The 282182-nt window shown below is 47.8% G+C and overlaps 1 protein-coding gene and 1 long non-coding RNA gene across 3 annotated transcripts; both read right to left on the bottom strand.

Annotated features, from left to right (window-relative positions):
- Positions 1-55893: 55893 nt before the first annotated feature.
- On the bottom strand, positions 55894-227069 carry ROR2 (receptor tyrosine kinase like orphan receptor 2). 2 transcript variants are annotated; one of them, XM_084796914.1, is made up of 9 exons: positions 226655-227069; positions 88095-88172; positions 78105-78392; positions 77364-77394; positions 68556-68683; positions 64020-64334; positions 63293-63538; positions 59628-59830; positions 55894-58172 (listed from the first exon to the last, which is right to left on the bottom strand). In XM_084796914.1, the coding sequence occupies exons 1-9, from the start codon at positions 226749-226751 to the stop codon at positions 56724-56726; spliced, it is 2835 nt and encodes a 944-aa protein (XP_084653040.1). In that variant the 5' UTR covers positions 226752-227069; the 3' UTR covers positions 55894-56723. The 2 variants fall into 2 exon arrangements, with proteins under 2 accessions (XP_084653040.1, XP_084653041.1); XM_084796915.1 differs by lacking the exons at positions 77364-77394; positions 78105-78392; positions 88095-88172; positions 226655-227069 and adding an exon at positions 72314-72458.
- A 2317-nt stretch (positions 227070-229386) lies between these two features.
- Positions 229387-256730, bottom strand: LOC311605089. Its single transcript, XR_014781786.1, has 5 exons — positions 256434-256730; positions 256163-256296; positions 230834-231808; positions 230574-230662; positions 229387-229624 (listed from the first exon to the last, which is right to left on the bottom strand). It is a non-coding gene; the product is annotated as an uncharacterized lncRNA (long non-coding RNA).
- Positions 256731-282182: the final 25452 nt, after the last annotated feature.

The raw sequence follows: 282182 nt of genomic DNA, 5'->3' as shown, positions 1-282182 counted from the left end.
GAAATTTAGGGTAGGAGGCAAGGTGAAAAGAGCAGGGATCCAGGATGCCAGCAGGATGTTTGCTATGCTGAGAGATTTTAGAGGCCAACATGTGCTTTGGTATGCTAATAGGCGCCATAGTTAGCCATTTGTGCCCAGTTTATTTTCTTCTTCTTCTTCTTCTTCTTCTTCTTCTTCTTCTTCTTCTTCTTCTTCTTCTTCTTCTTCTTCTTCTTCTTCTTCTTCTTCCTTTCCTGCTCATCCTCATCCTCATCCCCCTCCTCCTCCTTCCCTCCTCCTCATCCTCCTCATCCTCCTCATCCTCCTCCTTCATTTCAATGATACAAAGAAGCCAGTTTATTGAGTTACAGAAACCTTAGAGGAACGTTTCGGGTATATTGCTAAGTGAACAGATCCAGGGTGGCAGGCTGCCTGCCAAATACATGGCACTGTGAAGACAGGACCATGGGGCAGCAAAAATATGAGAGATTTCTGGGAGTTGAGGGACAACAGGAAGCATCAATAGGAAAAGGATCTGGGGTAATTTAGGGCATCAAAATTCCTCTGGGTTCTTTTTGATGATGTCACATTTCTCCATGCATCTGTTGGAGTCAGACTGACACCCCTAGAAGCTGCATATGGTTGAGGGATAGTAACAGCTGGAACACACTAAAGGAAGATGTTCGTATGGGAAGATAAGGGTTGGGGGAGGCTGCTGATTTATACGAACTGTTTGTTTTTTCTGCTCAACTGGTGTATGCTGCAGCATGGGGCTTGTTTCAGTTGGTGCAAAACACTGGTCCTGTGTACAGGGCAAACTGGCAGCACTGTGCAGTCATTCCCCCCCCCCCAACCCCCACACCATACTCCCTCAAGGATGACAAATGATGGGGCCAGCTCTCCCTTGCTCTCGTCCTCGGGACTGGTTCACTGGTGGTGCCCCCTTGATCAGGGCCAGTACTATTGTGCTGCGCAGGCAAGGTGAAGTGCCTGCTCTCCTGAGAATTGCCACCAGTGAGAGGTGAGGCCAGCTCTGCACAACCCCTGGACATCCACATGGTCCCTGGCAGCTGCCTGGACTGGAACTGGAACCACGTTCTCTAGTAGTAATATGGGCCACGGACATCAACACGGACCCCTGCTGCTGCATAGCCACAGACTTCAGTGGCAGCTCCAGTTGAAACCTCACCATGGCCCCAGGCGGCAAGGCTGGCCACTCACAACAGGCTACTCCTCTCTTGCCCCCATCTCTTTTCATAATGCCCAAGTCGCTCCACATCTCTTTCTCTTCCATCTGTCCAACACATACTTACACATTGTGGTGGCTTCTGCTGCAGGCTGGCTACGTGGCTGGCAGGCCCCTGGGTGACATCTGGCTAGTGGGTGTCTATGGCCCACCTGTGCCATGTGCTGGAGGACAGGTCTGTGGGTGGTGTGACGGTCTGCCGGTCTCTGTCTGTCTTCCTCCTTCTGTGTTGGGCTGACTGGATTTGATGTGATTTGGTTTGGTTTGATTTTTACGATTCATAGGCATTAAACATCTTTGGCCACCAAGCCAGGCCTCAAGCTAGGATGAACAAAGGACTGCCATCTGTTCTGCCTGTACTGATAAAAGAACACCACCACCAGCTCTTTGCCCATTGCTGGGACCAGGGAAGAAGAAGACTCCCATTTCTTGACAGGCAGCTTTGCTGATGAGAGAGAGAGAGAGAGAGAGAGAGAGAGAGAGAGAGAGAGAGAGCGCTTTGCTTCTCCGCAGCATTTGTTTCCATTTGTACAACCTTGGGGAGGGGCTTGTGAACATCATAAATTACAGGAGTTTCTAGGGACTTAATGAGGCTCTCTACCAAGAAGATGCTTCAATTCTGCGGAGGGAACTATAAAGCTTGGCTTTGGGGTCCAGCCTAGGGGGCATGGAGAGCTTTGTCCCCACACACATGCACTAGGCCAGTGGGTCTCAACCTTCCTAACGCTATAGCCCTTTAATACGGTTCCTCATGTTGTGGTGAGCCCAAGCATAAACTTATTTTCTGTTGCTACTTCATAACTGTAATTTTGCCACTGTTATGAATCGTAATGCAAACATTTGCATTTTCTAATGGTCTTAGGCGACCCCTGTGAAAGGGTCGTTCAACTGCCAAAGGGGTCAGGACCCACAGCGTGAGAAGCGCTGCACTAGGAGAACCAGAATGCTAAGCACACACGGTTGTTTCTTCAAGGGGAGAAATGCAAAACCTGCTCTCTGCTCAGAAGGCTGGAGCAGGTGTGCTGTCTCGCCCGGTGGCTTGTGCTATCTGTGTGGCTGTAGTCTTTTCTGGCACCAGACCTTCTCCTAGACGACCTTTATTATAAATGTGTTTTTTTCAGTCAATCTATGGACCCTCCTTTATGGACTTTACAAAGAGTTTTGATGCAGTCACGTCTGACCTACTTACGCTTGCGTCCTTCTTCAAGGAGACTGATGGATGCCTTGTTGTGCAGGAGAACTGAGTTAATCATCACCAGAATAACTTTCACCACGTTATGCTGTGCTTAAACACATGTAAAACAAGCCACTCAGAGTCAGAGTCCCAACATTTAAACCAACCGAGGCAAGCTGGCTTTTTGCCTCCCGAGGCTGGTCTCTTTTGCTTCCCCAGGTCATGGGCTGGACTGGAACAATGCGTCTTTAACCGTTTCTGTAGGAAACTGAGTTTCAATGGGAAAGAAACAACCCTGACATGTTCTGGAGCATTGAACGCTACCTTTATGCTGAAGACAGTTTGCAGGGTTGGTTCAGTGCTGCCGGTGACCTGGCCCACCTACCAGTCCTAAGGCTTTGTGGCTTCCTTCTGTCTACAGTATGTATGCTGATTGCTTGATAACAGGCACACTTAGAAGCTCCCTGCCAGGCTCTCTGCATCAACAAGCAGTTGGCATCCTTCCATTTTGCTTGGATAATTCAGCCTCATCGCTGCCCATGGAAATAGCTGTTCCTGGCAAAAAGAAATGATCGTTTACTCAAAACGTTTGCACAGTTCTGCTCGGTTAGAGAGCAGAAGTGGGGCTGATCACTTTTGCATGACGACAAGTCAAATCAAGAAAAGCTCTAAACCATGAAATGAAATTTAATTAAATATTGCAAAGGCAAACATTTTTATTTTTTAAACCAGGAATAGATATTCTGAAAGAATGACTGAAGGAGACGCAAAACAACCGTTTTACTCTTGAAGGTATTTGTGGCAACTTTGTAAATATAAATGTCTCCCCAAATGATGCATGCTGCCATCTCCCACGCTCACATCTGGCGGGTCAGTGACTCTGAGAGGCTGTAGATGGGTCCTCTGGGATGCTGTGGCTGAAATGTCTTCCAAAAGGGGAGGAATGAGCAAGCCACCAGGGTGGGTGGGTGAGGTAGCTTGTTGCATCCAAGCCTTCTGCTGCCATCCCATACACAGCAAGCCCGCCTCCTATAGAGTTCATATACGCCAGAGTGATGCTGTCCTCCGAGAGACACCACAGTCACTCTGATGCTCCCTGAAGACAAACGCTCTCCTCTGCGGAGGCTCTGTGGTCAACACCTCCACTCCTCAGCTTCACTGCAGGGGACAGGCTCTCCAGCCCCAGGAGACCTCAAAGAGCCTTCTGTGGCCTCTAACTCCAGCAGCAAGGACGTGTTCAGAGATGTCAGGTTCTCTTGACACCATGGACACTGGGCAAGGACTAAGGTGTGTAGGCCAACCCGAGACAGGAAGCATTTATTGTCCTGGGAGGCTGGTGTTTAGGAAACAGCTAACGAGGGAGGCGAAGGGTTTCACACCCAGACTTCTTCTCACATGCTGGGACTTCCTGCTATTTTCTTTTAAACATTGCTATCATTCAGATCCAAGCCAATGCATAATTCACTCAATCTCTGTGTCGCTTACATGCTTTTTAACCTGTTTACAGGGCTATACAGCCCACACCAAATTCTAATAAAGATGTTTTCATCCTTTTCTTCGAGAAAAACCTCACAGCCATTAGCAGTCGATCTCCATAAACCTCCCACTTAGTCCATCCCCTAAGCAGCCCCTGACATACTTCCTGTCTATATAAAAAGGTCTGCCTTGGGCATTTTATAGACCCAGCACTGCACAGAATGCAGGCTGTAGCCACATAGTGCAGAAGCTTAGGCGATGCCTCTACAGGCACGAGCCCTTGCTTTCCCAGGGGGAGCTGAGTTCAGATCCCACCACCCAAGCCAGACAGCTCACTCACACCTCTAACTCTAGCTCCAGGTATCCGATGCTCTCTTCTGGCCTTGTAGAGTACACACACACACACACACACACACACACACACACACACACACAGAGAGAGAGAGAGAGGGGGGGGCGGTGGCATTTCAAGGTTCACTGTGTTTTACTGTGTTTTTGATAGGGAAAATGAAATATCAACATGTTTTTGAAATCACAGCTAAAACTGTTCTAAATAGAAACCCGCTACTTCAACTCCTGCAAGTTTGCTTAGCTTCAGAGACAATCTCCTTTAGGGAAAGATGAAAAGACCACCCTAGGATGGTCATGTGGGCAAGATTATGACAGTGCCTACCTTGCATAGGCTACAGAGCCTCCTTCTGCAGGAGCTAGAAGTTTCAGGAGCATTCACATAAGAGTTTTTCCTTTTCTCCGCAAGCACTGGTGAATTGCCTTGTTGAGGAAGGATGAGTTCCTTAACACTCTGGTCCTTCATTTCTTCTTATGGCTGAGGGCGCTCCATTCATAAGGACATACCACATTTTATTACCCACTTGCCAGTTGATGAACAGGCTGGTGCTTTTCTATAATCATCCTGACACATTTTGTGTAGGTATATATTTCAAGTCTCTTGGATTACTCAGATTATTGTTTTTATTCCCAATTCTATTCATTCATTCATTCTTTTTTTACTTTTATTTTTTATTAATTTATTCGTATTGCATCTTGATTGTTAGCCCTTCCCCTGTTTCCTCCCATTCTTCCCTCCCTCCCATTTCCCCCCTTCTCCCCTCCCCATGTCTGTGATTGAGGGAGACCTCCTCCCCCTATATATGCTCTTAGGATATCGAGTCTTTTCTTGGTAACTTGCTATCCCTCCTCTGAGTGCCATCAGGCCTCCCCATCCAGGGGACATGGTCAGAAAAGGGGCACCAGAGTTCGTGTGAGAGTCAGATCTCACTCTCCACTCAACGGTGAAGAATATCATGTTCGTCGGCTAGGTCTTGGTAGGGGTTCAAAGGTTACTGCCTATATTCTCCTTGGCTGGTGCCTTAGTTTGAGGAAGACCCCAGGACCCAGATCTGCCTGTCATAAAGTTCTTCTTGTAGGTTTCCAGGACCCTGTGGGTCCTACTATTTCCCCGTTCTTCCATGCTATCATTCATTCATTCTTATATCCCAACTGTAGCTCTCTCCCTCCTCTCCTCCTGGTCCCCCCTTCCCTCTCTCTTTCCCCCTCCCTATTCCTCAGAAAAGGGGCGCCCCTCCTACCCATTCATTCCAGCTCATCAAGTCACATCAGGACTGAGCTCATCCCCTTCCCCTGTAGCCTGGGGAGGCATCCACACCAGGAGGAACTGATCATAAAGCAGGCAACAGAGTCCATGTCAGAGACAGCCTCCATTCCCCTTACTAGGGGACCCATGTGAAGCTGAGCTGCCTATCAGCTACATCTGTGTAGGGGGCCTTGGTCCAGTCCATGCATGGTCCCTGGTTGGTGTTTCAATCTCTACAAGCCATTCTGGGCCTTGGTTAGTTGGCTTTGTTGGTCTTCTTGTGGGGCTCCTGTCACCCCCAGGACCTTCTATTCATCCCCCCACTTTTCCACAGGACTCCCTATATGCTTTGCCCAGTGTTTGGCTTCGAGTTTCCCCATCTGTTTGTATCTACTGCTGGGTGTAGCCTCTCAGAGGACAGCTATGCTAGGCTCCTGTGAAGGAGAGATAAACCTGCTTTTTAGGATCCCAAGTGCAGGATCGGAATGGTCTTGTGAGAGAACAGGTGAGGTTAATCCACTAGAAGACCGACCACCTCCTGCGGGAGCTTGATTGTTGCCAGCTGAAAAGATCCCGTGAACAGACTCTGAGAGGAGATATATAAACGAGCCCAGAACTGGGGGCAGGGCTTTTTGGAAACTTGGAATAGTTTTGGCTGTTCATCACTGCACTTCGAGGCACTCCTAGAGAGAACTGCTTGAGGGAAGGCTTCAGGGCTCCAGCTCTTGCTGAGGTTCTGGGTTCTGGTTATTCCAGGTTCCAGCAGAAGAAATCCTGCTGATTGTGCCAGGAGAATCATTCCTCGGAACTGATATCCTTATGGTTTTGTTATTGTGTCCATTAATCCTCATTTCCCATTGTTTTGGTTAGTCAGGTTATAAGTGACGTGTGCTCGGTCACTAAGTTGTTAATAAAATATATTGGTTAAGAAAATTGAGCATACATTCCTGTCTTTGAGCACAGCAGAGTATCATTAATAGGGTCAAGAGTTGGCTCTCTCCTGTGGGGTGGGTTTCAGGTTAGGCCAGACATTGGTTGGGCATTCCCTCAATCTCTGCTCTATCTTTATGCTACACATTTTGTAGGCAGGGTGAATTTTGGGTCAAAGTTTTTGTGGGTAGGTTGGTGGTTCCCCTCCCTCCACTAGGAGTCCTGTCTAGTTAGAGGGTGTCCTCTTCAGTCTCCATGACCCCTGCTACTAGGAGTCTCAGCTAGAGTCACCCCCATATCCTCCCAGAAGCTGACCCTGATTAAGTCTCCAGCTTATCACAGAAATGCCTCTGCCCACGGTCTCTCTTCTCTCTGCAGGCCTGCTCTTCCAGGCCTGATCTCTGCATTCCCTCTCCTACCTGTTCCCAGTCTATAACTACTTCCATTGTCTATTTTATTGCCCTTCTGAGTGAGATTTACTCATCTTCCCTTGGATCCTCCTTGATATTTATCTTCTTTAGGTCTGTGAATTGTATATGTATCCTGTACTATACGGCTAAAATCCACTTATAAGTGAGTATATACCACGAGTGTCTTTCTGGGTCTGGGTTACCTCACTCAGGATGATCTTTTCTAGTTCCATCCATTTGCCTGCAAATTTCAAGATCCCCTTGTTTTTAATTGCTGAGTGGTATTCCATTGTGTAAATGTAACACAACTTTTTTTTTTTGAGTTTTCTTTTTTTTTTTCATTTTTTCTCCTTTATTAATTTATTCTTGTTACATCTCAATGGTTATCCCATCCCTTGTATCCTCCCATTCTTCCCTCCCTCCCATTTTCCCCTTATTCCCCTCCCCTATGACTGTTCCTGAGGGGGATTACCTCCCCCTGTATATGCTCATAGGGTATCAAGTCTCTTCTTGGTAACCTGCTGTCCTTCCTCTGAGTGCCACCAGGTCTCCCCCTCCAGGGGACATGGTCAAAGGTGAGGCACCAGAGTATGTGAGAAAGTAATATCCCACTCTCCACTCTACTGTGGAGAGGTAACACAACTTCTTTATCCATTCTTCAGCTGCGGGGCATGTAATTTGTTTCCAGATTCTGGCTATTATGAATAAAGCTGTTATGAACATAGTTGAACAAATGTCCTTGTTGTATGGTAGAGCCTCTTTTTGGGTATATACTCAGGAGTGTTATGACTGAGTTTTGAGGTAGCACTATTGCCAATTTTCTGAGAAGGCACCAGATTGATTTCCAAAAGTGGTTGTACAAGTTTACACTCCCAGCAGCAATGGAAGAATGTTCTCTCCTTTCTCCACATGCATAGCATGTGCTGGCACTTGAGTTTTTAATCTTAGCCACTCTGATAGTGTAAGATGGAATCCCAGAGTCATTTTGATTTGCATTTCCCTGATGACTAAGGACACTGAGAATTTCTTTAAGTGTTTCTCAGCCATTCAAGATTCCTCTGTTGAGAATTCTGTTTAGCTCTGTATTTTGTTTGTTGGTGTTTAATTTCTTGAGTTCTTTATATATTTTGGATATTAGCCCTTTGTCAGATGTAGGGTTGGTGGAGATCTTTTCCTAGTCTATAGGCTGTTGCTTTGTTCTACTGACAGTTTCCTTTGCTTTACAGAAGCTTTTAAGTTTCAAGAGGTCCCATTTATTAACTGTTGATCTTAGAGCCTGAGCTGTTGGTGTTCTATTCAAGACGTTGTCTTCTGTGCCAGTGAGTTCAACTTAGAATAGTGGTTCTCAAGCTATGTGTCACCCCTTTTACAGTGGTCCCCAAAGATCCTTGGGAAACACAGATACTTAAATCACTGAAGAGGGAGATGATTACTTCTAGAAGAGCAGGCAAGCTGGCCCTGAATTCCTCAAGTGCATCCCCCTGTTGTGAAGGCAAGGAGGCTCAAACATCTCATCCTGCCCATGGACAGAGACACCAACCAGAGAGTTCCAGAAGAAACTCTCCCAGACTTTTTTATGCATTTGGAAAGATGGAGGCACAAGGAGGACATGTCACAAAATGCAGATTCCCAAATAGACAAGTCATTTCCAGGCAGAAAACCTTCTGTGACAATACTGTTATCAGTGTGGATGCTTTACACCAAGTTATGTTGCAAAGGATCTGTTCTACAGTAACAATTCTTATCTGTGCTCCAAAGGAAAGCCAGAGCTGGGTTAAAGGTTAAGGATGGCTAATGGTGGCATTGACTACCCCAGTTCGAATCTAAGGCTTTCAGAGAGACTTTCTCCCACAGCCAAGTTCTCCCAAGGCTGGCTGAAACTGGGACTGCAACAACCCCACCGCTTGCCCTTCTGAGCCATGTAGTGGGCAACAAGAAGAACTCCTTCAGCCTGGGCTGTTCTGGAGAACCCAGCTCTCAGCGGAGCTCTTGGTGAGTCAGAGATCAGCCTGCCCAATACCCAGCACATAGAGTTGGGTGCATAGGTTACACTTGGCCCTGTGGACTTGACTGAGATGTGTTCACCCTCCTGACCCACAGAAACTATGAGATAAGAAGTGTCTATTGGGCTGGAGACATGGCTTATCTGCTCACAGAGGATCTGGGCTTGATTCCCAACATCTACATGGCAGCTAACAATCATCCCTAACTCCATTCTGAGATGGCTTCCTTGGGTGCTAGAGACACAAATGATGTATAGATGCACATACAGACACAACACTCACTTTTGTTGTTGTTGTTGTTTTGAGACAGAGTTTCTCTGTGCAGCCCTGGCTGTCCTGGACTCACTTTGTAGACCAGGATGGCCTTGATTTCACAGAGATCTGCCTGCCCCTGCTTCCCAGATGCTGGAATTGAAAGCATGTGCCACTAAGCCTTGCCAAACACCCAAACTTTTAAAAAAGTCTGTTGTTTAAAGCAGCTGATGTTGCAGTTTTAAGCAACAGATAAATAATAGCCTCATATCACCACCACCCGCTTCCACTCAAATGGATCCTTCACTGGGGGGTGGGAGGGGAGGTGGGGGGGGAGGTGGGAGGGGGAGAGAAGAGAGCTCCTCCTCTGAGAGACTTAATCATTATTCTGACAACTTGTCTGGCTCCTGCATTTCCAGATTTTTCTCTAAGTTACTATCAAAGTAGTCAGAGCCTGACCACTGCCATGTGGAGGGTGGAAGTGGTGTCACTAACAGTACAGGAAAACATGTCTTTGGCTCAAGTCATTCAGCACTATCCTCCCTTTGGGTTTCAAGAAAAGGAGTTATGTTTTATTTTTAAAAATTTACATTTAATATTATATTGAATTATTTTTAAAAGAATGGAAAGGATAGAAGAGTGGATGATGGGTGGATGATATGAGAAATGGATGGGTGCGCAGATGAATGGCTACATGGATAGATTAATGAGGGCGGCAGGCAGGTTGGTGGGTAGATGATTACATTGGTAGTTAAGTGATTGACCGCTTGAATAGATAGATTGCTGATAAATAGATGGGAGGTGGAGGGATGAAGACTGGAGGGGTAGAAGAGTAGATGAGTGAGGGGGTGGCTAGATCAATGAATGTATGGATAAATTGGTGGATGGGTTGATGCAAACATACATAGACAAACGATGTATGGCCATGCGGGTGAACGACTGGAGGTCAAGTTAGCTGTTAATCTCTTATGAGCTCAGGTTTGTTCTAGAAGTTAAATCTTAACTTTGTTTCTATAAGGAAGCACCCACCATTTCACCATGATCTACCAGTGTAGGATCCCTGGGTCAATCAATCCTCCCAAACCTCCCAAATGAGGGAGTCCTCACCAGTCTCCCTCTCCATGGCTTAAAGAACAATCTTCCAGCCAGTCTGCCTGGTTCACACCTAAGCTCTGGCTGCTCCCAACGGTTGTCTTTAAATGTTACCCTCCACGACCTCTGGCTCAGGACCCAGCCTCTGTTCCTGCTCCTTGCTCATCACTCTTCCGGTCTCAGGGCTCCGTCTTGCTGATCTAGATTTCTTACTCGTGCCTATCAATGCCTTTCCACCACAGGTTCTACAAAACCTGCCTCGGCAGAAACAGTCCACCTCTCCCATCTGGGACAGTCAAATGCCACATGGCTACTATTTGAAAGAAACATACTCAAGATACATGAGGAAGCCAGGAAGATGGCTCACTGGGTAAAGATGCCTACTGTGTAAGCCTCATGACCTGAGCTTGATCCCCGAAATCTATGTAAAAAGCTCGATGCGACGGCGCACATCTGTAATTCTAGCATTCCTGTGGCAAGATGGAAAGTAGGGAAAGGAGAGCTAGTGGGAAGCTCACAGGCCAGCTGGCTTGGTGCAGGAAGCAACAAAGAAACAAGAGACCCCGACTCACGAACTCCTGAAAGCTGTTCTCTGAGCTTCACACATATGCTGAGACCTGTGTGCACCTGTACTCACGTATACATGCCCTCCCACGGGCACACTCAAAATGAAACAAAATAAATAAAACTCTCTTTCAGAAAGGAAAGAAACATGAGGCTGGATGCTACCTCTAAACTTGTCTGGAGGCAGGGAAGAGTGGCCCAGCCTCTGGGCTCACCTGTCACGTGTTCACTGCATAGGAGGCCCTGAGTGTTCAGAACTTTGCTGCAGATCCGGCCATGACTGCCCGGCCTTGTTGAGGTGGGGCATGTTCACACACCTGGCTTTCTTACTTGGCTGCCAACATGGATGATTGCCCAAGGGGCAGCTGTAGAAGCAGGAGTGCCACTGCCTAGGAGAAGGAGGAGTTGTGAGTTGCTTCCAGTCTGACCTCATTGTCACCTTGCTCTAAGCAGGCCCTGAGTGGCCTGCCAAAAACAAAAGAAACAAACAAATAAAGCAAACAAGCATAAAACCCCCTAAATCAAAATCAAAATATGTGGGCTCTTTAGAGCAAAGTTCAAACTAAGGAGGCCAGAACTAAGTTGCTGCTGCCTCTCCTGATGTCACAGTACAGGCCATTGACTCAACTATAGTGGCAGTGTAAAAGTCTTCAGGCCTTCATGTTTTAAAACTCATGGGTGGTAAAGGATGTGGGGTTCAAGTCCCATTTCATGCCTGAGATTAAACTATTTTTAGGACAGGGCCACTTTTGAGAGGCCCAGAACCGGGCAGCAACGACTCCCATCTGTATTCACTCCATGGGACATGGGTTTCCATAATTATTCCTTAGAACAATCCATGGGGAGTAATGCTAAGTTAATGTGTTTTATCACCGAAGGCCAGTGAGCAAATGTCACATAGCTGGTCAGCAGCAGAGCCAAGGCTCCCAAGTTGCTGGGTTAACCGTGTCCTGCAGCCTTCACACTGTAGGCCCAGCTCTTCCTGAGGTGCTAAGAAGAGCTTCTGTCAGGGGCCAAGGGCCAGGGGCCAGGGGTCAGGGCTCAGTTCTGTATTGCAGCCTGGAAAGTTCCAGAAGCTTCAAGACTGGGAGCAATTCTCAGAGCAGCGTCCAGTTCCACGCATTGCTTGGCTCCTTGGGTACAATTATGCTGTTTGGCTTTCAGGGCTCCCATCTGTGAAGTGGGACCAATCAATGCTCAAAACCTGTACCTCATACAGCAGGTGCCAAGAGTTTGTACCTGCAAAGCACCTTAGCCTCTGCATGAGATTCAGGAAGGCTGAGAAACGGCTAGCTGCCGTGATTCATCAAGAGACAAACGTGGGTCTCATGATGGGAGGAGTCATAGCTAGCGATCTCCACCGAGACTTCTTACAGTCAGGATGCTCCTGCTGGGCTTAGAGCCACACGTGAGGTAATGCTTCCGGAAATACTAGGTCGTCTTGGTGGACTCGCCCTCTGGGTTTTTCTGAAACAACTATCAGAACAAACCTTGCTGGCCAACCCGCACCGTCAGTTGGATGGCTTTCTTCTAGACGAGATCCACACCATTCCGGTACTCTTTGGAACGAAATACACCGGGCTGCTTGCCAGCGCCAACACGGACATGCTCCCTGCTCATTTCTGAACGTAGGTTTTTAAATGGTGTCTGCGGTGGACATTCTGCTGTTTGAGCGCGTCTCTGCAGAACGTGGAGCCGAGACTCAGGGCAGCACGGAGCTCCACAGAGAGCTTTGATGTGGGCAGACTCTACCAAAGAGACCCAGTAGATCCTCCCACGGACTGTCAGCAGCTCGGGCTGTGCATATGGCCAAGGCCAGCTCCTCTACATCTGCAGAGCCAAGCTCCTCACTTTGTACGTGCCCAGCCCGACTCATCACTCTGCAATACCCACCCAGCCCAGCCCGTCATTCTCACCTCCACTAGCATCATAGCCCACAGAAGTCTCTGGAAATGAGGTCTGAAAGTGATGAAAGACATTAATTCGGTTATTAAAACTCAACAAGAGGGTTTCCCTGTTAACAAAGAACAATTTCAGACATGAAACAGATGAGCACCTCTGAGGTCGGCTCCGAGGCCTGGGGGTGTCGTTGAGCAGTAGAGTGCTCGCCTAGCAGGCCCAAGGCCCTGGGTGAAGCCCCAGCACTGCAACAATGTTACACAAACAGCTTCCAAAGACACCTCCACGTTACTATGTATCACAGAGAAGACCGGATCCTATTGGAAACAGTAAGAACATTATTGCTCTGAGCTACACAGTGACTCTAGGGAACCGGTTCTTTGGCTGTGACTTTTCCGGTCAACCACTGTTACTGAGGCTGAAAGCGCATACTCCATTCCACCAGGCATGCCCTGGTCACATCTTGATGCATTCGCTCCCCGATCTTCTCATTCACTGTCTAGTATTTCCTGGAGCTTCCTCACAGTGTGTGTGTGTGTGTGTGTGTGTATGTGTGTGTGTGTGTGTGTATCTGTGTGCAGGAGGTGGGGGTGGCAATCTGTAGAGGGTTCAGAACCACCTACAGTGTCAACCACCTGCCAGGGTTCTCAGAACATGTCTTCTACAGTGCGACTATCACCTAGTGCACATGCAAGCCTCACAGGACAAGGTCTGGGCCACTTGAGAAGGATCAGTGCACAAGATGGAAAGGAGTCAGCCCCAGAGCAGCTCTGGTGGGCTTGAAGTTACCAGTAAAACACTTGCTCTGTTTATGGATTAGCCTTTCCTGCACTTAATGCTTTCTCCAAAACTACCACCCACATGCATACAGAATGCACATCCATCCATCATGGGGGTCCCCACCGCATTGTTCTTGATCAAGGGACTTTAAAGCCAGAGAAATAGACAGTGGGCCATTTTCATGGGGTCTGCTAGTCTAAACCATGTTCCCCACCATCCTGAAGCCTCTAGCCTGATAGACTCTTCCTAGTCTGTCACTAGGGGCGATAGCGAAGGAAGTCATTTCCATCTTCAACTCTCGATTCCTGAATCTGTGAATCCTGGCTGTGGGAGAAACCATACCATAGATTTTTTTCAAAGACCCTACTACCTCCCAGACGCTGATTCATGGGGTCTGGGGCATAGACACCTTCTGGAGAATGCTGCCCCAGCTGCTTCCTCTTAGTTGGCACTGTAACTGTGTCTTCAAAAGGCCACCCCACTATTTTGTCGATATTTTTATCTTTACCTGTGTGTGTATGTATTTGTTGTGGTTGCTGGCATGTGTACCCATAAAGGCCAGAAAAGGAAGTCAGATCCCCTGGAACTGGATTTGCAGGCAGTTGTGAACCATCCAGTGCTGGTGCTGGGAATGAAACTAGGGTCCTTTGGAAGAATGGGGAGCATCCTTAACCAATAAGCCATCTCCCCGACCCTGCCAGAACCTTATGCATTAGACTTTTCTCATCCCTGTGACAAAATGTCTGAGCAAAGTATTATCTCAAGGGAAAGGGTGAGCCTCACTGTGTCAGAGTTCTCAACCTAGCATAGGAGGAGCATGACATCGTGCCCACACCGGTGGCTCCCCCACCCCCACCCCCACCCCCACCTCCACCCCCACCCCACCCCCACTCTTCCCTTCTCTGGAAACACCACTTCCCACACATCTCCTAAGCTTATCTGAATCCTGTCAGGACTCACCACCACACACAAACTAAAACTTAGGTAAAAACTGAAACTCTAACAGGTAGTAAAAGAAAACCCGGAGTAAATGGGTTTTGTGGATCAAGGCCAGGGCCAGGGAACACCCTAGCCAGGAGCTTCACTGTACTGTGTCCAGACCCACAGTTAAGCATGACTGGGCTGTTCTGTGCCAAGGTCTACAAACCTCTGGTGTCCCATGTAAGTTAGGTGGCAGAGCTACGGAGTCTCAGGGGAAGGGAAAACTTTAGGAGTGTTCTGCTTGGAGCCTGAGGCTCACATGATCCATTCAGGGGCATGACTGTGCTCCAGTATGTGCCTGAGTTTGAGTCTTAACATGGTAAACTTTAAAAGAACAACAACAAAAAAAAACCCATAAAATCCAAACAAAGTCAAGTGTCTCACGTTTTATTAATACATCATATCTACTCATATATCTATGAACTATAGTTCAAAGACCCTGTTTATAATCTTAAGAGATCCTTGAGAGATATCCTTAATATTTTGTTTTTATACTTAATAGTCAGGGTAGATGGATTAAAAGAATAAATTATATCATTTTTATCAACTGATAGATAAATCAAAGGAAGATATAGTGTACCTATATGGGTTAAGGTATAGCATAAATATGTGTGGAAAATTAAAAGGCTGAACATTTCAAGGGATGAAGGCATGCTGTAATGTCTGTTAAAAAGAAGAGCCATGCCTGGGTGCAGTGACATGTGCCTGTTGTCCCAGATACCAGGAGGATGAGACAGGAAGATTGCTTGCCAGGAGTCTGAGACCAGCTTAGATAGTATGTCTCTGATGATAATGATGATGGTGGTGGTGGTGATGAGATGGTGATAGTGATGATGGTGATGGTGATGATAGTGGTGATGGTGATGATGATGGTGGTGGTGATGATGATGGTAGAGGTGCTGGTGATAATAGTGATGATGGTGATGATGATGCTGGTGTTGATGGTAATGTTGACAGTGGTGGTGGTGGTGATAGTGGTGATGATGAGGCTTCTGATGGGGCTGAGGCTCAGTGGCAGATCCTGTCCTCTGCTCAGCACATGCAGTGCTTTATGCATCATCAGCAGCACCCAAGAGAAGGTGACAAACCAGTCCTCTAGTAAGTGCCCCTTCACCCTGGAGCCTTCATTCCAGAAGGTTAGCTCCTCAGCCTCCACTCCAGCACATACTTTGAGGGCTCCATATATGTCAAGACTTTCCTGTGCTTGGCTGCTTTCCTCTTGCTGTGCCCCCCGCACTTTTCTCAGTTGTGAAGACACCATGAAGCATGAACATGCTCCCCACAGCCAGACCCTTGTTTTCTGTGCTGAGTCTCCAGCCTTGCTTCAGATTGAAGGGACAAGCCACACCATCCAAGAACTCCAGCCTCTGCAGCAGCTCCGTTCTCCAATCAGGCTCCCAGGACCTTTGCTCTTGCCTTCAAAGGCCACAAATTTTACTACATGCATCTCTTTGTTTGTCTCTCCCCGTGTGCATGTGTGTGAACATTTATGTGCCTGGCTACTGGGGACTGAGCTGGGGCTTCATGCTCAGCATGTGCTCCTCGGCTGAGCTGCACCCTCACCTTTTCTAGTTCTTGTCCACCAGGTGTCAGCTCCAAGGGTGGGACAGTGTGTTGATGACTGTAGGGTGGGACAGTGTGTTGATGACTGTAGGGCGGGACAGTGTGTTGATGGGACAGTGTGTTGGTTACTGTAGGATGGGACAGTGTGTTGATGACTGTAGGGTGGGACAGTGTGTTGATGACTGTAGGGTGGGACAGTGTGTTGATGACTGTAGGGTGGGACAGTGTGTTGGTTACTGTAGGATGGGACAGAGTGTTGGTTACTGTAGGGTGGGACAGGGTGTTGGTTATAGGATGGGACAGTATGTTAGTTACTGTAGAGTGGGACAGTGTGTTGGTTACTGGAACACATTTAGGACCTCACATTATGCTCTGAAAATGCTTCCTGTCAACCCAGGTATATTGAAGGATCTGTGTCTATCACCTGCACTGTAGAAAGTCACAAGAAAGGTTGACTAATGTGGAAGGAACACAAAGAAGCAGAGGACACTGTGGAGTGGGTAGTAGAAGACCTGTGTGTGTGTGTGTGTGTATGTGTTTCTAAACAAGCTTGGGGCATGAGGTGTGACCGTCATTGATGAGGAGAACAGAGCTTAGCTTTTATGTTACTACTGTTTTCCATTTGGTTCACAGACATCTCTGTACAAGGAGCTTGAAACGGGACAGAGTGTACATCCACACCGGGTATCCTACAACAGCAGAAAGAAGCCTGGGAAAAGTGCAGGACAGTTAGTACCACTGAGCTGCTTCTGTTCATACATGTGCACATGAGAGACAGAGGCAGAGACAGGGAGAGAGAGAGAGACAGAGATAGACACACAGGGACATAGAGGGAGGGGGCAGAAAATGGCAGTGGAAGTCCTGCTATGTCAAAACCCTGATCTCTTTTGGGCAGCACTTCCATCAGAATTAAGCCTCTCATCCCCATGTGTGTCATCCAGCATCCCCCAACCTACACTTGCAGCTACGAACACCACTCACCGGTTGGGGACTATGCTGATGCCAACTGGAAGGTGGTGACAGGACTCCTGAGGAACTGATCTGTCTGTCCTAGGAAGGCGAGGCATCTACCAAGTGAGAGGGTGAGGCAATGAGGGTGTGGGGGTGCAATGGGCTTCTCTTGATGTTCCTGTGCCTGGCGCTGCTGATGAGCAAGAGACTCATAGAAGGAGTTGGAACCTGGATGCTACGTTGGCCCTGTGAGGGTGGAGCTCCTTGTCAAAGTACCCCAGACATCACGCTGAGGTATTGCCTGAGAGTCACTTTTGTTTCAGTGGATGTGGCAATGGAACAAGGGACTTGTGGTGGGCCCAGTCCAGTGCTCCACCTCCACTCAACCTTAACCCTGCATACTCTGGACTGTGTTCCTTGCTTCAGGTCAATGGGTGCCATTTATTATATGTTTTATATATGCAGAACAGGTTGTGTGTCATGAAGACACCAGGAGACTTGCCTGGTTGGTGTTGGCTGAATGTGTTAGGCCTGTTAGACCTAGTGGGTGCGCAGAAGCTCAGCACATGCCTGCAAGTTCATTTCCTCCTGTAGTTCAGAATGAAGTCAGCAGTGCCCTTGGGACTTTCTCCAAGTCTTCCCCAATGCCTTTTTTAAGTGTGGGCAACGCTGCTCTGTGTCATCATTTAAATTCCTATAATTCAGTGGAAATAAAAATGCAACACAACAAAATCTATGAGACTCAAAGAAGGTAATCCTAAGAGGAGAATTTATAGTGCTAAGTGGCTACATAAATAATTAAAGCATTCTCAAATTAATAACTTAATGATGCAAGAACAAACCACCTATAAACAGGTAAGAAGAGATGATCAAAATCATGGCTGAAATTAATGAAATAGAAATGAAAATTTTAAAAACCCACAAAGGATCAATGAAACCAAAAGTTAGATGTTTGAAAAAATATTAAGATTGACAAATCCTTGGGCTAATATGCAGATATAAGTGAGTATATACCATTTGAGTCTTTTTGCTTCTGGGTTAACTCACTCATTATGATCATTTCTAGCTCAATCCATTTATCCACAAATTTCGGGAAGTCCTTGTTTTTAATAGCTGAATAGTATTCCATAGTGTATATGTACCACAGTTTCTTTATCCATTCTTCTATTGAGGGACACTTCGGCTGTTTCCATGTTCTGGCTATTATGAATAAGGCTGCTATGAACATGGTTGAGCAAATTTTCTTGTTGTGTGCTGGGGCATCTTCTGGATATATTCCAAGGAGTGGAATAGCTGGGTCTTGAGGAAGCCCTATTCCCATTTTTCTGAGATAGCACCAGATAGATTTCCAAAGTGGTTGTACTAGTTTGCATTCCCACCAGCAATGAAGGAGTGGGGCATGTCCCATGAAAGCCTTCACTTACCAGGAAACTGAGACAGAGGAGAGGACATTCTAGTGGGATTCTAGATGAGAGAATCATGGGAGAAAGGCAAAGTAGAAGGACCCAGAGGGTCCTAGAAGCCTACAAGTAGAACATTATGATAGGCAGATTTGGGCATAGGGGTCCCGCTCAAACTAAGGCACCAGCCAAGGACAATACAGGCGGTAAACCTTAAACCCCTACCCAGATCTAGCCAATGGACGGAACACTCTCCACAGTAGAGTGGAGAGTGGGATATTACTTTCTCACATACTCTGGTGCCTCACCTTTGACCATGTCCCCTGGAGGGGGAGACCTGATGGCACTCAGAGGAAGGACAGCAGGTTACCAAGAAGAGACTTGATACCCTATGAACATATAGAGGGGGAGGTAATCCCCCTCAGGAACAGTCATAGGGGAGGGGAGTAAGGGGAAAATGGGAGGGAGGGAAGAACGGGAGGATACAAGGGAAGGGATAACCATCGAGATGTAACAAGAATAAATTAATAAAAAAAAAAAAAAGATTGACAAATCCTTTATCTGAATTAACCAAAGGAAGAGAGAGAGAGAGACTCATATTAATGAATTAGATATGAAAAAGGAAACTTTAATAGAAAAAGCCAGGTAGGCTGCCCTCAGACTGTCTCCTTTCTCTGTTTCACCAGACCCGATCCCATAGTCTCATCCCTAGCAGCACAACGGAACGCCAGCTGCAGCCTTACCTGACTCCTGTCCAGATCTCCTACAGATGTCTTCCTAACCTCCCTCTCCCCATTTGTTGGTTTGTCCCAGATCCCAACTCTAGCAGACACCCCTGCTGACCCTAGGGCAGCTACTCTCAGGTCACAAGTAGGCTGAAAGCAGACCCACATCTCTCTTACTACGCCTGAGATCCTATCCACCAATCTCATTTACAGATCTGTAACTGGAAATCTACTGTGCTCTCCCTTTCCTCTCCGACCCCATCTCCAAAGGATCACAAGGCCTTCTCTCCCCCAGCTCATCTCAGTTAGCCAGCCTCCAACCCCTGGTCTCAGTTAGCCAGCCTCCAACCCCTGGTCTCAGTTAGCCAGCCTCCAACCCCTCGTCTCAGTTAGCCAGCCTCCAACCCCAGCGGGCACTCCCTGTGAACACACCAGCTGAACTGGCCAGGATAACAGGCAACTCACAGGTATCACACTGTCTGAAAATCCAGAGAGTAAACAGAAAGTAAAGAACAAAGCACACACCCAGCAAAAACAAATCCAGAAATTAGCACCCAGACCCTTAATCATCATCCCAAGCCCAGATACTTAGACACCGGGGTAAAAACACAATCAACAACAGCCAGAGCGATGTCTCCATTAGAGCCCAGCTGTCCTACCACGGCAGGTCTGGATATTCCAACATAGCTGCCACACAAGAAAAAGACTTTAAGACAACAATATGAAAATTATAGAGGTCCTTAAAGAGGAAAGTGAAAAAAACTCTTAAAGAAATCCAGGCAAACACAAACCACCTGAATGTGAGGAACCAGAAAAAGATGACAGCACTTTAAAGAAAAAAAAAAAGTCAATGGCAGATGCGCTTTAGTCCAGTGGCCAGAAATATGAATCAATTAACACTGTTTGTTCCAGACAGGAGTGTATGCAGTGAGGAATCCCATACATCAGTTGTGGTGTGAGCAGCCCAGGAAGCCTGGATGGGTCCCAGCAGCTGCATGGATAGATGCAGGATGGAGAGGAAGAAGCAAAGGATGCTCCTGGGAGAGGAGATGTGCAAGCACATGGTTTTTATCTGTTTTATTGGACTCTTGTACTTCTACCACCTCCCAATCCTTATCTATCTCAATCCCTTCCAATCCCCCAACACTAGGTAGGAGAGAAAGAAGGTTAGAGGGGAAAGGGGGAATAGACTCCATACGCTATTTCCTGCTGAATAGAGACAGTTCCTTTGGGGGCAAGTCCAATCTTCGTCGTCAGGATACCAAGCGGTCCAGCCAGCCAGCAATAGCAAAGGCAGCAGCAGAACCAGCAGCAGTGGGGACAGCAACAGGGGAAGGAGCAGCTGCCACAAGCCCTCTCAGGACTCCTCCATTTATACCCTCTCAAGAGTTCCCAGAATTAAGCTATCTGCAGCTGCCGCTATCACGCCCCTGTCAGAGCACAGGACACATTATCGTTAGCTGCTGTGGACAATCTGAAGCAGCTATACGTCCTATAGAGGTGACAGTAGCCAAGGAGATGTGCAGCAGCCAGCATTCTCATTCTGCCATCAGCACCAGCACTCTGCTGGGAAAGCATCGGGTTCTAGAAGGCCCAGGAACAAAGCAAGGCATGAAGCCCCACAGACTGAAGATAAAGCTGAATTAGTGGGAAGAAAGATTAGCCAAGTTGTTCAAACACTGGAGTTCCCCCACAATGGAATTGGGTGGGAGCCCTGGCAAGTTCACGGATGACGGCAAGGCGGTTGGACGGTGTGCTGTGAATCAAGAGAGCCTTGGCAAGCCAGGATGCCAGCTACCATGCAGAATAACAGCCACAATCGGCGTCCAGGGATCTTACTGCCTCATTTCAGTGTGTTATTTTTAAGGAGAAATTGAAGATTAATTAAAATACTGGAAAAAGCATACAGACAAGGAGAATGTGTGCTACGCGCTCAGTCATAAAGCCTGTAAAGCTGTAAACAAGCCCAGTGTCTCCTTGCGGGTAGCTCCCAGGAGGGGCACTCTGGCCCCGAGAAGCCTGGGGCTGGTTGGTCACAGAGGATGGTGGGAACTTGACGGCTTCCTTCATTTAGGTGTACAGGATTAGCTGAAGTAATGGCTGCCTGCCAAAAAGAGGATGCTTTCATTTGGTAAATCAATAAATACAGGCACACTGGGGAAATTAAACAGAGAAAACTGCATCACCCCGGTGTCGCTTCCAGGATCGTTTGTGCCTCCAAATAACAAACCGGGAACTCCCTAAGTGGCCATAAATAAGCCACACACACTGTATGCTGGCAAAGGGGCACAGCGTTGGCTCCTCCTCAGCTGAGCACGTGTGCACGCTGATTGTAAAGCAGAATGTTGAGGCCAGGGATGGGAGATGCTGCTTCCGTTTCTGTAGTGTGTATTCATGCATGTGTGCCACGTGTGTGCATGTTTGTATGTGCATATGTGTGTATGTGCTTGTGCATTTTTGTGTAAATGTGTGTATGGGTGCATCTGTATCTGCTTGTGTATGCCTGTGACTGTGCACATATGTCTATGCATGTGCGCACGCCTCTGTGCATGTATACCTACGCATATGCATGTGTGTGGCTCTTTGTGTACCTGTATGCACATCAGGGCTTGCCTAGTGCAAGCACTATCTTTCATTCCAATTAAAAATTATTAATTGGACGAATGAAAAAGTTGCAGCGAGCCATTTGACCATACACGAACCATCTACACAGCAATGTTAAGGTTCAGCTGCATAGCTGGGCAAAAATGCCTGAGCCTCCAGGCCCTGTTTGTCATCTGGCCACTTCCTCCCCTCAGGGTCACTGGTCCTTGATTTCTCTTCTGCTATGTTATATATCCCTTTGTGCTCTGTCTCCTTCCCTCACCCATAGCCTTAAACTTTAGCAATAACATCATTGTTACTTTTGAAAACTATCTTATCAGCCTGAGTATTATGAACCATCATCTGTGTGTGTGTGTGTGTGTGTGTGTGTGTGTGTGTGTACATGTGCATGTGTGTACATGCGCATATGCATGCATGCTCTGTCTCTGTCTGTCTGTCTGTCTGTCTGTCTCTGTCTCTGTCTGTCTCTGTCTCTGTCTCTGTCTCTGTCTCTGTCTCTGTCTCTCTCTCTCTCTCTCTCTCTCTCTCTCTCTCTCTCACACACACACACACACACACACACACACACACACACACACACACATGTAGCCTCTGAAGTTCAAAGTGAGAAGTCCTTTTTCAACCCTTCCACCTTACTTTTTGAGACTGGGTTCCTCACTGAACCTGGATGGAGCTCTCTGATTGGACAAGGTCACTGAGTAACCAGGAGTCCTGTTTCCTGCTAGGCAGCACCAGGGTTTCAGGAGAATACTGCCACGCCTAGCTTTTTATGTGAGCACTAAGGGTTGAGCTCAGATTCTCATACTTGTGAGGCAAGCACTTTACCCATTGGGCCATCTCCCCCCTCCAAAGCCTGGAGCCCTCCATCTTGCCTGAAGTCCAGGAGATGAAAACTGAGTTCTCTGCCCAGGGATCTCATACACCCATGCTATGAGACACCTAGCATCTGAGAGAAGAAAGCAGTTCCCAAACTCCTAAGCACCTGGCCCTGGCAAGCAAGAGAAATGATGCAGCTTAGATCATAGCAAGCTACACACAACCACTGGGGAATCTTGTGTGGGGAGACGCCCCTCTTCCTACATCATAGCTGGAGCTAACGAGCAGGGGATAATTAGCAGATGACACAGCACCCTGCAGGCATGACAGAGCAGCAGCCGAGCTCCAGGGGATTTCCAAACGCTAGTGGCTTTATGAGCCTCATAAGATACACACAGGCTGTGCCAAAACCCATCTAAGGGGCTGATGCCAGCGCCAGCCAGGTGAGAGCAGGGCTGAGCGACTGCAGATCCTTATCTCTCCCAGCAAGAGCTGTGCCGCGTCCAGAGGAGAGTTAATTAGCAATAGAGAGAAAAGTCTAGTGTAATTAGAGAATCTTCCGCTCCTGTATGTGTCATGCCTCCCTACTAATGAGGCAGCCACTTGCCCACAGTCAAACCACGCAGACCCTTCATCCCCTTGCAGTCCTCCATGAAGCACTCCATGGCTCATGAAAACTCCATGGGACCATCTTCCAGACAGTGATATCCATTTGCACTGAGCCTCAAACCATGATTCTGTGGCTGTTGAAAGGAAACGAGAATGGGTTAAAATTCTAGTTATGCCCCCTCCCCTCCTGCAGCCTCCACATTTCTATGGCTTTCAAACTCATGGGATCAGTCAGCCCACGATGGGCTGAAATTATTGGGGGGTGGGGGCGGGGAAAGGCCATCTGCCCTGATTGTGTACAGTTATTTTAAATCAAAACTGTGCATGTGTGCACATGCATGCACACACCAAGCATTTGCATGCCACTGTGCACGTGTGGAGCTCAAAGGACCTCTTGGAGTCAGTTCTTGGCTCCCACCTTGTTGAGACAGTGTTTGTTTCTCTGGGCATTTCTGCTGTTGTCTTGTGGAGCCTACTACCATCTCACAGTAGGAGCAGCAGACCACACCAGTGCATCAGGCTTTTCACTTGGCCTCACTCGGGATCAAACTTAGGTCACCAGGCTTGCGAGGCTAGTGATTTTTACCCCCTGAGCCATCCGTATCCCCAGCCTCATGGGTTTGCTTCTTGTCACTATTCTCCAAACAATGAGGCAAGTCATTGTAAGGCACTCGTATTCCGTTATGTTTTACCAGCAATAGAGAGGGGATTTAGCACCAGTGTGTTGGTTTTGCAAACACTTGAGCATCTGCAAGATTTGGGTGTCCGTGGGTGGAGGTGGGGCCTCCCCGAACTACTCCGGTGTAGGTAGCAGGACCACCAGCTATCAGCATCACTAGCTCCTCAAACCTATGGGTCCCCAGAGTGCTGACTAGGACAAGGCCAAAATGCAGTGGACTGTCAGTACCCATCCCGATAGCCTACATGTGTTTTGGTTAGCTGCAGGACTCCAGAGAGAGACATGTTGCAAAGAGCACCAAGTGAGCCATCCTGAGGTCATGTGGACAAGCCTTCTCTTGTATGTGATGTTCTGCCAGGAAAAGCCAGGTACTCAGAGACCCATTTCCCAGTTAAAACATCCACAGGCTTCTCTGTTAATAGGCCAGGTCTCCATGCCACCAACCATTGCCTGCCCTCAACTCTCTATGAATTAAAACCCTAAGGACTTCAGGGATATGGAAAGGGAAAGGTGGTGGGGGGGGAGAATAAAATAGAAATACCTAAGAGTAGCTAAGCGGTGTACAGGACCACAGGAAGTGTCATCAACTCTGGCGATGTTGCTGCATTGGTAGGGAGAGTGCAGCCCCACTGTTCAGGCCCAAGTCCACACTTGGAACTCTCAGTTGATGTGTTTTACAGAGCCTCAGAGTTCACTGTGTTATTCAGAGGAAACCTTTGTTGACATTCCAAAACACAGTGCTCCATAGCTGTCTGTGGAGTCAGGGTGCCTTCTATGAATATTCATGAGCTAGAGGAGAACTGTTTGGCTCTAGCAGGGCTATGCAGGCATCCTTGTTAACCAGCAGGAAGGTGTGCCATCCTGCCAACAGCTCATGTCGTCTTCATTAACACCTATGAACCAGTCCCACCTCAGCTGCGTGGGTTGGAGCAAACAAGCTTTGTTGTGGTCAAAGGCTTGGGCATACACTGAGAAGCCAACCCAAGAGAAATGGCCTGCTTTCTTGTGCCATCTTGTGGAATAAATGGTGCATAATACCAGAGGACAGCTCTACCCTGGTGCTTTGTGGTAACTTCTTGTCTGGAAAGCAAAACACAACAAACTGAGGGGGTCACGGGAATCACATGGTGAACACAATCTCCACACATCTGTTTACCACATTTGATTTTTTTTTTTATCCCATCTCTCCCCTCAAATTAGCTCTGGAATGCTCTAGACCTCAAAGCTGTTTCTCTGTCTGGGCCCCAACATTCAAATCTACTGATTCCCTGCCAGCGTTGTGTTCTCTGAGTGGCTCAGGGAACCAGTCTCTCAACCCCAATTTGAACCGCAGTGCTTGCTGAGGTCCAGCCTTAAAAGCAAGCACATCTGTTAATGATTTCTGTGAAAAGACAGAACAGAACTCAGCCAGGACCACGCTTGGTAATTACTGTCTGAGAGTTTCTGTGCATGTTAAGCAAACTCACCAGGCCGTGCTTGGCTGTTCCAACACAGCAAACCCCAGCTAGAGAGAAACACTCTGGTGCTTCAAGAGGACAAACTTTAGCCAGGATAAGATAGTCCACAGACAACCACGTCATGTGCAATCATGTGTTTTGTGTATACTAACCACAGTGGAGAGCCTATTTGTGACTTACAAGTTAGCGCTGAGTGTGCTATATGTGTTGTGTGGTGTGCTGTCTAATATATGGTCTATTTCAGAGCTAGGCACATTTGATCAGCAGGGAGAGACCTTACATTATTCAGTAAGGACAAACAGCCTGAGCAGCAACTGCCCAAGTCTGCTGCATGCAGGTGAGTAGATGTGGCTGTGTCAATGAAGCTTTCTTTACAAAGAAAGGGTGAGCATCTCTGATTTTCCTCTTGTTAACTAATACACATTGTTATATTCTACATATATAACTATTACAACATGCTGAACATACACACATACCTACTCATATACATACATACACATGCATATACATACACACATACCTATAATACACACACATGGATACACATGCACACATACATGTACATGTCATACATGCACATGCCCATGCATAGACACACATACACATCCATATATTCATGCACACACAAACATATATGCACACACATTTCAAATATGGTGAGAAAGGAGTGGGTAGAATAAGAAAGACATGTATTCTAGTGTGCAGTCATGTGGGGAGTTCGAGCAGAAACTAGAGAAGAAAATCATTTGAGCCTCTGTCTTAACATTTCTCTATGTGGCTGTCAGATCCTATATCGCTGGGCTGACTGGCTGGGTGACTGAGAATAGTGCAACTGAGCGTTTTATAAACCCCAAGAAACTGCAATGTTGCAGTGACCACGAGACCAAGGAGTTGTGGGAGCAATCCATTAGCCTAACAATCCCTTCCAACCAGGATTCTGAAACCCACGAGAGTAAAGAGTCAAGCACTACACACAGGCAGTGTTATCACAGTGCTAAGATACGGAGTCTAGTACTGGGCGTGGCGTTGGCGCACACCTTTAGTCCTAGTACTCAGGAAGCAGGGGCAGGAAGATCTCTTCAAGTTCGAGGTCAGCCAGGGCTACAAACAAGCAAACAAAAAGACTCAGAATCTAGAGAGTGCATGTAATTCCCCAGTGATGGATCCTGGCCATGCAAGCACTGCTGACACTAAAAGGATTGACCATGTGCAATAATGAACTCACACTCCCTGAAATGGACAGGAGTGTTAAAAGATCTTCGTTGCTGCACTCTGTGACACCTGCCTTGAATTTCACTCAGGAGCCAGAGGCTGATGGACCTCTGTGAATCTGAGGCTGGCCTGGAACTCGCTATATAGACTATTCTGGCCAGCCTGGGCAACATAGTGAGATCCTGTCTCACAACAAAACAAAATGAAACAACAAAACAGGACCCTTGTGTTCTGCATCTTCACCAATGGCCCTAAAGAGGTCACTAGCCTCACTCTCCACATCCATATTATCTCACTTTCACTTCTCTGATGCCTTCCCACCCAACAGCCATAGAGATTGGAATGTTCTAGAACTCCTGACCAGGCTGTACAGCCAACCAATGCCTTGATTTTCTTCTCTCTGAGGAAGCAAATTCCTCCTCCTGGCTGTAATGAAGATCACATGATTCTGTGTAAAACTGTCTAAACTTTAATAACCATTTGCTAAGGAGTTCTTACAATATTAAGCAAGGTCACCTGATCTCAGGGGGAAAATGGCTGATCCTCCTCATAAACAGATCTTAGTCTATAATGTATTCATGTTATATGTTAACAGTGGCAACATGTAGTGTAACATGTAGATGGGAGGCCGAGGAAGAACAACATACGTGATGAGGAAGGGTAGAACACAGGCAGAAGTCACATGAGCTACCCAAAAGGATAGAAAAAGAATCATTTCGTCCTATATTTTCTCCCTTTTAGGGGGGGCATGGGAGGAGAATAAAAATCACATAAAAATGTAATTGATGTTGAAACTGTGAAACCCTAAGCAGGCTCCATGGCTTCAGAGCAGCCATGCTAATGGTATGGAGGCTCGCTGAGATGGACAGAGCTTGGAGTGGGAGTGGACAAGTAAGTGTCCGAATGGCTACCTTAATCTAGCGTGGGGGGTTTCTCTTTGTGAGTTCATTGCAATGAAGTGATTTTTATTTACTGTAATAAAAGGATCTCTAAGGCCTGCGTCCCCATGCCTGTGTGAACGTGCTTGACAAACATCACTTTCTAAGTCCCCTTCTAAAATACTTAACTTCTTTCAGCACAGAGAACCTAAGATTCCTGTCACCTAGCAGCACCGGGATTTAAACATGGCTCTGCTTTGTTCCCAAACCTGGGCTTTTCTCATCTCCTTTCTGACTGTTGTCAGCTTGGACAGAGGCAGGGGAAGGCCTTTGGGGAGGTGGAGGCACACACCACTGTATTCACCAGCTTTCTGCTACTGAGACAAATCAGCATGACGTAGAAAAACCTCACTTGGGCTGGTGGCTCCCACAGCCCTGTTGCTCTGATGGTGTGAGCTGGCAAAAGCAGGTGGTGGGTTCTTTTTACTCCAGGAGAAAGAAGCAGGTGGGGTGGGTAAGCAAGGCCTCTGATATTTCCTTTGTGAGCATCTCTCCAATGACATGGCTTTAAAAAAATTATTTCTATGTGAGCATGCATGTATGTGTGTAATGTTTACATACAGGCACACATTTCATGGCACACATGAGGCAGCCAGATGTCGACTTTGTAGTGTCTGTTTTCTCCTACTTTCACATGGCTTCCAAGAATGGAGCTCAAGTCACCAGGCTTGAGTGTCAAGCTGAGCCATGTCATTGGCTCCTGACTTGACTTCTGACTTCCTCCCACTGTACCTTGCTATTAAAAATGTCACCGCTTCCTAGGAGCACCACAAGCTGAGGACCAAACATGTCACACCTGTAGGGGACACTTGTCCAAAAAGAAGTGCATAAGGTATAAAGTGCGTAGATCTTGAGGGAACTCACTTGAAAAACTGGGCATGGGTGAGATACAAACACAGTGTATTTGCTTCTATAAAGGACACACACACACACACACACACACACACACACACACACACAAGCACATATTTGTACACACGGAGAGATGCATGTACATACACACACATACCACCTGGAGCTGAAGCCAGGCTGGTGTCAGTGGTGAAACATCAGTGTGACAGTTGTAAAATGCTGGAAGGGTTTAATTACACTGATGCGCATCTGTTGGAAGCAGTCCCAGAGACTGGAGCATCCATCAGCATTCCGCAGCTGAATTAATCAACAGATTGTTATCAAGACACAAATCTGCTTGCAAAGATATTTTTGTGAAGTTTAATTCCACAAAGAGAAACATTGCTGCTTGTTAATGTTAAAAAAAAAAAAAAAAGACATAAATACTAAGAGAAATCACATGCTTGGCAGTTCCCAGAGCCATCAGAAAAGATTAGGAGTTTAGATGACAAGGGAGCTCTGGAATTCTGGGGTAGGATCTGTGGAGGGCTAGCCGGCTGCTTTTCCTAATCTGCCAAGCACTGTGTGGGGCTTACTCAGGGCAGGGTGTTAGAAATGGCTCCACCACAGCAGGTTACCAAGAAGAGACTTGATACCCTATGAACATATACAGGGGGAGGTAATCCCCCTCAGGAACGGTCATAGGAGAGGGGAATAAGGGGAAAATGGGAGGGAGGGAAGAATGGGAGGATACAAGGGATGGGATAACCATTGAGATGTAACAAGAATAAATTAATAAAGGAGAAAAAAAAAGAAAAAAAAAGAAAGAAATGGCTCCACCCCACTGCTTTAGGGATCAATCTTTGTGTGTGTGTGTGTGTGTGTGTGTGTGTGTGTGTGTGTGTGTAGGCCAGAGGTCAGCCTCTACTGTCAGGTAATGTAGGCTACTGCCCAGAGATCCCGGGATCCCTCTGTCGGCTTCCTCCGTGTTGGTATTACAAGCACATTTCACTAGACTGGGGCTTTCTTCACATAGGTTCTGGGGCTCAAACGCAAGTCTTTGTGCTTGTAAAAACAAGTACTTTACAAACTGGAAACAAGGTGGAGGGTCCAGGCAGCCGTGGGTTCTATGGTTTTACCCATCCATGTCTTCCTGTCCCCATCCCAGGAGGAGATAACGGTAGCTCACATGGCCCAGGACTTCTGAGAAGGGAGCACTCCTTCCAAGGGTGCCTTGTCTGACCTCCCACGCCCACCCTGCAGATGCCAAGGCATGTCAGCTGCACCCTTGGTGCGTCCCTGCTTCCTGGCTGTGTGGCCACAGCCACAGGATAACGGTCTGTTGCTTCGGAAGGACCAGCGGGGATCCACAGGCCGGTGTGAGAGCCACAGGGCAGGAGGACGAAATTGGGTCTGGGCTGTGGTGCTGGTTAGGGACCACCCGGCTCATTTTCCCCCTTCATTCCACTATCGCCGATTCTGCCGCTCCACTGAGCTTCCTTTCTTCTTCAAAGTTATTTTTATCCTTTCATCTTTTTAATAATATTGGCATAAATTCTTTAAGAGTTTCATACAGTGTATTTCGATCACATTCACTCATCCTCCAACTCCTCCCATCTCCACCTCAACATTGAGATCACCGCCTCTTCCCCACCTGTTCCTGTTGTCCAACTGCTCCTGGGAGCGGGGCGGGCCCTGGACTGTGATCAACCTACCAGGAGTCAAGTCATTAAAGACAGCTGACTCCTCTCCCCGCAGCCATCAAACGCCAATGGCTCCTAGGGGCTGCTGCCTCCCCTTTTCCCACTCCATGTTGGGATTTTGTCTGGCTAGAGCTTGTGTAGGTCTTGTGAATGCTGTTGCGAACGCCAATAGCCTAGTTGTGACCGGAAAGCACAGACCCTCAACTGGGAATGTGCAGAGAAGACCACTGGGACAGGCTCCGCCCAACCCAGGCTCAGAGATCTTCCCAGAAGAGAGGGCACAGAGACTGTAAGAGCCAAAGGTGGAGGATGACGTCGAATTATTTTTTTAACAGGAGACTTTGAAATCACAAAGCTGTGGAGGAGGGAGAAATTGAACGCATGTACACTGTATACATGCATACACACATAATTGTCAGTGCATATGCTTGAAGCTTAAATAGCCTCTTCCTCAAAATTAAAGCTTCATTTCAATTGCCTCCTCTGTTTGTGTGTTTGTTTATTTATTCACCTCACCGATTTTTGGTCTGAGTGAGATAAACTTCCCGAGCTTACGTGGATCTGAGGGTCACCATATTTCTATTTTTATGGCTATTACCAAATTGGTGCTCAAAGAGTGACCTTGCCCATGACTCTGTTGTAAGTACTCATCTGGCGCACCCTTGAACACGAGTGTTTGAGGCCCCCTTTGGAATGCTCTAGGACACCATGGTACCTTCCTCTAAGGCTCATAGATAATTTGTACAGAGCACAAGCTGCTTCCTAGGCATTGTTCCTGCTCTGATTTTCTCCCCTTGTGTCTTTCCTTAGCCTGCTCTCATTTCATGTTCTTAGAAGGAACGTTTGGTATACTGTCATGTGCCCCAAATATAGGCCACAAATTTGTCACAGGCAGTTCTTGCATCTTCCATGGATGGTGGAACAGAACTGGTATCTCTAAGTTTCGACTCCTCTGGCCTTCCCTTCAGGATTCTGGGTTTCACAGCCTGCTCAGGAAGACCCCCTTCTACTAGTGCAAAGACGCTCATTCCTTTACTGATGATCCTCAGTCCTTCTGGAATTTGTGCATGTACCCTTGAAATCCTAAGTTTCTTTGCTTTGGACTGATTTTTAATTAATCCTTAATTTTAAAAAAGTCCATATTTGTCTATACATACCTGAAAAAAACTACTTATCACATGCTAAATGTTCATACTTAGACTACTGCAATTATTGCAACTTTCTATTCTGTTATTCTTAAAGCGTTTAAATGTATAGAGATGCTGGAAATCTCAGAGAGAACAAAGGAAGGTCCTGAGCACTTCCCCAGCTTCTTCCCACAGTTTACAACCTGGGACCACATAAGAATAAGGAACTTCACACTGGATGGGGTGTGTCGCTTTACCATGGGAGCATTCGTATAGTTACCGCGGTGGCTCAGAAATAAAAGTGTGCCCTCATTGCAGAAACCTCCCTTATGCTGCTCTGAGGGCCACACCGACCGACCTGCATTCTTCAGCCTTGACAACCACTAATCCCTTTTCCATCTCGGTAATTTTGTTATTTCAAGGTTGTGACACAGATGAGATCATACAACGTGCATTCTTTTGACATTATCTGTGCCCTGCATAATGCCCAGGCATAGGGTGCCAGAGCCATCCCCGTGTATTCCACGAGGGGAGCATCAGAGTTGGCGCTAACCAGTCACCCCTGGAGGAGTGCTGTGGGCTGGTACAGATGTTTTCCATGGTTTTTTACAAGCTCCTGCACGAATCCCAGGTTCCACTGATGGGGTGAGATAAAGGATCTGGGAGCCCTGTTGGGTCCTAACTGTATGGTATGTGGTGTGTTTTTCTGGCTGGTGACTTGAATGAGACCATCACACACTCACCCTGCTCCTCAGCATCTCCAACCCCTGCGGCAGTTGTGTCCATCTTTGAGAAAGCACTAAACCACTTTGTATAGAGTGTCTGTTTCATCTCACTGCTGCAGCATTTTGGGTCACAACCAATATTCCAACTTCATTTTAGCTTGTCTAATAGATCCACAGTGATGTCTACCATTTACTTTTTCTTCATAAGCTCACAATACTGAAAGCCCTTTCAATGACCATTTTCCATCTTATAGCCTCTCCTTGGCTTCTGCCCATTTTCTAATGTTTTTTTCAATGTTGACTTTTGAATGTTATATTCTAGACATGAGTTCATATCAAATGCATGGTTTGTGGACTACTTAATCCACAGTAGCTTTTCCTCTCCTGCAACCAGAAGATTCCTTTCAGAACAAAAGCTTTAATATTTTATTACATTTAAAATTTTATGTATAGTTTTCTATATGAGGATCAGGGAGAGTGCTTGTCACACTGCCCATATGGAGGTCAGAGGGCGATTTGTAGAAGTTTTCTTCTTTCCTTCCACCATGTGAGTCTGAGAGGTCAAACTCAGGTCACCAGCGTTGGTGGCAAGCACCCTGACCTGTGGAGTCATCTTGCTGGCCCCAGAATTTTTAATTTTTGTTGTAAAGTCTACACTCTCATCTTTTCCCTTCACGTAGCATGCCTATTTTGAGCCCCAAAGAGTTCCCTCCATGTTCTTTCTCCTCATATAAGCTTTATATTTTATTTTAAAATATGATGTATTACAGTTCTCCAGGGTAACAGAACTTAGAGAATACAGAATGACTTACCGGTCGTGGTCCAGCTAATCCAACATGGCTGCCTATGAACACACAGAACATGCGAGAATCCAGTAGCTGTTCATTCCACAAGGCCGGACAGCTTAGCTGGCCTTCAGGATACACTAGAATCACAAAGAACTAGGCTGTAATTCCAGTGGGGAAATGGACTTGCTAGCAAAGCAAGGGCAAGCAGGCAAAGAACAAAATCGCCCTTCTTCCACGTCCTTACATAGGCTTCCAGCAGAAGGTGTCTTTCTGCTTCATGATCCAGATTAGAAGTGGACTGCCCTGCTTCAAATTAAGCACAAAATCCCTCACAGGTGTGCCCTCCAGTTTTTGGCTTTTTAGTTAATTCCAGATGTAGTCAAGTTGACAACCATGAGCAGCCATCACACACAGGGTCTGTTCTGAGTGGGTTTTGGGTTGAGGTATGAGGTCTACGTTGAAAAGCCCATCTTTCCCCCATCAGACCACGATTGCCACTCTACCAGAAATCAGTGGGCAGCTGGAAATACAGCTCAGTTGGAAGAGTGCTTACTTAGCAAACAGGAGGCCCTGGGCTTCACGCTCAGCACAGCACTCGGCTAGGCATGATGGTGAGCAGCTATAATCCCAGCATTCAGGTGGTAGCCGCAGGAAGATGGAAATTTAGAGCTCACCCTTAGATACAAGGTTAATCCAAGACCAGCTTGGGCCACCTATGACCCTGTCTCAAAAACATACAAACAAATAAACAAAATTAACACACACACCCAAATAGTGTTTGTGCTCTGGAAACTATGGACCAACTGATCCCAAGTCTCACCCTGAGCAACCACATTGATGGCTATGACTTACAGTGAGCACACAAGCCCAGTTGTCTCTGTAAACAACTGTAAACAGCAATTTAAGTCTGCCTTTCCAATGGTCTTCATTTCTAGGCCCAAGAAGCGAGCCTGACTTGTATAGCTAGCTTATATTGGGTGGCACTGTGTGTGTATGTGTGTGTGTGTGTGTGTGTGTGTGTGTGTGTGTGTGTGTGTGTAAATTGTATACCTAGTATTGTACAACTTTGTCAGCACAGGCAAAAAGATTCTTACCTTTAGACCTGGTAAGAATTAGTTCTATACATTAGGGGATTCTGTTGTTTATTTGTCCTTTATTTTTTTAATCTTCCTTCATTCTCTCTACATTAGCTATCATGTCATCTACAAAGAGGAATAGTTTTATATCATTCTTTCTGGATGACCTGACCTGCAGTTTCTTTTCTGCCTCCCCGAGAGAGCCTAGAACTCCAACAGTGTGTTGGCTACAGCAGTGAGAGGGGCCGTTGAGTCGTCCCACCCCTACCCCCTCCCCACCACAGAACTCAGCTGTTGGGACTTCTTACCACTCTGTGTGGTTCAGGATCAAGGTCTTTGCTGTGTGGCCTATGAAGTTGAAGATGCTCCTTCCACGCCTAGTTTCCCAAGAGAGTTCCAAATGATTGGCGGGCGCTGAGCTTTTTCGAGCTCTTCTTTGCTTGCTGTGATCATGTGATTTTTCATCATTATATGGTGCCCTAGCTGGATCCATCTTTCACTATCAAGCCAGCCTTGCATCCCTTATAAACGAAGCATCACTTCTTGTATCCTCACGTCACTCAGGGCTTCAGGTCCGTCGATCTTATTTCCAAGAAGTATGGGCAGGCACATTGGCAATGGTCTCCTCTGCCCTTAGTGAAATCAAGTTCTTCTTTTGATTCTAACACAATCCACAAGAAATAAAATGTCATTGATAGCAGAAAGGTAGTTTTGCCATTCTCTTTGGGCTTGGCCATGCCCACCCAGATCAAAAGTTGTGAAAGTCATGCATGCAATAGTGAGTTCTTCCGGATGTAGTGTTGGGACATGCTGGCCAGGCCTGCCATCTTGCAGCATGTGCAGCAACATTGTTTCCCCCTTATTGTCCAATCCAAGGAATACTAATTATGTATATACGTGTATGTATGCATATGTACTCTCTCCTCCTCCTCTTTCAGGTTTTTTTTTTCAAGATACATTAAACTTATTTGTTATTATCAAGTCTAAAGGTAAGAATCTTTTTGCCTGTGCTGACAAAGTTGTACAATACTAGGTATACAATTTACACACACACACACACACACACACACACACACACACACACACACCACTGTTATATGAAAAAGGCTGGGGATACATTGGGTCATTGCCTGGCATGTGCCACTCTCAGCATTGCAAAAAGTCCAAACACACACCAAAAAGGTTACATGTGCAAATGCAAAGGCTACTAGGATCATTTCACTTTGCACCTCTTTCAGTTATTTTCTGCTGCTTTCGTCATGAATTTCACAGCTGTCTGGTCTGCTTAATTCATGTTTAGGATCATTGTTTCTTTTATATGGACTCTTCACTTACAGACATTTTTTTTTCTGCTCCTGGTTTTTCTTTTGCTCTAAAGTTCACTCTATCTCATATTAATTTAGTCATTACTGGTTGTCTTTGGTTAATGCTGTCATATGCCTTTTATGCTTTTATTTTTTTAATTTTTATTTAATTAATTTATTCAGATTACATCTCAGTTGTTATCCCCTCACTTGTATCTCCCTGTTTCATCCTGCTCCCCTCCCCTAGGTTTGTGACAGAAGCAGTAGCCTGCTTATCCTTCCCCTGAGTGCCACCAGGCCTCCCCACCAGGGGTAAATGGTCAAATACAGGGCTCCAGAGTTCATGTCAGAGTCAGTCCCCACTCTCCACACAACTATGGAGAATGTCTTGTCCATTGGCTAGATCTGAATAGAGGTTCAATGTTTACTGCATGCATTGTCTTTGGTTGGTACAGTAGTTTGAGCAGAACCCCCTGGGTCCAGATCCACCCATCATGATGGTCCTCTTGTAGGTTTCTAGGCCTAGAGTCCCAATAGGAAGTCCCCTCATCTATCCCAATCTCTTGGTAAGTGAAGACTTTCATGGGACATCCCTTTTGGGGCTAGTGTCCAATTATAAGTGAGTATATACTATGTGTGTCTTTCTGGATCTCGGTTAACTCACTCAGGATGATCATTTCTAGTTCCATCCATTTGCCTGCAAATTTCAGGATTTCCTTTTTTTAATAGCTGAGTAGTATTCCATAGTATAAATGGACCACAGTTTCTTTATCCATTCTTCAACTGAGGGACATCTAGGTTGTTTCCAGGTTCTGGCTATTACAAATAAAGCTGCTATGAACATGGTTGAGCATATGTTCTTGTTGTGTGGTGGAACATCTTTTGGGTATATTCCAAGGAGTGGAATAGCTGGATCTCGAGGAAGCTCTATTCCCAGTTTTCTGAGAAAGTGCCAGATAGATTTCCAAAGTGGTTGTGCAAGTTTGCATTCCCACCAGCAATGAAGGAGTGTTCCCCTTTCTCCACATCCTCGCCAGCATGTGGTATCACTTGAGTTTTTGATCTTAGCCATTCTGATTGGTGTAAGATGGAATCTCAGAGTCATTTTGATTTGCATTTCTCTGGTGACTAAGGATGTTGAACATTTCTTTAAGTGTTTCTCAGCCATTCGATATTCCTCTGTTGAGAATTCTGTTTACTTCTGAGCCCCATTTCTTAATTAGGTTATTTGGTTTGGTGGTGTTTAATTTCTTGAGCTCTTTATTTATTTTGGACAATAAACTTTTGTCAGATATAGGGTTGGTGAAGATCTTTTCCCAGTCTTTAGGCTGTCACTTTGTTCTGTTGACAATGTCTTTTGTCTTACAGAAGCTTCTCAGCCTCATGAGGTCCCATTTGTTAATCGTTGACCTTAAGGCCTGGGCTGTTGGAGCTATGTTCAGGAAGTTGTCTCCTGTGCCAATGTGTTCCAGGCTCTTCCCCACTTTTTCTTCTAACAGATTTAATGTCTCTTGTTTTACATTGAGGTCTCTAATCCATTTGGACTTGAGTTTTGTGCATGGTGATAAACATGGGTCTATTTGCATTTTTCTACATGTAGACATCCAGTTAGACCAACACCATTTGTTGAAGATGCTATCCTTTTTCCTGAGTAGATTTGGCTTCTCTGTCAAAAAAATAATTATATTTGAAACAACTTTTTTTTTAATACATAGCTGGGCTATGATTTAAAAGATTTGTTTTTAGTTTTCTAATTACATGTTGGGGGGCAGGGATATGAGCTTTCATGAGTTTAGGTGTCATAGAAGCCAGACAGGGGTGCTGGATCCCCTGGAGGTGTTGTGAGCTGCCTGATGAGGGGACTAGGAACCCAGTCTAGGTCCGCTCAAGAGCACTACAGATCTTAATGCTAAGCCATCTCCCCAGTTCCTGGGTTTTGATTTTAAACCCACCCTGTAGATCTCTTTTTTCAAAATTAATGTTCTTAAAACATTTACATTTAACTTATGCCTCGATTGATATGTCCACTTTCCTCTGACATTTCTTCTTTTCTTTCTTAGTACTGGGGTTCAGGCAAGCACTGAACCCATGCAAGCCAGCCGAGTCCCTAACCCTCTTTTTATTTTTCTTTCACTCATCTCTCAATTTTCTTCTTCTTGGCTACTCAACCTCTTTTAGAGCTTGGTTTTACTCACTCGCGTGACATGAGTGTGTCTCTGTGTTGTATGTACTTTTACCAGCTGTTCATGGAATGACTCCATTAATGTAACCTATTGGCATCGACACGTGGTGCTTTCTTCCAATTAGAGTGAAGTGAGAACAACCTGCTTTCCACACCAGGAACGAAGCTTGGTGCTGGATTGCCCGGCTACAATGTGTGTAGCCTTGGGTTTGATTCTTGAAATGGCAAGAAAAGAAGAAAAAGTAGTAAAGTAAACTTGCTTTTCTTTATACCCCTCTCCACCCATGATTCCTATCAGGAGACCTAGGCAGCCTTGGCTACTTAATAAGTCTCAGGCCAGCCTGGGCAAACCCCTGACCCTGTGGGTGGGAGTCAGAGCCACAGCTTCTTCTGTGGTCTAGCCTTTGCCATCCAGCTGTGTCTGGTGGAAGGTCTTGAGCGGGTCATTTGTGTGGGGTGTCTCTGTTGAAAATAATGTATGAACTCTGATTTTCCACTGGCTTTCCTCCTCTAAAAAAAAGGCCAACCAAGATGGAGCTGGAGGCACAGCTCAGTGGGGAGGGTGTTTGCCTACCACATACAGCTAGTTTCGGTGGTTGCCCTAGTTTAGAGTTAACAGCCAACTTGACACAGTCTAGATTTACCTGAAGAAAATATTCTCAGTTGAATAATTTTCCTTTTTCCTTTCGGTTTTTTGAGACAGGATGTCTTCATGTGGCCTTGGCCGTCCTGGACTCAATTTGTAGACCAAGCTGGCCTTGAACTCACCTGCCTCTGCCTCCTGAGTGCTGGGAGAATAATTTTCTTTATCAGGACGGTCTGTGGGTATGTCATAATTTATAGAGAATGGTCCATCCCACCTCTCTCCTAGGGAGGTGGTTCTGGGCTGTAGAAGGAAGCTAGCTGATCATGAACCCTCTAGAGTGCAAACATCCCTCCACGACTCCTGCCTCCAGGTTCCTGCCTTGACTTTCTGCCATGATCTCATGGACTGTGTCCTGGACTTGGAAGCCAAATAAAGCTGCTTTTGGTCAGAGTATTTTATCATAGGAACAGAATGACCCCAGAATAGAGGCACACCTTGTAATCCTAGTCCACGGGTGGCAGAGGCAGGAGGATCAAAAGTTTAAGGTCATCTTTGTCTAGATAGCAACTTCCAAAGTCCCAGGCCAGCTTGGGCTATGTAAGAGAGATCCTGTCTTAAATTTTTTTTTGTTTTGTTTTTTTGAGCAGAGGTTTATACAAACTGCATTGTACTGGCTCATTTCATGTGTTAACTTGTCACAAGTTAGAGTCATCAGAGAGGAAGTAGCCTCAGTTTTAGAAATGCCTCCATGAGATCCAGCTGTAAGGCATTTTCTCAATTAGTGATCAATGGGGGAGGGCTCAGCCCACTGTGGGTGGAGCTATCCCTAGGCTGGTGGTCCTGGTTACTATAAGAATGCAGGCTGAGCAAGCCAGGTGAAGCAAGCCAGTAAGCAGCACCCTCCATGGCTTCTGCATCAGCTCCTGCCTCCAGGTTCCAATCCTATTCGAGTTCCTGTCCTGACTTCCTCCAATGATGGACTACGATCTGCAAGTGTAAGCCAAATAAACCCCTTCCTCCCCGATTCACTTTTTAGTCATAGTGTTTTGTCACAGCAATAAAACCCCGAAAGGCACAAACTGGGCAAACTGGAGCTTCCTGGTGGCAGGGGTGGCAGTGTTTGCATTTCAGTGACATTGATACAGCAGCTCACTGGACAGGGAGTTACTCAAGCTCTCTCAGGAGGATTGCTTTCCCCCCCTACTTGCTTCTCCTGTGGGAACATGACAGCTAGAAAAGGGCGGGGGGGTTGGCGTTAAACTCATAGTCATGACTTCAATAGCACAAAGAGCATTTTTGGATAGATGTCAGAAGGGAGAATTTCTGGTCTGGAGAGGCTTTATTTTGTTTTGTTTTTTGGTTGTTGTTGTTGTTGTCATGGTTTTGTTTGTCAAGACAGGGTCTCTCTGTGTAGCCTTGGTTGTCCTGGACTGGCTCTGTAGACCAGGCTGGCCTCGAACTCACAGTGATCTGCCTGCCTCTGCCTCCCGAGTGCCACCATGCCCGGCCTGGAGAGCCATTTTTATTTAAGGGAATACGAGGTAAGTTTCAGCGAAATTGGGAAAGGAAGACTTGCTTATGGCAACATGTGACTTCCAGAGTCAATGAAAAGTGCTTTTAAACGAGCAAGCGTTCTTCTCTCCATGATACAGAAACAGTGTGGTGAGGCCTCCTCCCCTCCTACGCCCCTACCCCACGGTCCATCTCAGGAACAACCAGGTGCGTGTCGGGAGCCCGTGTCCATTGTAGGGCCACACTGGGCACCTGTAGCCTGGCCGAGCATGACAACGTCATATTCCAGTTCTTTCATTGATGATAACATGTATACACACCCAGGAGCCTTCCCATTGTCCTTACTAGAAGCCTGAAATGAGTGGACCAGCAGAGGCCCAGGCACCCTTGTGGTCCTGTCTGCTGGAGGACACTGTGTATGCATGGGCACTTACTGGCAGACCTAGTTAGTTGAATTTGGTGGGGTGCTCTCAAAGTTTTAAGAGAAAACGCGTTTGCTCCTTTCTCTTAGAGTTCTTTGGCAAGAGCATTTTACTTGAGTAGGATATCATGGGTTAGACTGGGCCTCCGCTAGCCCCAGGTCTCCACCCTGCCCACCACTCATTTGCTGCCATTGTAACCTCAATATCGCAGAAGCGACTGTGTTAGCAGTTAAGGGGTTCTTCATAGATAATGGAGTAAAAATGAGGTTCCTAGGGAAGGCCCAGACCCTATGATTAATCAGATGAAATCAGGATGCAGAGGGACTACCTGGGGGAAGACATGTCTACTAGCCAAGGCCTCAGCCTCCCAACACCCAGAACTGAGAGAGAATACGTGTCTGTGGATTCAGATGTCCAGTCTGGGGTGTTTTGTCACAGCACACTGAGCCGACTGATGCAGGTCATTCATCTTAGTGATACAGTTGCAGAAAAAGGATTTTAAAAAAATAATAAATTTAAGTTTACAGATAGAGAAGGAAATAGAAGAGAGACATTTTTCTTGAATAAAGTAGCATCAGTTTGGTGAGACGGCTCAGCTGGCAAAATGGCTGCTGTGCAAGCATAAGGACCCAAATTCAGATAAAAGCTGGATGTACATCTGTGAAAGCCAACATAGGATGGTCACAGGGCAGAGACAGGCGGATCCCTGGAGCTCACTGGCCAGCTGGCCTGGCTGAATCCATGAACGCCAACTTCAGTGAAAGGCCCTTTCTTAAGAACTAAGACGAAGAGCAACAGTGAAAGAGATGCTATTGGCATCATATGTATACACACACACACACACACACACACACACACACACACACACACACACACACAGTATGTGCACCCACCACCAACAGGCACAGGTACACACACCCACAGGAACGCCCATAACATACATACACATTTAACCAAACATCTCAAGCTAGCATCTTGCTGGGGACTTTTTTTCATGCAGAACACATTCTCTGAAACAGCCTGGCATAGCGGTGACCTTATTCCCTCTTTCGGACATGGAGGACCTGGTCAAAAGCCAGACTTCTGCTCTGCTTCTGCTTGTCCCTGGCCCCATGGCATGGCACCCTCTATCAGCAACTTTCCTACAAGACTCCAGGAAATCAAGTCCTTTCCTGCGTTTGGGCACTGCATTTTCGGTACTGAGCATAGTTGCCTGGCTCATTGAAATATATGCACCTTCAGAGTACTTGGTGAGAGATGTGTGAGATTGGCAGAGTGCTTGCCTAGCATGCACACAGCCCTGGTTTTTGCCCCCGCCATACGTAGGGCATAGTGGGGTACATCTGTAACCCCAGCATTTTCAAGGTGGAGGCAGGGAGCTCGGAGATTGAAGATCATCCCTGACTATGCAGTGAGTTCAAAGCCAGCCTGGAACACATGAGATCCTGTCCCCAAAACCAATTTCTAAGTTATAAAGAATTAACTGATAAGTAACTGAGCAATTACACATACGTCTCTATATGCTCCTAGAAAGGCAAAGAATAGCACATCTCCATTTATACTCTACTCTTAATAAATCTAATGAGCCCCTGAAAGGACCCTGGGTGACAGAAATAGAGGGAATTACAGCCCACATACCCTGCAGATAACATCAGAGCTTTCAAACTTTAGCCCATCAACACGTTAACCAAATGCTTTCTAAATGTGCTGAGTAAGAGCTCCTCCCTTCAGTGTGCTAAAGGGGTGGGTGTGTACAGAGAGATAAAGCAGCTCGTCTCGATGGTCCCCAGGAGAAAGTAACGGCAGGCACCACTCAAGAAAAGTCATGGTTAGAAGTCATCAGAGACAAAAATCTATTCAGAGCAAGTCATTTAGCTAACCGGGGCTTAACAGCATCGGCATCATTTAGACTGTGTGGTAACTAAGTTATAAATAACATGTGGTCTCACTTGAGAGTCATTACAAACTGGAAGGCAGCGTAGCGGCCCTGGTTTCTTGACAAAGGTTCCATACTCCGAGGCCATTAACTTCGTGCCTAACAAGCCAATCACACAATCCTGCCTTGATGTTTATTTCTTCATGATACACATGACAACTTGTGATTTTGCAACAATCAAAATTAGCATAATTCATTTCGCAGTGTTTGTTTTACTCAGTAGCCTGTTTTGACCCCTGTTTCACGTCTGGCAAGCATGTGAATTTAATTTTAAAAAAAGAGACTCTGTCGGTCCCTAGTTGTTTCTTAATTTCCCAGAGATGACTAATTTAGGCTAAGCAGTGCCTGTGGAGGGTGTGTGTGGAGGGTGTGTTATCCTTAAACATTCTAGAAGCTCAGGTTTCTTGAATCAGATAATTAGGAAAGAGACCTGCTGCCCCCTCAGCTTCGCAGGAAGCCTCTGCCTTGGGTTTCCTCCATTGGGCCCCTTGCCACAGAATCCTACAGCTCCCAGAGTTTAAAAATCTCTCTCTGGTGGCCTCTATGTGAAATCCGACAGCTCACATCACGTCCACTTACGGGATTGGATTGCATCCGGCTTTTGTTAAGTTGCTTCCATTGCTATGACAAATTCCCGAGGTGAATCAACTCAGAGGAGGAAGGGCTTATTTTGGCTCATGGTTTCCAAGGCTTCTGTCACGGTTGGCTTAGTCATTTGCAAGGGCTATGGTGAGGCTGACCAGCACGTTGGAAGTGTGTGGTAGCCCACAGCTGCTCACTGGGAAGTAAGTGGGGCAGGGACAAATGTCTCTCTCCCAAGGGCATGGCCCCAGCAGCCTGCTGCTGCCCACTGTGGTGGGCCTCCTTTTCCCAGTGCCACCAAGCTCCGACTCCATCGATGAGATCATCTATTCATGAGATCAGAGCCCTCAGAACTCACTCACTTCCCAGAGTTCATCTCTGGAATGGGGTGCTGCAATGGGGATGCTAGACTTCATCCATATGAGCACTGGGCCAGATTTTAGGTCTCAGCGTATACCGATGTTTCAGCTGACATTTTCTGGTGGTGGCTCTTTAAGATGATAGACATAAGTAGCACCTTCTGAGAGCAGCTTCCCCACACCTCCCTCACCCCACACCACCCCACCTCCATCCCTCCACAGGAGACCTTACCATAAGTAGGGACCTCCACACCTAGTGACTCCTTAGGTCACACTATCCAAAGCAAAGTGCCAAAGCACGCCCACTGCTTCTGTTTGTTTGCTCTTGTTAGCAACAGAGGACTCCTGCGGGGATGCTTGTTTCTCTGTCCTTTCTTCCATATGGACTTCGGGGCTGGTCAGAGACTCCCATGGGGGTGGCCTCTGCCTTGACACCACTGGCTGCTTCAGTCTTGGTCTTTTTAAAAAGTCTTACTTCCTCAACCTTTTCATGCAAACATTGTATGCTACACAAAACCTCTCCTTCTTCTCCCGTATCCCTCTGCCGACCTAGACACTTTCACATCTACTTTCTACTGTGACTAGCACTGCAGAAAACACTGATGTGCAGTTATTTCTGCAGTACTGTCTTCCTGTTTCTTTCTTTCCTTTCTTTCTTTTTCTTTTTTGGTTTTTCGAGACAGGGTTTCTCTGTGTAACCTTGGCCATCCTGGACTCGCTTTGTAGACCAGGCTGGCCTCGAACTCACAGCGATCTTCCTGCCTCTGCCTCCAGAGGACCTGGCGTCTTCCTGTTTCTTTAGAAGCGTTTTGCTCTCTAGGCCCCATTTCTGCCTATTTGTGAGGGAGTAAAAGTCCCTCCCGCGTGAGGATGTTGTAGGGATTCAGGAGGCAGCGTCAGTCTTGTACAGTTAGCAGGTACACACGCCGTCCCTGTGTGACCTGGACCTTGTCTGTTGATCTTCACCCACTGATCAGCGTCTTGTTTCCTTTCCGGTGCTTCTCTTCACACTAAATCCACAGAATCTGCTGGGCATTAAATACAGCAGGACATTGGCAAGAACTCTAGCGCCACCTGCCGCCCACACAAGTACTCGCAGGAGACTGAGGAATCCGACACTACAGCTTCTGGTTCCACTGACCTGCAAAAATTGCCCCTATGAAGAGAAGAGATCGGTGTGGACAGGAGGGAATTCGTCCTCTTATTAAATACATGTAGATATGTATATGTACATACATAGGTTTTAGCAATAATATATAGCTTACTATAAAATTTAGGTGTGTGTGCTTAAGTGTATTTGTGTAGAGAGGGTCTCTCTTTGTCCTGCCCCATAAACTCCTCTGCTTGTCAAGAGTCCGATACCACTTAAGGGAGAGGCATTCATAGAACGCTTCCACAGCACCTGAGCACATTAGCTGGCTTCCCATCGCTGTAAAAAGTACCCCGGATGATTACTTCAGCAGCAGTTAGCTGGCCAAGGATTCTTCTGGTCCACTTGGACAAAAATTAAGTATAAAAGCAGATCTTTAAACTCGGGCATCTAGCAGCCTTCTCCCCCGCTCCGTGTCCTGGCTGCAGTGAGCAGCAACATCAGGAAGGTGGGAGCAGCACCGAGAGGCACCCTGGGACATAGCAGCCTCTGGTCAGGGCCTGTGGACGGGGGACCCTTGGCCCTTGGCAGAGGCCATCGTGACAGCTTAACCTGGGCACTGAGACCCTTTCTCTGCGGACCAGGGCCTGCGCACTCTCTTCTCTGCCCCACCCTGCTCACCATCTGCTGCCATTTCACACTCCTGCCCTAGGCGCAACGGTTACACCACGAACAAACTGCTAACGCCCAGCCCAACAGCTGAGGGAGGAAGACCGGCTCCCAAGCAGGGCCACTCAGGAGAGACAGGGCAAGACTCGGGGGTGGGACCCTGATCCCGAGTTCTCAGTGGACCTCCACTTCTGGGGGACTCCTCGAAATCCCCTTGGTGGGAGCTGCTTGCCTGTTCTAAGAAATTCAGTCATTTTCGTTCTTTTTCTCGCTGCGGCTGGTGCTTCCCCCTTCCTTCTCAATCTGTTCCCCATTGCTTTCAGTCGGGGACCTTCATGACTTCTGCTACTTTCACTCTGGGGCTGCTTTTGTGTCCCTCACCGCATCTCTGTCACCCTGTTTCAGTGACCCTTCTCTCTCTTCAACTGTCACTTCGCTTTCCTGTATGGCTGGGCCCTGTGGGGATGTATAATTCTTTTTCCACCTTATGGCTTGAACTCTGAAAGTACCCTTTGATGGCCACCCCTCCCCCCAGACCCCGGTAACATTGGCCACTGGCCAGCCTCAGCACCCCTGCCTCTATTGGGGAAACATATGGGAGTCTGGCACTTGAGGGATGTGCAGGAGCTGGGTTCACAGGCACTACTGCGATCACGCAGGTGGACAGGTGCATCCTCTTCCTGGGGAGTGAGATTCCCCCCAGGTGGATGGGATCACTGGGTAGGATCAAAGGCCAGGGCTAGGGATGGAGTCTCAGTGGGTGAAGTGTCGATGTTACAGGCACCAGGTGGTAGATCCCCACACTCACACAAACGCTTAATATGATGGTGCAGGTCTACAACCCTAGAACTCTGGGGGTGAGGCATGGGGCAGACACTGGATTCTTTCCCTGGTTACTGGGTTAGCCTGCACTACAGAAGGTAGCAGAGAGGAAGGGGCTAGACCTGACACAAAGCATCAGGACAGGCAGCACTGGCAAGCATCGTCTTTGAGTGGGTCTGAGCAGGAGCATATGGACCAATTGAAACTACGTGTTTGGCCATTCACAGCTGTTCATTTTGAATTAATCAGCCAACAAGTCTTGAGTTTTGGACCAATCACAGCCTTGCCAATGGTCCCAGTAGTCCAATGGCCAGGGAATGTGCTTCCCATCTGGGTCACTGGTGTTCAGGGTTGCAAAGAGCCTGGTACAAAATGATCCGATATCCCTCTCTCTCTCTCTCTCAAAAAAAAAAAGGGGGGGGGGGGCCCTGCAGTGGTAATGCACACCTTTAATCCCAGCACTCAGATGGCAAAGACTTGTGAATCTTTGTGAGTTCAAGGTCAGCCTGGTCTTGAGTTCCAGGACAGCCAAGACTATACAAAGATAACCCCTGTATGGAGGTGGGAGGAGCCGCAGAGCGATAGAAAGGACATCTCAAAGTCAGTCTCTGGCTTCATTATTATTTTTCAAATTCAAAATATTCCTACTGAAAAACTTTCCTAAATTCCTTATTACTGTTATGGTGGTCACCAGATTTAACGTATCCCCAACTTTTATCAGTTAGGACATATTTATTATAAAAGAGAAATAAACCCAGAAGCTGTAGAATTCTTTCTCAGATGCCACTTTGCAAACTTGTCCCTTCCTCCCACATCAAGGGAGGCAACTCTAGGTGGGTGGAGCCACTACATTCTTTTGCCGTGTGAACATGTCCCTGGGACACGCTGGGCATCTCACTTTGGTCTACGTTGTGTCATATTTCATGCCTCCTCTGTAAATGGCTTTCTCTGTCAACACCACCAGCGGTGATATTAATTCATTTTAGTATTCTGAAAGCCAGCTCATTCATTTTAATGGCTGTGGCGTAGGCACCACAATAATATGAATGGACTGCAAATCACCCACCTGTTAGTTGTGGAGGCTCTTGGGACTTTTTTTTTTCCAGTTATTCATTCATTCATCATCCTTGAGCTCCATTTGGGTTGTCAGGCCAGGCTCTGACATCTTGTCAAATAGAAGCTCGGTGGACATGATGGCAGGCCACGCAGACGAACAGGCAGACGTGGTGTAGCTAGAGTAGGGACACGTCCCCTAGGGCTGCAATGTCTCCTCTTGGAATTCTACTGAAGGTTTCGAACCCCTAGGTCTCCAGCCCCTTCAGTGACAACCAGGGTCTACTGGCCATTAGCCTGCAAGTTCAACTTTGCAGGCACCTCAAGCTCTGCCCCTGGTCTCACATTTACATCACCAGCCAGTGGTTTTACATGGCGGAGAGTTCATAGGCTTGTGTCCTTGAACACTTGGTCCCCAGTTGGTGGCGCTGCTAGGAAAAGCTATTGTGATGGTTTGGATGGCCACGGTCCCCATAGACTCTTATAGTTGAAGGCTTGGTCCCCAGTTGGTGGAACTGTTTTGGAAAGATTAGGAGGAGCTGTCTCGCTGGCTGTGGGATTTGAGGTTTCCAAAGTCCACACGAGGCCCAGACATGATTTTTCTCTGCCTCCTGATGGTGGATCAAGATGTAGAGCGCTTAGCTCCTTCTCCAGCACCATGCCTGCCTGCCTGCCACCATGCTTCCTGTAGTGACAATCCATAGTGGAAGTTTTGGTGTCTTTAAAAACTCAGTTATGTTATATAAACATGTTTTTGTTTTAATCCCAGGTGTAGGATACAGGGCTGCTTCAGACTGTCCCCAGCAGCTATTTGCCTCATGCAGGCTCTGAGAAGGGCCTGATCTTTGCCAGTTACAGATACGTTAATTCAGGGGACTCTGAAAGGGAATAAATCACAGAGCCCAGAGAACGAGATTGGGAGAGAGGTGGGCTCGGAGAAAGAAGAAGGAGGCTGCTGTTGATGCAGTTTGATGAGAAATTGGAGATACCCTGAAACGATGATTGGGCTAGCCCCAAGAAACCCAAAGATCCAACCAGCAGGAAGTAGCCAAAGAGAACCAGGCTCCCCTCTCCCCAATAACCTTCTTTCTCTCTTACCTAGGATTGGGGTAATAGAAGGGATTGGGGTGGACAAGGAGAAAGAGATATAAGAAATCTCAATAAAATAAAATCGATTTTAGAATATGCACTGCTGTGTTAAATTAAAATATATCTAATACTGTTTGTTATGAATTTAGCGTATAATTATTACAGTGGTATTATCTAAACCAGCTAAAGACATAGACACCTGTTGTATTTTAGAATAGCCTCATTGTACCTGGGACTGGGCAGATATCAACCCTCCAAACTATCCTTACCACTTCCCTGCCCCATCCCAGGCCATCTACTTTAATCTTTCCCATCTGGGCTTCTTCCCATCCACAGTTCCTAAACACTTGCTAACGTTCATCTGGGCTGCTTTCCTCCATCTATGCCGATCAGACTATGAGCTTCTCTCCACCCATCTCAACCTCTTCTTCCTTCTTCCTCCACCTGTCCCTGTCTCCTCTCTCTCTCCCTGCCTCACGCTCCCCTGATCCAGGCCTGCGAACCTCAAACTCTGCCTCTCTCTCTTCTGCCAAGTCCCAAGCTTCAGCATTTTTAAAAAAAATTAACAATCAACTTTAAATAGGTAGAGCAAGGTTTACACAACAAGGACAGATGTGTTGAGAATGTACTCCTCTGATCTTGGGAGGGGGAGCAGTAATCAGCATCAGAATACACAGCACCAGACCAACCCTGAACAAATGCACTTAGGATGATAATGAACTACTTACTCCTCTGAAACTATAAGCAACCCTCCTCCCCGACCCCCCCAAAGTTAAATGCTTTCTTTTATAAGTTGCCTTGGTCATGGGTCTCTTCACAACAGTCAAGAAGTAACTAAGACAGTTATCAAACCTTTAGGAGGTGGAGCCTTACTGGAGAATGTAGGTCACTAGGAGCAGGCTTTGGGAGTTTATATATTTTTAAGATTTATATATTTATTATTATGTATACAGTGGTCTGCTTGCATGTATAGCTGCAGACCAGAAGAGGTCATCAGATCACATTATAGATGGTTGTGAGCCACCATGTGGTTGCTGGGAATCAAACTCAGGACCTCTGGAAGAGCAGCCAGTGTGCTTAACCTCTGAGCCATCTCTCCAGCCTCTGGCTTTAGGAGTTTATGATCTCATCCCACTTTGCAGCTGGAAATGTGACCTCTCAGCTTCTTGCCCCAGCTGCCTGCTGCCATGTCTCTCCCACCATTACGAACTATCACTCTAGAAGTGTAAGCCCTTCCTTTAAAAGGAAATAAACTCTTCCTTTTAAGTTTTTACAAGGATGTAGTGTGTGTGTGTGTGTGTGTGTGTGTGTGTGTGTGTGTTGCCTTCAGAAGAGGGCATCTCCCCCCGAGCTGGAGTTAGGGGTAGTGCTGAGACTGTGCGCGCTGCCTGATGTGCGAGCTGGTAATGGAACTCAGGTCCTCTGAAAGAGCAACAAGTGCTCCTAACCACTGCACCATCTCTCCAGCTGCCTCACTAGTCTTTGAAGTAGCTGGCTTTCACTTTGTATCCACAAGGGTGGTTACACATGTTTTAAAAGGTGACAACAAGGATGTGAAAAACCTGTTCTTCATTGCTCTGGAAAGTAGTCTGGAAGTTTCTTATGAAGAGCACTCCTGTATAGACAGCTCCTGGTATAGACTACCAGGAAGTCTTCCTGAGACACACATCTCAGCTTGCAGGTGTTGGTTGGTTTGGCTGTGAGGTTGCATAGACCAAACCCAACCCGATTGGCTGCTAAAGCTCCTCATTCAGCAACAAGCCAGAAGCCAGGGACTTGACCCCAATGTGTCCATCTTCACCCAGAGAGGGACTTGGGAGAGGAAGCAATGCTTTTCTGTTCCATTCCCAAAGCCTTCAATCTCCTTTCTGCCCACGAAGCCAACTGCCTCCACTTGGCTCACCAGAAAACTCATTCTAACTTACACGATGCTTTGCTGCTCACATGGAAGTGAAATGTAGATCTTTACACTAAATTTGTCATAATTTTATCTTTTGACAGACAGAAACTTACACCCATCTGTGAACACGGTCAAGTGTTCACAGCAGTATAAGTTAAATATATATAATATATATTTGCTTATTTTTACATGTATGGGTGTTTTGTCTGCAAGTATGTCTGTGCACCATGTACAGTGCTGCAGAGGTCAGAAGAGGGAGTCACATCCTCTGGAACTGGGCACTTCTGGGCACTGAACCTGGGTCCTCTGGAAGAGCAGCCAGTGCTCTTAACCACTGAGTCATCTCTCCAGCCCCAAACTAGAAAAACACACTCACCAATGATGATGAGACACAGAAAAGGTACACACACACACACACACCCCGAACACAGAACACTATGCAGAAAAAAAAGGAACTTCTGATATGCGGACAGCATTTACTTTGAAACAAAATTGCTAAATGAAAAAACACGGAAGCAAAATATCACATTCCCTGGAACTCCATTGACAGGAACTGTTCAGAAGACAGGAGGTGAGCTGACCGGCATGTCTAAAATGAGATGGTGGTGAAGGGCATGCACTTTGCACACTTTCTGAAAATCAAAGATCAGGTGCATTAACAATGGGTGAGGGTTAGAAGTAAGCTGCAGCACAGTAAATTTGTTAAAAGATGAACAGTTGGTGGTGGCTCCACGCACGGAGGATGACAAGTCCTGAACATGAGAAGATCCTATTCTGGGGCCCAGCAGCACTTCCTAAATGATGTGACAAGTACCCCTTGGTTAGATAACCCTACCGCTGTGAGTGGGTCTCCATGAGGCAGAGCACCTGGCTCCTCCCACCCTGCACTGGCCAATCCAGAGCCCCGGTAAGTGAGTCCACCTCTGCATGATCAACACGAAGAGCTTTGTCCAGCAAGCTCCGAATGGGAGCGGACAGTCAAGGACAGGGTGGTAGCAGATATCACAGGCAAACTGTCAGTCGGTCTCTTGTTTTCTGGAGCCTAATCTGAGTTAGGCTTTTTCCTTAACAAAATCCCCGTAGTGGAATTCTAGTAAGAGTCATTACATCTAGGGTAAACATTAGGAACGAAATAGTTTGTTTTTCACTGCATCTTGGGTAGCCATCAGAATGAATAGTTGTTTTCTAAAAGTACTTTGGCCTTGAAGAAATCATTGTAAAACAAACAAACAAAAAAAAAACTGTTTTCTGTTATCTATAGGGTTGTTTTTCCGAAGTTCTGACTTTGGCTACAAGACGGTCCCGGCAGTTCTGGGGCATCTTGCATCACTGAGTACCACAAACCAAATCATGAACAGTAAGGACTAAAGTTGCAGGGGCGCAATGTTTTCCTTCACAAAACATATAGATTAGATTAGCAGCTTTTAGAGGAGGAATTTGTTATATATATATATATAAACAACTTTTGTCTAATAACCAATAAATATCCTTCTGCCCGGCTGCTGGAGGTTTGGTTCTTCGAGGCTGGACCTCTCTGCTGCCTCAGAGCCTGGTTACTTCTGGCATGACCCTCTTTCTTTGATCATCCCGCACAACTCAGAGCACCAACAAAATCCCATTGCTCTGCATTCCTAGTAGGTTAGGGTGGCTTTCCTCCAACGAGGAAGCTCTGATGTGGTCTCACAGTAAAAGACCCCCACCATGCTAAGGAGAGGACAATTTTTCCAACTCAGGAGAGTCAGGCAAGCCCAGCACTTGAGAACTGGAGGCAGGATTAAGAGTTCAAGACCAGCCTACATGGAATAGTGACGACACACAGAACAGGTCTCAAGACACACGGCAGCCAGCCCTAGGAAAGACAACCAACATTCAACACTGAAATTCGTCCACAGTCTGTAGAGATGAAGCAACAAGGATGGAGAGGATGCTGCTGACAGAGGTGGACATGACTCACAAGACTATTCAGTACAGATACGGCACACACGGGCAACGGGGGGTGGGGGTGGGGCACTGCATGGACAGCCAGAGCCTGTGGAGAAGTAGACAGGTGTCCCTTGTTCTGGATTCTCTATGCGTGCCACTTCCTTTCCACATGCTGTGCTTCCATCAAGATTTGCAAGTCACCATACATAGAGGTTCCTAGTTGATCTTGACTGAACTCAACCAAACAGTCACAGAGAACAGACAGACTTGGGCCGTGCTGGGGAAAGCACATATAGTAGATATATTCTTAGGCTTATTCTTCTTTTGTGGTAACTTCCCATTAAATTCCACTCTGCATTTTTCTTCTCACTGCTCAGTGACTCTTCTCCATGGATCTAGGGCTGAGGTGACTCCTGGTTGGTTTAACCCATTCCTCACTGGGATGGCTTCCCTCGGACTGTCAGAAACAGTGTTGCTTAGCCTGTACCTTCCTCCAGCAGACCTGTAAGTAAGGCTGTGGGGAACAGTCCTAGGATTGCTCTGGCTTGTAAAAGTGGGAGCTGTCAGTGGGCCAGATAACCCAACCAAATGTGAATATAAGGATACGTATTTCTCAAGCATTTGGGAGGCAGAGGCAGGTAGATTGCTGTGAGTTCAAGGCCAATCTGGTTTTACTAAGCAAGTCCAGGACAGCCAAAGCTACATAGAGAAACCCTGTCACAAAAAACAAAAGAAAAAAACAAAACAAACAAAACCCAAAAAATGAAGAAGAGGAGAAGGAGGAAGCGCAGGAGGAGGAGGAACAGGAAGAGGAGGAGGAGGAACAAGAGGAGCAGGAGGAAATACAGTGGCATTCAGACCCATCTGGTCTGAATTTTGATGCCTGGCAACGAGGTTCGGGTTGTTTGCAGGCAATATCAGTTCATGCTAAAACGTAGACTTTTCTCCCCAAGCAAAACATTGTCGTTTCCTTACCAGCATCTCTTCCAGGGGACTTACTCAGTAACACCAGCCACTGATGAGAGGAGGAAGAGGGTGAGGTGGGTGGTGAGCCTTAGAAAGCACACAAGGTCTAGTTGTGGCTGGAAGCACAGACACATCAATGGAAGCCACTGGCCTTGACAGGAACCCCACCCCCATTAAAAAAATTCACCTCAAAAATATTTTTGTATATTGAGATGTTGGTCTCCTTAGTTTGCCCATCCTGGTCTCAAATATCATGGCTTCGGGCAATCTTTCCACCTCAGTCTCTTTGTCACTCACTGGCTTCAAAAGGATCTTAAGTGTTAAATATGAGTTCTTATTTGCACTTACAAGGAACTGGTACTTTCCGTAAGGTCTGCTTGGAACACTGTTGTGAAGCTACTAACCGTCCCTGATACCACCAGCACTGCAGCATTTGGTGAGCTATTATCTAAAACGAGGCTGAGGCGGTATCTCAGAGAGAACAAGAGATGGCCCCAGGCAGGTGACACTGTGTAGTACTGTGGTCACACACCTTGCATCAGTACAGAAAAACATGCCATGCTTGGACAGACTACCACAACATGGTGGTTCATTGAGGAATGCCAGGTGTATAAGAAGCACTCAGGGCTCCGCGAGGCTCATTTGGAGTTCAGTTCCGTGCGGGTGCTGTTCTGTCGCTGTGAAAGCACCCATGCTTGTGGGTACCCACCGGTGGCTTCTGCTGGACCAAGTGGCCTATCTCTATAGTCCATGGTTCTAGAACATTCCAACCAAACCATTATTGCCCAACCGCCGAAACTTTCAAAGGCTAGCAGCTTTCCTCAACTTTCACCTCGGGTTATGAATAGAATGAGGGGGAAACAAGCATTTTATATTTAACCTTCTTGAAATCCCCCAAATGATCCTCCAACCCCCCAACCCCCGCTGTGACAGAAATACCTCTCAACATTTCTGTAGAACCTCTGCTTCCGGGTCCAAGGCACTGGCAGTAGCAACCGTTAGTACCTGGCGGCTATTTCCCATTTTCACCCTCGCGTGTCCACAGAACAGTTAAACCCCAGGTGTGCATGTTAAGCGAGGAGACGAAGTTCCTCTTTCAGGAGTTGTCAGTGCCCTCCCAGAGTCAACTCCACACCCATCAATACCCACCCCAGACATCCTGACCACCTGGCTGAGGGGCCCTGGAGCTGGCTCCTCATCCACACCCTAGTCTTTCCTTGCCCAGAGAAGCATCCACCCTGACATGGGAATGCACATTACAGTTCACGGTGCCTGGGTAGGTTTAGCAGTCCTGTGCTGGGATAGCAGAGTGAGGGGAAGACAGGGCTAGGAGTCAGCACTTGATATTCCAGCAGGGCACCCCGGCTTCTTCTTCCTCCCCATGCCCACCTCCCATGGCTTGGCCACCAAAGAATGCTCTAGACTCCTCTGGAGCTCAGCATGAGATCCTTGTTCCAGAAGGGACCACCCTGTACCAGGAAAAGTAAGTGGATGTGCTTGTTTTGGAATGCCAGGAGAAGCTGGACAGGATAGGCTTGCTGACCCCAGCCTCCCACACACCTCTGTGTACTCTCACTTCTACACACCTGTCCACACACCAGAAAAACAAAAACAAAACAAACATACAAAACCCTGCTGGCCATTCATTTGTAAAGGTTCCTGTGGGCAACCTACTTCTAATCAAGTAACCCTGAGCTCTTCTTTTTGCAGTTGTCTTCTGTTATGACATCCTCAGCCATAACCTCTGCCCTTGGTACTGCCTGTTCAGTCGAGAGACTAGAAAGTTGGGAAGATAGGAGGGGCTGGACAAGGCCAGTTCTATGATCTAGCCTTTGCTAGGGGCCTCTACCCCACGGCAGGGGGCTTGCTGCTACACAGTCATTTCTGCCTAAGCCAGTTCTTTCCCACAAAAAAATGGCAAGGAGATTCTGGGGCCTCTGTAGGGCTCGCAATGTGAATCACTTCAAGTTTGAATTTATGCAGCAAAGGACACTGGGGAGGAACGGGCCCTGGAGATGAGTCAGAAGAGTGGGTCGCAGCGTGCCATCCCTTGAGCAGCAACAGAGGCATCTGGAACCCCTGCTGGAAATGCATTCTGGGCCAGCAGCACCTAGTCAGGCTGGGTGCATGGAGGCCGAAGACGGTGTTGTCCTAGAAGCTCTCTGAACGGAGTGGGCTGTGGGGAAGGGAACTGGAGCAAAGGCATAGCTCCAGGCCCCATCAAAACAAGGGGCCCTTGGCTTGGGCACAGGGCTTGTCTGGTGTCTGTGTCCGGGATTTGGCCCAGGCCGTCGCTATGTCTCAGTGCCGAGACCAAATGCTCTTATGGCCTTGGCCCAGGCAGCCACCCTGGAAATGGAGCAGGGACACAGGCAGCCTTGGGCAGTGAAGAAGTCTCACGCCCGTACCCCTCCTGTGCCTCATCCTTCTCTAGAGCCCTGGAGGGTAGTGCTCCAGGCCCTAGAACTCCCAGGGGTGTCACACTAGGGACCCAAGGCCACCTTCACCTGCACTGAAGCTGCACTTGGGGATGTAACTGACAAGTACTGAAGAACAGCGAGTCCTAGAGCCCAGCGTGGGCGGCCAAGGGAAGGCTGGATCTGATCAGTGTGCACTGTGTATCTGGGCTGACATATCACGCCGAACACTGTAAATATGTACAGCTAACATGGCAATCTAAGGTAGAGTAAGTGGATATAATGGCGGAGACCTGGTTTAGCACGTGTGGAATGCAGGTGGGAGGGAGAGAGGGATTTAAAAAAGAAAAAGGAAAAAAAAAAAAAAGCAGTGGGAGCTGGCAAGATGGCTCAGTAGGCTAAGGTACTTACCGCCAAGCCTGATGGCCTGAGTTTAAGCCTTAGGGCCTGCATTGTAGGAGTTATCTGAACTCCACCCATGCATAGTGTGTACACACACACACACACACACACAACACACAGAGCAATTCAAATTGGAGAGATAAACCTGTTTTTTAGGATTCCAAGTGCGGGATTGGAAGGGTCTTGTGAGAGAACAGGTGAGGTTAATCCACTAGAAGACCGACCACCTCGTGCGGGAGCTTAATTGTTGCCAGCTAAAAAGATCCCGTGAACAGACCCTGGGAGGAGATCTATAAATGAGCCCAGAACTGGAGGTGGGGCTTTTTGGAGACTAGGGAGAGTTTTGGCTGTTCATCGCTGCACTTTGAGACACTCCTAGAGAGAACCGCTTGAGGGAAGGCTTCGGGGCTCTGGTTCCTGCTGAGGTTCTGGGTTCTGGTTACTCTAGGTTCCAGCAGAAGAAATCCTGCTGATTGTGCCAAGAGAATCGTTCCTCGGAACTGATATCCTTACGGTTTTGTTACTGTGTCTATTAATCCTCATTTCCTATTGTTTTGGTTAGTTGGGTTATAAGTGACTAAATTGTTAATAAAATATATTGGTTAAGAAAACTGAGCCTACAGAAAAAGGCAGTGGGAAGTCACCTCTGCCATCTGCCCATACTCTTGCTTCGTCCCATGGAGCCGCTGGTCCGAGCAAAAATGCAAATCTACTGACCACTCAGCCCAAACCCCTCTCAAGTGTTCCCTCATCGGGCAGGTGCCTGCCTCAACCAAATGTCCTTCCAACCGGCAGCAATGCCAAGCAAACATTCATTTATTGGGTATGCCAAGCACGAGGCCTACAAAAGGAACTGACAACATGTGGCCAGCAGGCAGCTTGCCCCGTGGCCCATGTGAAGCAGGAACTCTGGATGAAAGGACCTCACTCATGTGTGGCAGAATGAAGCCAGACACAAGCCCAACGTGATGACATCCCAGAGATTATACACACAGTTAAATTACTAAATCATTATTTAGGACCAAAATACTTTCATGAAAACAGCACACAGAAAACCATATAAATTACATTTAAGGTCTGCACATGATTCTTTAAAAAAAAAAACATTAACAATACTGTTTTCTGTACAATGTTGCTTCCTTTTGAACATTCTAAATCCAGGAAACATTTTCCCTTGAATTCCAGAAAAGTAGGCAAAATACATACGCAGTATAATTAAAACCCTTCACAAAAATACGAAACCGTGCTGATTTCTGTAAAGGCACATTTTTTTTTTTCTTTAAAACAAGGCACTCCCAATTCTTGAGAATCAACTCTACCCTTGGAGCCCAGCAGGTGGCAGCATCCTGCTTCCCCTGGCCTTTGGCTGTTAAAAAAAAGGTACGTGCTCAGCAGGGGGCAGCAGAGAGAAAAGAATGTTCTCCACCCTCAGCCAGGAGGGGGCGTACAGGCATCTCAGTTCTGCTGCCCTTTGCAGCCATGTTCCCCCACTCCCCCATCCCTCACCCTGGGGGGGGGAGGGGGGTTCTGAATCCTCGGCCCATAGAACAGGGAGTGAAGATGTAGCCCATTGCTTTGCACAACATCTTAGCTCACTATCCCTGGGCTTTAGAATAAAGCAGGTGGTGGTGAGGTCTCCCTGTCCCGTTTCTGAGGAGGTCACGCTGCTGGGACCCTGCCGAGGTTAGACTGCTGTCTAAGATGCTCTCCAGTCAAGCCGGGGCACTGCAGTGGCAGTTTTAAGGGCACAGAGTGCAGGAGATAGTGTAGGATTTCTCACAATCTCAGGTGGGCAGACTCAAACCAGCCTGCCAGTCGCTGGGCTCTGGTGACAGGCCGCTGCTTGTGACTTCTCAGAGCCATTGAGGTCCCCATTTGGTCACATCGGGGACTTTTATCCTAGTGCTCCAGGCCCCGAGTACTCCTCAGGCTTCGAGCTGGACATGAGCCTCGTTCACCTGGAGAGTGTCACTGTCTCCCAAGAGCTCAGTCTCTGGGACGGAACCCTCCTCTTCCTCCTCCTCTGCTTCCTGCACCGGACTCTGGGCCACGTCTTCTGGGATGTTTTGCGCGTCCTCAGTGCCCTCTGAGAGCAGGGCTGCCCGGTCCGCCACAGATGTGTTAGAGGGCGCCGTAGTGACGTAGCCAGTGCTGGTGGAGCCGCTGCCACTGTGGTGCGAGCTCGGCTTGGGAACCATCTGAGGGGGCACCTGCTGCGGGGCCATCTGCATGGGGATTTGGACTGGGTAGAAGTTGGGCAGGTAGGCCCCATAGGCTGGCACTGGCTGGTAGCCATTGACTGGGATGTACAGCTGTGCCGGGGGCACCAAGGGTCTGATCTGACCCTTCATGGGAAGGAACTGAGGCTGCGGGAAGGGCTGAGCCTTCTGCTTGGGCGCCATGTAGCGGGCATTGCTCACATTGCTTACAGGGCTGGTGCTCAGGGAGCTGGTCTGTGTGGTGTTGCTGGCTCCCGAGGTCTGTGCTGAGCTATTGTAGTTGGATAGGTTGCCCCAGGCCCGGAGCCGGCTGTGGATGTCCTTAAATCGGGGCCTCCGGCTGGGGAACTCGTTCCAGCATTCAATCATGAGGGCGTAGACCCAGGCGGGACAGTCATCCGGGCAGGGCAGCACCTGCCGGCTCCGGATCATCTCCACCACGTCCTGGTTGGAGTACCCGCAGTAGGGCTGCAGGCCGTAGCTGAAGACCTCCCAGAGGACCACGCCATAGGACCAGATGTCAGAGTCGATGGAGAACTTGCCGTACATGATGGCCTCGGGGGACATCCAGCGGATGGGCAGCAGCGAATTGCCCATGAGTTTGTAGTAATCTGCAGAATACACCTCCCGGAAGAGGCCCAAGTCTGAGATCCTCACGCTCAGCTTGTCGTATACCAGCACGTTGCGCGTGGCCAGGTCCTTGTGGACCACGTGGTGGCTGGACAGAAACTCCATCCCCGCAGCGATCTGCGCCACCACGTGCACGAAGTCGGGGGGCTCCAGGGCTGACTTCACCGTGCGGTCGTCGTCTGTGCTGCCCACGTCGGAGTGTGGCGAGCGCATGACCAGGAACTCGTGGAGGTCGCCGTGTGAGCAGTAGGTGAAGATCATGCTCAGGGGCTGGTCCTTGGTCACCACGCCTAGTAGGCAGACGATGTTGGGGTGCTGCAGCCGCGCCCGCAGCATGGCCTCCTGCCGGAACTCTTCACGCAGGGGCCCCTCGGCCTTGTCTTTCAGCGTCTTGATGGCTACCGCCTGGGTTGGTTCTCCCGGGGCGGGGCCAAACAGGTGGCCTTTGTAGACCTTACCGAACCGGTCCTCACCAAGCTCCTCCATGAACCTCACTGTGGACAAGCTGATCTCTTTGAGTTTGGCCTGCCAAGAAGAAAAGCCAAACACAACTGTCAAGGTAGTATCAAAGCAGAGGGGCTAGGGCCACCATTGCTGGCATGGCCTTGCTGGTCCTGCCTGTCCTGGGCTTGGCCTGCCCCACAGCCCTCTTAATGCCCTAATTATAGCTCCAATGCCATGAGGCTACCCCGTCTGAAACCCTCCAGAGTCTTCACCCTGTTAGGTCTCTCCAAAATGTGAGCATACCTCTGCGCCCACCAACATGCACTCACACATCTAGTCACACTCACACCTGAGCCTGGAGCCCAGTTTTCTAGAGTCATCCAGGGACCCTACAGAGGTGTCCATCACACCTTTCCCAGCATGCCCCACACCAAAGCCATGCTCTTGTTTTTCCCATGGGCCCACCGTGCCCTTCTCTTAACTTTCTGCTGGCTGCAGTTTGTTCATTTTAGAGTCTGGCACCGTGCTTTACAGAGCCTCCCTCCATGACAGTCTCAGGCCTTGCTTGGCACTAGATGACCAGTCTGATAGAAGATATACCCAGTGACGAGGAAGGGCCTAATCCTTCTGGGTGGGCTATCTGTAGACTCCATGCCTTGTGCACCTGCACGCTCCCACTGAGGGCCTATGTCGTCCTCAAAAGCTGAATCCCACCCATGGCAGCCATGCAGGAATTCTTGACTGAAGAGCTGAGTGAGCCGGCTCTGTCTCCAGCACCCCAAGAATATTCGAAGTCACTTGAGTGAGAACACTGCTCTCAAAGGCAGCCATAAGCCAAGTCTAACTATATGAGGGCTGCTGGTAGGCTGTCACCTGTCATATTTCAGTGTCTTCATTCATTTCTCTGGCATCTGGAACACTCAAAAAAGTAGGTGCGACCAGTCACAAACCTTTATTGCCCCTTCTGACTAAAGGGCTGGCAATCTTTCCCGGAGAAACAAAACAAGAGGAAAAGGCCCCTACTCTCTCAAAAACACATGCTAATCCTCAAGTTTGAATCCTATGGACGGATGGACGGACGGGGACGGACACACGGACCACACACACACACACACACACACACACACACACACACACACACACGTCCAGTCTACTTAAGCAGCTGCAGATGCTATGGCTCTCCTTTTCACTCCAGGTTACCCACCTCCACCCCTCCCACCACCAGGTCAAGTATTCAAGCGCAGCTGGCTGTTCCCCCCGCCCCCCACCCCGGCTTCTGTTTTATTTTAACCCAGGGCTCCTCAGCTCAAGGTGTGGAGGAAATCCAGAGTCCACTGTCTCTCGGGTTCCTCATCCCTGAACTCAAGTCTAGGGCACACAAGAGGGCCTATGTGGGCTGACACTCCATGCTTAAGCTGGGCCCTCTCAGAGCTGCCCTCTTAGGGCCCTCCCAGGAGGATTTGCTCATGCTGGTCAATACCCAGTCCCGAGCTGGGCCCTCTCAGAGCTGCCTTGTTGGGGTACGGGCTGGAGGACCTGTTTGTGCTGGCTGATGAGTGGCATCTCCATGTCCTGGCTGGGCGAGGCCATCAGCTGCCGGCGCTGTGGGGTGGAGGCCGAGGCCTTCTGTTTGTTGCGGCACATGCAGACGAGGAAGAAAAGGCAGGCGATGACCAGGGGGATGGCGATGCTGGGGACCAGGATGTACAGAATCCCCATCTTGCTGCCGTCTCGGGGACCTGGGAACCACAGACGGGGGATTCCATGAGCTTTCGGAAGACACTCGCTTTTTCATCTCTCAGCTTTCCACCCCGCCCCTCCCTCCTCCACCGGGTAAAGGATTCAAGTATGGCCGGCTGGTCCCCTCTTCTTCTTTCATTCTCACCCAGGGCTCCTCAGCAAAATGTCCTTGATAACCTTTCCCATGTGTTAACTTTTTAATTTGTGTAATAAATAACAACAGTTTCCAGGATAATACAGATGCATTTGATGTAAAAAGAGTACAAGTAAAAGTCTCCCAAGAACTTGTACCCATTAGAATATGCACATGTGGGGCAAAGGATTCTTGACAGATGATTTGGGCCAATGAACAGGGACCGTCTGACGTTCCTTTCACTCTTCTCAAGGAAAAGCTAAGCTTCGTTTCCACATAAAGAACTTCCAAGAAGGTGCAGAGGGGCACACAAGGAGACGGGGGAAGGATACTAGCAAGAAGGGTTAGGTGGCCGGGGACTGGCAAGCACTGGGCAAACATGGCAGAAAACTGCCTGTCCCCCGACGGCTTCTCGCCCCCATGCACCTCTCTAACTGAAGCCACTGAGCTTCAAGAGTAGCTGGTGTGATTTATGAAATTAAGGCTGATGCCTCCCCCCCTACAAACGTGTGAAGTGGGCTCCCTAGAGGGCCCAGGGGACCATGGGGTTTCTCCATCATCCCCTTGGGCCCTGTAAATAAGGACACTAGACTTGGATACTCTTTAACGAGGAAGCAGCGAGCTCCCATGTGGAAGTGGACAAGCCCCTCTCAGTGACTATGGTATCTGAAGGAGATGACTCAGTCTCCACCTTGGCATCACCATGTCCCAAACCCACTCTTGTCACCTGGCCTTCTGAAGTAACTGACAATGAAACAAAACCTCAGGCAACAAACACCCTCCTCTGTCCCCAGCAGCAACGTCTGTCCCCAGAAAGGATCCCAGACCAAATGTTCCAGAAGTCAGGGGAGCTGGGACAGAGAGGCCAGACTCTGGTTCTTTTTTACGGTTAGGGTGGGTGTGATGGTTTGCACTGCCAAAACACACACACACCTAGGTTGCAAGCCCAAGCCTCCAGGAACACCTGTGAGGGATTAGCTACATCAGTGGTGGTTCTCAACCTGTGGGGCGTGACCCTTTGAGGGCTGAATGACCTTTCACTGGGGTCACCAAAGACCATCGCAGGACACAGGTAATTACATTACAGTTCACAGCAGTAGCAAAATTACAGTTATGGAATAGCAAGGAAAATGTTTTTTTATGGTATGTGGGGGGGGGGGCAGGGGAGTCATCACAGTAGGAGGAACTGTGTTAATGGGTAAGCAGCAGTAGGAAGGTTGAGAACCTCTGGCCCTGCATTAAGGCTATTTTGATTATGCTAACTGATGCGGGAAGTCCATTCCCTGGCCTGGGGATCCTTTACTGAGTACAGCGGAGACGAAGGCAAGCTGAGTCGGGCCATGCACTACCTGACCCTGCTCCGCTCCTGACTGCATGTGATGGCTGCTTCAAGTTCCTGTGGCTCCAACTGCCCTGCAATGATCTACTAACACGGAATTAGAAGCCAGGCAAACCACTCTCCTCCTTTCGGCTGCTTTCGCTAATTGTATTTTCTCACAGCCACACAAAACAAAACTAAAGGCTGCGGCGGAGCGTCCACACCCTTCCTCCCTAGAGCAGACACGGGAATCCTGCCCACACATTGGCAGGTTCATTTGTTTTTATCATCATCTTTTTAAAATCACCAACACAGGGCTGGAGAGATGGCTTAGAGGTTAAGGGCACTGACTGCTCTTCCAGAGGCCCCGAGTTCAATTCCCAGCAACCACATGGTAGAGCTCACAAGCATCTATAATGTGATCTGATGCCCTCTTCTGGCCTGCAAGTGTACATGCAGGCAAAGCCCTGTATACATAATAATAAAAAATAAATCTAAAAAATTTACCAACACAACACACACTTACTGGGAACAAATGATAGCATTAAAGCAAGGGGAAGATCATTATTCGTAGTGATGAGTGTCACCAAAGGCTGTCACGCCGCTGATGGACTGGTACTCAACTTTGTATGTGTATTTTTCAGGTGAAGTATACTAAGTAGCTTATCGTTATCACTGCACTTTCTTGGGGTGAGCTCTGAAATTACTCTAAAATCATGCAGACTATACTGCCATGCTGGCTGCTGGCTTTGGAGCAGGATAATGTCTCTGGGTCTCTTCCTGTCAGGACAGACAGCTCTGTGGGCTCCTTTAACTATTATGTAACCCTGCACAGCCTTCTCAGGCGCCCGGAGCCTCCTAGGAAACACTGCAGGTGCTTTGGTAGCAGGCTCTCACTGGCAATTCTTCAAGAGGTGCCCCTGCATTTCTGCCCCATGAGTGCAGACCTTCCTATAAACTATGATTCCAGAACCTATAACCTATATATTTTTCTTTTTTGTTTGTTTTTTCGAGACAGGGGTCTCTCTGTGTTAGCCTTGACTGTCCCAGAGTTGCTCTGTAAGCCAGGCTGTCCTCGAACTCACAGCAATCTGCCTGCCTCTGCCTCCCAAGTGCTGGGATTAAAGGTGTGCGCCACCACCGCCTGGATTCTTTTTTTTTTTAATTGCAAAGTAACAGCTGCCCATCAAAATGTCCCCTACCTAGACACCCCCATGAATCTGGGGAAATTGTTGTCATAAGTCTGAAGTGTATGTTTCTAAAAGTCCACCCTGGATGGCTGAGACCCAGCAGCAGGCCTTGTGGAGCTGTTTCTCAGGAGAAAGGCTGTACAGAGCCAAAGCATTCCCTCAGAACTGGACTTCACTTGGACGTGACCGTCACACATTTTCATTCTCAAGGTGCACTTCCTGCATTGAACACATGCTTAAGCGGTGAGAGGCCCTGTGACACCCCATCTCCAAGGCTGGTGATGGATCAGTGTGTCTGTGGATATGTGCTCCCCAGAGCGGCAGGGCACTCAGACCTAGCTGACAACTGCTGCTTTAAACCTGTAATTGTTCATCCTTCTCCCATTCATGAGCTAACAGAGATACCGTGGGGGATGTTGAGACCTGAAATCTACTGTCTCCTTACTCTGCTAAATCTACCTGTGACTTCCACCACACTTAGAAAACCTTGTGCCTTGATGTTGACGTGAGAACTCAGGTGCCAAATTCATTGCCCCAGGGCCAGACACGCCTGGTGGACCTGATGGAAGAAAGGTTTCAGAATGCACACAGCAGGCACCACTAGGATGTGAGATTAGGGCTGCCCAGCACAGCAGTCAGACTTTCACACCCCAAAACACCCTATGATGGTCTGGTATTGCAACTTTATTTAAAACAAATGACCGTGATGGTAAGATGGGACACAAGAGTCACCTATGTCCCCTGGAAAGACACAAACTCTTATAATAGGCAAACTCAACAATCAACATTAAAAATATATATATAGAGAGAGAATACATACTACACGGGGGTACGTCACACAGTTCCATGCGTACGTTTTTATTCTGAGTAAAGCACCAGGGGCCTTCCATCTGGCCCCCAGGGTTCCGGCAGTAGGCGTGGCCTCCTCCCAGCTCTGGGAACTCAGCACTGGACAGGTGATGACTGTGGGGATGCTGCAGAGCCCAGGGCTGACACTGGTGGCCTGACTTGGTGGTACTGGCCATGCCCCTGTAGTCGGCACCGGAACCGTTGTAGCACTGGTGGTCTGAGAGAAGTCAAGAGTTAGGAGCCTAAGCATGCGCGCGGGGGGAGGGGGGGCGGGGATGTCTCCCACCCTTAGGATTTTCGGAAAGGAATGACAAAGCCACCCTGACTCCTTGCAGGAAACCCAAAAGACCTAAGGGTTTTACGTATGACCTGGAGACGTAGCACTAGAGGGACTGAATAGAGTCCCAAGCCCACCAGTGACACGGAAGGTGCAACAGTGACACAAATGGGAAGGAAACCTACTGTAGTTGCTCCAGCCCTGAGACCACTCGCTTTGGAAATTCCAGGTTTAAGGCGATGGGCCCAGACAAGGAAAGGGTCCAGCTTGGGTGAGAGCCTGGGGAAAGTTAACTCCCATTCAACACTAGAGGGCTGCCCTGGGACTGTCTGTGCTGCCGGCTCTGGCTGCAGGAACAGACTTGCGTTTTGAAGAGCTTTGCTTAGCCCTGCGCCTGCGCCTGCGCGCTGGGGACACTCACAGCGGCCCAGCCTCTCCGCGGGGATCCCGATGCGCATGCAATTCGCCGCGTCAGGGCTCTCGGGCATGGGCAGCGCCTCGCACTTGGGCAGTTGGAGCCTCATGAGGATGAGCGGGTTGGAGCGAGCGATGGTGTACTCCTGGCGGCACAGGTCATTTTCCAGCACTTCACACTCATCCCGGCACAGCTCCCGAGGCTTGGGGGCCCTGGAGCGCGCGTCGCACAGAGGGAAGACAAAGTGGCAGAAGGATGGGATGGCAAACTGTGAGCACTGGTCCGACAGGTGCGTGGAGGTGCCGATCATGGTGAAGGCAGCTGCGGAAAAGAGACTCTTGTGAGCGGAAGCCTGCTTAGCATCAGCGCGGCCCTGCCCCTGCCGAACACACCCCTCCTCCGGGTCTTGATCTGCCCCACCCTTCAGCCCTGCTCCTAACACCCACAGCAAACGCTCAAGCCCCTACCCTTGTCCTTGGTCCTTGATCAACTGCACCCTTACCCAAGAAAGCCGTCACTCAGTCCACTTCTCTGGGTTTCCAACTCTGCCTGGACTCCTGACAACCTATCATGACACCAATCCCTTTCTCTGAGCCTCAAGCCCTGCCCCGGGTGCCCATCTTAGACTCTGTCCCACACCCCTATTCTGCTAGTCCAGACACAGGCCTTCTGAGAAACTCTAACCCACACCTTGTGCCCTAACAGAATCACACTCCAAATACACCCAACCTCTATACTTTGCCCAAACCACACCCTTACTACCATCAATAGCTTGCTCTACAATCCTGACACCCCCAACCTCATTTCTGTGGCTACCCTGAGCCCTGGAAACCCTGTCCCTCTACCTCAGTTCCAGCCCGGGAGACCTTGCCTCACTCCACCTAACACCCAGCTCCAGATTTTACCTCCTGTGGATTTAGTATGTGTGGGGTTTCTGCAGCAAGGGGCTGCACAGAGCCTGGTGTGGAGGGCTCGGGGACACAGTACAGGACAAGGAGGGATCTACTTGGGGTCCTCTGGGTTCATGAGGCTCACCCTGAGAGGCCCAGGAAGAGAGCCCACAGATATTAAAAGGAATGTGCATTGGGGGTCTGGGAAATTCAGAGGTGGGAGTTAGCTATCCAGGAAGCAGTCAAGTCCCTCTGCCTACACACCCTGCAGACACACTGGGCTAAAACCCGGAGGCTCAGACCCTGGGGCATGTACTACCAAATGTTGCCAGCAGGTGGTGCTGCCGCCACCCAGACTACAGACCCAAGCCCCAATAGGCAACTGGTGAATCTGGTTCCAGCCAATTCTCATTTACCATATGAAAGCAACGGTTGGTCCTTTAACCCTTTGTGGGCCTGTTTCTTTACCTGTAAAGTAACTAGTTGAGACTACGTCGAGAAACTAACATTTGCACAGTACTTAAAATATGGGAGGGACACGAGTGGCTCCAGGAACTGGCTTGGCTTGGGGATAGAAATCACAGACCCTTGTATGGGCACCAGGGGTCAAGGAGAGTGTGCCTAGGATTTGATTTAACGGAGGAATGACCTCTCCAGTACAGACTTGGCAGTGAAGGGGGCTGCTGCCAGAAAAGTGGGCCTCGACCCCCAGGCAAGTAAAGGATAAGAAAAGCAAAACTGCCATTAACTCAGGGACCGGGCTCACCATGTCACAGCTGTATTCACACAGAGCTCTGTCTCTAAATGTGTCCTTTGAGTGCCGTTTCCTCCTGGGAATCAGTTCTAGGCAGGGAAGGTGCTTTCCACAGCTCCTGTCATCATCTTTGCCCACACTCTGCCCATGGGCAGATCTCCACACGGGACACTGCCATGCTCATGTGGCGTGCTGGCTAGTTCTACATCAACTTGACACAAGCTAACGTCATCTGAGAGGACGGACCCTCAGTTAAGAAAATGCCTCCATAAGATCAGGCTGTACGCAAGCCTGTAGGGCATTTTCTTAGTGAGTGAAAGAGGAGGACCCAGCCTATTGTGGGTGGTGCCATCCCTGAGCTGGTGGTCCTGAGTTCTATAGGAAAGCAGGCTGAGCAAGGCATGGGGATCAAGCCAGTAAGAAGCATCCCCCTGCCTCAGTCTCCCAAGGGCTAAAACTGCAGACCTACACCTCCAGGGTCTACTTCACACTTTTCTTTCCAAACAGCTGTTTGGCTGCTTGGATAGCCCTGTTCTCTGGTCCTTTCTCTGACCCTCAAAGCAAAGAGGAAGAAATAACTGTAGGTCAGCCCCATGCCTAGGTTCAGTGTTTGCCAATTAGCAGAATGTCACATTCATCCCGGAGGCTGTGGGCGGCATTCCGAAAACTGACTCAGGATGCCAGGGCACGTGGCTTGTCCCACAGGTCATAACTGTAACCCTGTCTCTAACTGGAACTTGAACAGAGGAGAAAAATCCAAATATGCCGATTTAAGAAAGGTGAGAGCACTGTTCTCCATAACCCACCAGCTCTATGCAAGAAACCAGAAGACTTTTTGGCTTGGGGACGCTCCTTTATTCTAAGACATGTGCACATGTGATGTGAGATTCTGGGGAGGGAACCCAAGTCTCAACACAAAGTTCTCTAATATTTCACACAGGCCTCATGCACGTGGTCTTAAGGTGACGTCATATCACATTTTCAATATATTTGTGCATGAAAAGAGCTTGTGCGTCCTAACCAGCAAAGCTGGTGTGACGCAGGCCTTCTGCAGAGTCCTGTTGGTTCCAGAGCTAATGAGTCAAAGCCTACTGGATTCTGCGTTTGCACATCAGGTTGGCTCAGCCAGTGGTGAGTCAAGCATGAAGCACATTTGTCACTGAACCCCAAGGCTTCACCGTTGCTCAAGGTGACATTAAAATACATTTCTGGTTAGAGTGTCAACCGTGTTTCTAGAACCTTCCCATCAGCTCTGGGTCTCACCGACATAGGTTGTACAGGTCAGGCAGGCTCTGCTGTGACTGTGAACTCAGCCTTCTGTCTGATGAAGAGCTAAACTTAGGTCAAGCCAGCCATGACGTATATCTGCCTTGATCTCAGTCCACCCCTTGCCATTGCCAGAGTAAGGATGTGCCTCCCTGCGCTCCACCCGCCAAGCAATGCACCGGAGCTCATCACTGATTGTGATACCAAGATCCACAGAAAGCGGTCAACTAAAGAGAGGAGCTGGCCCCTGTGCCCTGCCCCATGTACCCCACCCCTGTGCCCCGCCCCCTGTGCCCCGCCCCCTGTACCCCACCCCTGTGCCCCGCCCCCTGTGCCCCGCCCCCTGTGCCCCGCCCCCACAGCTTTGCTGGTCCCTTTCAGAGTCTTGGAAGGAAGGCATCCTGCTTGGAAAGCTGGTGAAGAAAAGGGGGGCCGGGAGGGCAGCAGGACTCCAATTCACTTTCTCCCTAAAGTTTCTTCTAATGAAGACCCAAGCTGGAATGGAATGCTGAGACCTCACAGCCAGGCAGCAAAGTCCCAAAGAGACGGAGGAGAGCAGTTTCGCTTCCTGTCTGACCAACTCCACCACACAGACCCAGAACCAGGTCTCAGAAACCCAGGCTTTGTTCTCTGGAAGCGAAGGACCTAGGTCTCACTCGCTACAGCTAACCCTCTGCCTGTCCCAAGCAGCTGGTGCCAGACTGTGCACCTGTGGACCAGGCATGGCACATAGATGCCGCAACAGTCCAGAGAATACAGAGCAAGCACCCAAGCAGACTGAGTGTGACCACGACACCAGTGCTTCAACATACCTGGCATGTGTGTGCGTGTGTGTGTGTGTGTGTGTGTGTGTGTGTGTGTGTGAGAGAGAGAGAGAGAGAGAGAGAGAGAGAGAGTGTGTGTGTGTGTGAGAGAGAGAGAGAGAGAGAGAGTGTGTGTGTGTGTGTGTGTGTGAGAGAGAGAGAGAGAGAGAGAGAGAGAGAGAGAGAGAGAGAGAGAAACATCTGCACTTGTTAACTATGGTTTACATGTGGCTTGTCCCCTAAGGCTCTTGTGTTTGCTTCCCAACTTGGTGATACTGAGATTTGGGGGGGTACCTTTAGTTACAGGGCATAGTGGTTGATTGCCAAGTGCCGCCCTTAGAATAGAGTGAAGCAATATTCACGGGGCCCTGCTCTGTCCTCACAAGGTTGTTGTGAAAGAACAGGTCTGCCCCTGCCCCCACCCCCCCAGCACACCCAGCAGCTTCCTGTCTTGCCGGGTGACCGCCCCTCTTATAGGGGCTCCTAGTGGTGTGGTGAAGCCAGGGAGGCCTCCGCAGGGAGATGCCATGTGGCTCGGGGATCTCAGCTTTGAAGCCGTGAGGCAAAGAAACATTTATTAAGTATTTACCTTCAAGTAAAGGGGGAGGGACTAACACGCCAACCTAAACACTGAAAATACTTTAGGGCAAAACGCATGAACAAGTGTAACTCCTTCTAAGAAAGAGCACTTATTTCCTCCTGCAGGAGATGTGGGAGGGGCTTGTTGTCCATGCCACTAACTGACAAAACACTAGAGTGACAGCCCATCTGCAGCGAAGGTGCCTGTGTAGGTGCTCGCCATGCCCCGAGGGAGCTGTGTGCTCCCTACCTGTGATCCGGTTTTCAATCTCCCCCTGCATCTGCAGAGAGTCCACGTAGATGGTCCGGTTCCCGATGAAGCGTGCACAGGCGATCCCCCGGTAAGGCTGGCAGAAGCCATCTTCCTGACCGTCATCCCTGGAAAGGCACACAAACCTCGGTAACTGACTGCAGAGGACAAATGGTCCAGAACTGTACAACCCATCACTGCCTGCTTGCTTGTCTGTTTATTTCTGTGACAGAGGCCTTCTATTTAGTCCAGGACAATTCTGAACTCACTCTGTGGTCTAATCTGGTTGTGAACTCTAGGCATTGTCCTGCCTCAGCTTCCAAGTGCTAGGATTACATCACCATAATTGGCAAGCCAGCAATATTTTTTTTTAAAAAACTTGGTCCAAAAATTCCCTCAGCATGAAAACCAGCACACGGTGGCCTTGTTTGTAATCACCCAACCTCGGACGCAACCGGTGCATAGATAAACAGAGTGGCACTTCCAGACAACGGGACACAAGCCAGGGGAAGGATGCGGGTGCCTGCTAGAAGGGCAGGGGGCCCATCTGAGAAGCTCTGTGCTGTGTGTGGGGCTCCAGCTCTGCGATGCTCTGTAAAAGGCAAAGTCCAGAGCTGGTAACCAGACTCCCAGACTGCTGGGCGCTGACAGGGAAGACGATGGACCTCAGAGGAGTCTGGGGAATGGAAACTTCTAGAAACGATGACATCATGCCGGGAGCATCAGCCTAAACCCATAGAAAAGGAAACTCAAAAATGAACCCTAACTCACACTGCCCAGTTCAGCTCACGATGGTCTGTCGATACGGGCTCCATCAATGGTTTCATAGTAAGAGGAACGCCAAGAGGGAAGTAACTTGCAGTCAGGTTTGCTGTAAACCTAACCTAACACAGCTGCTCAGCAGCTTATTAATCATTTGCCGATTTTAATCACCTTTTAAAAACCTGGACGACTCCTTAAGTAAGCGTGAAGTATGGAAAGACTTTTTTTCTTTTGAGACAGGATCTCACCGTGTAGCTTCTGGCTGGCCTGGTACTTGCTTATGTACATCAGGCTGGCCTTAAACTCACAGGGATCAGCCTGGCCTTAAACTCACAGGGATCAGCCTGGCCTTAAACTCACAGGGATCAGCCTAACCTCTGGCCCCCAACCACTGGGATCAAAGGGATATACCACCACCTCTGGCCTACAAGGAAGACTTCCTATGGATGAGGTGATGTGTACAGTTCATCCACAGGTTCCTAACATGAGGATGTTACACATTAACACACTTCTGATTCCTGAGCTACGTCACAGACTGTGGCACTCCCCTCACAGCGGCCTGGTTTATAAACAAGGATGCGCCACCCCCCCACCCCCACCCCCCGCCACCCACCACCACCACCCCTGCTGTGCTCTCTGCCTTTTCTACAGCAACAGAGGGCTCTGCAAAGGTCTGTCCCCGAGAGCCTGGGGTCGCTGTGTGGATAACATGGATGATGCTGACACACATAAGTGCTTGAGAGGGACCAGGACGTCAGTTTGCCCTCCTTTCTCCACAACCTGACCTTCCTAGAACTCACTGCCGTGATAAAATATCTGACAACAGCAACTTAAGGAAGGGAGGGTTTACTGTGACTCCTAGTTTGAGGGTACAGTCCAGGATACAGTGAGGAAGTGGTGGTGGCGGCGGGAGTGTCCGGAGTGTGAGGCAACTGGTCACATTCTATCTACAGTCAGGACAATACAGAGATGAAAGCCTCCATCGCTGTTCTGCTTGGCTTGCTTTCATCATCTTATTCCATCCTGGGCCCCAGACCACAGGATGGGTGCTGTTTCCCACATTCAAGGTAGAGTTCCCCACCTTGGCTAAACCTGGATACACCCAGAAGTCTGTTTCCATGGTGATTCTAAATCCCTTCAATGTCCCATCCATCCCTTGACTAAGAAAACTAGGCATCTCAATGGCCCCAGGATCCTCCAAGGAGGCAACTCCAATGGGCTGCAGGAGAATTAATTCCTCAGAGCTGCTATGTGAGAGCGGCACAGCAGAGGAGCAGGAGGCCCTGTGCTCAAGCCCCTGAGGTGACCTCAGGCCTGGAAGTCAGGAGCACGAATGAACCACACAGAAGATCCTCAAGGGTGTGCAGAGCCGGAATGAACCCCTTGCTCTACCTGACAGGGCCAGGCACAGACCAGAACCTGCCATGCTGGAAGCTGGAAAGAGAAACAGCTACTGGGAGAAGCTACAGCCAGGGGGAGAGCCAGACAGGCCAGAACCACAGGCTAAAGAGATGTAACCAGTAGGAATCACAAGCCTGGGAGAAACTGAGGCAGGGCCCTGTGAATAGGTTAGCGAGCCCCACAGCTGACTCTGTTAAGGAAAGGCCTCCAGAGGGGGCATCCTAAGAAGCAAGAGGTCACAGAGGGTCAAGGACTAACCAGATTAGAGACTGACTGCAGCAGCATGGTTCCTGTGTGTAGAGCGGGCAGGGATCTGTGAGTGGACTGTTAAGGAACTGGAATATGAATGCAATACCCAGACTTTATAGCTATTGTCACCTAACTGCCTTCACTCTGTCTGGGCAGTACACACTTAAGTACTAAGACACTATTTTTATTTAGTACAGGATTTAAGGAGAATTTACCCCCTCCCCTCTCCCTCCCCCCTCCCTCTGTGTGTGTGTATGTGTGTGTGTACTCCTGTGTGTGAATGTGGGCATATCATCTTCATCCGCTGCCTGGTTTGGCTCAGAGTCTCTGCTGTTCACTGCTGTATACTCCAGATTAGCGGACTTATCAGCTTCAGGGTTCTCCTTCTCCCCACCTTCCATCCCCGTAAGAGCAACAGGTTACAGAAATACACACACACACACACACACACCCATGTCTGGTTTTTACACGGGTGCTGGGGACTGAACTCAGGCTCTCAAGCCTGCAGAGAGTCCCCATAGAGTCATCTCCCCAGGCCAAGAGCTACACTTCCTATAGTAACAAGGTGGCTTTAGGTTAAAGATTAAAACCAGGGCCCTCCTTCAGGCTCTACTTGAGGGACCAGTGGTCTCAGCTTTAATGTCAAGTGCTAAGTTAAGTCTTTTTCTGAGAATGTTCCTTATAATAAAGCAGCCTGGCTTCTCCTGAAGTCATCTTTAATCACTGGCTTGTCAGTGGCAACTTAAATTGTTTTTATCCTGTTATTTTCCCGTAATTAAGATAAAGTCTGAACTAGAGTTATCGATGTTCTCCTTAATAGCAGTGGGAGAGCTGCAGGAGCAGGCCAACAGCATTCTCCTTAGGCACACGCGTGCACCTGCCTGTGGGCCAGGCAAAGCGAGATGGGCGGACGTGACGGAGGTCCAGGGTCTGAAGACTGGCAGGTAAGCTGGACTTGGTGACAGAGATTCTGGGTCCACAAGCATGCAGCTGGACGACAGGGTGGCAGTCCTGGACATGCCCGGTGTCCAAGTAAGTCAGAAAACAAGAGGGTTAAGGACATGGCTTCAAGAAAAGCGGCTTTCAAAATACCAAGACTTGGCTTAACTTTTAAACTGCTCAAAAGCAGAAGGCTCTTTCTAGAAGCAGCGTTGACATACACCCACGCACCCACGGGTTGGCGGGGGGACAACAGGAGGAGGATGGGGCTCTAATGCAGAGGCTCCAGAGAGCACTACACCTTGTGTTGCCCACCCCTAACCATGTGTAGTATGGGGTACATGGGCCAGTTAGAGTGAACTCGAGCCACCGCTAAGTTAAAAGAGCAGAACCCAAACCAATCTCACCTATGAAAAGTCAGGCATGCAGGATCCCCAGGCGTCATCCCAACCTGAATGAGCTACGAGAAAGGGAGGCGCCACCCTGTCTTAAAGCTTCCGAAGGCAGATGGAAGCTGCAGGCTGCCAGTGAACACCAACATGTGCTCTGAGGGCAGAAGGCAGGGCTGGGGCAGGAAACAGCCAGTCACATCCCTGTGTGAAGACCAATAACAGCCCCCCCACCACCACCATGATGTCACTTTACAGTAGGACAAGCCCAGCCTCCTCTGTGGGTAACCGTCCCAGCCTGCACCCCACATAGCAGGACAGAACAATTGGCCAGGGTCAGAAAGGAAGTTATGTCTCTGCCAAGGACACAGATGCATGAAGGAGCCACCTAGCAGGGCAGACTTGTCACTCCTGACGAACTCAGAGAACTAAGGGGTTATTATTCGCGGCACTAAGTCCTCCATCGTGCCTTTGAATCTTCATTTTGTTTAACTTCCAGAGAAGTCACTATGCAGGTTAGTCTGAGACAGTCAAAATAAACAAAGTCGTGGCCACAGAAAGGCCACAGCCTGTCACCTCAGTCTATAGGGATGTGATCAAAGACAGTTTTCTGTCCCCTTATGGCAGCCACCAAAGCCTGGAGCTGAACAGCCTGAGGGCGTGAGGAGCCCAGCATGAAAGAATCCAACTACTCGTGACGATAAGCCGAGCCCAAGCAACCTGTTTATGATCCGGTTGAGTTAGGAACAATGTACTGTATAATTAAGAAGTGCTAACAGAGAGATTTTACCTGTGCTCATCACAAAAAAATGATAATTATGTAAGATGATGCATATGCTAATTGGCCTGATTAGGTCATTCTACAACATATAAATATATCAAGACATCATGTGGTATTCCATAAACAGACGCAAGGGTTTGGGGCTGGGCCCTGACCTCAGGGTGTTTTGCACACTAACACTTGTATTGTCGAGCTACACTCTCAGACAGTACGTACAAATCCGAGTGTTTGTTCTGTGTGTTCATTATTCTGTGTGTTGTGTCGAGAACTGTCCCTAAGGCTTTGTGAATGCTAGGCAAGGGCTCTCTGGTTTTGTTTGTTTCTTTTCTGGTTTTTTGAGACAGGGTTGCTCTGTATAGCCCTGACTGATAAATTCAGAGATCAGCCTGCCTTTGCATCCCAAGTGCTGGGATTAAAGACATGCACCACCATACCCAGCTCTGCTTTGTTGTTGTTGCATTTTTTTTTTTTTAGTTCAGAACTCATAAAGTTGCCCAGGCTAGATGTAAACTCATTTTTTAACCCAGGCTAGCCTTGAACCTTCTATTCTCCTGCCTCAGTTTCCCACATAATAGGGATTACAAACCTGCACTGAGAGGCCTGACTGTATAAGTCTTCATTTAGTGATTTTAAAATGGATTGCTGGGGCTGGAGAGATGGCTCAGTGGTTAAGAGCACTGCCTGCTCTTTGAAAGTACCCGGGTTCAATTCCTAGCACCCACATGGCAGCTCACAACTGTCTGTAACTCCAAGGTCTGACACCCTCACACCAACACACATAAATTAAAATTAAATAAAAATATTAAAAATAAATAAAAATGGATTGCCTGGTCTCCAAAGTGAGAGTCCCAGACAGCCAAGGGGACACAGTGAAACTCTGTCTCAGGAAGGAAGGAAGGAAGGAAGGAAGGAAGGAAGGAAGGAAGGAAGGAAAATGGATTGCCTACCTTCAGAGTCATCTGCCAGCGGGGGTCAGATTAATCCAGCACCAAGTTAAAAGATTGACTCACTCTAATATTCTAACTTGGTGACATCATCACACAACAGGAAATCTCCATGAGAACGTCAACACATGAAAGCTACAGTTACCTTTATACCTGAAAACGTGACTGTAAAGACACAGGCCTCTGTTACTAGCTGTAAACACTGTATACTGTGAACACGGAGCGCTGAAGTGCTCTAGGTTAGGTGCGAAGCTGTCTGCAACACACTGGGAAGTAAGTAAGAAATGGGATGATTGCTGGATGGATGGGGGAAAGACACAACAAAGCCAGCCAAGTGAATTGTGAACACTTGGTTGTGACTGGATGCTCCCTCTCTCTCAGACGCCCCCCAACATTTCATGTTTGAAATATTTCATAATAAATGTTGGGGGGGCTGCTTTAGAGCATGAGGAAAAGTCAGCTGAGACCTCACTCCTCCACTTACTGAGGGTCCACTGATAGCCTAAGCTGAATAGCACTGGAGTAATTCAAGGAAACTATAACATTTTTAAACAAGATACAACACAAAAGCCCAGGCATTCCTCACAGAAAAGGAACTGTTTCATCTCCATCTCAGGCTGGTTAAATGGCTCGTGAGCAAAGCCTCCAAGCCTGAGTTCTAACCCTGTACCCACATGGTAGGAGAAGAGAACTCACTCCTTCAAGCTGTCCTGTGACCCCCAACATGTGTGTTCCCACACTGAATAAGTGCAATAAAACTTAACTTCCATCTGACTAACACATAAGATTCAAAATTTACTGAATAAAATAGTGAATTAAAAAAAATGAAATAAGCCAGGCGTGGTGGTGCACGCCTGTAAACCCAGCACTCAGGGAGGCAGGGGGCAGGTGGATCTCTGTGAGTTCAAGGCCAGCCTGGTCTAGAGAATGAGTTCCAGGATAGCCAGGGCTACACAGAGGTAGGGGGGCAGGGGGAGGAAATGAAAAATAAGCAGAGGATAGAGACTAAAGACAGGCGAGAAAGAAACAATTGGTTCCAGGAAGCATGCACGCTGCCAGCTGGCTGCAGAGCGACAGGGGGGACCTGGAGGGTGTGGTGAAGTGGCCAAATGTGGGAATCCATGTGTGGGAGGTAAGGATGGACGTGTTTGCTTAAGCCTGTGAATAGCCATTGAGCAATGTTGAGAGCAGCCCTCCTTAGCCACTGGAGACACGACCCATGACCCATGACCCATGACCCATGACCCTACAGAGGCAGGAAATTGGAGACAGCACTGTGTATGTATCCTGAGCTTCTTGCAAAGGGAAGTTGTGGCTAAGGTGGGGGGGGGGCTACTATTATGTGCAAAGGTGAACGGTTTCACTCTCAGCGTCGATATCCTGGGGCCATGGGGGGTCATGGAAGAGTGCACCCCTGAAGCACTGTGAACAGTCACAGTAGGGACTGCACTGGAGGACGTGCTGTGCGTCCAAGCCCGAAAAGGGTAGAAAGAATGCCAGGTGAGGTTTAGCTGCACTAGACGGACTCATACTTAAGAACAGCTTACTGACACACTGGGTATAACATTCGTAAGACCATAAAAGGAAGTGGGGCCCTTCCCTAAACATTTCCCCATACTCGCTGCCTCTCTCAAGAGAGCTTGTCTGATCAACAGCATGACAGGGAGAGAGAGGAAGAAACCCAGAGACAGCGCTCTGTCCTGTAACTTCCTGTGCCGGGTTTATCTATGGCTTAAAAATAAAGAGGAAATCAACAGTGTGAAACATATAGATAATTATAATTGCATGGTTTAGAACTTTATAAAAGTATATAAAGAGATCAGATTATAGTCCTATAAGTAAACATATTTCATATTACCTAGGCAGATAAGATAATTGTATGCATTAAGTTATGGGTAAATAAATTCCAACAGAAAATACTTGTAAGTGTGTGTGTGTGTATGTGTGTGTGTGTGTGTGTGTGTGTAAGAGAGAGAGAGAGAGAGAGAGAGAGAGAGAGAGATTTTGCAGTGCTGCAGGCTGTACTCAGAGCTTCATCCATGCTCCTAAGTGCCTCACAGCTCCAGCAACAATAACATGTAACGTAACAGTATATAATCACATTTGGTATAATATGTAAGTGTATATAAATAAGAACAAAGAAATATTTCAACTTTTTACTTGACTTATGCCTCTCTAAGTCCACATACCCACACTCCCCACACACACCCATAACACACACACCCATAACACACACACATACACACACACACACACACACACACACACACACACACACACACGAGGCCATTTCTCTGCCTCAGCCACCCTGGGTATGAAGGGTTGTTAGTGAGTTTCAGTGCTACTTCTCAGCAAAGAACAGTCCACCCATCTGCCCGACAGTTGGCCGCTGCTGTCCGCTCAGCTCGCTGCCCGCTGCCCTTACTCACAAAAGCCCTCAAGTTCACTATCCCGAGGGTCCTGAGGCCATGTAGAAATGGGAGCTACTGACCAAGTTCTGCTCCTGCTCAGAAATTTGGAAGGGCCTTAAAGGAAAGGACAGTTCCCACTTGCAAACACAGACAATGAAAGGAGGAACTCTCCAGCTACAGTGGGGAGACACCCCCACCCTCACCCCCATCTCCTCCATCACCACCCCCACCCCATCACCCATCACCACCCCCCACCCCCAACCCCCATCACCACACCCAACCCCCATCACCACACCCAACCCCCACCCTCCCACCCCCACCCCACCCTACCCTACCCCACCCCATATGGCTGGGTTGCAGAGAAGTGAGTTTTCACTGGGAAACAAAAGGCCCAAATCCAAGATCAGAATCTATCCACACTCCCTGAGGACCCACAAGCCACAGCTCTTCTTTAAGGGTGGATTTGAGGACCTGCTGCAGAGGGTGTCCTCAAGCTGAGTGGGCGCATCTAAAAAGTGCAGGCGTGGGTGTCAGGGACATAGCCCAGTGCAGAGCCTTTGGGGAACCTGTGCAAGATCCTGGGTTCAATCTTTAACACCAGAAAGGAAAAAGAAAAAAGACTGCAGATCGCTGGTGCTGGGTTGCAGAGTAAAAATGACTTCCATGTCCACAAATACACCCATGAGAATCTGGCGAACATGCTTAGAGATCCCATTTCGTTGCCCTGTGCAATTATAGGGGCTGAAAGCAATTAACATCTGGTTCTATGATCCTGTAAGTTTCCCAACTCCAATTAAATGCCTATTCATCTGAGCTCCCAGCCAGCTTCCAGCAAACTCACTATAGACGTGTCCACTTTGGGTTCAAAGCCTACACGCTTACATAAGAGAAACTCTCAGGGTGACAGTCAAGCGGCAGGGACTGATACTTACTGGAAGTTGTGGTTTGGGCTGTGTGTTGGACCTAAAGGCATGAAACAAAAAGACAAGTTATTAACATGGCCACTGGTACACACGGGCAGCTCAGCAGCTCCTCCCTCCCTGACACTGTCCTCATGCTTTGAGCTGTCCTTCCACTCAGGAGGACATGCCAGTGACACCAGACACCCCAGAAAGAGAACTTTCTGTATATGAATGTGTGTGGGCGATCGCTCCTCATCTAAACTTTATCCACAAAACCTGTTTAACTCATCAGGGCTGGCTCTAATGTGAGGCCAGTATGAGCACAGTTGATAGGCCCGAGGTGTTCGTTCCCTGGGACCCATGGAGGATGGGTGTGCTCATGGAGGTTAGGTGTGTACACTTGGGACACAACCACAGAAAAGTCATGGCAAGTGAGCCCTGACCAGAAGCATAGCCACAGACGGGTTTTAGGTTCTGGCCCCTGCTGTCTGTGGTATGACCCCCAGGGCCTGGGCTCCTGCAACGTGCTCTTGTTGCACACCCAGTTCACCCTGTATGTCTGGGATGCTCTTCTGTGGCCTGGGTTTACTGACTGCTCATCTGCGACTACTTTCCTTTAATAGCAGTGACCAGGCTCTCTCATGCTCCGTGGGAGAGTCCCTGAGGTGGTTTCTGGATGTTTGCTGACCTGTGCATGCTCAGCTTCAAATACTAAGCACGTCCCTCGCTCTGCGCTGCGAATGCTCTGGAGCCTCTGCTGTCGCCACTCACCGAGCCTCACATACAGAACGCCAGTGGCGGTGATGGTCTTCAGCCCGTTGGTAGCCACGCACTGGTAGTAGCCTGTGTCTGTTGTGTCCAGGTCTTGGATCCTCAGCCGAGAGCCGTATTCCGTCTTCCGGATGATGACCCTCCGTGGCTCCTGTACAACTGGGGCGTCATTCTTCAGCCATCGCACGTTGGGGGGTGGGTTCCCCGCCACTTTGCAGTGCAGGATCGCAGTCTGGCCCTGGACAATGGTGATGTTGTTGACTGGCTCCAGGAAATTCAGAAAGTAACCTGCAGGGGATAGGGTCACAGAGTGCAAACATGGTGAGGTCGGGGAGGAAGAGCCTGGGATCCTACGATCACCGTGAGGGAAGGGGAGCCCTTTTTATTTGCACACAGCACATCCTGTAACACTGCAGGGGACACTGAGTCGGTGAACTCGAGCCATGGCTTCCGGAGACCTGCAGGCATGTTTGAGAGTCACTGGTCACACGAACATTAGCAGCTGCTGGCTTCAACGTGGTTTTGGCATCCTGTTTTGTTTGAGTCTGTTTTTCTGACAGGTTTCACGCTGTAGCCTGAGCTGGCTCATTACAAAGCTCATAGCTCAGGCTGGCCTCTAACTCATAGCAATCCTCCTGCATCAGCCCTCCCAGGTGCTGGAATACCGGTTTGAGTCACCTGGCCGATGACTCTGTTTCAGACGACCTGATTGAATCCATGTGGCTGAGCCAGTCCTGCTCATGTCCTGGCCACAGGACTGGCACTTGGATGAAGCCTCTCTCATGCACACCTTTGCTCTGGAGGACACACTGTGTTCCACCCAATACTGTCTGAGGCCCTTTGGTTATTTGTTTTGTTTTGTTGAGGCAGGGTCTCACATGACCCCTGCTGGGCCTGAACTTCAGAACCTCCTGTCTCAAACTCCAGACCACTGGGATTACAGCCACATGCTGCCACGCCTGGCTGGGGACACTTTAACTATGAAAATCATTAATGAAACTGACGACACTCACTAGGCCCACAGTGTTGCCCCTCAGAAGGTGTTCACTAGCCGCCTTCTCTCTGCAGAAGGCGCTGTCATACCCCCCCACACATCTTCCTACTGCCCACTGCTACATCACAACACACTTGTTAAGTCATGATGAGTCATATGCACGCTGACATCAAGAACAACAGTTGCTACTTTGAGGGCATTTTTTCACTTAAATTCTGAATCACCTTAGTTAAGTTCCTTGTAAACAACAGGGCTCTGATGGGGGAAAGGCCCCAGTGCGGGTTCCTGTCAAGGCTGAGTTGTGATGGCTCTTGAAGCAGGCCAGTCCAGGTCCCTATGTTTGACCTCATCTACTCAGAAGAGAGCTATAATTTTCTTCACATAGGTCTTCCTATTTTATTTTTCAGGTAGATCACTAGGCTTTCTGTAATTCTCCTTAGCGATGCACATCAATTCCACCCCACCCCCCCATTGTCTATGCGGTTAAAGGTTGGTAGGAAAAGCCCACAGGAGCAATCTTCCATGAAAGGTACTTGTTTCCTATAATCACTCTTAACAAATGGCTAAAACGGCAGGGTATAAAACGACACACGTTTGCTCCAGCACACACAGGAGGAGCACAAAGGCAAAAGCCAGGTGTCAGCAGGGCTGGTCCCGCCCAAGGGTCCGAGTGTGAATCTGTCTGCGCCTTTGTTCGTCCCCAGGGGCCACCCTTCCTCCATGGCTCAAAGCCCCTTCCTTTGTCTTCATCATATTTCCTACCATGGACTCTGGTCCTTCGGCCTCCCTTCTGTAACAGCTTCTAGGTTATACTGGAGCCACCTGTGAATTCAGGGTGATCTCCTCATTTACAATCCTCAGTCACAGCTACAAACACCCTGTGCTGTGCAGGGAGACATAGTCACAGGATACGGACATTGGGGTGTAGTAACCTCTGAGGGAGCCGCTGTATTCACTTGTCCTATCGTCAGAGTAGCCACCGAGCTGTTGTCTTGGCTTCACTAACAACACAGCCTTTTGTTGTGAATTTACACCTCTCCCCTGCCTCTTCTACTACTCCTTTTTGTCCATTATTCTGGCGGATTAAAAAAAAAAAAACACAATAAAAACTGAAATACTGCAGCACACAGAAATCAAGACTAGACATATCCCTACAAACAACATAAAAATTTGATGGCTACCTTTTGCCGCACTTGACCTAGAACATTCAAGATGTCTGGGTGCCTTATTTCTCCCTCCGAGGAACGGCCATCCATCATTCCAGGTTGCATTATTTTATAGTTCCAGGAACTTTCTCTCAACAGGTCACCTTCTCTAGTCGCCTGCTTTCACTCAAACTGGTTTATGCTGGTACTGTTCTTTAATTACTGTGTAATAGTCCACTATATAAACACATCACGGTTTTGTTACTCATTTCCCAGTGGAGGGGCAGTGAGCTATTTGCACATTTGGGCTTCGACAGGTTTACCGACCATCTGTGTGCACATCTGGTCCTGGATATACTCAAGAGTACCTTAAAAGTACCTGCTGGATGTGGAGGCACTAAGTTCTGGAAGCTATTGTTTGCCCGTCTCTATAGATGTACAGCCTATAAACTTCTGAGTTAATGTGCCACCCCATCTTTGACCACACTTGGTCTTGGGGGACTTTAATTTTGTCAGTCAGATGCATGTGACCAAATGCCATGTAGTCAGTGGCTTCAGAACTCCAGCAAGCACCAGCATCTTCCAGAATGTGTCCTGGACGATGGACATCTTTTTTGAAATGGCCTATTCATCTTTCTTCTGTTCCCCCCTCTAATTTCTACAATTAATTCCTTCCCTATTAACAACTGAGTGTATAAAACATGCAATTTTCCTTCAAGCTCTTTAGCCACACAATAAATCACTTTAACCTTTCTATATTTGGTCAGACCCAAGTGGCTTATAATTCATTTTGAGTTTTTTTTTTTAATTTTACCTATGAGTTATTAATGGTGTGCGGTCTTACAGCTGTTAATTTATTTGGGCATATGTGTGCATGCACACACATGCCACCACGTGCATGTGGAGAATGTCAGAAGGAAATGAAGGAGTCAGTTCTTTCCTCTTCCCACTAAGTGGGTTACAGGAATCAAGTTAATGACCTCAGGCTTTGCCACAGGTACCATTACCCAGGGAGCCACATCACCAGCCTGAAAGGTATGCATTAGTTGCAGTGTTTTGTTTCGTTGTTGTTGTTGTTGTTGTTGTTATCGTTTTAGAAAAACAAGTTTTAGGGACCAGTAAGGTAGCTCAGGAAAAAGATGTTTGCCACCAATCCTGATGACTTGAATTTGACCCTAAAACCCAAGGCACACACATGCATGCACCACATAAAATAAATAAGCAATAAGTAAATACATGCAATGTAATAAAATTTAAAAACAGGCCGAAGAATTGCTCAGAGCAATGGCAGCTCTTCCAGAGGACCCAGGTTCAGTTCCCAGCACCAACATGGAGGCTCACCACCATCGTAATTCCAGCTCCAGAGGATCAGTATCATGTCTCGTCAGACAAAGCTTCCCAAACACAAGAACCTTTAAATACTGAATGAAGTACAGACCCTCCCTCCCTCCCAGCCACCTAGACTTTGCTTGCATGAGAGAAGCTTTAGAGTTCCTGCTTCTCAGTTCTAACTCACATGCTGCCTTTAGTCTCTCAGCTGTGATCATCAGTGTTGGTTTCTATTGTCAGAGTTCGGCCAAGTCATAAACTCTTTCCTTGGTACCACTTCTTGCTGAACTTACCCAGAATACATTTGTGCCTTGGGCGATGGACTGAGATTGTAAACAGGCTTATTCTTAGAGTAAAAGTATCTGTTACGTTCACCCTGAGGATTAGTTTAGCTGGGTATAGAACTCTAGCTCAGCAGCGATGTTGTCTTCTGCCTCTTCTGGGAACTGCTGAAAATTCTGCCAGTTCCCATTGTTTGCAGGCAATCTTACTAATTGTTGATGTCATTCCCCTGTCTTTGCCATCCTAAGCATCCGCTCTTAAAGCCACACAATTACTTTTATGTTAGCCTCTTCAGATCCTAGCTCCCTTCCTTAAGTTCTGAAAACTCATGCACTCATCAACGTAGTAAAAATGATCTGTCAGTGTCTCCTAAAATCCGGCCGTTATTCTTCCCCCTCCATTTCTCATTTGAGATACTCTCTATGGCACGCTGAGGTAGTTTCTGTATTGACTAAACTGCTCTGTAACTTGTCCATCCAGGCTCTCAACTCACAGGCACTACTTCTAGAGGCTCTGCTCGGTTCCCTTGTGAATCCACCAGTTCTTCTTCTGTGTGGTTTTCATCCTTTCCTTTAATGAAAGGTCTCCTGGCTTCACGGTGTACTGGCCAGCTACTTACTCTGTGCCTCTCTCTCTACGAGTGCGCTTTGTGACTTTTCATTGTAGAGTGCCCTTTCTTGAGAAATACTTTGTGGATAGGGCTCCTCGATAAGACAGTGTCATGGCTCATCTTAATTCTCTGCTTTGAGTTTCCCATAACACCCTAGCCACGGGGCTCGGATCTCTAGTGGTACCAGCTCACGTCTGCCTACGCATCTTCGCAGGTTCTTGAGCCAGGTTCTTCTCAGCTGCTTGGCTGGGCGTGCCACAGAACAGCAGCCTGTAGCTTGTGAGAGATGCTTTCCCACAATGCCTCAGTACTGTGGACTGAATCCATGGGTTCATTTTCTGCCTTGATATTCAGACTCAAGTCTCTTGATAAAACTGAAGCAGTGTTAACTGTCTCCATGGTTGGAACAAGATTTATCAGGCCTGACATGGAAATTCCATCGTTTTATTAAAAGCGCACTTGATTTTTATCCTGACCCATCACTTCTCCTTGAAAGAAAACCTTCGCTATCCAGCCCCCAAGTGGATAGAAACACTTAAGGCACTTATTCTCAGCCAGGGCCTTCTAGTCCTGTGTACTCCCCGCTGTGACATCTGCTTTCTGGAGTTGTTCCCACTCCAAAGGTTTGCCTTGGACACTTCTAGCTGCTCTTCTGCCAGGCCGCCTATGTCTTACTGGTGGCTGATTCTGAAGCCGGCAGACACGTGAAATCTGCTGGGCTTACCCCATTCTTCAGTGTCTGCCCAACCATGTGGCAGCATCAGAATCCAATTCTCTTTCACAAGTCACTTCAGCTTGAGGACCCTCCAAGGCTGCAAATGCCGAGAGCTGCTTTAGAACGGCCTCTGCCCTGGCAGCCCCGAGCTGTTACTTTTGATCCTTTCCTTTCTCTTTCTGGCTCCTGGGCATCGCTCCATTTTGCTCGTACATTTGCCAAAGCATTTACATCGTTTCCTAGTATTTTACCAAGCGCTGACCTGAGGGAGCTGCCAAATTAGCTTGGCCCACCATTCTCCTCATCATCCATTCTCCTGAGGCCAAACATGGTGAGTTCTAACTCCCCAGAGACTGTACACAGTATCCCTTCCCCTCAGGGTTGGACTTGCAGCCAGCCAGCTAAACCTCTCGGCTTCACTTCTCTGACATGCAAAAGATGAGGCTTGCACTAATCATTTTGTCCAAGCTCTCCATCGGCTCATGGAACGCCTCTGAGCAGTCCCAAACCTCTCTAGACAACTGGTCAGCTACCGGGAGCCAGGCAGCACTGAGATGTCACTGATGTAGACCTGGCTGGCACAGTGCACCGTGAGGAACAGAAATCCCCCACTTCCATTCATCTGGGTGAGTTTCCCTTCTGCACTGAGGTAACCTTAACTGCTTGACGCAAAGGGCTTCTTCTCTGCAGCGGCCTAGCATCAAAAGACCCCAGAGGCTGAAGGAGAATTCCATACCCAGGAAACTGCTCCCTTCTGCCCAGTCACACACACATCAATGATTAATGGTTTTATAACCCACCCAACTGCCCAGACAGTCATCCGTGTTGTCAAATGACTTAGGAGCCCCAGCACTGGCTCCCTGACCGGGCCAACCTGGCGTAGGAAGGAAATAAAGAAAGCCTTCTGTGCCTGGGGTCACAAGGTCATGGGGTTTCGATTGGTGGGAAACAAAACAGACAATTTCCTGGAGGGGCAAGTGAAAAGGAGACCCTGAGGGTCGCAGGGGGGATGTAAAGCTGCCAAACCGAGAAGAAAATATTTACAGGTCAATAAACTAGGCAGAGGCCATAGCAGGGGCTTGAGCTCCGTCTTCTCGGCCTAAGCCATCCAGCAGGCTGCACAGACCCACTGCAGAAAATTGGGGAAACAGGAGAGTATTAGAGATGCTGGGAAAAATAATACAGTAGGTGGGCGTGGGGGGGGGTGTGCTGGTACCTAGTCAGCCTTGCCAAAGCAGTGAGATCCTGGTGAAAGCGAGAGACTGCCTCAAAAACCAAGGTAAATGGTATCTGAGGAACAAATACTGAGGCTTTCTTCTGGGCTCTACATGCATATACACACATGTGCATATATAACCCCCACAAGTACACCTGCACACACATGAATGTGTAAGCATGTAAACACATACACACACACACACACACACACACACAGAAAGAGACAGACAGATGGAGACAGAGACAGAGACAGAGACACAGAGACACAGAGAGAGACAGAAACAGACAGACAGACAGACAGACAGACAGACAGACAGAAGCACACAGGCATTCCCACTGAAGTCAGCGTGGCTCTGAAAGACATTTCGGAGAAAGGAGCTGCTACAGTCTGGGGCCCATTCTTGGGTGAAATGACTTGCTACCTCAATCTGGACAGAATTGGCCTCAGCACAGGAAGAACGAACCCAGCTGAGGAGGTGGTGTTCATGTTTCACAGCATCTTCAAAGCTGAGAAAAGGGCGTCGGCACGGCAAGAGAAACATCAGCACAAGAAATGCCTGATGCGTCTGCAGAGCTGTGTGCTGGGGGTGGAGCTTGAGGGTGGCAGAGTCCTGAGATGAAGGCCTAAGGAGGGGGTGAAGACTCATCAGATGGCTGGTTTGCCATTTTTTCCTTTGGTGCTGGTGAACAAACTCAAAGCTTTGCATGTGCATCACACACACTCTATCACTGACTCACACTTTCTCCTCAGTTTTGTGGGGGTTTTGTTTTTGTTTTTTAAAACAGGCTGCTTAGGATGGTCTGAACTCCTGTATCAAGCAATCCTCCTGCCTCATCCTTCAGACTACCTGAGATCACAGCTACATGCTATTACACCCACACACACAGACCCACACACAAAAAACAAAAACAAAAACAAACAAACAAAAAACCAAAACCTCTCATGTTACTTTGAATTTTTATGTGTATGGGTGTTTGGCCTGCATGTGTCTGTGCACAATTTGCGTGCAGTGCCCATAGAAGCCAGAAGAGGGCAACATATCCCCTGGAACTGGAATCACAGCTGATTGTGAGGGGCCATATGGGTGGGTATCAAACCTTTCTAAGAACAGGCAGTGCTCTTATCCACTGAGCAATCTCTGTAGCCACAAACTCTTCTTTTAATAGAAATTTCACATTATGCTTTATTCCTTGAAATGCTCAATCTTTTAATTTCCCCTATAGAATCTTTCTCCCCCCACCCCTTTCTTTCATTAGTGCTGGGAATCAAACTCCGGCCTCACACAGTCTAGGCACCTGCTTTACTACAAACCTACACGCCCAGCCTTACAATCCCCTCTCAGCCTTCAGAACTGTGAGCAAATGAGCACCTGGCATTGTGCCTGCCCTGTTTGTGGGATTCTGGCATGGTAGCCACAGAGACTGAAACAGTTGTGAATACACGGTGAGAATATATTAATCAGAAAAGGCATCTCCCCCACCTCCTCCTCCCTCCCCCTCCCATGGTATAACTAACTCTAAGGATGTTTGGGAAGGGCATATGGGAACCTACTATTTTATAACATTTATAAAACACATACACACACACACACACACACACACACACACACACACACACACAGAGGAGATCTTAATTGGAATTACCTTACATAGGGGATTATGCTCCTCCCAGAAGCCACAGGTTGTTTTAAAAAAAAAAAAAAAAGGACAGTGTCAGGTTTAGGACATTTTCCTTTAAGTTGTTGGTCAGAGGTCCTGGAGACACCCCCTGCCCCGCCCCTGCCCCCCACATACACATACAATACAGGCAACTGCTGTTGCTCTTTGTTGCCTACCAAAACGTGATAGTAAGACCCCGTTGCTCATGACACAACACACCTGGAATACACATAGCACATGGGGAAGTTAAGTCGGTACAGTAAAGGAAGCTTCTTCCCAGCTGGCCAGCTCTCTTAGTGCTGAAAGGTGCTGTGCAGGCTGCTGAGGAGGGGAAAGAGTCTTCAGCAGTTTAGCCCAGCTGTGAGCCCAGGGAACTGCACTAACAGCTGGCATGGTGAGGTATGCCCATGGGTGCAATGGTGGCATGAGCGTTCGAGGTGTTGACAACTGCTTTCTACTTGGATTTAAGATCTGTTTCACAGGAGGAAACATACACCCGGTACTGCAAATCTGGCCAAGAACCCATGGTTGAGGAGCTCACAGGCCATGAGGGAGAATCTATTACAGTTTGCTAAATGGACATAGTATCAAACTGCCCTCAAAATTCCTATCTCAATACTCCCTTGACTAGTGCAGCTCTCAGACCCCATCAGAAGTTTCTTTGTGCAGTGGATGGTAGTTAACACAGAAACTCAAAGCTGGTCAAAGTGCGGAGACAAGTGACTGCGGAGTGCTCTGCCACAAATGGAGCATCTCCATCACACCAGAGATGGCCATTCTTGGCTGTCAACTTGACTGCACCTGAAATGAATAGAGCCCAAGCAGAAGGGTACACCTGGGGGGTTGCTCTTGGTTGAACCATCTGAAGTAAGGAGACCCACTCTATCTTTTGAAATGGGAACATCCACCTTTAATCTGGGCCACACTTTCTTCTGGTGGCAGCCTACATAAAGGACATGGTAGAAGGAAACTCTTGCTCATTATTAGAATAGTCAGGCCGTAACCTGTTATATACATATACAAATACATATACATATACAAATAAATATTATATACATATCACACACACACACACACACACACACACACACACACACACACACACACACACATCCTACCAGTTTTGTTTCTCTGGAGAATCCTGACTAATATAACGCCTCTCCCCAGGGATCACAGAGCATGCAGAAGGGGGAGATGGAAAGACAGAGGTCAGGGAAGCTAAAGTAAAACGGTGCCTTCCGGAGGCAGCAGGACTGCGACAGTCATGAGCAGCTGTGGTAGCCTGCACAAAGCCAAGCTGGTGGCCAACAGTGGGAAGGGGTTCACAAGCCTCTCTCCCGAGGAGCTGTGAGATGGCTGAAGGCTTCTGGAAGACGGCAAGGATGTGGCTCCTATTTGGTCAGCCATGTTCCAGTGGATGGCCCTACATCAAGAAGTACATCGACAGCACAAATTGGAGGGGATGGGTTATTTAAGAAAAGAAAGGTATTGCTCCTTCAAGGAAGCAGACATTTGTTCTCCCTTGTTCTGTCAATAAGACACACCTATAGTATAAGGTATGCCAGGTGAGCACGGCGCACACACAAAACTTCCAGGACATACAGGAGCCACCACAAGGGAACACAGAATGCTCTTTCAGATGGCAGCACAGAAAAGAGTCATGCTCTGAGACACCACCTCATGGCTATTTCATTGAGAGAAATAAATGTGGGGGAGAGACAACTGTAAACAGCTACTTTACAATTGGCCAAGATGCAAGGCCAGCCCCTGGGGCTCTGCTCAGAACCTCTAAGCACTCCAACACCCTTTCCTCCCCAACCAGCTGCATTTCCTGCAGCTCCAAATGCTGGCTTCCAACCCGCCCCCATCAGATCCCAAAGCCCTTCCTTGGGGCAGAAAAAAAGACTTCACATAGGACTCTCACATGCCCAGAAATGAGGACCCTATCACCTGCCTGATCAGACAGGTCTAACCCCTAGTGACAAGGACAAAGCAACCACCCTGTAGCCACCACAAGACAGCTGTGCTTCTGTCTTACCTTTCAGAGTGGGAAGTGGGCTGTCTGGTCCATCAAGTTGTCCCAAGGTGTCAATCGCATCGGAATCGTCCACCTCACCTGGGAGGAAGAGCACACACGTGAGATGCTGTGAGAGCAAGTGTGCCCAGCAGCAGCAGTAGCCACAGCAATAGCTGTGGCTTTCATAGAATCAGATTTTATGCCATTATAAAAGTGGTTTTTAGTTTATCCAAAGACCAGCCACAGACCAGTAGAACTTAGGAAAGAAGCCCTCTATGTCACCAGGGAGGAGAAGAACAGGAGAGGGAGCGAAAGAACGTGGAAAATGAAGAGATGAAGAGAGGAGAGGACTGGTTATCAAAATGAAGGAGTCTGAGCTTATTTGGATGGAAATTCCAGGTAATTAAGAGAAAAATTCAGATACCCCCCACCCACCTTTTTTTCTCTCCCTTGTATAGCCCAATATCAAACTTACTACATAGCCAAAGGCTGCCTTGAACGCCTGATCCTCCTGCCTCTACCTCAGAAGTGATAGGAAGGCCAGTGTGTGTCACCACACCAGGCTCTGAGAATTACAACTTTTTAAAGCAACAAATCCGTCCCCCACCACCACCATGCCTCCAGACCTGATGTGATGGATCTTACAACTGTACATGACAGAAATGTTTTCTTCGTAAGGATAGTCAAATACCACCTCTGATAGGACAACGATCCACCCCAGAGAGCACAGAATATGCTGGTTGAAACAGCCGTCCAGTGCACTGGAGCACCAAGGACAAGTGTAGATTCGGTTTGTCTGGATAGAACACTTATGTCCAAATATAGGCAGTAAGGGACTCAGTGTTAGACAGTCAGGGGAAGGGAAAGGTGCACTATCAACCAAGAAGCCACAAGAATATTTCACATACCCCCCTCAATTCCCAACTGGCCCCCAATCCATCACATTTATTTCCAGTCTTTACCCAGGATCCAAGCTTCACCAGGGTCCTGCTAGTTGAGGATAAGAAATTACAAAGTTTGGGGTGACTTACAACTTCTTTTCAGACCTGGAATTTGAGTATCAAAAGACTACAACACACTGGCCAACATGCCCTTCTAAAAGGGGGACTGGGACCCAAACTATTACACAGTGACCCTTGAGGGCACTCTTGTAAGTTAAGCAGGCCAGGCACAAAAAGAATGAATCCACTGTGATTACTTCTGAGGTCCCTAGAGTTGCTAGAGTCATGGAAGCAAGGGAAAGCGGTGGATTCCAGGGTCTGGCTTAGTAGAGATACAATTTTAGTTTAGGAAGAAGAAAATCATTCTGGATGTCCACACAGCACTGAGCATAGCCAACACTTCTGTACAGCAGCAAGAATGGTTAAAAAAAAAAAAAACCGGCTTCTTTCACTTTATGTATACTGAGCACAATTCAAGATACCCATCGTGATGTTTTTGAATGAGAAATGTCTCCACAGGCCCAATAGCTGAACACTTGGTCTCTAGCAGGTGACGCTTTTTAGGAAGGTTGAGGGACCGTTAGGGGGCAGCCTTGCTGGAGAAGGAAGGCTTGAGGGTTTATAGCCGTGTTCCACTTACAGTTTACTTTAATGCTTCATGTTTGTGGTTAAAGATGTGACTGCCTAGCTTCCTGCTCTAGCCACCCACTGCCAGGCCTCCCCTCCTCCACCCCCCATGCCATTATGGACTCTCTTTCTAGACCCTGAGCCAAAATAAACTCCTTCTTCCATAGGGTGCACTTGGTCATATGTTTTCATCACAGCAACAGAAAAAATAACTATTATAATACCGAGCTTTATAATTCAGTATCGGGTGACTTCTGGTTAGAATGGGAGCCAAGAATTACCTAAACAGCTTTGCTTCAGAGACTTCCTAAGGGCAAGTCTTGCCTGGTGAACTAAATGTCCAGCTGTGATTCTAAGACAGAGCCAGGGGGACAGGTTCTTCAGCTTGTCAGGCTAAGAAAACATTAGCTCACTTGCTCCTGAAGGCACCCGTCTCTAAGCTGGTTCTTTCATCTGTTTGGACGGTGGCCTCCACACCACAGGGCTTCCAAAATCCATGTCAGGCTGTGTGGCGCCCTTGGCCTCTGTCTCCGTCCCGCCTGCATGGCAGACTTGCATTAAACCAGCCTCGTTTTCCAACTCTTGTTTTCCCATCACTCCTGGTTAAACTCACCCACACTGTTTTTCATAAAATATTTACAACCCACAGTTGGGAACTAATGTCTTTATTCTTTAAACCTTCCCCCCAAGCGCTGTGCATTCCTGGGGGCAATCAGACAAACCTCCCTGGACCAACAGCAGGCACTCTGATCTCACAACAGCTAAAGCCCAGCAGGTGCTGAGTTAGGGAAGAAAGGCCCTGTCGTGTTGCCAAGATGGGGCAGCTGGAAAGATGAATCCTTAGGCACTTTACCAACAGAGCTGAAGTCAATTCCCAGAATCTTCACTTTAAAAAAAAACAATATCCATTCTGCGAAGCTCATGTCCCATGGCTACTGTGACTAAGGAACAAGTACTTTCATATACTTATTAAAAACAATATCCAGGCTTGAGTAGAGCACATGGAATCCCAGCGCTGGGGCGATGGAGACAGGCAGGGCTGGGGGCTCGCTAGAGGCCTGCTTTACTTATCTGGGGAGTTACAGGCCAGTGAGAGACCCTGTCATTAGCATCAAGGTGGATGGCACTTGAGGAATGAGCAATGGCCCAGGTTTTTCACTGGCTGCCACATGACATATTCACAAACATGTATGCATTAGCACTGACACAATTAAAAAAAAAAAGCCAAAGGTGGAAACTACTGTAAGGCTGTCGGCAAATGCCTGCATAATAACTGCACTTCATCTTGAAGCTGCAAACTGGCATGCTCCACAAGCTGTCGCTCAGCACTGTTTAGTAATAGAGAGACTACATGAAGTCAAACATACCAGCACTGTGTACACACACGATGAGGCAAGAGAGGCATAAAACTTATTAACTGCTTAGAAATCCACAAGTGGTGTGCAGCAGTCAAATAAACATTCACCCCAAAGCAAAAATAAAGCCTGGCACCCAGTTCCACTGGGATGGGTGGGGAATCCCAGGCTCCCTCCTGGTCCATTTTGGATGGGGGAAGCAGAGGCGTGCTTCTGAGTGGATGCCATTTGCAGAGTGGTGGTACATGAGTCCAAAGTCACAGCTGACACTTAAGGCTGGCATCTATGGGAGTGTTTTCGCTTTTAGCTTGTACACTTGTTCCTTTTGACCATATGTGCTAAGTCAATGAGGACATCCAAGTTAAAAAAAAATGTATGATCCACATAATTAGAATGCTGAGTGATGGGTGTAACATGCTGAAACAGACACACCCCTCTCCCCAACAAACACATGCACACGCTCATACACACACCCACAGGCACACACACGTACATATACAGACACACACATTCTCGCATGCACGCACACCATACATACATACACACACACATATACATGCATGCATACATACATACATGCACACCCACATCACGCACGCTATGGGACTCAGGTATGAGAAGTCCCAGGGCTGTGTTTCCTCTGCAGCTAGAGGCCACCAGGATTTCAGGATACCCAGACCCTGGGGTCCTCACAATGACACCATCCATTTCAGCAGAGCAGGACTCTGCTATTATTTTCCAATGGAAAGAATGGAAAACCCAGCATGTCTTGAAAATTAAAAGCCACATAAAGTTCAGGCCTGGAGAAAATGTCCTCACTCAAGGCACTGTGGTCTCCTGAAACTGATAAGCAAAAACAGGATAGGTGCAGAGGTGAACTGGGAAACAGAGAGAAGTGTGATCAGGGCCCAAGAGAGCCTTTCTGGGCCTTAAGAAAGGGCTAAGTGTAATATGAATGAAATACTAAGTGCACACACAAGACAACATCTAAACCCTACCCCATGCCCAAACCAGTACTGAGTTAGCTGGTATTGTTGCTAATTTAAACAGACACCCACATCCCACCTCCTCCTGACCCTGATAAGCACTAACTGCTAAGCCCCCTCTACACATTCCATACACAGGACACTACATACAAACACACGCATAGGCCAGGCATCCCTTTAAGTCTTCAGAAGTAAAATAGAAAAGAAAAAGGGAAAGGCGTCCAAAGAGGCCTGCTGTCCTGTGTGGAGGAGAATGGGGGGTACACAACACTCAGCCGATGTGTCAGAGAATGTCCATACACAGAGGCATGGCCAAGGGGTATGTGTACTCCAGATGGCTCTAGGTGGCTCCAGGATAAAAAGTGCAAGCTGTTGTGGTGTGAGATTGACTAAGATCACTGACAAATGGTGGGGAGGCTGCGAGCCGACATGCTCCCACGGTGGACAAACCCAAACACAGCCATGCTCCTGATGCGGAAGAGGTGGGAAACTGACTGGACAGGAGGTTGGAATGTTGTAACGGCAAGGTGGGGGCTATCCAGCAGCTGTTACTCGGAAAACACATGTCACCTGCACCTCTTCTCTTCCCTCTTCCTCCTCACTCCCTCTACCTCATGACCCCATAACAGGCAACCTCTGCTCTTGGCTCAACAGCTTTCTCTCAGCTCTTAACACAATGACTCGCATCAGTCACTACTGTTGTCATGGCCCTTGTGCCTAGTAACTGTTCCCATGTGCTCATCCTGAGCACAACAGTCTCCCTTTGTTTTCAGTTTAGAGCTCTGCAGTTTGAGTCACCTACAGTCAAAAAACAAAGACAAAAAAAAAATCATGTCACAGAAACTGTAGTGTGTCACTGTGTGCAACACAGTACGCCCTTTTGTCCACACACCTTTTCTTGCAAATGTCCAATGCAATAAGTCACTGGTCTGGTTCAAGGCTTCTGCTACACCATCAATACTGGATCCTCACCAGGACTCCTCTTGGATAACCTGTTGTTGCTCTGTGTCATGGAGATCCTGCAGGAACCCTCCCCGCTTCATGCATTCCAGCAATTCGTAGATGAGGTAGATGCTGGGGTGGGCTGACTCAACACCCCGGACCTGGGCCTGGGTAGTAGCTGAGTTGGTCAGCCCTCCAGCTCTCCTGCACCACTAGATAAGGGCTAGCTTATCTAATGTGGCAGCCGGCAAGGGGCAGGGCCAGCTCTCCTGCTCTCACGCCCTAAGGGCCAGCTCACCGACCTCCACAGCACCAGAGCAAGTTCTACTGTGTTGCCCAGGTGAGGGGCAGGGACCACTCACTCTCCTGAGTGATTATGGTGCAAATGAAACAACACTCAAGAAGAGAGACTCTTCACACATTTCTAGCACACTGTGATAATCAGAATAGCTGGCTATCTTGTTATCAGTTCTTGGTATTGACCTCTCACTGTGCCTAGTTTATAAAGTGAACATTTTCACAGGTGTACATGCATAGGCAGAAATACCCTCTACAAAAGAGCCTGGTACCATCTGTGGTTTCAGGTAACCCTTGGGATTGTGAAGATGGTACCCTCCTGAGATAAGGGAGATGTGTGTAAGACTGTTTGGTCTTTACATCGAAAGCCATGTGAGTTTGTACTGTGCAAGGACTCTGTCCCCAGCCAGCTGGCAATGTTGTAAAGCAAGGCATGTGCCCCTGTTACTTGGGTGGACATACCTAGGAGAATGATGTATTTATTGGTTGTTTCACTCATTGTTGGGACAAAATACCAAGTGAAAACAACTTAAGGAAAGAAGGGTTTGTTCTTAGCTCAGTTTGGAAGTGCAGCCACATATGTGGCACATATACATATACGCGGAGGATCCAACACCCTCTTCTGGCTTCTGAGGGCAGCTGCACTCATGTGTACGCATCCACACACAAAGTCACACACACATATGCATAACTTAAGACCTTTGTGTTTTTCTAAAGAGTAATGTAACAACAGGCACTGTGACTCACGTCTGCCATGGGGCAGCACTCTGGAGGCCAAGGCAAGGTTTCTGAAAGTTCCACGCCAGACCAGGTTTCATAAAGAGACCCTGTCTCAAAAGAAGCCCCAAATCCAACCAACCAAATAGAACAACGTATCTGTATTGTCTGACAAACATACCATGCTAACATAAACGCCAATGAACAGGGGACTGGGAGGGACAGGCATGTGAGCTATGAGTGTACTAACCAATTAGTTACAAAGTCCCTCATCATTCCATCCTCACAGGTCACAAAGAGCTGTCTGAAGCTTTCTGTCTCCCAACATCTTACAGCGTCTATGGCAGCATCCCTGGAAAACAATCCAAGGATGGTCCAGTGGCAGGGGTTTCACATGTCACCAGCGGATTCACAGGGCAACAAAAACCTTGGCACGAAATATTCAAGGGACTGCCAAGGGTTTTAGCTGAACCCCACCCTAACTGCCACTGGCTTGGTGGCAGCTGTGTTCAGGCAGGAACCTGTGGCATATGCTCTGGAACATAGGCACGTTTCTATCTCCACAACGACCAAAGGGAGCGGGCACCCTGTCACCATGGAGGACGTCTCTTAGCAGGCGGTTTCCCCGCAGGAAACGCAGTCGCTGGAAGCCCTGCTTGAATGTGTGTGAATTTTGAGTAAATGAACACTGCCTTCTAGTCAAGCGGCACTCTACAAGCCTTCCTTCAATGTGGCCTCTCACGTGGCACTTTGATTGACAGCACCAGTGAGAGACTCAGGCTCTCCCCCACCCCCACCCCCAGCATCTAGTTCTCATTAAGGGTGGAGACAGAATTAGGCAAGAATTTGCTAATGAAGTTCAACCTATGCCCTTGGACTTGAATCCCTGGTGCTAATCTAGTTTTCATGTGTGCTTCTTTTCAGTGCATTTTGTTGTCCAGACTTTTCATCTAGGAATCGCTTCACCTGGTGATCTGAGCCGGTGTTGCTCGCTGTGATGTAATTAGAGGCCAGGCTTCAGAGGAGCGCTCACACTTCAAAAGCTGGCTCCCTTTAATTAGTGAAGGGTTTTATTCTCCAAGGCTTGATGCTCTTGGATCTGGTCCCCGTGAAAAGGTGATTTCCAAGATGTGAGAAAGGAATGGGTGCGGAGAGCGGGGTGCAAAGACTGAAGCGCCGCACACCAGCAAGACGCTTGGAGAGCAAGAGGGGCGGGGGGGGGGGGGGTGTCTTATGATGAGCTAAACCGTGTGGAAATTCTGAAGGTAAAACCACCTACCAACCTGTGACAGAAACACTAGCCAAAATGATACTATTTCAACCACCTATTTGTAACCTTGGTCTACAAAGCGAGTCCAGAACAGCCAAGGGTACACAGAGAAACCCTCTCGAAAAACAACAACAAAAAAGACCTAGAATGAGCAAGGTCCAAAGTCTTGAAAAGGTGGGTGGCTAGGGACCGACCGTGTTTCCAGGAGCACTTATTAAGTGCGACACTGTGAGTTTTCACTGCCAGCTAGAAGCCCACCCAGCACTGGCGGTGAGCTGCCAGTATCCAATCGGGGAGATGGTCTTAACAGTTTGTAATGTTTTATTTTCATTACGTCTAACTTTAGGTTGGGTAAATATGGGCCTCTGCTTAACTCTGCTTAGAAATATGACACAAAAACCCAGCAACCTGGAGACAGAATAACCGGGGTCTCTTGCCAGCTTGACCTTGGCTTAGCTCCCACCTCTTCAACAAACATACTAAACCCCCAAGTCCACACACCAGCTCAAATCCCTTGAATATTGCTTTTATAATACTTTTTCTACCTTCTGCCTCTCACAGCCCCGAGCCCCCAACAAAAGCCTACTGTCAGGGATCCAGCGAGTATTTGGCTGAAGGGAGAGGCCCCAAGAGCTGCTGAACTGAGGCCTTTCATGAACTGTCTCTCTTTTTGACACTATGGTTTCTGGCAGTCAGAGGCAGGGAGAGTAGCCAGGCATGCCCCACTCGGGGAAGGTGTGGCTCCACCCTTCGCAGGAACACAGGCTCTGGAGCCTGCTTTCTGTACGGTGGCTTTCCACCCCAGAATCGACAGAAAAAACACAAACAGGAATACAGGCAGAATTCTCTACACTCGTGGTATTTTCCCCCCACTTGGTTTTCACAGAAACGGCTTTTGAAAACGAGGCATTGCCATCAAGTTCCCACTTTGAATCTCTGGGAAATTTTAATTAAAGGTGAAGAAAGATATTTAAAAACAAAAGCCTGAAAATCAAGTAACTAAACTGCCTTGTCCCATGAAAAGAATATTCCTTCGTTTCGCTTAGTGAGGTCTTAAGGCTCAGGTGATATGTAGACTCTTACTAGTAGTCCTGGCCTGCCGGGTAGGCAGATGGTACCTCTTCCCCAGAGTTTTCACCCTATCCAGGCTCAAATTTCTTTGACAACCATGACCTGATTCTGAAAACACTCAAAAGGTGAACATTTGGTGTCATTAAAGGTAGCAGTGTCAGCTTTTAAATTATTTATTATTGTTGTTGTTGTTGAGACGGCTTTCACTATATTGCCTCAGCTGGTCTGGAACTTGGGATGTAGACCAGTAGACCAAGATGGCCTCCAACTCATAGAGATCCACTTATCCATGCCTCCCAAGTGCTGGGTTTAAAGACATGCTCCACCACATTAGGCGTCAATGGCTTTTTCAAAGTTGTTCCTGTAGGAGCTGAAGAGACGGTTCAATAGTTAAGAGCGTGTGCTGCTCTTGTAGAAAGACCAAGCTTGGTTCTCAGCACCCTTACAGGGTGGCTTACAACTGCCTACAACTCTAGCTCCAGGGGATATAATGCCCTCTCCTGGCAACTATGGGCACCTGGACTCACATGCACACACACACACACACACACACACACACACACACACACACACACACACACACGAAATTAAAGATAAAGCAATTGAAAAGGCTTCTGTATCACCTTCTCAAGAAGCCACAAAAGAGGCCAAGTCTTGTTGACTCTCCTGCTTTTTGTCTGTGTCTAAGGCAGGATGTCACTAAGTGACTTGGGCTGGCCTGGAACTCCCAACCCTCCTGTTTCTGCCTCCCAGATACTGGGATTACAGGCATGCCACCCTATAACTGGCTAAGATTAACGGCTTCAGCCACAGAGAATGGTTGGTTTTCCTGCAGCTCTGCAGGCTCCAATTCCAAGGTCAAGGTTATAAGTAGGTTTGTTTCCTCTGAGGCTCCAGGAAGCCACTCTCCTACAGGCGTCTCTTTTCATCTTTTGTCTCACCACACTGTCCTCCTCTACCTAAGTGTATCTCTGTGCCCACATTTCTCCTTCCTAAAGGTCACTGGTGATAAGGAAGAGATGGCCCTATGACCTCAGTGTAGCCTGATCTCATATGTAGAAAGCCTATTTCCAAGTCTAAGGTCAAGTTCAGAGAGCCAGAGGTGAGGATCCACCAACAATTCCAACTTCAGTGGGTATTGCTACTCTGCCCCAATACATTACTGGAGCTGAGTTCTTGGGACCAGAAACTGCAAGGCCAAGACAAGACTCAAAAGGCCTTTGCACTCCATGTAGCTCTGACCAAGAAAAGCAAGTCAAGGGGGCAACTCTCTGAACACAGACCATGGGCACCTTATATGGGAAGAATTCCCACTCCGTTATCGCGAGCAAACTAGGCATTCACCCGTGCAGAGGTCACATCCCGGCTGCCGCAGTCTGTGCTTGGCTGAGGTTAGTGCCTGCTCACTCAGCTTAAGAGCTCTGCTCAGGGTCATGCAGAGTCTCCGGAGCTGGCCCCAATTTGACCCTGACTGACATGTGCGTGAGAAAGGGCTGCCCAGCTTCTAATTCCGGTTTGGCTTGCATGCGAGCCCGCAGGTCCCACTTACGTCCTTGTTTGGAGTTGCCTTGGGGAAAGGAAAACAGGTGTGACTCCTGGGGGGAGGGGAGAAGAGGTGGGGAACTTTCAACACCTGGTCATTTTATTCTCCTTGGGGTGGTCCCAACTGTCTGAAAAAAAGTCTTTATAATATTAATATTAATATTAATATTATAATATTAATGTTGGCTTCAAGCAACTTAGATGACAAACAAGGCTCTGGTGGACAGAGAAGCCTCCAGGCCCTGAGAAGCAGAGCAGTCCTTACAAGTGACAGTCTCACTGGCCACCAGGACCTGCTGGGGACAGCAACAGCCTCACCTCATCTTTGGATGCCATCACTGCCAGAAAGTCCAGCCCCCAGCAGCCAACAGCTGGGGAAGGTACACCCCCAGGCTCCCTCCCTTGGCATTTCCAGCAATAGCTGGGCATCACCTCTTGCCCGGTTTTGTGCCCAAAGGAATTCCTCGTTCCTCTCTCCCTGCCTGACATTCCTCTCTCTCATAATGTTTATATGATGCCATTCCACTCCGAGGAGCAGCATGTCATCAGGCCCATGGGCACCGTGTGGGGCCTGGTCTGGCACTGCTGGCTTGGCCATGTTTGGTAATGGCCCTGGTAGACATTCCCACAGTGGCTGCTTCTCCATTTATGCACAAGGTCTTCATGGCCTTCTGCGCCGACCTGCCTTAGTCTACCCGCCTGTTCTCTTCCTCTCCAGTCCTCCACACGGAAAAACATCCTTTCCCTAGCATTGGCCCTTGCATCACTCACTTTAAGTGACACTGAGATACCGTCAACCCCCAAAGCCAACTTTGCAGACCCAACTGCTCCCCTAAAAGGCAGATGATGCTTCCCACAGCCTGTCCCCTCCTCCACCTGTGTATCTGAGAGATAAGTTACACTTGGCACGTCCACACATGAATCTGGTCTCCTCTCCAAGCCTGGTCCCCAGCAGCTCTTTGGCTTTCTAGACCTGAGTCCCCAACTCTGCTCCCAGCTAAACCAGAAGCTGAAGTTATCTTTGATTCCTTTCCCCTCAAATGCACCAAATGCACTACCCAGCGTCCTTTGCTCTATCTCCCAAATGCTTCCAGGACCCACCCCTTTACTCTGATAATACAGGTCCCAAGTATTCTCCTCTCTGCAAGATTTACCACAACTGCTTCCAAAAACTGTCCCTTGGACTGATCCTCTAACCCAACTCCAATCTGTTGCCCTTGAAACAGGCACAGCATCAAGTGCTATGGCTGAGGCACTGAAGCCAGGGTGAGAGAGAGCATCCGTGTACCTTGCATGGTGCCGCTGCGGTCCACTTACACTCAGGCCCAGGCAAGAGGAAGTCTCTCAAAAGAGGGTGTCAGAGGGTGCTCCGTGGGGGATCTTGTCTGGGTAGAATCCTGAGGAGCCTTTCCTCCTTTGTGAAGTCTTAGAGTGGCTGGTAGTACGCTAACAATATGCCACTGGAACCGAGAAAGCGCTGAGTACATAAATACACCATGTACAAAGTATAACAAATTTTAAGAAGACTCACAATGCCACTTCCTGGAGCAAGGTCCTATTCAAACACCCATAACTTCTCCTATGTCTACACAACACCCTAGCCACTCTCTTTCGCTCCATTCCTCAGTACTTTCTTTCCTTTTTTCAGAGACAAGTCATTTGTCAGGGTGGCCTCAAAACCACAAAGTAGGCAAGGATGGTGGTCTCCCTTTACCTCCCCAGTGCTGGACTTGCAGGCGTGCAGCACCACACCCAGTTTATGTGGTGCTGAGGCTAGGTGGGCATAAGCAATTTACCCCCTGAACTACAGCCCTAGCCCCTCCTTGAGACTCTGGAATTGGCTATTTACCTGCGTATATCCCATTTCCCCTTGGAGGCAGGAAGAGCTTCTATGTGGTTGCTCACTGCCTGGCCCAGAACCTGGGGTCGAGCTCTGCACGTGCCCCTTAGATGAATGAACGAATGAATTAAAAAAACATGGACTCAGTGCATTCCAGCATCTTCTCACCTATATGAGAGGGTAAAACCAGAGTTATGTGCGCGCGCACACACACACACACACACACACACAGAGCGAGCAAGCGACAGAGACAGACAGACAGACACATAGAGAGACAGGGAGATGAGTCACCTCTGCCCTGGCGTCTGCCTCACACTCACTGGTCACTTAGTTCCAGCCTGCCTCCTCCCCTCTGGGCTCTGTAGTCACTCTTCCTTCCTAACAAGAGACTTGAGATATCCAGGGTATCCGGGAGGACAGCAGACACCCACAGTCTCATCCAGGCACCCACAGTCTCATCCGGGCACCCACAGTCTCATCCGCGCTTCTTCAGTCTTCTCCTTTGGTCTGAGCTCATCCTGGCCACTTCATCTAACAAGATTTGACCCATTCACAGCTTTACTTACACTGTGTGCAAGACACTGCATGCATTCTCTCTCTCTCTCTCTCTCTCTCTCTCCCCCCCTCTCTCTCCCTCCCTCTCCCTCTCTATGTGTGTGCATGTGTGTGTGTGCGCGCGCGCGTGCGACTGCACAGCAAATGCACCTGTTCACCCTGTCCTGCATCAGATAAAACTACATTTCAGAGGGTGGTGCCTAATCAATGTGTGTGGTGTGTGAACCAGAGCTGGATCCAGCTGACCCCAGGCACTAGGGAAACAGCTGGCTGACAGACAAGCTTGGCCTAGTGATGATGGGTACCATCATGGCAATCTTTCTAAGTCTCTGGGCTGGGGACAGAGAAATGCTTTGGCAGATATAGCACGGCCTGTGAAAACCTGAGAGCCGAGTGCAGGCCCCGAATGCATGTGCGAAGCTCCATGTGGAGACCCACATTTGATGTCCTGGCTTGCACCTGCAGTCCCAGCACTTCTTACTGCATGTTGGGAGTCAGAGGCAGAATCTTCAGGATGCGCACAAGCCAGCTAGCCTGGAGGACAGTGGCTTGCAGGAAATAACATGGGAGACCCTGCCTCAACCAGGTGGAAGGCAAGAACACCTAGACCTCCCCACTTACTCCCTGGTACATATCTGCCTCCAATACATGTATTAGATGGATGGATAAACAGGTCAATTTTTTAAAAAAGCAGTGGGTACCATCGAGGTGGCTCAGTGGTGAAGGTGCCTGTCTCTAAGCCTGACAACCTGAATTTAATTCCAGAAACCACATGGTGGAGATGTTACTGCATGGGGCTCTCGATCCAGTTGTATTTGTTTTCTCTAACAATTAAGGATTCGAAAGGCAGGAAAACTCTCAGATGGGTAACAAACTTTATTAAAAGTGAAGAATCAGGCAGGAGTGTAAGTGCATGCACAAACATACACAGACACACACACAGAGACAGACAGAGACACAGAGTCAGAGAGAAAGATGACCCACAATTTGAAAAGCAGATCTGGAAACCAAAATCCAAATTCTCTAGTAGGGCCTGGGGCCTTTGCATGTTTTGGTGGCAGAGGGCAAGTCTCCTTCTCCTAATTCTGCATCTGTCAATTTGAATAACAAAAGAGGAGCAGGTAGTAGGCCCACAGTGTCAGGCGAACATGTTCACGACCAACTTTGACTATATCTGACCAATCTGGTCTGATGGAGCCTGCTGGTGAGAGAAAAAGCTCATCAGGCCTCTGTCTCTGGCTAGGAAGGTGGAGAAGTCACAAATTTCACATCATTTTTCTTTATCACTGGCTCCTTCACCTGCCTGCCTGCCTGCCAGGATCTGTGTAGTTCTTGGTCTCTCAGAAGGACATGGAAGAATTGACTGCCATAAGATGTCCACTGACTTCAACAGCCCACTTTCATCCTCACCTACACACTAAACAATCAAACAAACAAACAAACAAACAGTGCTCATTGGTGCAGTGCCCTCTGGTCTGCAGTCCTCATGTCCCGTGTGCTCCGCCCCCTGTTCCCCAGCAGCTCTGCCTGCCAAGGCACAAGACCCCTGCAAAGACTCCCCGCTTGACAGTATGCATCCAGACACCCCGCCACATACAACTGCAAATGAAATTTACCACTTCAAACTCTTCCAGATCCCCTCAGCCAGAGAAAGCACTGGCTGCATGGAGCACGTCCAGCACCTCAAGAGGCAGATGCACATGCCAGCAACAGCACACTGCCGCATGCCTTCTGGCACTCAGTGAGGGCAGGATGACCTCACTCTCCCTTTTCAACAACAACAAAAAATCAACAATTTTACACCACAGAACTCACCAGAGCCACAGAGGGAGAAAAATCCCCAACCAAAGAGAGTCCTCTGCACTTCAGTAGGCTAACAGGTAAGAGTGGCTTGACATAGGCAGCTCTCACCATCCTTCTACCTAACAGAATTTAAAGGCAATTTGAAGGACTTTGGGGGTGCCATCATGAACATCAGAAGTTCTTACATTTGTGGGATGGGAGAGGCTGACATCAAGCTAAGACTGTTTGCCTATGCAACAAAGGCCGGGGAAAGAAGGAGGTCCACTCAGCTCAGCAACCTTCAGCCCTTGCTGCACTATCCGGAAGTAAGTTCCAAGGCTGTCCTGTAGCCTGCAGGTCCCATGTCGATCCTCCGAGACTCAAGGCCTGGGAAGACATCTGATCAACGACAGGCTAACCAGACAGTGACACAGATGGAGATGTAGCGCAAGGAATCCAGGCTTAAAAATAAAAAGAGCAGGGCTGGAACGGTGGCTTGGAGGTTAAGAGCACTGGCTGCTCTTCCAAAGGTCCTGAGTTCAATTTCCGGCAACCACATGGTGGCTCACAATCATCTGTAATGGAATCTGATGTCCTCTTCTGGTGTGCATGAAAACAGAGCACTTATGTACATAAAATGAATAAATAAATTGAAGAAGAAGGAGGAGAAGGAGGAGAGGAAGAGGAAGAAGAGGAGGAGGAAGAAGAAGAGGAGGAGGAGGAGGAAGAAGAAGAAGGAGAAGAAGAAGAAGAAGAACTTGAAGAAGTATATTGCAGGCAGCATTACAGGACTGGGATAGGAAAGACGCTAAAAAATGAAAAGTCGCAAGACAAGTAGGACCCACAAAAAACAGAAAACAAGCAAAAGTGAAAGCAGGGCCCACAACAAACTTTGAAGGGCAGGGGACTCCCTGTCACAATGCTGCAAAGCAGTGTCTTCAGGACAGATTCAAGTACACACACAGACAGTGTTCCAGGACAGAAGGGAAGAAAGGAGGGAGGGGGAAGGAAAGGAAGGAGGGAAAGAGCGAAGCAGAGGAGAAGAGATGGAGGAAAGAGGAGGGGAGGGGAGGAAGAAGCCAATCAGAGGAAAATAGGACTGAGTAAGCCAAGGCTTTGGACTGAGAAAGACTTTGAGTCACTGAATGCATTCTGCTTGAAGGACCCTTCGGAAGTCACGCCAGGCTTTTCTTCCCCTATGGAGGCTGGAACAAAGGGAGTGAGCGAATCCTAGGGAACTCTGAGTTGAAGGGACAGACACTGAAACTAACCAGCTGAGACGACGGCGATTAGGATGGACAGAAGAAGCAGAGAACGGGTCAGAAAAACGATTCTCCACTGAGAGAAAAAAAGAAAATGGAAGAATGAGGACAACTCACCGCAGGCTAAGAAGACTACGAGGAGCCTGTGTAAACACCAGCACACTGGTCCTGGGAGCCAGGGGAAACCTGGACGGACTGGGCGTGCAGGTGGGCTCCTGTACCCAGGAAGCTGAGGCTGGGGCATGGCTGTGAATGTCAGTATAGGCAGGCCTTACAGCAAAAAGTGAAGACAACTTTCTTTTAAAGGCATAGTAAGCAAAACCTCGTCAGATGTCTTATGTTCTGATTTCCATATTCAAGGAACTCAGAAGGCCTCTGTGTAGGGCAAGCTGACTGCAAGTCCACAGTCAACCGCACCACAAACAGGCTACTGAAAGACCAAGAGAAAAACAAAACAAAACAGGAAAGCAATAAAAGATGGGACTCACGTGTCACAGGCGACAGTGGTACTGTTAGGAACTGGGTCTCCTTTAGAACCCAGAGAGATGGGGCCCTGGACATGCTGGGGGACTGAGATTATAAACCCAGAATTTGACATGAGGTAAACTTTTGTTCAGAAATAGAAAGGGTTGGATATTTCTGAACAAACAGAAAACTAGAAATACCTGTCACTAGCAGACTGCACTCTAAGAATCTAACAGACCCATCTGAGATGAAAGACTGAATGAGAGAAATGAAAAGCATCATTAAAAAGAACTGCAGGGCTGAGCTGCCGGAGAGGGAGAGCTGCAGGGTTGAGCTGCTGGAGAGGGAGAGCTGCAGGGTTGAGCTGCTGAGGAGGGAGAGCTGCAGGGTTGAGCTGCCAGGGAGGGAGAGCTGCAGGGTTGAGCTGCTGAGGAGGGAGAGCTGCAGGGTTGAGCTGCCGGGGAGGGAGAGCTGCAGGGTTGAGCTGCCGGGGAGCAACAGCCATTTTTTTTTTGAGGGTGTAAGCCATTTAAAAGTCTAGGTGAGGGCTCCTACACTGATTTGCAAATGAGCAGCACTAATTATACCCAAAAAATTATGAGGAGATTGGGGAAGGAGAAGGAAGAAAGAAAAGGATAAGGAGGAAGAAGAAGAAGAGGAAAAAGTCACAAAGGGCTCCAAGGAAAGAAGACTGAGTGAAGATATATTGGATCAGAAAATTTGCATACTAATTACATGTGACTAATGCTATATTGTATATATATATATAAATATATTATATATAATTATATAAATCAGTAGGCAAAAGAGAAGTAAAATCCACTGTATTGAAAATTAAATTAAATGTAAACGGTTTTTAAGAAAGCAAATCAAAACACAAAGACCAGCAGAACAGATACCCGAAATCATCGGCCAGCCGCAGGAGAGTTACAGAGATCTACTTCCGAGTCGAGACACAAATAAGCTGGAAAGCTACATCATAGAACAACCACGAGAAAGCTAGAGTGGCCACCCAGTTGGCAGACAAAATAAACTAGAAGGGGAAAGGTCATTAAAATAAAAGAAAGGTATTTTATAGTAAGAGGGGCGATACATCTATAAATGTGTATGAGCACAGCAGCGGAGCCCCTCCAACGAAGCAACAACAAAAATCCTTGCAAAATTAAAGGGAGGGACAGGTAATTCAGTGAAAGCAATCAAAATCATCAGTACCCACTCACAGTAGCAGGGGCGGGAGCAGGTCAGCACATGTAAACGTCACAAGTGAGCACAGCTAACACAGGACTACTCCGCCTCACAGCGGACGCACGCTCTCCTACAGCCCACAGGGAACACACGCTAATGTGCTATGCTATAAAATGAGCTGCGACAATATGAACGGACTACAAATCATAAGACAACTTCTCCCATCAGAGTTGAACGGCACGCAAACGGAAAACCGAAGAAAGCCTGGGTAATTGGCAAACATGCAGAAAGGAAACAAAACGTATCCAAGTAACTGGGGACGGGGAGTCACAGGAACCTGGGGGAGCAGCTGAAGCAGAACTTGGGGGGTAACTTATAGCTGTGCGTTTTTTTCTATACTTAGTAAGATGATTTCAAACTGAGAAACTTTATTCCTTAAGAATTAGAAAAACTCACTTCTTAAACTCTTGACACCATGACCCTCCCATGTGAAGAAATTGTTGTTTCTCGTGAGTTTGTGGCATAAAGCACACTAGTGTATAAGGTGCCGAATGTGGGCAAGGACGGTTCATGGGCAATCAACGTAAGAGGAGCTCCCATGACTGGTCTGTTCCCATCGGCAGTGTTTGCCGACCGAGAGCTCCGGGGAACGAGGCAGCTGCCAGCAGTATAATTTCAATTCTATTTAGGATCTCGATATCTCTCTCTCTCTCTCTCTCTCTCTCTCTCTCTCTCTCTCTCTCTCTCTCTCTTTTCTTTCTTGAAAGATTATGTGTATTATGAGTGTTTACCTGCATTTGTCTATGTGCAGCAGCATATGCATGCAGTTGCCCAGAGAGTCCAGAAGTGGGCGCTGGGTTCCTGGAACTGAAAGAGGATGCTGGGAAGAAGACTCAGTCCTCTGCAGAAGCCTCAAGTGCTCTTTAACAGCTGCTTTAACAGCGCTCTCTCCAGCCCAGGCATCTCCTCGTCAAGTAAAAAAGAAAAACAAACAAAACAAAAAGCATCTCCCTAGAACGTTTAAGAAAGAACTAACTTGGAGCGTTGGGCATTTCACATTGGACATTGTCTTATGAGATGCCCCGTTTCCGAGAATACTAGAACGTGGAATGCGTGACTTGAATATCAGCTGCACACGCGTGACAGGGTGCTATGCCTGTCCCACCCATGCAGTAGGACACCTGAAGGGCATGGGGCCTGGCTCCTGAACACACTTCCATGCAGTATCCATTGCTTCAGGAATTTTCAGATCATGCCTGATTTTGGCAACATGAACAAGGATTGTTCAGCGTGACAACATAAGCGCTTGCATTTTATAGTGACAGTATCGTACAGTCTAAAGTTGACGATGTGACAGCAATCTAAGCCACTGCTGGTCTGCGGTGGTTGTAAAAATGCATGTAGCTGCCAAGTATGTGTGTTCTCTGAATGAACGTCTGTGTCGCCTCTAAACGTCTCCTTTTAAAGGAAAAGAATTCATCAACAGATCTGACTTAGCAACTGTATTGCCAGCCGCCACTTACTTCCAGTGCACCAACTGACTGTGTAGGGGGCGTGGGTGTCGGGGAACAACTATCAGTGCAATGTTTTACCCAACTGAGCCTTGTAAACTCATAAATCATGGTAGCTTCTGTGCTGATTTTCTTTGATGCTTCTTCCCCCACCCCACAGCCAGAAGCACTAAATGAATCAATCACAGTTCGGTATCACAGGTGGGTGAGGCTCGCTCTGCAGGTGGGCTTCCTGCTCGGTGCACCAAGCACTTTTGTCTTTACAGCCAAATGGTACCCAGGAATCTATTATTATTTCAAAAACATGTCTACTCAGAGGGGGCCACCCAGGGGAGACAGCACACTCTTGGAGCTGCACTTGGGTTCAGAGGCAAAGAGGTGCTCAGGAGAATAAACTCTGCAGGCATCTTCACCCATCATGCTCAGTCTTGGTGCCCCAGCAGGGGACCCAAGGGAGAGTTTCTACTGGATCTAAGCTGACAGGCCATCAAAAGCTCTTTGAAAGCTCTTCTAAAGCGTTATCTTCATGTCCCTGGCAGGGCCCTTCCCGCATTCCTAGAGCATGTTTCAGCCTTTCTACAGCTTCTGTATTCTCCCAGAACCACTTTGCAACTCAAAGCACTGGGCTGACTGGGGATGTGGAAGGGGTTGGTACCAAGTGTGTGTCAGGAGCTGTTAATCCTAAACTGACTGGGCATGTGGAAAGGGGTTGGTACCGAGTGGGGGATGGTTAACCATAAGCTGACTGGCCATATGGAAGGGGGTTGACACTGAGGTGGGGGAGGGGGGAGGTTAACCTAAACTGACTGGGCATGTGGAAAGGGTTGACATTGAGGCAGGGAGGCTCAGTTTTCTTGTCCTTGACACTAGATGATTAGTTTTTCAGTTTCCAGGCACCAAGTTCTGTTCCTCCCAACACAAGCTCCCAGAGGAAGTCCTGAGCCTGTCACAGCCCAGCTCTACCTGAGAGTCTACCACCTGCTGGACCACAGGAGCAGAGCAGCAGCCGTTTCCTGTTCACATGTGGGTGGACAAAGCCCCAAATAAGTCCTGTTCGGATTTCTGTTTCCTGCTCCAGGTTCTCCTAGGGACCCTGTCTGCCCTGCACATGTGTCCATGTCTGCAATCCTTTGGGGCTGTGAAGGGGAAGAGCGCAGAGAATGCTACAGAGTGTGTTGAGGGACTCTGCTGAGTAAGGTTGAAGTCTGACTTCCCCAGATAACCATTTCACGCTGGTCTATGAAGGACTCCCTTTCTTAGTGGGGGTGGGGTGGGGGTGGGGTGGAGGTGTCTCATTCCACCGATCTGGTAACCCCTGATTTTGTAAAGGGGTGTCACATAGTCCTAGAAAGTCGTTCCCTTACACATAGGCTAGTTAAGTACTGTTTTCTCCTTCTTGTGATAGGGCCCCGTGTTAGCTACTGTAAATGAGGCACTGTACCACTGTGTGTAGATTAAGTATCCTGGCACCCTTAGCCCTAGTGAATCAGACACATTCACCCTCAAAACCCTTCCCCACTGCCCAGGGCTTATAAATTCCTGATTCACAAGTAAAGGCTGGCTTGCTTTCTCACTCCACCATAACCATCTCAAAGAAGGGCTCTGAGTCTCCACTGCCTAAGGAGACCGGCAGTCTCACTCCGAGAGGAGATACCTGCAACACCTGATGGAGATTTCATTTTCTACCTCCCAGAGAAGCTGGGAACCTAGCCTAGTACCCAGGCCACCAGCCTCACCCTAAAGTGCTCTAGCCGCCCCTGAGCAAAAAACGGGACCTCTGATCTCAAGGTTTATCCATTCTCATCCAGAAGCAAGCAACGCCTGAACTGATAACCCTCCAGACCCAGGGCCCAGGACCACCACTGGACACTGAATGACATCTGGAGATATGTCAGAAATGCCAGTGAGATGGACAGACACCTGTGCAAACCTCACCTCTGTCTGAACCCCCCCCCCCCCACTGAACCCCTTGAGCTCAGAACCATGGAGGAGTCTCTGGGAAGTTAACACAAACAAAGCCTCAACCACACTTGACCACTTGGGTTTACTGCTCTTTTCCCCACCTGTCCATCCTTTTCTGCTTTGTTCCTCCTCTCAACTCATTTGCAAGACAAACCAGATGCCATCAATGGCCAAGACCACAGTCACCTTTCTCTTGTAGGGCTACACCTACAACCTCAGGGGACCACCTCTATGCTACACCTAGAGGCCAGCCCACCAGAATATGGGATCTGACGCCTAACGGGAAGGGACTGCTGCTAAGTGAAGGGATATAGAAGACAAGATGGCTAATTAAGGCCTTGTCTTCTTTAGTTGGAGGGCTATGTGTGAGAAGGATCTTATGATCTTTATCTCCTGCCTCTCTCTTTCCCACTGTGGGAGAGGAAACAGTACACGCTGGGCTAATGCTCTGTCACTGAGATATACCACAGGTTTGTACTTTTTGTTTCTGTTGTGAAACTTTTTAAAACATTACTTTACTGTGTGTATGAGAGGGCCTGGTAGTGCATGTGAGTTGGACAGCCCATATGGTCAGAAGACAGCTTTCGGAATGGGTTTCTGGGCAAGGAACCTGGGTCATCAGGCTTGCAAAGCAAATATTGTATTCATTAAACTATCCAGGAAGGCCCTGATTTTTTGTGTTTTCTTTTACCTTGGGGGATTTTGTTTTATTTATTTATTTTTATGTATTTATTGTCTTTCATTGATTTGTTTATCCACCCACCCACCCATCTATCAATCTATCTATCTATCTATCTGAGGCAGAGTCTTACTATGTGGCTCAGCTGGTCTGGAACTCATGTAAACAAGGATGAGCTTAATCTGCAGCAATCCTCCTGCCTGGGCTTCCCAAGTGCTAGAATTACTGGCAGGGGCCACAGTGCCCTTTGTTTGTTCCTTTGGGTCACTGAGCATCACCAACAACACTACCGTGCACCTATCTGCATCCCTGAGATCCGGGGGTCCTTAGCAGAAAGATGACACAGTTCACACTGTTCTGCTCTACCATGGTGTCAGAACAGACTCAATTTGGTAAGAACTATGTTTCTTATTTTGAACTGGGACCTCTCTCTGCATAGCAATAAGGAGTCTGACCCTCTGTAAAGCTGGGTACAACACAACCCGAAGCATCCTATTAGCTGTGTGGACATGAGCATGAGCAGAAATGGCTGACACCATAGTATTCTGCCCAGCTCTGTTGGAGGAAGGTCCAACTGTGCTTTCAAATGCTGCTTTCAGTGCCTTCAGATCTGGTTATCACTCTGCTTTGGGCATTGTTATGAATGTTAAACTATCTCCTGTAACCATGTGATGATAAGGAATGTTCCTCAATTATCCCTGATTGGCTAAACAAAGATGCTGAAGCCAAGAAACCGGGTGCAGTAGCACATGCCTGTAATCCCAGCACTGAGAGGTGGCAGTTGGGGCAGAGGCAGGTGGATCTCTGTGAGTTCAAGGCCAGCCTGGCCTACAAAGCCAGTCCAGGGCTGCCAAGCCTACACAGAGAAACCTTGTCTCGAAATAACAAAAACAAACAAACAAACAGAAAATGCAGAGGGCCTAAGAGAGGGAGGCAGAGTTTTAGAAGTACAGGCTTGGGGTTGAGAGAGAGAGTGAGGAAGGAGAGGAGGGGAGGAGTCAAGAAGATGCAGAAGGAAGAAAGCAAGCTGGGGATGGGGGAAGAGTTCCATGAGGCAAGACGGTGGTAAGCAGGTGGCTGTAAGGACAGACTGATGGGAGCAGAAGCCACCTAGGAGTCATCAGATTGGCAAGTGATTGGTTTGTGGCTTTTAAAGGTACTAGGATTAGAATAGCTCAGAATCTGCCCAGCATAGTGCTTACAGCTTAATAATAAGTCATAGTCTCGCTGTGTCAGTCATTGGGGACCTACCTGGTTAAAAGAAAACTGCTATCATAATAATTTCATATATTAACTAATATAGAAAGAATAATTCTTTCTACGTGGTTAGCCAGTATACACTATAGGTTAGCTGTAGTTGATACAGTTTTCAACTTAGTAGGTTTATCAGGACCTAACACCTTCCATATTTATAATGTAATTTCTGCAGCTAGACTATCTTGGTCAGACGTGGGAGGAGCACACTGGCTCAGGTTCAGGATGCCAGAAATGCTATTTAAGGAAACACTTGACCTGCAGGATGAAGGATGTGATTGGTTTACAGGCTTCCCTTTGAATGGTGCCTTGTGTAGCTCTTTACACCAGACTGAAATAGTCCCTCCCAGAGTGAGGCAATTTAAGACTCAGGAAGTAAAATTTACAAGTCTCAGGAAGTTCCTGAAATTACAAAAATAGCAAGGAGCTGCTGGGGTTGAAGCTGACTTATGGCCTCCCTATGCACTGACTGGCACCCACCTCAAGGGATGGGTCACAGGGTGTTCATCCAGGCTGAGGGCTGGTGGGAACACTTCTGCCCAGATAAGGTGCCGGAAATGGAACAAGTTCCATGGAAGACAGCGACAGCACTCTCAGATTCATGACGATGAGCACCCCAAAACCCATCAATTCCAATCCTGGCTACTTTTTTTTTAATCATACAAAATAGAATCGGTGCATGCCCCAGACTGCAGATCTGCAAACCTACAAATTGTGGGTGTGATAAATAACCAGGTCTGTGGTTTTCATTATGGTGATATGAAAAGCAGGCTAAGATGAGGATCCCCCTCCACCACCCCCAAAAAAGAAAAAAAACCCTGTAGCTAAGGAGATGTCTCCCAGGCAAAGGGCTTGCTTCACTTTAGAATCCCAGTGTACACGTGCCTCTACCCCATGCCACTGTGCCAAGGGAGCTAGCCTCAGGGCACGCTGCATGTTTTCTGGAATGGTCTCTGGTAAAAGCAACTGAGCTTTATTTTGACTTTTTTTTTTAACCTTAGAATCAATAGACAGAGTCATTCTTCAATCTCTGACATGAGAGATGCTCCTTGTATGAGGGGTGCTCCTTGTGGCTCAGGTGGGAATAACAGTACTGTTTACCCTGTAATGGTACTTACCACCCTCAGGGTCACATGGTGCGCCCCATCAGTGCTGGATTCCAATGGAGGCTGGCAGCAGCAATCAGGTACATGAGAACTGGGGTAGTGGGGAGCGTGCCCAGCAGCAGGCTTTCCACATGTCAGCTAGGCAGCACACGGGACTACATCTCTGGTAGGCAGAGGGCTAACCTTCTTGCTTGCCTCTTGCTCACTGCCTTAGGGTCTCTTTCTAAGAATACTAACCTTATTCCATGGGCTTGGCCTCATGACTTCATCACTTTCCAAAGACCTACCTCCTGAAGCTATCACATCATGGCTCAGAATGTCAACTTAAGAATCTAGGGAGACAACACAGCCAACCCCTATCATGGGGCAGCTGGGAAACTCTAGCAAGTGTGCTGGGAGCCGCCTCCCAGCTGTGACAAAATATTTGCAATAATCAACCTAGAAGGAAAAAGGGGGTTATTTGGGCTCACAGTTTCTAGGCTTTAGGTCATGGTCACTTGTTCCTGTGGCTTTGGGCTGGTGGCGACATAGCACATCATGGTGGGAGCTTACCCCATGGAGACCAGCAAGCAAAGACATGGAGGGACTGCAGTTCCATCCCCCAGTGACCCAACTTCTTCCTGCAATCCGCAGCTTCTCAAGGGCCCACCCCTCCCACCAGCACTACAGACTGGAGGCTGAGCTCTCCACACATTGGCCTTTTGGAAAGGTCAAGATCCAAAAGCGAATACAGCTGACCGACAACCCCCAGCTATCCACCAGGTGACACCCTATTCCTTGTGTGATGAGGACTACAGACACCATAAATAGTAGGGCATGCTCCCAAACCCGTCTGTTCTGGCTGTATCTGTTACTGTAATTATGTTATATGGCTGCGTGTGACAAAATGTGACATCATACAAAGGCTGACAAGAAAAAAATTTTTTTTCTACAAAAACTAAGCTTGAGGGCTTAGGCAGACAGTAAAAGCAGGCTGCTTTCAAAGTGACAATTCAGTGTGCACATGACATGTGACATTTCAGTAGTGAGAGCAACAAAAATATCAATGTACATCCAGGATTTTTCTAGTGCTTAGAATGTTTACAACAGTCACAGAAAGCCCGACACATCTTTGGCTATGCCATTTGTGGGGACGATACCCTTTGAGGGTGGCTCACACAGGCCTGGTCATTTCACACACAAAGCCAGCAGGAAACATTGAACCGCTCCTTTGCTGGCTGTTTCTATTGGTACATAGGATTTCTGCTTGCAGCTGTTGGAAGCGTAAACCTGGGGCACTGGCATGGTGGCATGTTTGGGCCTCTGCATGTAGAACCGAATGCCTGTGTACTACAGGAGGTAATGCCGGGAAAGCATCTGCTTGAGCAGAAGGCAAAACCACACCTGTCAATCCTGCAGGCGCTTCAGGCTTCAAACTCGTTTCTCAGGAGATGTGTGCTGATGGCTTTTCATGTTTGCCTTCTAAATCCTCTCAGGATTGCTCGGGGCCAGGCTTGGTTTTCACCGTGAAACTCTTCTAGGAAGTCATACCAGCAGCCTCTTGAACTTTGGGAAGTTGAACTCTGCTATCACCGCAGCCTTGGGCAGGATGGTGCTTGGGAAGATGCTTAGTCCCAAAGAGCGGGGTGCTGGTTGGCCCTGGACTAAATCCACTTTCTTAAGAGTTGCTAAGAATGGGATTACAATGAGCTGCCAGTTGTGTGATGCTCGACTTCTGCTGGGCAGTAACCTGCAAGAGGTAGGAATGACATCCCTCCAGTGAGCCTCCACGGAGCACCTGGACCACACTGCAGGGACAGAGGAGGAGTTCATGACTTGTGGTCAGGGCTGTCTATGGGAAGGGAGTGTCCTGGTTCAACCCACTGAAGAGAACTGGTTCTTCCCTGGGTCCTCCTTCTAGCCTCCTCCAGCAAGGTCCCCAGAGGAAAGGGGACATTAATTATGTGCCTTTGTTTTCTGTATTTGTCATTTGCTGACCCTACGGAGACAGCGTCTCAAGGGCGCTGATTCTTAAAGAGAGCAACAGTGGCCTGCAGGAGTATCTTAACACACACACACACACACACACACACACACACACACACGCCTCTCCTTCATTCCAGGTCAGTGACCCCAGGGCCAGGGAGTGGATGACTAGGACCACTCAGACACCTGGAGCCATGGGAATCATTCAAATGATACAATCCCAAATATGCTTTCTTTACCCACAGGCCTTGCTCATTCTTTTCCTCAACACTGCCATCAAAGGGCTCACTACAATCAAGGCCCGCCTCCCTCTCTACCTCAGTCCCGAAGCTTCCGGCTTCTTGTCTGTGACCACCAAAACTTCTTTTGTAACCATTTCCTACCTGTATACATCATCATCCCTGATTAAAGCAAATGCTGGTCAGATGTGATAGTTCACACTGTAATTCTAGGAACTGGTAAACTGAAGTAAGTGGCTCAGGGATTCAGTGCCAGCCAGGGCAACTTAAGCAACATCCTGTCTCAAAATGAAATCGGAAGAAGGCCAGCTCAAGTGTTAGAACACTCAGCATACACAAAGCCATGGGTGTAATTCCTGGGAGTGTTTAACACACACACGCGCGCGCGCGCGCGCGCGCACAAGTGTCAGAACACTCAGCATACGCAAATCCATGGGTATAATTCCTGGAAGCGTTTAACACAAACATGCGCGCATGCGCGCGCGCGCACACACATGCACGCACACACACATTCAAGTGTTAGAACACTCAGCATACACAAAGCCATGGGTATAATTCTTGGGAGTGTGTAAGACACACACACACATGCACACAGGCACACACGCACGCACGCAAAACAAAAAACTTAATAAAGTGAAATAAATAAAAACCTCTAAACCAAATCCTGGACACATCTGACAACATGGGTCCCAGCCACAGGGAAATCTCCAGATGTCCCTGGAGCCCCGCGTGCCTCCCTCTGCTTTGCTGTGCTAGTCAGATCCTTCAGCTTTTCATCTCTTCTGCCGTCTCTACAATGCCTCCAGCTCTGTTTACTATATTGGTGCAAAACACCCAGATCATCTCCAGAAGTGAAAATGCAGAGGAAAAATGAGCAAGCTGGGTAAATTACTGGGTGGCAGCCCCTAAGCCTCACATTTCACACACAGGTAACCTCAAAGCATTGCTCCTGAGCCAGGAACCTGGGGGGTGGGAGGGGGAGACGGCAGGGAGGCCCCAGATGCCAATGAATCCACAGAGTCAAAGTGAGTGTGCTGTTTCCAAACACAAGGCTGGACAGGTGCCTCATGGGGGTAGAGAGGAGAGGTCGTGTGTGTGTGTGTGTGTGTGTGTGTGTGTGTGTGTGTGTGTGTGTGTGTGTGTGTGTGTGGCCTTGGCAAACAAAACATTAAAAATAAACCAAAAACAAACAAACAAAAGAAGCAAGGGCTGGAGAGGTGGCTCAGCAGTTAAGAGTGCTTGCTGCTCTTGTAGAGGACCCAGGTTCAGTTCCCAGCACCCTGTGGATAGCTCACAATCATTTGTAACTCCAACGATAGGGAATCTGCTGCCATCTGGCCTACACGGGTGCCTGCACTTGAGTGCATGCCACGTGCTCACCCCTATATGCATACAGATATTTTTATAGGTTTATAATAAAAAGCAAAAAAAAATTTTTGCAAGTAGTGCCCCCTTAAGATGAACTCACCAAGAAGCAAACAGAACAAACTTTAGCACACACAGCAAGCAAACACGGCCTTCCCATAGTTTACAACACTCACATGCCTGGGAGTACAAGCCCTACAAATTACAGCTGTCGGTGCTTTAGCAAACCTAAACTTTCACTCCACAGAACTTCTGCTTGTCTGAATGAATTTATGCTCTCAGTCACGGAGGGCTCATTACGTACATGGATTGTTTCATTGGCACCCTGAGTGTTCCCGGATGTTGCCTCTTGGCTGGGGAAGGTCTGTCATTTTGGAACAGCACTCAGAACCCACAAGGGTGAGAGGAGCCAAGCAAAAACTCAGGGGGTGCTGCTGTTAGTTTAATGGTATGAGTTAATAAATGTTTATCATTAGGCTTATAGTTTCACTGCGGTATTATCTAACCTGCTTTTCACAATCAATAAAAACACAGACACCTGAAGTATTTTACAATAGCCTTTTTTCACCTGGGACAAGGCAGGTATCACCTCCTAAGTTACCTTCACTTATCTCCCAGCCTCCATCCCATGTCATCTGCTTCTAATCATTTCTATTTGAGCTACCTCCCATCCATATTCCCAAAATACTCGCTACAGTTGTTCATTTAAGCCATTTCTTTCCATAAGAAACTTCAGAGTTCCTCCTCCGGGCTCAGGGGGCTCTTTCCCATCCCGTGGAGATCCTCCTCCTCCTTCCTCCTCCAGTCAGTCTGTATCTCCTTTCCAAGATGCCTCTGCCCTCAAAGCCCTTCACCCCTTCCTTCTGCCTCGCCCAGGCTTGGCCTCTTATTCAGCGAATCAAGGAGGCAAGATTTAGGGCAGCAACTAGATCTCAGGAGCCAGTAATTAGAATCAAAATACATAGCACCAGACAAACATCCAACAGGGGGAGACCAAGACACAAGGACACAAGAAAAGGTCATTGTAGAGACTGGAAATAGGGCCACAAGTAGGACTTGCTTTTCAGACACAGGAGGAGCCTCTCATTGGTTCAGTGTCAAAGAAAACCAATCCCAGACCCGGAGGCCAGAGCACCGTCCAGGAAGATTCCATTGGTACCAATCAGGCCAGCTCTTTTAGATCTCAACCCACAACTGTGGTCAGTAGTGGAGTCTTAAAGATAAGCAGCCGAACAGTTCCTATCCAAGTAAGACAGGCAAGAGATGTAACCAGTGCCACTGTCTCTACTGTTTCGTACCCCTATGTCTTCTGTATGCCGTTTCTTCTTCTCTAGCTATAAATACAGGGCTGTCCATCTGGTGGGCAGGCACACGGATGGTTTTGTTCTAGACTGCTGTTAGAGTCTAAAGTGGAAATGCAGCCTGTTAAGATCTGCAAAGTGAGGCTGGGGGTTGGCTCAGTGGTACAGGGTAGTTGCTGTAGACTGCACAAGGGACTGGGTTCAATCGCACTGAAAATAAACACGCATGCACACAGACACAGAGACAGACACACACACACACACACACACACACACACACCTTGAAATTTTGACTTTTGGCATGAATAATCGAGACTGAACTAGCGCATGGACTACAGGAACATGTGTGCAGATGGGATGCAAACACTGGCATGTTTGTGTGATTTTGAGACAGGACATTTGTATATAACCATAGATGCCATGGAACTCATTTTGGAGACCCCATTGGCTTCAAACTCACAGGGATCCACCCTTCTCTGCCTCTTGAGTGCTGGGATTAAAGGTGTGCGCCACCTCACCCTGCCACTATGGCATTTCATCCAAGTTATCTAAGCACTTTGGTACCTACAGGGGAGGGTGGCTAACACGCAGGGACTGAACCCCTTTGGACACCGAGAGCAGACAGTATGCACCCTGAGCACGGCTGTGAAAGAAGGAACGATGAACATTAGGATGGAATCAGAGGGCACTCAGTCAAAGCCAGGCTCTGTTCATCTCACTGGCTTCGTACAACTCTTTAGTCGCGTTTGGGGACAACCTTGCCGAGCACCCAGCCAGATCGCCAGCAACAGCTCATAAAAAATCCTCTCAGGTCTGCTAAGAAAACGAGGCACAGGAAACTGGTAGCCATGCGGAAGATAGGATCAGTGGATGCAAGCAGAGCTATGAGAAAAAGTTCAAGCTGCGCGGTGGTGCTTGTCTTTAGTCCCAGCACGTGGGAGGCAGAGGCAGTCAAATCTCTGAGTTCAAAACCAGCCTGGTCTAGAGAGTGAATTTCAGGACAGCCAGGGCTACACCATTTTTAAAGAACAAACTCCAACGACGCCAGCTACCCTTTCCACGATAAATGATCTGCACTACATGTTTTAGATGATCAATGGTCTCCAATCCAGGGCACGTATAAGCTGACTTTCCTCTGATGAGCAGTCATTACAGAGCTGTACAGCTTCTCTCAGTCGCAAAGCCAACTGCAGGCATTTCCAGTCATCATCAAGAATGCCACATTATTTTAAGAGATTAAAACAGCAACTTCAAAGGCAATTACAACACTGGGTCAAAAACCCCTCACGTTCTGATATACGGATGCTATGTTTATGTATTTGTATTGTGCAAATGGTGCGAGTGCAAGTATAGGCTATGAAACTTGGTAGCAGACCGCACTGTGGGGAGAGATGCTGGGGAGAAGGGAGGCTAACAGGACAAACATAGCATGAAAGCTGAGAGGGACAGAAGGGAACAATGAGGGCAGTGGACAAAGAAGAAGCAAGGGGCAAAGAATCAACAGAAACAAATTTTGTTTGAAACTTCTACAACAAAACCGAATACATTACATGTTAATTAAAAAAAAAACCAACAACAAACTGAACACATGGCTCAAAAGTGATGCTAAGCAGAACATTAAATATTTGCAGGTGACGTGAGTAAACTAGACAGAGGCTCTCAATTGACTCTTGCTCTTGACAGGCCCATGGTGAATCACGGGATTTTCAGTAATCCTCAGATAAACACTGGAAATGGTGTTCCTGCCTCAGACATCGTCTGCCGGCTGGCAAGAGGGATTCTGGCTTAAGGATGGACAGCACCTCATCCATCAGCCTCTTCGAGGCAGACAGTCATCCACGGAGATTCCCTACAAGCAAAAAAACGTAAAGAGACCTGAAGAAACCCAGGACTGTGCACTGCAGAGCGGGCCCCAGCCCCGTCTCCATTTGGTTATTCCAGAGAATCGCATGGCCTGGCAACAGGCAGATGTCTGGAGATGGAAATGCTTCCAAAACCCAAGAACTATACAGAAAGAGCAAGCGCCCACAGATGGCCTGCGTGTGCAAAGGGGGCACTGGAATGGAGGGTGCCACCTGGAGATGGAGGGGCAGGAGCCCTGGTTTCTGGGTCAGGGTTAGCTTGCCTGAGAACCTCCCATTTCACCAGCCTCTTCAGTGTAACATCCTTAAGCAGTACCAGCTTGCTCCCAGTTGCTCAGGACAAATGCCCAGGGCCATCTCAATCCCCTTCCTGATGTCTTATAGGACATCCATCAGTTCTCAGGCCTCTTCTCAGAAGGGACTTGAATGCAGTTTCATCCATCCAGAAGGGACTCTCCTCCCTGTCCACAATCCTAACAGCAGACCCTGCTACCCTTGCTGCAGATAGCCCTGCTGTCCCTCCAGGGCCACACCTCCCTGCCCAAACCTCCTGACAAAGACATCCTTTCAAGGGGTAAACTGGGATTGTGTCACTTTGTGTCTTAAAACCCTCCAAATTGCCTCCTTGCCACTCCAATCAAAGCTACAGTCGTTCCCAGAGCTGCAAAGACCTGGCCTCCAGTCTCAAGGGAGCCACCTTTTCTACCAGGCAGCCTCCTGATCCTCCTACTGGGCCTGATATGTGCACTTTATGGCTTTAGCGTAACTTCATCTCAAGGTCCATCTCCCTACACAAAAGCTATCTGAGACACCCCACCCTCCTTGCACCCCATCAGATGCTTCTTATGCCTGACTCGCTGGCACCTGCCACCCCTGCCTGTTTGTTGCTTTACTGCAGTCACCCTAGCTGAGCTGATCCCATTATTTCTAAGGAAATGGCATAGCAGCCTCCTATGATTTACATGTGGCTTATCCTCTCCATACTGACACTGTGGCTTGGCCCCCAGCGTCTCAGCAGTCAGAGGTGGCTGGAGGGCCTTTAAGAAGTATAAAGGGAGGCGGGGCATGAGATGACTCACTGGGCAAAGTGCAGAGTGCAACCCATGCAAAGGTGGAAGGAAAGAGCCAACTCCACAGAGCTGTCCTCTGACCTCTACACATGCTCTATGGTTCATGTGTATTCCCTTCCCCCACACGCACACAAGCGCATGTGCACACACGGACATGCACGCACACATTAAACATGCATATAAGCATAATAAGTACAAATTTTAAAGGTGACTAGGTCATTATGAGAAATATCAGTATAGCCTGGTGTGGTGGTGCATGTCATTAATCCTAGCGTTTAGGAGGCAGATCTCTGAGTTTGAGGCCGGCCTGGTCTACACAATGAGTTCCAGAACAGCCAGGACTACATAGTGAGTGAGTGAGTGAGTGAGTGAGTCAGCGTCTGTCTTTCTGTCTGTCTGTCAAGATAGAGAGAATATCAATGCATTTCTTCAGGACTGAGTTTACCATCTTCAGAGTAGGTTCCTAACAAATCAGTCCACTCCCGAGCATCCCCTACCCAGCCTCCCCCCCTCAAAAAACAAAACAAAAAACAAAACAAAACAACAACAACAACAAAAGAACCCAGCCATGACACTTTCAGTGGGAAGTCAAAACAGCACAAGGTCACTAAGAAAACTCAAATCAACCAGCGCTGAGCTCCTGGGCTCCCAAGCCTCTTGCGTTATACAGAGGGACCAGCATTCCATCCGGAGGAGGTGTGAAGCAAATCACAGCAGCTGGGTGTGGAGACTGGGGGCAATGGTGTGACACTCCAGCCACAGCCCATGCTTTTTGTCAGCAGTTAGGAGTACCCCCAAGGAGACCTGCAGAAGAACAGGTCCATTAACTTTTGGGATGAGGGAGAAGCACTTATGAAGTCCCCATATTCAAGGATTTATAGGCAGCTAACAGCTACAGGGGGAGGGCTTATGAGGCCCCACCCCTCCCCAAGACAGACAGGCTGTTATATGCTGTGCAAGTTCCTCTAAGCAGCCCCAGTTAAATTCACTGGTTCACCAGGAGCTCTGGGGTTTTGTTACACTGTTTCTGTCACTGGTATCTTCTTTGGGGCGAGTAGACCTTCATTTCTCCTCAGGGGTCAGAAAGGTCATACAATAAAGGCAAAGACCTTCCCGAGCCAATTATAATTGCTCTTGAGCCTGTTTTGTTTGTATGTTTGTTCGTTTGTTTGTTTTTCAAGCCAGGGTTTCTCTGTGGATCTCTGGCTGTCCTGGAACTCACTTTATTGACCAGGCTAGCCTTGAACTCAGAGATCTGACTGCCTCTGCCTACCTTCCTCCCCCTACCCAACCCCGGATAGTGCTGGGATTAAAGTGTGCATCACCATCACCTGGCAAGCCTAATGTCTTTAAAATTAAGATGGGAAGAAAACCCACAACAATGCATGAGTAAACTGTACTACTTTGAGTCTCTTCTTGTAAATCTAAAAATGTGGCAAGACCTTGGTGCGTGTCAACTGACATCAATGCTTCCAAGACACTGTAGAGACAGAACACTTCTGAGGAAAGAGATAGAGGGGTGGGGACATGGGGGTAGGGTGGGTGGGTGTGGCTCAGTCCACAGAGCATGCCTGTAAGGTTGGATTCACTCCTTCCATCCCCAGCACTTTCTACGCTGCCCGTGGGCTCAGACATGTGATCCTAGCATAAGGGAGGCTGAGGCACAAGGACTAAAAGTTCGAGGTCCTCTTCCTGTCAATAGGGAGTTCAAAGCTAGCCTTGGCTACAGAGAATTCCCAGGAGGTAAAACACTGGGCTGGGGTTCTGTCTGTCCTCTGGATAACCTCTCTCTCCTGCTGCAGAGCCCTGGTTAATGGCAGCATTCGCCTTTAAAACATGACATAGGCTTGCCACGCTAGTCCAGGGTCTTGGGAACAGTGAAGTATTTAACCTCGTTTCTGATAGAGTCAACACCACAGTAGTGGTTGGGCATCTATAACTTAGGCTCAGACAGCAGCAACTCCCACTGTGATGTGCTGGGAGAGCTCTGGAGCCACCACAGCCCAAGTGCCCTACACCAGCACTGTGTCAACCAACACAAGCTGGGTCCAACAAATCAAGACAAACTTACCCTCAGCTGTGTTCATGTCTTAGGAGAGGCTGGCACTACCACAGGGAGCCAGACAATGGCCTCTGCTCACTGACTCAGTCAAGCCCTGGATGGCCAACGTCCCACACATTCCACTCCAGGAATGCAGGCCTCACTCATGTGGCCACAATGGTCCAGGCAGACACCAGAACCAACCTGCCATGACCACCAGTTCTGAAAGCAAACACCCAGTCCACCGCCCACCAACAGGAATACCCTTGAATGAGTAGTCCCAAGGCCATCTCTGAAAGATGAGGCCCTCATCCGGTATCTATGGCAACGGAAAGAAAAGTCAAGGCTGGGTTTAACGATTTTGATTAAGATTTACTTAGAGAGTAAAAGCAAAAGAACAATGGCCCAGCTAGCTGTTAACCAGCGGAGGAGGAAGGGAAGGGGCCACGGGCTATTTGAGCATCTCCTGGTTTTGTTTATAGCCATTCCAGACTAAAATCCTCAGGTGGGGGCAGGGGAGCCTCACAGCCCTCCAGCCCCTGGGTGCAACTGACAAAGCATTTCCTCTTCTCCAAGGCCAGGGCAGGATCACAAGAGCTTTTGCTGTTCTCAACCCATGTTTGTTTTTGTAGTTTCTGCCAAGTTAAATCAATCCCGCTTGTGGCCACGTTCAGAAATCACGACTCGCTCGAACAGCCTCCGCCTTTGACTTCCTTCCAAGAACGGAGAGCAACGTTCGTATAGGTTTCACATGGCTGGGGATCAAATCCTCTAATTACTCAAATCTGTGTCACAGAGCTGCACATTAGCCACTTGCGAGATGACAGATTGCCATTATCTGATACGCCTGGCTAAAGCTCTTCCTTCCACTCAAAGAGAGCTTTGCTTGCGACTGCACAACCTTGTCGGTTGCCACGCACACCCCGAAGCTACGATCTGGGCCTCCACCCACCACAACAACCTGCCTGTAACACAGCCAAGACTTTCTCGTTAAGCCCCTGCGCCTTCCTCCTGGTCCCCAGGTGCTGGCTGAAACCTTGAAGGTCCAACGGCAGTGATCACAGCAGCGGAATCATTCCTAACAGAATCTCCTGAGGGAGAAGGGCAAGAGAAGCCCTGCAGTTCTCTGAGGAAGGGATGGGTGCTACCTTGCGTGGCGTAATGATGCACCTGTGAGAAAACCGAGCCTCTGAGCTCGGGGCTTCAGCTCTGGCCACTGGGTTAGAAGCACAAATGAAAGTAGTCAGATCTCTTTGGTGCCTGTGATGGCTAATATCCTTGACTTGATGCGAACTGGAATTGCTCAAGATAAAAGCTTTGTACGCCTATGGTGAGCATCTAGGTCAGGTTACTAAAGTGGGAAGCTGTGTACACTGCGGGCAGCACCATTCCATAGGCTGTGGTCTTAGACTAAGTAAAAAGGCATTGGGTACCCCCCCCCCGTTTCCTCACTGTAGATACCATGTGACCAGCATCCTCAGGTCACTCCTGCTACCGTTCCTTCTTCACCACAACGGACTATGCCGTGAGCCAAAATAAACCCAACCTTCTTTAAATTGCACCTGTCAGGTGCTTTGTCACAGCAACGAAAACAAGTAACTCTACAGCATCTAAGTGCTTGCCCTGTTGGCCTCCTGGCTGCATGGCTGCAATCAAGTCCCTCACTGTGGACGGTGAAGTCTCACATGGACAGTGCCTCGGCCAAGGCCTACCTCTCAGCAGGGCAGCTGTGCCTTTCAATGCTGTCTCATCCCCTCCGCTCTCCAGTTCGAAAACACCACGTCGTCTCTGATCCAGAAATACAACCCCATCCCAACTGTTGGTGTAGCCCAGCAGCAGAGCACTTTGGTTGCACACAAAAGGCTCTGGGATTGATCTCAGGCTCAAAAGGCAATAAAATGACAAATAATACTCGCTGCCTCTCACCCATCCATGCCTCTCACCATGGATCTGTTCTGGGGAAGCCATGGCTGCAACTGGGACTGTAGCCCCAGGAGAAAGGCCACATATGGGATGCCAGCAGGGCTGGGGGGGGGGGAGGACAGATGACACCAGAGCAAGAAAATCTTCAACCACGGTATTGCCCATCCCCCAAACGCCTGCCTCTTCCTCTGCACTGAGCAGGTCCTTGTCTGAGGAGGAGGAGGAGGCCAGGAAACACATTCCATGAGGAACTGAGAGAAAGGTAAGTAGCCACTGGGGGCTATGATGGGCAGCTGTTTAATTTCTCTCTGTGTAGACGTGGTTATGCAGCCTCTGGAATGGAGTTGTCCTTTTTAGGAGATGCCCAAACACTTCTTTGGGATGAGGGAGTGCCAACATGTCAACAGTCAAACTGTCCAGCAAACGTTTTTATAAAACGTTATGTACAAGAGGCAGAAAACCCCGCAATCCCAAAGCGCAGACAAAGCATTGTCAGGTGGGATGTGTGTGAGCTTTGTTTCTCAACAAGTTCTATTCCTTAAAATTTCCATAATCAAAGGGCAGAGGAAGCTGAGTGCCAGGGCACACACATGCAATCCCAGCACCTGGGACACAGAGGCAGGAGGACCGGAGCTCAAGGTCATTAGAGACTATTTTGTTTTTCATATGTGTGTATTGCCTGCCTATGTGCTTGCATGTTTGCATGTGTGTGGGCAAATGCATGTGTGGTTGATATCAGAACCATTCTCCATCTCTCTTCCATCTTACTCACTGAAGCAGGGTCTCTCAATCAAACCCAGAGCTCACCAATATGAATAGTCCCATGAGCCAGGTGGCTCTGGGAATCAGCCTCCATCCTCCAAGGCTGGACTACAACTGGGACTCCACACCCAGCTGGCACTAACATGCTAAAATGGCTAATCTTGGTTGTCCGCTTGACGCAATTACCCTCAGCTGAGGAGCTGTCGCCATCAGATTTGCCTGTGGCTGTGTCTATGGGGGCATTTTCTTGACTGCTAAGTGATGTCATACCACTGTGGGCAGTGCCGTACCTAAGCAGGTGGGTTTGGGTTACATAAGAAAGGTAGCTGAACAAGAGATTAGGGACAAACCAGTAAGCAGCAACCCTCCATGGTCCCTAAGCTCCTGTCCTGTTGGCATTTCTACTCTAATTTCCCTCTGTAGTGGACTAAAGCCTGTAAGATAAAACAAATCATTTCCTACCCAGGTTGTTTGGTGATGGTATTTTGTGTGTGTGTGTGTGTGTGTGTGTGTGTGTGTGTGTGTGTGTGTGTACACACACATTACATGTATGCCCGTGCCCTTGGAGGCCAGAAGAAGAAGGTGTGTGATCCTCTGGAACTGGAGTTACAGACGTTTGTACGACCCTGTGGGAGCTGGGAGTCCCCTGAAAGAACAGCCTCTCTCTTTACTGCTAAGCCACAGCTACAGTCCAGGACACAGTCTTTATCACAGAAACGGAAAGCAAAGTAGGACATGTGGGTTCTGGGGATCTAGAATCCCGGCCTCATGCTTGCACGATTGTCCCTCCAGCCCCACCCTTGATCACTAATATATAGTGAGTTCAAAGCCAGCCTAGGCTAGAGAAAAGCCCGAGTCAAAACGAGCAAATAAATACACCCAGGTGTGTGGAGAGCAAGTCTGCTAGATGTCGCTGCCACACTCATGCTGGGAGTGACTTTGAAGGTGGTAGCGTCCCTTTCTCCTGGAGATTCAAGATCCATAGGGTGGCAAGGCCCTGGCCAATCCATCAGAGCAAAATGAATAGCTTTTTTCCCCCCTCTGAGGAGTGGGAAGGAACACACATGCGCAAAGAGAAGGCAGCCCCCTACCTCCCCAATGAAAGACAGCACAGGGTCTAATCACAAACACATTGTCAAGAAAAGATGGAAAGGGAGAAATATTTCAAAGGCCTTCCCCATGCATGCTGCAGGAAATGGAGGAAGACAAAATGCAAGCAAATGCTGTTGTTCCCCACCTGAAGCAGCTGTCCTCTGACCCTGGTATATGACACCCCGGTTTCCTTGACGAAAAACAGGACACAGGGTAGGTGGGGGGTGGGGAGTGCGCACACAGCCCTCATCAGGCAGCCTCAGAGGGAGACTAGGCCATGTGTTAGCAATTAGGAGGTTGCAGACGTCGGGGAGGGGCTGCTGTGCCCTGCCAACCAGTGTTTCTCCCCCAGGAAAACAAGGCCCCCTTTACCCAGCAACCAGAGTCCACAGAATGGCAGGGCCCTCTGCACTCACAGAAAGGAGAGAAAAGATAGCACCAGGCCTCCATTGACAAGTGTCCCCGTGTCAAGCCATACAGCTAGGACACTCTTAGATTCTCTGTGGCTTCAGACATAGGGACCAAAAGGAAAAGTGCTTCTTATTTCTGTCATTGGCAACACAATACACAGAAGCTCCCCACAAACACCCAGGCAGAAGAGGTGTTTGGGAATGGGAAAAGGCCAGCCCTGAGCAATAGGGGGAAATTTCCTCACTCAAGGACACACCATATAAGGAAAGGGGGCTGTTCTTCCACCAGGGTTCTAGGGATCCTTAGGAGAAACTAAAGCTTGCCGGGTGACGCTCCCAGCTTCCCATGGTGAAGACACGCAACAGCGAGTAACAAACTTGTGGGGCCCTGAGCTCTGAGACGCTCTGCTTGTCGTAAGTGAGTGGCTGCCAGACCCACAAAAGATGTACACAGTTCTTTTATTTTTACTATGTAGACCTGGCTGGTCTGGAACAGAGATCCACCTGTCTCTGCCTCCTGAGTTCTGGAATTAAAGATAGGCACTATCATGTCTGGCCAAATTTACAGGAAAAAAAAATTTTTTAAAACAAGACCCCCCCCCCCAGCCTGGAACCTGGGGAGAACAGGAAGTCAGCTGAGAAGAAAAGGTCAACTCGAGTATTTTTAATTTCTTACTATTTATCTTGAGGGTTTTGTTTGTTTCCTGGTTTGTTTGCTTGTTCGTTTGTTTGTTTGTAACAGGCTCTCTTGTTCGTATCCCAACAAATTCACCACGTAACCCTAGATGACCTTGCACTTCAGACCCTGTTGCTAGATTCTGTGTGTGTGCACTCCTGTGCTAGTTTCATTCTAGAAGAAGGAACTTCAACTAAGAAAATGCGCCCCCACAAGACCAGCCTATGCTCAAGCTCACTGTGGGTGGTGCCACCCCTGGGCAGGTGGTCCTGGCTTCTGTAAGAAAGCAGGCTGACAAGCCACTGGGAGCAAGCCAGTAAGCAGCATCCCTCTATGGTCTCTGCTTCAGTTCCTGCCTCTGGGTCTGTGCTTTTAAGTTCCTGCCTCGACTTCCTCGGATGATGGATTGAGCCAAGAGCTCTAAGTTGGAATAAACCCTTTGTCGGCTGCTTTGCTTTTGGTCACAGTGTTTTTATCACAGCAACAGAAACTCCAGCTAAGACAACTGCTTTGTGTGGTGCTTCCTCATGTATCCTTAAATGAGCACCCTACCAAGGCAGCCACACCCCAGCTCAAGTATTTTGGAACATCCTGCGGGAACACGGCATCCACCATGGAATGGGACATGAAACCAATGCCACAGTCCTCAGTCACAGGATATCTGAGGCAGCTCTGCGTGAAATTCCCCCACCAAGGAGGATGGAGGACGAGTTCTAAAGAGAGGAAGAGGAGGGCTCCCTCCCTGCTGGAAAATGAGAAGAAGGAGACCGCATTCCAGCTACACCAGAGATGTCTCTGACTTCATTTCTGTAGACTAGTGTTTGCCACAAGGACAAGATAGACAAATAAGCTAGCATGGAGATTAACATGTGGCTACTGAGCTCTGGTCCAGAAGGGCCTTCTGATCTGCTCCCCAGCGGCTTCCTGGCCTGTGCTGCTCACACAGCTGTGCTCTAGGAGGAAGGGGTGTCCAACCATGTTTATTGTATGTGTAGCACTGCCTTATGGCAGAAGCCCAGGCTCCATGGGAGGTAAATCCCAGATTCCCAGAAATATAAAGCCCCAGGCCTCAGTATTTTCACCTGTTAAACAGGGGGAAGGGCTAAAGCATAATCAGTTTTTATAAAAATAAAAAAAATTTAAAGTAGTAAATGAAGAAAGAAAACTTATCTGTGGTCCCCGCCCCACACAATACACAACACACACCAAACACACAAATCACATACCCTCACACAATACACACCACACACACCACACACACACACACACACACACACACATTTTAGTGCTTTTCTTTCTGGCTTCTCAAATTACATTATATACTCTACATATTGGTACAAACACTTTTATTACAAGATTAGAGTCCTTTTGCAAAGTGAAGTCTTCATTAATGACAACAATAACATTATTATATTAATAACATTACCAGAGCCCCACAAGACTCCATTTCTCAGGCAATTTATGTACACTCAATATGCCTCCATGGGCTGGGCACAATGCCTCATGGGTAAACACTCCAGGCTGTTAGTTGATGAGATTAACACTGTATCATACAAATATCCCTGAATCTTTATGAATAAGTCTTGGAGGGGGCAGTGTTGAGACAAGGTTTCTTTGGTAGCCTTGGCTGTCCTGGACTCACTTTGTAGACCAGGCTGGCCCCAAACTTACAGTGACCCACCAGCCTTTGCCTCCCAAGTGTTGGGATTACAGGCATGTGCCACCACGCCCAGCATGAATGAGTCTTATACTAAAGATTCTTGCTGTCATATTTTCAATTTGGTATTTTGCCTGTCTACATCTCCATGTCACTGCCACAGTTAGTTTCAGTTGTCAACTTGACACACTTGAGGAAAGGGAGCGTCCACTGTGGATCTGCTTTCATCAGACTGGCCTGTGGGTGTGCTAACTGATGTAGAAGGGTCCAGCCCACTGTGGGCAGTGCCATCCCTAGGCAGGTAGGCCTGGCTGTATAAGAGAGCTAGCTGATGTCATCACGCAGGTCTTGGTTTCTTTTCTGGGTCAAGCCTCCTGATAGGTTATCCACTCCCAAGTAGCCAGCCCTAAGTACGTTCACATACAATCAACACCAAATGGACTCAGCAGGTTGTGCGTGCGTTGATTCACACGTCAGTAATAGTTAAACAAAAACTAAAGAACGGGTCATAAATTTGAAAGGGAGTGAAGTGATATTGTAGGAGTTGGAGGGGAAGTGGGAGGGGCAGAAAGGATGTCAAGCAGAGGTGAAGTATAAAATTACCAAAAAAATGAAATAAATGTAAACAAAACAACCAGAACAAGGATGAAAAAGGCAGCTGGGCAAGTGAGAGAGCAAGTCAGTGATCAGCCTCCATGGCCTCTGCTTTAGTCCCTGCCTCCAGGTTCCGGGCGCCCACTGCCCTCAGTGACAGACTGAAACCTGTAAGCTAAAATAACACCCTACCCCCAAGCCCCGCAAGTCGCTTTGGTTGCAGTGTATCACAGCAACAGCAAACTGGGACAGTCGCTTACCAAATGTACTTTGATATCCCCTGCTCCTGAACCAGAATTCACCCAACTGTCTGCTGTGCCAAGTAAAGCCAGCAGCCCGTAAGAAAATAGTCCCTGTTTTTCCAGGACAAATTCTCAGAAGTGGAATTAACTTTGCCATCAAGATGGAAAGACAGACTCTATATGTGCTGCCTGCAATGTTATTTAGACAGATGAGTCCCACTTATACATCTACTGCCAATATATGAGAACCTAGCGTTTCCCCCATTTTCACAGGGGTCACAAAAGCCTGTGACAAAGGAGGAAAGGCTCATTTAGGGTTCAGAGTCACTCAGCCTAGGACTGTGACAGCACAGTACAGCAGGTGGAAGTACACAGATAAGGAGACTGCGCACCTCTTGGTGGCCAGGAAGGGAGCACCAGTAAGAGGTCCCATTACTCTCTTCGAGGGCATGTCCACACTGACTTGTCTCCTCGGACTAGGCCTCACCTCCCATTAACGTCAGCTGGGGACTGTGTCTTCAACATGTGAGCATCTTGGAGCATTCAAGTCCCACATCAGCCAGCCACGGTGGTGCATGCCTGTTATAGCGCCAGAGGTGCTGACTGAGGCAGGAGGGGGCTGTGTTCAGGGCCAACCTGGGCTACAACAAAGACCCTGTCTCAATAACCACAGCAAACAAAAGCATAGCAACAGGCCAAAACCCAGCTTGGTTTTAGTTTCTTTTTCTGAACTGTAAAAGAAACTTTAAATTCTCTCGCCACCCAGAAGCTAGGGATTTTTTTTTCCCTTGGAAATTCACTTGGTTCCTTCTACTTCTTTTGCTATTCACAACTTGGGGCACTATTATAAGAGTTTGATATTTTGTAGTTTTTCCAACGTGTTTTAATACACGATATAGACCCCCGATGTCAGCGTGAGTCATACTCATTTTCTTGGTCACTTATTAGTTTCCCAGATGGCTACAGGATCATTTTGCCCATTCACTGGGATGTGGATTGAAGGCATTTAAAAAGTTGTTACACTGGGAAAGTTGGCATATTTTAAAACGTTCAGGCTACTGGAACATGAATCCCTAAATCCTGATGTCTTACGTTATGCTAACACACCTCCATGCCAAGCGGCAGAGCTCTGGATTACTTCACCAGTTGATGGCACAGTGATGAAGTTTATGATGGCTTTGCTTTTTGGAACAGAATGCCCCGCCCCCACGCATCCTATTATTAGACATAATGCTTTATCACTGCATCCACAGAAAGGTCTTAGTCCATGTCTTGAGTGTTAAGGTAAGTGTATCTTGAGCCTGACATTGCGTGCTCTCCCCCCCCCCCCCCCTCTCTCTCTCTCTCTCTCTCTCTCTCTCTCTCCCCCCCCCTCCCTCTCTCCCTCTCTCTCCTGTGCTTCTGCCTCGTGTCTTAACGCAAGACTTTCAGAGCATCTCACGGAAGGAGTTTTTAACTGGCTCTGATGTTAACGGAAATATGTAGGTTATATGGCTGGGTTTGAGTTTGGCATGGGTATTAAATAACAATAGAGCAAACCATGCTTTTGTTTTCAGTTCTTTAAACTTGTTTTGGAATCAGAAATGGGTGTCTCAAAGCCTTGGGGTCAGGTTTGAGGGATGGCTCTGTGGTTACCAGTGCTTGCTGCTCTTTCCAAGGACCTGTGTTCAACTCCCAGCATCCACTCCAGGTGCCTCACAACTGCCTGTAATTCAAATTTACAGATTATGTGGTTATGTTATATGCCCTCTGTGGGCACCCGCACATGTGACATACAGACATACACGCAAAGGAAAATTAAAACAAATATTTTTTTATTTAAAAAAAAAAAGATGCACCTTAGGGTGTCTCACCACCACCCTGTTTTAAGTGTCTGAATGGTTACAGCTGTCAGAAGGCTAACAATATGGAGGTTTCAATTTATTAAGTAACCCCAGAGGACAAGATATCACACACCGTGTCACCTCTGAGCAAATTAAACTGCACGCTGGTCACTTCGCATGTTACAGCAGGAATGAACACCATCCATGGCTAAAGTTCTCTGGGCACAAGCATCCGTAAGCAGCACAGACACCACACAGGAGACAGCAACCTCAGGTGTAGCAGTGACTGTTTCCATGCTACCTGAAGCCAGTGAGAGACAATAACTCGCTGGACAGGGACAGAGAAATACTCCGGGCTGTTGTTCCAAGGAGTCGGTGTCTTCTCACCAAGGTCCCGGGGTTCACAGGTGTGGTGCACTGATGGAGACAATGCCAGAGCGGGGAACCTCAAGACCTGATGCACAGCCACAGCAAAACTTCATCTTCTCTGGAACACATCACTGAGCCATAATTTACCTGCTGATGTGGAGCTCCGTGTCCCCACCCTCCTCTAAGTTAAAAAAGAAGCCTACTGACTGCTGTTTGCATTACTTTCACCATAAATCACCGATATTTTATCATCCACTTCCTGGCTGAGTTTTCTTAACAGTGAAGTGTTTAAACACACCTACGAGTCTGAATACAAACCCTGATCAATTCGCTTAAGAACTCAGACTTAGGTCAACAGAAACTGTTTAAACAAGTTTTCCACATTTTCTATTTTCAAAGCCTTCACTCTGAGAGTTTCCTTTCTTCTGCTCCACTGGATGTATGGATTATGTGATTAAGCTAAATCTTACAAAGCAAGCACAGTTCCCAGAAGCAAGTCTGGGAACACACAGTGCTAACGGCACACAGCCGGGTGCTCCGTGGATACAGCTGAGCAAGCCCACCATCCTTCCGAAACCAGGGGGCAGTGGGAGGCGGTTTATTTGCGTAGGGAACAGGGGTCTTGTTCAATGTGTACCCATAATAATTATGAGGGGTCTGGAGACGTAGCTCAGGGATAAATCACTTGCCTAGCATAGGGTACTGGGTTCAATCCTAGCACTGAACACTTAGTGTTGCTGTTGTCGTCGTCATCATCATATTATTATTATTGTTATTGTTGTTGTTGTTGTTATTATTATTATTTCTACTCACTGACAGACATTCATATTATAATATTAAGGGGAAAATGAATTTGCTATTATTATTATTATTTCTACTCACTGACAGACATTCATATTATAATATTAAGGGGAAAATGAATTTGCAACAATCAGTTTAAAGATTTTATGGTGTTGAGGCGAAAGCTGTTAAGTGCAGAAACTCTCGGTTGGAAAAACAGGTATCAAGCCACTACAGTAGCTACACTGGGCCCTGGATAAGTAGAAAGGACTCCGAAACCCATACTTCTGTGAAACACCTGTACATCACTGCTCACACAGTACAAGTTTGCTATTGTTTCTAAGAGCAAGAACACAAGCGGGAACAAAGGCTTGAGTGGAGGTTGGAGCTAAGGAAGCAGGTAGGGGGGAAGCAGGGATTTTTGTGCTTTTTCTTCTTAAATAAACCCAAGATTGGTTTTGCTTTGTTTTGGTGAGACAGGATCTCATGTAGCCTAGGTTGGCCCCAAACTTGGTATGTAGCAGAGGCTGGCCTTGAACTCCTGGTCCTCATGCCTCTATTTTCCAGGTACCTAAATCACAGGTAGATACTGCCACACCCAGCTTTGAAATATGAATCGGAAACTTTGGTCATTTCCTGGACTCCTATTGAAGTCAACAGAACCAGTTTCATCGGTAGCAAAGTGCATGTTTTTTCATGCAGAGGAGGTGAGAGATTGCATGCATCATGCCAGGGGTGGTGTATCTTCCACCCTCGCAAAGCATCCAGAAGACCAAATGAGACTCTTTCATAGAGCCTGGCTCAGCCCACGATTCAGCAATGGTCACTGACCTTTCTGGGGTGTGTTGACATTGGTATGTTTAAAACTTATGGGCCCAAGTCCTTGCTAAGGAGGGCTTGGTTCTCGTGTTCTCCCTCTCGTTCTTTCTCCCCCACCTCCGTGTGTGTGTGTGTGTGTGTGTGTGTGTGTGTGTGTGTGAGAGAGAGAGAGAGAGAGAGAGAGAGAGAGAGAGAGAGAGAGAGAGAGAGAGAGAGAGTGTAGTCATTAGCTACAGAACAAATTGCTTCTATAAAACATCCTTGAGATGTTATTTGAGGAGGAGGCCTGGTGACTATAGGTCTGACACAGACACAGACACAGAAAGGCTGATTGTATTCCTCCCCTGTGACAGACAGGGTCCAAGAGATAAGAAGGCCCTGGACCTCAATCAGACAGGTGATATGTTTGAAGGTCTTGTTCACCAACTTGAAACTTTACTTTTAAGTGTGTGTGTGTGTGTGTGTGTGAGAAAGAGAGAGAGAGAGAGAGAGAGAGAGAGAGAGAGAGAGAGAGAGAGAGACACGGAGAGACACGGAGAGACACGGAGAGACACGGAGAGACAGACGAGAGAGCGTGTATATGAGTAAGTATGTGTATGAATGTTAGAGCGTGTATGTCAGTGTGTCTGCATGCATATATATGTGCCATGGCACACGTATAGAAGGCAGATAACCTGTGAGAGTGGGTTCTCTCATTCTCTCATGTGGACTTCAGAGATCCAACTCAAACTGTCATGTTTTGGCGGCAGACATCTTTAACCACTCAGCCATCTGTTTGGGTCCATGTCGACTTTAAATAGAAAACACACCCAAAGTGACTTGGACACAAGTCTGACCCAGTGAGCCCTTTCCTCAAAGGCATGGTAGAGACTTCTCCAAAGAAGCCAGTCCAGTTTAAGGGCAACTGGCATCTTGTGGTTTATTTTTATTTTTTGTAGCCCAGAACCCAGCCTGGTGTCAGCCTGTCTGAGTCCCTCCTGTCCATTCCGTATCCCCAGGGAAAAGTCGCACTCTCAAAGACCAAGACACAGCACAAGCAGGGACAAAATGCTCATCGGTGGTGAAGGGCTGCCCCTGAGAGTCACAGGAAGCAACAGCATTGGTAAGATCCACATTGTGCCCAAGTGTGGCCTGAATAACAGATTTTTCTTTCTACCACAATCCCTAACATTCCAAGGAAAACCTACAAGACCTTCTCAAAGGGTGTGGGTTCCTCCACCCCATCCCGAGGAGGAATCCTTTGTGATTTAGCCACAGGCCTGCAGCATACAGGCAGGTCCACTGAAAAGTTTCATTTGCTGCAGCTATGGACTCTCATGGGGCTCAAGACAAGCGCAGCCTCAATAAAACTCCACAGCGCAGGCTCTGTTCACAGGAGACCACTTTATAACAGGACCATGCTCTCTGCCAGGAAATGACTGCTTTTCCAGTCTGGCCCAGGAATGTGTGTCCTGCCTTATGTCTCTGGGCAAAAACGTCACTGCGAGTGGGTGGGCAGGAGGCAGAGGGGCTGAAAACCAGGGTGCCTGTCATACAACACAGTTAGAAATCAGGGTACCCAAGGAGGTACCTGCAGGCACACGGCTCTTATGTACACTCTCCTTATGGGATGAAACAGAAATGGAGGCTTCGGTCTTACCAACCAAACAGCTCTCATGTCACCTCCAAGAGTTCTCCATCAACCCAGTCAGTCCAGAGTCACACAGTCACTGTTACACCGTGATCACCAAACATGCTGTGCCACCCTCAAAGTGGCTTATGCAGCTAAACACCTGGAGTCAGTGCCTTCTTTAGAAAGACACACACACAGTCTGACCACACGCATAGTCTGACCACACACACACAGTCTGACCACACGCATAGTCTGACCACACACACACACAGTCTGACCACACGCACAGTCTGACCCCCCCCACACACACACACATACAGTCTGACCACACACATAGTCTGACCATACATACACACAGTCTGACCACATACACACAGTCTGACCACACACACACACACACACACACACACACACACAGACAGTCTGACCACATACACACAGTCTGACCACACACACACACACACACACACACACACAGTCTGACCACACACACACACAGTCTGACCACATACACACAGTCTGACCACACACACACACACACACACACACACACACAGTCTGACCACACACACACACAGTCTGACCACACACACACAGTCTGACCACACACACACACACACACACACACACACACACACACAGTCTGATTTCTAGTGCAGTGAGAAAAAGGCTTCACTTGTGCATCTGCACACACTGTCCCAGCCCTTACCACACAGCCTGAAAACAAAACCAAAATCAGCATTGGACATTCAAGGGGCTACACTTGCCTTTCTCCATCCCCCATGCCCTTGCTCTACACACACACACACACACACACACACACAGAGAGAGAGAGAGAGAGAGAGAGAGAGAGAGAGAGAGAGAGAGACAGAGAGACAGAGAGACAGAGAGACAGAGACAGAGACAGAGACAGAGACAGAGACAAAGGTGTTCTATATTGTTTGCTGCCTTGTCAGGCCCCAGTGGGAAACGATATTCTTAGTCCTGCTGTGACCTGAGGAGGTGCCTAGGTGGGTGGGTTGATACCCCTTGGGGGTCCCCTCCTTCTCTGAGAAAAAGGAGAAGGGGCAGTGGGGGAGGGGAGTGTGAGGGCAGGACTAGGAGGAGAAGAGGGTTAGGGCTGGAATCAGGCTATAAAAAGATTAATTGTAAAAAATAAATAAATAAATAAATTGAAAAAAAAAAAGGTGTTGTTCTCCATAAGGCCCAGATCTCCTCTGCACTCAGAAGCCCTCAGCACCAGTGCGTCTGGAAAGACCTGAAAAGCAGCGTGTCTTCTCTCCAGTGGGTGGGCACAAGCTGGGAGGGAGCTAGGCAATGGACTATGTGACGGCCCTGCAAAATTAGCAGTGTTCCGGAAAGGAATGGATCTCGCTGGCTTGCGAGGGACAGCCAACACTTTCTGAGGATGTTGTGACAAACACACTCTCACGGGCACGCTCCTCTGCATGACTCTTCCCTCCTCCCAAGTTATGAAACTTTTTAACTTGTCAAAAAAAAAAAAAAGTTTTCTCCCTGACCATCACTTTCCTATTTTACTCCTGTGTGTGTGTGTGCGCGCGTGTGCATGCCTTTGTATGTCCAGGTGTACATGTATTGTGCTGAGGCCAGAAGACACCCCTGGGTGTCCTTTCTCAAACACTAGCCACCTTGTTTTTGAGACAGGCTCTCTCACTGGTCTGGAACTTGCCTAGTAGGCTATGCTGGGATTCCATAGATAGTTTCATTTAAGTAACACTGTTTAGTGAGCAAACGTTTAAATAAAGGTAAAGGAAGACTGGGGAGGCAGCTTTCCCACTAAAGCACTTGCCTTTCAAGTGTGAGTGCCTAAGTATGAGCCTCAGAGCCCATGTAAAAAGCTCTTGTAGAAGTGTGTGCTTGTCATGCCAGCACTGGGAGAGCAGAGGCAGGCAAGCTCCTGGGGCCAGTCTACACCCTATGTGGGAACTGCAGGCCAGTTTGAGATCCTGGTCAAAAAATATTTATTAATTAAAAAGGTGAAGAGCACCTGGAAAATAAAACACAAAGTTGTCATCTGGCTGATAGACAGACAGACAGACAGACAGACACACACACACACACACACAGATTCGCCCTCCCTCCTTCCCCCTCCCTCCCTTTCTTTTCCACTCAGCCCACCCCATCACTAAGCTCAATAGAACGCAGGCCTGGATGTTAGCATTTGTGAAATCACCTTAACAGACAGCACGAGCACTTGTGTCGGTCATGTATGGCCTGAGGAGAAGTTGAAGCTTTGTGTCTCCTGCACCTCATCTTCAGTCCATGAAGCTGCCCTGATGGAAAGTGTGAGATGGAAGGATGTCTTTGCTGGTTCACAGGCCTGGTGTCATGAGCTTGCAGACTCCACTCCCTGTCTGAGAATTCACCCCCTTCCCCAGCCTGGCTAGCCAGGCAAAAGGACAAAGTAGAGCCTACCAGCCTCGGAGGCGGGCAAGGGACACTCGAAGGGGCAGATGCCACCCAGAGAGTCTTCATCTGCATAGTGCATCAGAGTCTGCAGTACCGTCAGTGTGAGGGGACCCTGTCTGCGGCATGCAGGACATTCCTAAAGGGACAAAGCAGCAATGGTTTAAGACTACTTGATTTTAAATCATCAGAGAGGATTCATGCCATCTCTTCTTTCAAAATTATCTCTAAGATTGTGTGTGTGTGTGTGTGTGTGTGTGTGTGTGTGTGTGTGTATGTGTGTGTGTGTGTTTGAGATGGCTCAGCAGTTCAGCACACTTGCTCCTCCAGAGGACCTGGGTTCCAGTCCTAGCACCCACATGGTAGCTCGAAACCATCGTGACTCCAGTTCCAGACAAGCCAATGCCCTTGCTGACCTCTGTGGACACTGGCCACATATGTGGTGCCCTGGCATTCGTGCAAGCAAGACACTCAAATACATAAAACAGAATCTTAACTGTGGTCTTAAACCAAAAATCCATATATTGAGAGTACACCGTACCCACTATAAGGAGACCAAAAGTAGTAAGAATACATGAAATTTTTGATACATCATAAGCCGAAAGTTCACTGCTGCAGAGCCCTGCAGCCCTGCCTGCAGGGTCAAAGCCGCCCTGACCCCCCCTTCCCCCCCCCATGGCAGCCCTCCACCTCTCTAGTAACACAGTAGAGAGTAAGAGATCTTATGGGGTTTGGACAAGAGGCCAGTCAATTAAGAGGTCAGCTGTTAGTCTCAATTTTTTTTCATTTCCCAGTTGTCTCATTTTCAAAACTGTTTTAAAAAGAGAAAAAAAATTCCAACTATACAAAGTAAATATACCTACATGTATACATAACATGCATACATACATACATATAAATCACCAGTGTAGCTTCGATTTTTCTTCCCCATACCTTGTTTTTAAACAGAGCAGAAGTAGAAGAACAAGAGGCATTCAATTAAAATGCCACGTGCTCACACGTTCTAACTGCTACATGTAAAAGATGAAAATCCTCAAATTATAGGTTTCATTGTCAAACTGGCACTTTAAATACATCGGGCTGGGGAGGGGGGGAAGGGAGCAGAAATTACCCATACTCCCTTTCTCCTCACCAAACTGGTTTCATTTTTGCATGTTGACATGTAAATTTTACTGCTTGTCCAAGAGTTTCATTTGGGATTTATACTTTATTAGGCCGGTTAAAATCACTGCTGTCCTCCTTAACCTGGCCATACCTGTGCCTCCAACGCCCACTCTCTCCTGGAGATGCACCCACTGCACATCAGGGGGAGGAAGAACAGATCTACTCTGCTCCGCTTTGCTTGATGGTTTGGGATGAGCTGGACCAGGAAAATTCCTGGCACAGAACCAGCCACCAACCATCATCCAGTCTAAGACTGTGGAAGGACCTGAAGGTCCTGGAGACAGGACAAGGCTGAGCCCTGCCTACCTCAGGCACAGTGCAGCCTTGCATGCCTGCCCACTCTACAGACCTGAGCAGGGAAGCCACCTGACCACTGCTGGCCTGTCTGGGAGACTCCCCTGTGCCTGAGGACAAGTGTCACACAGACGTGGGATGAGGCTGAGATCAAACCCAGAGGGCCTCCTATATGAAACTTTTATTTTATACTTAAAATCTTTATTGCTTTATTTTTACAGTGCTAAAAGTCAACCCAGGGCCTCAGCGTGCTGGGACAAGTGTCTTCCCCTAAGCAAAAATCCCAAGTCCCTCATTCCCCATAGCTCTGTTCAGGGCTAGGTAGCAAGTGATGTCCCCCAAACAAGGTCTGTCCTCTCCAGAGAAGTTAGACCCCAGTGCACACATCAGGGTACACTGCCAAGCCAAAGACTCCACTGCAGAGAAAAAGAATCTCTCCAATGGGGCTTTAAAATGAACAGCATAGACGTGGTGCATCTACTTCCAGCTGTCCAGATGGTGGAGAGACTGTGAGACCCAGCATTCACACAAGCAAGCACTCACAAACAAGTCTTAAGGAAGGAGCACAGAACACAAGCAGGTCATTTTCCAGTATGCAGTAGCAGTTCATCTCAGCAAAAGCCAGAGACACTGCTGTGAATTCTAAGGGAAAATTGGACAAACTCAGTTTGTTGGGATGGGAAACTCCTACTATATGAGTCCTGAGCACAGAGTCAGGGACACTATTGTGAACCATCACAAGGCACATCCCACACAAAGGCGCAGGGCCTTGGGTGGCTCCTTCCACAGGGCAACAAAACAGAGGTGACTGATAGCCCAGGGATGGAGTGATAGCCAGGCAGTGACAGTCACAGATGTGTGACAATGGCCTATGAGGATTAACTGCTTTATGTCTTGGATGGCTGATGGGGTCCTGCTTCCCCAAGGTGGCCAAGTGGCAGGTATATGGGGGAGAGGTTATCTGTAATGGCTTTATTTATTTTCCTTATCAAAACAACCCCCAGAATTTGACAACACCTACTCTAGTGTTGTCAGAAAGAAGTGTGTATGTCCCATATAAACAAACTGAAAGAAAAAAAACCACATGATCATCTCCTTAGATGCAGAAAAAGCATTTGACAAAATCCAACACCCATTCATGTTTAAAGTTCTGGGAGAGATCGGGAATTCAAGGTACATACCTAAACATAATAAAGGCTATATACAGCAAGCCAATAGCCAACATCAAATTAAATGGAGAGATCCTCAAGAAAATTCCTCTAAAATCGGGGACCAGACAAGTGGGCAAGGCTGCCCACTTTCTCCATATCTCTTCAATATAGTTCTTGAAGTTCTAGCTAGAGCAGTAAGACAACACAAGGAGATCAAGGGGATTCAAATGGGAAAAGAGGAAGTCAAGCTATCTCTATTTGCAGATGATATGATAGTGTATGTAAGTGAACCCCAAAATTCCACCAGAGAACTCCTACAGCTGATAAACACCTTCAGCAAATTGGCTGGATACAAAATTAGCTCAAAAAAGTCAGTAGCTTTCCTATATACAAATGACAAACAGGCAGAGGAATAAATTAGGAAAGCTACACCCTTCATGATAGCCACAAGCAATATAAAATATTTAGGAGTAACTCTAACCAAGCAAGTGAAGGACTTGTTTGAAAAGAACTTTAAATCTCTGAAGAAAGAGATTGAAGATGACACCAGAAGATCGAGGGATCTCCCTTGTTCATGGTTCAGGAGAATTAACATAGTAAAAATGGCCATGTTACCAAAAGCAATCTACAGATTCAATATAATCCCTATCAAAATACCTACAAAATATTTTAAAGACATTGAAAGATCAATTCTCAACTTCATATGGAGAAACAGAAAACCCAGAATAGCAAAAACAATCCTATACAATAAAAGATCCTCTGGAGGAATCTCCATACCGTATCTCAAGCTGTACTATAGAGCAACACTAATTAAAACAGCATGGTACTGGCATAGCAATAGGCTGGTTGATCAATGGAATCCAATTGAAGACCTAGAAATGAATCCACACACATATGGTCACTTGATTTTTGACAAAGAAGCCAAATCTATTCAATGGAAAAAGGATAGCATCTTCAACAAATGGTGCTGGTCCAACTGGATGTCTACATGTACAAAAATGCAATTAGACCCATATTTGTCACCATGCACAAAACTCAAGTCCAAGTGGATTAAAGACCTCAACATAAAACCAGAGACACTAAGTCAGTTAGAAGAAAACGTGGAGAAGAGCCTGGAACATGGCACAGGAGACAACTTCCTGAACAGAACACCAACAGCCCAGGCCTTAAGATCAACAATTAATAAATGGGACCTCATGAGGCTGAGAAGCTTCTGTAAGGCAAAGGACACTGTCAACAGAACAAAGCGACAGCCTACAGACTGGGAAAAGATCTTCACCAACCCTACATTGGACAAAGGTCTAATATCCAAAATATATAAAGAACTCAAGAAATTAAACACCACCAAACCAAATAACCCAATTGAGAAATGGGACTCAGAACTAAACAAAGAATTCTCAACAGATGAATATCAATGGCTGAGAAACACTTAAAGAAATGCTCAAGGTCTTTAGTCATCCGAGAAATGCAAATCAAAATGACTCTGAGATTCCATCTTACACCCATCAGAATGGCTAAGATCAAAAATTCAAGTGACACCACATGCTGGCAAGGATGTGGAGAAAGAGGAACACTCCTTCATTGCTGGTGAGAATTCAAACTAGTATAACCACTATCTCAGAAAACTGAGACCAGGGCTTCCTCAAGACCCAGCTATTCCACTCCTTGGAATATACCCAGAAGATGCACCAGCACACAACAAGGACATATGCTCAACCATGTTCATAGCAGCCTTATTCATAATAGCCAGAACATGGAAACAGCCTAAGTGTCCCTCAGTAGAAGAATGGACTAAGAAACTGTGGTACATTTACACTATGGAATACTACTCAGCTATTAAAAACAAGAAATTCCCGAAATTTGTGGACAAATGGATTGAACTATAAGTGGTCATAATGAGTGAGTTAACTCAGAAGCAGAAAGTCTCAAATGGTATATACTCACTTATAACTATGCACTAGCCCAAGGGACATGTCCCATGAAAGTCTTCACCTACCATGAAAGTGAGATAGATGTGAGGACATCCTATTGGGACTCTAGGTGAGAGAAGCATGGGATAATGGGGAAATAGAAGGATCCAGAGGGTCCTAGAAACCTACAAGTAGAACATTATGACGGGCAGACCTGGGCCCAGGGGTTCTGCTCAAACTATGGCACCAATCAAGAACAATACTTGCCGTAAACATCGAACCCCTTCCCAGATCTAGCCAATGGACAGGACATTCTCCACAGATGAGTGAAGACTGGGGACTGACTTTCACATGAACTCTGGTGCCCCATATTTGACCATGTCCCCTGGATGGGGAGGCCCGGTGGCACTCAGGGGAAGGATAGCAGGCTACCAAGAAGAGACTTGATACCCTATGATCATATACAGGGGGAGGAGGTTCCCCTCAGTCACAGTCACAGGAGAGGGGAATAGGGTGAAAGTGGGAGGGAGGGAGGAATGGAAGGATAGAAGGGATAGGATAACAATTGAGATGTAATATGAATTAATTAATTAATTAATTAATTAATTTTAAAAAAGAAGTGTGTGTCTGTGAATATCCTCAGTATGCAGTGTGCTGCACATGGCATGAACGTGTATTGTCCACATGTGTATCTATGTCATGTACGTGGGGTTTGTGCTATCCATGTAGATCTGTGTACTGTATGAGTAGAGCATGGTATGTACATGTAAGTGGTTTCTGTGTGTGGTGTGATATGTATGTATGGTGTGTGAGCATTGTGGTACACAGAAATGTATTACGTGTGTACGAAGCATATGATATATGAATGTATGTGACATATGTTATAGTATACACTGTATGCCACATATGATATGTGCAGCATACACGTATGGTTTATGTGTGGTGGGTAGCACAGATGTGCTTCTATAGTGTTTGAGTGTGGTACCTAAGGCATGTCTATGAGTGAGTGTGTGTAGTATGATCATGATTGTGTATGTGGTTCACGTGTGTGCCTGTGGGTATGAATATGGTTATATGTGGTGTACCTGTGGGTGTGAGATGACAGTGTGGCATGCCTCTGGATGAGTATGGTATATAAAGTATAAGCATGGTAGTGTTTATATAAGAGTGGCACATGGTATGTGCCTGCAAGTATGCATGTGGCTGTGTGTGTGTGTGTGTGTAGATGTGTGTAGTATACATACTGTGAGTGTGGTAGTATGTATCTCAGAGTATGGGGTACATGTGGTATCTGTGGGTATGAACGTAGTCGTGTGTGATACATCTGTGGGTATGAATATGGTAATATGTGCTGTGTCTGTAGTGTGAGCATAGTGGTGTTCATCGAGGGTGTGGTGCCACCCATCTGGTGGGAGCAGAGGTTTCTGAGGTGCATTAGGAATCAGCCAGACTCCTCAGGCAAGGCCATAAGGCCACCTGGTGATCAACGTGTTTATTGGGCCTTGTCTCTCTCATCTACCTTTAATTTAGTATGCAACGCTGACACATGTGTCTCTTTATTCACGCTCCTTCCAATTGCTTGCAGAAGTGTCTAGTGGGATCATTACACCACCCACCACCCCCGTGATTGTGCCCAGGACACCCATCAGCACTCTGCAATGGGACTGCTTGCTCTGCCTTCCTAGTGTTTAGCACAACAGAGCCATCCCCCACTAAGACACCAGTTCCCCAAGGCTCTGCCAATCTCCCTAACAATACCATGTGGGTCCAGCTGTCTTAGGTGCCAGGCTTGGGGGCAGATGGGGGGGGGTGATAAAATAATGGTGCTTATATGGGTGGCTAAACACATCAGGGAGGATGTGAATAATTAGAACAAAAGCTACCAGCTGCACAGGGCTATCATGTGTGACCTCATTAAAATGCCCCAAGGACCCAAGGTTGCATTAGCACATCCTCCTTGCAGGAGCCCTCTGTTTGTATAGATGGGGAAAGCCGGAGTTCTGTGGCCCACTGGAAGGAAGGCCCTGGCTCCCAAGACGCAGACCCGTGGCAGACACTTGCCACACAAGCGGGATTCCCGGAGTTCCCCACTCACTAAACCCACTCAGGCTCCAGAGTCTCCTTGCCAGTCATTATTAGCACAATGTTTCCCTCCTTCAGGCAGGGAGCCTCCCAAGAAGTCCTGGATGAGGGCCTGCTCAGGGCCTGAGGAGCCCAGTCAGTTCAATCCCTGGCCTTTGGGCGGCACCTGGCCTCTGCTCTTGGCAGTCAGTATTGGCTGCATGTACAGTGAGAAGGAGAGAAAGGCAAACACTTCATCACCGGGCTGTCCAGGAAGTCACAACTGAAACCAATGACAGCTTGAGTCTCTTCTCAACTTTTCTCCAGAACGCCACATGCCTGGCTAAGTTAGATAGCTGGGAGCACAGTACCTAAGCCCAGAGCTGAGAGGCACAGCCTCAGGGGGCTTTAATCCTCTGCTTCTACCACGTTCACAAACCACACACTGCGTGTACGTTCCACTGTAACAACGGGCTGTGGGGATTGGCAGGGGAAACTGTGCGACCAAGTTAAAGACAAGTTTTACAAATGCAATACAAGTGGTGTGTGCCTATAGGCGAGCCAGGGCAGGAGTCCTCTGGTCCAGCCTCACCTGAACACAGGTAGATCAGGCGACCAAGATGGAGTCCTCTAGTCCCGCCCATCTGTCCCTGAACAGTTTGCCATCAACTGGGAGTCCTGAACACACATTTCCTTCGGCCCTCAATCTGCAAGGCAGGCAGATCGGTAATAGCTAACTATCCCACTCCGTGTCTCACTTTGGGGCCGCAGAAAACATTTTCTGGAACTTTGCCAAAACTCTTGAGTTACAGGAGTCCTTTAGTATGCGCCGCTCTGTCTCTACACCTCTGTCAGTGTCTTCAAGTCACTGTGGGGACCCTGTGGGGCTGGAGGAGCACAGGGAACCGCTGTCACCTGCCTGCTTCCATCATGGCCTTCCAGAAGGTACAGGCAGCTTCTGACCTCCGGCCCCCTCCCCTAACCACTGCAGATGCCCGGAACTAGGAACCAGAGACTAGGGGTGCCATTCTATTCCAGAGGGTAGAGACTGAGGAGGAGAAGCCACCAAGAATAGATCTCAGTGACGGGAAAGAGGGGTCCCCTGAACCAAGGACAGGATCACAGCATGAGGGTGGGGCCTCCTTCACTCCATCCCTATTGGCCTCAATTGGCCTCACCCAGCTGCGACACAGGCTCACTCAGCACCCAGTCCTGCACTCACTGATTCCTAGGAAGGCACTTAGTCCCCCCAGAGAAGAACGCTGCAGGTGTGGTATGGGTGGGTATGAATCAATAATCTAGGGCCTTGTGCACGCCACCCTGCACCTAGAGACACACACATATCTGTTTTAGGAAGGGCAGACCCAAAACTATGCTCAAGCCGACTCTGAGAGTTCGGGGCATATGGCACAGTATTTCTGAGAGTCTCAACCAAGAGGCTGAGGGGTTAGCTCGGCTGGCTAAGCGCTCACAGCACAAGTGTGAGGACCTGATTGCCCATGGGGGGACCGAGAGTCCATGGGGAGGAAAGAAAAGGGAAAGTGAGAAACTGTCTCAAAACACAAAAGATACTGCAGGTTGATCGCTGGCCTCCACACACAATAGCACATGTGCACACGTGTGCGCGCACACACATACACACACACACACACATACACACACACACACTTCAACCAACTCACACATAGTCCAGTTACTACAGAGACGGGCTGCAGGGCCAGCCTGTCTGCACAACCTACCCAAATCGTCACTTCCCTGCAGACTGGGGCCTTTCAACAGCCACTCTCAGGCCCTGGAGGCCTTCCACAAGCTCTCCCACTTGAAGCCTTTTTCATCCCGGCAGCCAGTGGGGAGGGGCCATCATAACTCTGAGTTCCACGTTTCAACAGGCTGCCCGGGCCAACGGCATAAATCAGGCTGTGTTTTAGTGTTTCGGGCCAGAGGAAATGGTTCTCCAGCTAGGTTCCCTACTGTTTCTTAAAGTGATTATTTTGATTTAAACCGCTGCCTGGTGGCAAGTCTGCTAGCTACCAGCTCCAGTTCATTTGTCCTGGGAGCTTGGGGCACAAAGAAAACCCTGTTTTCTGGTTCCCGGGGGGACCTCCTCCAGGCCACTCAAGGTGGCCTTTGGGTATTTGCTGCCCCAAACAGGAGAACTGGTTCCTCACCACAGGAACTAGCAACCCCAAAGATACCGTGAGTTTCCTGCCAAAGGCTGTCAAGTGAGCTGTTTTGCTGGACTTCCCCCGGCACACCTCAGGATCTCTCTCCATGTCTGTAATTCATGGGGGGAAGAGGAGGGCCCCGACTTTGTCCAAAGCAGTCTATACCTGCTGGCCTTCTTAGTCTAAAAATGAAAAGACAGGCCTATCTTGTTTAGCCACCCACATGGCAAGCCCAGCAGGCCCCTCCTAGCTGGGCCCCACATCTACCCACAAGCCCCGGTAAGATGCTGTGGTCTGCTTCCAGGCCCTTTAGAGTTTCTCAGGTTGGAAAGAAAGGCAGAAGCCAGGTAAACTTTCAAGGCAGAAAACTGTCTGAGGAGGAGAGAGGGTTGCCACCGGCTTGTGTGGGATCTCATAGGTAGAGCTGGGAGGCAGAGGGGGAAGAAACCTTTGTTTCCTACACATCTGCCCTAATTTAAAGCCCGCATTTCAGGGTTTGTAAAATGTTGCTAAATAAAGCAAAGTACATCCATGACACAGTTCAAAATTATGAGTCTAATAAAGGGGGGGGGCAGAGCCTGTCCTTGGGGAGGCCCTGACTCACTCAGAGTATATCTTCTAGAGATTTCCAGGCAGGGCTGCAAAGCCATGCTTTATCCCAAATCCCAGACTCTGAGGTCATCTTGCACGGTGACCTCCGGACCACAGGTTATTTCGCAGATGTTATGGGCTCCAGCAAGCCATCAACACGCAATTCTTACTCAAAACCAACTTGCTCTACTTAATACACAAGAGTGAAGCCAGGCAGCCCCAAAGGTCCCCAATTGGTTTTCTTCTAGTAGCAAGCCCACTCGTGCCTCCCCATACCAGCATCTTGTATCAAGAGAAGGGTTTAGCTGTTGAGCACTTACAGGTATCCACTTTTAGGGGTGCATGATGGTGAATTCTACAAAACATACATCAACGATGATGACACAGTCCCAGTCCCCAGAGGGCAACAGGTAGGAGAAAACAGGGAGCTGCCTGGACCAGGAATGGCTGGATACTGCCTGGGTGGGCTGTCACCACAGCGCTCATCAGTGTGGTGGGGAGATGCAGCTCTCAGAGGCTGCTGGTTTCCACCTGGAACCCCTTGAGAAATTCCCAGCCTTCTTTATCTTGAAGCTGAGGGGACCAGTCTGAGGTTGTGGCTCAACGGCAGAATGCTTACCTGAGGCTCCGGGTTCCATGCCCAGCAGCCTAAGAATGGTGAGCAGGGTGATCACTCAGATGTAAACATATGGGCCTGACTTCAAAACCCCAAAATCCACAATAAAAATATGTCAAGGCAGGCATGGTGGCACTCCAGAATTTCTGGGGGCTTGCTGACAAATGCAACCGACTTGTCAAGGCTAGTGAGGGGCTCTATCTCAAAAAGCAATGTGCAGGGCCTGAGTAAGACTGCCTTCTGGTCTCTCTACATATTCATGCCCAGGTGTATCTACACCCATGAACGCTCGTGCACCCATGCACACAATAATAGCACTGTATGGTAGGTTTTACAGTTTGACTCTCTAGAGTTGTTGTCCCTAAAAATGAATGCGGCCCAAACTTCCCTGTGTCTGTATCTCATGACAGTGCACGTGTGAAGGTGGCAACTGTAGGACTGAAGGAAAGGGTCTAATCCCAGGCCTCCTGTCTTTATAAGGAAGGGAAGAAACACAGTGCCTTTCTCTATCCCTCCAATGAGGATACATCAAGATAGCTGCAGTGGGCAAGCCAGGATGGGCATTCCCAGAGGGAACTGGGTCAGCTGGTTCCTGGACCTCAGGCTAGCAGCTCTGGTGCTGTGAGGAAGGCATGCATGTGTGTACTTCAGCTACCCAGGCTGTGGTTCTCTTATATGGCTGCCTGGGCTAACAAGGGCAGGCTCAGTGGAGCCGCAAAGGTTCCCTAGGAAGTTTCTGGTGAGAGCTTATCCCCAAAACATCAAGGAGCCAGTTATTCAAGTGGGTAAAGGGGCCGGAGGCGTTCCAGCTTTGCCTGTCCCTGTGGTCCCTCCCACAAGCCCCCTCTGCTCTTGTCCTGCCCATCCTCTGGAGAACACTGGACAGGAAATGGGCTAAAGGATGTCTTCTCCATTGACTGCCCCAAATGCCTCCTAAGGGGTGTGACATCTAAACACCAAGGACTTCGTTAACAGAGCTACAACTTCCCAAATTCACCGCACAGTTCAGAAAGACATAATTCAGAAAGCCCTTCGGATACCAGGATGACCACAGGACACAGTGCAGAGGTCCCACTAGGCAGAGCTGGGGACACTGAAAGAAAGGTGAGGCAACGAATGACAGGTGTAAATGCCTAGAGATATAAAGGGCATTAGCTGGGACTGGGTAAGATAGAAAGCTAGTAACGCAGGGAGAGTCAGGAACCTGACACCTTAGGGCTGGCAAGACGGATCGGGCCAAAGTGCCTGCTACCAAACCTGATGACCTAAGTTAGCTCCCCAGGACCCACATGGGGGAAGGAAAGAAGTAACTCCTGAAAACTGTTCTCTGACCCGCACATGTGTCCCAAGGCACGTGCACATGTGTGCGTACGCGCGCGCACACACACACACACAAATTAAATAAATGTAAAATGTAAAAAGAGAAGAGAGAGAGAGAGAGAGAGAGAGAGAGAGAGAGAGAGAGAGAGAAGTTAACTAATACCTGTCGGGTCGGTGCGTACCGTGGCCTTACACCGTCCTAAGAACCAAGGGCCTGGCCAGTCTCCTGACATATAGAGCCAGGCAGTGCTTCAAACACAAGATCTGTTCACAGAAAATATAACCCAAGTCTCTGAATGGAAGTTCTATCTGTAAGCCACACAACACCACAAGCTCTTCACTAGAAAGGACTCCCACACCAACCACCCCCCTCCCCATTTTCCACAGAGGGAGAGAGGATAATGCCAGAGGAGACTGTTGGGGTATCTTCCATTCTATTGGTTCTCAAGGCCAAGCTGAACAGCCAGTCCCCCCAACTACCCTGCTCCACGGAGTGTCTTCCCCCGAGGCTGAATTCCCCCCCCCCCCCCCCGCCTCATTTCCAGAAGGAGCATTCCACCATCGGCTAGGGCAGGAAGCAGAGGCTGAGAACGCCCACTCAGGACAGGCTCAGACCCTGCTCTTGCCCTTCAGGGTGCTGCCAACAGGAAGTGTTCCTTCGTGTCTCCACTGCCACCCAACTCCATGTTCTCTGGAGTTCAAGTTCCTGTGCCAGGCTGGGCTCCAGTCTGTCTTTGATCTTGAAAACAACACCCACCAGACTCACTGTCCAGGGACAAAACAGCACAGGAGCCAGCTCTGCAGAGCTCCCAGACCGGCAGCCAGCACGGGCCAGCCCGCACCCCTCCCCCACCCCCACGTGGTCCAAACCACCTCGAACTGGAAAACAGATGAGCCTGCTGCAGGAAAAGTTATTTATATTACAGAATACTTCAGAGCAAGCAGAGGCTAGACGAGGTTTATCACCTGGGGCAGGAGACTAATCATAGCTGAGTCTTCTCACACCGAAGGAGCGGAAGTGTTTTACGGAGAATGAAGAGGAGGAAATGCCGTGGTTTGATCTTGTTTCTTGATCTCTATTTCTAATGATCCATGTGTCTTGCAATCCCAAGCCATCAAGGACAGACAATGCTCAATTCAACGAGCCAGCAGAGAACTCTTTTCCTAAGAACCCCCTGAAAGTTAAGACCAAGACCAGAGTGTAGGATGGAACCTGTACCTAACCCGCTCACTTTCCAGACAGGAGGGCTTCGACCACAGATGTGGATACAACAGAGAAGAGAGCTTAAACTGCAGATGTGGCTACAACAGGCTGTGCTCTGCCACTCACTTTTAACTACCCTGGTAAAGTTTTGTTTTGTTTTATAATTAACAGCTGGATACAAGGCATTTGGTCGGATACACTGTGTTGTTTTTGCTAGGGGAATTTTTATAATAATATACATAGTGCATGAAGAAAATAAACACTCCACAGTACTGTGTTCAAAGGCAACAATTACTGCTCCCAGGATGTACCCTTTTCCAAGAAAATTGGAACCCCCTCTTTTTAGGCTTTTATAAATGTGTGTGTGTGTGCGCGCGCACGCGCGCCCGTGCGTGTCCACATGCACAAACCTTGCTGCACCACCACTTTTGTATAGAAGTGAGAGGACAACTTATTTTGTGGTGTCAGTTTTCTCCTTCTGCCTTTGTGTGGATTCTGGGACTCTAACTCAAAACACCAGGCATGCATGGCAAGCACCTTTACCCTCTGACCATCTCTCTGGCCTCCAGAATTCTTTGCCTGCAATGACAAAGATGCTCGATTTCATCAGCTATCAGGAAAAAATGCAAATTAAAAATGTACCGTGGACCTCAGAGATATCTAGGTCAGTAACTGCTCACCATGAAGACCCAAGTTCAATACCCAGCACCCACATAAAACTCCTGTGTTTGTAACCCCAGGGCTGGGAACAGAGCAGAGGATCCCTGGAGAATGCTGGCTACTCAGTCCAGCAAAATTGGCAAGGCTCCAGGATCAGCAAGACCCTGCTCTAAAAAATAAAGTGGAAGCCAGGCATGGGGTGCACACCTGTAATCCCAGCACTTGGGAGGCAGAGGCAGGCAGATCTCCATGAGTTTGAGGCCAGCCTGGTGTACAAAGTGAGTCCAGGACAGCCAAGGCTACACAGAGAAACCCTGTCTCAAAAAACCAATAGGTAGGTAGGCAGGCAGGCAGGCAGGCAGACAGACGGATAGACGGATGGATGGATAAAGTGTAGAGCAACTGAGGAAGACAAAGTTGACCTCTGTGTTCCACCTGCACGTTTTTATATGCACATGGCTCCCTACATACACTCACATAACACATGTACACACACGTACACACTCAAACAAGGCATATACAACACACACATGCATACATGTACACATACACACAATACAACGCATGTGGCACCACACACACACACACACACACACACACACACACACACACACACACAGCAAGTGACATTGAAGTTTCACTTCACAGCCAGAATGGAATCATCACAAAGAAAGACATGCTAAGATCAAATGCTAATGAGGACACGGAAGAAGGAATTTTTCTATGCTGCCCGTGGGGATCCAGTCTAAGGCAGCCACTGTGGAAAACAATGTAGAGGCTCTTCAAAAACTAAAGACAAGACTCTTGACACTGGACTTGTGACCCCATGGGACAGTTTCTGCATAAGTCCCTCTATGTGCCCTTCCCACAGGGCATCTTGCCTTTCAATGAGCTTTCTAGATGTCATTTGAAAGTGATAAGCCTACTCACTAGACATTAGCCCAGCTGGCCTTCCTGGGGGACCAGACCTTCATAGTGGGTTTCAGTGGTTCCAAGAAGATGACCAAAAAATGTCTCTATGGAGTCCTGAGTTTCAAAGTGAGGCTGCACTAAGTGTGGAGAACAATGTTGAACAATAACCATTTCCTCTCCAGGCAAATCACTGTGTGAGGTCTCTGGCATGTAGCATGTCTGCTGAGGTCACTCCTAGGTGTCTATGTGACTTTGTTTGGACTTTTAACTGGACCTATTTCCATGGCCTGTTTCTCGTAATTTATCACAGGTATTTAAAGCTTATCGCCCATGTGACTCCAGACAAAGTCATAGGATCCCCAAACAGTTGCAATGAACGTATTTAGATTCTGTGCATGGAGGTGCTCAACCAAACCAGCTCCTCCAGAGTCGTTTTCTCATTTGAACAATGCTCACCTAAGACTGGCAGTGAAGCTCAGTGGTAGCGTGAGTGACAGGCATGTGCAAGGCCCTAGGTTATAACTGGTACCATAAATGACAATAAAATAGAGCCTCTTTATTTAAGGGATGGTATTTTCTAAGCGATGTATTCATTCATTCTGTCTCCGTGTGCTCAGTGGTACAGCCATGACTTGTACCCCTGGCTCATTATGTGGATGCTGGCATACAAACTCTGGTCCTCACAACTGTGCAGTAAGCACTCTTCAGGGTTCAGTCTCCTCTCGGCCATAACTTAACACAGTTAACAAAGAAGACCTATAGTTAGCTCCAGTTAACTTCCCCTTGGAGATGCTCTATCCTGGCACATCAGCACGCTGGTTCCTTATGACCTCTTAGTGTCCCTGAGTCTGTTTTCATGACTCATAGAGCAAGTGTGACAGTTCAGAAACAGTGAGTTTGTCCATGCGATATACAAGGAACACTGAAATGTAACACACGGTGCTGTGGTGCAGGCAGCCTAGCATGGAGGCCCTGGGTTCCACCCTCAACACTAGGAGAGGGGAGAGAAGAAAATAAAGCCACCCCCTCAAAAAATAGGAGAACATTCCAGAAGAGGTATGATGTATAGAACCTTACTCTTTCCTCAAACACAAGAATTTAAATGGCAAGGAAAATTCTGTGCAGCAGATGGAGTTACAAGTAAAGGAGGTAAATGCAAGAAGACTCAAGAAGACAGGGAGGAAGCTGGAGAGAAGTGAGGTCCACAAAATAAGAGATGAGTGTAGCAGCTTGTGTGCATAATCCCAGTGCTGAGAAGGCAGAGCCCACTTGGTGAGGGCCAGGCCTGTGCAAGACATGGACCTCTGGCCTCCACATGCACATATACTAATACACACACACACACACACACACACACACACACACACACACACAATTATACACGCAAATGAGTCTTTCAGCATGGCATACTAGCATGCATCTCCAATCCAAACACTTAGGCAGCTGAGGGAGAGTCTGCAGAAGTCTGAGGAAAGCCAGAACTACATAGCTGAGACTCTGTCTCTATAACAAACAGGGAGGGAGGGAGAAGGAAGGGAAAAACAGAGAGGGAAAGAGGGACGGAGAGAACACGTGAGGACACAGAAAGCAGCCGAGAGAGGTCTCGGCAGAAACCAACCCAGCCTACATCAGAACTTCTAGCCCCAGAGCCATGAACTTTCTGTTGCCTAAGCTGTGCTGTGTGAAGGCTGTGCTACGGCAGCCACAGACCACTAATATAAGACGCTGGTCTGAGGCTCGACCATCAAAAAGACATACACACCAGCATCTGATAAGCACCCCACTCACCAACAGAACCCTATGCTGAGGCTATAGCTCAGTTGGTAGAGCACTTTACCTGGCATGAGCAAGGCCCTGGGTTCAATCCTCAGCCCAGCCTGGAAGGTGGAGGCAAGAGGATCAGACTTCAAGTCATCCTCTGGCTACACTTGAGTTTGAGGATAGCATGGGACACACAAGACCTTATCCATAACGGGAATAGCTCACAACGGAGAAAAGAATTCCAGCTGGCTTCTTTCACAGGCTAATTTTGGTGTTTCGGCCTATAGCTGCCATGCCCTGCTTCCTTATGTGACTCTTGAGGTGCCAAGATGCAAACTAACTCCTACTCCAGAAACATCCCCACCCTCGGGGGACCCAGTGCACACTCTATGTGGTGTGGCAGGCGGCAACCCTTGACCCCACTGTTGGATTTCCCTTGGAGGCCCTAACCCTCCTCTCCTAGGATCCAACCATGCAGGCCCCAGAAATTTCTAAATCTCAGCCTGTCCTGGAAGTGTGTTAGGAGAATGGTGACTATGGCTGAAACATCAAGATTAACACATGACAGAAGCCAGCTGGCCGAGAAATACCGGAAACCTTCCCCATGTGGGCTCCATCCAACCAACAGCATGCTTGAGACACAGCTCAGAAAAATGGACATGCTATGAAAAATCCTACACATCTCATGGCCCAGAGCTTCGGGGGATTCTTTCCCCAGCTCACTGCTTTCCCTTTCTTTTTTTATTTATTTTTATTATTTTAAGTTATGTGCATGTGTCTCTGTGTGGGTATGTACAAGTGTCTGTGGGTATGCACATGTGTCTGTCTGTAGGTATGTGCATGTGTCTGTATGTATGTATATGTGTCTGTCTGTATGTATGTGTCTGTCTGTAGGTATGCACATGTGTCTGTCTGTAGGTATGTGCATGTGTCTGTCTGTAGGTATGTTCATGTGTCTGTCTGTAGGTATGTGCATGTATCTGTGTCTGTCTGTAGGTATATCTGTCTGCGAGTATGTACATGTGTAGGTATGTGCCTATACATGTGTAGATGTGTCTATATCTGTCTGTAGGTATGTCTGTGTGTGAGTATGTACAAGTGTCTGTCTGTAGACATGTGCATGTGTCTGTCTGTGGATATGTACATATATCTGTCTATGAGTATGTGCATGTGTCTGTCTGTGGATATGTACATACCTGTCTATGAGTATGTGCATGTGTCTGTCTGTGGATATGTACATATATCTGTCTATGAGTATGTGCATGTGTCTGTCTGTAGGTATGTACATGTGTGTGTGTGTGTGTGTGTGTGTGTGTGTGTGTGTGTGTCTGTGAGTACGTAAATGTGCATGTGTCTGTCTGTGGGTATGCTCATGTGAGAGCAGTTGTGTACAGAAGCCAAGAATGACAGCTCTCCCTGGAGCTGGAATTACAGGTGCTTGTGAGCTGCCTGATGTGGGCGCTGGGAATTGAACTCAGGTCCTCTTGAAGATCAAAATTTTCTCCTAACCGCTAAGCCATGTGTCTTTCTTAGTGAACTGCCTCTATTTACATTTCTAACCACTCACCCATGTCCATCATGTAATCCTTCTACCCTGGGACATGCAGGGGAGCCTGGAACCAGGTTCCCTCTCAATGCAAGCCCTTGGCCAAGCATTAAACACGCTTTTTCCCCCCATCTCTTTTCTCAGGGAGCGGGGAGGGGATTAGTAGCCAAAAGCCTAAGTGTGTTTTCCATGACATGAGTGGGAGCTTTCTTTGTTTCTTAGCCTCAGTGCCTAACTTTTAAAGGCCATGGATTTTCTGCATCACCCCTTCTCCTGGCAGTTACCTATCCTGTCGCTTTTCTCTCACACTGTGCTAAGAGTGTCCTAGGTCTCCCTTCAGGGTCCATTTTTTAATTTCCTTACTGAGACCAAGAACCTCAGTTCCCTGAGTAAGAAAACCATGTCAGAAGCAACACCAGAGCCTCCTTCCCATCAATCAACTCAGAGACTACCCCACAGCCAACCTTGACCAAGGGTGACTTGCACACAGGACACAAAAGCCAAGCCAATTCTAAACACACTTCTAGAAAACATTCCAGAAGATTCCGAGGTGGCTCACAGGCTTCAGTAGGAACGGGTCTTCACAAATAGAGGCCTGCAGTCATTCCCCGAGTCTGCTTGGGAGTAGAGGGTGACACTGGCCAGCTCCCAGGAGGATGCAGGCCAAGGTATGACATATTTGGGCAGTGCCACTGTCTCCTGCCATCTTCTGGGCAGGCATCAGGGAAAAAGACTTCCTCTTTTGAGAGCTTAGGATGCCTCCTCTCTGGGCCCAGAGGAGGAGGTTCCCGGGGCGGAGCCAGGAGCAACAGGGCGGCCCTTGTTTCCCTGCAGGTTCAACAATCTGGTTTTCATTGAACACAGTCCTCACTGCTCTCCCACCACATTTTTCTTTAATTATGATAAAAGAGGGTAACTTAATCAAGCATAAATCCTGTTGAAATGAACAGGAGAAAATAAGGGGGTTAACGTGATGGAGAGGGGGAGGGTGGAAACTTCGCCCACAGATCTTCCTCTGGATTTCTCAGGGAGCCCGTGTGAGGCCGCCTAGCCCAGCAGATAAAAATGCAGGCTGGTTCCCACCGGGAATCCAGTCCTGATCCTGCCCAGGAAAGAAGAAACAAAAGGCCAGGCACAACCTGCTCACTTGATTGAGGCACCTGAGAACAAAGACCCCAGTTCATCAGGCAGGACCCAAGGAGATAGGACCTGAGCTCCTTGTCTCACCCTGGGGGCTAACCAGGAGAGAGCTGCTGGTCCTGGGTGACTCACCTGGACAGCGAGAGAGACTACAGGCAGACACTCACGGTGTGCACGTGCGCTCACAGGAATGCATACAACATCAGCAAATAGACATGTGCCACGCTCTTAAACACGCACAGTAAATGGCTCTCCTGCATCTGCTCACAGCTGTAGCCTCTAGAACAACTCCCAGCCCTCCCCCACACCTACTGAATCAAACACACTCTAGTGGGGACTTTTGAAAAGGGCCTGGGCTGGGGTTCCAGACTGACGGCACCATTCAGGCTAACATCAAAGACCCACTGATACTTGAGAGCGTCTGGCTTCCACCCATAGAAGCAGTCCTGATTGAGAACAAGGGAGAAAAATCGCACTCATTCATAGAGTCACGCCGTGTGCTCATGCAAAGAACACTTAGCTCCCCGGGATTTCCATATGCCATGGGGAATCCGAATTACAGATGTGATCCAATTCACCGGGCTTCCAGATGAGGAGGAGTGGCAGAGAAGGGTTTGGTCCAGCAGAACACAGGGTCAGGGATGAGGACTAAGCACTGCTCCTGGCCACCACCTGTCTCACCCCAGGAACATGCACACTTCAGCAGCATGCACAGTCAGGTACCACACAGGACTCCAGGTGAACAGCAATACTGTGAGAAGGAAGCCAAGCAGCCTGGAGCCAGAGGAGCCCAGGTCTGGGTGCTTACCGCAGAGACTCAGGAGGTGCCTGCAGAGAGGGTGACACCACTGCAAAGGTTCGGGGTGGGGTCTTGGTCCTGCTAAGGAATGTTCGCAAGGCTTTCTCCTGCACAGACATAGAAGGCTGGAGTATTTTTCTGGAGTCTCTGATTCTAGACTGAAGATCTTGAGGCGTATTTTCGGTGGACAGGCATGGCTAAGTGTTGGGGCCACAGAAAGGTGCACACCTCACCCTGGAATGATTATTATTAGGAAATTCATATAAGTTCTCCCCCTCAAGCATAGCCTGTGGGGCATAAGAATATATGCAGGATACTGCTCCAGAAGGGTCCAGGGATCATTCTGGAAATAGGTGCAGCCCCATGGAAGCAATCAGAGACCCCAATTGGGGTGGTCTGAATAAGGTATAAACAAAAAGAACCAAACAAAAACAAAAGAACAACAACAACCAAAAAACAAAACAACAAAAAACCAAACCAAAACAAAACAAAACAAAATAGGACATCCCTGATAGGCTTGGGTTCTAGGTTGGCAGAAAAAGAGAGATACTGCCCACTTTAGGAGGCCTTCACTCGATGAGAGACCATTCTTTCTCACATAGAGCAGAGGCTGCGGGGTCCCAAGGACAGATGGACCCCTTCTGCAGCACACAGTGACTCCCTGTATGTGAAAGAAGCCAGCAGCCACGGCTGCCTCCTGCTCTCCAGGCAAATGAAGAGACACTCACTGACACCCAGGAGTGGGGACAAAGAGCTGCCTGGGAACACGAAGATGATGGGACAAAGGAGCTGGAGACACGGCTTGGTCAGTAGTCCTGAGTTCAATGCCCAGAACCTTCGGAAGGAAATAAGGAAGGAAGGAAGGAAGGAAGGAAGGAAGGAAGGAAGGAAAGAAGGAAAGAAGGAAGGAACTAAGGAAGGAAGGAAAGAAGCCAAACCAAACCCCACAGGTGTCGTGTGTGGTGGCAGGTGTCCAGTGTGTTTGTAATTCTAGCACTGAGAAGATGGAGAAAAGCAGGTCCCTAGGGCTAGGTACAATCAGTCTCTGCACAGAAGTTCCAGGCCAATGAGACACCCTGCCCCAGGGGCAGGGGGGGAGTTGTCTTTTGGTTACACATGTGAGTCAACACACAAATATTCATATTCCCCCCCCCTCTCTCTCTCTCTCTCTCTCTCTCTCTCTCTCTCTCTGTGTGTGTGTGTGTGTGTGTGTGTGTGTGTGTGTATGTGTGTGTGTGTGTGTGTGTGTAGAGAGAGACAGAGGCAGAGAGACAGCACACTACAATGGACTGTGCTTACACTTCCCCAAGATGCAGTATGGAAATGGAGTAGGCTGACCCTGAAGCCATGTGTGTGGGGCCCCAAGATGAGATTAACTGTAAGTCCAGGTGGAGAGCTTGCTGCCACTGTCTGGACCATAATGGCACAGAAACGGCAGGCCTCCCAGCCTCCAGAAAGGCGGATATCAATGTCTGCTGTTTAAGACAACTTGATCAAATACAGTCCAAAGATCTAACTAGTAAAGTCTGCCTCCTATAATGCACAAATGGTCAACAGGAATACACAGGAAGACCATCTGTCAAAAAGAGGCTCACAATAACTCCTCCCTGACAGTCTATAGACAATTGCTAGGGTAAGGAAAGACATTTTCTTCAGTGGTGTAACCACGGGCAAGGTGCTCCTGCTCCTGTGGGAAACCTTTCCTCACTCACCCTAGTGTAAGCAACTCTAACAAAATGAATCACATCCTGCATCCTGCCTTCTCACACACACACACACACACACACACACACACACACATACACACACCATACCATATATTTACCACACCCCCACGTAACACCCCCACACAACACCCCCACACAACACACACACTCAACACATACCTCCCCACACCCACACAAATACACAAACATACATGCACACCACCACATACATACACCACACAGCCACACCCACAGAACATGAAAGCAGAAAGCAGACTATCTAGCAAGAGAAGAGGATCAATGGGAATGAAAGTGGAACAAGAGAGTAATGAACATTGAATATCATCAAAATATGACATACACAAGTGAAACAGCGAAACCCATTATTGTGTATACTTAATATATGCTAGCTAAAACCTTTTTTTTTTTTTAAAGATCAATTTAGAGCTACCAGAAATGGAAGGGAAGAGGAAGCAGTCCAGGTAGGGGAGTGGGGAGAGACAAGTAAACAAAGTGGCCAGTCAGGCAAATGAGTAGCCGGCAGAAGTTAGCAGCTGTGAGCTCTCAGCACCTTGGCCAACCACCACAGCACGGACTACTGCCTCTCGGCCTGAACATCAGCGTCAGCCAAGGTGAGCTGAGGTGTTGCCTGGAGCAGTGGTAGCACAGCACAGCGCTTCACATAGTGGGCCACTCACACAGTGAGAAGAAATCTCCACCTCACAGTGGACAATAAGTAGAAGACAAGAGGTGGTGGGGGGGGGGGGGCACAAGATCCCTCAAGGACACGCCCTCAAGGACATAACTCCCTCCCACTAGACCCCGCCTCTTAAAGGTCCCCACCACTTCCTAACAGCACTCCTGCCTGACCCAAACCAGTAGTTTAGGGGCCAAGTTCCCAGGTCCCCTTGAACATATGAGGCTCTCATCCTTGGCATACGAGATTAATGTCTTTTTCCATTACACACAGCCACATTCCTGGATTAACTAGGTTATGGGACACTTTGCCCTGAAAAAAGATTTAAAAAACCGTTATGGTTTGCACTGGCTTTTCATCAGAATACGCCTGGTTCTTGAAATGGAGAAGGCACAGGAGGCTGTAGCTGCAGCTGTAGCTTTAGCTTAGCGGTAAGGTGTTTGGAACAGGAGTAGAAACCATAGGCATTTGGGCAACTTGTTCGTGTAACTTCATCTCCCAGCCCACGAGTACGCTGTGTGTCTCTAACGGCCCATCCCCAGGATGCTGGGAACACAGCCACGGACATCAGGCCTCTAGAGATGGATGGGGAACAGGAACACTGTCAAATGCACTCAGAGCAGGGGCAGGAAATCTAGTCCCGTATTTAAGAGCTACACTCTCAATTATGCCTTATATGTTATAAATTCCCCTGCCAAACTTTGCGGGGAAAACGTTGCCATAGATCAAAGTGTGTGAAGGGGACTTGGCCTGGGTTGTGAAAGTCACATGAATCAGGCGCCTGTGGCAGGCTAGCCACCTTGCCAAGATGGTCTCAGGTCCTGCTTCCCCTTCTAAGCAGAAGACCTGTGAACCCTACCATTCCCCCACATCCCCGAGGGCTTGCCAAGACACTGGTGAGAATGGAATGTCTTCAGTCCACACTCGCTTCAGACGACTTACTTAAAAGACAAAGAAAGAAACAGACACATCACATCTGGAGGATCCCAAAGGGCCATATGGTTTATTTATGCTGCTGTTGCGCACCCCGCTCTGTCTTCCCTCTGTCTGCTCCAAAGGGGAAGTGGGGAGGGTCATGAAGATAAAATTCTTTAACAATGATTTAACCCAGAAGCTTTGTCAATTTAGGTAAGTTCAAGGGTATGGGAGTCCACCCCCCCCCTTGGTGAGAAGTGTATGGCTCCTTGCAAAATGCTCTGCCTAGCAGCCAAGGCTTCGACAGAGTTCCCAACATGCAAGCTAAGGCTAAAACCTTAGCCTTTCTCGGTATGAATTTCAGACACAGTGACTCCACATGAAGAAACCCGAAGCACTGTAAGAGCACGCTCTTGAGTCCTTTCCCAGGGCAAGGGGGGAGCCACATGAAGGCACATCATCCCTAAGCCATGAGCTGGTAGGGTACTAACTTGCCACCTGCAAGAGGTATCCTGAGTCCCCACACTAGGAGCGCAAGGAACCAAAAGACTCAAGGGTGAAGCGCGTTTTTTACATGTTTGCCCAACTGAACTGAAAAAAAAAATAGGTGCATTTTTGCTGTGGTTTGAGTAACTGTCCCTGTGATGAAGGCTTGGCTCCGAGCCTAGGGCATTACTGGGAGGTGGTGGGACTCTCTGTTTCCCTCTTGGCTTCCTGACAGCCCTGAGGTGTCTCCACTAGAAGCTCCCATGAGCTCTGTCTCATCATGGGTGCCAGAGCGCAGGGCAGCGGACCACCAAGTGTGACTGCAGAAGGACAGGAGACAATAAAGCATCTCCCTCTTATTTTAATGTATGGTCTGCATATGTGCATGTGTATTCTTATGTATGGACACGGGTATGAAGGCCGGTGCGTGTGCGCATGTGTGTACACAGGCGTGCGGAGGTCCAAAGGGTGAGGCTGCCATCCAGTGTTCTTCAGTAGTTCCCCCACAGTATTCACTGAGATGGTCGGGCTCTCAAATGAAGCCAGGGCTCACCGTATGAGCTAGTCTAGCTAGCTAGCTGGCTCAGGGGATCTCCCATCACTACCTGGGAACACTGGGATTGCAGGCAGCTTCCATGCCTGCCCAGCACTCATGGGTTTTGGGAGGCCAGATGCCAGTCCCACATGCTTGCCGTTCATCCACTGAGCCATCTCCCCAGGTCAACCTTCTCTCTTTATAAATGGATGGCCACAGGCACTTTCTCACAACCATGGGAAGAGAAGTCGGATAACATCTTCCTACTCTTTAGAAACTAAGGTCCCAGGATGATGGTTAGGTAATCATATATAAATAATGGGTAGGAAGGCAGAAAGCAGAGGCTTGGGGCAGGGTGGAGCAAGGGGTAAGGACAGGGAAGATGTTAGTTACCCAAAGTCTCAGCCAACGGAATCCATTTCAGTTCTGCATGGCGACCACAGTTAAAGATGTGCTGTATATTTCAGAGTAACTAAAGTGGATTCTTGTGTTCCCATTTTACACACACACAACACAACACACACACACACATACACACACACACACACACACACACCATCATCCTGGTGACTTATACGCTAATTAGGTGGCAGAATCTTCCTCTAATGAATGAATAAATGAAAGCACACACTGTACCCTATAAATACACAATTACTATCAGCCAATAAAAATTTGTGGAAGTCCAAAGAGGAAAGAAAAGGAGCCGTTTCATCTTTCCCCCTAACACAGTGTTGCTGCATCCAGGACTAGCCTTAAAGTCTCCATCCTCCTGTGACAGGGGAGGAGGAACTGAGGAATGCTACAGAGGATTAACACATGAGGGGCTAGAGGTGACCTCAGAAGTTACACGCACTCGTTTGTCTTCCAGAGGACCAGCGTTCGGTTCCCAGCACTCACATGGTGGCTCACAGCTACCTCTTGCTCCAATTCCAGATCTGATGTTTTCTTCTGGCCTCTTTAGGTATCAGGTGGCGACCATGTGGTGCATATAGATAATATGCAAAGAATCACCGGTACACATTAAAAACATACATAAGTCTTTTTAAAAGAAGAGACCATCATATGAAAGAAAGCAGTTTGCAGAGGGCTGGCAATGCATCTTCACCATGAAGCATCTAGCACACTGAGAATGAGTGACACAAAACCCAAGAGACCAGAGGCCAGCCACACCGGATGCTTTGAATTCAGCCTAGGCTCACCTGGCCACATCTGTTCTTGGGAGTGAGTGTTTTTCCTTTCTCAATAAGCTATCCGTTTCTATTCCATGCCTAACTTAAAAGGCGCGTGGCTTTTTCTCCAGCTCGTCCCAGTGGCTGCCTAGACTTTCACCTAATCTGTATCATGTGTTTTCTCCTAAACTCTAATAAAATTGTCCTCCCAACCTCTTCCTCCGTCCACTTCTAAATACTTTTATTAATGAGGCTAAGAAGCACCACAGCCCCCCCCAATGCCCTAAATTTCCCTGGTAACATTCCTGCCGCAAGTTCCTGAGTCGCAGGATTTCAGGAGTGTCCCACCACACCTGGCTAATCACTTCACTTTTAAAGGAGCATCATGTGACCAAAATTAATTATGTAAATATTGTCATCTAAGCACAAAAGAAATTCACCTTCTACAGATGACCCCTTTCCCACTCCTTAAGACTGCACAAGGAGCCTACCATGGGAGCTCACCCCACAATCCCAGCACTCAGGAGACTGAGATGGGATTGCCATGAGTTGGAGGCCAGCCTGAGCTACAGAGTGAGTTCTAGGCTAGCCTGGTTTCCAAAGTAGGAACTGGTCTCATAAGAAACAAGAGCAAGGCAGCATTACATTTTCAAAATATGGGCCCTTGGCATTAGCTTCCCTAGAGCCTGTGAACCAGCTAAACCTAAGTTGCCAGTCTAACCAGGTCCTACCTCCTCCCAAACTGTGCCACAACGCATGTTCTGAAGGAGAGATAAACCTGCTTTTTAGGATCCCATGTGTGGGATCGGAACGGTCTTGTGAGAGAACAGGTGAGGTTAATCCACTAGAAGACCAACCACCTCGTGCAGGCGCTTGATTGTTGCCAGCTGAAAAGATCCCGTGAACAAACCCTAGGAGGAGATATATAAATGAGCCCAGAACTGGAGGCGGGGCTTTTAGAGACTTGGGATAAGTTTTGGCTGTTCATTGCTCCACTTTGAGACGTTCCTAGAGAGAACCGCTTGAGGGAAGGCTTCGGGGCTCCAGCTCCTGCTGAGGTTCCGGGTTCTGGTTACTCCAGGTTCCAGCAGAAGAAATCCTGCTAATTATGCAAAGAGAATCATTCCTCGGAACTGATATCCTTACGGTTTTGTTACTGTGTTCCTTAATCCTCTTTTCCTATTGTTTTGGTTAGTCAGGTTATAAGTGACGTATGCTCGGTTAATAAGTTGTTAATAAAATATATTGATTAAGAAAACTGAGCCTACAATGTTCCCTTCCAACTGCTGTTCTAGGACACTGTGCCATCTGTATGTACTGACACCCATGGAAAAAACAGTCCTGTCCTGCTTTACCTGAGTCACGACACTTCAGTGCCTTGAGTTACAATAGCAGTACCACAGTAAAAGTAGGCAAGGGAATAAATCCATCTGTTCCTCCCCCGACATTTGCCTGCTGACTGCTTACAGAGCAGCTTTCCACAACAGAGGCCTGCCCTGGAGTTGGAACCACCGTATGCATGGGAGCTACTAAAACTTTGATGGTATTAATTTAACCTTTTTTTAAAAGGCATTAGGGACCTGGAGAGATGGCTCAGTCGGTAAAATGCTTGTCCTATAAGCATGAATAATGGGGTTCAGACCCCAGCGCCCATTTAAGAGCTGGGTGGGCACAAGGGCCTCTTGTCTGTCATCTCAGCACGTGAGAGGCACAGACACTGAATCCCTGGTGCAAGCTGGCCAGGTAGACTAGCTGAGACAGTACGCGAGCTCCAGATTCAGTGGGAGACACTGCCTCACATGCTGGAGAGGATCCAGGAAGACACCGAAAGTCAATCTCCTTGAGGTTACAAAAATGCATGCAAAACATACATGCATGCATGCATCCCTGCACACACATGTGCATAATAATAAGCATCAGGAAGTTAGAGGGATAACTCAGTTAAGTGTCTGACGTGAAATCACGAGAGGCCACATAAAAAGACATAGTAACTTACTCCTGTAACCCCAATGTCTGTGGGGGTGAGGAGAGGCAGATCCCTGCACCTTGTTAGCTAGCCCCTCTAACCAGAATGAAAGGCTTCATATTTGATGAGAGATTCTGTCTCTTAAAGAGAAATGGGGGGAGGGAGGGAGGGAGGGAGGGAGGGAGGGAGGGAGGGAAAGAAGGAGGGTAGAGAGCAGCTACAGGAGATGTTGAACATCTCCCTCTGACCCTCTGAGCTCTACGTGCACACATTCATGAGTACATATCTACGCCAACACACAAGACACTCCAACTTGCATACAAACAAGACCAGTTGGCAGTAAACCATTAGTGTAGCTGTAACAGCTCAAATATACACCCGAGGCTGGGTAATTTACAAAGAGCAGGGCGTAATTCTTACACATCTGGAAGCCAGGAAGTCAAAAGGCAAGGGTCCCATACCTGGGAAGAGCCTTCTAGCTACATCTACCTGTGGAAGAAGGGGGAGGGACAAGAGAAGATAGAGAAGGGAAGGGGGGAGGGGAGGGGAGACGGGGGAGGGGAGGGCAGACAGGGGAGGGGAGGGGAGACAGAGGAGAGGAGGGAAGGGAAGGAAAGGCAGGGAAAGAACATAGGAAACGCTACAGATTTAGAGATATGCGTTTTAATTTTTATTTTGTTTTGTTTTTCTTCCTCTTTCTATTGTCGTCTGGCTTCCACAAAGTACCCCAGGCATGATGGAAGCAGGAGGCAGGGCACAATGGAGGCAAGGTTGGCGAGTGGCCACTTCAACACTCAGTAGAGAACCCACCTGTGCACACAGGACCTGGGGTCCAAGGTGTACCCAAAACCTGTTGTTACTGTTCTCTGTATCCTCCAGTTACTTGGTTCCAGACATGGGCATGCTACAGATGATCAGGGCAGCTAAAGCCCAAAGCTTGGGGATGCAGGACGGGAAGGATACCCCAGGGAACTTGAGGAACCAGGGACATGATGAAGAGGAAAACATTTGAAACCCCAATCCCTTGGGTTGTTTACAAACCCCACAGACCACCCATGAGCTACACATGTGCAACTCTACCCTTGAACAGATGTTGGTAATAGAACTGCAGCACAGCCCCACCCTGGTCCAGGACTGCTTGGAAAGCGGCAGTGACACAGGAGGCACAGACACAGACCCCTGCTGAGAACCTGTGGCCCAATCCCGCAATGATTCCTGGAGTCTTCGAGCAGAGTCAGTCAGTAGGAGGAAGGCACTGACTCTCAGAAATGAAATACCATTTTGAACTCTCCAAGACACAGCCCAAAAAGGTCCAAGAGCATCTCAAATGGCCAGTATACACTAACAGTTTGTTGCAGGTATTGCAATCATCCAAAGATGACTTCGATACTACTTTATAAGATCCACCACAAGGGCAGCTTCAGAAACAAACAGAAAAATGGAGCATCTTTAAAGATTAAAAAGTTATTTTGGGGGAGGGAGGGAGGGAGGGAGGGAGAGAAGTTGGCTGGAGAGACAGCCTGGGGCTAAGAGCACATATTGCTCATCCTGAGGACCTGAGTTCAATTACCAGCACTCACATGAGGCAGCTTACAACCACCTGTCAATCCAGCTCCGGGGGATCCAATATCTCTAGTCTCTGTGGGCACCCACACACACACACACATGCATCTAACTACATGTGGGGACACACATATACACACAATTTAAAATATTAAGACAAATCTTTTTTTAAAAATATAGAACTGAAACAAATATTTAGATTGTGACAAGGCCACAGAAGACCTGTGGGGCATCATGGAATGTCTGACAGTCCTACTGTCAAAAGGCTCAGAAAGGGAGGGGGGAATCAGACTTAAAAAATAAACCAAGTGAGCTCAAAAAATATTGAAAGCAAACAAAGAAACAAACAAACAAAAACCCTCAAAAACATAACTACCCTCTGAAAACTGAACACAAATGTATGAAAGTCTTAAAGAGACATCCCAGCAAAAGAGTAAGTTATAGACAAAGAACAGACCACAGTGGCTGTTATCACCCTGGATTCCACCCCACCCCCCCACCCCCCACCCCCTGCCCGACCTTATCTTATAAAAGGCAAACAGCACAGAGACAGGAGATTTCTTACTGGAAACAATGGAGGCTGAGAGGGTTCTCAAAGACTGAAACTACAAAACACCACTGTTAGGAATGTGGCTCCAACAGAGCCTGCAATCCACACCTCATCATGCCCTAGATAAAATCCACAGCTGTGTTTATAACAGCCCCACACGAGGAGTGACTCAAATGTGCTCAACAGGTGTAACAGTTATTCCTGCCACTGTGACAAAACACCTGATGAAAATACCTTACGGAAGAAAGGGTTTATTTTGCTCACAGCTGGTACAGTCTACCATGGAGGGGGTACATGTGGTGGCAGAAGTGCAGAGCAGCTGGTCACACCACATCCCCAGTCAGGAAGCAGAGAGCAATGAATGCTGGTGCACAGCTTGATTTCTCATTTTCCTTTTTTTATTCAGTCCAGGACCCCAGCCTGTGGGACGGTACCACCCACACTCAGGGTGAATCTTCCCCATGTTGTTAAGCCTTTCTGGAAAGGTCATTAGATGGCACCGTAGTTTTCCATGGTGACCCCAAATGCCTCTCAGGTTGACCATGAACAGTGCCATCACAAGAGAAAGACAAACAAACCTACGTAACAGCTGGGCTCTGGCAGAACAGTGATTGGAACACACTCGTCACAGCTGGGGTGAATGGGGTGAGAATGAAGCTGACTGAAAAAGATAAACTTCTGAAGACTAAAACTCTGCAGATCCGTCTGTTGAGAAGGCACAGAGGCAGATCAGGGGCTGCTAGAACCCCCAGCTGGGGTAAAGGGGACCATACAGCAATTCTGTGGGACACTGAATCATTCAATCTCCTGACATAGGTAATGGCTGTACAATATATCTACGATTACTTTAGAATTCATAGATATGCATAGGCCCTCCAAAAATGCCAGTTTGTCTTCATCTAAAAATTATATTTTTGTCTTTCTTGGGGATTTTTTTTTAAAGAAGAAAACAAACTAAGCATCCTTAAAAGGCACCTAAGTCACGGACTCTGTTCATTTGAGTCTATCACTATAGAAATGTGAGTAACAGTAAACTACTGATGGCTAGGAGTGTGGGGGTGGGCACAGTAGGGGCCACTGCCTACCTGTATGGCTATTACATCAAAAGCCTGCCCAGAAAACCCGAACAATGCACAACCTGGTCTTTCCTGGAAAAGGTTTGCCAATTGCCAGTCTAAGCTGGTGTTGGGATAATTTAGTAATTAAAGAAGAAAACATCATTTTGTTTGATTAATAACAACTGCCTGAACAATCACATACTATTGCAGGCCCCAAGGCCATTGTTTTAAAACCAAGGAAATCTGCTGAGGAGAGACAGACTGGTATGCAGGCTGCCCAGGGTCAACCCATGCGTCGTCTGAGGGCAAGGACCACCAGAGCTATTCTCCATAACAACTCCACCCTCGAGATGCCGTTCACCCCTCACTCATTTCCCTGTGTGTTGTGAGCACTGGCAGCCCTCAACTCCTGAGCACACACATTATTCCATGCTACTTTCATATGTGACATTCCTGTTGAAAGTACTCAAAATTAAAAGCAACTTCTAAATATTTAATGAAACACTAAAAGCTGAAAACGTAAACTACAAAAAGAAAAAGAAGCCTCAATCCAACTCTCTGCTCCTGGAAGTCAGAAGACAGCCCCAAGTACCACAAGGTAAGTCATCACACTGCACAGGGAAGTCATAGCACTGCAAAGGAAGTCATAGCACTGCAAAGGAAGTCATAGCACTGCAAAGGGCTGTCTCACTGCATAGGGAAGTCATAGCACTGCCCAGGGAAGTCATCACACTGCACAGGGCTGTCTCACTACACAAGGCTGTCTCACTGCACAGGGCTGCCTCACTGTACAAGGACGTCATCACACTAAATAGGGACACCATCACACTGCACAGGCTGTCTCACTGCATAGAAACACCATCACACTGCACGTGGCTGTCACACTACATAGGGACATCATCATACTGCACAGGGATGCCGAGTAAGGCCTCAGCAAAAGCCAGTGTGGGAAAGCCAGTGTGCTGCATACCTGTAGAAAATACTTATCTCAGTGACACTAGTGGGATCAAGAAAACTCCGAATGGGAACACTCTTCTGTGTCTGAGATGCTGTTAGGAGAGTTCAGCCACCTTCAGTCCAAACACAATCTCTGTGACACAAACACTGAAAACAGCTTCTTACTACAGGCCAACCAACAACTGTTGACTCTGGAGAGCAGCCCCTCTAGGTAAGTGACAGGGTCCACGCTGAAGGCTTGGCCAAAGCTGGCCTTGCCTATGTTGACATCTTCTCTGGAGCTCAGGAAGAGGTGGGCTATCCTGTGCTGTCTCCAACAGCTCTTACAGACAGTTCTACTCTGATATCTTACTTCAGGACAGTAGCACTTCCTCTGTGTACACATTAGTTCCTATTGTGTGCAGAGAAGATAAATACATAGCACATACGCATACACACACACATATAGATGAAACAAGATAGATATATTACATATATGCACACAGTTAAACAAGATACATATATATGCCATATATTACATATATACATATGCACATGCTATATATACAAAATTCTTACTTTCTTTGTCCTTCCACATCTAAACCATTACTCATCTTCAACTCTACTTTTTATCCACCTACTTCAGCTTATTGGTCGCAAGGCCACATAACAGGTACCAGTTAAAAGTTGTTTGGATAATGAAATGAGCCCACTCACAAACTGGAAGACTGTGTGTGTTCACAAGCTGAAACACAAAGGTGGAAACAGCTCTTTCAAAGGGATTCGATGTGCAACTTTGGCCTCCCAATCTGACACTCTGCTTTCCAGAGAAGGCTGTTCCAGGGCCTCACGTTCACATGTTCTTCTGCAGAGCAACTCTGGCTCACCCCTGCCAGGAGCAATTTCCCCTAAGAATCACAGCTGGCCCTGGGATTGCTGTGAGCCACCACGTGGAAGGGAAAGTGACCCTTTGACAGTGCAGAATGGGGTCTAACTGCCCAGATCCCACCTGCTATTTTAAAAACCCAAACCCTCTCAAGCAGAGTCCCTCCTGAAACCTGGTTGCTAAACTATGAAGCAGCCCAGTCATGTATAGACTGGGCTTGGAGTTCCCAACTAGGGAACCCACCCCCTAGTTCTGGAACAATTGCCTCAGCTAGCCGAGCCAAGCCAAATTGACAGGTACTTCTAGCACAGCAGCATGCTGCCAAAGGCACAGAGGAAGCATCAAGCCAGAAGTCAGGAACTCACAAGTATGTGACACAATACATTATCAGTACAGGACTGGGGAGACAGCTCAGCAGGAAAGTGTTTGATGTGCTAGCAAGAGGACCTGAGTTCAGATCCCCCAATACCCACAGACTTGGGGTGCAGGTAAATTGCCCTGGAAGTGGAAGAGACAGGGGAAATTCCTAGAGCCCAGTGGTCAGCCAATCTCGGCAGTCAGGGAGCTATGAGTTCAGCGAGAGACCCTGTCTTTAAGAACAGTGTAGGGAGTGCTGGTGAGATGGCTCAGTGGTTAAAAGCACTTGTTTTTGCAGAGGACCTGGGGTCAAACCATCTGTAACTCCAGTTGTAGAGGCTCTGACACTACATAGGTATCAGGCACGCACATGGTGCATATACTTAGACACAGACAAAACAGCCACTCACATAAATAAAAATAAATAAATCACAAAAGGATTTAATTAAAAAAATAAGGTAAGCTGGGTGTGGCAGTGCACGCCTTTAACCCTAGCACTGGGGGAGGTAGATTGCTGTGAGTTCAAAGCTAGCCTGGTCTACAAATCCAGTCCAGAACAGCCAAGGTTACGCAGAGAAACCCTGTCTCAAAACAACAAAAAAGGTAGACACTTGCATGCGTAGGGATCTGCACCAGTCCACAAGCATACAAAACACACACACACACACACACACACACACACACACACACCACTGTCATTGTTTTTTTAAAAAAACACCCCTAAGTTATAAAGTAGTGTTGTTACACAGTATGGTGGTTTGAATAGGTATGTTCCCCCATAGACTCGTGTGAATCCTTGGCCCACGGGGAGAGGCACTATTAGGAGGTATGGCCTTGTTAGAGGAGGTGTGTCACTGTTGGGGTGGGCTTTGAGGTCACCTATGCTCAAGCTCTGCCTACGGTGGGATCCAGTCTCTTCCTGGCTGCCTTCAGATCACGATGTAGAACTCCCAGCTCCTTGTCCAGCACCATGTCTGAACGCATGCTGCCTCGTTTCCCGCCATGACGATAATGGGACTAAACCTCTGAAACTGTAAGCCAGCCCAGAATTCAATGTTTTCTTTTTTTTTTTTTTTTAAGAGTTGCCCTGGTCATGGTGTCTCTTCACAGCAATAAAACCCTAAATAGGACACACAGCAATCAATAACAGATTGCTTACTCTAGGGGAGTTTCATACTTCCAGAAACTTCTAAAGGTCTGTCCATTCATCATTTATTTATTTGCCTGGTTAGATTGGTTCGATTTTTGTCATTTGTTTCGAAAAGGTCTGCAAGGGAAGAGATTCCCCAGCTCAATCAAGTCCACGTTCTATGGGGCACTCCCTCACATTAACACATGTACAGTTCCTGTGTCAGGTTAATGCTGTCCCTCATGGGAGACCCTTGTCCACCAGGTCTGTGTCTCCATCAGTCTGTAGGGTACCCCCTATTCTTTAGCTCATCACTGGTCTCCGGTCAGCCACAGAGAGCGATCTCTCTCTGATAAACATGGTCAAATGTCTCAAAGGAAACTCAGGGCGCAACAGGGCCTGCTCTGCTGGGACCCCAGGCATGGGTGGGGGAGGTGTGCAATCCACTGTGCCTGGTGGGGCAAATACCCAGGGGCTGCACCAAGAACCTGTAATTCACCCACTGCCAAGCAGCGGAATCCCAGGGTCCAGAGCTGAGTTCCACAAAGAGATGCCTTCAGGGAAGCAGTGTTCTCCCCTGCAAATGCAAGCTGTAAATTACCTTTGACAAATTAACTCTCGCTTCTCTCTTGAGAGAGAAAATTGAAAAGGAGGAGGGGCCCTATCAGAGCGAGTCTGGTGGTCTCCTTGGAGCGGTTGGAAGGGTGTGTGGTTTGGCTTGACAAAGACTTACAGTCTGTAATTCTGTTCTTGCCTGTTGAAAATCAAGTTGTGGCATGGAGAAGTGATAGCTGACACCTAGAAGGCGGCTGACAAAGTTTCCTGCCTAGGGATGGCCTCAAGCCCTCACCGCAACTGAACTCACTCAAGGAAGAGAGAAAGTCATGCATTCCCCACTCTGAGGTCAAGAAATGCAAGCCCTGCTTCGGAGCAGGAATGTCCCAGCAAAAGAAGTTGGCCAGTATGCTGGTGAGCTTTCTACCACTATGACAAAATACCTGAGATCCATCTGCTTAAAAGAAAGAGAAGTTGCTGGGTATGGTGGCGCACACCTGTAATCCCAGCACTCGGGAGGCAGAGGCAGGTGGACCTCTGTGAGTTCGAGGCCAGCCTGGTCTACAAAGTGAGTCCAGAACAGCCAAGGCTACACAGAGAAGACCTGTCTAAGAAAAAAGAAAGGATGGTTGTGGCGTCACAGTTTCAGGCTTTAGTACACAGGCAATTGACCCAATTGCTTCATTCAAGTATGGGAAGAGACATTACATCATGACCAAACATGTGAGGAGCAAAGATACAGTATAGCTTCCAGGACCCAACGACAAAAACACAGAAGGGGCTAGAGTTCCAGTATCCCCTCCCAGGGCCCCCCAATGACCTAACTTCCTCTCCCACCACAGATGACCAGCTTAGAGAGGTGAGGAGGCTGCAGAGGACAAAGGTTGGCTGGGGAGGGTCAAGGAAGGCAGCTGCCTCATAAAACAAAAGGTGCTACATGAACGGAGGGTAGGAGCTGAGGGAGTCATCAGGACACCAAGCTCGGGTCCCAGGCAAAGCCAGCCATGCTGAGCCACACTTTTCGGTGTTGATGAAGCAGACTCACACTGGAAGAAGCAGCCATCTAGAGACTTCACGGCTAGAGAGGAGAAGCCAACGGCTGATTTATAAGCTTCAAAGCTCAGGCTGTCTGCAACGATGGTCCAGTGCAGCAGTGACCTGGGCCCCTGAGAAGCACATTAAATCCCCTGTGGGTGTCTGCGTTCCATAAAAGGAACAAGGCCAGGGAACAGCACATGGTGGTTTATTAAATATTTCAGGCTCACTGTCAAGACCTGATACTCAAGGGGGAAAAAAAGTATGACTGATTACTGACAACATGCCTGGCCCCAAGAGCTCTGGTGAAGACATATAGCAAGACAACTGTTTCCATGCCCTTTAACACATTTTGTTCACAGTCCATGAACTAAAGGGTCTGTGATGATTAATTCTGATATGAAGCTGAGTGGACTTAGAATTACTAAAGCCACAAATCTCTGGGCTTGTCGGTGGGGCATTATGCAGGCTAGGTTAATTGAGGAAGGAAGACCCACCCTGACCGTGGGCAGTGCCATCTCAACAACAGGGGTTCGAGAGAGAAAGAAAAAAGAAAGGTAAACAGCAAACATTCATCTTTCTGATTCTCTGATTCTTGTTTGTTTGTTTGTTTGTTTGTTTTTCGAGACAGGGTTTCTCTGAGTAGCCTTGACTGTCCTGGACTCACTTTGTAGACCAGCCTGGCCTTGAACTCACAGAGATCCATCTGCCTCTGCCTCCTGAGTGATCTTTCTGATTCTTAAATGTAGGTGCAATGTGGTCACTGCCTCATACTCCTACGGCCTGTGACTTGCCCACCATGAAGAACTGTACCATCTAACTGTGGACCAAACAAGTAAGAGATGCAGACATTTCTATTTTTCCATCTTTACCAATTCTGTACAGCACTGTAGCTGCCTTCGAGGGTGAGTCATCTGATGGACTTGGGCCGGGGAACCGAGACTCTTCTGGAAAGCGTTCGCCATCCTAGGTTCATATCCGGCCTGTGATGGACAGGAGTGGCACTGAAAGATGGTCCACAGAGGAGGGGCGGCATGCCATGAATGAACAAAGACATTGGTCACCTGACATGGGGTCTATTCTGAGGGGAACCATGCTTGAGATGACAAGAAGGGATTCAGACTATTGCTCGAACTCAGGGTTGAGGGCATGGCTCAGTCAGTAAAGCTCTTGCTGCACAAAGCTAAAGACCAGAGTTCTGATCTCTAGAAGCCACGCTAAAAGGGCAGGCATGGAGCTGGGTGTGGTGGAGCACACCTTTAGTCCTAGTACTCGGGAGGCAGAAATCTGTGAGTTCGAGGCCAACCTGGTCTACATAGTGAGTTTCATGAGGACTGAGGCTATAAAGTGAGAACCTGTCTTTAGAAATAATCATCATCATCATCATCAATATTCAATAAATAAAATCTATTATTATTGTTGTTGTTGTTGTTGTTGTTGTTGTTAAAAGGCAGACATAGTGGTACAATTATTAATGCCAGTTCTGGGGAGTAGGAGACAAAGGGATCCCTGGGACTCCCCTAGCCTGAGCTTCAGGCCATTAAAAAGATCTTGTCACTTTTAAAAAGAAAAGGGGACAGTACCTGAGGAACAACACCCAAAATTGCCTACTGGCCCCCCTCCACATTACACAGACGAGCACCCCCACACAAATACAAACACACAGAGGAACATTGTATGAACTCAGCTGACAAGCAGCCATGGATCTGAGGACATTCCCTGTCTAGAACATCACTCTCTGATGGTTAAAAAACAAAAACAAAAAAAACAAAAAACCTCCAAGACATCATCACACACTACAGAGAAACTGTTTATAAAGCGAGGAGTCAAAAGGATGCGGCACACTGTCTTATTTTAAGAAACTGCCACCACCACCCAGCCGTCAGCAACCACCACCCTGCTGAGTCAGCAGCCATCGGCACTGAGGCAATACGCCCCACCAGAACAAAGATTATGACTCGTTCTTCTTGGCTCAGACAAGCAGGGCATATTTTCTGAGCAATAAAGAACTTAATTACAGTATGCTCATTTTTTAGACATAAGTCTATTTTACTCTTAATAGACCCAAGTGTAGTATCAACATAGCTTTCACATTGCGCTGAGAAATCAGAAACCGCGTGTGGCTCACTCTACTGTACCGGTCTGGAAGCAAAGCACACCTACATGCAGGATTCCTGTGTCCTCTGTTGACAGACTTAGACAAGACCCTGTGTCTCTCAGGTTTAGAGTTCTGCTGAGCCGGGAGGAAGGGCCGTGGAGCCTCAGTACCTGCCCCTGCCTGGGGGCAGAGCTGACATGGCTGTAATTAGATTGAACTTGCAAACTGCTCCTCAGCTCAGAGAAAAGCCTGTAAATACCTCCAAGGATTAGGAACCCCAAAGATAATCAATTATTTTCTCATCAAAAGGAGGCCAACAAAGAGACTCTAAGGGTGGGGAACCCATAATTTACTTAAGCCTGGAGTTTTAAGAGGGCTTCCTTAGTGTTTAGAGTGCCATAGGGTCCCAGTACTAGCCCAGCCTTTCTCCAACAAAAGGCCTGATAAGTCCTTTAACAGCTTGGGGGTGGGGTGGGGGTGGGGAGAGGATACCAGAGTAGTATTTTAATGATATGCATTCACAAAATTCACATGTGGGCAAGGGGAAAGAAGGAGAAAGAAAAATGAATGAACCTTGCCTAGGAGGCCACAAAGGCCCCTGAGTCTCATGACCTCTCCCACTCATGTGGCCATCCCCAGCCTTCTCCATGGGTGAGTGGCTGGCCTCACAGACAGAGGCCAGTACTCCTCACTAGATACCAACAAACCTTACCACATCTCCAAACAAGCAAGCTTTGTCTATCAAATGTGAGCCTCTCGGACAACACCTGGATGTGTTCACGGTCTAGGCTGCTGGAAGCTCCCTATCAATCACACTGCTGGCCTCCAACAAGACACTCAGAACAGATGCCAAACTGCACCCGAGGTTCTCATGCTTGCCTATGAGGCATGTGCAGAAGGAAGGGCCTTCACTCCCCAGGGATGAGAATCAACCATCAGTGACAGAGACACAAGCATGAAGGCCTGAGTTTGGATCCTCAGTGCCGCGCGAATGAAAGGCCAAGTGCACTTAACACATGGCTGGGGAGGCAGAGCCAGATGGGCCCTTGAAGCTCACTGGCCAGTCAGTCTAGCTGAAGGGGCACGCTCCATATTCCGTGAGAGACCCTGGCTCCAGGGAGGGAGGGAGGGAGAGAGGGAGGGCGAATAGGCATTTAAGATACCAGACTTTTTAGCTCTGGCCTCCAACACACAGATGCACATACCCACTGTGAAGACATACTCTACTACATACAGAGAGCACCGTGCATTTTCCTTTAACAGCCACATTTAAGAGGAAGCTGCCCCAAAGGCCATGCAAACTGACATAGGAAAGGAGCGAGGATGGTGGCATTGCCAACAAATAGAGCTGTACTTGTAAGGAGAGATGAGTTGTCCACTGGGCACTCCACCACACTGGGAGCCCGTCGCAGAGCAATAGGTGACAGCATCCTTCTTTTTATTTGTTAGCAAGGGACAAGCAAAGAGAGGGGACACACCTTTTGAGACTTTTTTCTTTCTGGGGCTGGAGAGATGGCGCAGAGGTTAAGAGCAGTATCTGTTCTTTAATGGTCCTGAGTTCAATTCCCAGCAACCACATGATGGCTCACAGCCATCTATAATGTGATCTGATGCCCTCTTCTAGCGGGCAGGCACACATACAGGCAGAACATTGTATACATCATTTTTTTTTTGTTTTTGTTTTTGTTTTTGTTTTTCGAGACAGGGTCTCTCTGTATTAGCCTTGGCTGTCCTGGACTTGCTTTGTAGACCAGGCTGGTCTCGAACTCACAACAATCTACCTGCCTCTGCCTCCCCAGTGCTGGGATTAAAGGCATGTGCCACCACACCTGGCTATAAATAACTCTTTTTTTTTTTAGGTTTTTTTCTAAGTTATATTTCATTTTTTTATAATTTATCTTTATTTTATTGCAATGGTGTTTTGTCTGCATGCATGTCTGTGTGACAGTGTCAGATCTTTGATTTACAGACAGTTGTGAGCTACCACGTAGGTGCTGGGAATTGAACCCAGGTCCTTTGGAAGAGAAGTTAACTGCTGAGCAATCTCTCCAGCCCATATTTATCTTTTTCATACAAACCACACACACACACACACACACAGAGAGAGAGAGACAGACAGACAGACAGACAGAGGCACAGAGACACAGACAGACAGACTGACTGACTGACTCAGAAGTCATGGCAGAGTGGAGTGAAGCTCTTCCCACCCTTACCCCATCCAAGCAAGCCTTGTCTCCCTAGCAGCATCTTTAACCCACAGCCCGGGACACTTCCAGCCAATACACACACATGTGCCAGAAGTCAAGGTGGGGGGTGAGCTGTGCTTTCCAGAACCTCTCCATTTGTCCCTCTACAACAAACCAGGCACCATCGCATCCACCACAAGGCAAAGCCCAGGGAGAAGTGTATGGGATCAGCCCCCAGGACAGAGTGAGGCCTACCCTTCACTAGCCCCGCCTCTTAAAGCCAAAACTTCATTACTTCATTTTTTTTCTGAACAGAGTCTTCTTCTGACTTGTTCTCTGGATGCAGCGTTTGCTGCAGATGGATGTTGTGATCCACCAGATTCCTCCAGGAAGGTCTGAGGCGGACACTGACACTGTGGTGTTTGCCTAATGCCCCTCCCCCAAGGGTTACAAACAGCCCATCCATCTTTGATCACTTAAAAAAAGAAAAGTTCTTGTAGAGACAGAAAGGCAATGTTTCACAGCCTCTATTCTCCACAACTGCGTGTGAGTGTGTGTGGGTGTGTGTGTGTGTGTGGGGTGTGTGTGTGTGTGTGTGAGTGTGTGTGGGGAGGGGTGTGGGGGGGGTTGTGTGTGTGTGGGTGTGTGTGTGTGTTGCCTTGGAGGTCAAAGGAGAAGGCTTCAGATGGGAGGGGGAGAGTATAGTTGGGTGCTGAGATCCAAGCCTGAGTCCTCTGATAGATCAGTAAGTGTTCTTAACCACTCAGTCCAACACCCACTTTTCTAAGACAGTTTGGGTGGGGGTGGGGGGTTACCTGAGGTGCTGGGATTGGAGCCCAGGCCTCCCACATGCTAGGTAAGTGTTACACCACTGCGCTGCATCCCAGACATGAAGACAGTTTTTAATGCTGTCTGCATGGTACTGCTGAAGGGCCCCCCTGTATCACACCTCACCATCTGACGTCAGCATCTGGCAGCATCTGGTAGGTCTAAGGAGCCGGTTCCTCTCCTGGCTTTTTGGCTGGAGCTTTAGCTGCGGAGATCTGGCGCTTTTGGTCCCAGGCAAGACCACTCCTATCACGGAACAGAACACCCTTCCACTTCCAGTCTGGCAAAAAGTGGGCTTTTTTTCCCCTTAAGTGAATGTCAGGACTTAATCAGCTGGAAATTTGCATGCACTGAGTTAAGTTTGGAAAGCCTTTGGACCTTTTAAATCACATTTTCTAAACTGAGCTCCAGCTTCCCGAGTTGAGAGGTGATTAATGGGTTGGGAGCCAGTTTTACTACCTTCGCTGGGTTGTTTTTGTGTTGCCCGGGAAGGCTCACTAAGCCTTCTAACAGAACAAGCCAGCAAGACGTGGAGCCTAGGGAGCAGACCAGGTTGTTCCCAGCAGCTGTGCACCCACCTTCTGCACAGAATTCCCAAGAGCAAGCTCTGAAGCTTCCTTCGCCCCATTTGTCAGTGCCCCACCCCACCCCACCCCACCCCCACCAGGAGGCAGTCTGTCCTGAGGCTGCCCCAGAACAAAGGGAGGAGGAAAACAAAGGGGTCAAAATGGTTAACAAAGATGCCTCTGCCAGGCTTAGGGGAAGGCAGTGACAGGGACAAGGCCCATCACCCTGGCTGGCCCAGCACCCTCCTTTGAACAAAGCCTGCCTTCTCAATAGGTCCTCACCATTCCCAGGGGTAAGGTGGCAGAGGCAAGGCAGAGGAGATAGGCTCAGAGCATCCCCCACAGGGCAGCAGCCTGTGGGACTCCAGCCACCTGGGCCTGGGTTACCGCACAGGGGTGTCACTCAGGACACAAAGGAGAGGGCCAAACGCCTGGGTGAGAGAGGACCTAGAAAGAGTGGCACCCTCACCAAAATGTGAGGTGGGGAAAGCCATTATCACATGAACTACGGAGGGTCCACCACCTCCCACCACTATTGGGGGGGGGGGCGACAGTCCCTAAGGAAAATGTCCACATCTTTCTCACCTCCATTGCAGTCTCAACACATTCAAAACAAGACCCATGGGGCCTGAACTGAATGAAGCCCAAAGGCATGGGTCATCCACATCTGTCTACACAGCGGTTTCTGCTCACCACCTACTCTGTCTTTGTCTACACCGTGACTCTATATGGTAGGCTCTGTTTGTTCGCCCCCTAACACCCGGCTCTCTTTGCACTCACAGGGTCTCACAGCATCTAAGATACACCTCCCTCTGTTGTAGACTCCAAGTTCCCTCTCAGCCCCGCCCACCCCACCCCACCCCACCTGCGCCCGTGCTGAGTGGAAGACTCCTTCCGGTCCCAGCGGCTTTCGGGCAGGCTATGCAAGAGGGGTTAGGGAACGCCTCGGAGCAGCGGCGTCTCTGGAAATACTACCCTAACTCCATCCTGGGAAGAGGTTTCTCTTCTTTAGGTTTTTCCATCTGGGGGTAAGGAAGGGTGTAATTGCAGGGCTCTCAGTGTGTTGCCCGAAGCAGGGAGATTAAACAGATGAAAGGAAGAGATAACTTCACCTGCCGGGCATCTTTCTTCTCACCCTGGGTCACGAACCCATTACTTAACATTTAAAAGCCCCAAGAGAAGCCTTGGGAATACGCATACGTCGACTCCCCGCAGCTCCCGGGGAGGACAGACTGCCTGCCTCCCTTTTATCCAGGACGGTCAGGAAATTCAAACCCTTCCCAACCCCAGGAAGGCAGCTTTTAATGTTCCTGCCTCCCCCAGCCGACCCACAAGAAGGAAGGCCTCAAAGGACAGCCCCTCTCTTCCCGCCCTACCGCCAAAGGGCTTGGCACTCATCCGAGTGGGGTGGGCTGTACCGGAGAGGAGAGAGAAAAACCTTTAGCAGTTTATTTTCTGAGTTTGGGGAACCCTCTTGCTTCTCAGGATTGGGGTTACTGTAACTTAGTATATAATATTTCGGAGGGGATGAATCCAAGACCTGGTGAAGGCCCTCTCCTCCTCCCTCAGCAGGTGTCCCAGAGCCGAGCTGCACAGGGACAGCAATCCTGTGCCATCCTTACCTAAGCCTCCCTTCCATGCTGGCTAGAAACCTCTTACCTGGATGGAAGTGTTATGGGTCCACATGCTGGTGAATTACCCTGAGGCTCTGGGTGACTGGGCACACCCCAAACTAGCCTCCAGCAAAACCCCTTTCGTACACAACTTGTCAGCACTAGGTATTGTCTTTGTGTCACTGACTAGAGATCTCATTTTTTGACTTGGGGATCTCCCTGAGGTCTCCCCCTTGCCAGCTGCTTTTTATAGAGCCACTCGCTCCGTTTCTAAGTGAATGTGGGCTCAAAGGAGCAGAATTTAAGAACGAACCACTGGTTTACAGGAAGGAATACATCAGTGCCCCCGATGCCATCTTCTAGTGACTTCAATGGCTGCATCTGAGCTCTGCATCTCATGGAGACACGCTGGGGCTCCTTGACTTAAGTCTGTCCTGTGCATGCAGACACAAGTGAGGCTAGCAAGGAGGGTAGAGAGGCAGGAAAGATGCTCCTTACCTCCTCAGAAGGGACCTGATAAACCATGTGTGTCCCTGTGGGAACAGGAGATGAGGTAACCCAATAAAATGAGTAGGAAGAAACCAGCAGCCCTGGGTAGACCCAAGACGACGGGGTGTGTTCTGCTCAAGAAACAGACTCTATTCTTCACCAAAGAAAATGCCCTGGCAAAGGAGGCAGGGCAAGTCCAGGCAGCTTGGTGGCGTTCTTTCCCAGTTTCAGTGTTTATAGCTCTGTGCGTTTTTCTTTGCTCACTGACTCCGAACAGCAAGAAGGCTCTCCCTGGGATCACAGGACGCTCTGGTTGGAAGGGACTGTAATAAAACAGAGTTGGGCCTGGCTCCCCGACACCTCACCAGTAAAAGGGAAATTGGCACATGGCTCAGAGGCCCCAAGATAGTTACTGAGAGGAGTAATGCTTGGTCCTAAGCAAGCTGCCAAGGGCTGGCCCCACTCCCAACGCTGTGCAAAGTAAAGAAGAGAAGGGGTAACAGACTTGGGCTGCTATGCAGGTCAAGTCAAGCCTGCAGGAGGACACTGTGAAGGTCCCTGGAAGGTCCCTGTCTGGAATTGTACATCGCTGTTGCTTATGGGTACTGTCAAGAGTGGCCACATGCACCTAAGCAGCGGAAGCAGGAATGAGCTGCTGATCCTCCCACTGAAGACACTCAAAACCACCTCCTGCTCCCTCCATCTCGTGACTCTCTGGCAAAGCCCTGCAGCCCAGAGATGCCAGTAGATTCTTCAGCCCACAGAACATCGCATGAGCATATGGAAACACAAAAAGCCATGGCTGGGGACGTAATCACATTGGTAGAGAGCGTAGCTCACATGAAGGAGGCGTCCCAGGGTCTCATTGGCAACACCCCCATAAAGTAGGAGCAGCATATACCTATGATGGCAGCCCTGGGCAAGGTGGAGAAAGGAGGACCAGAGGTCAGAGGTCAACCGAAAGAGTGAGTTGGAAGCCAGCTTGGGCTGAGACTGTGCCTCAAAGCCAAACACCAAAGGCAGCTTGACTCAAAACTTTGCACAGAGCATGCTGGGTATCCAAAACCGGAAGGAGAACTGATCAGATCAGTACCTTCTGCAGTCTGTCAACCTTTGTGTACCCTCTAAGGAGCCTCCAGGAGAGGAGGAAAGTTGTTCGTTGTATGTAGTTGATATAGGTAGGAATACTCCCCCTCCCCCACATAGAAGCTCCTGAGCAGTCCTGGCTTGGACTCAGACTGTGACCCAGCACTGGGGCGTGAGAATCACTCACTGAGCTAACCTGGGATACACAGTCCCCAGCCTTTGTACCCCAGCCAGCTGGTTCCCAACTGGACCCCTAAGGGAGAGGAAGAAAGGGACCCAGCAGGGACAGGTTCTAGCCTAGAAGCCCAGTGGCAAGTCAGAAACCCTGGAACCACTTTCCCTCAGTTTCTGGCAAAGCCCAAAGAGGAAACCAGGAATTGGAACGGATCTCAAAGACCACCTCTAGGGTACCTCACAGGCTGGTAGGACCAACAGTTCACTTCCCAAAGTGCTTCCCACGCCAGCCTAGGCTGGGGTGTGTTGACTTCAGCTTCCTGCAACGGCTACCATTTCCCACAGAGCCAAGCAAGAAACCCAGCTGCCTGACCTTGTGGGACCACAGTGTCACTTCTGTCCTCAGAGCAGCCATTCCCCACTGCCTCCCAGCCAGTCCTGCTTCCATTCACGGGCCGAGGCTCTCTTGGGGCTCCTAGGGCGCACACATTGGTGGTTCTGCTCCTCCCCAACCTTAAGGGGTGTCACTGGACCCCTGAAGGCCTCTCCAGCTGATGATGATTACATCTCGGAGAACACTTGGCTGGGCTTCAGAGGGGCACAGACACTGCACAGGAGGGAACGCCACAAAAAAGAGCAAGACTCCAGACCGGCGACTCTACAGATCTTCCAATTGAAAAGGGGGCCCCCGTCTTACCTCACGGGCCATTTTTCTTGCCTGTTTTGGGGTGAACATTACAATTCCACGCCTGACACGGATCATTTGAAATGGTATTTCTGGAAGAAACACTGGCTGTGGTGTCTGGCCTTTAAGCTAGCTGGAGGGGTACAAAGTACACACCCTCACCTTTAAGCTCCTGGGGCCCCACTGGAGCAGAAAAACAGACCACCGAGTTACATGTAAGTGGGAAGTTTTCTCTAGAAATTAAAAGAAATTAAAAAAAAAAAAATCACCCACTTGAAAATGCTCCCTGTCTCGAGCTACACAATGCCCTGCGCTTCTTCTGGGACTTGCAGACTGTCACCCACTTTGAAGGAACTCAGCTACACAATGCCCTGCGCTTCTTCTGGGACTTGCATACTGTCACCCACTTTGAAGGAACTCAGTAAAAATGGCTATCACATTTTATCTTATCCTTCAAAACTACAAGCCCAGTAAACATGTATTCTTTTTTTTAAAGATTTATTTATTTAATGTATATGAGTGCTCTATCTGCATATCTGTATACCGGCAGGTCAGAAGAGGGCATCGGCTCCTTATACAGATGGTTGTGAGCCACCATGTGGTTGCTGGGAATTGAACTCAGGACCATTTTGGAAGAACAGCCCATGCGTTTAACCTCTGAGCCATCTCTCCAGGCCCTAAACATGTATTGTTAAAGAGATTACCTAGCCAGGCATGGTGGTGCAGGCCTTTAATCCCAGCTCTCAGGGAGGCAGAGGCAGGCAGATCTCTGTGAGTTCCAGGCCAGCATGGCCTACAGAGCAAGTTCCAGGACTCCCAGAGATACATAGTGAGACCTCTTCCTAAACAAAATAAAACAAAACAAGCAATCAAAAACCAACTTGGGGGCTGGAGAAGTAAGTGGCTTAGTGTTTAAGAGCACTGGCTGCTCTTCCAAAGGATCCAGGTTCAAATCCCAGCACCCACATAAGAATTCATAACTATCTGTAATTCCAGTTCCAAAAGACCTAACACCCTCACACAGACATACACGGAGGCAAAACACTAATATAAATATTAAAAACCAAACCCCTCCTCTGTGGGGCTCTGTTACAGCAACAGAAAATGGAGCCAGACAGGTCTGCTTTGATATCTCCTCTCTGCTATGGCTAATTTTCAATGTGGCTTTGACATATTTTACTCTTTCAGCATTTACTGGTGTGTGGTGTAGCACATGCTACTGTACATGTGTGGAAATCAGAGAACAACTTGCTGTTGACAGCTCTCTCCTTCCACAAGGTGGGTTCTGGGAAATCTAACTCAAGTCACTAGGCTGGGGTGTGAGCGTCTTTACTGGAGCCATCTTGACAGCTTGGCCTGGACAATTTTTAGGCTTTCTGTTTCCACATATATTTTTTGAGACAACTTGTTGAGTCTCGTGACAATGTCTTTGGGATTTGAACTAACAAGGAAGACTTCATAGGCAAGGAGACAGGAAGTGACATTCTAACCCAACTTAGATCTTCCCACACAGCATCGTAACTCAATGTTGAAAGCTTTTAATTTTTTTTCATTTTTTAAAAGATTTATTTATTTTTATGTGCACTGGTATTTTTCCTGTATGTATGTCTGTGTGAGGGTGCCAGATCCCCTAAAACTGGAGTTACAGACAATTATAAGCCGCCATATGGGTGCTGGGAATTGAACCTGGGTCCTCTGAAGAACAGCCAGTGCTCTTAACCGCTGAGCCATCTCTTCAGGCCCCCAACAAGTTTTTCTAATAGAGATGACATATTTCTTACTAGACTTGCTCTTTTGTCGCTCTTTTCTTTCTCAGTGTCGCTCTCCCGATGTGACTAATTCACATAAAACCACCTCACCTCTTCAGAGCTCTTGTCCTCCACTGGCTCCTTTGAAATGTCCAGAGCAACTTCCATCCCAGGAACAGTCAATGACAAACTCCTGAGATCATTTCAAATCGTCATGGTGACTCAGACTTCCAGAACAACACGACACAGTACCAAAAGCAAACATCTACATCTTGTCCTTTAAATGTTTTCTACTCAAAATGTTAACAGTCAACATGGCCTTCTAGAACATTCTCTTTATCAAGTGAACTAGGACTACTCTGTGGGGTTTTTGTTTTGTTTTGTTTTGAAGTGCGGAATTCTGAAATTTAACAAGCATTTATAGCAGCCACTGAGTTTAGTTTTCCTTCAGATCTGTTCCTTCAAATATGGAATTTTAAGATACTGAGCCTGTGGGGCAACTCTTTGAATTGAATAATGGTGGTTCACCCCCAGGGGAGTAATGTATTATTGCCACAGCTCCCCTCTTTGCTCTATCAGTAAAATATTGGGGGCTCCTAGTGATGGGCTTCTTTGCAAATGGCCAGTCGGGGAGGAGGGGACCGCAACAGAGGGAGGGCAGAAACCCATTTTTCGTTAGGGTAACGGCTATAAATTTGTCCTGGGAATCCTAGTAAGCTAATAGCAAAGCGAGAGTGATTTCTGAGTAGCCATTGAATATCAGAGAAAGAAAAAAGGGGTGACAAGAAGTCAATAGGCCTTTTAATCTTTTTTATTTTCAGACAGCATACATACTGCTAATTTGCTTCCCTGATTATCAAAATCCTTTGTCAAATTAGACATCAACCCACTTTCCCCTCTGTTCTAACAGGTTCCCACCCTGTACAGGGAAGAGTCACTCCCTCCACTATAGGAACTATATGCTACCTACTTAGCACTAAAAGAAGCCAATCAGCAGGGCCCCCTCGATAGAGCAAAGAGGGGGGCTGCAGCAACATTATACCACTCCCCTGGGGATGAGCCCCCACCCCCAAAAGAATCACCCCACATGAACCAGGGCCAAGAAGCTGTGCTAGCCTGTGTTTGGAAACTGGCACATAAATGCCAGCTGTGGCTGCGCACATGTCTCTCATCCCAGCCCAGCTATGAGGAGGTGAGAGCTGGAGACTGGCGAAGCTCAAGCTAAGCTGCAGATGCAGCAGTGAACAACACAATTCCTGCATCTCAAATGGAGTGAAAGGTGGAAACTCAACAGTGGAAGAGGTTGACTCTGACCTGCAGACGTGAATGCAGCTCCCACACAGACACACGCACAACAAACGTGCACACGCATTCTAGACATACACACAGGATTTTCCTAACTGCTTAACTACCTTGGAATTTTTAGATAAGCATTTCAGTGCTGTCCCTTTAACACAGCACAATGTTTTACTTGCTGAATTCTATATAAGATGTTTGCATCTGCATTTTCTTTCAGTTTTGTTTTTTGTTTTTGTGTTGTTGTTGTTGTTGTTGTTGTTGTTGTTGTTGTTTCGAGACAAGGTTTCTCTGTGTAGCCTTGGCTGGCCTGGACTTGCTTTGTAGCCCAGCCTGGCCTCGAACTCACAGCGATCTACCTGCCTCTGCGGCCCAAGTGCTGGGATTGAAGGCGTGTGCATCTGTATTTTCAAGTGTTCGGTCTTTCAGCAAATGTCTTCCCCCAGCTTAGCAGTTTAATAATACAGCAGCAGCTGATTAAGGAGGCTTCTATATATGAGAAGTTCCCTATCTGAACTCAGTTCCTTTGGTGTGTAGGATGAATGTCACCCCACCACCACCAGACAGCACCAGAAACATGCTGCAGGCTGTCTGCATTCTTTACTTTGTGAGGCCCAAGCCCCTCAAATCACTCTAGCAGATTTAACCTCTGACCTCCTATCTCAGTCACAGGGTATAGACTTACAGAGCTCAGCCCAACAAGAAGGAAAGATTCCATTCCTGGGAAGCACACCATGACACAGGATGGTCAAAGTCTCAGCATGCTCAGCTGAAGGATGCAGCCCACCACTTGGTTCTGACTCTAGGCAGCCCCTTTCTCTTGTCTGTGTCAAGCGGGATAACTGACAAGGGTTGCCAAAGGAACCAAATGCATTACTATACATGTATGTAATGCTCAGAGTGGTACCCAGCATTGTAGAGGAGAGACCTACACACTGGACACTGGCTTTAAGTATGAGGCCTTTCCTCCCATGCCTCCCTAATGAGGGGCCATTGGTATCTGTAACAAAGAGTAGACTGATCGAGCCAGGCGGTGGTGGCGCACGCCTTTAATCCTAGCACTTGGGAGGCAGAAGCAGGCAGATCCCTGTGAGTTCGAGGTCAGCTTGGTCTACAAAGGGACTCCAGGACAGCTAAGGCCACACAGAGAAACCCTGTCTCGAAACCTCCCTCCCCCCCCCAAAAAAAGAGTAGACTGATCAACGAACCAGCAAGTGCTGTAAAGACCTGCTTGACATAAGATACCAAAGACAAAGTGAAAAGCCTGTGTCTCCAACACTGTGGGACACACTGCTCAGCTCTGCCACCACAGCTCTGACAAATGCCTTTCACATCATCTAGTCTCCTTTTAGAAGTCACTGCCTGGCAGACAAGTGCTAACACTGCAGTGTGTAATACAAGATATCTACACCCGAGACCCCCCAATGCTGCTCATTCTGCCTTCAAATCATAACCCAATCCCCCAGGGATCAACTGCCCCATCCCATTCGCATCTCCTCCACCTGAAATTTTGGTTACACGAGACACACAATGCAAAAAAAGATACCATTTTCAAGAGCACAGGACTGCGGCTTTAAGCCTTACTGTGGTTTGAACCTGATGTTCTTCAGACTTCACTTTGAAAAGGTTGTGGAGCCTTCAGGAGGAGGGGCCTGGCTGGCAGAAGTAAGTCACAAGGCATGGGTGGGCTTTTGAAGGCTCTAATCCTACCTGGTTCCAACCGTGTTGTCTCTTCTCACTAGGACAGGAACAGCCCCTGCCACACATTCCTACAACTTGGTGAACTGAGAAGTGTATTGGGGTTCCTGAGAGGAAACGTGAAAGGGGGTTAGTTACAAGTGTGTGGATGACTCAAAGGAAGCTGCATGACTCGTCGAGCACAGGTGATGATGACTCCATGCTAGACCTTGGAGCTCTGAATAGCTTGCAGGCAGCTTCCATGGGGTGGGCTCTCCTCTCCTTAGCCATCCTATACATCTTATATAACCTCCGTGAGGGTATTATGTATTGCATATGTTTCAGGGGCTTCCTGAGACTTCTGAATTGTGTGCCTCCTGAGTGGTAAGGAGCTTCTAGCATCTTAATGTGTTTCTATGCAAGAAGGAATTAGTTTTAACACGGGGGGGGGGGGGGGAATGCTATATAACAGCATTAAAACAGATCTAGAACTGGAGAGACAGCTTAGGTAAATAGCTTGCCACACAAACATAAAGAGCTGAGTTTAATATCCAGAAGCCACATAAAAATTCTGGGTGTGGAGGCACACACTGGGAGCGTTGCGGCTTGAGGCTTGCAGAATTGGTGAATTCTAGGAAAATGTGAGAGATCCTGTCTCAAAAAACAAGGAAGACTGCCTGAAGGAGACACCCAACAAGAAAGACACCCACTGCTAACTGTTGACCTCCTTACACATGGCACATATTTGCACATACATATGCACCCAAGCATATACACATATACACTTTTTTAAAAAATTCCAAGCAATGCCCCTTAAAGCCCGTATGTGTAAATGGAGAAAGATGCCCTCTTCCCTTAGTCTATAGTTCAGTTGTTTGGCAATAGGATCTCATGTCCCTTTCACCCCCCCACACCAGTAACTCCCAACAAACATGGGAGAACTGGAATTGCTTAAGCATCATTAACATATGTCAGAAATCTCCAAATTACTCAAGAATACTCAACCAGCCTCCACCTTTGACAAGTACCAATGCTTAATGTTTCAGATTAAAGTCCACAGGATGCAATCAATAGAAGCTGAGACTCAGGCAGGGAAGGGCTTCCAAGCTGTCTCCGTGCTCCTGGAGGCCAACCTCCCACAGATCACTTCCTACGCACAGATGAAACTGCACCCCACTTGGTCCGGGGCACCTCAGACTCCCCGTCTCACCTTGCTAGTGCCACCATGCTAAGCAGATTCACAGCAACACACACACATACTCTCTGTCTCTCTCCTCGTATCTTTCAGGCACACCCCTGACACACACACACACACACACACACACACACACACACACACTCTCTCACTCACTCTCTCTCTCTCTCTCTCTCTCTCTCTCTCTCTCCTATCTTTCAGGCACACCCCTGACTCTGTTTCTCCACAGTTCCATCCCATCCACTTTCTCTCCAGAAATGCTTTAAGGCAACAAAAGTCTCACTTTCCTCAGGTTCCCATATCTCCTTGTAAAATGACCCAGGCTCAAGTATCCCCTTTCCTGCTTTAGTAAGACCCAGACTGGGCAAACAGAAGGCGAACCCACCACAGTTTGCTAGGTCCCCTACCCACCCAGCCCCCCGAGGGTGCCTGCCCATACCAGCGTGTTCCTCACTCATTTTTTCCTACTTCTGGTTCCCATTAGAGAAATTGCCTCATCAGACATGAGGAATAGAGAGAGACTCACCTACCCCCTTCCTCTTAAATGTTAAGCTCGTAAACTGGCCAAGAGAAATGTTCAGATGTATATCGTAATCCCTATAAAAGATACTTCCAAGGGTATTTCATTTTTTTTTCTTTTGGGCTTAGAACTGATTAAACAAAACAATGTTCTGTCCAAACCTGCATTTTTCTTATTACTTTCTAATCATTTTACCACCGGCATAAAGGTCTGTTCTTTTCCAACACTGGACTCTTTAATCATCCCTGACAGGCCTCAGCTTTCTGCTTGGCCAGAACCCAGAAAACACCGTTGGGCTCCAGCGCTCTCAGCTGCCTCCTCACATCCTTTCCTCTTGAGTAGTAACACAGCTCATTGAAAACGTGAGTGACAGGGAGAGGAAAGCCCTCTGCACATCGTGAAAGCTGTTCTTCCATGTTGGGCAAATGCATTCTGGGAGCTGGGGAGCATCCAGGTGACTGCTGTGTTGGAGGTACACGTGGAATGGGGGAGCCCCTGCATCCCAGCAGGTATAAGGTAAAAGTAAGCATACCCTCAAGTAAGCAGAGAGCTAAGCGTTTTCAGTTCCCATTGCATTGCTAACTAATTAAAAAAAAAATCTTTTAAACTATTCTATTAAATTTTCTCTGTGCATTCAAATATAGTTTGTCCTTTGAGATCAAAATAATCCCTCAAGAGATATGATGCAGATGGTCTCAGTCCACATGTGTAGAGGAAAGACAGTGATTGGGGTTTGCTGGATTGTTCTCCTCCAGGGCGCCACCAATGGTTATTAGGCTAATAAAAAAGTATAAGTCATCCTGGGGAAGGGGTGATAAATTTAGCACAAAGTTCTATCTCTGAAGTAAGATTTTTTAACAGAGTGACAGTGGCATTCTGTGGTGCCCTGAGCAAGCAGGACTCAGAAGCAGGGAGAGCAGCCACCCGGCCCAATGTGTGAGGGCTGGATACTAGGTGAACCTGAGCCTCCAGTGGGCAGGTGACAGGCTTCCAGAGCCTTGACAGGAAATGTAGCTGAGCAGACAAAGAGGCACATCTGGCAGGAGATCTGAGGCCCAGCCTCACTCAAAACCCCACTCTTCTAAAGATAAACACTAAGGCTGGAGAGATGGGTGAGCGGTTAAGGCACTGACTGCTCTTCCAGAGGTCCTGAGTTCAATTCCCAGCAACCACATGACAGCTCACAACCATCTATAATGTAATCTGATGTCTATTCTGGCCTGCAGGTGTACACGCAAATAGAGCACTCATATACAATCATCAAATAAATAATAAATAAATAAATCGATCCTCTACAGGTAAACACTAGAGGTAAACACTAGAGGCCTTGGAAGGTCTAAACCAAAGCTCTAAGAGGGAGGCCGGAACAGCAGCCAACTGCCGACCCAGTGAGGACACCCCAGCTTCCCTCTTGTGAGGTCGCCTATGAGGGAGCTCTAGGTCATTCTGTCCCTGTGAGGACTAGTGCTGAGGAAGGTGGATATGTGTGCAGACGGGCAGCCCTGTGCCTAGAGCTCAAAGGAAAAAGGGAGAATGTCTCAAAGTGACACAGGTCACACCGCAAGCTCAGTCCAGACCTGGTCACAGTGAGACCCACCCACTTTCATGTCCCCTGATGATGCCAGGGGTCTCCCTGACCCACAAGACTTGTCAGAGGCCACTGAACTGGATGTCATCGCCTAGATCTAGAAAGAAAAGTCAAAAATAGCCTTGTCTTTTTGGTAAAGCATCCTGTATCCAGTCCATAACCCTCTGCTTATGGAGGAACAGCTGAGGCATAGGAAAGTGATGAGAAGGACAGGCCCAGGATGTAGCCTTAAGATATACATGGACAGACACAGGGTCCATCAGAGTTTGCTCATTAACCAGCAGCATGTGGGTGTCACCCTGCCTGTTCCCAGGGGTCACAGGAGTACACACAGGGTAAGGGGATATCTTTGTCAGATGGTCAGGGAAAGCTGGCCTGCTGTGGAGCATGGCAGGCAGCCGCAGGACACAGCTAATCACCCCCCCCCCATCCCATGCCCACCCTACCTCTGCACTGTCATGGAGAAATGGGCAAGGCAGGGACAGTTAAGGAAATTGCCTCTAGTTCCTCAGACTTCTCCATATTGCCTTCACCCTGACACTTAGATGCCAGGAAAACACACATGAACACACATACACAACACACAACACAAAAGCCTGTGTACACACATATACATAATATCTACCTCATACCATGTACACACACTCATAAACACACATAGATTAAAAAAAAGCCAAAACAAAACTTTCAAACACAGTCACATACACATAGGCACACAAATAAGTATGTTCACACCACATACAATATCTATGCCAAGAAATGACAGAACTGTACATACCTGCACTTGTGTGCATGCATGCACATGTCTGCAGAGTAAACACTCAGCATCATATGCATATACACGTGTACTTGCATGTACAGACCAGCAAAACACACACACACACACACATTTAGACATACAAGCGTATGTAGAAGTGTGTACAAGTAACGCATGTCTATCCACTCACCCTGGGAAACTGAGTAGAGAAGAATTAAGAACAATATCTATGTATTTATGGTTACAACTTTGATAATTTTGGTAAAACATTCATCTCTAAGTCCCTAGAGACCAAAAGGTCCCACTGCCTTTACTCCATAACTGAGTGGTCTCTGAGATAAGGCACAGCTTGCTGCACAAGGTCCCACAAAGAGCCACTTTCTGCAGCAAGGCCTGGGGCCAACACAGACAAGTGGCTCCTAGCAGACCATTAAGTGCCAAGGCCAAGATTCGACTACATGAGCACAGGTCCAGGCAGGAGGGAGCCAGAGCTGGCCAACCGACACTGTGGACACAGAAGGATGTGACTGCCTGGCTATCAGACTCCTTCTCTTCTAGGAACTGGTTGGGGGAGGGGTTCAGAAGGTACTAGAGAGAAGAAATGAAACCGTACTGCAGAAGTGGGCAACTGGGAACGCGTGTTGTCTAAATGACCACAGTCCTGAAACCGGTTAGGTGGCCAAGGAAAATTTACAAACAGCAAGCACCCAAGACTGGAAAGGCTGTCAAGAATAAACAGAATAAAGAGAGGCCTAGGGAGATGGCTAAGTTGGTAAAACATACAATCATGAGGACATAAGTTCAAATCCCCAGGACTCACATAAAGGTTGTGTACAGCAGTAACCCAAAACTGGGTGATGGAGACAGGCAGATCCCGGAGCCCTATGGCCAGCAAGCCTAGCCCAAATGGCAAGCTTCTTTCTGATCCAGCACAATCTTGTCCAAAGGAGTAAGGTGGAGACAGAGGAAGACACCTGACATCACACACACACACACACACACACACAGAGAGAGAGAGAGAGAGAGAGAGAGAGAGAGAGAGAGAGAGAGAGAGAGAGAGAGAGATTTTCACATACAAAGAATGACTAAATAAAATGAGTGTGTGTGGCAATCAGCACTTGGGGCCTGAGGCAAGAAGATTCCAAAGCATCTTAGAGCCTGGGCTATAACTCTAAGCCAACCTATGCCAAAGCTGTACCTAAAAAGAACCTGCCAGAAAGCCATGCTGGGAAGCCAGAGTCACCAAATGCAGCCAGAGCCTGCCACAGATCTTAGGCGTGGAAGCCCCCCAGCTGTCACAGCCTTTAGACTTTGCATCTATTAAAACAGGAATGTGACCAATTGGTGGTGGCACAAGCCTTTAATCCCAGCACTCAGGAAGCAGAGGCAGGTAGATCTCGGAGTTTAAGCCAACCTGGTCTACAGAGAGAGAGTTCCAGGATAGCCAGGGCTACACAGAGAGACCCTGTCTCGAAAAACCAAACTATCAAACAAGCAAACAAAAACCAAGTTCAGAACCCATATTGGGATTGTAAGAAGGAAATCTATTATTGAAGTACAGTTAATTAAGAAGCAAAATTTTGGAATTTAAAAAAAAATTGAGTACAAGCCCTTCTTCTAGGCTTGTTTGTTTGGGTTTTGTCGAGACAGGGTTAGTCTGTGTAGCCTTGGCTGTCCTACACTCACTCTGTAGATCAGGCTGGCCTGGGACTGATCGATCTGCCTGCCTCTGCCTCCCTGAGGGCTGGGATTACAGGTGTGCACCACCATGCCTGGCTTCTAGGCATATTTTTAAAACGCATTTTTTATGCATATGACCCTGATGACCACTGAGATCACCGACTCTACTTTCTCCCCTCCCCCACCACCCGCAGGGGAGGGGAGAGGGTTCTCCTATGGCTACTCTGCTTCCCAATGTCATTCCACCTGAATTGCCTTGTGAATCTTGTCATTTGGCTACACAGCTAGTCACGTGTGATTCAGACTGTATTCTGATAGGACAGTGTAAACCATGTGGCTGTGATGGTCCATCTTGACTGACCACTTGATTGGATTTAGAATCACCACGGATACAAATCTCTGCGCATGGGTGTAGGGAACTTTCTAGATTAGGTTAGCTGATAGGCGTGGACTCACTCAGGACAAACATGGGCAGCAGCACTACATGGGCATAGAAAGGAGAGAAAGGAGAGTTAGGAGTGCCAGCTTCCTAACTGTGCCTCAGGCTCCTGCGGCCATCTTCCCCACCGTGATAAATGGTATCTTCAGTCATCAGACAAAACAAATCCATCCATCCATCCATCCATCCTTCTTTCCATTCATCCTTCCTTCCTTCCATCCATCCTTCCTCCCTTCCTTCTAAAATAATTTTATTGTCCGGGTGTGGTGGCTTACGCCTTTAATCCCAGCACTTGGGAGACAAGGCAGGTGGATCTCTATGAATTCAAGGCCAACCTGGTCTATAGAATTCCAGGACAACCAGGGCTATATAGTGAAACCCTGTCTCAAAAAAAACCACAAAAAACAAAAAAACAATAATAATTTTATAATTTCTATAATCCATGTAGTGTGTGTGTGTGTGTGTGTGAGAGAGAGAGAGAGAGAGAGAGAGAGAGAGAGAGAATATGAGAACGAACACAGAGGTCAGAGGACAAATTGTAAGTCAATTCTCTATTTCCACCATGTTTGTCTCAAGGATCAAATTCAGGTGGCAAGAGGCAAACACCTTTACTATCTCACCTGCCCCACTTCTTTCCTTCCTTAGGTTGCTTTTGTGGGGTATTTATCACAACAAGGAGAAAATTAACAAACACAACATACAAATACACACGTGTACCCACAAGAGGTCAGTTCCAGTGCCTCACTGAGGCCACTGAACTCCAAAGCAGCTCAGAATCCTCGAGTGAAATGGCGCTTTACATTGAGTCTGTGTCGTCTCCCACATATCCTTGAAAGGCACTTCAGGTGACTAATACCTAACACAGCACAGACGCCATGAAAACGGTTGTGACACTGCCCTGTCACAACCCGGGGAATAACGTGAGAAGTCTGTACAGGTTCAGCACAGATGAAACCTCTTTATTTTTAGTCGGCTCTCACTCAGTCTACAACTGTACATAAAGCATCAACTACAGCCCATCGAGCTACGCCCCTCATAAAGGCAAACCTGCATGTCATCGTTTATGCCTGGGTTGCAGACACCTGTGGGAAGTCATACAGTGGGGGGCACTAGAAAGAGAGTCCTGGGTGGGAGCAAACCAAACATCTGCCTACTTCACCATCCTCCCCACCCCCCACCCCCACCCCCAATTCAGAACTAACCTTCTAGCTCTCCAGCTGGAAAAAAGGCCTAGCATCCTTGCTAACATTTGCTCTGGTTTCCCTGCCTTCCACAGAGCCTCAAAGTGGTTTCCAAACGGGCCAGGACCGTGCTGTTCAGGACCTCTGTGCCTACTACTAAGGTCTTTGCCACAAAGGTGACAATTCCTAAAGTCTAGAGCGACAAGAAACACCTGGGTTTTCCTAAATGCACAGAATTGCTCCTTTGACTCACACAACAAACCTTTAGACCTTAACACTGATTTGGAAGATGGAGAAACCAAGGCACCCACTGAGGACACCCAAGGACTCTGGTGCTTTCTCTTTCACCAGTCTCACAGACCACAACCAGATGGCTTGAGACTCCTGCCAACTTCCCTGGGGTGGAAGGATGTGAGAGGACTGGTTTCCGAGCAGTCCACAGATAATTAAGCTACAAAGTGCCCCACTGCATAGGAGAGAAAAATCAGGAACATTTAGAAGAGCAGCCTTGTGTTTTCTTACCTAATTGTTTCCCCCATGGCAGAATATATCTTATTTCCAAGCCAAAGCAAAGTGCATCGTTTAAAAAAAAAAAAAAAACTTGTAAGCCTCACTATGTGAGAGAGACGCCCCACACCTTCCCTCTCTTTGCCTCTAGGAAAATCCAATCCAAAATCCTAGAACTACCCACCCACACACCTCAGATTTGTGTATGCTAAGCCTCTGCCAGGTGACTTAGGCCACAAACTTCCCCAGGGCCACCTTCCCTGCTACTTATCAGACTCCACGGTCTTCACTGGGTCACAGCCCACTGTTTGGATTGGGTTCGAGTCTCAAGAAAAAAGACCAGAATCCGAAATACCTCAGAAGACAAAATGTTATGTCTGCAGACAGGTACACAGCGATACACAAACACGCATGTGTGTGCAAGGCAGCCCCCCCCTGGATATATAATTCCTAAAGGGGGGGTGTCTTGTGGTGGTTTAAATGAGAAGTGCCCCCCACAGGTCACTTATCTGTACCTTTGGTCCACAGCTGGCAGGACTGACTGGGGAAGTTACTGGAACCTTTGGGAGGCGAGGCCTTGTTGGAGGAAGTACGTCACTGGGGGTGGGCGTTGAAGGTGTATAATTCCCACCCTGCTTCCAGTTCACTCTCTGCACTTCCTGTCTGTGGCTGAAGATTGGCTCTCATAACTTCCTGCCTGCTGCCATGCTTCCCTGGCCATTATGGGCTGTCCCTCTGGAACCATATACCAGAATAAACCTTTTTCCGTCAGTTGCTTTTGGTCACGGTGTGTCATCAGAACAACAGAAAAACAACCTAAGGTTCTGTGCCGAGCTCTGAGGTCAGAGCAACGAAGCTGATAAGCAAGGTGGACGCTTGCTTGAGCAAACACTTTGGTCTTAGGAAACTGCTAAGTGAGGGAGGAATTCTTCCTACGATGATCGATGGGTATCAGTCCGACACAAGCCCAGAGTCCCCAGGAAGAGGGAACCCTCTGCTGAAGGGTTGCCTTGATGAGACTGACCTGTGGCCATGTCTGCGAGGTCTTTTCTTAATTGCTAGTTGAGATGGCAGTGCCGTCCCTAGGCAAGTGGGCCTGGGCTTTGTGAAAGAACAAACTGAACAAGGCACGAGGAGAAAGGCAGCAAGTGCCAATTCAATTCACCCCATAGGGGCCTGGCTCCAGGTTCTGCCTTGAGTGCCTAACCTGCCTTTACTCAGTGATAGACTGTGACCCCTAAGTTGTTTTGGGTCATGGTGTTTAATCACAGCACTGACAGAAGGCAAGCCAGAAATTTCTCTAAAGATGGCTTCCTTGGTCTCTTTGATAGAAAAGGCTCATTTACATTTCCCTCCATCTCCATTTTGGGGGCTTCTGAGTTGCCTTATGTTCCCAGTGAGACAGTAATAAAAGAACTCAGTGGCAGAGCATGTGCACTGGCTTCACTCCCTCATACTTACACACACACACACACACACACACACACACACACACACAAATATAATAGTATAAAGTGGTATAGTATAAATATATAAAAACATATTAAAAGGTAGGGCTGGGCACACAATTCAGTGATAGGCGGCTCCCTTGGTGTGCATTAGGCTCTGAGTTCAACCTACATACCACAAACAGAGAGGAAGAAGCCTGAGGAGAGGGACCCAAGTGACTGGCACATCTCAAAGACACGAGGGCCTGAGTTCAGATCCCCACAGCCCGTGGGAAGTTGTTTGCAGCAGAATCTATCTATAACCCCAATGGTGACATGGGAGGTTAAGACAGGAGACTCGCTAGAGGCTTATGGCCAGCCATCAAAACAGTGAGAGACCGTCTCCAAAAAACGGAAGGAAAAAACAGACACCACAGACTGTCTGACCTATGCTGAATATGCACTGTGACCAGTAACACACACAGCCACACAAAGGAGATAGGTCAGTCTCCCAAGAGGCAATAAACAACAAATATTCAAGATCAGTTCAAATAAATAAGGCCCCCAAACATGACAACACGAGTTCTAGACCTAGGACCCACATGCTGGAAGGAGAACTGACTCTCACAAGTTATCCTCTCTCTCTCTCTCTCTCTCTCTCTCTCTCTCTCTCTCTCTCTCTCTCTCTCACACACACACACACACACACACACACACACACATGCGCACAACACATGCAACTGAAAATTAAAATAAATAATAAATTATTTTTAAACTAATAAAATATGGCCAGCTCAGGTGGGGGGGGGTCTCTGTGAGTCTGAGGTCAGCCTGGTCTACAAAGTGAGTTCCAGGACTGACACAGCTATGTTGAGAAGCCCTGTCTCAAAACACAAACAAAAGAAAAAAGCAGTAATAGCATTGTTGTCATGATCTGAAATAAACTTGATAAGTACAGGCACACGAAATCTGCACCACTGAGACAAAGGACCCTTCAAAGCCAATGGTGGCCAGCCTGCTTGGTGGTACTCCCTCCTCAGCACTAAAAAAAAAGCTAAAGCCATATACTCAGGAATGGAATTCTGGGACATGCTGCAACATGGGCAAACCTAGGGGGCACTGTGCTTAGGGACATAAGGGACCAAAGGATTCATGCACTTCTCCCATGTGGTCCCTGTCATAGTTCATTGAAACAGAAGGAAACAGTGATTGCTGGAAGAGGGGGGCAGAGAACAGAGAACTGGCACTTACTGGAGACGTAACTTCTGCCTCAACTGTGAAGTTTTCTGGAGATAGGCACCCAGCAATGAAAGGGCACTGAGTCCCACCGGAAGCACAATGAAAAGTGCACAAGATGGTACATGTTACATTATATGTATTTTACAACAAAAAGATGGACATGGAAAACCCCATAAACTAAAAAGGAAGGAAGGAAAGGAAAGGAAAGGAAGGAAGGAAGGAAAAGAAATCTCTAATCTAGGAACACACAGAAAGCTAAAACTGCCACTTTAAGAGGGCTAAGAGGGCGCTGACACACACCTTTAATCTCAGCAAGCAGGGAGGTGAAGAAGGACAGAAGGAAGAGAAGGATGGAGAGGAAAGGAGAAAGGAGGAGAGAGAAGCAGAGGGGGGGAGGGAGGGGGAGGGGGATTGAGGAAGGGGACAGAGGACAAGGGAGGGGGGAGGGAGGGGAGAGACAGACCGACAGACAGGCAAGAGACAGACTCAGTGGCTTCAGACACCCACTGCCTGGCCTTCCTGCTCAGCAAGCCCAGGCGCACAGCTGGTTACAGGTTCCCCACAGTGTGTGCTCACCCACTCACTTCGGCTCCCCAGCCCCCACTCCTTGACCACAGGCACTCTCTGGGTAGCCTGTGCCAATTCATTATGCACTATTTTCTTCCCAAATGAAGCCCAGTTCCCGAGTCCCTAAATTGCCCCCCACCCCCGAGTATTTCTAAAAGGAGACACTTATTAAACTATTCAAACCTACATTAATTTCTGTAAAGGTAATTTAAAAAAAAATTCTCCTAAAACTCAACCCGTGGGCTCACTCCAAAGCTGTGCCCACAGTCTCAACACCCTGGAACTTCCCGAGAACCTTCAAGCAACTCACAAACAGAGAGGAATTTTGAAAGCCAGCACAGTGAACAGAACAGGCTTGCTAGGAGCTCATAAAAATACCTCAGCCCGGGGTCTCCCGAAGCGCACAGCAATAAAGTGCCCGTGTTTGCTGCATGTTGTTAATGGGCACAAAAGCTTAAGCAGCCAGTGGGCAGATGAGATAGTTGTGTTTTAGTGTGTGTGTGTTCGTGGACACACATGTATGCACAAGTGGGCCCAAAGACAGCCTTGGTGAATCATTCCTCAAACCCCCGCCACCCACTCTTTTTCTTCTTTCTTTTCTTTCTTTCTTCCTTTCTTTCTCTCTTTCTTTCATACAGGGTCTCCTGCTGGCCAGGGCCTTGTTCAGCTAAGCAATGCTGGCTGCCCCAGAGCCCCAGGAATTCACTGTTCCTGGCTCCCCAGCTCTAGGGTTTAAAAGGCCAGGCACTCAGGCATTTTTTCATACAGGTTCTAGGAATTAAAGCCAGGTCCTCTGTGTTGGCCATACTATCTCCCCAGGCCCGGATCAAACAATCTAACAGGAAGATTTTGGATATTAAAGGGACACCCGCCTCCCGAAATGTAGACCATCCCAGGAAGGGTAAAAATCACCCCCTGATGCGCCCTGTAGCGTCATTCTTTATTCCCAGACTCAGATCTGACACGAGGGATAACACAGCCTGATGGGCAGAGTCTTCAGATCGAAACCCCATGTGTCTACTAACACATACTGCATCCTGCCTGACCCAGGGACAAGTGTCCCAGGACAGCACAGGCAGCAGCCCACATGTCCCAGGCAGAGGCTCAGGCCACAGAGAAGCAGCATAGGCCCTAGTAGAGTTGTGGCAGTTACTGGCCTCTCTCTGAGAGTGACAGACAGTGCCCGGGATCAAAAGGTGAATCCTGAAGACCAACTTTTCCCCCTGGGGCATCTGATACAGAAAGTGTGTGGCCCAGCCTGGGCGTTGGAGTTACAACACTCACCGTAAACCTCACTCAACAGATGGTTAGGCCAGCAGAGTGTCACCCACCTAAGGTAGCAGGCAGCCCGGCACAGGGGTGGGACCCTTCAGGACCAACCATCTCTACTGTCTTGAGCCACATGGCCCTGGCTCTTCACACAGCCCCTTGAAGCCCTTAAGGATCTTGACGTCTGACACCACGGAGGGAAATGGGGCCTCTGGACCCAAACCAATAAGGCTGAGTGTCTCCAGATGAAGAAAAGCAAACTGAAGGTCACTGGGTGCCTTCCATCCATTTAGCGACCTACCTGGGCCTCCGCAGGAGGTCCCTACTGCAGTATACATACACACCTTACACGCTACGGCTACACACGGCACAACACGCGAACACCACAGCACACAGGGACAGTGCACATGCCATGTACAGCACGGGGCACACCGAACAAAGCACACGCACACAAACAACATACAAGCTCCGTGTATATCACATAGCATGCGCCAACACGGCACGCGCGCATGACACACAGACTCTTAAAGTCAGCCTTTTCTGAATTTAAAGGCTGCGAATTATTTCTCCACATGGTCTTCCCTCTGAATAGTGGGTGGATGGGGGGGGGGGCGCGCGAGAAGAAAAAACTAAGGAGAGTTGAAAAAACTGAAGCAAACATCCAAGAGGAAAGGCAGGCGGCAGAACAGCATGCTTAATTTTCCTTTTTTTTTTTTTTTTTTTTTAACTGAGTGGTGCTTTTCTGGGATATCCCAGATCCCCCGAGAAGATTCTGTATCAAAGGAAATATAGAAAATTACAGACTAGAGTATGAACATCTTGGAACTGCTGGTTCTAGAAAACTATTATTAATGAAGAAAGGGGACACTGCTATTTGAAGAGAAGTGGGGGGTGGGTGGGGGGGTTAAGTACTGATTGCTGAGCAGGCAAAGCAAAGCTAAACCCAAAACAGGGCTTGAACCACAAGGAACACCAGGATGGGTGAGCTGGTGAGGAGGCGGTGGGGGAAGATGTGTTCACCCCAAGACAGCGAGGCCATTCTGGGGTACTGGGAAAGCTCACAGGTGCCCACAAAACTGGATATTTCTCTAGCTCTCTTTCCTAAGTGTGGGGGTTGGGGTATCTATAGCCCTGAGCCATCTGAGCCCCTGTAGAGCAGCCTTTGGGTGGACGAAGACTAGGAGACTGGCTTCTTTCTCTCAGGCATGAGGGTAAAGCCTTAAGGGCTCAGTTGCTTACGGGGACAGTTCAGCATCAAGGAGTCTTCTAGATGGGCCCAGGAGGCCCTGCAAGTCTCTGACACCACATGAGCCATCTCTTCCAAGACTACTGATCACCTCTCTCACCACAGAGCTTGCAAATACTGCTCTGAATTGTTCGTTTCAAGGGGCTTTTTTGCCCTTAAGTTACCCCTGTTCCTCTTTAACTAGTTAAATAGATTGAATACTCTTCTTTTATCTCCATCTTTCTATGAATCCTTTCATTGTATATTTTTTTTAATGCTATTTGGAAAGGACAGGAGGTAAGCACAGGTTTGGTTTGGTTTCTTACCATTGACAGTTTGAAAAGTAATAAAGCAGTATCAAATGGCCTGGTTCCGGTCTGGAAGTCCCCTAACCCAGAGCTGGGGGTGCAGTTTGGCAGAGGAGGGCCAGCCTAACACATGTGGGGCCCAGGTTCTAGCCCCAGCACCCTCACCCTAGCCAAAGAAAATGGCTGTGACTTGGTAGATTTAGATCACAAGCCCCCTTTCCCTGAGGCGCTTGCTAGGTACAGGTGCGTGACATTAAGGACACTCAGTGTTCTGTGACCAGCATCACTCCGTTCTCTGCCACAGCTTGCAACCTGAGGCTTCATCTCCACTAAGCAACAACTTTCCATTGAAGTTCTTGCTACTGTTGCTTTACATCAAGGGAGATAAGTCGGAGAGGGGTCTGCATGTAGCAGCACATGAGGTCCACAAAAATGAGCAATCTGTTTGCTAAACAGGAAGCCATTTACACCAAGCCAAACTTCCCTGCCCCTTTGAGGGTGTAGTTATTCCCCCAGACCAACAGCCCCCTCCTCACATCAGCAAAGGGCACAACCTTCATTGGCCCAAGAGGCAGCAGCCATGAAGTGCCATTCCCAAACAAAACTGTCAAGATGGAATGGCCGGGCGTCTTTCTGAGAAATGCATTCCTGAGTAGCCCCACCAGGACACTGGGTGCTTCCCACACGACATCTACAGCAGTGCAAAGTCACCTCCCCAAATTTCTGAGACCTCTCAGTGGCCCACTCCTTAAACAGAAGTCATCTTCTCAGGACACCGTGAGGTGGCATTTCTGGCCTAAATGGCCCTGAGAACGGTTGAACAAGGTGAGGTGTGAGCCTCTTGCCTGTAGTGCTCCTTGTTCAAAGTCACAAAAAACAAAAATCACTGAAAACATCTCCTTGGCCTTGGGGTACAGCACGGTAGCTCTAGCATGGTATGTGTGAGGTCTCCAGTTCAACTTCTAGCACCAAGGGAGGAGTTCTAACTATGTGAACTCAGATGACCTTTGAAAGTGTAAAAGGAAAAATATAACCTTTTAATGACTTTGAACAAGGAACACAAGCAGCTTTCGAGAAACTATCTTAACACACACCTCTCTCACTCTCTTAGCCGAGCACGGACCCTAAGAGCTTTGTAACTACTGACTCATTTTGTGCCCAGTGGCCATCGCACAGGGCAAGCCTACAGCAACACTCACCTCAAGAGAGGGGATGTTTATGTGAGATGTTTACAGGGTGTTCAACGTCACCATGGAGAGCAGAAATATTGGCCCCGAAGAAAAATGTTTAAAATAAACTCAGCGTCTTACCTCCGTAATTTCAAAACTGATACTAATAACAAATAAAATTAATGGCATAGTTAAGAGATTACTGGATATGAGCCCCACTGAGGTTTTAAAACATTCAAGAGAGCCAAAAGAAACAGCACTGAGATCTCAAATGGAGGGTGCCAATTAAAAAAAGTGACTCAAATTCCTTGAAATGTAAACACCTTATAACTTCATTATGAAAACCCATAAAACCTACAGGTTGGACAGTTTAAAATCCTGGACAAGCCTGCCTTCCATATCACCCCCAAATTAGTACATCACGGAAGATCCAGCTGTTGTCAGCATCGCAGCAGCGGGAAGAATTTAAGAATAAACCACAATAACACCCCACAACACTCTTAAATTTATAGAGCACCGGAGCCCACAGAGCCTAATGAAACCCACTGCTTTGCCAAAAACAACCTATAGAATTTCTCTGCGATGAGAAAATTAAAACGGCTTCCTAATTGCTTCCCTCCTCTGTAAACGAGGCAATCTGTCTTGGGATGGCATAGGTTAGTGAAAGCAGGATGCACGCAGCCTGACACAAGGATGCTTGCTGTAAACACCCTCTACATAGCCACATCTTGGAGAACGCTTAGAGGAGATGTGGACCAAATGAAATGGGTGAGGGAAGGAAGGATTGCCAGAGGTGAAAGAACAGCATACAAGACTGGAAACCAGTCCGTTTCTACTTTAAAAAGCCAAACAAGGGCTGACAAGATGGATCAGTGCTGCCTACACAAGCATGAGAAATGAGTTTGACTCCCAGAACCCACACAAAAGCCTGCACTTGTAATGCCAGTGCCGGGGACGCTCACTGCCTGGCCGGCCAGCATTGTTCCAGGTCCCAGGAAGAGGCCATATCTCAAAAAACAAGGTGACTGCTCCTGAAGAACAGCACCCAAAGCTGACCCCGCCCCCAACATGCACACACGCACGCACGCACAGAGTGGGGGGAGGGGAGTCAAGCAACTCCTCGTTAAAAGCACCTATCCCCTGCACATGGAAAGCCAGGAATGACAGCCAAGCTTGCCTTCCCTCCCAGGTTCCCATGCCTAACAGCAGGAAAGAAGGGACTCTGCTTCCATTCCATGGATGGATTTTAATCCACTGGGAATCTGCATTTCCTTCAAAAAGAAGTTAACACTTTGCTTTTTTTTTTTTTTTTCTTCTTCAAATCATCTGTTCTTATTTTAGGTGTAGCCATGCTTATTATTGTTTGGCCATCAATATATCAGGAAAGAAACATAAAGTGTGAGTGTCTGGCAGTGGTGTGTCAGGAGAACCAATCCTGGACCGCTCCGTGCAGAAAGGGACCAATGATAAGCACTGGAGGCCACCTGGTGAGACCCGTCTCTTCCAACCATGCAAGACTCCCTACTAATGTGTGCGCCTCCGAATCTCTAGAGGATGTACTGATTTCACATATGGGAGCCCAGGATAGAGGGATTCATCAGAGATCATCATTAAACACACAGACAATTGCAGCCTACAGCATACTGAAGAGCCTTTGCCCAGCAAAGTCACCCCTTCTACAAGGAATCTGTCTCCTTCCCTGGCAGCTGTCGGAGTTCAGCGCATCTCCATTTCCGCCAGGGAGAAGGAAGGAGTGTGCACAGAGCTGCCTGCCTGCCTGCCTAACTTCCTGTAGGTCCAGCACTGAATGTCGGGTAATTCTTAGCACTTCTTTCTTAATTCTGCGGCAGCGCCTGTGAACAGGCACCTCTGAGAACATCTTTAAAAGGCATTCAGGAAGCCAGCTGCTCCTGGGATCAATATGAAGTCCCTCTTGGCTGCACTCAGAAGAGCAACAAGAGCAGAGGGAGGGTGGCTGCGGCTCAGGGCCAAGGCTGGCCCGATCTAATCATGGAAATTTGTTTCCTCGGCCACTAATCGTTTTGGCCCCAGGAATGTTTCCATGTTCTTGCCAGGAGTCCAAACCCTTGCATTAGGGGCTGGGATGTGGCTCAGTGGTAGAGCAGTTCCCTAGGCTGGGCTCCCCAGCACTGCAGAAACAAAGAAACAACGCCTGCAATAAAAAGTCAAAGAGCCAAGCCCGGCACCGCGAGTTCTTAATCCCAGCACTCACCTGTGGAAGCAGAGGCAGGAGGCCCTGGCGTTCCAGATCAGTCTGGACTATACGACGAGTTCCAGGGCAGCTAGAGCTACAGAGAGTAAGGAGACCTATCTCAAAAAAGACAAATGTATTGTGTTTTCTCTTATATGTGGAATCTAGATTATATAATTATATACATATGGCGTGTGTGTGTGTGTGTGTGTGTGTGTGTGTGTGTGTGTGTAATTAATGTACAAAGGTGGCTGTCTGAGAAGAGAACAGGGAGCGAGGGGGAAGAGCAAGGGACCACAAAGGCAAAGAGGGTGAATATGGAGACACAGTATACATATATGAAAGTCATAATGAAATGTTATTTTATACAATGAACATATATTAATAAAAATATTACACGCAATAAAATGAGATCCTAACTGTCTTGGCACCCACCTCAGGGTCATACTGAAGCATCCCTCTGTTGGAGTGTAACCCTGAGAGAGACCCTGGGTCCCACCCGCCCACTTCCCTTAGGTCTCCTCTTCCACTCTAAGTGCCAACACCCACTGAACTTCATATCCACCTTCGATCAAAATCAAAAAAGTCCCAAGAACTTCTAAGCATCAGCCAGCCCAGACCATCTGTTTCCATGACGGCCGTCTTATTCCCCGTTACGGTCGTGTGGACGTCAAGACTCCAAACACGACGGATGGTGGCTGTGCTCATGTCCTCTTCCACTTTCTCACATTGGGATTTCTGTTTTGTAACTAAGAGATGGGATGCGGCAGGAACTCTGAGGATGCACAGCACTGTGGGTGAGGATAAACTACCGCTGTCTCCCAAAAAGCCAACGGAGAAGGAAAACAAGACCCTTTGCAAAATCCTTCAAAAGAGCAGGCATCCAAAATGCTCAAGGATTCCCATACTCTGTGGAAATACTCCTAAGACCAGGGCAAGCAATGAGTCAACAGACTCAGCTTTCCTTCCTAGTTCTCCAGCTTTCCCCCTTCCCAGTGGCTCCAAAATTAATCCCCCGTGTTTACTCATGTGTTACTTATCTGTTTCCCGTCACCTCCCATTCATGGAAGGTCATTTACTTCTCCGAGATCCCTCTGCGCTCTTCCCACCCGCTTCAACAGCTGGAGAGCAGTACCACACAGCTCAGCCATTGTATGTCTGGGACAGATTCCCAACTCTTGCTTCAAGAGTGTCTTCAGTCTCCTCCTTGTCTCCCCTGCTGTCATGTCTCCTTTATCCTGTTACTAACATGTCATCCATCTAAACGGCTCAGCTAAGGTCACCTGCAATCAACTGAGGAGAAAGAAAGACGAGAGCAAAGAAACAATGTGCAGAGAAGCAATGCCCTCCCCTCCTCCACAAAAAAAAAAAAAAAAAAAAGGCTGACGTCTGTAAGGAAGGCATAGTTCATGGACAGTTTGAGGCCAGGGACACACACATTATGCAAAGGGCAGAGAGGACCAGGTGTCCTCGCCAGGAATGGCCCCACGGGCCACAGCCTTACACACTGAAAAGAGGTACCCCACGTTGAAAGACAAAAGAATGATCTACCGAGCAGACGAGGAAGAACACCACTGAAGACTCACTGAAGGCTCTAGGTTTGGCCACCAACCTTGGTGCTATTAGATGTGACATCTACCAGAGGCAGGTCTAGTGGGAAAAATCCAGGTTGCAGGGACATTTCCTTGAAGGACATATTGGAGCCCCATCCCTTCCTCTCCCTGTCTTTGCCTCTGCTACCGTGAGCACCTTTCTCCACCATCATGATGCTCTGCTGCATTAGAAGCCCAGATGCAACTTGGCCAATGAACCGTGACTGAAGCCTCCTCATGCTCTTCCTTATAAACTGATCGCCTCGGGTATTTTGTCACAGCAACAGAAAGCTGACTTACACAGGCCAGCTAGAAGCACTGCCAAGCCTACCCCGGGACCCAGGGAGCAACATCTGCACTCCTTCCATGCTCACACCACTGTTTACATATGGGAGGCAGAGGGCAGACAGTGGCCAGCGATCCTTCCACCAGCATCACAGAAGCAGCCTAGGACTCACGTAATTCCCAGAAAGGAAGTAGAAGGAGGCCATCTTCAGAGTGGACTGGTACCCCTTTAACAACAGCAGAATCAAAAACACATGTCACATGACAGTGTTAGTATGGCTGCGGAGAAACTGAAACAAACCTGCAAGATAACTCAGTGGATAAAGGTACCGCACACAAGTGCCACAGCGCACAGATATCACCACATCTCTCTCTCTCTCTCACACACACACACACACACACACACACACTAAATTGGAACCCTCATACTAGCGGGAGTCATTGCAGAGACAGGAATGCAGGCACGCTGTGTTTAAGACGGAGCATCACTCTGCAGCCACGATGGCCACATTAAACATGCAGTTCCCACGGGTCATGGCAAGCCACTTCTAGGCATATACCCAAAATGACAACAAACAAGCTACAAAAAAAAAAGATGTACATGACATTTATCAGGCCAGTGTCCCAAACAGCTAAGCAGGAGCAACCCAGACGCCCATCAATGTGTGAACAGATGAACTGTGGTCTGGTAACACAACAGACGACTGTTGCATCATAAGAAAGAAATACGGACGATGATCTGAATAATCACAATGCGTCCTCCGCAGCAGGCACTCTGGTGTGATGTGCTGAGGTCAGCAATGCAAAACCCTGTGTGTAGTGGTTTGAAGGAGGACGACTCCCACAAACTCACGTCCTTGAATACTTTGTAACCAGGGAGTGGAACTGTTTAGGAAGGATTAAGAGGTGTGGCCTTGTTGGAGGAGGTGTGGCCTTGCTGGAAGAGGTGAAGGCACTGGGGGTGGGCTTGAGGTTTTAAAATTCCACACCAGGACCAACCTCCCCTTTCCCTCTCTCCCCTCCCCGTCTCTATCTCTCTCTCCTCTCTGTGTGTCTCTGTCTGTCTCTCTCCTCTGTTTCTATCTGTCTATTTCTCTTCTCTCCCCCCTGCCCCCCCCTGCCAGCCCTGCTGCCTATGGATCAGGATGTAAAGCTCTCAGGCCCATGCCTGCCTGCCTGTTTCGATGCTTCTTGCTTATGATGATAATAGACTAAGGCTCTGAAACTGCACACAAGAGTTGCCCTGATCATGGCGCCTCATCACATCACTAGAACAATAACTAAGACAGTGGCCCCACCTTCCCCCCCCAAAAAAAACTCATAATTTCCAACAAACCAGGAAAAAATATCAGACCAACCCCAGCTATAAGGTGTCCAGTCAAACACTGACAAGCCCTTCAAAGCTGCCAAGTTCATCACCCAAGTCAACTGTGAGACACTGTCACAGTTAAGAGCAGCCTAAAGAGACAGGACAGTCAAACACAATGCCATGGCCTGAGTGGAGTCCTGGAAAGAAAAAAGATATGAGGTGAAACCAAGGACATGGGGATAAAGGGAGAACCACTGTCAATACGGTACAGCCACATTTGTTTGAGAAAAGCAGTGTACTCGAAGATGCTAGTAAGGAAATGAGGTGTGGGGCACGAGCATGCTCTTTACTATCTACACTTGTGTGGGTGCATGCGCATGCACATGCATACACATGTGCATGAACACACATGGTTTAGGTGAGTATACACATGGAGGCTAAGTTAACTCTAGCTGTCATTCCTCAGGCATAGTCCATGTGTGTGTGTGTGTGTGTGTGTGTGTGTGTGTGTGTGTGTGTTTGTGTGCATGTGCATGTCTATGCATGCATAGATGAATATACAGACCCTCGTGTGCACATGTGGAAGCCAGAAGTTGGTAGTAGATGCTGTCCTCTACTGACCTCCACATTATTATTTATTATTATCTTTTTTTTTCAAGGTCTCTCCAGTTGAAAGACTAGCAAGCCAGCAAGCTCGGGAGTTCCTCCTGCCTCCCTGCCCTCCCTGCTGTAGGTCCGCAGCACTGTGCCTGGCCGTTATGTATGGAACGGAACTCAAACTCTGGTACCCACGCTTGCTGGTACCCACGCTAATGTAGCAACCACATTACCATCTACACCATCTCCTGAACTCCAGAGATCCCCCAGACTCCACCTCCCTGGCTCTGGGAGTACAAGTGCATACCACCATGCCCCACATTATTACATGGTTCTAGGAGTCGAACTCAGGTCTTTGTATCTGACTGACTAAGCCACCCGAGCCCTGACTTTATACTTCTGTGAACTTAAAACTAGCCTAGAATAAAAACTTGTCTTACTTCTGAAAGGAACAAAGTGCCGACACTCATGGGACATGAATGAACCTTGAAAACACTGTACTGCATGAAAGAAATCAACCACAGAAAGCCACATATGGAAATGATTCTATTTATATGAAATATCAGGGAAAAAATGAGCTCTCGGGGCCCACAGCACACACAGCTGTAGCCCTGGGAAAGCTACGACTGCAATGGGCACAAGGTTTCTTCAAGGGGCAATGACAACACTCTAAAATTGATTACGGTGTCAGTTTTAGGACTGTGCACACGCTAAAGAACACTGGGCTGCATTCCTTAAAGCGCTGATTTCTGGCATGTGACTCACAGAAAGCCGTTATTAAAATAAGAGCCCAACAGTGGAAAAGCTGAATCACACAGTTCACACAAACATGATCTTCAATAACTCCTCCTATTTGGGGAGAAGTTTTAAGGAAACAGGAAAACAGCATAGACTACCGTTACCAGGTCTCCCATCCCTTACCTTACCCTGCCTCAGTTTCCTCTTATTAACTTCAGGCATTAGCCCGCTACATGTTACACCAAAAAAGCAGTTTTGATACTGAAGGAACGGTGTGGAGGGGCAGGAAAGGGGGGGGGGGTGCTAAGCCTCCATGTATCCCCCTACCAACCTCAAATGGAAAATGATGCTAAGTCTTCTAAAGTGAGGCTGTTTGGTTTTTTTTTTTTTTTAATAAATGAAACTCTTGCAATAAGAATGATAAATAAGTAAGTAAGTAAGTAAGTAGCTCACTCAAGTAAAAACCAGGTAAGAGGCTGGGACAGCCATTCCTCAGGGAAAGAACAATGACTGGCGACTGGCTGGTGCCTGGGGCTCGGCTCAGTTGGTGGAATGTGTGGCTGGCACGGACTAGGCCCAGAGTTCAAACCTCATGACTGCAACAGACAACAAAAATGTACACAATCACAAGAGAAGAAGACGTTCACAGCACTACCTACCAGAGAAATGCAAATCAAAACCACTCTGGACAGGGCTGGAGAGATGGCTCGGCGGTTAAGGGCACTGGCTGCTCCAGTTCCAGAGGCTCTAACGCTCTCACACAGACATACATGCAGGCACAACACCACTGTACATGAAATAAAACAACAACCACCACAAAAATCAAGCCCACTGTGGCATCACTTCACACCAAGATGCCTGTTTTAAAAAAAAAAAAATGTTGAAAGGGGGCAGAGGTGGTCCATATCTTTAATTACAGCACTGGGGAGCAGAGGCAGACAAATTTCTGAGTTCAAGGCCAGCCTGGTCTACCCTGTCTTTGGGGGTGGGGGGAAAGGTTGACTAGCTGGGCATGTGTAGTGACCATGTTTAATCCTACCATTTGGGAGGCTGAGGCACCTGGATCTCTGTGATTTCAAGGCTAACCTGGTCTACCTAATGAGTTCCAGGCCAGCCAGGGCTACATTGTGTAACCTTCTCGCAGGGAATAAGAACAAATACATAAAAAATAAAATAAAATAAAAGAAGCAATCGTGTGATCTGCCATTCTGCTGCTAGGTCCTTATGAAATTTCCTTCTCTTCAAACAACAAGAGTCTTCTCCAAACCTGCCCACTCTCTCAGCATTAGCATGTCCTCTCACGTCAAGCACCACAAAGTAGCCATGCAGTGGGTTGGCTGACCTGCTCCAGCAGCGCTGCCCATTGCCCTCCACGCATCCGTCTGTGTACATGCCCAGCTCCCTTGGGCCCTGCTGGCCACACCCTTTCTCATCCCACTGAGCATCCTCTTGCCTGGCCCTGCTCACCTTCATCTCATGCCGAAGGTTCCACAAAACAAGGAGGCAAAGAGCAAGCTCCTGAACAATTAGCTTTCAAGAAGGCAACGACTGCCTCGGCACTGAAGGTGCTTGGTGTTTCCTGGGGTTGGCAAAACAGAAACCCACACGCACACAGCAGGCTCTCAGAAGCCACGAGTGGCTGAAACGGTGGGGCAAACACATGCAGAGGGGCTGTCCACAATAAATTGTTGACTATGGAGATAGACGTCCTGCATCTGCAGGCCCAGTGAGGTGCCCTCCAAACACTGTGGCCACCAAGCTCCACGGATGGTACAATTGAGAGACTCACTTTCTAATCTAAATGTAACATCTCTAAATTTTCATGAAATAGCCAGATGTGGTGAATGGCTAGCAACTACACAGTATAACACTAATGATAAGCAAACCCTGGGCATCTTGATACCGTATTCCAGAACCTTCCAAGATAAGAAAACGTGCCACTATTTAAATGAATTTTTAATTGGCAAGCAAAACAAAGCTATAGCAAAAGACTGAAGAAATGACCAAAAATACGAGGTGCAGGAGAAGCATCAGAGGATTTCAAGCTCTACCTATAACTAACAATAGTGTGATCAGGAGAGCCTGTCAAACCAGAAACCTCTCCCACTGGAGCCATTTCAAGTACTATTGTTCGGGGTGGGTCCTGGGGGTGAGGGCACTCTACAATTCAATGATAACGGACACACGGGGCAGAGAAGCCACCAACAAGATCTTGGAGACATGGCCTTCCTCTCAGTGAGGGACAGTTAACATAGCTTCCAAGCATTCTGTACAATTTCTTTGTGTGTGTGTTTGTGTGTGTGTGCGCGCTCGATGTACGTTCACCTTATAAAGGTACGTGTGTGGAAGCCAAAGGATGACCTCGAGTTGTCACCCTCAGGGATGCCATCCACCTACTGGGCTAGAGTCTCTTGTTGGTCCAGAGCTTGCCACTTATGCTACGCTAAGCTATCCAGAGAGCACCAGGGGTCCACTTGCCTTCTTCACTTCCCAGCACTGTGATTACAGGAATGAACCACCATGCCCATCTTTTTCATTTTAGTTTTTTGGCTGTTTCCTTTTGTTGTTTGTTTGTTTTTGTTTTTTAATGTGGGTTAGTGCAGACTAAACTGAGGTCTTCAACAAGGAATTTACAGAAGGGGCTAGCTTCCCAGACTCTGTCTTCTAGTTTTGATATGTGGCAAGTGAGACTCCAATGACTATAGAAACCATCCCCTCAGGAGCAGACAAATATTTAGGGCAGCCCAGGCCTGGCTCATAGACCTTTCCCAGGGTACCAGAACCCTGCCTCAAGCCATCACCTGCCCAAACTCACACCAGCAATTACGTCTGAAGCTGAGCACCAGCAACCAGACAACTAGGGACACCCAAGGGTCCCCAAGCTACCAGACCAATGCAGCTCAGTCCTAACTCTCCCCTACACCACCTAACCCTAGTCCTAACCCTAACCTTAATTCTTGCCTACACCGCCTAATCCTAATGCCTAATCCCTAACCCTAACTCTCCCCTTCACCATCTGATCCTAACCCCAGCCCCAGCTCTAACTCTCCCCTATACGGCCTTGTCCTTCCTGAGAAAACCCAAGAAACATTCCTTTTGCTTGTTTCCCTCCCCTTGCTCAGTTCTCCGAGGCAAGGCTGATGCTTCCTCTGCTGCCCTGGGTATCTATCTTCTTGTGGGTATGGACCCTTCTCATGAGCAATACAAATAACAAGCCCTTCTGTATAAGAACAACTAAGTAGGGCCTGAGGGGTGCCTCAGCACTTGGTGCTCTCGCAGAAAAACTGCACTTGGTTCCCAGCATCACATAAAAGCTCACAGTTCAGCCAGGCAGTGGTGGCGCACACCTTTAATCCCAGTACCTGGGAGACAGAGGCAGGCGGATCTCTGTGAGTTCGAGACCAGCCTGGTCTACAAAGTGAGTCCAGAACAGTCAAGGCTACACAGAGAGGCCCTGTCTCAAAAAACCAAAAAAATAAAAATAAAAATAAAATTTTAAAAACCTAACAGCTCTCTGTTAACTCCAACTCTGGGGGATCTGTGCCCTTTTCTGACCTCTGTGGGCCCCAGGCACACATGTAGTGCACAGACATGTAGTAAACACTCCCACACAAAAAATATAAATCTTTAAATCTTTTCTTTTAAACACACAGTGCCATCATAGAGCACTCACCACGCTGTGGCACTGAGTCCTGAGGACCACACAGACAGAGGAAAACATCACATTCCTGTGAGCACTCCCATCCTCAGAAACCCAACAGCTCCTTCTGGACTTGGATTCACCATTCTAAGGCAGAGCTCTGATGAAGGCATGCTAACACATTCCATGACCCCACCCCCTGGATGCCTGAAATCACGGACAGTAATGAACCCTATAAATACTGCTTTTTTCCAGTACACACCTACATTTGACAAAGTTTAATTTAGTGAGCAGGCATAGTAAGATTTAAAATAACTGACAGTTGGGGAAATGGCTCAGAGGGTCAAAGCAGTTGCCATGTTAAGTCTAATCAGTGAGTTACTGCAAATCTGACAACTGAGCTAGATCCTGGGACCCATACAAAAACAGAAGGGAACTGACTTCAGAAAACTGTACTTTGACTTAGACATGTGCATGCGCGTGCACGTGCAAGCGCGCGCGCACACACACACACACACGATCTAGACAATGCACACATGCATCACACACACACATGCACATATATTATCCATGCACACATTCATATACAACAAAAATAAATTTTAAGAAAAGGAAAGTAATAACTGAAAGTAAATAGAAATTTAAAAATTGTAATGAAATTGCCAGCGTACATGCTATGGGTACATTAGACAAAGGACCTGCATGACATTATTCCTGGGTAGACATGAACAAATGTCCACTCACCCCAAATAGGGAAACAATAACAGACCAAAATAACAATAGCCCCAAAGTTCAACTTGGTGAACCAATGAGTTTTATTGGGGTTACTTACAGGACTATGGATAAGGGATACTTACAGGAACAGGGGTTGCTCAAAAGCAACGACATTGTCAAAAAGCCCACTCCAGTTAAAATGCCACTCACAAAACCTAGATGCTGAAGTTGTCTACACAACTTAAAGGCAGGGCTGGAGAGATGGCTCAGAGGTTAAGGGCATTGGCTGCTCTTCCAAAGGTCCTGAGTTCAATTCCCAGCAACCACATGGTGACTCACAACCATCTATGATGAGATCTGGTGCCTTCTTCTGGCCTGTGGGTGTACATGCAGGCAGAACACTGTATACATAATAAATAAATACATTTTTAAAAAACTTAGAGGCAGATGACAGGTAAGAGTCTCCTCTCCTTTGGAGTCCTTACTGCTTACATAATCTTGGGGCCTTGTGAATCTGGTCAGTTTCATGGACTTACTGAGACTCCTGGGTTGTTTACTTCCTGAGTCTTAACTAGCTTTGCTTCACAACTTTCTGAGTCTTAGGAGCTTTCTACCAGGAGAAAACATTTGAAGAAGAAACTGCTCCACAACAAAAATAAAAGGGCCCTAAAGTGAAAAGGAAGAAAGGCATGAGATATCACACTTCTCAGAGTGGTTGGCGTACAAGTCAAACTTAGGTATTCTTTGCTTCTGGAATTTTTCATTTTATATGTAGGCCATGATTAACTTCATGTAGCTCAAAGCTGGGGAAAGTGAACCTGCACACATCAGGGAGCTACTGTACTTCCGGATCTGGACAAGGGACCCACTAGTGCACCCATCACCCGTCTCCAGGCCTATTCAGAAGGCATTGCATTTACAATCCACAGAACACAGAGTGACTCAAAGGTTACAAACTAATTCTGACTGCAACTATATAGCTCAAAATACTAAACGGAAACTTCATTAATCAACCCATGAGTCTTACTAAGCTCCACATTCTGTTGTTGAAGGAGAAAACCAGGGAAAACAGTTGGCTGTGTATGACAACGGTCTCTGCAGATCGCTGGGCTCACGCTACCCCCTTAGTATGTTTGCATGCTGTAGCTCTGACTGGTCACGTGGGAGAGTGATCATCCTTTTGTGGTTTCTATAAATCCAGAAACAATAAACTCCACATCCAAACTTCTCCTAGTTCTCAAAATAAAATAGCCCCAGGGTTCAATGTGGCAAACACGGTGTCAGAAAATACAAAGCCAAGTTACTATGTCACTACATGCCAAGTTTCCTAAGTGACCACTTGGGAGCCAGGGGAAGAGTGCCCAGCCACTCAGGAAACACAGCCACTGCCACAGAAGAAGATTCACCAGTGCCACTTGTGGCCAAGCAGATTCAAGGCTAGCCCAGTTGGTCAGTGTGAGTTTAGTCAAAGTACGCTTTACAGCTACAGAGGACATGAGGTGTGGGCCAGGGGACAGAATGAGTTCCATCCTGTAAAACCAAGGTCATTGCTACCAAGACATTGAAGGAACGAACACTCACAGAGTAAGAGATGATGAAAGACACAGAAAAGGGGCACCAGAATTTTCTTTGAGTCCCTGTTGTGGTTTGAATGAAGTCCCCAAATGGTAAAGGCTTGACACCAAGGAGTATGCTACTGAGAGAGTAAAGCCTTTGAGAAGCGGGGCCCATTGGAGGATTTTTGGATCATTGGGAGTGTACCCTAGAGAGGACTGTGGACCCCGGCCTCTCAGCCTCTCTGTATTCCTGCTGTATGTGTTCATTCTAAGGCACATTCCTGTTGTGCTTTGCTTCCTTCATTAAAGAACCAAGAATAAGGCCACCCTGCAGAACTGAGAGCCAAACACCAGGACTTTCGCTACTTCTTCAGGAGCCTGTATCATGTATTTCATTATAAAACCAAAAAAACTAATACAGACTGTGGTCCAAAATCAATACTCACCAAGGTGACTACTGATGCAAAATGGTGTCACAAAGATGTGTCATTCTGCTCCCCTATCTGACACCCTCTATTTTTAAAAAGCCCAAGAGAGGGGTTGAAGAGATGGCTCAGTAGTTAAGAGCACTGGCTGTTCTTCCAGAGGACCAGGGTTTAATTCTCAGTGCCTACACAGCAGCTCACAACTGCCTGTAACTCCAGTTCAAGGGGATCTGGCACCATCACACAGATATATATGCAGGCAAAACACCAAAATACATAAAAATAAATAGATCTTTTTAAAAAATGGAAGAGAACGTATTTTTTTAAAAGTCTGAGACATTCAAGTCTAAACATTGAGAAAAGTGAGGCTCATCAGAGTGAACACCAAAACCCAGAACACTTCCAAAGAACCATGGGAAGGACCCCAGTGTCCACCACCTCCAGTGGCATCATCATGAATTGTCCCACCAACAAATGGCCTCTTCACAGAGGCACAGAACACAAGCTTTCCCTGGGACCTGACACCCACTGCACAAAGCACCAGGGAGCTTTTCCATGGAACCCTGGAGCCCACTGCACCACTTACAGGCAACACCAAAGGTCACAGTCCCCTCTCCTCTTCCTGCTTTTGTAACCTTAGGAAAGGAGCAACTTTATGAATCTCTTAACTTCAGGGACTTCCTGAGACTTCTGAGTTATCTACTTTCTGAGTCTTAAGGTGCTCTCCTCCAGGATGAGATGTTTCAACTCAGAGGAAACTGCCGCACACCACCCCCTTCTGGATGGGCAACGTTACCAGCTAGGAAAACTTCAATCCTGCAGGGTTAGTACCCCTACCGTGGAGACCCAAACTCCAAAGTGCTCCAGCACTCAAAGGCTTTTGTGTGTCCACATGACAGCAGAAGTAGAAAATCCTACATCCGGCCACCCTGCGACAGGTCACGTGTAAAGGACAGGCACACGAACAACGTTGTGTGAAGTGACTTCTCAGGCTTTGTGCGTCAAGTGGGCATAAAAGAGAAACGAGCCTCACGTTGAGATGCGGCTCCCCCAGAAGTATACATCACACGTATGAAAGTATTCCGAAATCTAAACATTTCTGAAATCTGAAACACTTCTGTTCCCAAACATTTTGAATACGGGAGAGTCGGCCTGCAGCAACTTAGACAAAGGCATTTCAGCGCTGGGAAGCGGCTCCACAGATACTCAAACAACTGCCCAAAAAACAAAAACAAAAACAAAAACACAGACGTTTAATGCAGGGCTGTTTCATGTAAAGCCTAAGAAGCAGAAGACCTGTGAAATAAATTATGCATACAACGTCACATAACAGTAGAAACGGGACTGCTGGGTCCAAGGGGACCAGCAAGGGCAGGGCCGGGGAATGTGGAGGGTAGAAAGAAAATAAGAACCAAGAAGATGCCCTAATGAAACCAGTTAGTTTGCATGCTAACTTAAAATTAACTAAAAAAAAAAAAAAAGCCGTGTATGTACAAATGACAGCATATTTGCAATTATTTTTAAATGAGGGAGCTGGAAATGCACTAATATGGAAAGGGGCTTTAGGTTTTGTTTGTTATTTTGAGCTAGGGTCTCTATCCTGGGCTGGCCTTGAACTCCCGTTTGTGCTGAGGTTGCCCTTGAACTTCTGATCTGTCCTAGGCCAAGCTCACAGCAGAGCCCGCATACCATAGGAAGGACCTATAGGAACTGTTACGATGAGAACCTCTCCTGTGTGTTCTAAAGTGCCTCTGCGCAGAAACCATCATGAAAAGCACTGTGCTAAGTGGAAGAAGCCAGTAACAAAGGCCACATGGTCCATAATTCCATTCAAATGAAGTTTCCACAACAGTCAAGTCCTCAGAGACAGAAAAGGAGATTAGTACTTGCCAGAGACTGGGAAACAGGAGGAGGGAGGTGGAGACCAGCTGCTAGTGGGGGTGGGGCTCCTTGTGGGGGAATGAAAGTTCAGAAACTGCACAGTAGAGCTGGATATGGTGAGAGCTGCAACCACTGACTGACGTAACATAGAGTCACCTGGGAAGGGAGTCTCAATGTCACTTATAAACATTGGTCCTAGCTGGGTGTAGTGGCGCACGCCTTTAATCCCAGCACTCGGGAGGCAGAGGCAGGCAGATCACTGTAAGTTCAAGGCCAGTCTGGTCTACAAATCGAGTCCAGGACAGCCAAGGCTACACAGAGAAACCTTGTCTCAAAAAAACAAAACGAAACAAAACAAACGAACAAAACCACTGATCCAGGGCTGGAGAGATGGCTCTGCAGCTAAGGGCACCACCAGCTTCTCTTCCAGAGGACTGGGGTTCAATTCCCAGCACTCACACGACAATTCACTACTGTCTGTAACTCCAGTTCCAGGAAATCTGATACCCCCTCTGGCTTCCAAGGACACCAGGCATACAAATGGTACACAGATATTCACGCAGGCAAAACACTCAAGACACATAAAATAAAAATAAATAACTTTTTAAAAAAATCAAGCCCTTGGTCCAAGCCAAGAAAAGCTTGTTCAGCTTTCTAGGCTCCATCCCTGTTTTGTTTTCTAAGTATCCTTGTAAGAAGAGTTGGCCCAAGCCAAAGTCCACTTAACATCACAACCGCCACCCCCCCCCCCCCATCACCAGCAACACACAGCCCAAGTTCACAACAGGATCCATTCCCTGGCTGGGAAAAAACCAAAGATGAAGAGAACTTTTAAAACTTAATCTTGGACAGCTCACTTGATGTTCCACGCCGGCCTTCATTCCTTCTGTTTTGTTTTTCATCAGCCCCAGGTTTTACAATCTGTAGAAATGTAGTCAAGGAGGAGAAATTTGACTCCTGGTTCTTCTTAAACTTATACTTTTCTCAGACAAGTAGATGCATTAAAGTTTGGAAGAAGAGGGAAAAAAAAAAAGAAAACAAAGAGTGAGCCCTTACTGAATTCTGGAAACATATCAAGCCCTCATAATGAAAGGTAGGTATTGGTACAGAGTTGTGTCTTGCAAAACAACGGATTTTCCCATTGAAAGAAAACACCCATTGAGGGTGTTTTCTGTTCAAAATGGAGTCTCCTAACTAAAATGATAGCAGTGAATTTTGCAAACGGCTAGGGAAAACTGGAACAACATATCAAAGCCAGCTGACTCATGAGAGAAATTATGCACTTGGCAAAACTATTAACACCCTCCAAAGACAGAGGCCTTCCAGGTCTCAGTCCTTCCCTGAGTAGTCAGTAGGCTCCTTCTGAAAAAGCTTTCTTCCTCCCATGTGCCCAGCAGCCACCTGGGTCACCCCCAATGACTTACTCCCCTGTGCCTAGCCCCCAGTCACGGGCACGCGCACACACACACACACACACACACACACACACACACACACACACACAGAGACATGCACTACTCATGCACCCACACCCACGCACTCTGCATTTACCCTGCCCAAGCCACTGCCTTTTTTCTCCGGCAGGAGGAATGCCCCTCTGCCTAAAAGACAGAACAGTACTGAGCTATCCAAAAGACAAAGGGCGCTTCCTAGAACCCCTTCCCCTCCTGGTTGGCCCCCCGAGGAGCCCAAGCCTTCCTATGGGTCCCAGTCCCTAGAGACCAATCCATCTGCCTCACACTTCAAAGGGCTCCCATGTGTCCATAAATCACAAGGCTTGACAGCCACATCCCAGCAGCAGTAAGGATGTTTGCTTTTGTTGGCTTTTGGATTTGCTTTTGCCCAGGCCTCTGTAAGGGAAACAAGGGCCAAAGGACAGTAGGGAGCCTGGTGTCCTGGGCCTGGGTTCGAGCAGGGGAGTCCTTGGTGGATCCCGGTGGCTGTTTTTTGACCCTGGGGAGCCGCATGGTCCCTGGTCAACCTGGTCCACTCTGAAACCTGGGAGGACCCTATGAAGAATTACCCATCCAAGCTTCAGACCTCACCAGACCCTCCTCTCCCCTAGGCGGCAACCCAGAGAGGTCACTGGCACAAGTGGGCAGCTGACCTGGGGAGCTCTGGGGGAGCAGGCCTCAGATGAATACGGATCTGAAAAGAAAAGTGCCCTACATAGCCTGGTCATCGGGACCCCAGTGGTCATAAAGCTCTAGTGTCCGGACCCCAGCTGACCTGAGCTATGCAGAGGCACACAGTGACCTGCAATGCAAGCTGCTGAACACAGTTGAGCATCATCAGCCACACTCACCAGAAAGCTCTGTGTATCTGGCTCTCCACAATAACACCTACAGTGCTGGAGGGGTACTCAGGTAGCTCCTCCCCCGCAAGCTCCAGGCTCAGCAACACTTTGCAGGCAGTGCAGGCCTCTTATCAAGTAAATTCTTGTGCTCTCCCTCTGAAAGCAAACTCAACAACCAGCAGCACTTGATGAGTGCACGCCCAAGTGTCTACCTCACTTTGCTGGGGTTTGAGTGTATACCTCAGAAATTCACACACTGAAAACTTAATCCTCGGGTTTTATGTTCAAGTACTTAGAGGCGGGGCCACTGGGAGATAATTAGGATTTGCTGAGGTAAGGAGGAGCGGGGGGGGGGGGGGGGGGGGGGGCCCCCGCAGCGGGCATGCTTGCTCTGTCTGTCCAAGAGGCCCTTATCACGTACCAGCACCAGATTCTTGGACTGTCCAGCCTCTATAACTATAAGCCATATGTAGAGATTTATCATAGGGGTTTATGCATAGTGGGCCCACACTGGACCTTTTCCAAGCCTTATTCATTAAAAATTACCCCAACTTGCCTGACAGTGGTGGTGCCCTTAGGAAGCAGAGGCAGGTGATCTCTGAGTTCGAGACCAGCCTGGTCCACAGAGTGAGTTCCAGGACAGCCAGGGCTACATAGAGGAACCCTACCTCGAAAAAAAACAGGGAAAAAAATTACTCCGAGTGCTCCACTCTACGGTAGCCACCAGAACAAAAAGTACGAGCAATAGGGCAGCTACAGGGCAAGGTACCCATCTCTAGCAAAAGGGAAGGGGAGACGGGGGAGTCATAAGGCAGCCTCTGAGGAGGAACCCAGGCCCAGGCAGCTCCTTCATCAGTAAGCCAAGCTGCTGCTCCCTGGTCTGCTCTTTCTCTACCACCTCCTGCGTGTCCCTTCCTGGATGTCCCTTGTGTAAGGAATAGGACCCACCCCAAAGATCTCATTGTATCATTTCCTGAAACCCATTCTCCAAAGAGGAAGGTCACAGACAGAGGGACCAAGAGTCAGGACCACCGTGCATCTTCCTCTTTTGCAAAGGGAACCACAATTCAACTCTACTAACATAATATTCGCATTATTAAAAAAAAAAGTTGCAAAGGCCCCTCCATTTTCAATGCCCCTAAAGTTGGAAACGGGGAGCTGGGAGATGGTTCAGTGGGTAAAGCTCCTGTCACACAAAGTATGAGGACCTGGCTTTAGATCCCAGTGCCCATATAAAACCTGGATGTAATGACGCTCATTTGCAGGGTTGGTACCTGCAAGGGACAGGCGGTTCCCGGGGTGTTCGCTGCTGTCTCCAATCTAGCTGAAACAATCAGCTCGAAGTCAGTGAGACTCTTTCTCAAAAAGTAAGGTGTGGTCTCCACACATGCTCACACAAGCAAGCAAACACACACACACACACACACACACACACACACACACACACACGCACACACACCCCTACCTCTGCACCCTAAGATTTTATTTCAAGGACAGCCATCAAAGGCAGAGCCATTAGAGTGGAAAAGAAAAAAAGAACACTGAGACATTTAGCGAACTGTACAGAGGATACATTGCAGCTGCTACGATCCCTACCTCGTCCCATCCAGAAAGATCTGTTGGGATCTACAGAGCCCTGTGTCATGTACAGCCATTGTGTCTGGTGTGTCACTGGCACTGGAGAAAAAGCACTGCTTACTTAGCTGAAACACGTGCAGGTTTTCTATGGTTTCGGTACACCCGAGTCTGTACGATGAACAACTTAGCGTGCACGTTGTTCAGCAAACCACGGAGTGTGTGCAACTCAACGCTAACGGGCAGTGCCAGCCAGCCCCGACAAAGCGGCAAGCCGCCCACCCAACGGCCACCCTCCGACAGTGCCCTGACTCCCACCACTCAATCTCACTTAGTGGAGGTAAGGTGTTAAGAGCATAGGGAAACTGACTCCAGCCTGGACTGTCTTGATGACAAGGCCAAGCTCCTTTTACACATCAGTGGCCTTTTTATGTTGGTTCTTCTGCAGAGCACCCACCTTTCACAACACTGACAACCAAGAATGCGACGCCACTGCTCCAAAGATGCCCGTCCCTGAGGCTCCAATCTTGCTTTAGGACCCGATTCTTCTCCTCGGTTAGGGTATGATCTCAGTGTGCCTCACAGAAGGACCAGTGTCCATCACCCCAACTAGAGACATGGAGTGTCACCTAGCTAAGGTTATGTCTGCTCTCTCTGGTCTGGCTATTCATTGAGCCCTTGCAGACTAGGAAACCTATGAAACGCCTGACCGCATGTGAATTCCCTGCTCCATCCATCGCTTCAGACACAGTACTCACTGATGCCCTGCCCAGCACAGCCCACACAACCCCTGCACCGCCGACAAGGTGACATCTTGTTTCAATATGGGTCCCCTGGCTTTCTCCACCTCTCTTCCTCGTCTATGTATTAAAGGTAAGTGTTCCCTCAAAAATTCATGACCACTCAGAATTCGAATGTGACTTGAGATGAACCCGTCCAGGACTCAAGGTGCAATCTGTTAACAGGGGCCCTTCTGACATGAAGAAGAGAGGCGATGTGAGAACAGAAAAGGGTTTAAGACAGACATGGTGCAAGCCGAGGAAGCCAGGAGCCACCAAGAAGCAGGAGAGGAAAAGTAAGATCCTCCACGACAGGCTCCAAACCGCACCTTACAGCTCACTGTCCACGTACCTCCACCTCCCAGAGCCATGGGAAGATGTATTTGTGTGACATCATGAGCCCTGCCAGACTCCCGGGGTTCCTTCTGTCAGCTCTGAGCCACAGATTTCTACTCTGTCCATGCTTGTCTCGTTGCCTCCAGGCCGGGCCCTGTGTGCTCCCAACACACCCATCGTTACGGACCACTGACCCGGCTCTACCCCGAGAGCCTGTCCCCGGCCTTTCCCTCTCACGGCCCTATCTTCAGACATGGCTCCAAGGCACTCAATCTCCCTTAATGTGCTGCAGGATTTAGAGGGATAAAGATTTGTGAATTGGGAACACTCAATGCTAACAAAGTGCTCAGAACAGCTGTTATGTAAAGAGAGAGAGAGAGAGAGAGAGAGAGAGAGAGAGAGAGAGATAGAGAGAGAGAGAGAATATGGGTTTAAAACTATGGGCCTGCAATTGAACATTACACACAGTGTGGTTACACAGAAGTCATGAGTCATACTGATGTCTCCAATTCCAACCCACTCCCCCGGATCTTTCCCCAACATCCCGCACTGCACATGTGCACTCTCAGGCATTCCACAGAGAGATGCCCGGTTCCAACACTAAGCACACTTCTTGTTCACTCAATCCTGCAGTTAACACAAAGTGCCAATTCCCAGTGGAAGCGTATGCTAGGAAGGCTGTTTGCAGCAGCCAGCTGAGGTTACACAATCAAAGTGTCACATCTATCACTGACATGAATTACGTGTCTCTTGCCTTGATCTCACTGGTGTCTTGTCACCATTTGTAATAGAAAAGACTTAACTTGCCTGCTGGCATTCAGCTTTACTTTCCTGGACCTCTTCAGGACTTGACAATGTTTTTCAAAAGCAAGCAAGCATTCATTCATTCATTCATTCATTCAAGGCTGGGTCTCTCTACATAGCCCTGGTCATCCTCAAATTCACTTTGTAGATTAGACTGACCCTCAAACTCACAGAGCCCACCTGCCTCTGCTTCCCAGGTGCTGAGCCTAAAAGCATGCATTATACCTGACTTTAACATTACGTTTGAATGAGCAGATCTTCAACATGTTCCGAAAGGCAAGTATACAAAGGGTGCAAAAATAAACTGAGGACAGAAGGGAAGTCTCTGAACACAGGACAGACTGAAGGGTTCCCCGCCCCCAAGATCAGAACAAAGCAGGGATGTCTGCTTTGAACACATGTTCAGCGGTGGAAGGTTCAAGATTAAATTATATTAGATTAAATAAATAAATGAGAAGGACAATCATCTGTCTTCAGCTAACCAATATAATCACATATAGAAGGTAAGATCTACAAAGTATTATCTGAGCAAATCAATTCTGCAAACTCACAGGGGAAAAAAATCAGTTTGTACAAGCTAACTTCTACAAACAACACACACATACAAAAGAATATTAAGAAATCAATTTCAATTATAACAACACCAAAAACAGAGACGCAGAGAGCGAGAAAGAGAGACAGAGAGAGAGAGAGAATACTTAAGCATTGTTAATTGTGAAAGCAAAAGCCTTGAAAGACTGCAGACTATAAAACATTGATGAATGTAATGAAAGATTTAAGTGCATCTGTGTTTATGGACTGGCGACAATACCGTAAGAAACAAAAACAGATCACCATTCACAGATTCAATGCAATTCCTCCCCAAATCCCAGCCGGCCATATGTGGCTAAGGACACCTGCCATGAGGCGAGAAGCAAAGGAAGTAAATGTAGGGTGTTTTTTCTTTTTAATTTTAACTAATTTTAACTTAAATAGTCACATGTGCCTGGCAGCCTCTATACTGCACAGCACCAAAGTTACCATGAGTTCAAGCCAAAATGTTTCTGTAATTCAACTGTACATCCGGCTAGCCTTCCTTCCAGGAGGGTGTGGAAGCCATTAGGCTGGGAGTATTGGTGATGGCGGGGACCCTCCCCCACTCCCGGAGGTTCAGAGCAGCGAGCACATTCCCCCCTGATAACATCTCAGAAGTGGCAGAGTGCTTACTGAAGCTCACTGTGACACAATTAAACACACACGCACTTCCCATAAGGGCTGAAGACCTTCTAGAGGCCAAGCTACTTAGTTGAATTAGGCTTCATTTTTTTTCCTTCCCTTTGTAATTATTTCCGTCCCTTTGGCTTTTTGATGAGGAGGAATATCAGAATTAGAACTTAAAGAAAAGGCCTCCCCCCACCCACCTCCACCAGAAATCTCATCTGTGATGATAACCAAACCAAAACCAATCTCATTTTGAAAAGCGTTATGAAAAATCTTCAACGTGGTCCAAACAATGCTCCTTGGCCACTCTGTCAATATGACTTCAAACAGATTACACCCTAGACAGCTTTTATGAGCACTGCGAATGTAAGCAGAGCTGTTCCACCCTCGTTTCCAACTTGGCAACTAAACCTCAACTAAACCAAATAAATACATGCTAGGCAAAGAAGGCCCTCCACAGCCCCCATTGGCAGCCGCCAGAACTCGAGGGTTGCAGCTCCTCCAGTTACTTTGATTTTTTTTTTTAACTCCCAAACTGAAGAGGTTTCATCACCCATTCAGCCCCCCTCAGTAGCACCAGTGGAATGGTGCAAATCTAAGACTCCAAAGCCACAGTGGCCAAATGCGTCCTTTTTACCCAACAGCCCTTTACACATAATGACTAGCAACCACACACACCCAAGAAAAACACAATTCTGGCTCTGCTCTGAAACCTTGTGTGTTTGGCATTAGGGGGTGGGCTCACTGGAGTTCCCCAAGGAGGAAGCAGCCTAATGGCTCACAAAGAGCATCCCAGTGAGGAGACCCACGGAGGGAAAAGCCGGCCCAGGGAATCCCTAGCGGGGTGCAGCAAAGCAAACCCCATGGTCACCACTGGGTAGCGAGCAAAGGTGTCTAACCATTGTTTCCTCCCCAAGTCTCCAGACAACCAGTAGATAAATACCAGGAGACCCATGGGTCTCCTTAGGGGACATTTCATAAGCCTTCAGGCGGGCATACCATTTAGAAGTACTGTTTATACTCCGTGCTTCTTAATGACACCTTCCCCATCCTGGAGAGTTGAAACACCTCCCCTGCCTGTCAAAGGAGCCACTTCCAACTCCTAAGTATCTATCCCATTTCCTCCAGCAAAAGATTCCTCCGAAGAAAGGCCTTGATGAAGTGTAGCTTCTGCCAAGCTTCTAAGTCCCGCAGGCTAACTGTTTAAAGGGGCAACTAGTGAGAGCCTCACTGCGGGTCACACAAACACTAATTACAGCTGTGCTCCGAGTAAACAACAGGAACAGTGCTTAACAACAAAAATAGACGCTTTGGTGTATGCTGCTCTCAAAGTCTGCAGGCCTGTCATCCATCAAAACCGCTCCCAGAAATGCAAATTTTTAAACCCATGGTTTTGTTTTTGTTTTGCATGCAAAAAATACCAAGCAGGATTCTTGTTGGCTTTCTAACTATACCAGGTTAACTAAATAAAGTGCAGCCACAGGGTTGGAGAGGTAAGTCAGTGGTAGAATGCCTGCCTAGCGTGCATGAGGCCACAAGTTCTGGCTCTCCGGAGGAAAAGCAACACTCTGCGATCTTTTGTTTTAAATGAAACCTGGTTGACTGGCCCCTTCCCTGGTAAATGTGTGTCCCTAAGAGTCCATGATGCTCAGATCTGAGGGCGACAATCTTCTCCACTGGATGCCAAGACCCAACTTGAAATTGTTATTGAACACTGAAGTTTCAAATGTGTAGCTTTCCCCTGCTTGGTACTCAACCATAATAAAAAAAACATGTTTTACTACATACACAAAATCTTTTCTGTTTCCACAAAGTCTTCTTACACAAGATGATCTTGTTTCTTTTCTTCTAAAGACTGTCACTGGGTATTGTGACCACCACTCCAGGGATCTGGGCCAGAGGCAATCTGGGTACTGCCAAAATGAATGGCAGAAGGCTAAAGCTCATCGCTGGAGCCCTCCTGAGCCTGGGTCCCAGAGTCCCAGAGCAGTGTCCTTAGAGAATGGAGTCTTCCTATAAAAATATGGGATAAGAACATATGCCCTTTAAAAATAATCTTTCCATGTGTTTACATCCCAAATCATTCCAGGCCTAGAATTCTCCAATTGCTGGGACTCACTCCTAGACCAAAAAAAAAAAAAAAAAAAAACCCTCAAACATACAGTTTTTCTGTAATAATTCTCTATCTTTCTGTGTGTGTGTGTGTGTGTGTGTGTGTGTGTCTGTCTGTCTGTCTGTCTCTGTTTAATTGACTAGCAAGCAATCCAGAAACAAGAGAAGCATCGCCTACTCTTTCTAGAGATTATAGTTCCATTCCATTAGCAAAGAAAAATTACAGCCACATAAGAAAAGAAAGAAAGAAAGAAAGAAAGAAAGAAAGAAAGAAAGAAATCCTTTCTATCAAAGTGAGGGCAGCACTCAAACTGCTACATCCAAAACGCAGGCAAACTTTTCTATCCTGATCACAAACTTGACTTTAAGCAACCAAAGCTTCACCCTCCTTCTTCACCTCCCACCCCTCACCATAGCAGATCCCATCCCCCACCCCAGTTACACCTCAAGAGGCCCCCATGCCACAGGACTTGCAAGGGCCTTGTTGCTACTTCCCTGCCCTGCCTCTCCCTGCCCCCCCCCCAAAAAAGAGGCCGAAATCCCTGTGGAGCTGACCAGTTTACAGCCTTCTAGTTACAAAAGAATTTCTAGATGGCAGGAAGAGGAATCCTTGCAGGGGGCAGTTTGGTAATGACATTAATTTGGAGTACAGTAATCACTTCTCATGCTGCATCAGCAGTCCCTGCTTTCCCGGACAGGGAATTTATCAATGCAAATCAAGTCATCAGAAACAGTGGACCATCAGTATCAACCTAAGCCCAAACGCCCCTCTCCCCAACCAGGCTGCTCAGCATTTCTCTTCTCCCTTGGCCCGGATACAAGAAAGCGCCCCTACACAGCAGGACTTGTGAAAAACTGGGAGTCCTGCTGCCTACCTCTGCTTCCCTAATTCTCACCTGCTTGCAAGGACGCCAGGGGCTGCAGGGCACTGACGCCACTGTCCCAGTATGGTGCATCTCAAGCGGTGCAGAAACTTAGGACTGAACCTCTTGGGCCTGGAGGCCGCTCCTGGCCTCACCCAAGCCAGAAAGGTGCGGGGATTCCGGCCACAAACTCTCTGGCCAGTAGGTACTCTGGGGTTCACTGCTGCCTCCTTCTCCGCCCACCACAGTCATTTCTGCCCAGGTATCCTCCAAAACACTTTTGTGCTCCTCAACAGGGGACCCTGATCAAGCCCACGCAGAATACCCCAGAGGTAGAGGAAACACGCAAGGAAACCACAGGGACGGGAGGAGACGCACAACGACATTCTCTTTTTAACCCTGCAACATCATGTCTTGGGGGCCAAGTCCCCACTCCTCAGGGTCCACCAAACACCACTTTGGCCACCAATTACAACAAAGGGAAAACAAAATCTTCGATCATGTGTCTCCCACAGCCCCTGAGGGAAAAAAGGACTAACTCGGGACCTTATCTGCCGCAAGGCAGACAAGGTTCAAGGGATGCATGTGGACTGGAAGGGCGACCTGGGAAGAAAACAATGAAGTCCGGGTCTTGGGACACACAGAATACGTCTACCGGCGCACATCCATGAGTGTACATGCCGACTGGGACGCACTTGGAAAAGCTCCCCACCGCTGCCCACTCCGGCCTCTGGAAACATTTAGTGGTCCCTAGAGCGCAGCACATTGGAACCAGCTCCAGGCAACTGAGGGCACCGGCCCAAGCTGGCGCCGCGCGCGCGGAGTATGGCCTTGCCTGGCGCCCCTCGATCGAGAGCACCGGCGCCCGCGCGGCGGCCCGGGAAAAAGTGGCGGAGGAGCAGGCGATGCTCCGAGGGCGCACGCAGAGTCCTTACCTGAGGTCCAGGGTGTCCAGAGCAGGAGTGCCGCGGCCGTCCAGACGGCTCGGGCGCACAGAGGCACGCGCCACGGCCGCACCCAGCCCCGAGCCATGCTGCGGGCTGTGGGTGCCCGGTCGCCTGCTGCGCGCTCGGCCTTCGGGCTTCGGGCCGGGCACCTCTACCCCTCCCCGCCACGCGTCCACGCCTTTCTTCCCGGCGCTTGGCAAGCTGGTCCCCTTCGAGGGCCACTCTGGCGTCGCTCTCTCCCTGCCCCGATGCGCCGATCAGCTGCGGAGGCTCCGGGGCTCGTGCTTGGGCGTCCCGCCGGCCGCCGGGACGAGGACGAGGGGGGCGGAACGCGGGCGGGCGGGCGCGCAGGAGGCAGGGTCCGCGGCTCGCCCGCCCCGATGGGCAGAGAGGCCGGCGCCGGCGCCCTCTGCCGGAGCGACTCGAGGGCGGCGACCGGAGCGCGCGGGAAGGAGCCGGGTCCGCCCCCGCGACTAAGGAGCTGCTTGCAGCGCCCGCCCTCTCGCCAGCGCCCCGGGACCTTTAGCCACAAAGGTGGAACTTCCGGTTCATCCACTCTCCCACCACAAGAAACTACAGCCACCCACCGTCAGGGGCCTGGAAACCTGGAGACTTGAGTCGCAAATCAGAAACTAAGCGACACCTAATGAAGCCAACCTCACCTCCATAAGGGGAAATCAGTTACTGGGTCTTCGAAATCCTAGACGCGGAAGCAAGAAGTGAAGTGTGGACTTTCACACAGATGTTTCAGAAAATAACCGGCCGCGTCCCTATGGGCCCCCTGCCAAACCCCTTGGGAACAATCAGTACCCTCGGAAGATCGAACAAAAACTCCTGCTAGTGAAGCAGCAAGGGGGCTGCCCACGGAAGGGTGATGTTATCTGAATTCACCGTGGCCCGTAGTTTACTGTTGAAAGCAAATTGTGTCACTTTACCCATAAGGAGCTGAATGCTATTTGTTCTCTGCAGAGCTCCCCCGCGTTCGCCCCCCACCCCCCACCCCGCCAAAACATGCCAACGTAATTTGCTTCATTTATAAAAAGACATTTGTACGCAATTCAGATCGCATGCTTTCTTGATTATCCTTGCTTTTGCTTAGCACATGCAAAGATCTGGGGCGGGGGGCGGGGCTGATCCTCTTGTTTGTAGATGAGGAAAGGTCTCTGTTTTTTTTTTTGTTGTTTTTTTTTTCTCTCTTGGAGATAGCGTTTGGAGTTTCCTGCTTCTCCGTTATTTGCTTGGCTCAGTTTAACTGATTAACAAACGGCGAGTTTTTGCAGGAGCTCTCGTCCCTGTTAATTGCTGCAACTGCTCACCTAAAAATGGCACCCACAACCTCTGGAATGATAGAAAATGAGTCTCTGTGGTCTGTTCACAGAGACCCTGAGCTGGCCTTGGCCGCAGCCCCTGCCCAGTTTGTCTGAGGACCAGCTCTCCCAGTTCCACAGTGGTCATTCCTAATGTGCTTTAGAGGGACTGATTGCAGCCTACCAGGGACTACCGGAAGAAGCAGACATCAACCCTTAGCCAGATCATCTTTCTGCAAGGGGTGGGTCAAGGATTGCCAAAGGTGTGTCTTTAGGGTTTTCCTCTTTTCACCTTCCTTTGGGACCCTTGAGTAACCCTTTAAACCGTTTAAAATAAGCTAAGTCTAAGAATGGGCCTGAAGCGCTTAAGTACTCAAATGCCCCCACTGTGTGTGTGTGTGTGTGTGTGTGTGTGTGTGTGTGTTCATGAACATGTAATCACCCCCATATCTTTTGTGTAGAGGCTAGAAGTCAATAACAGGTTCTTCCATTATTGCTTGCCCTCTTAGTTTAAGACAGAGTCTCTCATTGAACCAGTAGCTTGCCATTTTAGCAGTCAACAAAGTCCCTAAATGAGCTGCCCATTCTCTGCCACTCTGCCACCCTCTTGTCCCAGGCCTGGAGTTACAGATGTATACCAGGACACTTTCTCATGGATGCTGGAGATTCCAAGCCAGTCTTCACGCTCACATAGCACATTGCCCACTGTGCCATCTCTCCAGGCCAGACCAATCCCACCATTCAGATGTAGGGAAAGCAGACAGGGCTGCAGAGAACAGTCTCACAGCCTCTGTCACGTTTGTCACTCATGAGGCTTGAAGCTCCAGGCTCTTTTCCTCCTTAGCTCTATTGTTTGTTCCTGTGTGGCTTGTAGGCTTTCTCTCATTAACCATCGCCCTCATCTGTTTGGTGTTTTCATACCACCGAATCCCACAAATGAGATTCTGATTTTGTTTTTGTTTTGATTGGTTTTCTGTGGTGCTGAGGATTGGACCCAGGGCCTGCTACTTACTGGGCAAATCTCTACCACATGTGCGCGTACACACACACACACACACACACACACACACACACCAGTTTCTGGGCTGGGGTCTGAAGTGTGGGCTATGGAACATGATCCCTGAAAGCTTTCTTATAGTCATCTTCACGTGGTTTCTTGTTCCTCTAAATTTCCCTACCCATCACTTCGTCTGTTTTTTCCTCCTGTTGAATCACAACAGAAGGATAAACACAAGTCAAACTGAAGATGCTAAAACACAAGCTTTCTCTCTGGCGAGGCCAATGTGACTTAGAACAAAAGCCAACGTGGAGTTTCATTTTCCTCCCCACCTGCTGTAGTTACCCATTGCAGTTTAATAAACCATCCCAAACACAAGAGCTTCGGTCAACATGCATTATTTCACATTTCTGTGGATGAAGAATTCAGGACTGGGAACACCGCGGTAGGGAGGAAGGAATCCTGGGGTTAACTGGTACTCCCCCAATGTGGGAGGCAGCTATCTTGATGCTTCAGAACTGGCAGCCAGAGAAAGGAAGCCAGCATCCTCTTCACTAACGAGGGTAGTAGGACGGGAGACAGCCAAGGCTGTGACAGCACTCAGCACACATCAGGGAAGCGAAGGCTCCTGGGACAGAGCTTGGCAGAAGAGTCCTGGAATATCCCAAGAAGAGACCAGACAGGTGACAATATATGGGTTAATTTGCATTTTCTTAATGAATAGTAATATTGAGTACCTAATTTTGCACTGTAGTATCTTTCCTTGGTTCACCAACAGCTTACAATTCTTTTAGGAATTATCTCTTCAAATCCATTTCTTGTTATTTGAAATGGGAGTGGGGGAGGCAAACAGTTTGATCTACATCCCCAGCCTTCGCCGTTGTTGTTTTTAATACTTTTATTTTTATTTTACATGTATGTGTGAGTGCCTGCATGCATGTTAGTGCACTATATGTGTGCAGTGCCAGAGGACTTCGGAAGAGGGCATCAGATTCCCCCCTAGACTGGAGTTACACATGTTTGTGAGCTGCCCCATGAGTGCTGGGAACTGAACCTTGGTCCTCTCCAGCACTGCCGCCACTCCATTTTGACAGGGCTTGGCTATGCACCAAGGTTGGCCTTGGTTGGTTCATTTGTTGTTGCTATCGTTAGACAGGGGTACATATATCCTAGGCTAGACTCAAAGTTGTTTTGTAGCCAAGGATAACCTTGGGTTTATCCTACCTTTGCCTCCTGAGTTCTGGGATTGCAGGTGTGTGAGAGCACACATACTTTTGTGGTGCTGGCTACTTAACCCAGAGCTCCCTGCAGGCTAGGAAATATTCACCCACCGAGACACAGCTCGAGCCCCAGGCTTGGTTTTAATTTGATTGTGTGTCATCTTGTTTTTTTCGGCATTAAGAGTTATTTGTAGCTAGTCATGGTGACATGCATCTTTAATCCCTGAACTTGGAAGGCAGAAGTGGGCAGATCTCTGTGTGTCTGAGACCAGCCTGGGCTACATAGTTAGGTCCAGAGCAGCCAGAGCCACATAGTGAGAGGGCTCCAAAAAGGAGAAGGAGGAGGAGGAGGAGGAAGGGGAGGAGGTGTAAGTTCTCTGTACCAGGTCATTTGAGATAAAGATGACACGTTTTCCATCATCACCACCCCACAACAGGATCAGGGATTTAGGTAGAGTGGCTGCAATCCCACCTGCAAACACATATCCCTGTAGTCATGTTATCTGCTGCTTTCATTTGGAACCATCCCCCTCCCCTCCCCCCCGCCTCCCCCCCCCCCCAGTGCTTCATGAGCACACCCATATGTAGCCAGAGAGGTTACTCCTGAAGCCCAAAAGCATGATTCTGCCCAAGCCTAGCTTACTGGACCAGTGGGTTTCTTCTGGTTGTGAGCAGGAGCATGGCTGATTCCATGGCAGATGTATCTCTGAAACTTCAGCATGGCTGACAACAGGCAAAAGCTGAACCCTGGAATCCTCTTCCACCACCACCACCTTTAACTCTCTCTCGCATTTAGGAGGGGCCTTGTAAGGCTTGTAAGTTTCATGAACTTCCTGAGGTTTAGGTGTGGGGAAACCGTAGCTGTGCTGGTACTGACCTTTACTTGTTTTTCTCTGCAGTTGAAAGAAACATTGTGCTCCACTGGTTGCCTTCATTTTCCTTGTTTTGAGTCTCATGATTTGGCCCTTGGTTTGCCTCCTCTTGGGGACTTTACACAGTGGTGTTCTATTACTGGTTTCTCCCCTCTATAAGCAGCTCTGTTACTCCCAATAAGTGGCGTTCTCTTAGCACGAATGACTCCTCGTTGTGTCTTCTTTTCAATCAGCAGACCCTCGCCATAGCCTAGACTGGTAGCGGGCACTACACTTAAGAGTCTCTCTCTTCCCTCCAGGAGGGAAATTTGGAACACCCACAGAGCCCACAGTGTTGAAGGCTGGCTGGCTGGCTGGCTGGCTGACTAGCCAGTGGAGCTGTAGTGATGTAGTGGAACACTGAGGAAGTGGAAGCAGGTGGAAAGGATGTATATGAGAAAGCATGCCCTTAGGACACTGGTACTTAGCTGCCTCCCTCAAGTTTGCCTCCATCCACCATTTGATGAACTCTTATAGTGAGGGGCTGTGACATCACAGGCCCAAAGAAACAGGACCAGCTAAAAATCTATGAAACAAATAAATAAACGTGTCGCCAAAATACCTGTCTGTCTCAGGTATTTTGTCACAGTGATGGAAAGCTAGACCACCTGTGTGGCACAGCTTTCTTGATTTGGGTCCATTTTCCCTCTGGATCTAAAGAAGCTTAATGTTCACTGGTGTAGATCCAGCAGTGTGTAGCCAGGTCTCTGGAAAAAGAAAGGGGCAGCAAGGTGACTCAGCCAGTAATGGTGCTTGTCACCAAGCTTGACAAACTGAGTCTGAACCCTGGGACCCATGTGTGTCCTCTGACCACACACAGTCCTTGCACATGCACACCTCTACAGATTTACAAACACAATAAATAAATACACTTAAAGGGTGTGGCAAGAGGCCGATTTAGAACAAATGTAACCAATTCTTTTACCACTCCACTCCCTTTCCAATTTAACAAAACATTAAAAGACAACACCAGCGGCTTCTGCGTTTCCAACATGCATGACCCTTTCACAGGCCTGTCCTGAATTAAAAAACAGTTTACTATTTTACCTCCAACTATTTACCTTTCTGTAGAATGATCTAAGTCATCTGGCCTTATGACTCCACAAATTCAGATGCAGGAATGATGAAACTAGGGCCCCAGTTTTTACGCCAGTAGCTACAAATGTTAGTTCATAAAACTTAAGTGTCATAGCTTGAAAAACTGTCCCAAGGGCTGGTGAGATGGCCCAGTGGTTGAGAGCACAGTCTGCTCTTCCAGAGGACCAGAGTTCCATTCCCAGCAACCATATGGTGGCTCACAATCATCTGCAACTCCAATCCAAGGGATTCAACACTCTCTTTTGGCCTCTGAGGTCTCTGCATACACATAGTGCACAGACATACGTGCAGGCAAAATACCCATACATATAAAATAAAAATACAGGAAAAAAATAAAATATCTGAAATTTTAAACCTTACATAAGTAAGGATGGTAATGGGACATACTTTTCCATTGTTTACATAAAGATGAGTAACCCCTGGCGTGGCATGTGGAGAAGGTCTCCTCCCATGACGCTAAATATATGGTGGCTGACAACACTAGTTGTCTGGCTCCAAAACCCAACTAGAAATCTAACAATTTCCTCGTGTTCCGACACTAACAATGCAGAATTAGCCTGGGCGTCTGCAGGTTTAAGGGACAGGACTGCCCCCACTCCAGATGCCAGGCACGTGTATTTCTTTCCTACGTGCTGCAAATGCAAGGGCCCCCACCTCTTCTCAGGTCTGAGAACTTGTTGGAATAGCTCACTAAACTCCAGAGCAGTCTGCTACTTTGTCATAAAGGCTTCAAGGCAGGAACTGCTGGGGGAAAGAGCTGCACAGGGCACAGGAGAGTTTAGGGGGTTGAGGGCTATGAAGTCTCCACATCCTCTCTAGGCATAGTCTACCAGCACCTGGTTGCTTAGCAACCTGGAAGGTCTCTAAACCCCATAATTTAAGAGGTTCACATGGAAGTTTACTTTTGGAGCCGTATTTGTATCTACCGTTGGCAATAACCGGCCAGCGGTTAAAACATAACAACAACAACAAAAACTGCTAACACTGGAGACCTATTGAAGTGGTATTTGCAGAATTTGGTCCAACCTGGGCAATAGGGAAGAGTCTCTTTATGAAAAGCTGTTCCTTGCCTAGGTTGCCACCCACCCACCCCAGAAGTTTGCAACTACTTTAAACTGCCATCAGTGGAGGAGAGCCTACCCAAGTGAGACTATCTTAGGCAGACACAAGCAGGAGACTAAGGAGTCTGGAGCCAGGAGGGCCCAGGAACCTGCCCCTATGCCCACATCTGCCTTCCTCACTACCTTTGATAAGAGCTGTTTGTCTGTTCTAATAAAGTTTGTTGTTTGTCAGTGTCTGTTGATTTCACTGTCTGCTGGCCCCCAGGTTCCATAACTGTTGCTTTCACTGTCTGCTGGCCCTCAGGTTCCATAACTGTTGCTCTATGTCTGAGACCCTCAGGATTTTCTCTCCTTCCCACTCAGGTTCACTTCCACACTGACAGATCTGTAACTGTAGCTTCCTGCCAGGAACTCCCACCATCTTTGCACTTCTATTCTTAGGCCAGTAGCTGCTGGTTTTGTGTCTCCTTCCCCCCTCCCCCACTTTAGATCGCTAGCTGTCACTCTCTGTCAGTGGCCAATTGCTACTGTTTCCAGGACACTCTATAATCCCAAGGAACAAACTGAAGTAACCCTAGATGCCCTTTCCTCACCCCTACCCCTCTGCCCTTTCCTCACCCCTACCCCTCATTACACTGCAGTGTGCTGTCCGCACTCACGCTAACAGGTCAGAAGGGCGTTCCCGTAGCTCCTCCAGGTACCAGTGCCTGTGAGTATATCTTCATTTGCAAACCTAGCCTTTGCAATATAACCAGATTACAATGAGGTCAATAGGGAGGGCTTTAATCCAATGTGACTGCTGTCTTCAGGAAGTGAAGAGATAAGCTCCAGCCATGTTACCACAGCCAAGTAGGTACTATTGGCTAGAAGAAAGGCTTCATGAGATCCCGCGATCCCCACTCTCACCCCCCATCCCCCATCCCCTAACCCCCCTCCCCCATTCCCACCCCATCCCCTATCCCCCACGCCCCACGCCCCACCCCCACCCCCAGCCCCAGGCCTTTAGCGCTGTCAACAGCTTCATCTCAGGCTTGGACCAACAGAACTTGGAGATAATCACTCTGTCGTTTCAGCCAGAGAGTTTTGTGTATGAAAGGCCCTGAACTCATAGAAAGTATAACAAGATCACAAGGAGGAGGAGTAGACATTTCAACTTCCTGTTACAAACATGTTAAATGTGGGGCTGGGAAGACAGCTCAGAGGTTAAGAGCACTGACTGTTCTTCCAGAGGTCCCGAGTTCAATTTCCAGCAACCACATGGTGGCTCACAACCATCTATACTGTAATCCAATGTCCTCTTCTAGCCTGCAGGTGTGCATGTAGGTAGAGCACTGTATACATAATAAATAAATAAACAAATCCTTTCTTAAAATGTTAAATGTAATGAAACTTGCCTAGCAACGTCCTCACCTGGACTAAGCACACTGTTCTAGAATGCTGGGAAAGAAGACCCAAGTTTCTTTCTCTCCAGAGGGCTTGAGTGCTAACTGCTTTGTTGACATGAATTAATTTATTTCTTACAGGTGGCCTTGACCACTAAAGCCATTCTAAGGAAGCAGTTCAAACAAAACAGAAAAAACTGGATCTGTAGACCCCTAGTAAGTAGAGTGACAGTTTGCAGCCCTTCAGGCGGAGTTGGTGGTTGGAAGTCCTCACACTAAGCAAACCCCAAAATGCTGGTATTAGGTGTGACTCTGTGTCCCATATGCAAATATAGTCATTCTGTGATGTTAATAGGATGTGGTGATCCTCTCTCTGGGTCTTAGGCAGTCCTCAATATGAGGTGACAAATGACACCTCCTACAGCTCAGAAGGTCTGTTTGTAGGAGGGTGACTACACGATGCTGTCTCTCACTCCCCTGTGCTCTGTTTCATCTTTTGAGTATTTTTTGTGGGGAAGGGGCCATAGGTCAAACCCAAATTTACAGAGATAGGGTCATTGCAGACATGGCAATTCCTATACAAGCTGGCAAGTTTTTTGAAGTAAGAAAGAGGCACAGGAGACATGGAGCAAGCTAGCTGCCCTCTCTCGTCCAGTCCAACATACACAGTGTGTGTGGTCTACCAAGGACCATTTTATATGCCGGGCAGATACTCACTTGACATCACTTTCTCGTAGTCAATTTACAGCAGGGCACTGAAAATTACTATATATAGAAGTTCAGAAAGTGTTTAATGTGAAAGTAAAATCCATTCTGAGGATAGCTCACATCTTGTTATGTTATTGCTTCCTTGGCTAAATCAGATTTACCAAAAAGGATATAGTTTCCATCCCATGTGAATACTAATATTTCTTTTTCTCCTTAAGAAGAAAAACACTTTTTTTTTGCTTTATTATTTCAACAAGTTATCAATCTCAGTTTTCAACTAGTCCTCGTAAATTCTAGCTGTTAGTACCCATATCATTTTTATGATATGGCACCAGACTCTCAAATAAATACTGACAGGAGCCAGGCTGGAATTCATCGCACAATGTGTCGTTTGTATAATCTACACCCCCCTGGAGATACATAAATCATGCATTCCTGTGTGGCAGGACAGAAGTTCCCGTGTGCTCCTGCAAAGGAACGCCACACACATCTGCGGAATGTCAGAGCCCTGCTTCAAGAGGAAAAGCCCACTTGACGTGGTCATCTCATAGTTGGGGATACAAACTTAAAGGAAAGTGGCTGCACGTCACTCCAAAGGGAGTGAAGAAGTTCACACACATCACCAGACAGTAGCCAGCTCTCCATGTGGGCTTGGTAACTCCTTAATATCTGATAATGGACTGGAGGGAGGGAGGGAGGAGCAATCCAAGAGATCATTGGAACCAGCTCACAGGGGGAGTTAAGTTATGAATAAACATTCAAGAAAAAGAAGTCAACTTAGGTTCTATAGGCAGAGATACATGCTAAGGGGACAATGTGCCCAGAAAGGGGGATGAGTCTGGAATGGTTGGGAAAGCATTCATTGAGGAGAGGACAATGAATAGAAGGCAGCATGTCCTGCTCTGAGCCTGTCAAAGGAAAGTGTTCTGGATAGTGGGAAGGCCAGGAAGCCTTTGAAGAAGAGGGAACGGAGGAGCAGGAGTGCCACGAAATAGTAGGATGAAGGCTAGATCACACGGGTGTCCCTTCTAGAGAGGAGGTGGTTGTAAGGAAAGTTAGTGAGAAGAAATATGTGTGTGCAGTAACAACTTGAAAAGTCAACTTATCCACTTCCTAGAATCAAGTGAGAAGAGATTCTTGGTGGTGGTGGTGGTTGTGGTGGTTTGGCTTGGCTTTGGTCTCTCAAGAAAGGGTTTCACTATGTAGCTCTGGCTGTCTTGGAACTCACTATGTAGAGCAGGCTGGCCTGGAACTCACAGAGACCCGCCCGGCCTTTGCCTCCCAAGAGCTGGGATTAAAGGCCTGCGCCACTATTTCTGGCAAGGAAGAGACACTTGATGAGAATTATATAGGTCAGAGTGGCCTTTGGGCATGCCTTTGAGAGTTTATCTTGGTTAGTAATTGATATGGAAAAACTAAGCCCATTGTGAGTGGCACCATTCCCTAGACAGGGGGTCCTGGACAGTGTAGCAGAGGAGAAACTATCTGAGAGTGGGCAAGCAAGCAAGGATAGACGTGTTCTTTTTGTTCTTGACTATGAAGGCAGTGCGACTAGAGCATGCCTTGACTTCTCAGTAATGTCCCATCACCCAGAATTGCAGCAAATCCTTTCCTACATACATTGCTTTTGCCAGGATCTTTCACCACAGCAACAGAAAGGAAACTTAAACATGATGGGAATTAGATTTGTGTGTGTGTGTGTGTGTGTGTGTGCTTTCCCAGATGGTTAAAAGCACTGACTGCTCTTCCAGAGGTCCTGAGTTCAATTCCCAGCAACCACATGGTGGCTCACAACCATCTATAATGAGATCTGATGCATACTGTATACATAATAAATAAACCTATTTTTTAAAAAAGGAGGTGCAGGCTGGCATGACTTTCACCTGTCTAATAGGCAATGCAGGCATCATCTGACTCACATAAACCAGTTGGTTTAGAGTTATTTTCCAAAAATAGAGCCGACGTGTGTCCTGCGGGGTTTGACGTGTCCTGTAAAACTGAAGATTCTGAGGATGTGAAATCCACAGCCTGAGTGATATTTGCACTGGGATGTAAACAGCTGCGAAAGGGCAACGAGGAGAGAAAGACCTGAACTTACTTTGTAGATACTCACTGACTGGCGCACCTTGCAGAACTCAAGTAGAAATGCCAAGGGTGACACAGCTCAGGGCAAGGGGTCCAGACTGGAGGTTTGTTTTTGCAAGGGGCAGAGTGTCACGAATCCCAAGCTGGCCTCAAACTCATTGTAAAGTCCCAGAATGACTTTGAATTGTGTCATCCTCCTGTTTCTACCTGCCAACTCCCAGAGTTACAGACAGGCAGCACTATGCCCTCCCCCTACATTTTTTGTTTTGTTTTGTTTTGTTTTTTTAGAGACAGGGTTTCTCTGTGTGGCCCTGGCTGTCCTGGAACTCACTCTAGACCAGGCTGGTCTCAAACTCAGAGATTCTCCTGCCTCTGCCTCCCAGTGCTGGGATTAAAGGTGTGTGCCACCACCGCTGGGCATGCTACGCCGCCACATTTTTAACGTGGCCCTGAGAATCAAACCCAGGGTGTCATGAGTGCTAGGCAAACAGTCTACCTACCAACTGTGCCAAGGCTCCAGCTTTTCGATTGTTTTTTGTTTTGTTTTGTTTGAAACAAAATCCTATGTATCCCAGGCAGCATCAGCCTCGCTTGCTATGAAGCTGGGATTGTAGGTGGGCACCGCCGTATCAGTTTTGTATGCACGCTAAGAACTGAACCTAGGGCTTTGAGCAATCTAGGCAAGCACCTGAGCGACCACCCCAACCCTGACTGCAGATTTGACTTTGCGACTGGTTGGCATGAAACAGTGAGCTGTCAGCAGGAGAATGAGATATCCCAGCATTTAGAAGTCATGTTGATGTCAGGAGCAACGGGTGGTGCGCATGCCTGGAATCTCAGCGCTGGAGAGGCAGGCTGAGGCAGGAGGATCAAGAGTTCCCAGAAAGCCTGGCCCACATAGTGAGCTCCAGAACAAGCAGAAGGAGAAGCTGAAAAGAAGGGGTGAGGGGAGACCAAGGAAGAGAAGAAGAGCAAGGGGCAGCCACGTCATGCTCACATCACTTTTCCCCATCCTCTGGCCCTCTTGCCTTCTTTCTGGCCCGTCTTCCTGAGCACTGGGGTGGAGGGTGGCTTAGTGGCTCACTCAGAGCTGGGCACTCAGCGGTCATTTGCTCTCAGCGCTTTGACTGGTTAAGAGTCTCTGCATTGAGCCGGGCGTGGTGGCGCACGCCTTTAATCCCAGCACTCGGGAGGCAGAGGTGGGCGGATCGCTGTGAGTTCGAGGCCAGCCTGGTCTACAGAGAGACCCTGTCTCGAAAAACCAAAAAAAAAAAAAAAAAAAAAAGAGTCTCTGCATTAAACGTTGCCCACTGTAAACAGAAGCTTCTCAATCGAGGCTGAGAAAAGCGCTCATTTGAACGCTCCAATATTCCTTCTCCTAGGCTGGGAGGTCTTCTGCAATGGGCCACCTTACTTTATAAGACAAGGTTTCTCCTTGGTCTGGGGTTTTCCAGGAAAGCTAGGCTGGCCAGCAAGCCCCATGGCTCAGCCTGTCCCTGACTCTCCAGTGCTGGGTTACAAATTCATCTACAGTGCCTGGCTCTTTGCATGGGTTCTGGGACTGTATCTTGGGCCTTCGTGCTTACAAGACAGGTTCCTTTAAGGACTGCGCTGTCTGCCCAGCGCTAGAGAGCATATTTTAAAATAAGGAATACATTGTAGCACATTGCTTTGTGATGAGATTAACTCAGCCAAGCTACAAAGGGCTCTGGCTGCAAAAGACAGCAGGGGGAGGATGTGTCAACAATCCTGTATAGAGGGGGCTCTGCCAGCCCGGCTTTGATCTGTGTCAGGACTACTCACTTACCTGCAGATTCCCTGCTGCTGTGGAGAGAGGGCGAGCAGGCCAGCCATTCACCATGGGAATCTGGAGACTTTGGGGCTATGGCTGTGGGGCTGAGTGGTCAGCCAGTGAGCAGAGCAGGGTGAGTTCCATCCTGCTTTGCTGTAATGGTACACGCGGGGGTGGGGAGTGGGGGTGGGGGAGCAGGCTAAGAGGTGGGCAGAGCCAGGTTTCCTTCCATTGCTGTCATTTCAGAAAACCATGCCTCTGTAAGCCTGGGCTGGGAAGCTGCCTTCCTGTTCGTTGCTGCGTCTTGATCTGTCAGCGTCCACATTACGTAATCTTGACTGTCTCCTCTACTGGGATTCAGGCTACCCTCCACCTGTTTTTGTTTTGTTTTGTTTTTGTTTTTGTTTTTGTTTTTTTGAGACAGGGTTTCTCTGTGGAGCCCTGGCTGTCCTGGAACTTGCTCTGTAGACCAGGCTGGCCTCAAACTCACAGTGATCTGCCTGCCTCTGCCTCCTAAGTGCTGGGATTAAAGGCTTGCACCACCACCGCCTGGCTACATGCCATTTTTTTAAACCGTGCAGATTTCATCCTCTGGTATACTGACCCCTGATCAGCCAGCATATTGTGGGTCTTACTGAAGCTGGAGAAAATCCTCAACTCTCTTGGCAGTTTATTGCCTATCTGGATTAGACCTTTCCACTTCCACCACGACAAACAAGACAAGGACGTGGACATGGAACGGAGCAGCGAGAAGAATCAGTTATATACCAGCGCTCCTCAATGCTCCATTGTGAGAAATAATTCACAAAACAAAAGTAGGGCTGTGAGCCAAGGTAGCCAAGTATTTAAGCAATATTGGAACTGACACACATGGTCAGAAAAAAAAAAACTTAATGTAATTGTTAATGTTTATCAGCAATATTCAGAGGACCCGGGGGTAAAAAAAAGTGAATTTTCAGGTATGTGGAGGAAATGTCATAGAATACAAAACTCGGAGCAGCGTATGGAAGAGAGATGGAAGTGATGAGGCATGGTTGCACATATGTTCAAAGGCAGTTCCAGGAATTTTCTAGGAGTATAAATAATGGATGAGAGGCATTGGTGATGACTAGGAAATTTCCAGAAATTAAGATGTGGATCTCTGGCTGGAAAGGCCTGCCAGTCTCCAGGAGAAGAAATAAAAGTAAGCTCACATCTGGAACATCATAGCACGAGGGGGGAGCCGGAAGGGTAGAGAGAATCCAGCTATCACCAGCCAGAGAAGACAGGCCAACCGGGAGAGACTGCCAGACTCTCTCTCGCCCACCTCTGTATGCTCACCACCAGGGAGCAGCGGAGGCGGAGGGAGTAGTCAGGGTGAGTGACCTAGAAGTCCAACTATACCCTGCCAAAAGGTAGGTGACTGTGCCGTCACGTCAATGTCTTAGTTAGAGGTTTCTATTGCTGAGGTAGAACACCATGACCAAAAGCAAGTTGGGGAGGAAAGGGGCTATTTGGCTTACACTTCCATGTCACTGTTTATCTTTTTTAAAAAGTCAAGACAAGAACTCAAGCAAGGCAGGAGCCTGGAGGCAGGAGCTGATGCAGAGGCCATGGAGGGTGCTGCTTCCTGGTGTGCTTCCCATGGCTTGCTTGGCCTGCTTTCATACAGAACCGGGGACTACCAGCCCAGGGATGGCCCTACCCACAATGGTCTGTCCTTCTCCCACCAATCACTAATTAAGAGAATGGCCTACAGTCAGATACTCTGGAGGCAGATCTTTCTTTTGGATAACTCTGGCTTGTGTCATCACAGTTGATATCATTAAGCTATGTTAGGGCCAAGGAGGCGGCTCAGTGAGTAAAGTGCTTGCCTCTCACATGGAGTAACTTCACCTCAGAATAGATTGGTTTTACTCAAAGAATGGTTGTCTAAAACGGAAGTCAAGAACTTAGCAAGGGGCTGGTGAGATGGCTCAGAGACACTTGCCACCAAGCCTGACCACCTATGCGGCGTGGTCCCCAGAGAGAAGAAGGAGAACCAACTACTGCAAGTTATTCTCTGGACTCCACTCATAAGCTCCCCCACCAGATAAATAAATAAGCATAACAAAAAGCTAAAAAGGAGCAAGTGCAGATAATAAAAATACAGAGCTCCAAGTACTTAAGGTACAATATCAGACCAGGTAATACCAGGTGGAGTAGAACACCTTGGAGGAGAGGTAAAATATAGCTCATTTGTGTTGGGTGTGGTGGCTTTGATTCCAGGACTCAGGAGGCAGAAGCACATGGATCTCTGTGAGTTCAAGGCCAGCCATAGACATTGATCTACCTTTATCCTTTACTAAAGATAAACAGTACACTCTTGGGAGGCAGAGGCAGCAGATCTCTATGAGTTCGAGGCCAGCCTGATCTACAAAGTGAGTCCAGGACAACCAAGGCTACACAGAGAAACTCTGTCTTGGGAAAAAAACCAAAAACAAACAAACAAAACAGTACAAATAGAAGCATAATAGATAACTCTCAAACAAAACAGTAAAAAACAAACAAACAAAAAAAAACCTCATCAAAAGTCAAAAGGGAAAATAGAATGAAAGAGAAAGCATAAGTTGGAATTCTAAATTAAAATAAATTCAGTTATAGATAAATGCACAAGTCATTAGTATCAATTGTTTCTGGTTTGGTTTTTTTTCCCCCTGAGATGGAGGTCTCCTGAGCTGACAGCAAACTCTCCGTGGGTACGTGTGGTTTAGAATCCTGCTGCCTCCATTTCCCTAGTGCTAGGACTACAGGTGTGCACTGCCACGAGCTTGACTTATACAATGCTGGAAATGAATGCAGGAGCCGGGCATGGTGGCGCACGCCTTTAATCCTAGGACGCAGGAGGCAGAGGCAGGCGGATCTCTGTGAGTTCGAGGACAGCCTGGTCTACAAAGAGAGAGTTCAGGATAGCCAGAGCTGTTACACAAAGAACCCCTGTCTCCAAAAACAAAACAAAACAAACAAAAAAAAATAAGGAATGTGGGACTTTCCCCCCCCTTCAAGACAGGGTTTCTCTATGAAACCTTGCTTATCATGGAACTCACTCTGTAGACCAAGCTGGCCTTGAACTCAGAGACTCACCTTTCTCTGCCTCCTAAGTGCTGGGATTAAAGGTATGGGTTGCCACACTGGACATTGCATGTGCTAGGCAAGCTCTTTTTTTTTCTTAAAGATTTATTTATTACTTATATATACAGTGCTCTATCTGCATGTACACCTATAGGCCAGAAGAGGGCAGCAGATCACATAATAGATGATTATGAGCCACCATGTGGTTGGGACTCTGGACCTCTGGAAGAGCAGTCAGTGCTCTTAACCTCTGAGCCATCTCTCCAGCCCAGCTAGGCAAGCTCTTAATGACTGAGCTACAACCCTAGCTCCCTCGCCCACTTTTTGAGACAGGGCCTCAATGTGTAACCCAAAGTGACATTAAATTTTTGACCCTCCTACCTCAGCATCCCAAGGGTACACACAATACTGGCCTTTTTCTTGTCCTTCTGTTTTAGTTGTATCCTTTAAAGATTCATTTTCTTTTTAGTTATGTGTATATGTGTGTTTTTCCATGCATGTATGAGTGAAGGTGCCTGCTGGGCCTAGAAATTGGTGTCAGATCCCCTAGAGGTGTAATTCCAGGTGGTTGTAAGTCTCCTGACACAGGTGCTGGGAACTGAACTAGGGTCCTCTGCAAGAGCAGCATATACTTGTATCCACTGACTTATCCCCCCAGTCCCTCTTTTTCTTTTTTTAAACAGGCTATTGCTATATATCGAGGCTGGGCTAAACTCTCAGTCCTTCTGCCTCAGTTTCCCAAGTACTGCAATTACAGGCATGGCTATCATGCCTCTCCTGGAAGTGTGTTTAAAATACGGCAAAACATGGGAGAGGCAGCAAAGTATACTTGAGGGGAAATAGAAATGTTAAAAATAAAATTTTAAATCAGAAAATAATGAATTATGAAAACACCCAGCTGGATGATGTGAACATAAAATGCAGAGTTTGGTGGTTTGCGGGGACCAACTGGGATCTCATGGCTATAACAAAATCTACAATGCCGACTTCAACAGAAAGGAGCATTGCCAGAACATTGCCAGGCCACTGAGTGCTACCTCAGAGCCACGCAGCCTGCCATGCCCCAGTTCCTCTCTGAATGTCCTCGCATTTTTGAAGCTCCCCTAGGATCCTAACAGGACAAAAAGAAAGAAACGTCCAGGAGGACCAGTTCTTACATACATGTTAGAGTTTTTGTAGTTACTACTAAATGCTTGACGTTATCAACTTCAAGGGAGGAACTGTTTCTTTTAGCTGATAGTTTATGAGGCTTCGGGGCATAAATTCTTGGCTCTGTTGCTTTTAGGTCTGTGGATAGGCTACACATATAAAACCAGGAACACATGATGGAGGACGTTTACTTTATGGCTGATGGGAAACAGAGAGGGGGCCAGAAAGGTGCCAGGGCGAGATGCTGCTCCAGGTAGATGCTTCCAGTGACCTGCTTCCTCCAGACAGGCCCACCTCCCAAGGGTTCCAGTGCCTCTCAAGTAGCACCCCCACGCAGGGGACCAACCCTCCATACATGATCCTTGTATGTCTCACCTGGAACGACACAGCTAATCTCACGTAGAAGAGCAAGGAAGAATCACATTTAGCTCTGTGTTTCACCACCTCAGCAAAAACTAGAGTATTTTTGCCAAGGAGTAAAAAGACTGTATAGAGGAGATAGGCTACTCTCAGTGTTTTAACTATTGGCTAACAAGATACAATTATTAAAAACTTTACATACCTAATAACATCACTACGAAAGCAAAGGTTGACACAGGTGTCGGTCATGGTGGGAGCTTTGAAGAAGGTTTTTTTCAGACTCCAACAAATCAAATGGGCAATAAGGGAGCAAAAAGGAGAGAGACTTAAATTCATATTTCCTTAAGGGCGGATCTACAAACAAAGGTGCTCCATGCTTGGGAGCTTGCGCTGGAGCAGAAATCAGCTAAGACCACTGTGCAGTTCAGCTAATACTTCTCAAGCAAGTGCCTTGATAAAGGGATTCACGCACTGATTTACAAGCTGCCTTGTCACTGACTTGATAAAGCGTTCACAGATTACTACTAATACTGATGTCAGTCCACCCCTTTTAACCTCATCAAAGATTTTTGCCCCCTAAGAGTCAATAGCAGGCCACATACTTTACTCACCTTGACAAAAATAATCACTCAAGGGCATTTGGATGGAAGAGTTAGATTAGAGCCCTAGTGAGCTTAAAGGCCATTGCTGCTCAGCACACTCCGCAGCTGCACGCCCCGTACACAGCCAGCTCTGCACACACAGGCACCAAGTGGCGTGTTTCTCCCCGTGTGTGCACAGGAGTGGAGGTTGTGCATTTCACCGCATGGGAAATAGTCACTAGGTCTTCTGCAGGCCTGCATCTCACATTTTAATCTTATTGCTTATTACTCTATCAACTAGAGCAATGAAAGGCATTGTCAGAAAGAGCTGGCTCTGGGGTTAGGAAGGAGATTTTTATTTCTTGAGCTGCATTTGGGCAAAGTGAAGATTGGGGTCTTTCTCACATTCTGTTGCTTGTCTTTAGGGAGCAGCGAAGGCAGGCTCTTAGCATTCAACAGACCTTTTCTGTGTTCAGTCTTGGGCCTTTGCTTTCCTGTAAAGGAAGAGAGCAAGCCCAGCCTGGCCTACAAAGCAAGCTCTAGGCCAGCTGGGGCTACATAGAGAGACCCAACTGTGAACACTCCCTGCCCAGGCCTTACCCCCACTCTCCTCCTCATCACCGGATACAGACTCTGTCAGCCATGTATCCTTTGGGCTCTGGCTGTGGGCTCTGATGTAATGCAGGTGGGTGTAGGACTGCCGTTCTACTGTTAACTGGAAAAATAATATCATGGCCTTCTGATGCCTTGTTACTTGCTTCTTCCCCACTAGGTCTTAAAGGTTAATTGTGGTCAGTTTATGTAGCTCAGTCTCACTCTTTCATGCTGGTGTATAGTAAGTAATCTCTCTCTCTCTCTCTCTCTCTCTCTCTCTCTCTCATATACCTATATATATATATATCATCTATATATCTATCACATATATCATCTACCTATCATCTAGCTAGCTAGCTTTGAATGACATATTAATTTAGAATTCACCTAGAGATGGATATTTAGGCAATTTTTTTTGTATAAAAAAATACAGAGCTAGCAAAATGCCTCAGCTGGCAAAAGCACTTGTCACTAAGCCAAACAACCTGAGTTCAATTCCCAGAGCAAGCACGGTAGAAAGAGAGAACCGAGTCCCACAAACTGTCCTCTGGTATTCATGTGCATGCCATGGCATATGTGTGCATTTATACAAACACAGACATACATGCAGGCAAAACAACCCTACACATACATAAGATTTAAAAATAAATAAGTACTAGACTATGAATATGTTCTCTGTTTTATCCTGTTCTCCCCTGAGCACTCATGAGGAAGACTTAAATTTGATGTTGTTTTTTGTCGTAGTTGTTGTTTGTTTTCATTTTGGTTTTTTGAGACAGGGTTTCTCTGTGTAGCCTTGCCTGTCTTGGACTCGAACTCAGAGATCTGCCTGCCTCTGCCTTCCGAGTGCTGGGACTAAAGGTGTTGTGTCACTACACCCAGTTTAAGTGCTTTTATAGTCGTTATTTTACCCACTTATGAGAACGTTTACCTTTTTACAATTTGAGGAGCCCTGCATTTAGACAACCCCCCTAGTGCTATTGCTTGTGTCTACCCCCTTGTCCTAGTTTGCTTTCTATTGCTGTGATAAAACGCTCATCAAAAGCAATTTGGGGCTCTATGCCCCCTCTCTCTCTTAGCCCCCTTTCTCTCTTCCTCTGTCTCTGTCTCTGTCTCTGTCTCTGTCTCTCTCTCTCTCTCTCTCACCCCTCCCCTTTTCCTTCCCTCCCAATCTCACTTAATAAACCTTATATATACTTTAACTTACCTTATATAAAAACAATTTAATGTTCCTCATTTTTTAATTATAGGAAAAGGTAGCAATGTTAGGATTCTTCTTCAGTCTGCCTACATGTGATGCCATTGCTTACCTGTCATGGGCTATATAAAAGAACAAACCCTACTTGTGACTCTCTCTCTCTCTCTCTCTCTCTCTCTCTCTCTCTCTCTCTCTTACTCCCTTACTCTCTTCCTCTGTCTCTGTCTCTCTCTGGGGTACCCTTCCTTCCCTTTCCTTTTTTCCCATGCTCACTTAATAAACCTCATATTAAAACAAAAAGCAACTTGGGAGGAAAGGGTTTCTTTGGTTTACAAGTCCCAGCCATACTCCATCACTGAGTTCCACCAGTGCAGAGACTGGAGGCAGAGGCCATGGAGGGGTGCTGCTTACCGGCTTATTCCTCATCCTCATGGCTTGCACAGCCTGCTTTCTTGGAAAACCCAGGACCACCAGCCTGGGGATGGCACCACCCACAGACTTGCCCATAAGCCAATCTAATAGAGGTATTTTCTCAGCTGAGGTCCCCTCTTCACAGATGACCCTAGCTTGTGTCCAGTTGACAAAAACGTAACCAACACAATCCTGACTTCTCTAATCATTTCTTTCTCTTACATTTTGCTGAAGTAATTGGGAGTTGTGGTTACAGACTGCCTCTTGTGCGGGCTGGCAAGATGGCTCAGTGGTAAGGTGCTTACTGCACAAGCCTGTCGACCTGAGTTTGACCATCAGTCTACATGGCAGCTCACAAACATCTGGTATTCCAGTTCTAGGGGATACAATGCCCTCTTCTGGCTTCTGTGGGCACTGCATGCATGTGGTACACATACAGACAGGCAAAACACTCATACACATAAAATATAAATAAACATATCTTTTTTTTTTTAAGTGCAAAAGCCCCTCCCTGCCATGGCATGTGGGAGAACTGGCTCCAAACATAAACAGCTGCATCAGTGGGGAGAGCAGGTCCTGCACCTCGTCTGGGCAACACAGTAAAGCTGGCCCTGGTGGCGAAAGCAGGGATGAGGTGAGCCAGCCCCGAGGGTGTGAAGGAAGGAGAGTTGGCTTTGCCTCTTGCCAGCTACAATATTGGGCTATCTAGCTAGGGAGAGCTGGCAGGCTGATCAACTCAGCTATCACTCAGATCCAGGGCTTTGAGTTAGCCCCACCCCTTAAGATCTAACCCATCCATAAACAACTGGAGCACGTGAAAGGGGATGGGCTCCTACAAATCCAAAGCGGCAGGGTCTCCATGACATAGGGCAACAACAAGGTGTCTGAGAGGAGTCCTGGTGAGACTCCAGTGCTACTGGAGATCCAGTATTGATAGTGTAGCCGAAGCCAGAAACCTTGAACCGGGCAGTGAACATCTGCAAGTAAAGATATGTGGACAAAAGGGTACACTGTGTGGACACGCTGTGACACACAGCTTCCACAATGATATTATTTTGGGGAGAAGACGGCTTCAGAGGTGGGGGTGGATACAATGGAGGAGGAGATACGTGTGTGCTGTGAAACTCACAAAGAATAGATAAAAAGTGTCTTTAAAAACCAACCTATGCTTCTGACGTTAGAGAGTCTGTTTAACAACTGAAGTCTACCGCAGGCTCTATCATTACCAACTTTAGTTGTAATTCTACATTACTTACATTTCTTAGCTCATCGTTCTTCACTTTCAAGTGAATCTCAGTTTTCAGAACCACCTGGATACGTGAATTTTATACATAATAAATATGGTTTGGAAATTATTTTAGCAAACTTGCTCTGAGTTGTCCTTTTGTGGCTGCTTGTTCTCGTTATACACCTGCAGCTCACACGTGAGCTTAAGGACTGTTATTCACATGAGGTAAGAGCAGTTTGTATGTGTGTGTGCATGTGTGCATACGTATTTGTATGCACACGTGTGTATGGGGGGACATAGGTGAACATCAGATATCGTCCTCTGGTTACTCTATCTTTTCAAAAAAATTATCAGCGAATTTATTTATTTAATGCGTGTTGGTGTTTTGTGTGCACATACATTTATATGCCATGTGCATGCCTGCTACCCCCAGAGGCCAGAAGAAGGATTGAATCCCCTGGGACTGGGGTTGCAGATGGCTATGAGCTGCCATGTGGGTGCTTGGAAGTGAACCCTAGACCTCTGGAGACGTAGCCAATGCTCTTAACCACTGAGCAATCTCTTCAGCCCTGCAGCCTATTGAGACTGGCTTTCTCACTTAATCTAAAGCTCCTGGAATGGGCAAGACTGGCTGACCAGGGCCTTTATGGTCCCTCCTTTCTCTGCCTCCCCAGTGTGAGGACTACAGGTGCAGACCGTGATGTCTGGCTAGTCAACGTGTTTTCAGATTAAGAAAAGACACTCTGTGCTTTCTAGTTTCCATTGTTTATTTATAGCAATCGTTTTATTAGTGTGTGTGTGTGTGTGTGTGTGTGTGTGTGGTGTGTGTGTGTGTGTGTGTGTGTGTGTGTGTGTGTGTGTGTGTTTGAGACAGGGTCTTATATTGTTCAAGCTGACTTCAAAGTTGCTACATATTTGAGGATGTCCTTGAACTCCTGATCTTCCTGCTTCTATTTCCCAAGTTCTGGGATTACAGGAATGTGTGCCATGCCCAACTATGCTAAGGGTTTTAATAGAAAGAATTGGGGTTCCCATAACTATCAACAGGTGGAAGGACAGAGATACACACCCAGTTTAAAAAAAAAGTGGCCTGATTTCCGAAGTCAGTAACTCTTAAGGAATTCCCAGAAAGCTGCTACAAACCCTACTGCATCTCTGTAGACTTTGCTCAGCAGATGTGGTAGACATGGTCTGTACAACCTGGGAAGATGCACAGAATTCAACATCTGGCCATGTGAACGTCTCTCTTCTTTTATCCTCCTGATCTCTTACAAGTGTCTTTGATGCGGAGACAGCATCCCAGGAGCAGCCAGCGCAGAGCTTCTGGCAGCTGAGGGCTCTGGCTCTCCTGCAACGTGCAGGTAGCTGTGAACGGACATAACAAGCAGCACTGCATCCCGTCTGCTTCCCTATGTTACCTCTTCTTCCAGCCAAACCCAGGGTGCTCATCACCTCACCCTTCCCATCCACACAGAGTACTTTTAATCACGCAAAGTACCCAGAATGACTTATTTTATGTAACCTTCCCCTCCCCCTCCTCTCTCTGAAACAGGTTTATCTGTGTAGCCCTGGCTGTCTTGGAATTCACTCTGTAAACCAGACTGGCCTCTCTCTAGAGTGCTGGGATTGAAAGCATGTGCCATCACTGCCAAGCTTAACTATATAATTATTTCCCCAGCCCCTAGAGAGATGTTTTGTTTCATGTCATTGGGACTCACAGGGGAACTTGGGACAACACATTGAGTGGCAGCCATGACCACTGACTCTATGTACTCACTTCTCTGAGCCACTTGCTGACCACAAAGCTGACTTATTGTTTTTAAAATTGCAAGTGTTATCTGTAGGCTCGGCTAGCGATCAATTAAGACACAGACACTTGTTATATTTTAAAATGGCCTTAGTTAACCTGGGGCAGGGCAGATATCAATCTTCTAAATTGCTTCCCATAGTGGGGCAGGCATGGGATCCCTGTTTCAATCCCATGCCATCTGCTTCTAATAACTTCTATCAAGCTACCTCCCCATCCATAATCCCAAATACTTGTTAATGTTCTTCATCTGGGCTGGATTCTCCATCCACGCTGCAGGCCATGTGCTTCTCCTCCAGCTAACCCATGGCAGCCTTCTTCTCTTCCCCTCAGATCTCCTTCTCCTGGTGGCGGTCCTTCTTCTTCCCAGAATTCCTCTCTCTCTAAGCCCCACCTATCTCCTCTGTCCTGCCCAGGTGGGATGGCTTTTTATTAAGCAAAAGGTGGGTCAGACAGCAAGCAGTAATTAGCATCAAAATACTTCAGATTATCCCCCAACACTGACTAAATATTTATGAAGGCATCTGTGAGAGAACTTCTGGAAGAGATCCAGCATACGGACATGCAAAAGGCAGACTCCCCTTGTCATGACCCAAAGTGTTGGTCACTATCCAATCTGTAGATGGTCTGAATTGACCATAAAGATGAAGAAAGCCTGAGTTAGGGCACTATGCTGTCCTGCGCCTGAGCTCCTGGTCCTCAGGCCTCCGGGCTCAGGATGAACTCTTTCAGCCCTCAGCCCAAGGCCTTCGAATGTACAGCTTGCACACAGAAGATTGTGGAACCTCTCAGACCCCGCAACCAAATGAGTCAGTATTGTGTAGTAAGCCTGTGAGGTGTTGAGGTGGCTCAGCTGATAAAGGTCCTTGCCACCAGGGCAGAAGGCTTGAATTTGATCCTTGGAACCCACACAGTGGCAAGAGAAAACCAGTTGATTTCCACACACATGTCTTGATACAGGTAATGCGCCTTCTGCCCCGATGCACAAATTAATAAATGTAAAATGATAAATTAATAAACCTCTGGGAGCTGGAGAAATGGCTCAGTGGTTAAGAGCACTGGATATTTATTCCTCCAGAAAATGAAAGTTCAATTCCCAGCACCCATCTGGTGGCTTATGACCATCTGTAACTCCAGTTCCAGAGAATCCTATACCCTCTTCTGGCCTCTGGAGGGACCAGGCAATGACATGATGCACAGACATACATGCAGGCGAAACACCCATACATACAATAGATAGATAGATGATAAGTAGATAGATAGATAGACAGACAGACAGATAATAAGTATTTTAAAAACCTTCATGTGCATGTGCACACAGGTGTGCCTCCTAATGTCTGTCTCTTTGTAATGCTCTACACAACACGTTAAGTGCATTTTCCAATACACAAATGTCTTCAACTCCTACTAAGAAACTATCAGCTTGGAGAAAGGCCAATTGGTAAAAAGCTGAACTTATGATTAGAAAATTTTCAGGAAAAGATTAGGAAAGACTGTTGTTTATATATTTTACTATCTTATTTGGGACACACTGTTACTACATTTGTACTGTTTGCTGAAGAAATGAAAAACACAAGGAGATACCAAATAATATTTTTTCTTTTACAGAGCCAGATACCCCTCCCTATCTCTAACTCCAGATATTAATACAGTTATAAACCTGGGTTACGGTGACTGCACACAGAGACAAGGTGTTGAATATAATCATTACAACTCTTTTTTTAAAAAAGATTTATTTTTTACTTATGCAGTATTCTGCCCGCATGTATGCCAGCACACCAGAAGAGGGCACCAGATCTCCTTATAGATAGTTGTGAGCCACCATGTGGTTACTGGGACTTGAACTCAGGACCTTTGGAAGAACAGACAGTGCTCTTAACCTCTGAGCCATCTCTCCAGCCCATCATTACAACTCTTGTCAATGATAGACATCTAGTGAGGGCCTCCACGTGTGCAGCACGTGTCTCAGAATGTGAGACAAACAGGAAGTGGCAGAAAACACGTGGTCACTTGGTTAGCTGTTTGTGGTCTTGGCGCTGGTGGAGATTAGCTTCATGGCTCTGATGTCTGAGACTCAGAGCTTTAGGTGCTAGAGCACATGGATCTCCTTAGCCTGGTCCTGAGGACAGATCTTGCTTGAACCACGGATGCTGTAATGAGGGACAGCTTAGTCCACCTCTGCTGAGTAACAGGTGACCCTCAAAAATCAAAGCCTGTTTATTTTCTCACAGGTTATGTGGGTTGTAAGTTTATCATCAAGGTGTTTCCCAGGACTGAGCTTACCTGAAGTCTCAAACGGGGAAAGGTTTTGCTTCCAAGCTCATGCAAATTCCTCCCACAGACCCAGGGAATGAATAATTACTCCATCACTAAGTTATATGATGCCCCCACCTCCTTTTTTTCTTTTTTTTTCATTTTGAGGTAAGGTCTTGGTAAGTTGCTAAGGCTGGCCTTGAACTTCTGATGCTCTTATCTCAACTTCTTGAGAAGGGTGCCACAGATGAGATAGTGCCAAGGCTGTGTCTACTGTACTATGGCTGTCCCTCATCCTGCAGAGGAAAACTGCTTCCGTGTAGCTCTCTGCACCAAAGCATGGCAAGTGTTGGCCTTCTGTGGTCTCCTCAAACCAGACACAGGGATTGTGTGGTACTCCCAGTGTTGGGAAAGACTAATCTCACTGTTGTGCAAAAGACTGTATAAACAAAGTAAAGGTAACTTGGCAAACCAGTTTCTTTTTTGTAAAAAGGGTATGTGCGCCAGAACCCAAACTGTACTACGAGACACATGTGGTCAAGATGGCTTCTGTCTTTTATCACTAATGTAGGTGATAGTTGTGTCTCATCTCATTGGTGGGAGCTTGCACTCACAGTTTCACTAGACTGTCTCCATGCTACAAAGGGGAGGTGGAGGCTCAAGGAAGAGGAGACCTTGTCAGTCTAACTACTTATAAGAGAAAAACTTCCCTTCCCTCAGTGGGTCATGGAGATGTTAAGAGCAGAGGTTTCAAAGTTTGATTGATGAGAGGACGCAGCTCGTAGTCCACATGATGAGAAGAGATCAGAAAGCCGAGGTAGCACACGCCTGTAATCCTACCACCGGGAGGTGGAGGCAGAAGGAACAGGGTTCAAAGCCATCCTCATCTGTGCAGTGAGCCTCTGTCTTAAAAACAGAACCACGTGTGGGGGCCTCCACAATGCTACTTCCCAAAATATCTGGACCCAAATCTCATCAAATATGCAGACCTAACTACCAGTCGGGTCTTATTCACAGGGAACAAGAAGACAGAGGAACATAAGAATAATCCTGGGAGGAAACAATCTGAGAAAAGCCCTCAAAGCTGCTCCCCATCACACCTGATGCAGCTTCAGCCCTGTAGCTGCACACACGATGCAGTGTACAGACCCAGTTTTACTTATTTTTGCTATTTAATTTTATTCTCTCTCTCACACACACATCAGATAGGCAACATGTTGACAACTAACAAGGTTTGAAGGTACATACAATGCTGCCAAACACAACAATCACACCTGTGAATTTCAGCAGGACCTGGAATCATATTTATTTATTTATCAAAGACTTGTTTGTTTTTCTTTATATGTATGGTTTTTTCCCCCTACACTCTTATTAGAGTGACTTCTTCCTGGCTGGCAGACTCTCTGTTGGTGGCTTTTTATTTTTCTTCCTCTTGGTGGCACTGAGGATGGAGCCCAGGGCATGGTGTATTCTAAACACATGCTGTGCCACTGAGCCGATGTGCCACTGAGCCATGGTGCCACTCTGCCACGGAGTCGCTGTGTCACTAAGCCACTGTGCCACTGAGCCAAAGCCAACTGACCATGTGTCAAGGTAGGGAGGGTGTGGCCACCACGCCTAAGATCCACTATGGAACAGAACTCTCAATTCTACAAACTTTTAGGACCTGAAGTCCATCGAGGCACCGTGTGCATACCTGTTGCCTGAAGAAGGCATTCGATACCCTTGGAACTGGAGTTAGGGATGGCTGTGAGCTGTCGAGTAGGTTCTCAGAATTGAATCTGGGTCCTCTGCGAGAGCAGCCGGTGCTCTTAATTATTGAGCCATCTCCAACCTGAGAAACCTGTTTTTTGTTTGTTTGTCTGTTTGGTTGGTTGGTTGGTTGGTTGGTTGGTTGGTTTTTCGAGACAGAGATTCTCTGTGTAGCTGTGGCTGTCCTGGACTCACTTTGTAGACCAGGCTGGCCTCAAACTCATAGCAATCTGCCTGCTTCTGCCTCCTGAGTGCTGGGGTTAAAGGTGTGCACCGCCGCGCCCAGCCAAAACCTGGTTTTTTAAAAAGAAAAGAAAAGGCAGGAAAGCCTAAATACTGGCTGGAATTAAGGGTTGGGGTACATGTGGGAATCATCGAATGTTGTGCATGATAAAGGCACCACAGTTTTATGCTGAGGCATGGTCCTCCCTCTGTACCCACAAATTCATAGATTCAAGTAAAGCCAGTTGGAAAAAAAATAATTGAAAACGATTCTAGAAAGCAAAGCTAAATCTCTGAGCAGCAAGCACCTCTGTGCTGCCTCAGCCTCTATCCAGCACAGTGTGAACGCTTCCCACTGTGCTTCACGCCTGCGTCCTGGGAAGTTCTGCCAGCAACAGCAGCAGTGTGTGTGTTCAGCACATGCAGACTTGATCTCGTCATCCTCTAGATGGCTGTTGAGACAGAGGAGGGTGTGTGGGCTCTGTGACTGAGCACTCCTGGTCTTTGGTTATTTCAGAGTGGTTCTGAAGCCAATGACCATTGGATACCATGGGACAGCTATGTCTTATTTCTTAGAAGGGTGAAGTGTCATAAAAGCTGTCACCTGTTTTATAATGGCACACACAAAAATATGTGTACACATCCTCTTATCAGAAAAGAGTATAGACCAAGACCTGAGAACACAAAAACACTGCCAATAGGTGTGGTTTCTTTTTAAAGAATTGTTGGCCCTTTATAAATCTTTTACAAAGCTACTTATTTCGTTGTTGTTTGTTCTTAGGCTTCCTCAGGCCGTGTCTGTCCCCTCCGGCCAGCAGGGGCTCACTGAGCATCTGCTCTGTTGCTTCTTGTTGAACTGGAAGTGTTTGTGCCCTTTCAGCTTTCCCCTGGCCCCCGTGCTTATCTGGAGGGAGCAGTTGGTCCTTCTATACCATGTAGATTCCTATACCATGATGCTTTCATGAAACAGGGCCTCTTGTGATCCTGCACCCTGGCTGGGAGCAATGTCAGATTTGCATCACGTTGCATCGCATGTTTCTGGCCATAGTAGGTGCGAGCCGAAGTTGCAGGAGCAGGTCAGACCTTTCTTTCTCCCAGGGAACATTCCCTGGTGTCATGAGGTCAAAATTGAATCAATCACACAGGTAATTAAGTGGCAGGGAAGCTGGGAAATCAAACCTTGCCTGTCCTTCCTGCTATTAGGGGAAAGGCGGGACGGGAGAGGTTAGGAATCGGGGCTGGAGAGGCTAACAGGCAGGTTTTGTGCTTAACCATTCCAGACAATATGTAAATGAGCTTCTGAGCAGATTTCCTTAGCAAGTATCTACAAATATTTAAAAAAAAAAAAAAAGGCAAAAACCAAAAAATAGGAGCTGGAAAGATAAAGGCATGTGCTTCTCTTCCAGAGGACACAAGTTCAGATTCCAGCATCATGTCAGGCAGTTCATAACTGCTAGTAACTCCGGCCCCAGGGATCTGATGCCCTATTCTGGCTTCATTAGGCACCCACACAGACTCCCCCACACATTCATACATCATACACATGTGTACATGAACACACCACACACATATACGGAATGTATAGATAAGAAATATATCTTTTAAAAAAACCCTGAAAATAAATCTGAAGTCACTAAACTTACTATGGATTATAGCATTAAAGTCTATGTGTAAATATTTAACAAGCCACAGACTTACGCAGCTCCACACCACACTTACAAAACCCAGCAAGTGATGCTGCATGTGCTCAGAAGGCTTATAGTAGTAGAGGCATACAAGACATAGCCATAATGCGGGAGAGACCCTACAGAAACAAACAAAAACCCGGCATTCCCTGCAGGCACAGATAAACTCGCCTAGGGACTCAGAGACCTTTCCCGGGGTTTGGCTCTAGCAGGGAGAAGAGGACAATACAAGGGAATGTCGCAGTGGGCACCAGCGGAGCAGGCAACTTTTCATGCAACTGCTGGTGTGAGAGCATGTGCAAGGAACCTGAAGTCAAACCTCTTCATCTGGCTGTGCTGCTGCCTCCGTGGGATTTGGGTAAAGCATGGGGGGAGGGGCATTATCACTACACTCCTCCAGCCCTTCTATCCTGTAAGCACAACACACATTCTGCACTGAGCTTTTAAACTGGGTAGCTGACACAGTGCCTGGAGTTGCATCCATCTGCTAGTACTTGGGATTCTCCACCGCCCGCCCCCACCCCGCCCAACCCCCACCCCCACCCCGCTCCCCCGCGTCCTGCCCCCGAACATGCCAGACATTACTTACAACAGCAGATATGTACCTGGAAATCTCGATGCTGGGACATTACACAAGCTCGGCAGTCATCTAGGAAGCCTGGTCCAACAGTAAAGAAAACTTGAGTTTCTTGTGTGGAAACTTCCCAGGACCACTCGGAGTGGCTAGTGCCTGGCAGCGCTGAAACAAGCAGAAGAACAGAAAGGAGTGAGCCATCAGGAAATAGTGAAACAGCCTGTGTTTGCCAGATTGCAAGTGCTCACACACTGTCATCTGCACTTTAAAACAAATTCGAGAGGAAAAAAAAAATCCCTCACCTCTCCTTTTTTGGTCACTTCAGCTTTTCTCTGGTGGCTTTAAAAACCGTCTTTTCTTCCATGACACACTAGGAAAGGCACTTTGGGAGCTGCAGCATGGTTATAAATGACTCTCCCACAACTGTTTTTTATTTCCATTTTTGTTTCACTGACTGAGAATGTAAATTGAACTCCAGAGCTATTGTGCTTTGTTCTGCCCCTCTGTGTGGAAATGTGTTCCGAATTAAAGTCCCGAGGGTAAGCCAGAGCGGCCCTGAGTGTGGCCCTGCAGCTTTTGAACAGGGGCCCCCAGAGCCAAGAAAAGACAGAGCGCAATTTTATGAGCCCCAGATGGTGCGGTGGGTGTCACGGATGTCTTTATGTGGGGAGGTCACGGGTTCAGGTTCCATCTGGAGGGAGCCCGTTGCATCTAGGGAGGAAAGATGGGTGCTCCGCCTGGAAGCACAGCCACCTGCAGGCTCAGCATGCTGCCTTCCTGGCCCCGCTATGCATCCCCGGCACGCAGCTGTGGGAGAAGAGGCTGAGAACAAAGGAAAAGCAGGCATTCTCTCCCTGCCACATTCTGTCTTCAGCCACTGTGCTGTGAGGAGCCTTGCATCATCTTCCCCTGGCTTGCTGTTGGGAGTCACTCTGGTCTCTCACTGACTCACGGGTAGAACTGACTTTATTTACTGTAGACCCAACAGGAATGTTGTTGACTTTTTGACATTGGGATTGTGATGCTGTGAAGTTCCAGGTGGAGAATTACGTAATTGAGTAACAAAACAAAAACAAAAACCAACACCCCACCACCGAAAACACCCTCATAATGTTCTAAGTATTTTTGTGATTTGGGGGCCACCCCTGTAGCCATCTCTGGTTGCATGAGGCTGGTGGAGGGGTGGGGTGGGGTGAAGGCTGGACATGCCAGCTCAGGCCATCCAGACACAATGGTCCTTGGAGAGGGAACAGTGGAGAGCAGGTTTCTGAGTCTCCGCTCAATAAAGTGGGTACAGATGCTTCCTGGAGACATGGGTTGATGGCTGGAGAATACTGCTGACATGGCAAAGCTATAATGACGGTTTTGTGGCCACACTCTTAAATTATGCATGCTTTTCTCCAGCTCCCTTCCAGGCTAGCCTCTGATTCACAGAGATGCGCCTGCCTCTGCCTCTCAAGTGCTAGTTTTAATTAATTAATTAATTGTAAACTTTTTTTTTTTTGAGACAGGGTTTCTTTGCGTCGTCCTAGCTGTCTTTGAGCTCTGTAGACCAGGCTGGCCATGAACTCAGACATCATCCATCTGCCTCTGCATCCTGAGTACTGGAAATAAAGGTGTGCAGCACCACCACCCTGCCAATTTTTAGGGATTTTTCCCCCCTAATAGTGTTAGGGTTTGAACTGAAGCCAAGGCGAACACTCTCCTACTCAGCTGTGTCTCCAGCTTTCAAATGCTAGTTTTAAAAGCATGGGCCATCATGCCTGGCTCCTCCTCCTCTTTTTCCTCCTTTCATTTTGGGGGCTCTCAGTGCATAAAGCATGTGCTGAGCAATGCCAATGACCAGAATTTGGATCCCCAACACCTATATAAACGCCAGGCAGGCACGGCTGCCATCTATAATCCCAGGCTTTGGGAGACAGACCTAAGGGCAAGTTGGCTAGCTAACCTGGGTTACAGGTTCAAATGAGACTCTTTGTCAATATAACGTGAAGACAGATAAAGGGAAACACCTCGGTCAACCTCTGGCCTTTATGTGTGTGAGCACACATGAGTGCACACACTCATCCATATATGGATATATACATGTGCACATACTTTGCTGGATGCGGTGGCACACAAGGGATCTCAACACTTGGGAGTTGGAGACACAGAAATTGCGAGTTTGTATCCAGCCTGGGCTACATGGTGATATGCCATCTCAAAATACAAACAGCCTAGCATGATGGTGAAGGCCTGCTGTGGTCTGCAAGTTTGAGGCCGGCCTGGCCACCCTGATCTACATATTAAGTTCTGGTCTAGCCTAGGCCACATAGTAAGATTTATGACACAAACAAACAGCTTTAAGTAGTGTAAAGCATACATCCTCTTAAATGCACCATCATAACTTTTGTTTTGGTTTGGTTTTGGTTTTGATTGGTTTGGGTTTTGGTTTTTGAGACAGAGCTTCTCTGTTTAACTTTGGCTGTACTGAACTCGCTTTGTAGACCAGGCTGACCTCTAACTCAGAGCAATCTGCTTGCCTCTGCCTCTCTGAGTGCTGAGATTAAAGGTGGGTGCCACCACACCTGGCTTCATAACCATTTTAAAGAGATTTATTTTCTTTTTATTCATATGAATGTCTCTCTGTGAGCATGTGCACACCTGAGTGTAGTGCCCTCGGAGGCCAGAAGAGGGCCCGTGGAGATGGAACTACAAGGGACTGCAAGATGCTGGATGTGGGTGTTGGGGATTGAACTCTGGTCCTCTGCAAGAATAGCAAGCACTCTTAACTAAAGAGACATCTTTCCAGCCCCAAAGTATTGCACATGTACCCTCAACTAGATGGCTGAAGGATTTTTTTCTTCTTCTTCTGTATCTGCTCCTTCATAGTTGCCTTTGACTCAAAATGGTCCTTATGCAAAAGTGGTATATGCTGGCTGGGGTGTTCCAGCCTTCACCCGCAGTGGGGGGGGGGGTGTTTCTATTCTTACTCCTATCATGCAAGGGAAGGAAAGCATTTCTCCTATGTTTTGGGAATAGCCTGTGGCATTCCGGTTCTGATCATGCTTTGGACGTAACAAAGAGTTCATCAGATAAATACAGAGTTCTCTGACATCCTCAGATCTGCATGGGTGGACTAGGTGGGGCTGGAGTGTGGGGCAGGTGGACCATGCCACCAGAGGAACTGGCATGCAAGTGTGGAGGCAGAGTATGTTCAAACCCCAGACATCTCAAACTTGAGACAAACCTCATCCTGAGACAGGCAAGAGTGGGACAGCTTCCTCCCTGTTTTCTGTGCCTGCCTTGGAACACATATAATGTGATTCCTTGTCCCCCCAAACCGTGTGGTCGATGGCAGGCAGTCGCCTGGATGGAAGGCATTACCAGCATGCCAGCCCCAACCAATGGGAGATGGTTACCTCAGAGCCTCCTCCCACTGCCCAAGGTTTATGCAGTCCCTGTTCACATAAAACACACCATCTATTTCAGGGAAGATCACTTGAGACTGGCTATTTCTATGGTGCTATAACACTTGGGGAAGAGGTGCTCCCTTTTGTCCCCAAGAATTCATCATGGACTCACCTGTTGGTGAGGCTCTCTTCTGCCATTTGTAGGCCAAGTCTGTAGCCACCACCTTCCCTGCCAGAGCAGGGGTTGTTGGCTGTTCCCTAAGCAGCTTCATCCATGTCAGGTCTGGCTCCTGCCACTGCCTGACTCAGTTCTGGGGCCCCAGGCTCCCATAGTCACCTGGCCTGTTGCCAGAAGCCCAGCTAAAAGAGCCGTGAGTCTACCTGTATTGCAAAGAGGATCTTTCTCTCCTGGATGCTTATCAAAGAGCTGTGACACTTTGTGGTGGGGAGGATTTGCTTCTCCTGCACCAGAAATTCTGTAGCTCTGGCTTGCTGCCTGTCCCCCTCCCCTAACCCCCCCCCCACCCTCATTACCCTCAGCCCAGAGTAGCCTCCAGGCAATCCAGGGAGGAGCAGATCCATACCAGGGAGAGTGTAGTTCGTACTGTAGAGTGGTTGCTTTGAATATCTCCAGGCCCTGAATTCTATCCCCCACACTATACAAACTAGGTCCCAAGTAGCTCAGGCTATCCTCAACTCTATAGCCACCGTGACTCTGAACTTCTAATCCTCCCGCCACCACCCCCTGAATGCTCATCGCAGGTGTGGGCAACCATGCCCAGCTTACGATTTATCTTATTGGTGAGTGTGTTGAGTGTTTGGGAAAGAAGAGTACAGCATGCTGCCCCTGGCCAGTTCAACAAGGAACTTGCGATCATTGGGACACCTGCAAGAGAGGGAAGAGTTTTCCTTGTCAATCTGGCATTACCGGTACTGGGTCTGTAAGTGAATGGTAGACATATTAATGGGAGAGAAGATTCATAAAGTCCTCATGAGCATCAGGAAGCAGCTCAACAAAGGGAGTATCTCAAATTCTAGATGGATCTAGAAGCTTCTATACCTCCACAGGAGAGGGAAGCAATGGGGAAGGAGAATGAATAAACCTGGAGAAAAATGAATGGGGTCCTTAGAAGTCCACGTGAGCACCCAGGTGGGTGTCAGCTCCAGTCTCCTGTCCTGGATCCAAATTAGTCCTCAGACCTATGATAATGGAGTCCCTTGGTGGGACTTCCTGCATGGACTCTTCCCCAAGTGACCTCTGTGGGAACTCCAACGTGACAAAACTGGGGTAGCATTTCCTTAGCTCCCTCAAGCACAGCTCAGGCAGCTTGCCCAAACACGTCTGCAGTCTCTTTAAGTCTCTGCTTAAGCCAAGGGTAGCTTTGGGCTAGCATGAGGCAGCCCTCTTATTATCTGAAGCCCTTGTCTCCTTGTGTTTTACAGGACAAATTACCCCCCACCTCAGCTTTCGTGAGGCTGCAATGGTTTCCCCGAGGAGAAGAGGCCCAGATCACAAGGGAACGGCAGCAACTGGACAACAGTTTAGTCCTTTAGGGTTCCTAGGGACAAAACCTCATGGATACATGGGGATCAAGGCCTTCTGGATGCCACGTAGATGCCCTACCGTTGACTTCATGTGTCACACCACCTCATCTTTCTAAATTTTATTTTGAAATGGTTTTAGACCTGGAGCTGGGGCGATAGCTCAGCCAGGAGACCGCTTCAGCTAGCCTAGCCTACTTGGCAAGATCCAGGCCCATGAGAGACCCTGTGGGTGGGCAGCTGAAGAATGGTAGCTGAGGTTGCACTGTGACCTCTATGAACACCTACACACACACACACACACACACACACACACACACACACACACACACACACGCACTGCCCTGGAATGTTAGACCAACAAGAAGGTTATACACAGAACAGAGAGTCCCAATACCCCAGCTTCCTCAGACCTGGCATCTTGGGTAACAGAGCCCTGGGCACAAGCCTAGGAAACTGGCATCAATACATTGCTGCTAATGAGCCACAGATCTAATGGAACTTTGCCACTTCCTGTTGTCTGTTGTCTGCCCAGGGTCACCTGTGTCCTCCCAGCTCCGTAGTCTGCTTTAGTCAGGGACAGGTCCTTTTCTTTTCCTCACTGCCTGCTCGACCCAGGCCTTGGTGCACATTCACCGTACCCAGGCCACTTCTTCCTGTAGGTTGCCCTTGAACTGCACTCCTTTGATGTTTTCTTTGATTACACTGGGGTTCACAAGAGCACTACATACTGCCATGCCCTCCGCATGGTATGCCCATCATCAGTCAGGCTTACTGTCCGCAGTTATCTCTGTTTCTTGGTGCTGTGGCACCTGCAGAGTTTCCCCATTGTGTAGTATGATTATCAAGGAGACATTTGCTCTGAAACACAAACACTCTGTTTCTTCCAGGGTTTCGTATAGACATTGGTCTCTGTGCAGGAGACATCACTGCCCCAGGTGCCCAGTGGTAACTCTGTCTCCCTTGGTTCTTTTATTGATGGAGCTGGTTTGTAAGAAAGCAGGCTTCCTTCTTTTCCCTGCTTATTCATTCGTCCGTCCAGTCCTCAGCTTACATCAGCATGAACCTGCTGGTCTCAGGTTAGTGTCATTGTCAACATTCTGCCAATACTCTGTTCATGACACCGATTGGCTTTGACGGGTTCTCAGGACTGGAGCTCACCGCCTCTTCTCAAGTGTGGTGCTGTGACGCAGCTGCACCCTTACAAGCACCTTTGCCCCCATCATCTGCCACCCCGCTGGGTGTTCCATAGGAAGTGGATGGATTTACCCCAGGGTCTTAATAAGACACTTGCTTGTTTATCTTAACTTAGTGATTCTGTTAGGTTGTTTTTGTGTCTGTAAGTGTGGCTGTTGCATGTGCATGTGCATGTGGAGATCAGAGATTGACCTTGAGTGGCACTCTTCAGTAGCCGCTCACCTTGTGTTTTGAGACAGGGCCTCTTACTGGGACGAGGGCTGGTTGTTGGCCATGAGCCCCCGGGATCTTCCTGTTTCCACTCCCAGTGCACTGGGATGACAGATCTGTGCTGTCATACCCAGCAGTTCTTTTTTTCAAGACAGGGTTTCTCTGTGTAGCCCTGCCTGTACTTGGAACTCGCTTTGTAGACCAGGATGGCCTTGAACTCAGAGACTCACCTGCCTATCTGCCTACCGAGTGCTAAGGATTAAAAGTGTAGGCCATCAGCACCCTCCTTTTTTTTTTTTTTAATCTCTTAAAAATATTTTTTGTTGGTTGAGAATTTCATGCAGAACATTTCCAACATGTTCACCCTTCCTCCCCAACAGCATGCGTGGCCCTTTTAGGGCTGTGCGTTCTGTTGTTTCTCTTCTGTGGCTTTGCTCGGCACTTTACCTGGTGCTGGGGGTCCTCACTTGAATCCTCACGCTCGCACGCTGCGTGTTCTGTCCAGTGATCTGTCTCCTTAGCCTCTCCTCAGCGCCCCCCCCCCCCGCCATTACAATACTATCTTAAATAGTTTATAATGTGACCCTAAGCTCTGCTTGAACAGGGTGAAAACTCTGGCTCTGCTGGGGAAACACAATGTGGTTCCTACTCCTCGTGCAGACGTGCACGGTGGCTTCCCCTTGGGCGCTTGTCACATGTGTTTTTACATCGGGATGGTGTTAGGTAAATTATTTTGATAGCTTGTAAAATATACAGATTTTATTCATAGCTCTCCTTTGGAAAACAGTACCACCAGGAAAACGGGATCTGTTAATATTTTCCCAATACAGTAAAGAATTTTAATTTACTTATGTTTTGGCTTTGAGAAACAAGATTGCTTAAACAAACTCTCTCAAGACCTCAGCAGGTCGTGAGCCAAGTACTGGATTAGATTAACCAACTCCTGTCTCCTTACTTAAGTGTATCTGGGCAGAACTATTAGCTCCTGTTCAAGCAGCATCTGCTCAAAATAGTTTGTTAAAATTCGGAATGGAGCTTTAACAAAAATAGATTTAGTTGAGAAAATTCCTTTAAAACTTTTTTTTTTTAAAGAAACGTTTTTTAGCAAGGTGTTTGTGGCATAAGCCTTTAATTCCAGCACTTGAGAGGCAGTGGCAGGCAGATCTCCAGGTTAAAGACCAGCCTGATCTACAGAGTGAGTTCTAATTCCAGCACTTGAGAGGCAGTGGCAGGCAGATCTCCAGGTTAAAGACCAGCCTGATCTACAAAGTGAGTTCTAGGACAGCCAGGAGCTACACAGAAAAGATCCTCTTAAAAAACCAAACCAAGGGCTGGAGAGATGGCTCAGTGGTTAAGAGCACTGTCTGCTCTTCCAGAGATCCTGAGTTCAATTCCCAGCGACCACATGATGGCTCACACCCATCTATAATGTGACCTGATGCCCTCTTCTGGCATGCAGGTGTACATGCAGATCGAGCACTCATATACAATAAATAAATAAAATCTTTAAAAACAAAACAACACCCCCCCAAAAAAGAAAGAAAGACAATTAGTGTTTTCCATGCATACATGTGTATACATCGCATTTGTGCCTTGTGCCCAAGAAGGCCAGAAGAAGGCACTGGAGCCTGTGGAACTGGAGTCTCAGGCAATTGTGAGCCACTGTGTGGGTGCTGGGAACTTGGGGATTCTGCAAGAACAGCAAGCACTAACACTGAGCTATCTATCGCTCTAGCTCCTAGAAAAAATCCTTCTGATAAAAGTAAACCATGATGGAGAGACCTGACTCCCTCAAGGTATCCTCTGTGCCTACATACATGCACAAATAACATGCAATAACTAAAATGTAAAAAGAAAAAAAAAGCTAAACTAAAGAAGCGAGCCTTCAAAGCATTGTTATTCAAGAAAACCTGGGAGAAAGATCCTCATCCTTGCTTCTGGTTGAGATGCAGTGAATATGGTGGCCATAAGTTATTTGTTCTTGAAGTTCCTTGGAGAGTGACAAGGGTGGAGGAAAGGCCCCTTTCAGGAGATAGGGGGAGGGACTTAGGAGACCTTATCAGTGCCCTGCTCCGACTCTAGGCCCTCACAGATTCCAGTTTCCAGGGTTAGTACCTGTGACTGTGACATTTGGCAGTCCCAGAAGCCTCAGCCCCAGCCCTGCCAGCCCTGCCCTTTCATCCCAGGCTCCAATATGACTTGAGACTCTCCAGAAAATCAGCACCAAGGAGCCACTGCTATCCAGAGACTTGAGATGCTCTCTGAAGTAAGCAGGTGCCAACTAGCAGCCTCTTGGAAGTAAAGGAGGCTGTTTAGGTGAATGAGGTGGGTTCTCTGCCAGGAACTGTGATTAGTTTGAACAATGAAGTTCAAAGCAATCTCTTATCAGCAGAGAATCTTGTTCCAGTGTCTGTGCAGTAGATTAAGGGAGGGAGGTGACCCTTCCCTGTGTGAGAGAGGTGGAGGCTGAGACTTGGCACCTATTGGCTCAGCCCACAAAAGGAAAAACACACCTTGGGGAGCAGGATCACTGGGAAAACGGACACAAAACAACAACAAAATCCTGTGCCTTAGCATTTCCATTGCTGTAATAAGTCACCATGACCAAAAGCAGATGGAAACAAAAGGGTTTGTTTCCATCTATGAGGCCACACACACTCCATCAGTGAGGGAAGTCAGGCCAGGAACCCGGAGGCAGGAGCTGAAGCGGAAGCCATTGAGCAATGCTGCTTATTGGCTGGCTCTCCTAGCTGAAGCCATTGAGCAAAGCTGCTTATTGGCTGGCTTTCCTAGTACCACCCGCCCTCCATGGGCTGGGCCCTCCCACATCAATCATCAATCAAGAAAATACCCTACAGACTTACCTACAGGAAATCTGGGTGGAGGTATTTTCTCAGTTGAGGTTCATTTTCCTAGATGATTGTAGCTTGTGTCAAGTTGGCAATAAACCAACCAGGAAACTGGGTCTGTGTCCGCCAGTTTGGGAGAGGAAATCTAAGACTAAATTTTAATCTTTCACTTTTTTTTCTTTTTTCTTTTCGGTGGTGCCGGGAACTGAACTCAGGGAGTTTTGCGTGTTAGGTGGGTTCTCTATTACAAAGCCACATTCCCAGGGTAAATTAACCTCGCTTGTGTTGAACCCCTCTGAGAAACTGTGGTATCAGTGGGTGGTCCCCACTTACAAGCTGTTGTGGAAGAAGTATTAGACTCAAGATGGCTTCTCTACCCCAGCTAATTCCCAAATAATTGAGACAGAGACCATTTAGAATTATAAAAGTCTTAAGGTGCCCAAGTGTGGTGGCGCACGCCTTTAATCCCAGCACTCGGGAGGCAGAGGCAGGCAGATTGCTGTGAGTTCGAGACCAGCCTCGTCCACAAAGCTAGTCCAGGACGGCCAAGGCTACACGGAGAAACTCTGTCTTGAAGAACCAAAAATAAATAAATAAATAAATAAATAAACAAATAAATAAATAAATAAATAAATTTAAGGCACCATAACTGGGTCTTTCTGCTATTTCCCAGCTGGACACCACAAGTTAACTGCCATGATTGTTCCTGTGTGGGCTGCTTCTGTTCCATCAGGCCCTCATGGCCACATGCTCATGGTCCATGCTGCCCCCTGGCGACTTCCTTCTCTCAGGCTCCCTCTCCTGCTTCTCTCAGGACTTCGTACTTGGTGGTCCCCAAGTCACCCCCAACCCAGGAACCGAAGCTCTGCCTACTTCCCTCTGCCCAGCTATAGGCTGGCAGCAACTTTATTTAACCAGGCAGAGAACACTGGCGAGCGAAGTTTACACAGCATCACTTGTGTACATGAGAATGTGCTCGCCTGGGGTGCAACCAGATCCTGGATGTGCGCCAGCGGTCCTCTTGTGCTGCAAAGGACCAGGACACACTGTGGGTTCCCCTGGGTCTCCAGGCCAGATCCAGTTTTTAAAGCATGCTCTTTCCTTCTCTCCACACATGCTGAGAAAGAACACCCAAACGACAGACCCCCTTGTGATCAGTCTCCATCTCTTGTGTCAACTTGCTGAGGTATAAAAAGGAGAGGTGCTCTCTGGGAAGGCACTTCCTGGAGATTGCATAAAGCCAGCTTCACTTGAACAAAGTGCTGGTCTGGCTGGATTCTACACCATCAGTGTGCTGTAGAATAAGCGTCCTCTGACCATAATTATGTGTGTGTGTGTGTGTATACAAAGTACTTTTCTTTTTTAATATTTTATTTATTTATTATATATAGTGTTCTGTCTGCACGTACACCTACAGGCCAGAAGAGGGCACTAGATCACATTATAGATGGTTATGAGCCACCATGTGGTTGCTGGGAGTTGAACTCAGTACCTTTGGAAAAACAGACAGTGTTCTTAACCTCTGAGCCATCTCTCCAGCCCCCTAACTATAATTTTTGGCAGGCAGCCTATGTCATTCATTTAAGGCAGGCACTTTAAAAAGAATAATATTGGGGCAAGGGCCGGGTAGCTCAGTGATGGAACACCTGCTTCACACTTTCAAGACCTTAACTTCTATCCCTAGCACTGTGGACGGAAAAGACAAAACAGAACAACAAACCAAAAAACCTTGAGCGCTATTCATCTACTGATTTATTGATATGATTTTTGTAGAACTAGGCATTGAACCCAGGGCTTTGTAACATGCCAAGCAAGCTCTCTGGCACTCTGTTACATCTCCACTCCACAGACCGCTTTAATTTATTTTAATTGATTAAATAACATTTTAAAGATTTTTTTAATTTATGTATGTGTTGGTGCCCACAAAGGCCAGAAGAAGGCACCAGATCCTCTGAGGCTATAGTTAACAGTATCTGTGATCTGCCTAAAGTGGGTGCTGGAGTGTTCCTAATACACTCCTGAAGAGACTTTTTAAATTTTTATTTATTTATTTTTATATGCACAGTTGTTTTACCTGCACTTATGTCTGTGTGAAGGTGTCAGATTCCCCAGAGAACTGGAGTGGCAGACAGTTGTGAGCTACCATGTAGGTGCTGGGAACTGAACCCAGGTCCTCTGGAAGAGCAGTCAGTGCTCTCAACCACTGAGCCGTCTCTCCAGCCCCTGAGGAGGCTTTCTTAGGCAGAGCTGTGAGCATAAGGTCTCCACAGGACTGGACCCTAGATGGCCACCCCGGAAGAGCCTTGACACCCAATGCTCCCTAAACGGGCTTGCCTACTCAACTTCTCCCCAAGGAGATTCCCAGACTAGCTTCCTGCAAAACTCTTTTCATAGACTCTGGTGATGAGGATGCTGAAGCAAAGAGTCAGTTGGCACGAGTTCAGTTGGCCTCTCTCATGCTGCTGAGGACTTTGTGGGGCCATTCCGCCAGATTTGGGGGGAGCTTCCTGGCCATTGCTCTGAGTCAGCAATTGTGCTGTGCAGAGTGGAAGCCAGGGAGCTTCAAGGGCCCTAGTAGATGATGCTGTTTCTTCAGGAGTTTATCTCACAGTGGCCTTTCCCCTCCTCCCCACCCCTTTGGATTGTTGGTAGTTGAGGAAAATGGAAAATATAAGGAAGGGAGATAAGAAATGAGTCTGGCTGTTTGAGTTTTGAGGGAAGTTAATTACTTTCCTTGTTTCTGTTTCCCTACCTTGAATGGAATTTTGTGGAATTTAAATAAGATGCAATTTACTAGACACTGGCTATATACTCTCTATAAAATGCCCACAGGTGATTTTAAGGGAAGCCTGGGGAGTCAGGGGACTCTGCTGGGTCCCCTGACAGGCATGGGTGAGTGCCTGGGGAGTCGGGGGACTCTGCTGGGTCCCCTGACAGGCATGGATGAGCACATGCACAAGCTCCTGGGCCAACTCCCTCCCTTGACAGTTTTCCCAGCATCGTTCACAAATAGGAAAACCTGCGCAAACTCCCCAGCTACTTCTGAAACAGACATGCTTGCAATTACATTTCTATGTGATTATTGAGAAACAGCCATAACAGACTGTTCCTGAAACACCATGAGAGAAGGCTGCAAATTCTTGGGTGTAACAGGCTTACCAGAAAAGTGAATGTTCTTGCAATCAGAAAACAGGACATACATGCCCCTGGACCTGGAGGAGGGGCCGACTTTACTACCTCTTGTTTGACTGCAGTTGGGGGTGGGAGGGACTCTGCTCATCTCTTGACCACAGGAAGAGGGAAGTCCCCAGACACAGATATGTGGGTGCTACCTAAGCACACTGTGGCAGCTTTTTTTCTCCCCCCAGTAACTTCATTCACCAGATAAATACTCACAGAACAATCTGATTAGTGTCATTTGTCTTCCTCAGGAAGAACCCAAACAGTGGCAGGGTGTTAGAGGTGTCATTTGTGTGGCAGGAAGAAAGGCCACCACTGCAGAAGCAAGGCCAAAGGTGGACTCCAAACCCTCCTGGGTAGCTCAGCAACAAAGCCAAGATCTAACAAGTCACTTGCTTGTCATACCCAGAGCCATACAGTCCCCACTCACTTTAGGAGCAGCACAGAGGAGTGCACAGCAGTGCCCACAACCTGCCTTAAGATAATCAAGTCCAGGCGCTGGTGCCCCAAAAGAGGGCTGCGCCATTCACCACCATGGCCCGGATCATATTTCAAAAGTGTCAAATCAAAGCTGCCCCACCAAAGCCCAGTTCTTAATGACTCCCTTATGTTTCTCAACGTCTTGAACACAAAAGTGGGGTGTCCTTTGGGGAGTAGAATTCAGGCTTAGGAAAACAAAACCTAGCTGGTGTGATTCTTCGTGAACCCCACACCCTGGAGCTGGTCATGCATGGGGGAATGGGGCCATTTCATTTAAATGTTTTCATTTAAAAAGCCATGTCTGAGTCACCATAATATCTACAGAGGAAAGGGAAGGGGGTGGAAGGAAATTAATAGGAATCTGGGCACTAAAGTATATTAAAACCCCACTGAAGTTCTGTCACTGTACAACAGTGCCATTAAGAGTGAGAGTTGAGCTGGGCAGTGGTGGTACACGCCTTTAATCCCAGCACTCGGGAGGCAGAGGCAGGCAGATTGCTGTGAGTTCGAGGCCAGCCTGGTCTACAAAGTTAGTCCAGGACAGCCAAAGCTACGCAGAGAAACCCTGTCTCGAAAAACCAAGAAATAAAAAATAAAAAATAAAATAAAATAAAATAAAAGGGAGAGTTGAAGTCCTATCGTGTCTGCATGGTAAACCCTGGCTTTCCTGAGGGACAGTCCAGCTAGAAGACTAACGTATTTGGCTGAGGATGTTATGTTAGTGAGTAGCAAGGACTCTTCCTTTCAAAGAACAGAAAAGAATCCTTCAAGTTGATCTGCAAGACATACACCACACTCACACAGACAGACAGACAGCTGAATAGATGGATGGAGAGACAGGGCATGTAGAGGGATGGATGTCAGGCTGTCTGGAGAGGGTTTAAGTTGAAAGCAACATCATTAACTTCTGGACATTAGCCGCTTCCTACCTTCACGTCACAGTTTAACATGACCATTTCTTACAAAGATGCTGCTTAGATCCTTGGGAGTCACTTACTCAAGAGTTTAAGGACCAGGGATGGGGGAGGAGGGAGGGTTGTCTGCCTGATGAAGGCTTGATGGGTCCTGACATTGCCAAGTATGAAAACCATCCTAGCCAACCATGCAGTCCATGGATGTTAGAGTTCACTCTGCACTGAGGACAGAAGAATCTCGGTTCATGAAACATAAATGGCCGTCTGTCTCCAGGCCCACTTGCAGAACCTTAAACAGGTGCAGGGAACGGTACAAGCCATGTGTTCTAGTGCCGGTTCCATTGCTACAACAAACACACTGACCAATAACAATCTGGGAGGAGAAACGGTTTATTTGGCTCAAAACCCCAGGTGACAGCCCATCTCTGAGGGACGTCAAGGCAGAACCTGGATGGAGGGAGCAGAGGGAGCCATGAGGAAAAGATCCCTAGGGCTTTTGTATGGTTGATATGAGTTCAGCTACGTCAGGGACACCAGTGCCTCAGCCCCAGGAAGTGACAAAGCCTCCCCTGGTGAGACTTGGAGGGATGGCAAAGCTTTCCTCAGGGCCCTGAGTGTGAAGGAGTGACCAGGGTGTACAAATATAGCAGCTGCAGCTTTCTGCTATAGGACATGCAGAATGAGGCTTCTCACAGAGATCTCCTGCCAAGACTACCTGCCCCTGCCCCATCAGCTGTACCTAATAAACACACTAAGGCCCCCAGCCCTTAGCACAAGCACCATTCAGGCTTTGGAAGCCAGCACGTAGGCAGCACTGCCTGCCAAATGAGAACAAAGACCTAATCCATCAAAGACTGTGGTTCTGAGGAAAGTACCCAAATGGACTAACCTTGCTTTTTGGCTTCTGGAGTTCTGGTTCTGGCTAACTGTTCTTGCTTAAGTGAGTTATGTAAACCCAGGATGTTGTTTTTGTTCTCAAAGCTTACCCCGATGCCGGCCAGTGGTACATGTCTTTAATCCCAGCACTCAGGAGGCAGAGGCAGGTGGATCTATGTGACTTTGCCAAGGCTAGCCCAGAGCCAGTTCCAGGACAGCCAAGGCTACATAGAGAAACCCTGTCACAAACAAACAAACAAACAAATGGAAAAACAAAAAACAAAACAAAAAATGCAAAAAACAAAAAACAAACAATCAATCAAACAAACAAACAAAAACCCCCAAACCCAAAAAGCTAACCCTGAGAAAGGCTCAGGGCTACACTCTAGTAGTCTGGAACATACAGTGTAGTCACTGGCTCGTTAATAAAGACTTTTTTTTTTTAATTCATTTTGAAGCTGTGCCAGAGTCCTCGTCTCTGGCAATAGACCATAGGAGTTATGTGTTGTGGTCCGAGTGGGTGGTACTCTATTAGACTGTGTACCCCCACCTGACCCCCCTTTTCTATATAAATGCCTGTGTGTCTGTATTTTCTTTATTCCCTTGCCAGCCCTAGTCAGGGTTCCAGGACCCAAGCCAGGCAGACCCAGTACCTGAAGGCAAGCTAGCTTGCTAACCCACACACCATTCTCTCTGACCAAGGAACTCACTGCTGAGACAAAGAAAAGAAGCAGGAACCAGGCTGGGTGTTGCTTGCTGGCTTATGCTCAGCTACCTTTCTTTCTTAGGCAATTCGGAACAATCTGCCTAAGGAAGGGTGCTGCCCACTATGGGCAGGGCCCTTCTTCATCAATTAACAACTAAACCTGCCTCCCCCTAGACATGGCACACAGGCCAGTTTCATCTAGGCAATAACTCAATTGAGATTTTCTTCTCAGATAACTCTAGATTATGGTAAGTCTGCATTTAAACCTAACCAGCCCACCGACTAGGGTGGCCTATACCTGCCTGTAGTCATCCTAGCATTTGAGATGCTGAGGCAGGAGGATCACAGTTTGGAGTCCCCCTGGGCTACAGATGGGACCTCATCTAGAAAAGCAGAGCCAAAACAAATGAAAGAATGCCCTGGAAAAAAATTCTCTGGGCAATAATTTAAGACTGTGGGCACCTAGAGGTAGGCAGATAGATGAGAGGTGAGACAAGGTCACAAACGCCTGGGCTTCCCTTTTCTCCTTCAGAGGACCCCAGACTGGATGACAAAGGGTCTGAAACTTCTCACAGACACAAAGGAGGTGAAGGTAACAAAACCACACGGGGCGCTCTCCCCAGCCCCACGACAGGGCACAAATGGGTGGCCTACTCTGTCTTCAAACGCCTGCTGGGAGGACCCACCCTCTCTCCAGAACTGGGTAACTGGCCATGGGGACAGCCATCCCTTGGGACAGCCAATGGAAAGCCTACCATTCCCTTGTTTTGTGTCTAATTGCCTGAGGGGATGTCGGTCCACGGCTTTACTTCCTCCTATCTGCCGTGGCAAAAGGTGGCCTTGCCTTAGCAGCTCGGACAGAGAGCAACGGCAGAGATGGAGGGAGGGCCCTAGACCTGCCAGAGGAAGTAGGCCAGCGAGCAGTAGCAGAGCCCCAAACCAAATGGTGTCGGAAGCATGGCACACAGATGCAGGCCGGAAGTCAGCCTACGCTCTAGAGAGGTGAGTCTCTGCTAACACAGGAGACTGAAGTCCCACCAAGAGTCCCAGAGCAGAGCAGCGGATGTGTCGAGGATACAATAAAGCCCACTGGTCTCTATGAAGACTCAGGGAAATCATACATTTAATGAGAAAAAAAAATCTACTCGTGAAAGTACTGAAATGAATCATGTTGACATTATTTTACAAGGATTGAAAGGGTCACAGTAAGAATGCTCTGGCAGATTCCCTGGAGACAAATGAAAACCAGCCTCAGCCCAGATCTCAGAAAAACAAAACAACAAAACAAAGCAGATTCTGTAAAATATGGAAACTGTGGGACTGAAGAACACAACTGAAGTGAAAAAAAAAGTGTTGGACAGACTCAGTGCTAAAGCAGAGACGACAGGAAACAGAACCACAGAGCATAAAGACCTGAGTAGAGTCCATTCGAAGCCCGAGAGAGACACTCAGCCACACACTAGATTAGCTGACAGCCATATCTTTAAAAAAAAAGAAGGAAAATGGGAAGAAGGTGGCTCAGAAGTCCCCAAATAAATGGTGTCAGTCAATCTCCCAAAGTTGACCAGGGACATAAAACCTTGGAGACCTAGAGGTAAGGGAAGCCACATAGGATGAACAGAAACAAATGGACACCAAAATCAAGAGTAATTCAACTGCCAAAATCCACTAAAGGGATAGACAGACAGCAGACAGACAAACAGACAGACAGACAGATAGAAAGATAATAGATTTTTAATAGATATAGTGCTCTGCCTGCATGTATGCCTGCACCACAGAAGAGGGCACCAGATCTAATTATAGATGGCTGTGAGCCACCATGTGGTTGCTGAGAATTGAACTCAGGCCCTCTGAAAGAACAGCCCGTGCTCTTAGCCGCTGAGCCATCTCGCCAGCCCAGATAGATAGATCTTAAAACAGCCTGAGACGAATGCAGTATACTTGTAAAGGAAGACCAGTTGTGTGACAGAAGATATGGTGGTTTGAATAGGTATAGCCCCTATAGACTCCTGTGTTTGAATGCTTGGCTCACAGGGAGTGCCAGTATTAGGAGGTGTGGCCTTGTTGGGGGTAGGGTTTGAGGTCTCCTATGCTCAGCCTATGCCCACTGTGACACACGGTCTCTTGCTGCTTCCTGTGGATCAAGATGTGGAATTCTCGGCTCCTTCTCCAGCACCATGTCTGTCTGCCTGCACGCTGCCATGCTTCCTGCCTTGATATGATGATAACGGACTAACCCTCTGAAACTGTTGGCCAGCCTCCAGTTAAATGTTTCCCTTCATAAGCGTTGCCGTGGTCATGGTGTCTCTGCACAGCAGTAGAAACTCTTTTTTTTTTTAAATTTATTTATTTATTATGTATACAGTGCTCTGCCTGCTTGTACCCCAGGCCAGAAGAGGACATCAGATCACATTATAGATGGTTGTGAGCCACCATGTGGTTGCTGGGAATTGAACTCAGGTCCTCTGGAAGAACAGTCAGTGCTCTTAACCACTGAGCCATCTCTCCAGCCCCAGCAGTAGAAACTCTTAAGACAGAAGATCTAGGACTTACAGACCAGAAGTTAGTGGCCCATTTTTCAAGTGATAAAAACAAAACAAAACACCCACCCTCCGTCAGCCATAGGTCCTATATCTGAGAAAATTATCATCCAAAAACGAAAGAGGGAGAAACACGGGATGGGGTCAGTTAATGGCTCAGCAAGGTAAGGTACTTGCTGCCAAACCCAGTGACCTAAGTTTCAAATCCTGAAGAAAAAAAAGAGGACTGACTCCCAAGGGTTCTTCTCTCTATATGCATGGCTGGTGGCTGATAGGTGTGTACGTACATGACACATCCATTAAGCAAACCTAATACACTCACTATAAACAAAAATGAAGAGGCCCTAGAGAGATGGATCAGCAAGTAAAAGACTTGCTATGCAAGTTTAAGGACCTGAGTTCAAACCCCTGGTACCCATATGCAGCCAGATGCGGTAGCATGCACCTGTCATCCCAGCTCTTCTGGAGAGGGATGGGCAATGGAGTCAGAATTCTGGGAGCACATGGGGCAGTTAGCCTGCCTTCCTCAGTGCAACTGTGAAAAGCAAACACGGTCTCAAACAAGATGGAAAGTGATGACTGTCACCCAAAAGCTGTTCTCTTACCTCCGCATTGCACAGGGGATGTGGACGCCCACACTCACATCAGGCACACAGTGAAGGGATTCTCACATTAAGGAAAGCTAAGAATTTGTTGTTTGTTCATCTCTGGGTTTAGCAGGAGAGGGGCTGTGATACAGATGTCCTGTCTGTGGCTGAGCACCCCATAGACACTTGTTCTTGGCACTTCAAGCAGCTGTGGGTTAGAGAATTAACTTTAAAAAAAGCAAATGAAATTAGTAACGTTAACAAATATAAAGAGGAAAAAAAAAAAGAGAGGCATAAAGATGGCTCAGTCCATAAAGTGTGTGCGGGGCCATGTCACGACCTGAGTTGCAACACTAGGACCCAGGCTTTAAAAAAAGCTGTAATCCCGGTGCTGGGGAGACAGCCAGGCAGATGCCCGAGGCAGCGGGCTGTGGTGTCTTTGTCTGTTGTTCAGATATGGTTATGTAGCATCTGTTCAGGACAAGACACACAGGGTGCTAGAGGGACAGAGGGACATACAGTACCATGGCTCCCCAGAGCCTCTCTGGCCTAGTGGGTTGGAGGTTTCTGCCCACAAGTCAGGTTGGGGTACTTTCTTCTCCCAGGCAGTATGCACAGGCACAGCCATGTCAGTGTAAAACTGGATGAGTTTAGAGTTTTTCTGGAAAGAATCAAGTCTGGACCCTAAGAATGGCCAACGATATTTTGGAAAAAAGAAAGAGGAGACACTTCTCCCTAGATACAAACACAAATAAGAATTCACAGCTTGAGACAGATGACTAGATCCCCAGATGGCTAGAGGCTTGCAACTGGGGGGACACAGCCTTTTCTTCATGCTGGGGTAGGGACAATTAAAAAAAAAGACATAATTACTTCATGTGTATGAGTGTTTTGCCTATGTGCATGTTTGGGTACCTTGTACAGACCTGGAACACACATCACAGAGACTGCTGTAGCTTTGCACAATGTTCTGCACACAGGGATGTTTTTTTTTCCCTTCTAAATTTTCTTCATAGTAGGAAAGAATTAAAAAGAAACTGAAATATCTACAAAAGAAAACTGGCCAGATAAATTGTACTACAGCCAACCTTGCAGAATGTTCTGCCTGGGTTTAGAGAGTGTGCCTTACTGATGAGGTCAAATTCCTGCAGTGAGTCTGAATACTGAAGTCACTCTGTGGACGTTATTCCCAACGCCCTTTGACTGTGAGTAGAGATGTTTAGAAATAGAGAATTCATGAAATATTCTTGGAGGATGGCCAGCTCACTGTATTCCCAGGGATGGAAGTGAAATTGGGCAGAAATCAAGTTCTCAACTTTTACTCATCATGCCTTGTTATTATTTGGGTGTTTATTTATTTAAAAAATTTTTTTAAACATTTATTTATTTATTATGTATACAGCGTTCTACCTTCATGTAACTCCTGCAGGTCAGAAGAGGGCACCAGATCTCATTATGAACAGTTGTGAGCCATGATGTCGTTGCTGGGAATTGAACTCAGGACCTTTGAAAGAAGAGCCAGTGCTCTTAACATCTGAGCCATCTCCCCAGGCCCCTTAAAATTTTTAAAAAATCTTTAAAAATTTAAAAATGTATGGATGTGTATGGAGCCAGAGGTTAACCTTAGATGCCTTCCTCATTTATGTCTCCTTTTGTTTTCTGAGACAGGGTCTCTCATTGAACTGGAAGAATGCCTATGGGGTCAAAGTGTTGGACCAGGGGGGCCCAGGGATCCTATCTCTTGTTCCACAGTGTGTATTATAGGCAAACATCACCCGGCCACCTTTCTGAAGGGCTGTGGATTAAATTTCATTGGTCAGGATTGTGCAGCAAACATCTTACCAGCTGAGCCATCTGTCAGCTCCTATTCACGTATTTGAAGAGAATACACAGGCACCAGGTGACAAAAGATAGAGGAGAAGAAATGAGATAGCACAGCTGCAAGCCCCCCAACTCAAGTTGGCCCTCGGGCAGAGGGAAGACTTCATCTTCTGTGGAACAGAAGGGATTTGAAAAGCCAAGAGGTGTCCACCACCCTGAGGTCCTGAACGCTGGAAGCTGGAGGGGGCGGGGCTGTTGTAAGTCAAGGCTACTCAGCAGTGTTCCAGGAGACCCAGCCAAGGCGGGCTTTTCTGTGCAGGCAGTAGAGAGAGCCTTACAGGCTCCACAAGGGTTGCCTGGCCTCAGATCTCATGGCTGTGCCCTGGGCTGAGCAACTCATAGAACCCTGATTTTGAGGGAGCTAGAGCAGAGCCTGCCTCCCACTGCCCTGGGGCGGGGGAGCACCCCCACAGGAGATGCCCTTGGAAATTTACACAGAGCTCGTTCTCTTGTGACCTCCCTCCTCTGTGGCCCAGTCCTTAGAGCTACATCATCTACATCTTAACAGTTGCTTGTCAGATGGGGAAACGGAGGCAGAGGGCACGTAGTGCCTGTCCAAGTTCATGCAGGTGGAGAGATCGGTGCTGGTGTGAGAGATCATGACCGGTGATGGGCTGTAGGGTCCGCTGCATCCAAAGGGCTCCCTCTGCCTAGCCCTTCTCTAGCCTGGCACTACTGTGTATGTGACCCTGGGAGGCCGTGTCCCTGCTGGTGAAGTAGATGGACTTGCAGGACGGGGACACTAAGAGTTGTTGCTTTGTTTTGTAAATAATGAGGTATTTATTTAATGTTTAATGATGTAGTGTTTTACTCAGCAGTAGGAAATCAAAAGTAGACCCAAATGCTTGGCATGGTCCACAAATCTTGCATGACATCAGCTGTCACATACCAGTGCCACCCACACTTTATCCATCCATTGTCCTCTCACCAAAGCTCCCTAAGACCCCTGCACACAGACCTTCAGTACACCCTGCCTGGGACACTCTTCCTTTCATTTGGTCATAGCTAGGCAGGCTGCCATCCTTCCTCAGATCCAGCTTACGTACAATTGGCTCCTCTAGAGGACACCGGGTCATCCTGAGTAAGTTAGTCACACACCCTAGTTTTTTCTTTTCTTTTCTTTCTCTCTTTCTTTCTTTCTCTCCCTTTCTTTCTTTCTTTCTTTCTTTCTCTCTTTCTTTCTTTCAAGATTTATTTATTTACTATGTATACAGTGTTTTGCTTGTACATATACCTTCATGCCAGAGGGCATCAGATCATATTATAGATGGCTGTCACTATGTCGTTGCTGGGGATTGAACTCAGGACTTTTGGAAGAGCAGCCAGTGCTCTTAACCTTCGAGCCATCTCTTCAGCCCACTGTAGTTTTCAATTTACTTTTGCTAGGATTGAGCCTTTAAAAAAAAAAGCATGCATATTCATTATCAGAGCCCTTTTAGTTTAGTCAGTTGTCCTTTCAAAATAGAGTAATGGTCATAACCAGAAATAGCCCTAAGATCTTCTGATTTCTGCCCCTACCTCTTTGTGATGTGTTCTAGTAACTAGAAATGGCTGAGTGGGTGCAAGACATCTTGGCGCTGTATGATGATGACAAAAGGGAAAAAAACTAGTTTAAAAGAACATTTGGAATTAGTAACTATTACAGTACTTGTGAGATAGAAATGAGCCTTTCAAATCTAAGGAAATCCAGTCTTTTCTTTTCTGGTCATCCATGAACACTTCACACCAGTGGAGTGGTGGTACTGCTGAGAAAGGTGACTGGTCAGTCCTAGCAGGCTGGAGACAGCTCAGTGGAGCGCTTGCTGCTCTTGCAGAGGACCGGAGTTCCATTCCCAGCTTACACTTCAGGCCACTTTCCTGCCTGCCCCCCAGGGTCTCCCTCCCTCTCTCTCTCTCTCTCTCTCTCTCTCTCTCTCACACACACACACACACACACACACAGAGAGAGAGAGAGAGAGAGAGAGAGAGAGAGAGAGAGAGAGAGAGAGAGAGAGAACACTACAGCAGCATAGCTCAAGAACACGGAAAAGTGCTTTGAAGCACTCTCCTGTTGATGATGTCACATTCACATGTGTGTGCTTAGGCCCCGTACCAACAATTAATACACTTTTTGTTCCAAAGTGATAGAATTCATGGAGAAAACAAAAGCCTTGATGGCTTTATTGTATTGTGTCACAGCGCACTATTCGACTTTTTGGATTGAGACAGGGTCTCGTGGAACAGTCTAGTTTACAACTGGCTGTGTAACCAAGGACGGCTTTGAACAGCCTCCACATCTGAAGAGCACACAGTCTGCTAACTGTGCCACGCTCACCTTTACTGGAGACCTGACTTCTGTCTACTGTCTGGCTGGCCCTGAAGGACTTCCTGCAGGCAGGGCACATCTGGGGACACCTGCTCTAGCCTGTGCTTCAGGTGTTACTAGGTGGGGCCTTTAGGAGGTGATGGCCTTGGGGTTCATGGTGGTGACAAAGGCACAGCCTTTAGGAAAGAGCTCCAAGGATGCAGCTCCTGGGTTCAGTCCTTCCCTTGGCTGCCTGTGGGTCGCTGAGTGCTATGTTAGAGAAAGATGGCGCTCTCCTCCCACACTCTTGCTACCTCAGTCTTGACTGGCCAAGCTCCTGCAGTACAAGAGGTCCATTGTTGTGGTTTACAAATGATGCAAACCAAGTCATTTTGTTGAGGAGCAAGAAGAAAGGGCTCTACTTCCCAAGCCTCTCCTGCCCATGGGGCTCAGAACTGACAGGCATTTCCTGATCATTCTGAATACATGAAGTCACTGGCTTTAGGGAATCCTGGGTTTCTGAGAAACTAAGGGGGAAGCTGTGATGAAGCTTCCCCCTCTGAGGCCCCAGATGTTCCTCACATGCCCTGGGTGACTTGAAAACAGCATCTTGTTACAGCATCTCAGTGTAGGCGAGGGACCACATCCTTTAAAGCCATCAGTCTCAGTTTATTGTGAATAGCCTGGGGACAGAGACCATGAGGTCTGTGAAAACCCAAATGCTGTTGTAGAATTTTCAGGCCCAGTCATAAGGTCATTGAAAGTCATACGGCCTACATTCACATCCTAATTGTAAACGCCAGTGCCTATATCCCAGAGAACACCGAGTTTCCTGGGTCTCTACTGTCATTGTTCCTACTACTCACTATTAGCGGGAATGTCTTTGCCATGAGTCAAAGGTGAAACGTCCTGCTCTGTCTCATGTGTCTGAACCCCCGGTCCACTTGGGCAGTGCTGAGTTTTTTGTTGTTTTTTCGAGACAGGGTTTCTCTGTGTAGCCTTGGCTGTCCTGGGCTCACTCTGTAGACCAGGCTGGCCTTGAACTCACAGCAATCCGCCTGCCTCTGCCTCTGGGATTAAAGGTGTGTGCCACCATGCCCGGTTAGGCAGTGCTGTTTTAAGCTGAGAAACCTATGGATGTGGGTCCTGGCTGGAGGCAGTGGGTCCTGAGGAGGCTTGCCAGTTGTCAATGCAGTGAAACCAGTTGCCACACACTCCGCTTCCAGTGCTGCCAACTGAGCCCAGGCTATCCCTGCCCTCTGAAAGCCTAGGCCTAAATAAACCCCTTCTTACGTTGCTTCCAGTCAGAAATTTGGGAACAGCCATGTGAAAACTAGAAAATCTCATTATTGGTTGTGCCTATCTGTGATTGGTCTAGGAGCCATCCTGAGGAGTCACAGACTTGCTCCCATACAAAGCTGGCTGGAGTAGGGTCTCCTCACACCGCAGATGTGCTGGAGCAATTGTTCAGACTTGGGCTCTGATAGACATGGACACTGTTAGTTTCAGAAGCAGACACTGGTCCACTTTTACCTGAACTCAGGGAGTTTGTTTCCTGGTTCCTTGGTTTTGGTTTGTGGGTTTTGATTTATATATTGAGTTACTGTTTTCGTTTGGGGTTTAATTTGTGCTTTCATTTCAGTTTTTTTATTATTACTCATTTCTCTATTCTTTTTTGGGGGAGGGGGTGAGACAGGGTTTCTCTGTCTAGCCTTGGCTGTCCCAGACTCACTCTGTAGACCAGGCTGGCCTCAAACTCACAGTGATCATGCCTGCCTCTGCCTCCCACGTGCTGGGATTAAAGGGGTGCGCCACCACGCCCGGCTCATTTTCCTATTCTTAACTATTCCTTCTTCTCTTATATTTTTCTATTACAGAGATATATTACAAACATGACCATAATGGCATGAAGGAGGGATCTATGCTGAAGGGATTTTCTATTTTATCAAAACTAAGCTAATATTAATCCAAAGTAGGCTTAGGCACATCATTAAAACAACTAGCAAAACAGTAATTAGAGCAAAGATTACAATTTTTTGATTTTTCGAGACAGGGTAACCTTGCCTATCCTGGACTTGCTTTGTAGACCAGGCTGGCCTCGAACTCACAGTGATCTGCCTGCCTCTGCTTCCCAAGTGCTGGGATTAAAGGTGTACACTACCACCGCCCGGCTAAAGATTACAAAGTTAACAAAGGACTTAATATGGTGGACATATGACATTGTTTTAATACTTTATATGACATTAAGTTTTCTTGAGTGATAATTTCTGTGCAGACTTTGCCCCGTGCTTGCCATTTACCTGTTTGAAATTGATTTTACTACCTGGTACCATTTCCTTCCACACTGAAAGACTTTCTTAGTACATATTATGAGGCAGGCTCGCTAGCTACAAATGTCTGTTTCTGGGATTGCTCTTATGTTCACTCCATTACTGACAGTTTTGCGGGATAGAGAATTCTTGACAGACAACATTTTCATTTCAGCACTCTGAATACCTCATCTCAACGCCTTCTTATCACCCTCTTCAAAAACTCAGTCATATCTGAATGTTGGCCTTTATATGTAATGGCTTTGGTGGCTGCCTGACAGCAGGCTGACTTGGATGTGTCCAGTGTTCCTTATATGTAATGGCTTTGGCGTCTGCCTGACAGCAGGCGGACTGATTTATCCAGTGCTCCTTCGGCTTATCTACCTGGGAGTCTGCTGAGCTTCTTGAGTTTTCAGTTATCCTATGAACCTTTTCCCTGCTGCATCACTCTCACTCCTTTCCTTCTTGGAGAACTGATGTGTGTGTTAGTGACTGTGATGTTCCCATAAATGACATGGCCATTGCTCTCTCGAAGCCTCAGCAACTGTGGTCAGAACACGAGACCAGAGAACGCGTCTTTCACAGGAGGTCTGTCATGGAGGTGGGCCAGGGCTCACGAGGCCCCACTTCTCCCTGAGGATATAGAAGCAGCTCACATTTCCCTAATTTGCCATGTGCTTGTAGGTAATACCAACAAAGTCATTGGCTTACCAAGCTAGGCAAGAGTGAAGTGTTCGTTTGGCCATTGGCTGGTGTCTTGTCTGAAGTAGACTGGTGTCTGTTCAGGCTTCCCAGCAGCTCGCACAATAACTGGGCCTGACCTAGGGGCTACAGGGACCCTGAACTTTGAACTTCCTGTTGGTACTGTGTGGGCCCTTGGAGAAGGACTTAGGATGTAGGATGTTTCCATATGAAGTTGGGGGAGTGCACCAACTGGAAGTGGCAGCCAGTAACTGAGTGGACCCACTGTTTCCTGGCCTCTTCTTCCCGGCAAACAGAATTAACTGTCCTTCTGTCAACTTCTTTGAAAGCTTTGTGTCCCTGTCACTCAACCAGGCTTTCTTCTGTAGTCGAGGACCAAACCCAGCCTGTGCTTGCTAGGCA

This window comes from Acomys minous (genome assembly GCF_964271855.1).
Source record: "Acomys minous genome assembly, chromosome: 9".
Taxonomy (NCBI): Eukaryota; Metazoa; Chordata; class Mammalia; order Rodentia; family Muridae; genus Acomys; species Acomys minous.
Note: the sequence above shows the minus strand (reverse complement) of the source record. Positions and strands in the feature narration are given on the sequence as shown.

Excerpts from the sequence above, each read along its gene's own strand:
- ROR2 (XM_084796914.1), bottom strand. The coding sequence starts at position 226,751 with ATGGCTCGGGGCTGGGTGCGGCCGTGGCGCGTGCCTCTGTGCGCCCGA. Across the intron at positions 77,395-78,104 it reads CGTTCTGTATGTGAGGCTCG|GTCCAACACACAGCCCAAAC; the intron begins GTGAGTGGCGAC and ends TCATGCCTTTAG. Across the intron at positions 59,831-63,292 it reads GTGTGACGTACCCCCGTGTA|GTCCCCGAGACGGCAGCAAG; the intron begins GTATGTATTCTC and ends TGTGGTTCCCAG.